The sequence below is a fragment of the Melozone crissalis genome, unplaced genomic scaffold (assembly GCF_028551555.1).
Source record: "Melozone crissalis strain CALT ecotype California unplaced genomic scaffold, PUWL_Pcris_2 ptg000092l_1, whole genome shotgun sequence".
Taxonomy (NCBI): domain Eukaryota; kingdom Metazoa; phylum Chordata; class Aves; order Passeriformes; family Passerellidae; genus Melozone; species Melozone crissalis.
The window spans coordinates 465,988-753,218 of NW_026535869.1; the positions used below are offsets into that span (position 1 = coordinate 465,988).

A 287,231-nucleotide genomic window follows, 5' to 3' on the forward strand; every position below is an offset into this window, starting at 1 on the left:
TCTTTTTTTAAATTCCTTTTTCTGTGAGGGATGGAAGCAGCGCAGTGACAGCTCCTCATAAACACGGGGTGGCACTGGTGCAGGGTGGCAGGTCGCGTGCTTGCTGCATGTTGTGTGCCTCGGGTCTGACTGACAGCGAGGCCTCGCCAAGGCGCGTCCTCCGTCAAACACAACTCGCTTCTGTTAGCGCAAAAACAGAACCGCTTTCCTTAGGAACACCACCTTTCCCAAACCTGCCTTTGCTAACAGGAGCCAGCTTGCCCTGGAGAAGCAGCGGGTTGAGCTCTGCTCTTGTGGAAGAGCCTTCAGCAGGCGAGGGGCGAGTGGAGCTGGAGCGGGCGCGGGGGAGCAGCTCCCGGGGAGCCTTTGGAGGCTCTGATGGGCATGAAAGGAGAGCTGCAGGGGGCAAAGGCCTCAATTGTTTGCGGGGAACATTTATTCCCCCTTTCAATCCAGTGCCTTTCATTCCCTGGTAGAAACAAATCTGCTGGAACCCACTGAGCTTGGCACAGGTTCATCTCAAAATTTAATTGCCCTCAAAACGCAGCTGGCCAAACTCGAGCCCAGCCTCACGCCCCCCATTTTCCTGTTTCCCTTTGGGTGGCAGGCACACCTGAGGATGACCAGGGACCCCTGGCATGGTGGGACGGGGCGCTGGCAGCGCTCAGGGCTCTCCGTGCCCTGCCCACGCAGCTCAGAGCCAGCCCTGCGGGGAGGCGTTGGAGGAACAAAGCGCTGCCAGCACACCCAGCACTGCTCTGCAGAGCATAATTGACCACTGAAAGCCTGAGCTACAGCTCTAATTTGATAGGACTGCAATAAATTGTGTTCCTTGCTCTCAGATGCAGAGAGAGAAAGAAAAGGAGTGGGAAAGTTAATCTGGGTTTTTTTTCCACACCATTGCAGCAGAAAAACCTCGTCCCTTGTTATTGTTTATGTTCAGAGTGGACTGCTGTGTTGGAAACACACACGGATGATCCCTGCCCCAAAGAAGGTCTGTCCTCAGCCCGGCAGACACACAGGCCATCTGTGGCATAGCTGTGGCACAACCTTTGGCTTTCTCTGAGGGATGTGGGGCTTGGAGGAGCTGAGCAGTCAGGATGGCTCTGGGCAGGAGGGGCCACGCTAAGTGCGCCACTGGCATTGGCCATTGTCCAGGCCATCAGGGAGGGAGTGGATATCTTAATCCTGCTCCCACCCTGGATCTCATCCAAGACAGACTGAAGGCAGTGGAAATCTTCCCGTTGATGCCCTGGGCTTCCAGCCAGACGGGCAGTGGCGTATGGAGTTCCTGGGACAGAGACAGAAAGACAGACGGAAAGCCCCAGCGGAGCTGCTGTGTGGCTCCAGTGTGAATGCACAAGCAGCTTTCGCTGCACAGAGGACGTGAAGCCCTTAACAGGATTGCCACTGCCCAGTGGGGAAACCTTTCCCTCGGGATCCTGGCACTGCTCAGCACAGCAGTGTTCCTCTGAGCATCCCTGGCAGCGTGCCCCCGAGCCACATCCCACCTGTCCAGAGGTGCCACCCGGCTCAGCCCTGTGGGCCAGGACATGGCACAGCCCCGCAGCACGGCCAGGACAGATCTGCTCTCCGTTATTTATTTGTTTTTGCGGGGTGGTACAGAAGATGACAGCTCATAAACTGCCTGCCAGCGCCCTCCCTCCCGTGTCCTTTGAAGCGCTGCTTTGAGCCCGCTCTGTTTATTGTGTGCCGCACAGCTCACGCCTTGCCACTGACATGAATTACAGAGCACGAGGAGAGAGAAAAGCAGGGAGATAATGCAAAATGCCCTCCCAAGTAACTTTGCTAATTAAACCAGCTCTGAAGCCTTCCCAAACACCCCCATGTTGTGACAAGATGAACAGCACATTCCAGGGAAACTATTAAATTTATATTGTGTAGGTAAAGTTCAAATGAGACCATTGTTGGTTGATAGCTGAAAATGAGCCAGCATGTGCCCAGGGGGGCAAGAAGCCATTGGCATTTTGGCTTGTGCCAGCAATATTGTGGCCATCAGGAGCAGGACAGTGACTGTAACCGCGTGCTCAGCCCTGCTGAGGCCATGCCGTGAGTGCTGGGGGCAGTTTGGGACCTCTCACAACAAGAAAGACACTGTGGTGCTGGAGTGTGTCCAGAGAAGGGCAGAGGAGCTGGGAACACGCTTAGTGGGGACATTGGGGTGCTGGGCTAATGGTTAGACTCGATCTTAATGGTAATTTACAACCCAAATGGTTCTCTGAGTCTATGATTTCCTTCCCATTGCCCTTATGCCACAGGGACAATCCTTTGGGACATCCTCGAGGAACAGGGATCCCTCTGAGCCTGGGTCGTGTCTCCTGCTCTCCCCAAGGCACCCACAGCCAGAGCAAACACAGCCCTGCTGGGATTCTGCCTGGGTTACAGCAACATCAAGGCTTCAGGCTGTGCCAGCACAGCCTGTGAAATGGGAACTCGCTATCCTAACAAGAATAATATTCCTTGCAGAGGTTCACGCGCTGCTGCAATTGAGTTATGAAACACCACGAGGATCAGGTGGACTTTGCAGGAGCTGCTCTTCTCCTGGAGCACTTTTTCATTGTCTTTAGCTAAAATAACCTTTCAGAAAGCAGGAGCAGCATCCTCCTCCCCCTCAGCCCTCCAGTCACTGCCCTTCGCTGAACATTGATTTTTGCACCGCTCCTCATTTTTCCTGCCCTGGAAACGAATATGACTATGTATTCCTGCAGAGATGGTAGAAAAGAGACAGCGAAGGCAGAGATGTCTGCACGACCACGAGGTCAAACCGGTCCAGCTTCTGGGAGTCCTTACGAGAGGCTCCAAGCTGCCCTGTCTCAGGCACTTTAAACTCCAGACATTGATAGCTGGAAAAGCAGGATTCTCAATGCTGGAGGAGAAGAGTGTGACCCTGTGCCAGGGAGCCCCGCGCTGGGGTGACAGCGACCTGCCCCCATTAACTCATCATTTTCGGGTGGTTATATCGCATTGATGGGTGGCCATCATTTGCCACGACTAATTAGCCACCAGGCCCCTGGAGCTTTCCGGCTGCTATTTTAAATCTCTGTTCCCTCTAAGCAAACAGCAGAGAGAAGCAACTTCCAGGCCCCACTCAGCCGGAGAAGCTGGAAAGAAGAGACTGCGATGATAAAAAGGCAACTCTGCCTCCAGGTCTGGGCCTCGCAGCCCCTGAGCACCCGGGAGGCTCTGCTGGGGCAGCATTTCCATCCAGCTGCTGCTCTGACAGGTGCAGGAGGGCTGGGAGGCGTTGGGTGGAGCTCTGCATGTTTACCACTGTTTATCCTCTGTATTTTCCTGAAAGGCTCTGGGTGCTGAACAGTCCTTGTGCTAGGGAGAGCGCACACATGAGAAAGCAAATTTCTCCCAAAAACATAAAAGTGGGGAAAAAAATAGAGATTACAGATACATTATCAGTGGATGAGGGATCACCGTAAACAGTTATCTGTAACTACACAGTGATTTAATTCCAGACCCAAATGACGAACTGACAAATTTCACAGCCCAGTTTCTATTCTGAAGCCACTGCTCTCTGGAGCTGATTTTCCGGGGGAGGTTTTGGAGGAAAACATGTTGTTCCCCCTCAGATCTCCCCGGGGAGCGCTCCCACCGCGCCGCTGCTCGCTCGCAGCATCCCCGGCACGGGAGCACAAACAGCGACATTTCCCAGTATCAAACGGGGAGCGGAGGGGAGCTGCGAAGATCAAGCTCTGCTCTGATCTAACTTGCATCTTGCCAGTTTAAAATCTTAATTGAAATGCTACTTGAAAGCCTCCTGAGCGCAAGGAGGGAAGATAAACCCAGGCAGTCGGCCTGAATGCCAAAGCACGGGGAAGGAAAGCCAAAGGGCTGTTTTTTTTCCTGAAAATATCATTTTGAGCTGCCTGTCGCTGGCAGAGGCATGACATGTTCCTTCTCCAGAGAGGGACAGGAGAGAGAGGGAAATCATCTTTCAATCTCAGTGTAAGCATCAGCTGGGCAGCAGCGCCTCGTCTGCCTCTGCCTGCCTGGGAAGTTTGGGAAGAGGAGGGGAAGGAGGGAAGGCAGAGACCGCCACGTTCGGCAGAGCCGGGCCTGCAGGTCCCTCTGTGCCCACTGCAGATCCCCGTTCGGCAGAGCCGGGCCTGCAGGTCCCTCTGTGCCCACTGCAGATCCCTGTCTGACAGAGCCGGGCCTGCAGGTCCCTCTGTGCCCACTGCAGATCCCCGTTCGGCAGAGCCGGGCCTGCAGGTCCCTCTCTGCCCACTGCAGATCCCCGTTTGGCAGAGCCGGGCCTGCAGGTCCCTCTGTGCCCACTGCAGCTCCCCGTTGGGCAGAGCCGGGCCTGCAGGTCCCTCTGTGCCCACTGCAGATCCCCGTTTGGCAGAGCCGGGCCTGCAGGTCCCTCTGTGCCCACTGCAGATCCCCGTTTGGCAGAGCCGGGCCTGCAGGTCCCTCTGTGCCCACTGCAGCTCCCCGTTTGGCAGAGCCGGGCCTGCAGGTCCCTCTGTGCCCACTGCAGATCCCTGTCTGACAGAGCCGGGCCTGCAGGTCCCTCTGTGCCCACTGCAGATCCCCGTTCGGCAGAGCCGGGCCTGCAGGTCCCTCTGTGCCCACTGCAGATCCCCGTTTGGCAGAGCCGGGCCTGCAGGTCCCTCTGTGCCCACTGCAGATCCCTGTCTGACAGAGCCGGGCCTGCAGGTCCCTCTCTGCCCACTGCAGATCCCCGTTTGGCAGAGCCGGGCCTGCAGGTCCCTCTGTGCCCACTGCAGATCCCTGTCTGACAGAGCCGGGCCTGCAGGTCCCTCTGTGCCCACTGCAGATCCCTGTCTGGCAGAGCCGGGCCTGCAGGTCCCTCTGTGCCCACTGCAGCTCCCTGCAATCCCTGCTGTTCAGCCCGGCAGCTCTGCCCCGTGGGATGGAGGGTGGGGAGAAACCCCCAAGCTGGCCAGAAACCCACTGGCTGTTAATTACACTTTGCAACATCTGCTGCTTGTGACTATTTGTTTTACTATTTCTGTTTTATACACTCTGATTTTTGGTTGTCTGGAGCTACAGAAGCGCCTTGGAAAAGAGCTGCTGCTCAAGAGCAGCAGTGGAGCAAGTGTGACCGGAGCACTGCAGCACAGCAAGGACCGCTCCAGGCTACGGCAGCCCGGCTGCTGCTTTTTTAGCGATTTTGGTTATTTTGGGCACCGCAGACAAACCGTTTGTTCATTTAGGAACAACAGAGCTTAAAAACAAACGAGGTGTTAAAAGCAGGGAGCTCAAAGCTGGGCTTTCATCTGCAGGCTGCGGTGCGGCTTTGATGGGGCTGGAGAGGAGCTCTGTTCCCAGGGGATCATAATTACGGTTTTGGCTTTGGAGTGCGGTGGGTTGTATCTTCACAGGCTCTCCGTGCTCCCCTCCCGCCTCCTCGCCTTCCCACTTCAAAGCACAAGGGAAGAAGCCCCGAATAGCATCATTTTGTTGATCAAAACCCGGCACTAAACACCGGCCCGATGAAGAAACCAGAGCGGAGCTTTTCATTAGCGGCACATGAAAACGACACCTCGGCCGGGCTCGGCCGCAGCCGCTGCATCCCGGGCAGGACGTTCCGGGGATGTTCCAGGGACGTTCCTGCGATGTTCCAGCGATGTTTCAGCGATATTTCAGGGATGTTTCAGCGGCCGAGGAGCCGCGCATTTCCCCGGCCCCGTGCGCGGGCAGAGAACCTTGCTCAGGGCACCGGCATTTAGAAGAAAATGGTTTTCTTTCATCTGTCGAAGTAAATCTCTTTCGAACACTTGTGAGCCTGATTGCTGCCAATTTCCGCTGCTGAATGCAGCCATTCGGAGGGAAGGCATTAGGACTAAGAGATACTCATAACATTTCAAATGAAGCAGTTTTTTCCTTTTCTTTCCCCCCTCATCCCACCTCGGGCTGTGTCTCTTTCACCGTTTGGGTATTCATTCTTTGAGAGCAAGAGATATTTCTCCGCTTGAGCCCTCTCCTATGCAGTCCATGCCCGGACACGAAGGCGCTTCTGCTGGGAGGGATGAGTCCCATTTGCAGCTGGGTGCCATATAAACATAAAATATATTTATATATATGTATATATATTTATATATATAATATATAAAATATATACTATACATATAATATATAATATATAATATATAATACATAATATATAATATATAATATATAATATATAATATATAATATATAATATATAATATATAATATATAATATATTATATATGATATATTATATATAGTATATATAATCATAGGGTGGTTTGAGTGAGAGGGACCTTAAAGCTCATCCCATTCCACCCTCTGCCCCAGCAGGGACACCTTCCACTATCCCAGGTTGCTCCAACCTGGCCTTGGGCTCTCCAGGGATGGGGCAGCCCCAGCTGCTCTGGGCCATCACCCGGTGCCCAGGCTGTGGGGTGAGCCCAGGACAGGGGGTTTCTGGTTTCTGGGCTGTGCACGCGCCCAGCTCCTGTCCAGCCTCTCATCCAGCAGCTCCCCCGAGTTTTTCTTGGCAGGACTGCTCTCCATCCCCTCATTCCCAGGCTGTGTGGAGACCAGCAGGTTGCCCTGGCCCTGGTGCAGCACCAGCCTTGTTAAACCTCACGAGATTCCCATGCCTGACTATTCCCTGCACTTTATACACTGTAATATACATGCTGAGAGAGAGAGGGAGCAGAGGACTCTGAGCATCTCCCAGCGGTGCTGTGCAGAGCCGCAGCCGCTTGGGGTGTGTACCGGCGCCAGGCTACAACCATTTCCCACTCATCATTCTGTGCCTGAATATTGCCACACATATGTTATGAAAAATTACCCGCTGCTCAGAGAGCTCCGAGATACAATAAGATTCACATCAACATTAATGAACCCCTGTCTCTCTTGCGAGGGAAAGCTAATGTAATAACAGCGTTATATTCGGCAAACAAACGCTTGAGACAATTTTTTTTAAGCACCAGACAGTAAACAGGACTGAAAATATCCTCATGAATTACAAGAGTCTAAAATCCTCTACTGAGAAATTAATTTAATAGCAGTAAATACTAGAACAATTTCCCCCATGTGAAAAGCCACCGCCACATTCAGTTAAAAAGCTTCATTTAAGCAGCACGTGGGCACCCACCAGGGCAGGGGAACGTATTTCATCACCTAATGGTCCTTTGGAAAAGGCTGTGTCCCTCCTGCGCTGGCACTTGGTGATGGATGTGTCTTTCCCCGTGAAAATATCAGGGAAAGGAAGAAGGAGAACAAGCTGGAGAGACTCGGAAGGAGAAGAACACCCAAACAACCTAACAATTGAGGAACAAGCTCTGGTTCAGGGAAATTCTTAAAGTTTAGCCTCCCTGACCAACCCCAGACATTTCCAGGCAGCTCCCAGGTTCATCTGCTGCAGCAGAAAGGGAACGTGGCACAGGGTCGGTAATTCCGGTGATGTTTGGACGAGGCTCCGTGCCCTGGAGAGGGCTCATGGCTGAGGAGCAGCGCCTGCCCCATCACCGATCAGCGCCGGCTCCTCTGGCCATAACGGGATCTGGGAGCGCTGCAGGAGCCGGCCCGGCCTTGGGGAGCACACGGGCTTCGGGAGGAATTATGGTAATCAGAGCAGCCCTCTCCCCCCATCTGTTCAGCTGTTATTCTGGGCAAAATTAATAGGTCCAAGGATAGATCCGATCATAATGACAATCTGGTCTGCGCAGCAGGAGGTTTTACAAAGGAACCGAACTGCGGCTCGTTGAAAACACTTAAAGTAATTAGTTACAGGGCTACTCGCTTTCTTTGCTTTTAATAGCAATAATGGTTATTAATGTTTACAAATTACAGCGCCTCGCTGCAAATGAAAGAATGGCTGGAGCTGTTGCCCGGGGAAAGCGAGCGCTCCGAAATTCAGCTCCCTTGGAGACAGAGCCTCTCTCCCAGCCCATGGTGCCACTGGAGATGGGCACCTCTGCCAGGCCGGGGGCATGCCATGGCCAAGCACTCACAACACGAGCTGGTTCCAAGCCCAGACAGAGGTTTGGCACGCTGGAGTGACCGTGTGGCCACCCCTTGCCAGCAGGCACCGTGCTCTCACGTGCCAGGCACCAGGAAAGGCAGGGAGAGAATTGCTCTGGTGATAAATATGTAGGAGAAGCTCAAATCAACCTGAACTTTAGGAAAGAAGAAAGATAATTAAAATATAAATAGACATGTTTGTTTCAAAGATTGATGGCAAGCACTCGATTCAGCCTGAAGATTAATCAGGGAAGTATAATTATGCCTTTGCACAAAAACCCCTGTTAAGCCCCCTCCCTGCCCCAAGCAGCAGGGGAAGGAGGCAGGTGGTGCTGCCAAACTACAATGAGGCTGAAGGACAGTCCCCAGCACGGGAACACGGACATGCAGGGGCTCACACCTTTGTTCCACTCCACAGGTTTGAGAGCAGCTTCCCCCATTTCCCCAGAAATGCTTCATTTTCACACTGGGAAGCTCCACTGTGGGATTTCCTTCCATCTCTGTCACTTCCTCACACACCAAAGCCATTTGTGGGGGTGCAAGGTGTCGCCCCAGCAAGAAGACATTTTCTCTGTTCTTCTCCTTTCCTTGCAGCCCCTGCAGACTCTCCAAGGACATTCCAGGCTGTAATTATGATGCTGGATGTGATTGCCCAGGCTCGTGTGACCAGCGGATCGTGCGGGGGGTGCTGCTCAGCAAAGCCTCTCGGTAACCCCATCACAGCCCGGGGCTCTGGGCACCAGGGGGAGGCGGGTGCAGCACCACGAGCCCACAGTGCTCCCACCACGAGCCCCACGCTGCTCCCCGCCATGAGCCCCACGCTGCTCCCCACCACGAGCCCACAGTGCTCCCCACCACGAGCCCCACGCTGCTCCCCACCACGAGCCCCACAGTGCTCCCACCACGAGCCCCACAGTGCTCCCCACCAGGAAGCCCACAGTGCTCCCCACCATGAGCCCCATGCTGCTCCCCACCACGAGCCCCACGCTGCTCCCCGCCATGAGCCCCACGCTGCTCCCCACCAGGCTCACACGGCCAGGCCAGGGCAGCAGATTGATCCGAGGGGAGCTGTGCTCGCGTGCCTCAAGCCAAGTGTGACGAGCACAAAGATTTGTTTGACATCGCTTCCACGCAAGGTCAAGTTGTGCTCTGCTGCTGACTCAGGCGCCGGGGATGCTGCGAGGCCGGGCTGCTGTCTCAGCATGCCCAGCCACCACCGACACCCTCTCCCTCTGTGCCACTCGCAGCTGTGCCACAGCAGCGCGCTGGTCTCGCCAGGCGGGCACAGCGCATGCCCTGCTGCTCCCATGCAGTGTCCCATGCGCGCCTGCTCCCACCAGCACCCTCTCCTCCAGACCTTTCCCTGCTTCCCCTGGTACCCGGTCACCCTCCCTGCCCACAACTGGGGGAGCTTTCCGTCCTTTGGAACGAGCCATCAGAGCGCTGTGCTCCGAGTGGAAACACAAGAAGAGGAAATTCTATGCAAGAGGCAAATGTCTGCACAGCCCTCAAGCCTCTGTGTACTAGTGGTTCTGGCTCTGAGGCTGTTGTGCTGCCCCAGGCTGCGCATCAGACACTCGCCCCACGGGTCTCTCATTCACTGGCAGGTCCAAGGTCCCAAGGGAGCTCCCCATCACAAGGCAAAGCACGTTCTCAGCTCCTTGCATGTGCCAGCTGGGAGATGGGTCTCTGCTCTTCACATTATTTACTTTTTATAGACAAAGCTGTGACCCTGGACTCCTTTTTAAAGCTTATCTATCATGTACTTTCTCCTCTCCCTCTCAGCATCATGCTGAGAGGAGGATGGTGTGTGGAGGGATGCAGGATTTATTCTGCAGCATCCTGAGGATGGAGCTGGCACCCAGGACTCCCCCCTGCCCTTCCCAGTGCAGGCAGCAGTGGGACCAGGGTCCCCACACCTACAGAATGCAGGAGATGAGCAAACAGAAAGCAAAGGACAGTGGGAATTTTTGCATGGGAATCAAAAAGAACAAGCTGTCATTGACTGTGAGTGAAGTCAGGGCCGCTGTGAGTGCAGCACATCGAGTGCTTTATTTAGAGTATCTGGAGAGAGAACAGGTAAAATAACTGAGTTCAGGGATGAGGCCACCATTCCCCTGGCTTCGGAGAGCCGAGACTCTCCATATGAGAGGTCAGAGTGATTTTCATGAATCAGACTAGTGGTGACAGATGCTCTCCTCTCAGCTGGAAAAAGAGGACTGAAAAAGCTCTATCCCCCTTTTTAAATGGCTCTCCATCTCCAGGAGAGCCCACATCATTCCCGGGCCTCCAGCACTCACAGCACACCCTGATGGGGCTGCAGTGCTCCCCTCCTCTCCTGCTGCCTCTGTGGCGCTGGGGTCTGGGTGTGATGGGGCATCACTATTCACACACACACACATATATATATAATATATAAATGTACACGCAGAGCATGACAGGCAGCTCCTACACCAAGCACAGGGGAGGCAGTTCCCCTCCACCCACACTGAGACACAGCTCTAATCTGTCTCTGTCTCCTCTCCTCTCATCTCTGACCACACCTCGGAGCCGCTCTGTCTCTGCAGAGGACGGAAATGCTGCGGGCTCCTGAGGCACAGGCTTTGTTTGGTTTCCTCCTCTCCACGCACAAGGATGTTAGGAAACAAAGTTAGACATAAAATCCCCTAAATTATTTGATGAAGAAGAAGGCCTGAGTGTGTGCCAGGCAGCTTTTAGGGGCGAGGGGAGAGAGGCAGCCCAAAAGCCACTGCTGAGCATATTAAAGAATGGCATTATCAAGTGGAACAGACAAGACATGTATATAATGCATAAGTAGTGTTTGCTGCTTCTCCAAACAACTCATAGATCACCAGGACACCAGCTCCTAGGAAGAGCAGGAAGGGAAAGAGAGAGCAATGCACGATAGCATCGGAAGAGACGTGTCTGCTGCTGAGGAATGGAAAAAGCCCCAACCAAAGCCCGGGATCTGGGCAGGACTGGCAGTGCCTGCAGGTCTGGGGAGAGCTGGAGGGAGCTGGCACTCAGAAGCCCTCGATCCCCACATCAGAGTGAGCTGTGCTCTGCCTGCCAGCTTGGGCGTCCCCGGTGCCACCCGGGGTGCCAGCCCTGAGTGATGGATGGGCCTGGCAGGGCAGCATCAATCTGCCAATGCAGTGACCTTCAGTCCTGCAGGGATGTTCTCCACAACTCATAAGCCTAAGGAAGGTTCATTTGTGTTCTCATTTAGCATATTAAAAGGGTATTATTGCTACAAACCAGAAACCTAAATGAGCCCCTGGTTGCAGCTTTGGATGAGGCTTTAGACTAAAGGTGCAGGGCAGTGATTAACAGTGGCACAAAACATTTATGCTTCACAAACAAGGCCAGACACGCTGTTCCTCACGGTGAGTGGTGCAAGGAAGCTGGGCAGAGCAGAGGCAGAAGGCATTTGGGAACACACGTGACTGTGGTGGCAATGGACTGGGTCCCCCCATTGCCACGATCCAGCTCTTTGGACAAGCTGCTGTTTACAAATGCAAAGGCTCAATGTGTGCCCCAGATCCTGAAGGGCCATCCTGCTCCTCCTGCCTTTACCAGGGTCTTCTTACTCCTGGCAGATTTGTAGGACCCCCTTGCCAATAAAAGGGTTGTGCAATTTCATCTCTTGCCTCCTGCTCCGAGCTGTGAACCTTTCCCTCCATGTCCCTTCCATGACAGAGAAGGGGAGGAAGGAGATGGGCAAGGTCCTGCTGGAGCAGGCTGGCAGGGAAATGAGATGGTGATTATCTGTGGGCTGGGATGCTGCTGGCAGGGCTGTCTGAGCCCCTCTGACAGAGGTGACAGGGCTGGCTGTCCCCAGCTCGTGCCATGCCAGACACGGAGCACCCCTGGCTCCCCTCCCTGCTCCAGCCCAAGGGCACCACAGCACCGCAGCCTTGGGGAGCTCCTGCCGTGCAGAAATCAGTCACTTTAATTACCCCTTGCACTGCATTTATCTCCATGAAAGGTCCCTGGCTCCTTCAGCTGGCGGGCAGGGGGAGCAGGGAGGAGCGGCAATGATCTATCCGTTTGTTTGTTTATTTATTTCAGAGCACCCAAACCCTGCTCCCCAGCGCGCACAGGGGAGGGAGGGCTGCTCCGGGAGCCCGGCCAGAGGTGGGGTGGGATGAGCACATCTGGCACGGGGCAAACCTGCCCTGCTCTGGGGCAGAGGGCAGCTGTGTGCACAGAAAGCAGGGAGCAGCAGGGGACGGGGTGCGAGGGCAGCGTGGCCGTGTCCCCGTCCCCAGGCACCGCTGCCCGTGCCAGCCCAGCAGCCGAGCAGCCCTTTCTGCTGTGGCAGGCTTTTCTCTGTGATTGACCCCAATTACAGGCGCCAGCCCGAGCGTGTCGCCGCTGTCAGCCCGGCGGCTGCTCGTGCCTGCCCAGCGCGCAGAGTGAAGGGCAGAGCTGGGGTAAGGGCAGCTGGCATGCAGGGCGATGCTGGCACTGGTGCGGCATCCCTGGGAGAGCCTGGCACGTACAGCGACCTGCGTGCACCCCGTGTCACCTCCGGGCACCCCCAGCTCTGCCCTGCCCACTCTCCCTGGCCAGGAGCTGCCCACGGCTGCTTTACAGCTTCTCCATCCTTCCCATGCAGATTTATCACTTGCACAGCAACGTCACAGAGCAGAAAGCCAGCACAGGAGCCTTGAGGCGCACTGCAGACCCCACGCCCCCAGCACGGGTGATGCCCACCTGCCCTGCCCTGCTCTGAGCATGGGGAGGGGTCCTGGGCATGGCCACGGCAGGGGGGGATCCTGGCCCCGCTGCCAGCTGCAGCACGGAGCACAGCCAGGCACAGCCCCTGCCCCTCACCTGCTGCAGGCACAGGGGCAGGAAGGGCTTTCCTATTCATTCCGAGTTTTCTTGGAGCATTTGGGAGCACAGGCTGCAGGAGATCAGCAAGGTGATCTCACACACAGGTGTTTGTGATTAGACTAGTTGTTCTTGTGCAAAACGTTTCAAGCCCCCCAGACCACCCTCTCCAGCAGGCCCTGCCTGGGCAGTGATTGTAACGAGAATCACCTGGTGAGTAACGAGAATCACCTGGTGAGTAATGAGAATCACCTGGTGGGGTAACGAGAATCACCTGGTGAGTAATGAGAATCACCTGTGGGGTAAGAGAATCACCTGGTGGGCAATGAGAATCACCTGTGGGGTAACGAGAATCACCTGGTGGGCAATGAGAATCACCTGTGGGGCAATGAGAATCACCTGGTGGGCAATGAGAATCACCTGTGGGGCAATGAGAATCACCTGGTGGGGTAACGAGAATCACCTGGTGGGCAACGAGAATCACCTGTGGGGTAACGAGCATCACCTGTTCTGACTCGAACCTCTCACTGACGGGCACCAAGCCCAGCACCTTTGTCTCTTTTCCCCAACAGCAAAGGACAATGACAAAGGGTTTATAAATGTTCAAGTGTGGATTCATTTCCCCAGCTTGTGTTTCAATGACCTTGCAGAGGCAAAGAATTTGTTATAGAGCACAGAGACACAAATCCTGGAACAACCACTGACCAAAGAACCAAACCATTGACCAGATAACCAAACAGCTGACCAAACAACCAAACCACTGACCAAGAAACCAAAACATTGACCAAACAACCAAACTACTGACCAAATAACCAAACTGCTGACCAAACAACCAAGCCAATGACATTTCTGCTGAAATAATTGAGAAATAAACACCCAGAGACTCACCCAGGGTCCCAGCTGAAGCTTTGGAGGAGCATCCATTGCATGCAGCTCTCGAGAGCCTCTCCAGGACACAAATGACTTCACCTGCCCCAGGAGGGCAGGCTCAGCTCTCCCCTCGTTACCCACCTGCCCACACCTGGGCCCAGCCTCTCCTGCAGCATGCTCACCTGCCCACACCTGTGGGCATTCCCGACAGCTCCACCTGTGTTTGCTGGAACACAGCAATTGTGCTCTGCTCAAAGACCCACTTCTGTTATTATTTCATTCCACTGTTATTAATATCCGATTTGATTCCATTTGTTCCATTTTACAGCTTGTCTCCTGCAATTGCCTGGCTTTAGAAACAGTTTTATCTGAGCAGGTGAGGCAGATTATAAATAAATGTTGTACCACACTTTGTATTTTAAGCAAATTTGAGACTTTCCTGATTAGGTGCTTTCACTGGAGAACCTCGTTCTGTTGGATAATTGCAACCTCGGTTCTTTATCCTCCCCTTTTGTTCTCTTCTCCCCTTGGCAAAGCTGCAATCTTGCATGAGAACATCAGCAGACAAAACCCTTGAAAATAACTCTCCAGAAGAAATCTCATTTACTTTTTAATCTGGCTCGGAAATTTGCCAGCAGAATTCCCCCCACAAGCAGAGCCATTTATTCCTGTTTATCATACTGGCCAGATCCTCACTCCAGTCCAGGTAAGGCCGTGGGGACAGCGGGGCCTGAGGAGAGATGGGAACAGAAATATTTTGATTTATTATTTATTTGATATAATCTTCCTGCCAGTAAGATCAGCGAGCAGAGGACAGTGTGGTGACCTTATCCATTCCAGCTGAAAGGCCATACGGACACAGAGGCTCATTCACTCCCTTTGGTGGGTTCTCTATTTATTTATCTATAGGCACGCATGTCCATACGTTTGCATTTAACATTCCTGGAGGAAAAGAGCTGATTCCTCTTGTTTCCTCCTGGACAAGGAGAGTTTCACTGCATTAGTGACTCGAGAGTCCTTTTGCCACTGGCAGCCACGGGACAGTGCTGCTCCCTGAAGCCAGTATGGTTCGGTTTGATGCTGTGGCTAATGAAGGGCCATGAATTTGTTCTCTGTGGCATCTTCAGGGGCAAAGCAGAGGGAAGGCCCACATGTTCCAGGGGGAATATGGAGTGCCCTGGTTCCCAGTGAAATCATTAGACTGGAGCTGGTGAGGTCTGCAGTGGTGTAGGCTCTGCTGTCACCCTGTACCCCAAAACAATCCTCGTTCCCCTCTTTTTCCTGACATCCTGGGGCAATCTAACTGCAGGGATCAGGGGGCTCCTGCTTGGTGTCTGTCCTCTCCTGGCCACCCCTCTGTGCCCTGACAGCCACTGCCCCTTGCTGTCACAGTGTCGTGGTGTCCCTGAAGGGCACAATAATTAGCACTGACTCCATGATTCCAGAAGGCTGATCAATCACTTTATTGCACTTATTAATAAACCCATTGCCCTTACAGACAGTCACCATACAGGTGGACCCAATTGGTCCTTGAATCCAAACCCCATCACCAGTGTCCAATGAAGAAACCACCCTTTGGTAAACAAATCTCCATAACACATTCTGCCAGTTCACAACAGCAGGTGCAGCAAGTGAGGATAGGAATTGCTTCTCATTCTTTGCTCTGATCTTCCCCCAGCCTTTCCCAGGACAGGCCTGCGCCGGTTGTGCCTCTCTCTCTCTGTGGCCAGAGCTGCTGGCACAGTCACAGCTCCCAGCCCACAGCTCCTCTCTCTCAGGCACATTCCCCAGCCCCGCTGAAGTTTCTGCAGCAAAGTTTCCGTCTCTCGCTTTTCCTTCTTGGAACGATGCCTCCTGTGGGAAGTGTAAATACAGAAAGATGACAACGTGTGCATTAGCGCTCGTTAGAATGTCATCATTATATCCTGCAAAGTGTCTGCTGAAGGGATCCCTGAAGGACACTTAGAGATGGAGCAGCTGCTCCGGATTTGTTCCAGCTCACATCTCAAAGAAAATGACATTGAGATGGATACGGCACCGCGAGTGGCTCCGGAGCAGAGCAGGGGAGGAGCGGGCACTCAGTGGCTCCAGAGGGCACTCAGCATCTCCCCAGGGCACTCAGCGTCTGCCCAGGGCACTCAGCATCTCCCCAGGGCACTCAGCATCTCCCCAGGGCACTCAGCATTTCCCCAGGGCCTGCCTTTAGCAGCAGGGCTGTGCTGAGATCCCCACAAGCCAGGGGTGAGATGGAGAGAGCCCCATCCAGCTCCAGCTGCAGCGGATTCACTGCAGCAGGGGAAGTTTGGATTCTTTGGGGGGAAGAGCCAAAACGCCATCCAGATGTCTGGAAGATAACACACACCTGACCGAGCTCTCCAGTGTATTTTATGGCGGATTGTCATCTGCTGGAATCAAAACAACATCGCTTCTCCCTTCCGCGGAGAGGGGAGGTTTGTACAACAAAAGCTTTGCTGGCACCAGAGCCAGGACGGCTCCAGGCTGCCTTTGATGGCCTGATGCCAGGGGAGAGGGGACACGGGGCTGTGACAGCCTCCCCCTCCTGGCTGCCTCGCAGAGCCAGTCCTGAAATGCAAACAGCCCCAGGGGGACTCGCAGCAGGAATGAGAAAGGTTAAGAACTGTGATTGACCACAGGAGTATCCAGACTTACACTGCTGGGAGCCCTCACACGCTTTCTCTCTCTCTCTGCCCAGCAAATAAAGAAAAAAAGCATTGTCTTCAATTCCCCTGTCTCCCAGGAGCTTCCATCATGTCAAGTAACAGAGCCACAGACGGAGTTTCTTCACTTGACAGCAGCAAACAGCTCCAAACAGCCCCAAACAGCTCCAAACAGCCCCAAACAGCCCCAAACAGCCCCAAACAGCCCCAAACAGCTCCAAACAGCCCCAAACAGCCCCAAACAGCCCCAAACAGCTCCAAACAGCCCCAAACAGCCCCAAACAGCTCCAAACAGCCCCAAACAGCTCCAAACAGCCCCAAACAGCCCCAAACAGCTCCAAACAGCCCCAAACAGCCCCAAACAGCTCCAAACAGCCCCAAACAGCCCCAAACAGCCCCAAACAGCCCCAAACAGCTCCAAACAGCCCCAAACAGCTCCAAACAGCTCCAAACAGCCCCAAACAGCCCCAAACAGCCCCAAACAGCCCCAAACAGCTCCAAACAGCCCCAAACAGCTCCAAACAGCCCCAAACAGCCCCAAACAGCCCCAAACAGCTCCAAACAGCCCCAAACAGCTCCAAACAGCTCCAAACAGCCCCAAACAGCCCCAAACAGCCCCAAACAGCTCCAAACAGCTCCAAACAGCCCCAAACAGCTCCAAACAGCCCCTTCCCTGGCAGCAGCGTTGGGCTGGGCTGGGGGGGCCCCTCCTGTGCAGGGGCTCAGAGGCCTCTCCACCCCTGACACCACTCAGGGAGCTGGCAGAGACCAGGTCACCTTCCCTCCTTGCATTCCAGCATGTGGGTCCCACCCCAATTAATGTTTTTTTTAATCTCATCTGCCCAAAAATCAGCCTTGAACATGTCCTTCTGCTTCCTCGTGTCCAGCTGCTCAGGAACTGCACATCAGCAAGCTGGGTGTGCTCTGGGACAGGGACACATCTCCTCTGTGGGATCCTCCTTTGGGACAGGGGCACATCTCCTGTGTGGGATCCCTTGGGACAGGGACACATTTCCTGTGAGGGATCCCTTGGGACAGGGACACATCTCCTGTGTGGGATCCCTTGGGACAGGGGCTGCCAGGAGCTGGAACAGACATGGTGCCAGAAGCTGCTGCAGTGATGAATTTACTGTGAAATTGTGTCACTCTGGGAGGGGGAAATTAGCCAGAGACAGCTGAAAATTTTTTGGCAAACCAGAAAATTTCTGTTTTATCGGTTCACTTCACTTTGGAGAGGTGGAGGAGTGTGGAGTGACTCGTGTGGGTGCTGGCACAGGTGCTCCAGGGTTGTTTGTGTGCTTGGGCCCTCAGGAGCCAGCATGATGCAGACACCTGTGCCAGCTGCAGGTGACCTGCTCTGGCACACCAGGGTGTTGTTGGCTCCCTGGGGAGGAGGGCTCAGCATTTCACCCCTCCCTGCTGGAACAGAGCTCCATTTCTCTGGGTGACAGACAGACTGCTCCCTTCAAACCCAGGCTGTGGGCAGCCCTTTCCCCTGGAAATCAGCCACACTCACAGGGCAAATATGTCACATACACAGAAGCAGATGCACTGTATATTACATATGGTGTTATACGTGGTATAACATATATGTGTGTGCTCTGAGCTGGGAGTCAGGCGCTTCCCCATCACTGTGAAAGAAGTTCCACTTCCAACAGGCAATTCCAGCCATCAAAACATTGGGTTTCCCAGCTGACATCCACCATTTAACAAATTTCCAGCAAAAAATCTGTTTCAGAATGAAATATTGCCACGCTGCAGCCCAGCAGGGCTGGAGCATTTCCATGCTGCTGCTGCTGCATCCCTCCCTGCTCTCCGTTTTCTGCCCGAAGGTGGGATGAGCAGGGCCATGGAGGGGTGCAGGTGGTGCCAGCCGGGCTCTGACCAAAGCCACCGTGCTGTCCCCAAGGCTGGGGTGTCCCAGAGCTGCAGAGAGCAATGGGGAGAGTGAGAGAGGAAGGGCTGGGGCATGGGCAAATGCCAGGGCAATGCCACTCCCAGCACAGCTCCGTGAGCATGCGAGAAAACTGCCCAGATGGCTGTTTTGCTGGAAACAAGCCCCGTTTGGGGTTTTTGTAATGATTAGGAACTAGTTTAAGCTAAAAGGACTGGAATAAGAACAGATGAAAGGCACAATCTGCCGAGCTTTATGGCATCCCCGAGCCGGGCGCCGAGCACGCCCACGGTGACTTACAGCACAGCTGACAAACAGCAACTTGTTAAGCTGCGGTGGCTGCACGATACATCTGAGACTTGAAAGCACAAACAGAGATTCATACCAGCCCGCCTGAACCCAGCACAATTCCCCATGCAGGCAAGGCCTCCTCTTCCATCCTCCCTGCCTGTATATAATGCTGACAGAGCGGCTCCCTCTCCACCCAAAAATCTCTCCAGCATCAAGCCCAGTGATTTTTATCCCGATTTTTTAAAGCACATGCCTGACTCGGCACCTGCAGCCTCCTCTCCGTGCAGCAGAGTTGCCACAAATAGCTGTAATTTCTTTTTAGTTCAATTATTTCTGCCCCATATTGTTTGCAACAGCTGAAGCCAACGGTGCTGTTCCCATACAAGGTACTCTGTTCCATGAAATACTAACACCACAATGGTCTGAACTCACAGAACCATAATCCATTAATAGCTTTCTTCATTTTGGCTGTGGAAGATGGCAGAATAATTCTTTTTTAAAACAAATGTGTGGATTCCAATGAAGCTGAGGCTCTGGCAACTTTTTCATGAAATCTGCATTTACCTGTGCCAATACACTTGGCTTTATTGCTTTGTTTCTGGTTTATTTGCAGAAAAACATTTTCTTCTGCATCTTTCCAAAGGACTGCAGTGGCCAGGTTGAGGACTAAGAACAATGAGACACATCTCTAACTCCAGGTCTAACTTCCCATTCCCAGAGTGTTTGAGAAGAGCTAGAATGGGGTAGTGCCTGGGGGAGTCCTGCTCCCCACGTCCCCATTGCACTACTTTTTGGGACATCTCTTCTGAGGCTCAATAGATTCACACTTGCACCTTCTTTTCTTAGTAAAGACCTTTTTTAATGCTTTCTGGCAAATTTGCATATTCCTCCTCCTCTCCTTCCATGCTTAAACTCCCGAAATACAATAAATATTTCACTTTCAAATCTAGATTCATTAAAGGATGCCCAGGAGGGAGAAATAATAAGATATCACTTTACAGCCCAAATAAAGCACAGAAAGACACAGCCTATAATGTATATTTCAGGCTCTAGGTTGAGATAACTCAGACATCGCTCCTGGTTACGAAACACGGATGGTGCTGTGTCAGCACCTTGGCTGAAAAAGCATCTTGTGGTAATATTTTATGCCTTTTGGGAACATCTCCCCACGATCCTCTGCTGGAGCGAGAGGGAAACGAGGCAGCCCAGAGCAGCAGATGGTCCCTCCTCATCCCTGCACCCTGCACCATGCCCAGGGAACCAGGCTTAGAATGGGACCCTCTGGGGGCAAGCAGCAGAGATTCCCCCTTCCCCAAGACTCGGCATGAGCTGGTCAAGCTCAGCTTTGGCCACCCAGCCCCGGTGGAGCAGGACAGGAGGCGCTGGGTGCTGCAGGTGCTGGGTGAGCAGCTCCAGCCTCGCCTCCTGTGCGTCCCCACCCACAGCCTGCATCCCCGCAGCTGTGCCATGCCCGCATCAGCCCCGCAGCTCCGCCATGCCCGCATCAGCCCCGCAGCTGTGCCATGCCCACATCAGCCCCGCAGCTCCGCCATGCCCGCATCAGCCCCGCAGCTGTGCCATGCTCGCATCAGCCCCGCAGCTCCGCCATGCTCGCATCAGCCCCGCAGCTCCGCCATGCCCGCATCAGCCCCGCAGCTGTGCCATGCTCGCATCAGCCCCGCAGCTGTGCCATGCCCGCATCAGCCCCGCAGCTCCGCCATGCCCGCATCAGCCCCGCAGCTGTGCCATGCCCGCATCAGCCCCGCAGCTGTGCCATGCTCGCATCAGCCCCGCAGCTGTGCCATGCCCGCATCAGCCCCGCAGCTCCGCCATGCTCGCATCAGCCCCGCAGCTGTGCCATGCCCGCATCAGCCCCGCAGCTCCGCCATGCCCGCATCAGCCCCGCAGCTGTGCCATGCTCACATCAGCCCCGCAGCTCCGCCATGCCCGCATCAGCCCCGCAGCTGTGCCATGCCCGCATCAGCCCCGCAGCTCCGCCAGAGAGCAGAAACGCAGCTGGGGCAGGGAGGGCCAGGGGAGACCCGCAGGGATGCGCGGCGAGGGAAACACGGCGAGCGCACCGCGCCCGCTGTGATTGTTACTCTCCCACGCATCCTCCTGGCTAATCCAGTAATCTCTTATTTATGTGCAGCCTAATTAAGGCTGTGAGTAGCTTGATCTTTGTTTACTTAAGTGCATAGCAGAAGATTGCCAAGGCGAATGGAATCAGCTGCAGGCAGGCAGGATGGCCCGGACGGCGCTCGGGGGCTGCTGCACCACACGTCCTGCTGCCAGTTCCAGCTTGGCTAATGAAGATCCAGACAAACCAGACCAAACCCACCCAGCCAAGGCTGAAAGCAGCTAATGGGACGTGATTAGTGCTTGTCAGCCTCTGCTGCTGCTGCTATGGGCAGGGCCCCGCACCCCAGCCTTGCTTGTGGGAGCACGGAGCACCCTGCTCAGGGGCTGTGGAGAGACCAACGTGGTTTTAAATCTCATCCCTATAAAATAAACCATAACTGGGCCGATCCCAGCTGGAATCACGGCACAGACACCCACGATCTGCTCTTTGGGACCAGCCTGTGCTCCCTCCCAGCGCTCCCCACCCGTGCTGGCCCTGCAGGAGCTGCTCTGGGTGCACCCCTGGTCCAGGGGGCTGGGTCCGGCCTCTCCTCCCTCTGCCCACAGGGCTGATGGGTTCTGGCCAGCCCCTGAAACCTGAGTTCCATCAATTACTGCGGGGAACCGGGTGGGATGATCAGTGAGTAGCTGTGCACCAGCAGGAACGAGGGGCTGCAGGTTGGCTCTTGTGATTTATCGACACCAGGGAAATAGATGGAGTGTCCACTCGTGTCGGCTCCTGTTTACTCAGCTGCTCTGTCTGAAAGGGGAACGTGGATAAAGCCGCCTCTTCGGAGCGTCACAGATGAAATATGCTCGCAGCATTGCATGCATTATGATTTTTACACTTACCACAGTGGGAGCTGCTTCTCCCACCAGCTCCCGGAGCAGATCCCACAAGCTGAGCCAGCTAACGAGACTATTACATTCGCAATGTGCACTGCCACCCTACATCTTCCAAACGCTCTCCAAATGGATCTGTTTGGACCCATTTTAAATATAAATATTGCTGGGTTCTGTGCTAAATGTGTACGCAATGCGTTTTATGAAACCTTTAACAAATTCTGTGCAGAAGAATATGTTTTCCCATATGGGCTGCTTAAAGAAAGGCAGATGTGAGGCAATCCAAATCCCTCATATGCTTCTCCTCCTTCTCCCTTTCCTTTTGGCAAACTAAGTCAGGCAAAGACAAATATTGTATCAAAGAGTTATGGAAATAAACATGAATGTAGCTCAAGGGCACAAGTAAGTTTCTGGAATATTTTCTCTGTGCAATTAATAGGTAACATTGCGGGGGGAGCACGAGTACCCAAAATATGCCCGAGGAATGTAATTTTATTGTGCAGACGGTGCTCTGGGATCCACAGAGTGAGCTGCGTTGAGCAACATTAGTCAGGATGCTCGTAACAGGCTGCAGAGGGAAGAGGAAACGTGTCGCAAGTTGAGGGAGAGCAGGTAGCACGGAGCTGCGGGGAGGAGGCTGAGCTGGGACAGGGACAGGGACAGGCCAGAGGGCGGGAGGTGGGCTCGGGTGTGGGGGCTGGCCAGCCCTCTGCAGCAGGCTCCAGAAGCCTCTGGAGGTGGCACTGCCTGTCCTGGAAGCCGCTCTGGGGAAGGATGCTCTGGGACGGCTGCCAGCCTTGCCCTGGATTCTGCAGACACAGGAGCTCCGTGGCTGGTGAAGCGTGTGCTGTGTTGGAGCTGCTCATCCTGTGCCCAGGGCCATGTGGAACAGATGGAGAGAATGCACCCCCAGATAAATCAGGGTGCTCTGCCCTCGGTCTGCGGTCATGCCCTGGCACCCTGCTCCCACGGGATGGGCGCACAGGGTCCTGCAGCTGATCCTGCTGCTGTAAAAAAACAGGAGGCCAGCTTCAAGCTCTATCTCACTACAAACCCCATTTCTTTCAAGAAGAAGAAGAAATAAATATCTAGTTCTTCTGCCAGGTTCCTCAGTTCATTAAATAACCTGCAAACATTAAACCAGATGTTGTGTTTTATCACTTGACTCAGATCATTATGACTTTATTTCTGACGGGCCTGGAATAAATGAAATGCAGTTATAAAGGTTATTTAACTATTAAAACAACTATTAATTAAAGTTTGCCAAGTCCTGGGGGCCCTGAGGACAAGAGGCAGCTAGGTAAATGTCAGTTATTATTTAATAAGTCCTTGTTGTTGGAATACGTGGCACGTGAGCTGCATCCCCAGCAGGAGCTGGGAGCTTGCAGATCCCTGCTATAAATATTTTGCCCGGTGTTTGCAAGGCAGAGGAAAGGTGGGAGGTGATGGAGTGCCAGGGTCGATGCTGCCAGGGCTCAGTGAGCAGAGGAAAGGCAGCTGCAGGGTGGGCACCAGCAGAACTCAGCTCTCCGAGGGGCTCAGGGAGACACAGAGAGGCTGCAGGGGCCTCACTCCTGTCCTGGGATGAGCAGGGGGGCACAGGTGGCTTGCACAGTGGTGACACGGGTGGCACAGGTGGCTTGTACCAGTGGTGACACAGGTGGCACAGGTGGCTTGCACACTGGTGACACGGGTGGCACAGATGACTTTCATATTGGTGACATGGGTGGCACAAGATGACTTGCACCAGTGGTGACATGGGTGGCACAGATGGCTTGCACTGGTGACACAGGTGGCACAGATGATTTGCAAGTTGGTGACATGAGTGGCACAGATCATTTGCACATTGGTAACACAGATGGCACAGATGATTTGCACATTGGTGGCATGGATGATTTGCACATTGGTGGCACAGACAATTTGCATGTTGGTGACACGGGGGGCACAGATGATTTACACGTTGGTAACACAGGTGGCACAGATGGTTTGCACACTGGTGACACAGATGGTTTGCACACTGGTGACACAGGTGGCACAGATGATTTACACGTTGGTTAACACAGGTGGCACAGATGGTTTGCACACTGGTGACACAGATGGTTTGCACACTGGTGACACAGGTGGCACAGATGATTTACACGTTGGTTAACACAGGTGGCACAGATGGTTTGCACACTGGTGACACAGATGGTTTGCACACTGGTGACACAGGTGGCACAGATGATTTACACGTTGGTTAACACAGGTGGCACAGATGATTTGCACAGTGGTGACACAGATGGTTTGCACACTGGTGACACAGATGGTTTGCACACTGGTGACACAGGTGGCACAGATGATTTACACGTTGGTAACACAGGTGGCACAGATGATTTGCACAGTGGTGACACAGATGGTTTGCACACTGGTGACACAGGTGGCACAGATGATTTACACGTTGGTAACACAGGTGGCACAGATGATTTGCACACTGGTGACACAGATGGTTTGCACACTGGTGACACGGGTGACACAGACAATTTGCACACCAGTGCCCGTGCTTTGGGCTGCCCTCCCCTCAGTGCTCCCCCTGCCCTCTCCAGCCTGGAACGCGGTGCCTCGGGGCTCTCTTGTGTTTCTGCCTGCAGAGCACGGGCCCTGGCCTGCAGCCCTGGGAGGAAGAAAGGTGGCAATAAATTGTTCAGCAGCAACAGCTCTGAGCTCATCCAGGATATCCTGAAACTGCTCTAATGCCACTAATTAACAGAAATAATGCTGAATAAGCTTCCAACGCATCAGAGCCCGAGGAGTAAAGGACTCCACTGAGCTGGAACCTAGGGGAGAGAGAGACGGTGCTGCTTTTGCGCATTATGCTGTAATTAGGGCTTGCTGCAGCTTTGTCCCTGTTCCCTCCGTGGCGGAGCACAGCCGGTGTCCCCCGGGTGACATGTACCGAGAGGAACAGCCACCTCACAAGTCCCTGCTTTGTACACGTGAACAAAAATAAAACAATAGCTTGATTCTTTTAAGCAGGAGGGAGGGGAAGAAGGGAGAGAGAAACGAATATGGAACAGAGAGCTTGAGCATTAAATTGGGATGAAATGCTGCCAATGTTCTTTTAAAGACAAACCAAGGAAATGAAGGGGCTACACTCAGCTGCCACCGCCACAGCGATCGCTCATCAAGTCAAAGTTTCCCTCTAATCACTTCAGCTGTTAAGGGGGAAAAGTAGAGCAGTGCTGGGCTGGGAGAATTACCGCTCCTTGCCATGCCCTGCCCCAGGATGCCATCGGCAGGGCTGAGGAGCCTGCCTGGGGGCCAGACCACCCCAGATCTCTCGTGTCATCTCTGCTAAGCACTTTGGAACCCCCAGTTCCAATCCCAGCGAGTTTCATCAATCCATTATTGCTATAATTTTTATTTCTCCTATGTCTTCTCTGAGGTGTGTCAGAACTAAACAGTGATGCTCAGGTGAGCATTAGAGCCTCCTGTGTCCAGGGCTGGATTTTCCCTGCTGTACACTTTGGAGGGAACTGTATTTCTTGGCTTTTTGGATATGGGTGCAGGGCTTCCTCTGTGTATCATCGTTCTGAGCTGACTGGGCTAATCAGGGCACAGACATTCTTGACAACACCTCAGGTAATTGCAGTCTCTGTTCATCATTTTGTGTTGGGCAAGGCAAACATCATCTCCGAGCCAGGCATTCGCTCACCAGCCACTGGTAGATGTCCTTAAAATTTCTCCAGCCTCTTTACACTTGCCTACTTGACACAGCTGTGTGTCATCGCCAATTCTGTTCCTTCACAGCTTATTGCTTCTCTAGATCATTAATGACTGCATGGCACAGTCCTGGAGCAGAGCGAATCCCAGAGGCTGCCTCCCCTTCATCGTCTCCAGCCACAATTTATCTGCTATTCTCTTTGATGCCACGGCCAGTGGAGCAGGGATGAGGGCTGTGTCCCCACAGAGCCCTCCTGCAGCAGCAGTGTGAAGAGCCCTGGTCCCACACAGCCCTGCAGCGAGGAGGATGAGCAGCAGCTCCTGGCACAGAGGCAGGGTTTGAACACAGAAATGGCACAAGCTGGAGCCCTGCCTGCAGGAGCAGGGCAGCAGGAGCAGGGCACCCTGGGCAGCCACAGGCTGGAGCCGGGTGGGGAAGGAGCCCTCTTGTCCCTCCAGCAAAGGCACTGTCAAGGTTTTCCTCATAAATCCTTTCTTAGAAATTCCCTGTGAATGCAACTTTGCCAAGTTAGTCAGCCCAAGGGAGATTCTTTTTGGTGAAAACAGATTTGGCAGGTGGGCAGGGGCATCTCTGCTGTTATCTTTGGTCAAAACAGCAGGCAGAAGTGGCACAATGACTTATTCTGTTCAAGCCTTATTTTCTGTCAGGAGCAGCCTCCTGAGCCTCCCGCTGCAGCTCAGAGGGCTGACCTGCCGTGAGTGTGGGGATGTGCAGCGCTGCAGGATTTGCTGTCTGGGGCTGGAGCCCTGGCTGTCCCTGCCCCACGTGCTCCTGTGCCAGGGCTGGTGTCAGGGCTGTGTGCGCTGCAGGTGCCCTGCCGCAGGTTCAGCCCGGAGCTGAAAGTCACCGGGGAAGAGGTAATTAATGCAAATCCCCAGGGCTGGATCAATGCAGGCATGGAGGCTTTACAGCCTCCCTGGAAGGTAAAAGCTCTCACTGGTTGCTTATTTCAAGAGTCCATGCCGCACAAAGATCTGGGGATGCTGTAAATAGCTCCTGAGGTGCTGCCGAGATGCGGGATGCCATCAGTGCCATCAGAACCATCCGCAGCAGGAGCTCAGCCCCACGGGCCCTGCACAGTCCTGGGATGGGGCTCACTGCCTTATTCTGGTCTGGATACGCAATATCAGCCAGCTGTGCTCATTCAGGGCCTCCTCTCCTCACTGTCTGTCAGAGCCTGGCTAGAGGGGCTGGGCAGCCCTGCTGAGATGGCAAAGGGAAGATTTCCAGCACAAGATGGTTGAGGGGCACAACGGCATTACCAATGTTTCCACAGGATTTAAACTTCCCGTGCAATAGCCAGAAATAAAGCGAGCCTCGTACGTGCGTTACCGCTACCTTTTTTGCATACAATTGAATAAATTACCCTTTGTTATGAAACATTAATCCTCTTTGCTAAATGGAGTAATTCCCACCTCGGATGCAGCGGAATGTTGGAGTGCCCTCAGAGCAGACCTGGGGCACCCTCTCAAGCAGCGGAATGAGAGATGGGGCAGGGGAGCTGCTGTGCCCATGGGGAGAGCCAGGACCTCACTGCAGGGCGGGAACTTCCCTGGGTGTCCCTAGATAGGGCAGCCTACATGTATTTTATTTATTTACATATATATATATATATATATATATACACATACACACACACATAGAAAGTGAATATACACTCCAGTGCAGAGGGAAGGCTGCCCACGTCTCCCTGCCTGGCTCTGGCAGGTTCCCTCTGCCCTCACCCACACACAAACACCGCGTCTGATGCTGGCACCAGGAGGGATCCATTAGGAGGAAACTCCACAAATCTCAGTGTGATGCTACAGCTCCTGACAAAATGAAGGCAAGTATCTGGTTCAGATCTGCACTTAAAACAATCCGGAGGGCCATTAGTATTCATCCCGTGTGATCCAGATGGAGTAATAGCAGCTGTATGAATAAAATTAAAATTGGAAAGCCGAGCCTGCCTCACGCTGAGGAAGAGGCTGAAGATTAGAGCTGGCAAAGGCAGCACTTCAGCAGGAGCTGGGGTTTGTGTCCAGCCCGTGTGACCAGCCCAAACTGAGAATGTCCCTGGGCTCTGAGCCTGCCCTGCCAGGGGCCAGAGGGGCTCCAGGACATGGGGGGCAAGGAGCCCCCTCAGAGGGAGACCCTTCCCTTGGGCTGCACCTCCTGGCAAAGCTGGGGAGCATTGCTGAGCCTCCCCTGGAGCATCAGTGTGCAGGGAGCCTGGCTCTGGGGCAGAGGGAGGGATGCAGAGGGAACCCCACAGCCCTGGGGAGCACCCAGGGGCACAGGAATCCTCTTTGAGCAGCAGCTGGGTGAAATCCATACAGCTTTTGCCCAGGCTGCCGGTTTCAGACTGGAGTTCATTAATTCAAAGGGATGGAATTGATGTCTCTCCCCTTCCCATCGATGCAGTCCAAGGGTCTCTGCACGTCTCCAGTGCTGCCATCGTATTCCAATAGCCCTGACTGCCCCTGCAGAGCTGGATCATTGCTTCCCCCAGGGACCCTTTGGAGATGCCCCTCACAACCCCCCGAGCTGCTGTGTGAGGAGCCTCTGCTTGGATTTCAGAGAGACGGTGGCTGCCTGAGTCAAAACAGCGATTTTTGCCAAGAGTCCCTAAGCACTATTATTCATGGTTGCTTATGAAACCCCTCATTAGCTGGAGAAGCTAATTGTTGTTGTTGAAAAAACGAGCAGTGAATCTCCAGGTCTGGCGTTCTGCCACCCCAGGAACCTGGGCTTGTTTACTGTGAGCCTCAGCGTTCTCTGCTGTTGCCGTCGGGAAATATTGCCCAACAAACCCCACCTTTCCCATACTACCGACTGTATTTCCTTTTTCCCTGCCCAGGTCTGATTCACAGAAACATTCAGCAGTGCTAGGGGATGCCAACCAGCGCTTTGTGGCTGATTTCAGATAAATCCTGGACAGCAGCAAAGTGGCCTCCCAAGTGCCCATAGTGGGGAAAGCGTCCTGCAGAGAGCACCAATGCAGGGGCTGGGCGTGGAGCTGCCCCATGTCCCTCTGCACCACCTGGGCTCAGGAGCAGCCCCAGTGACACCAGAGCACAAACCGCCCTCGCACCCAGCTGCGGGGAGCAGCCCGGCTGCAGCCTGCAGGAAATGGTTTTACAGGAATTGTTTTGCTAACAATAGCGGTTTCTGCTTCCGAGAATGCCGTTGTGCTTAATACCTGCTTTCTGCAGAGTGGCAACGTGATGGAGTAATAGCCCTGGCGCAGCTATGAGGGGTCTGGCTGGTGACAGGAGAACAGACAGCTGTATCCATCAGGAAAGAAAGAAAACAAGTGTAAAGGAAATAAGTGCTCCACGCAGGAATCCCCCGACAACATAAGGTTTTAATCTTCAGGATTAAATGGTGTTTTGATCCCGTACTGCACAATAAATGTATTTGCAGGGGGAAATGTGCCAATTTTCTTCTCTGCAAAGAGAAAAGAGAGCTGGACCTGAGCAGCGCTCTGTTTACAGGAAATAAAACGGAGGTTTGTTTTGAAAAGTTATCTGATAGAGGTGAGGTGAGACCCAAATCCCGTGGTGCGGCACAGAGCACAAATGGCCGCAGCACCTGTCCCAGTTACCTGTACCTGCTTTCTGGGGACACTGAGATCACTCAGCGGCTGCACAAACACCAAAACATTCACTGCTGATAAGAAAGTGGGAAACTGAGTCCCATGACAGAGGGGCTGATTGTGCCCATGGGGCAGAGGGGCAGAGCCAGCCCTGCAGCCCCAGCCACTGCTGCCAGCCCTGCCATGCCAGCAGCTCTCAGCCTTTGAACTGAGCCCTAAAACCACCCGTGACCCAAGATATGGGATTATTCCTAACATTTCCCTGGGACTGTTTCCACTACACAGAGAAGGCCGTCACAGGCCGGGCACTGAGTGTTTATGAATGCTGATGAATTATTCAGGCTGTGTGGAACCAGGCATCATTATCCCCATGTGAGATAAAGGAGCGGGTGCACATCTACGTGGATGCAGATATAACACCGGCTTTAAAAAGAATCACAATTCTTCGTATTCTCCTCCCAAACAAAACCCCCAAGATGCAATGCTCTGTTTTTCCTTCCTTTGAAAGAAAAGCAGTGAACACCAAGTCCTGCCGGGCTCCTAATGAGAGGCTGCTGTGCCCCACATCCCAGTCCAGCAGCCACCAGCCCTGCTCCAGCCTGGTGCCACCCTGGATGTGCCCGCTGTGCCCCACCGCACAGAGGGGCAGGCCTGCAGGAGTTGTGGAGGAGCTGCCCAGGCTTCCCAGCTGCTTCTGCCTCTTTCTCTGGGCTCTGCATTGATGTGTCCCCTCTGTCCACGTCCAGCAGCGGCTCCTGTGTGGGTGAGGAGCCCCCACAACCCAACCATGAGCTGGGGGCATCTGCGAGTTCCAGAGCTCTGAGCACCCTGCAGCCCTCTGCAAGCCCACACAAACCAGCCCAAACAGGCTGGTCTGGTGCCACAGGCAGTGTGGGTCCAGCAGAGCACAGCAGCCCCGTGCCCAGAGCCCCAGGGCAGAGCTGCATGGCAGGGGCACCCCAGCACCCAGGGGCACCCCCAGGACAGCCCTGCCCGGGCTGGGTGCCAGGGGAGCAAAGCTTCTCTGCAAAATAAAATAAAAAATAAAAAATAAATTGAAACCCCTTCTGAAGCGTGTGATAAACACGAGTGCAAGGGAAAGCGCTTGTTTTAAAACCTGGTAAGAAATCCTTCAGCGCTGTCCTTCCCCGCTCTCCGCAGGGGTGATGGAGGGGCCAGAGCTGCTATTGATCTGACCCACAGCACCCCGAGCGCTGCTCGTTACCAAAACAGAAAAACAATGTTCAGCAGCACAACATCTTGTTAGCCGGGGAGGCTGGGGGAGCCCTCCTGTGCCAGCAATCACTCCAGCACCGCCCGCCCGAGCAGGGCGAGCGCACGGCTCTTAATGGGGTTATTAATAACTGCCACGTTCCACCAGGGTGGAATAATGGGCTGCCTTTCACCCACAGATTACACCAAACCTGTGGGGAATTGCCCCAGTGCCACGCTGGCAGAGGAGCAGTGCTGCTGACACCGTGTGCAGGTCGGGATGGCCAAGGGCAGCTCCCCAACACCAAACCCTGTGCAAAAACAAATGCACTCAGTGCTTCCTTGCCGTTACGCTTTTAGACCTAAATATAACTAAAAGCCAGAGAGAGGAGAGTGTGTTAAGAGACTGTTCAACTGCAGGCAAGAAAAATCCCAGTCCCCACGTATTAATTTAAAGTTTGAGGTTTTTATGGGGATGCTGCTGAGACAGACACAGCTATGAGTAAATATGTCAAAATAATCTATCAAGTGGAAAGCTGGTCCCTGAGCTGTTCAATGCAAGAGGTAAATTACACAAAGACTATCACTAGATTTTCAAAATGCCTTCCAAAAAAGAAAAAAAAAAAAGAGAGAAAGGAAGGGAAAGGACAAGATTTGGGTATCTTTTTAAAGGTTTAGACTGTTCCCAGCCCTTTCTTGCTTTCAGAGACAGACATCACATTTTGAGGTTCTCCAGGACAGGGGAGCCCTGCTGTGCTGGAGCTCCTGCCCAGCCCAGGGGCTGCTCCCTTCCCCTCCCTGATGCCCCAAGCATCTCTGTTGGGAAGGATGGCTCCAGTGTCACACAGAGCTGGATAAAATCTGCCCGCCCTGCCACAGGGCTCCAAGCCACTGGCTGGTGGAAGGGCTAAATTAATCCATTTAATAAAGAAAAACCCTGCCCTCAGAATAAAACAAGACCCAAGATCTCTCTGAGCAGCATTTCCCCCGAGGCTTACCAGAGCTGCGTTTTCCATCGCAAAAATAATGTCCTGTAAAAGACTGATTAGTCAGCTGATAATTGAGTTCTTAAATGTCAAAAACAATATGGTATGAATATTCAGCAGATCATGCCATGAAACTTACCTGTTCCATCAACAATGACTAACAGTTTCTATCCCCATTGTTCTTTTCCAGATATTATGTTAATTCGACTTTTCTGAGGTGATGAACAAGGCTCCCTTAAAACACAGCTTTGCAGGTTAATGTGTAATGGGCTGCTTAAAAGAAAACAGTTTGGAAGTCGTGCCTGCCTTCCATCCCTGTGCATTAGCTCCAGCTTGCAGTTCAGGGAGAGGGCCAATTGAATCACAACAGCTCAAAGCAGACAGAGTTAATATTTTGTCTTCTGAGGAGAAGAAAGACTGATATGTAGATTGAAAAAAGAGCCAAATATTTGTGCTGTTTAAGGTTAAATGCAGCCCAAGGGTCAAGGTCACAACACATTTCAGACATCATTTAATTTAACAGGGGAAAACACAGGCTGTGTTTCCTTCAGGGCTGTATCTCTGGTTTTTAAAGGGAAGTGGGGTGATTTTGGGTATAGCCCCACTCCCCTTGGGGCCCAGCCACCCAGCCAGGTTTCTGCTCAGCCAGCAGAACCCATCCAAGCCACGAGCAGCCAATTTCCCCAGGACAGTCCTGTGGGAAACGGTGCCAAAGGCTTTGTACACCCTGGGCAGTGACTGATGGAGCCCAGCACCCTTGGCAGCGCGTTGGGGGCTGAGGGATTGCAGCTCTGCATCGTCCCAAGCGAGTGTTTAATTAACACCCCAGCCTGACGGGGAGCTGCAGCCTGGCTCAGTCACCCACACCCAGATTGACGGGCTCCATGAGGAGTGGTGAGCAGAGACATGTAAAACCATCACCGGCTCCGAGAGGCAGATCCAGGCAGCCCAGGCTGCGCTCCTTATGCAGGAGAACACAAAAATAAAGCCATCAGGCTCGCCAGACAAGCAGGTTATTTGTACTATTTTTTTCAGTGATTAGTTTCTTTAATAATGCCTTTTGCCCGCACTGGGAGAAACTCTCCATTGTGCTCTCACACCACGCTGCTGATGGATGGAGCTCCCATGGGACCAACCAAACTCAATTTTAATGTTTCCTGATGCCACCAAGGAGAATGAAAAGGCAATTCTCATTTTCCCCCAGTCTTAGAGGCTGCCAAGCACGAAGGGGCGCAGGATCCTTGAGTGAGGAACTTTGTGTTTGACCTCGCTGAAGATTTTCAAACACATGAACCAGCTTCAGAATTGTCAGCCTTTTAGGGGAAAAAGCAAAATGGAACTTTTGGGGTGTTTTCCCCCTCAGCCTTGCCACCCCTTATATCAGTCACTGGCTGAACCTCCCATGCATGATGGGCTCAGAGCCTTCAGGAGAGGACAATGTCCCCCACAGCTGAGGCATCTGGTTTGGGAGCTCTCCATCCCTCCCAGATCCCAGTTCAGCCTCGGTCTGCAGGCATCTGCCAGAGCTTAGGAGGACACATCTGTCCGCTGACTTCTCCTCATTGCAGGAGCCATCACTGCAAAATATATCAAGGACCTTTTTAGAAGCTTGCTCCGGTGGGACCCAGAACCGGGGAGGGCACAAGGGAGGAATCTGCCTTTTAAATACTTTTTACACTATTTTGTAAAAAACCCATCTGTAGAAACGGCATAAAAAGGATCCTGTTAAAACAGCATCGATATTCCACCTGACAGAAGCCAGAGATTTGGGGGAATTTCTTTCAGTCTTTGAAGGTTTCCATCTCATACAAAACTCTGAGTATTGTTATGGACAATACCCTGTCACTCAGATGGTTCCAGCAGGTCTGGGGGGGGGCCAGAAAAAGAGGGATTTTTCCTTTCCTGGCAGGGTGAGAGAAGGTGACCTCTCCGAGTTAATCACCATCGTGCCCCTCCTTTGCTGCCCGGCCGGTAGCCCTAATTACACCAGCCTATTTTCATGGGTACAATGGGAGAGAGTTCCGAAGGAGCAGAGCTCCTGTGGGCAGGAATTAACCTCCTTCCCCGTGCCTGGTGCTGTTAATTCCTGCAGGCGGCCCCACAGCCCTGGGCAGAGGAGCGGATGGGGCAGGCAGGGGCAGGGATCCAGCCCGACCCAGCAGGGACCAGGCAGTGCCTCTGCAGCCACCCCTGCTCGGAGGGAGCTCCAGCCCTGTGCCCTGAGACCTATTGCAATCACCAGAGCAACGGGAGTTTTAATCAGCAACGCCACGGAAGTGTTTCTGCCTCAGCCGCCTGTGTAAAAACCACGCAAATAACCCCAAAATCAAACCCTTGGGAGGATTGAGAATGGCCATCCCAGTTTATAATGGGACAGGAGGGCATTTCCTGGCAGCATCGCTGCTCCCAGGGCCACCAGCAATGCCAGAGCCAGCAGGTGGGTGCAGGGGGAGCACTGGGCTCAGCGCCCCAGCTCAGCATCCCAGTTCAGCTTCCCCATCCCAGCCCAGCATTGCCATCCCAGCCCATCATCCCAGCTCAGAATCCCAGCCCAGCTCAGCATCCCAGTTCAGCTTCCCCATCCCAGCCCAGCATTGCCATCCCAGCCCAGCATCCCCATCCCAGCCCAGCATCCCCATCCCAGCCCATCATCCCCATCCCAGCCCAGCATCCCCATCCCAGCCCAGCATCCCCATCCCAGCCCATCATCCCCATCCCAGCCCAGCATCCCCATCCCAGCCCAGCATCCCCATCCCAGCCCAGCATCCCCATCCCAGCCCAGCATCCCATCCCGGCCCAGCATCCCCATCCCAGCCCAGCATCTCCACCCCAGCTCAGCATCCCAGCCCAGCATCCCCATCCCAGCCCATCATCCCCATCCCAGCCCATCATCCCCATCCCAGCCCAGCATCCCATCCCAGCCCAGCATCCCAGCCCAGCCCAGCATCCCATCCCAGCCCAGCATCCCATCCCAGCCCAGCATCCCAGCCCAGCGATGCTCCTGCCCAGGATTTCACCTGATCCATTCCCCTGCCTGGCCATGCCCACTGATGCCCCTGCCCTGATCCCCTGACCAGCTGGGGTTGAGTGCTGGTTTTTGCCCTCCCCGGGTCTGCAAGCTGCCCTGCTCCTACCGCAGGAAGCAGAAAACTAGTTTAACATCTCATTTATTTCATAGAGGGGAAAGTAATTCCCTGCTGAATGATTGTCCTGAACCAACAATTCAGAAAGCAGGAATTTACAGTGCCTGCCGGAGCCGGGAGTGCATTACTGTAGTGCTGCTCCATGATGGAGCTGAAATATGTTTTTTTACTCCTGTTAGCCTGAAGAGAAAAGCCATTAAATATGATTAAGGTTAAGAGATTGCTAAAATTACAAACAGCCGCCATTCAATTATTTTGGTCTATAAAATGCAACACAGATTGGAGTTATTTCTCCGAAATGTGTTTTTAGAAAATAACATAACACAACTAATGTGGTTTGATGTAGCAAATCAGGTTTCAGATACTCCTCGTAATGCAAAACTAAAAGGTTCATAATTTAGCTCAAAGTTCGTAACTTGAAGTCGTCAGGTGGCTGCTCTGGTAAAAAAGTGGGGGGCCAAAAAAAAAATCAATCCTGCCCCAATGTGCCGTGGAGTTGTCTAAAGCCAGAGAGTCAATCAGTTTTAGCACCCATTAAAGCAAAGACAGAAAAATGCAACAACTTGGCATAACAGTCACACATTTTTTATGGAGAATAAATCTCCCCAACAGTTTCTGCAATTTCTAACGCGGCCTGAGCTGGGTGTGAGGGACGTGCAGGGACTGGGAGGCCCTGCTGGGGTGTGAGGGGATCGCGGGGAGGGCTGCTGGGGGTCACAGTGGGCATGGGGAGCACCCGCTGCCCTCCACGCCCCTGGGCCGGGCACTGCCAGGCTCGCTGTGCCCCAGAGAAAGTGCACTGCAATGCATTTTCTGTCAGCAAGGTGCAGGGAGCTGAAATAATTGCAAAGTTGGAAAAAAAATGTGGATGGGGATACAGCAACGGCTGGAGACCGGTGTTACTATGGTTAATAAAATATAAGGAATTGCATTATTCTGCTGAAAGCAACGCAAGCCTCATGGGCTCTCTGGAGGCTGGCTCCAGAGCTGTTTCCATCAGCAGACTCGGAGTGAGCTTGGCGTGGAGCCACGTGAGAGTGGTCGTGGAGGGCAGGGCAGGCAGGGCAGGCAGGGCAGGGCAATAGGGGCAGGAGGGACTGGGCAGGGCAGGCAGGGCAGGGCAATAGGGGCAGGAGGGACTGGGCAGGGCAGGCAGGGCAGGGCAATAGGGGCAGGAGGGACTGGGCAGGGCAGGGCAATAGGGGCAGGAGGGACTGGGCAGGGCAGGCAGGGCAGGGCAATAGGGGCTTCAGGGGCTGGGCACTCGCCCTGTTGGGGGCTGCCCCATCCCACAGCCAAAGGAACCACCCCACTGACCCAGCATCACTCAGGCCTGGCACATTCCTGTCTCATGAGGATTTCTCACCCCCTGGATGCTGATTGCTCACCTGCCAGCATCTGCGTGCCTGCAGGATTCACAAATTCCCACTGTGGCTAAACCCAGGAAAAACATTCACTTCCACTTGTCAGAGTTTATGCACAAGATCCTTTTGTGGTGGGTTGCAAAGGGTTAATGTGTGAGAAATAGATCATTTGATGAGTAACTGCATGATTAGGACCCAGCGGATCGATAATTTCTTATAAATGTATAAATAATTCATCCTGCTAATGTGCTTATAATAACATCTCACGTACCCACTTGTGCCTCACAACAGCCACTCACACTCACTCCTTTGTCAGCGCCACGTAAAGCAGCACACACAGAGCAGAGAAAACACAGCACAGCCTCCTGATGGAGCCAGGATTCAGCTGAGCAGGTGGCTTTTCCAGCAGAAACCTGGACCTCAGAAGGTTTGTGGAAAAAAAAAGAAAACAAAAAAGAAGCTCAGCTGGTCAGCAGCTTCTTACCACAAATCCAAACCTTTTCCACCTTCCTGGCAAGCACTGGGGCAGTCAGGACACTCTTTCCTCACCTTTCCCACCTGTGGTCCCTCAAAAGAAGCCCTGTGGAAACATAGATGGGGAATTTCCAGTATTCCAGCCCAGCCTGCCCCTTCCTGCCCCCATCACCTGGGTACACCCTGCACCTCCCCGTGGCTCCCTCACCAAGCAGCCCCTCGGCACAGGGACCAGCAGAGAACCCTCTCTGACAGGTAATTAGCTGCAGAAAAAAGCCAATGAAAAACAGAGCCTGAATTAATAACAAGGCGCACACACATATTTGTCTGGAGATGCACAATGAATTACTTTAATTTACCAAAAGCGCCTGGTTTATCTGCGGATGGGAACAGATACATCTTCATTTCTGCTCGTCTCTGGGAATTGCAGCAGCAGCTGGGGAGCAAGGCAAGGCTCCAGCCATTGCCATTCCCTGGCTGTGCCAGAAAGTGCAGACCCTGGCACTGTCTGGCTGTGCCCACAGTGACACTGACAGGGGCAGCTGGATCCTGGTAATTATTGCTATTTTGGGGAGAAAAAGGAAAAGAAAGTGCCACTATTTCAAACTAACCCTATGAACTTCCAGAGGAACAGTGTGTGATGAAAAAGGGCAAAAAGAGATTAAAATAAAAGCACCAACCAGCCCTGGCACAGGAGCGCTGCAGGCAAAGCCAGGGCTGTTCCTGGGACACGTGGCTGCTCCTGCTCGGGGAGGCAGGAGCAGGGTGGGAGCGAAGGTGAGCTTTGCATTTTCCTTCAAGGCTCATTGCTTTGGAGTTTCAACCTTAAAGCTGAATTTCAATTACATGGCCAGTAATATTCACTTAATGAAAAGCACCATCCTCGCCCGGTGGGCTGCAGCAGGAAGGAAGGAGAGGAACAAGAAGGATTAAGCATCACTCCAGTGAGAAAGGCACTCACCTGCCTGTGTCCCAGCGCTCCCATTACTGCCAGGATGGGGATGCAGTGCACGGGACACTTGTGCCTTCCTGAATCTCTCTGGGGTGATGCAATTTGAGGAGCAGGGCGTTCAGGGTGTGGGCAAAGTGCGCACCAGCATTGCTGTGCTGCTGGGAGGGATGGGTGCCTCCCATCCCCGCCTGGGGACCCCTCCACGGTAGGAGGATGGAAATGCAGCAGCACAGGCCCATCAGGGGCTGCACAGGGCTGCCAGACACCCATCCCAGCAGGGCAGGCAGCAGCACAGCACTGCTCCCAGCTCTCCTCCTCCCACACCCCCGGTTTACAGGGAAAAACATCGCTTTAGGATTAGGCTTCCACCTGATTCCCATCCAAGCCTCTGGTCACCATCTATTTGTTTAACACCAGACCTTTCAGGGACCATCAAATTCAACAGGGCTTGACAGATTTGGGATTAAACACAAAAGCCAGACAAATCCCTGCTTTCAGAGGAGGCCCCAGTGGATGCTCCAGGACAGGCAGGATTAGGGGAAGGAGAAAAGGGAAAAGGAAAGAGGAGAGAGACACTCACATGGAGCCTGGCTGCTCATGCCAGGAGCACTGCCCTGTGCCAGCAGCTCTCTGCCCTCTCTCCTCCCAGCCAGGATGATATCTGCTTGTTCTGCCCGCTTTTCCCAGCTTGTTCCCTCTCTGCCTGGTGCAACAAGCCCTGGAAGGCAAAGCCCTGAGCGGGGCTGGGGAGCTGCTGAGCCTTGCAGCAGAGCCCAGGCATTCCAGGGTACAGGGTCTCCTTTATAAACCACTCTCCTCCCTTAGCCAAACAGAAGCTCAAAAGCAGCTGGTCTGATTGAATTACGTGTTTAATATTTAACAAGGGGTCAGGTTAGATAATCAAATAGTCTTTTTTGTCTGAAAATTAGTCCTGAGGTCAGTACAGAACCTGCATAGCTTCTCCTCTGCAGCAAGGGGGGCTATTCCTCCCCATTGCAGTGATCATCATGGGCAGGGAGCTCAGGAGAATCCCAGGAAAGTCCAAGATGTTTTTAAAAAACCATTAGAAAGGAAACATAACATACACTTTACCACCAAATGAAACTTTCTTGGTGTCATGGAAACAGAATTTTGGAATTAACAGGTTTGCTTCTGTTGTAGCTTGTTGTCTCACCCTGCTCATGGAAACGAGAAAATGAAGGATGGAGCTTGGTTTGGAAACTGCTGTAAATGGTCACCCAGTGAAGCGGTGAACCGCTTTTAAATTTGAAATGAAGAGCCATAAGGGAACAGATGATTTGTTCTGACAGAACGAAGGGAACTCCCCCTGGCTGCTTTGGAACCTCCAACCCCACAGGCCCAGCCCTGCTGCCCACCCTGACCCCTGGCTGGCAGCTCAGAGCCGCCACGGGTTCCTGTGGGAAGGGGAGCCCCCCTGGCACTGCCCTGCAGCAGGGACAGCCCTGCAGAGGCGCAGGCTGCCCTCCCTGACACCATTTATCTGCAGCTGCACACAAACACGTCCGCTCTGTGAGCAAACGGGAGCCATGGCCAGTCACCGGTAGCAATTCCCAGTAATTAAATGAGAATTAATTGATTAACCAAGCAACGCACTTGCTTTATATATGGTGTTTTTATTAGCAAACCCTAGTTACTTAAGTAATTTCCAAGGCATATTTATTAGCGCTGCATAAATCTGAGTAAACAAGTCATTTTTAATTGTGGGAATAATTAAAAATGCCCACGTGTGTTTGTTGAAGAGCACACCCTGCCAGAGCTGTGCTTGGGGAGGCTTTGTCCCTCCAGCCTGGCACCCAGGGCTGTGCCACCTCCTGGTGCAGCCATCCCAGGCACCAGCAGCCCCCTGCCCTGGGGAATCATTCCCTTCTCCATAAGAAAATGCCCCTTGTCAGATGGATTTCCCACCAGGACATGCCCCAGCTGGTGCAAGGGCTGGGGTGTATGGGGCAGCAGCAGAGGAACATTCTCCTTCATCCCCCAGTGTCCCCACACTCCTCCTCACCTCCCCACGCAGCACAGAAACATTCCAAAGGCCTTTTTTTGGGGGGGGGGGGTCGCATGATTAAAAAATTGGCTCTGCAATGCTTTATGCATGCATCTGTTATGCTAAAATAACCCTCCTTCCTAACCATGCCCACCTGCTGTCTTTTTCAATTTTAAGTATTTCTAAGTAGCAATCAAATCAGTATAATTTGTTCTTTATCTCAGAAAAACCATTGTGAAAGAAAAATGTGACCATTATGTTACATCAGGGAAAAATACCAGCCCTTTCTTTGCAGCCTTCTCTCTGTTCTATCAGATCTCAGTCGTCATTATGCCCGTCAGATTTAATATTGCTCGAATGCTCCGAGCTTTCTTTAATCACTGCAACCTTTCTGCCATCCCCGAGCTCCCCCCTCCCCGAGGTTAAGGCTTTTTTTCCCGTTCTTTTTTAATTCAGACACATAAATACGCACATTAGGGATGCGTTAAGGGTTTCCAGGAGACGGCTGGCTCCCGTTTGGGGAGCTGGGGCTGCCCTCCGCCGCTGTGGTGGGCACCGAGGGCGCGATGGGATGCTCGGGCACGGCCACCGCCCGCTCCCGAGGCACCACAACAGCAGCCCCGGCAAATATTGATGCTGTAATCAATGCTGAGATTAGGATTGACTGCGGGAACACACCCAGGTCGCTGTAAAAACATCCAGTGCTGCAGATTTCAATAAAGCCTGCGGATCAGAGGGCAATGGTAAATGATTATTTATAGACTCGCTGCAGAGGCAGGGCAGAGAGGGAGCCCATTACAGCCCGGATCAATCCCTCCACGTGCCAAGGGCTGGCTGCCATGCACCGGGGCAGGCTTTGGGAAGATCTCTGATTTAAAGGACGGGGCAGCAGAACCTTTCATCCATTTTCAATCACCTGATTCCTTGCAGGCTTAGTCCCCGCTCAGTTCACTGACTATTCAACATCTTCCCAGATCCCCGCGTGGTCTGTGGCCACCCTGAGCCCCACACTCCTCTCTTGAGCCCAAGGCTGGAGCGCTGTGATGGCACTGAGCCCTGATCATCCTTTTTGTCCTTTGGAGGAGCCTCTCCATGCCCTGCAAACACAGCCACGGCCTCTGGTCACACCTCAGCCTGTGCTGTCCCCACGGACTCCCCAGGACACGGCCACAGGGGCTGTGTTTGCCACCAGCACTGGTGTGATGCTCACTGCACCCCAGCACAGGAGGGCACTGAGGAATTGGGCCCTGGAGAAACGCGTCCTTCAGCCTGCAGACCTCAGGTCAGCTTTGGCAAGAATACACGCTAAAAATACATCCTGTCCTTTCCTTCCCTTTTGACTTCCCAAAAGCCAGGCTAAAAATAAGAGCTATTTGCAGGAAAATCCCCCACCACCGAGACTCCTTTTCCCCGTCTCTCTTCCAGGACACAACACTATTGCTGTTAAGTGACCTGTGAGCACATCTCCAAGAGATGAGAAAAATGGCACACATGGTTCAGAGCATTAAGCAGGCAGCCGGGCTGGGGTCAAGCATTTCTGGCGACGAGTGAGCTCCCCCTGCCAGCTCCTGAGTCCAGTGAGAGATCAGCCCTGACCTGCGGCCCACGAGGGGCTGCAGGAGCACCCTCCTCCAGACCCCCAGCTCCCTGCTGCCTTCCCACCCAGCACGCCCTGCACACGTGCTCTCCAGCCAGCTCAGCTACACTTCACAGTCTAGTTTCCATAAATAAAAATTAAGCAAACACTTAACAAGCGTCATGCATATTAATACCCTCCAGGTGAAGGTTAGCATGAGCTGTGATTGTGGCAAATCCGCATTTGATTAGATTGACTTGAAAACAGGGGAGATAAACAACCCACAAAACCCTAAAAATTACTATAATTTATTCTTTTGACCTCTACGAGTTTCTCAGTTTTATACAGCTTCAGCCTCCTTCCCTACCCAGGGCCCTTCAAAGGAGCAGGTGGTGGCACAAGAAAAGTGACTCCACTGCGCTGGCCTCTGGAATGGTTCCCCACATGCAGACACGGTCTGCACAGCAGCTCAGAGTGTTTGACTCAGCCAGCCTGTACAAAGCTCCTTGTGAAATGAGAGACCTGTTCCAGGTGCCTGTGCTGAGCGTTGTGGCTGTGGGACAGGCAGGAGGTGAGAGGGATGGCAGGGTTGCTTTCTCTCACAAGCTGCTGTCAGTTCTGAGCTCTGGTGCTGCTGGGCAGCCAGAGGGATGAGGCTGGCTGGGGAAGCAGCATTTCCCCCCTGCCAGCCCCAGACGCAAACTGTCCCACAGATCTGTGCCTTGGCAATGACCCTCCTACAGCCCAGGCAGCTCCTCCCGGCCCCGCTCATATCTGGGGCCATGCAGATGTTTTATGGACCCCTGGCCCCACTCACATCTGGGGCAGTGCAGATGTTTTATGGATGAACAGAGCAGCTCAGAGGACGAACAGAGCAGCTCCCAGCTCCTGAGCTTTCCCCAGGGCAGCAGCCTCTGCTTTCCCCACCCTCCAAGCCAAGCCATGAAGGGCATTCCAGGTGCAGACAGAGCGACAGCAGCTGCTGAACAAACCCTGGTAAGGAAACCATGGCCGGATCCAAACCGCGGCTGGAGCTCTCCGGGGGTCCCTGCTCCACTGCTGAGCTCAGGACACAGCTGCTGAGCCACAGGGGCCCTGGTTATCCATTCCTGTCCCGTCGGTGGTGACAGTGTTAATCACAGCACTCTCTGGGAGAGGGATGCTAATGAAGATGTGATGCGGGCAGCCCGTCCGCAGCCATTTCTCAATTCATTAGCATCCTGTCACTCCAGGGGCGACCGCAGAGACCTGTGTTCCCACCTTTCACCAAAACATGACAGGATAATAAAGCAACACTATTTTTACTGGGGAAAAGCCAAGAACATTCCTTAAGCTCAGTGTCTGTGGCGGCGAGTCCCTAAACCAGGAACAAAACCCCAGCACTCAACTGAGCAACAGCAGCGTGCCTTGCAGCCCTGGCAGGGCACCCACAGGCAGGCCCAGCAGCCCCACTGCTCAGTTCAGGGCGCTGCTGTACCCACGGCAAGGAGCAGGGAATGGCATGGAGTGGGCCTGGAAACCTGTGCGTGTGTCCCACGGCAGGACAGGCCCTGGCTGCTGAAAGCTCCCACAGTGCCAATGCCCTCACCCCTGCAGGAACCCTTCATTGGGTGGCAAGGACATGGGGAAGGGAACAGGCAGCAATGCACAACAGGAAAAACTCAGATCTCTGGATCTGAGGTCCAGACTGTGCTCCATGTCAATGTCCCCTAATATTTGTGCTCCACATCACATCAGGTGCCTCTTTGGTAGGGCCAATTCATTCCAGCAGCTCCACATACACAACAAGCCCATTTCTCTACTGAAATCACACCGCATCCTCAGGAAAGTTGCAGCGTGCTCTGACCAGCTTTAGGTTAGAAAATACAGTCCTTTGGGCACTCTGATGGGTGCCTGAGGTAACGTGATGACAGATAGGGCAGGTTTCCGTCCTGGCTGTGAGCACCCTGCCCTGCTCTGGACAGGCTTCCATGCTGTTCCCACCACTGTGACACCCAGCAAGGACAGGGCTGCAGGAGCTTGCAAGAACCTTCTGGAGCAGCTGACAAGGAAAATGTGTCTGCCGCCCTCCCAGATGGAAGAAAACGTTCAGTGCACACTCTGACAATACAGACCTCTCCTGCTCACTCCTCTTGAAAACACTCAAAAAAGGAATAATCTTGCTCCCCATCCTCCTCTTGCAGGCTCGCATAAAGGCACCAGCTCTTCTGCATGTCTCTCTTTTTTTTTAAATAAAGACCATGCTCTTCCATTTAATTAAAAGTATCTACGTAGGAATGAGATTAATTAATTCTCCTTCTACCCAAGAGCCCTCTCATTGTGTTCACTTAAATGAGGTTTTAAATGTTGTCTCTGTGCCGTATCTGGGCCAGTTGTCTCCAGACAACACTTGGAGTGTTCTTCCAGCTCGTGCTATGCCACCCTGCATCTCCTACAAGGAAATGAGGAGCCCAGGGCCAAGAATTGTCTGTTCTGCCTGAGGAGCGGCACCCACACTCTGCGCACCCCAATCCCACCTGTTGCAGGGGACATACCTTTCCTCTCCTTGGAGCTGCCTGTGGCCATGGCAGGGGCGCTGCTCTCCCCAGGTAAAGCCCTGGCAAAGCACCACGTTTGCACCCCAATTCCCAGAGGCAATTCATGTTTCACCCAAATTCCCCATGGTAAACCTTTATCTGAGTGCCCATGGCAAGCCTCTGGTGACTTTGCTCACTCAGATTAGCTCCTTGTGGCACTCAGCCAGTTCACATGGATTTCTGATAAATGTTTTGACAGATTTTTTCTGACTTTGGGGGAAAAAAACCCCAAAAACCTGAGAGGAATGTAGGGGAAGAAGAAAGAGAATCTTTGCCTGCCCACACTGCAGATAGCACTGGAGATGTGAAATATTCATTGCCTTTCAGCCAGGCAGGGTCAACAAGCTGGAAACACTTCTGTGCCCCAGGTGACAGATCATCCTTTTCCCTGGCCCCTCCCTGGCAGCAGCCCTGGGTCCTGCTTCCCTCCTGCCCCATCCCACCTGCCTGCCCTGCAGGAGCCAGGGCTCCACAGGAGGATGCTGCTCCTTCCCCTGCACCTCTGCACCAGCCAGGGCTCCATGGGAGGATGGATGGGTGCTGCTCCTTTCTGTGCACCCCAGGAAGGGCTAGAGGCTGCAGGTGGATCTTTAAAGCCGATTTGGGATGCCCAGGCAGCACTTACCTCCCCCATTTATATCTCTGCAGCAAATACAGGAAATTCACTGGATCGCCTTAACCTTTGGTGTTGTCTCTCCCCTGTAACTCTAATCTTTTATTCATCTCAGCTATGAGCAGACTTTCCAGATAGTACAGTGGCAATGAGACTGGCAGGTGTGTCACCTCTCTGTCCCACACGGGGGCTGTGGGTGCCCTCGGTGCCACCTGCAGCCCCACCTGTGCAGGACCCTGGGCTGGCCTCAGTGAGGATGCAGGAGCTCCTGGGACAGCCAGGGGGGAGCACAGAGCCTGCCCAGACAGGGCTGTGATCTGCCGGGGATGGAAATTTCCAGCATCCCTTCCATGCTCCCGTTTGCTCCCTGCCTGCCATTAGCCTCCAGAGCTCTGATTTGTCGGCCTGTCATTTGGACAAATGTTGACGGGCACAAACAAGCAGGGCTTTCTTCCCCCCCCACCCCCTTCTCTCTCTTTTTCCACCTTCCACACTCTCCACTGCCAGTGAGAACATCAAGGGAAAAGGATGAACAACTGACCCATAAAATAAATACAGGGCTTACAGTTTCTGATAGAGATTAAATATTGTAGGAGTCATGACTAGATAAAAGCCAGTGGAAGGAAAAGCCTCAGACCTCAATAGAGCATTAAATAAAAAGAAAGCAGCACATATACACACACCCAGACACAAGAAGATGTGCTGCAAGATTTATGGGGAGTTTGATAATCTGAACTGGTTTTGCTCCAAGCAGGCTCACCTCAGGAGTGCAGCTCTCTCACAGCCCTGAGGAGAGGAGCAGAGGCAGAGCTGCCTCACCCTGTCCATGGGCTGGCAGCCCCCAGCAGCACCCGGTGCTGGACACGGTGACCAGCCCACATGGACCAGGCAGACTGTGGGAGCACATTAATGGGGGGTGGGTGATGGCAGCTCCTCCAGAGCTGATGGGGACATTTGGCATGATCTGCTTGTGGCCCTGCCAGTCTCAGCAGGAGAAGCTGATGCTCCAAGGATTGAACATACAAAGGGCCCAAGAACCTCAGCAAACCCTGCTCCCTGCTCCCCATTTCCCTCTGCCTCACTGAGAACTGCCTGCTAAACTCTCCCATGCCCCAGCTCCCAAACCTGGGCCTTGTCAGGCCTCCACAGGTTTAATTTCCCCTCCCTCAGCCTGCAGACCTGTGGACTTTGCTCTAAACCCAAACCTGGGCCTTGCCAGGCCTCCACAGGTTTGATTTCCCCTCCCTCAGCCTGCAGACCTGTGGGGTTTGGGCTTTGCTCTAAACCCAAACCTGGGCCTTGCCAGGCCACCACAGGTTTAATATCCCCTCCCTCAGCCTGCAGACCTGTGGGGTTTGGGCTTTGCTCTAAACCCAAACCTGGGCCTTGCCAGGCCTCCACAGGTTTAATATCCCCTCCCTCAGCCTGCAGACCTGTGGGGTTTGGGCTTTGCTCTAAACCCAAACCTGGGCCTTGCCAGGCCTCCACAGGTTTAATATCCCCTCCCTCAGCCTGCAGACCCGTGGGGTTTGGGCTTTGCTCTAAAGCTGCTGCCAACCTGGCACAGCCCAGGGCACAGCTCGGGCAGGGCTGCTGCCCCTGTGCCTGCCCTGGGTGCCCCTGGTGCTCCAGCCAAGCAATCAGGCAAACACCAGGCAGCGAAGGCGGCAGCACAGGGAGAACTGGAGCCGCTCCTGGCAGCAAATTAGGCATTTAAAAACTGAGGAGAGTGAGTGGCAAAGATTAAATGCGTTATAGATTTGCTGGAGGAGAGGCGGGCGAAGCAAAGGTGGATCATTGACACCCCTCAGGCAACTGGGTGAAGATTTGTTTATGTACTGGTGTGTAATCAAGTAGGAATGAATGCGAGACACGGGGCCTTAATTTTTCATTTGCAATCAAGGCCATGCACACACCTTTTCTTAGTCACAGAAAAACACTGCCACGCTCCCTGTCCCTGCTCAGCAGCATTACCCGGAGAAGGGACAATTACCAGGGATAATGGGGCTGACTGTGGACAGGAGCAGTGAGGAAGGAATGCTCAGGGCTGCAGGGAAGGGCTGCAGGCTGCTGGGTGTGGGAAGGAGCCACAGCAGGTCCCAGTCACCACTGCAGAATGCTCTGGGAAATGTGTGCCCCTGGCTTGCAGCAGGTTATGTGGAAGAAACGTGAATGCCCAGAGCATTAGGGGCATGTCTGAGGAAGGACAGGGTCTGAGCAAACTGTGCCCCACTGCAGGGCACGGGGCAGCACCTCCCATGCTGGAACAGACACAGGCACCAGGTAGAGAGAACAGAAAGCTGACTGTGGGCATGGAAACTGTGGAGAGGAGCTGGAACAGAGAAGGGAACAAAGGTGCAGGGTGCAGAAAAGCACATGGAAAAGAGTCACAGGCTGAAGATTCCCTCTCCATCTCATTGAGATTCCCGGGCAGGCCCCATTGTGAGGAGCTGCTGCCAACCTGTCGCAGTTGAGGTGCTGGGAGGCAGCGAGGTGCCGTCCCCGAGGGAGGCTGGGAGCCAGAACAGAGCACGCAGGAGGGCGTCTGATCAAATATTCCCTTTACTCCTGGCAGCCCTCACATCTCCCTGCTCTGCTCTGGGTGCGCTCCGACAGGTGAGGTGCTGCCAGCCCCGCTCACCTGTCTGCTGCAGGAACCCTGCAGGAACCTCGGGAGGAATGGGGCTGTTCCCGCAGGAATGGGGCTGCTCCCGCAGGTGCTTAACCTGGGGCACTGCAGGGCTCAGCAGCCCAGGTGTGACACGGCACCAAGCACCCCCCACTGCACAGGTGCCACTGCAGAGAGGGATTCCCACTTTGGGGCAGCTTGGTGAGGAAGAGGAGGGCATCCCACTCACCCCAAAGGATGCTGAGAGCTAGCACCTGAAGACTTGGGTCAGCACTGGTACTGCTGGGACACAGAGCAGGAAAATAGGATTTCCAGGGTTTTTCTGGGGACAGGACATAGAACAGCCTAGAGCAACTCTGCCAGCCACCACAGGGAGTGTGTCAGGAGGCAGATGTGGGTCTGGCTCACAGCTGCGTCTTAAGACAGAATCAAGACATCCCAGGGCTGCTGAATCCCTTCACTCTTCCAAAGGCTCCATTTTCTCACCTTCTGGGGTGCAGGGTGTCCCCCCAAACCCCACTCAGGCTGCCCAGTGCCCAAGCCCTGCTCACCTTGGATTGCAGAGCTGAGGGAGCGTTGAGTGGCATCCCTCCCTACCCTCTCCTATCTACATTCTGCATCCCTGTTCCATCTGCAGGCATTATTCCTATGCTGCCCACATCTCTCCAGGTCTGTGACTTACAGGGCTGCTGCTATCCTGCAGAACAGGATAAGAACTGCTGCAGGAGAGCAGGCTGTGGGCAGACAGGCGGAGGCACACACAGGGTTAGAGCTGATACTGGTGCAGCGCAGCCCGGGCTGACAGGGAAAAGAGATGGAGAGCTGTGCAGGCACCGAGGTGTGAGGCACCCATCGGTCTGTCAGGAACTGACCCGGCCCGGGACAGGGAGACACCCCGAGAGCACTGAGGGTGTCCCCGGGCACAGCAGCTCTCAGGGGAGCCTGTGCCGGGCAGCATCGCTGAGCTCTCATCCTGCTGGCACAGCTGGACCTCAACAGAGTTTGCTTATTTAACTCAAGCTCTTTACTGCGCTCAAGTTTGCTTATTCAACTAAAGTTTATTTATTCACATAGTGTTTGTTAGTTTGGCTAAAGCTTATTTTTCTTCCTGAAACCTGTTTGTTTACACAAAGCCTGTTTATTTAAGCGAAACAGACCAAGGAGCTGCTCAGCTTGCAGCCCAGCTGCAGGGTGTGCAGAGCTCTGCAGAATCCCCTGCCCTGCCTTTCCCTGCCCAGCCCCTGCCCTGCTCACCTGAGCACAGGTTTCCAGGAGAGACCTCGAAGTGCTGCAGGGATCACAGCTCACTCTGCAAACAGGACAAGCCCAGTTTAAACCCTTAGTGGTCAGTGGACTGAAATTATTTTCCTGGTTACACTAATTCAGATGTAAATTTTTAAGCCAGGTGTTGGGTTTAGATGGAATTCAGGTTCTCCCTTCACTGAAATGACACAACCAGATGAAGCTGGTGGTGTCACACGTGCCCCTGCCCGATCGATGCCACCTGGAGCAGGTGTTATCCCAGGTGGCACAGCACCAGCCGCTGCCTAGAAAATGGGATTGGATCTTCAGAAAAAGCTATTAGCCCCTTGTCAGGACCCTCTGATGAGAACTGACTGCCCAGCACGGATCGATGCTGCCAGCTCACGCCTCGTCCCTGCTCCCGTGTATTTCAATCACCCAGCCCAGGATCCAGGTATGCCTCACCTGATGGGAGTTTAAGTGTCATTTATGGCTAATTACTTTATGTGGCATAAGGTTTTCAGCAACTTCAGCCTAGCAGAACAGGCTGTAATTACACAGGTCAGACTCAGATACCCAGTTAAAACAATTCCTCCCTGTATTTGGTTAAAAAGGGAAGAAAATTAAGAACTGTATTACTGACCTAATAAAATAATTTTGCAATTAGGACCAAATGACTTCTGCAACTTGTGAAAATGTGAAATTCAGGGCAAAGATTACATTTTTATTTGAAGTAATGATGATTTTCTTCATTTTCATAAAACCCCGGCAGTGTTCTCAGCTCTGTGTAATGGACCAGGCTCAGCAGCTGTGGGGTCAGGGATGGGGAGCGTGTTTCCGCAGTTGGACACAAGATACAGGGGTCACTAAATCTTGCTGCTCAATTGTTACTCTCTCCAGCTTTCCCCATCCAAGTTCTTTGTATCTCAGTGTCTGAGAAGTTAATGCAAAGGGTTTCACCAGGTCCCTGATCCTGCATGCTACAGGTACAGTTTTCCGCCACCTATTTGTAATGTCTGTGCAGGGCCAGAAAAGCAAAGGAGCAGAGTGTTTAGGTTCAATGGGAAGAAAAGCACCACTAAATAACCTTAAAACCCTGAAAGACGTGGACCCCTGAGAGGATAAATTACACACACCACAAGTGTGAGACACAATTAGTGCTGGCTCGAGGAGAAAACCATCGTGAGCTGGCATCAGCCACAAACCTCTTCTGCACTGAAATAATTGCAATAGCCATGGAAACCATTAAAGCTGCTCTGCTCATTTCAGGTAAGAAAAGAATGAGCTGCATTTTTGGCTCTGTCCTATGGTTTTTCCCTGTGTCACAATTTCGCTCAGAAAAACCTTATTTGTGACATAACCACGAGATGCCTCTAGTGCTCAGGAGCTGGACAGTGGCCCTGGTCTGGCACACACCCCCGGGTCCCCGCAGCCCCTCTGGGGCCAAGCGCGCTCATTCTGCACGGCTGTTCTCGGTGTGACCTCCTCAAAAAGCAATTGTCTTCCTCCTCATCCTTTGTGCAAAACATAAAAGATTAATGATTCTAATTTCAGTGCCGCAGCTGCCTCGCAGCCTGATTTGGGGGGCTGTGGTGGAGGGGAGGCAGCAGGAGGAGAGGAGGAGAGTGGGTGCTGCTGCTGCTGCTGCCCGAGGCTGAGCGGAGCCGGACGGATCCTTCCGGCAGATCCCCGTGTCCGGGGGCAAACAGAACCCGGAGCCACAACCTGGAAATGCCAGGAGTTCACAGACAGACGCCAGGACATCTGGCAGTGCCAGGACTGAATGGGAGACAACAATGGGCTGAAGGAGGTCACGTATTTCAAGGGAGGATTACCTTATCTTATTTACCTTACCTTACCTTAACCTTAACCTCACCTTACCTTACAAGGGAGGATTTAAATATTTGTCTGCTGTAAAGAACTTGTGTACTGACCTACTGCAGCTTGGGAAAGTTGGAATATCAGTGTCAGATCAACTTCCTCCAAGGCACTGCTCCGCAAAGAAAATAGTTTAGCAATTATAAACAAGAAACTTATGAAATCTGCTCTGCATTATATGCAGGTTCAATACATCAGGTTTAACTCCTTTTGTCCTAGTGCTGAGCGTGACCTGCTCAGCCCCAGCTCCTCCTGCCCATGTTGCTGGTGGAGCTCAGATAGTGGACTCTGTAACAGCTGGGATAAAGAGCGCAAAACAAGGTCTAGTTTTGTAACATTAACTTTTTTTTATTAAGAAGACAGATATTTTATAGTACTTCTTTTCCTTTGTAAAAATGGGACACATGAACCAATACAAAATGTGAATGGGAACAGATGGATATGTATTTTCTTACACTGTAACATCTTCCATGGACACCTTAAAACAGAACTGGCCTAAGGGGAAAAAATAAAAAGGCCGGGTAAATAAAGAACAAGGTTGTCTATCATCAGTTCTGCGTTCTTCATTTGTGATCCTCCTTTAAACAAGGTTGTTCTTTCTTCACGCTTCAAAGTCCTAATGATCTAAAGCTGTACAAAGTAATACTCAACAATACATTTCAACAGTGCACTGTATACTGAAGAAAAAATACATAAACCGATATACAACTAAAATTAATAATTTCCTGTTTTTTCTCCTGTTTTTATGTGTGTTTTTTTTTTTTTTCTATTTTTCCAATGCGTGGGGCCGAAATTTTGCAATCTACCTGAGACGGAAAACACCAATCAAACACATGAACCTGAGACATGTCAACATTGTAAGTCAAAGTTACATCGGTAACACTGCACTACGGTACACTTCCAAACAAATATGGGCTGCTCAAGGCCAGGATGCCCGTCCCGTGCCGCGGAGCCCCCGGCTCCAGCCTGGCTGCTTCTCACCGCGATGGGGTTTGGCAATGGTGCTGAGGGCTCAGACAAGAGCTGCGCTCGGCAAAAGCTGCTCGGAAAAAAGGGGTGTTTGCTTCGCGAGGTTCCGCCCGTGACAGAGGGGAAAGACGGAATACTGCCGGGGAAAACGGGCCTGCTTGGTGCCCCAGGCCGCCCCGTTCCCAAAGGAATCCCACATTGTAATGGTTCTGCCAAAAAACAGCAATTAAAAAACAAACGCACGGAAATGGCCCCCCCCCCCGCCCCAAAACCCGTAAAAAAATCCCCAAACCTGACACTAAGATTAATGCTTTCCTTAAATAAATCAGATACATTTGCCACATAAACACAATAAAAAAGTATCGCTCGAAAACCATGATTACTCACCAAAAAAAAGTCGGCATATATAACTTTATACCGTCTTCCCGCTGCAGTTTGCTACCTGTCGCTTACAATCCCAATTGAGCCAGAGTCTCCTGTGCACCTATGGCTTTAGTGGTCATTAGCACGCTCGTTTCAACACGAATTCCCGCGTTTTACTCAGCAGGTAGAAAAAAAAGGCAGTTTTGTTCATCCAGCCGCTCTCCAGGTCTGGGCTCACACGTCAGAGGGGCTTTACCTGCTGCCTCCACGGCCGCCAAGCGGGAGAGGATGAGGAGAAGCCCCCGCACCCGGGAGGGCTCTGCCTGCCCAGCAGGGACCCTGCTCCCGCACCCCCACGGCCGAGCGGCGCCTCTGCCGAGCTCCAGCCCATCTCCCAGCTGCACCATCGAAAGCACCTGAAACAGCCACAAAAGGGGGCTTGGGGGTGTCATCCGAGCCCTGACGGCAACGGGGGAACGGGACATGGGCACACTGAACTGCAAACTACGCATCTAAAATGTGCTGGTTCTCCTTCGATGAGCTCGAGTTCTGAACGGAAACTGGTGAAGAGAAAAAAGGGGAAACACCTTCAGAGAAACGCACCTATCCACGGGGTCCCAGCTGGCAACTCCAGAAACAGGAAAGGGGAAACGAAGAGCCACAGAAACCCGAAGGGAACTAACGCACAGAAGCCCCTCTTCTTCCCAGCCTCCCCCCGACCCGAACGAACAGAAATTAAACAAGGCACAGAATCTTCTGCAAATGACTTCACTAAACTAAATCCAAGCTGGACTTGGCCAAAAAAAGAAAACCCAAACGAACTGAGGTGTCAAACAGCAGAGTGTACTTTACGAGGAATATTTTTACACAGCAAATCCCAGACCTTCCCGGCCTCACCGCTCTCCACCCATTTGCTTTTTTTTTCCTTAAAAAAAAAAAAGACACAAGCTGGTTGCAACTTCCAAGATCACTTTGTCTTTGTAGCGTTTAAATAGGGCCAGTAGTAACCGTCCACGGTTGGACACCTCATGGGAACCAAGGCTGCTCTAGATGAAGTACTCTTTCTTTTCCTCGGAGTTGTTTTGTCCCCCCTCTGCGTTGATGATGGCTGTGTCTGCGTCGGCCGCATCATCTGCTCCTTTGGCTTCGTGAGTGAAATATGTACCTGCAAGGGAAGTGGAGGCTGCGTGACTCCTTGGGGGCCTCGGTGTGGTGCTGAGGGAGCGACTGACAAAGGAAACAGAAAGTGCTGCTGGCAGAGAAAGTGGGGCGTGTGTCCCGCCAGACATGACAACACCACGACTGAGGGGCCACACGAGCCTGGCCTTTCATCCTCCAGCTTTGCTCTCCGTCTTACCTTTATGTCTGGCAAAATATCGCCCTAAAATGATGAGCAGGCAAAGCATTGCAAAGACGACGACGGCCACGACGCCACCAACCACGGCATGGTCCACGCTGCGTATGGCGCCGTCCTCACCTGCGCGGGAATCTGTTGAGATCAGAAGAGGAATAAGAACTGGGGACTCACTGCAATGCTCTCGGCAGGCTCTGGCTGCAGCTGCTCTCAAGATGGGGAGAGCTGCCCTCGGGCTCTCCAGAGGAGCAGGGGTGAAGCACGGAGCTAACTAGACAGATGAGTTCGGGCAGAGGAGCTTTGTCCCGAGCCGAACTGATCTGGCGGCTCGACTCGCGAGGTGTTTTCCGCTAAAAGCAGCAGCACTATGACTACGCACGTGGGAGACAGCTGGGAGAGGGGAGGAAGGGCACATGGAGTTGTTGGTGGGAATCTATTTTGGGAAATTTCCCTATAGTGCTCCCCAGCCTTCTTGGTGGATGGGGCATGGAGAAGAGCAGTACCATACGGGAACATTAATCGTCAGCTCTGAGAAATGTCATTAACGAGTGCCCTGTTGAAAACATTTCAACTGCCCAAAACACTCCTTGCCCAAAACCCCACCCACCCAGATGGAAAACGTGTTTACAAACATCCTCTGCCGCGACTGAACTGGGTTCCACCATGAACCTCCATCTGTACTGTCCAATGCAACCGATAAGGACACCGCACTCCTGACCCAAAAGCTAACACCCAGTCCGGGGCCGACAGTAAGCAGTAACTGTACAGAGCCTCCGACTGCTTTACTGCGTTTATTTAACTCCTCACCACACAATTAGTTTCCTTTCAGAAGCGCCTCTCCCTCGGGACGCCGTCACCTGGGAGAGGGATGACTGATGTGGCGGAGGAACAGCTCCGGAATGAACCCCGGATGAGCTATGGCCATGTAAAATGAATGTATAGCAGTGTAAACAATTTTAATTTAGAACGCAGCTACATCAACCCTCGCTGCAATCCTAATGGCAACTGAGATTTATAACGCAGTAAAAAACAATTATTCTCCCACTGATTAATACATTAACATTTTGGAATAGAAGCTAAACCATTGTCTCTTTTTTTTAGCGAGTCAAGCGCGACACCTCTATTAAAATGATTTACTGGCCATACCTTACAATTTAAGCACAGCAGCAACAGAAATGGTAAAAATCTTTTAACTTTACATGATTTGTGAAGTCATATGTGAAGGATTTACCATTTAAATCTTTCACTACAAGAAGCACATGGCCCATAAATCTGCCCTGCCTGCGCCTGCCTGGACACCTCGGAGAAATGCGTTTTGCCAGGACGACTGAGAGAGCAAATGCAAGTCAATTTTTAAGAAAGATTTATCTCCGTCTCCCTCCAAAGAACAGAGCAAATCTCTGAAGCCTCCACCTCTAATAATATTTGAAGTTTATCGATCAAGCGTACAGATCCGTGACAGCTAAAGGTAATGGGGCTCTTTTGAGCTGAGACCTGATACAAAGCTTTCGAGCAGCAGCTGGGATTTACGCTTTCTATCGATATTTCCAATTCTGCTCCAAGATTAAGGACTGAAGGACCCAAGTAAATAACTGGGGACCAAGAGCACCATGAAGCGCCTTTTAATTAAAACAATTTAAGAAAAAAAGCCCCTTTCGAGTAACCTCTGAGAGCAGAAGCCCCAGTGTGGGCAGAGAGATGCTGGGATGAGCTGGGGCGTGGTGAGAGACGCTGTGGAGACGCTTCCAGCAGCTTGGCTGATAAGGTAAAAACTGCAGCCAAAAAAGATTATTCTCCTGCAAACCAAAAGCACAGCAAAGGAGGACCTTCTGCCTCATCTCCAGTGGGAGCAGATCATGCTGTGATCACTTCCCAGCATCTGCAGTGAGGCAAGCAGCTGAACATCCCTCCATGCTCAGGGAAAGGTGCCCATGGACACCCATGGGGTGCTGAGCTGATCCCGTGCCCAGGGACAGGACCTGCTGCTTGCCCAGGGTGGCAGCCGGGGAAAACCAGTCGCACTGGGCATCCTGGGAGCCCCCACTCCGACACAGCCTTCCCTCTGCCACTCCAGCTTGGCTGATCCATGAACCGGCTCTCTGCAAAGCAACTCAACTGGCTCATCTGCTGGAGCAGCTGCTTCAGGCATGCTTCACTCCATTCTTTTCTTATTTTTTCAGAAACTTTCGCCCAGTTCCGCTCGGGTGCATTCGGAGCAGCCAGCAGCATCCCAGCCTGGGCGATGAGTGCCTTGTTGACATCTGGAACAGCTGAGGGGCATAAACATGCTGAGTTACGGCTCTGTAATGTGCTTCCAGCAGGATTTTGCATCAAGAGGCATTTTTTCTTCATCACCATAAATTAAGGTTCTGGAAAGACGAAGCCGCGTGTTCGTGCTGGCGGCGGCAGCCTCCGCGCTGTCCCACCGACCCGGTGCTGCAGGGATGGGGCTGTGCCAGAGCCCCGTGCCTGACACATCCCTCCTGTCTTCCTTTGCCTGACATCGTGCCAAGAGCAGGGAGCGAGCGCTCCCCTGAGAAGGGACTTTGGCCTACAGCCTTGCCAGGCTTGCTCAGCAGAGTTTGTTAAGTGTCAGTTCCTCTGCTGAGACATGCAGGGCCATTTTTCTCAATTGTTCCTCTCAAGAAAGGCCCCTGCGAGGTGCCAGCCCCAAGTTCACGCTGTTATACACGTGGCTAAATACATCTTCAAGCTCACACACAGCCTAAAACATTCCTGCTGCAGCATCTCCTCTCCTTGCCTCCAGCCCCTCATCAAACCCTGCATGCTCTGGAGCATGACCCAGCACCAGGAGCTCTGCCTGCAGGCACAGCAAAGCCCAAACCCACAGCCAGTGATTCCCACACTGCTCCCAGCAAACCTGTCTGTGTGCCACCAGCACAGCAACAGCCCCTCCACATCCTCCTGTCCCTCGCTATTTCTTCGGTAATTAACAAAGTGTCAGGTCTATGGAACAAGGAATAATTGCCCAAAGCCAACGAGAGACTTGACCTTAACAACCGGAATCTGCTTTAAATGCTGTCTCCAATTCACCCAAGCTATTCCTGCCTCCTATCTCTGATTAAACCAGAAATCACAACTTTATTGCTGAAGAGGGAACAGTTGAGATGGCAGGAACTGACAAAATGCCACATTATTTGCTAATCCTAATATGTTATTCTTCCTCAAGATTTGCTTTTCTCAGCACCAATTCAATTACAGATGCTACAAATCCTTCTGACATTTAATTCCCTCTTGTCAGGGCGCAGTAAATGTATACATGCAGAGCTTTCCCATTAGGATGTTAATATATATTGGAGCAAGCTGAATCCTGGCCTCTCCAGCGAATCATCAGGAATTTGCCCATGAGGCTTTTGTTTTGGGTTTGCTTGTGAATTTTTGTGGGTGGGGCAGAAAGAAGGAGGGAAGCGCAGGGAAGGAACAGACATCACAGCATGTTGTCAACAACATGCCCCCTCAGGGCTACTCTGCAGCTACGGTGCACCTTGGCTGAACCGTTTTTGGGTTGATGCTTTGCTTGGCACCAAAGCACCTTAAAGGAAAACTGCAGAGGTAATGGTACAATCCACTTGCCAGAGCTGAACTCATGCAGGAAAAAAAAATCAATTTGTCTTTCCAAGTGCTGTGCTGCTTCCCCAGGGGACTGGCACTGCTGCACCCCACAACAGGGGACACCAGGGTTTCAGGGGATGCAGTACTGGGCCCGTGTGCCCATGGTGCAGATCCCTGTACAGCAGCAGCAGTGCTCCAGAGCCTCTTCTAGGGTGGCCAGCAAGAGACTTGGGCAGCTTGAAATTTATTTTTGCTGATTATTTTTACCAACTGCTCATGTAATCAACAAAATAGTGATTACACCGCTGGAATGGCAACCTTGAAGTTTTCCTTTAAACAAAAAGTGCGGCTCAGCAAACAGCACACAGACAGGAGAGAAAGGGGTTTGGGACTGCTTCCTACTCATCACAGAACTAAGGAACTAATTCCAGAGGTTAGGAGCAGTACGGAGCAGATGCTGAGCTTGGGATTGTCCATCTAAGTATCGATAATCATCATCTGTGATTCACACCTGCAGGCTCTCAGCTATGGGGGCTTTGGGGGAACTCTTAGAAAGCGAATGTTCTAATGATCTCCAGGTTTCTAACATTTCTGCCAATGTAAGTGCTAAAATCAGCTTTCTGTGGGCTCTCAAGAAAAATGTTGGTGATGGTAAGAGCAGCACTCTGACAGTCTGGGTCAGTGCTTACACTGAGGTTTAGCACAGGGAAGACTTCTCTGCTCCCAACTTCTCAATGAATAGGTTCCACTCAATTCCACTTTAATGAGGCTTTAAATATAGATGTATCTATGAATATTCCACTCTTTCCGTCAGCAGCAGCATCCCGAGAGTAAAAGCAAGACTGGGTTGGCCCGGGCTGCCTGTATTTTAAATCTCCTTTCTACCCACACTAACAGCCTCAGACCGATTTGGGTCAAACCAGTGCAGGTTTACCTTCAGCGCTCCCCTCGCTCTCAGCAGCGCGTCCCGCGAGGCTCAGGCGGCGGCTCTGGGCTCACCTTGGTGCCAGGAGCACACACCAGCATCCTCGAGCACCTGGAGGCAGCGGCTCCTTCCTCCCAGGGGCCTCCTGCAGCCGGAGGAGCCGGCCCCACCTCTCCAGGGCACCGCTGCTGACACTGACACTGCTGCTGCCAGCAGCTCCTGCCCTGCTCTGCACGCTCCCCAGCCGGTTACGGCTCTCCTCTGCTCAGTGCCACAGTGTGGAGCAAAGGCAGCACTGGGACACGCAGCCTGTCCTGCTGGGATGTGGAACCCCAGCTGTGGGGGGCTCCTGACTCCTGTCCTTCCTCCTCACCTCCCTCCAGCTTCACCTTAGCCCAACCGCAACATCTGGGGTATCTCTGTACAGCCCGGACCTTCCTCTATGTGCATTTCTGCTGTAAAAGCAGAGAACAGAGGGAGATTTTTATGAAAATGCAGTTAAGACATTATTTTTGGCACATCAGGATTTACTGCTGCACTTGCACAAAAATTTACCTTCTATTTCTGGGTGAAAATTAAGGTCAAGCTCCTGACATTGAGCAGTGTGGGCTGAACTTGTGGGCAGGAGCAAGCTCATAGATACCAACCCCACTGAAGCTCCTGAGCTTCCCAGATGTGCAGGTAACATCTGCATCGCGGCAGGGGAAAGGAAACCTATGCCAACAGCTTTGAAGAATTCCTAAACAAGTGATCTCTTGTAAATCTGATTACAGTTTCGTTTGTTAAATGATTATCCCATCAGTATGCCTGAAGATCCTACAGGTCACCATTTGGGTGTTTAATAGCCTTAAGTCATTGAACACTCCTGAAAACCTGGTGAGCCAATTATTCCTTTTCCCTGGAGGTAGGAAACATCAGGACTGCACTGACACCTCCCAAATGAATCTGGGGTCAATTCTTTTGTGGAATGAAGTTTTTGAAATGATGGAGCAGCACTAGAGGTTGGACTTGGCAGGGGGTGCTGGTGGAAGAGCAGGCTGCCGTTACTCTGTGAGCACTATAAAGCACTTAGCCACGACATGGGAGGACAGAAATCACTGCCTGCCCATGACAGGATGAGCAATAATGTTATTCATTCCCACAGCATGGCACAGAGCAGGCTACCCCTCCTCGAATTTATTGAGGGGCCGTTAAAGAGCAGCGTTAACCTGCCTGTCGTATCGTAATTGAATTTGGTCTAATTTAAACCAGAGAAATTTGAGGAGTTCATCCTTCTTCAATCAATAAGCTTCCCTTCAGCGACCCATTTCAAGATCGCTTCATAAAAAATAACGCGCTTTGTTTGAATAAATGTGCTCACCATGGCAGAGCTCAGAGCTGCACGGCTGCTTCCAGACTCCTCTCTGGAGAAGGGAGCCCCGTGTGCAGCCGATGCCATCGCTCCACCAGCATCCCCTCTGCAAAGGCAGGCTGGTGGTTTTTGGTCAGGGAGCCATGCCCTGGCTCACAGGAGGTGCTGGTGCTCTGGAGCAGAGCCAGGAGAGCCTGGGGAGTGTGGGGAGGGGTCCCTGGAGCGCCGTGCCCGGAGCCCACGGCAGTGTCTGTGTGTGTGTGCACCTGCACGCACAGGTGTGCACAACACACACACACAGGCTCAGGTTTGCCCCCTCAGTGCCCAGTGCTGCAGGAACCCTGCCTGCCAGTCTGTGCCAGGCTGGAGTGAGGAACCGAGAGGTGCCAGGCCAGCCCTCTCTGCACCCTAAGGGCTCAGGACGTGAGGAACAAGAGGAGGACTGCGAGAGAGAGGCACGGACACACAGAGCTCAGCCCAGGAGCGAGGAGGGCTCTGGACTCAGGCTACCTGAAGGGCGGAAGGCAAGGGATGCATTATTTAATTGCTCAGTCGGCAGAGCCTCGGCTGAAGCTGTGGGTGGGACAGATGTACCTGGAAGGAACAGCACACTGAGCAAACACGGCAGCAGCCCCCGCCCGCCACACCAGGGTCCCCGTGGGGGTGGGACCACCTGCATCCCCCAGGGTGGTACCCAGGGCTCCCGGTGCCCTGCATCCCTCAGGGTGGTGCCCAGGGTCACCCATGGGGGTGGGACCACCTGCATCCCTCAGGGTGGTGCCCAGGGTCACCCATGGGGGTGGGACCACCTGCATCCCTCAGGGTGGTGCCCAGGGTACCCCAGGGGGGTGGGCCATGCCCTGCATCCCCAGGGTGGTGCCCAGGGTACCCCAGGGGGGTGGGCCATGCCCTGCATCCCCAGGATGGTGCCCAGGGCTCCCAGCACCTGCTCCAGCTGGAGCAAAGGGCAGCGTTCCCAACAGAGAGCTCAACTCCAGCACTCACCTGGACCACCCATCTGAGAGCCCCCATGTGCTGACCCTGGGCCAAAAACATGACCTGGTTTCAGTCTCTGAAGCCATGGGGCAGAGACCACTCTGTCTGCAGCAGAGAAGGGCCTGGGGCTCTCTCTAGTGCCTCCCCCACACCTGACCCAGTATGATGCTGACCAGGAATGATCATCACCCTTTGGGCAGCAGGAGTAACCCAAAGAGCAACAAGCAAAATTTTGAAATTCTCAGGGAAAAAACCAGCAGCCAAACCAGATGCTCCAGAAAGGCTGCTTGGCAGCACATGATAGGTGCTCATTGTGGGCAGTGGCTCTGCCCGAGCTGCGTTCTGTAGAGGGGGGGGGAATTTTTGGTTTCCATTCCAGACTCAGAAAAAGGACTACACTGAGCTGTGTGCTCCGGGAAAGGTGTGAGCCCCTCTGAGCAGCACAGGCTGGGGAGCAAACACCCATTCTGGGAAATTCCCTTGAGGAATTATTTCAGGTTCTTCTCTTCATTCACCAAAAAGTGTATTTTTCCTTAAAAAATAGAACTTTAAAAGTAAAAGAACTTTAACAAAACAATTTTCCCCATCCACTCAGGGATGTTCACCACAGCCCTGGTGCATCTTACCTATGGGATCTGTCCCAGGCCTGCAATAATAATTGTTAGCATTGCTCAGTGTTAGAAAACATCCAGAATGAATCCATCATTTCTGACCTCTTGGCCACAGCACACCTGTAGTGGCTTTTGGGATGAGACAATCCTGATTTGCTTGGGTGAAGGGAACCATTTGATGGAGTAAGATGAGGACTCAGGGTTTTTTGGAGTATTTTTTTGCTCCATGCTGAACCCCTGAGAGGAACAGCACTGGGCTCCAAGCCCCTGGGCTGGGCTCCTCCCAGGGGGACAAGTGGCTGCTCCTGCCCTTTGGCCAGGACTGTGCACCCTGTGCTGGAGCAGCCACAGAGCCCAGCAGGTACCAGGAGTCTGCAGGGACGCTCTGCAAGGGGGGGCAAAAAAAATAATATAGGTGCATTTCTATAAGAAAACATGAAAAACAAAGATTTAGGTTTGTACCACTGGTAGAGGCTCTGCTCTGAATGCACCCAACTGCATCCACTGAAGATGCTGTTACGCTTTAATCCCAATCAGCACTAATTGGCAAGGAGCAGCCATGAGGATGCATTGATGCCCCTTTCAGACCAGTGTGGATAAAAAGAGGCTTGAACCATTTACTTGGCTTGGCCTCACTGATGAAACAACCTCCTTTTTACTGCCAATCTGATGCTGGAATGATGAGGAATCCCCGAGCAGCCAAGGGTTAGTGCTGGCCACCTGTTTTAAGGAGGGTTTCACACAACACGGCAGAGTCAAGTGTTTTACAAACAAAGACTCAACTCAACCGGTCTCCAATTCAATGTTCAAAAAATCCCAGCCGGGAGGGAACCACAAGGGTTGGCCTTGGTGCCCTGCACCTCCTGCCCCGAGGATGCCACACAGAAATGGGTGCCAAAATAAAAAAATAAAATAAAAAAAGGAGGAGAACCCCAACAGAAAGGAGCGCGCTTCCAAGCTGCAAGAGCGTGGGGGGAATGGCTGCGCCATAGCGACTGCACAATGCAACATGGCCAAGATGCAGAAACCAGAGTGGAACCAGTGTCTAGCGAAGGAGAGCAGCGGGTTACCTACAGACTAGCCCTTACCTGAGAGATCCCCATAGTCCAGCTCCTCGGCCGAATTGGGCAACTGAGTAAAGCCTTACAAGTAAAAACAGACTCGTTTTTCTCTGCGTTTCTCAAGCGACAAAAAACAACACACTTAAGAACTGAGGATGAATTTCTTGAGGGGGAAAAAGAGAATGCGTCAGTCACTTGCCACTGTCTGCCGGTGCGGGCAGAGCCATCGTGTGACACCAGTGCAATCGTGGCCTTCATTACAGACAGAAATGCTCCTCGCTCTACACTGTTGGCACACGGAACGTGGTATTGAGACCACTCATAACAGCATGCAGAGCCCCACACTCTGCCTTCGGGGACAATTTCCCAATTTAGTCCAGGCCGATTTCAGTCCTGCGTACAGAGAGCAATGGAAAACTTGCCTCCAATTTTGCAACCAATCCAATTAGTTTTGGTCATGGTGGCAAGTCAGGACATTTACCAATGACAGAATATGAATATTGCGCACTGCATGTCATGGCCTGTTTGCAGGCTGTGGGCGGTGTCCTCTGCCAAAATATGGGACAAACTGGCTTTTTTTCATTTGCCCAAATGTGATGGATTTATGGGAAAAGCATCTGTCCTCAAAGCTACAAAGCAACCAGGGAGGCACGTGGCCATTGCCACCACAGGCAGGCAGCACTGTCTGTGAGGGCGTTAGTGCTGCTTGGTTTGGGGCTCTGCAGGCAGAGCATCTCCAGGGGTGGACATCTCAGCGCCAGTGCCAGGGCAAACCGGAGCCAGGAGCCACGCAGACTCACTGAAATGTGGGGTGGGGAAATGTTACCCTGTGGGCTGCCACTTGCAGGACTCACTCTCGCTGCTGGCCACTAAAAGCAAATGCATGAGCAAAGGAAAAAAATTCCCATGAAGAGATCCCTGGGGAACCTGGGATCATCAGCTCAGACTGCTACCAGAGCTGCCTCTGTTAAATAGCCAAGCTGTGAGTGCAGTATGGTCAATGTGCAGACTTGGCCCCACTGCAAAGCAGCAATATGTGTATTTTTATATATACACTGCCCTTTAAAAATGAAACTTATTTTCAGTGATTAGTTTTTAAATGCATCAAATCATCAGGAAGCTACGTTGGTATTACCTCCTGAAGTGGGAAGCCATTTAGATTAATAGCAGGAAATAGGCTTGTGTGCCACTCTTGGGTTTCAGGGAGTCCTTTTCAGATTTTCAGGAGGTTTTTTCCTATAAATGATCTATAAATACAACGGTTGACTCACAGAACCATTGACCATGCAAAGCTGCACTTGGCAGAGGAGCCCTTCAACTTTTCTCTCTCCAAAATTGATTCTGTAGAGAGTTCCTTTTCAAGGAACTACATTTTCTCACTGATGAAAAAGGGCAATGTTGCATTTTTTATGAAGGAAAAAAAAATCCTTTTCAGAATAAAATTTGCAACAATTCCACAATTTCGCTTCTCCCTGCACCTGGGACACTCACAAATGCCACCGGCCGGTGTTAAAACCTGTTGTGAGGCATTTAAATAGGTGGTAAATTACTTCTTGATTTTTCTCATTAAACTTTCATACTGGCTACTAAAGCCCCTTCTTTTCACTTCTGAGGGGATGAACTCAAAGCCTGCCACTACCGCTGTCAGAGAAATGAAAGGGAACTTTTCGCTCTGCTCCATTTCCCTGGGAATGATAAATCCCCGGCAGGCAGAGCCGGCTCGGTGAGTGCATCACACAAGGTGCTCACACAAGCACCAGGCACCCCGGGTACGTTTAGGTTCCTGTGGGCTCCCACGCTACACCCAGTTCTTTGGGAAAAGCCAATTTCTCTCCCATCTCAGGCCCTAAATAAGCAATTAGGGATTCCGTTTCATGCGGCGCTGCGCAGAGCCGCAGCGCGCAGGCAGCGCTGTGATGTTTTATTCACCGCCCCGAGGATGGGAGCTGTAAAACAGACTGAGGAGCGGATTCACTATTAGCTGCACTTTTAAGTAGGGCATTTCCAAGAGGGAAGGAGGCAGTGGGACTGGCAGAGCTGCTTGGTGATGGCAGTGCAGAAAGCCCTTTGCTGCGGCACCTGGCGGGATGTACGAGGGGCTGGTGCCCTGGTGCAGCCTGGCTTTGGCTTCAGCCAAGCATTTTCAGGGACTGAGGGCTATCAGAAAAAGGACAAGAGTGTAACACAATAGTGCTACCTATTCTTGTACCAAACCTGCTAGGGCCACAATTAAAAACCCACACAGGCCTTCAGGGAAGGATTTCCAGCCTGTAAAATAATTTACCTGCTGCATTATGGGCCAAGTATTTTCTTATCACTCTTCATTTGTGACCAGGGTGTTTTCCTTATTTTAACCTTCACTCCAGGCTTCCTGCTTTGCCAGCTTCAGAGGAGGCTTTTCCAAATGGCTCAAAACCCTATCTTTCCACAGGAATGAGCAGAAATTCTGCCTGTGCTGAACCACTGCCTGGTTCTTGCCTTGGCAGGGGAAGGGGGAGCAGCCCTGAGCCCCCCATTGCTGGGCAGACAGATGGATGGACAGGGCCTCAAGCACAAAGCCCTGTGTGGGCAGCACCCACATCCTGGGGAATCACTCTGAGCATTTAGAGCTCTCTGCTTACAACAGGGGAAGGGCAGAATTTGGAAAAAAATGGACACAAGGTCAGTGTGTTTAAGGTCATGGCTGCTTGGAGATGTCCTGCTTGTACAGGGGGCAAACATGAGCTGGGCATCTCGCCTGAGGGGCTCCCCAAAGGCCAGAACCTTGTGAGGGCTGAGCTCCCTGGCCACTGAGGGCTAACACGGGCCAGGGCATTAAAAACTGGCATGTTGATTTTGGTGGGGAGAGGGGCAGGGAGGAAAACTGAAAGGGCACGGCAGAAAAAGCGCTTTCTGCCCAGAGTGAGCGGTGCAGACACTCCGGGCTGTCACACTCCCGGCTCCACCGAGCTCTGCCTGTACTCCAGCTCAAACAGTGGGAGCTGTGATTCCAGCCCCACGGGCACCCTGACCCCACGGGGCACACGGGAGGGAGGAGGGCTGAGGCTGGGCAGCCCCAGCTCGTGGGGTGCAGCGGAAGCACAAGCCTTCCTGCCGGCCATGACCATGCTGTTATTGGAGCTCTGGCAATGAACAGTGCAGAGAAAGGAGAAAGTGCATCAGAAAATTCACAGTTAAGCTCTCATTTTTCAACAGAAGGGTTAACAACGTTCGTGCGTTAGGTCACTCATGCATCGCTGCAACTCCATTCCGTGAGGAAATGGGAATGGCAGGGCCTTGGCTACTGCTGGGACATGCACACACACAGAGGACTCCTTCCCCCCAGTCCTCTAGGATACACTCCAAAACTTTCAATGGCTCAAAACCCTCTTTCCCCGATTGAAGCATTATGCTGGCTCCTTACATTCCATTTTCTTTGCTAGCAAGCTCTTTTTTGGGTTGGTTTTTGGTTTTGTTTTTTTGTTGTTTTTCTTTTTTTTTTTGGTTGGTTGATTTTCTTTTTTCTTCCCCCAATTCATTTTAAATCGTTTTTGGAGAAAATCCATTTGGCTGTATTCATGCCCATGCATTTCTAGTCATTCACAGACATGCTCACTCCCATCGGACATCAGAAAGAACAAATGGCCAACATACAGAAACACCTGGTATACTCCATACACACTCCAGCAACACAAGCTTGGAAAGAAAACCAGAGTCTTCATGGGAAAAGCACCCCACAAGGGCAAGCACGGGGGAATTCGGAACAAACTGGCTGGTTTTAAGGCAGGAAAGTTTGTGGCAGCTCGTTTGACTGGGATAGGTTGTCATTTCAGCTGGCCACCTCCCTGGCACTGATCCTCCCCATGAAGGGGGGAAGCCCCCGAGTTAAGAACAGGCTTTTTATGGCTGCCTCAGACAAAAGAAAAATAAGGAAAGACATCAGGAATTGCTTTGAAAATGGGGCAAGGGTTTGCCAGTGAGCACCTGCCCAGCTTGTCCTCACTGCAGAGTCTAATACATCCCTGCACTGAGCCTTTCCTGATGCAGAAACAACACCCAGAAATGAGGCTGGGAGTTGTGCCATCAGTGGGGCTACCTGATCTTTTTCAAATTTAGGGATCAACATCTAGCCACAAACATGTAGCTACAAAATCAGCAACGATGGCTCTTGACATCTAACACACACAGGGGGATTGACACACAGACAAAACACAAGTGTGCCCCAAGATTTCTGATCTTTATGCCAAGTGGGAAAATGCACCCAGGTAGGTAAGTTATTTGGGATGAAAGTGTAAGCTCCTCCATTTGATATGGCACATTGCTACGGAATGATTGCTTCACTCAGTCCTGCCTCTGACCTCGCCCAAGCATCGCCTCGAGGGGAGCAGGCAGGAGAACGGGTTAGTAAAAAATCAGTCAATTTATCAGAGTTAAAAGAAACTAGAACAACAAAGTCCAACATGGATTAGCTGTAATTAAAAATTGTCAGAGGTTTTGGTTCTTCAGCTGAAAAGTAAGCTTGTGCCAAAAAAACGGGATGCTCAACTTCCAGCCTGCAGCGTACGTAGGCTCGCCGGGGAATGGAGGAAGCTCAGGAAGCTGTCAAGCTGTTAGCTAGACTGCCTCGAGCAGACGAGAAGGGTTACTTTGCTAGACTGCTATGCTGAGAGGAAAGTGTTGCTATTTGTTTTCCCCATCTCCTTCTGCAGTGTAATAACGCAAACTTCCCTGCCGACCTTGGAGGCGAGCGCTCCTCTGTGGAGCATCCCAGAATCCCAGTGCTGCCCTGTGCCAGCAGACCCGCTGGATAATCTGTCTTAAAAACTAACTGAAAATACAAGGAAAATGCTCAAAAATCTAAAAAAAAAAAAACAAACACCCAAAAAAATCCCCACCAAACAAAAACCCTAAAGAAAGAAAAAAATTAATTTCTTTTTCATGTATGAAGTGATTCTCTCAGTCAACGGCTGGAGAACCAATTGGCATTGCTTGGACCTGGATGCCACTTCCATGGGGCTTGTGCGTGCCTGGCACCAGGATGATCAGCTGGGGAGCTCACAGCAGAAATGACAAGAGCAGACAGACTTTCCAGCCTTAGAACCCATGTTGTATTTATGAGATGAGTCCACCTGGAACACAGTTTTCCCTTGAAGACTCCAGTTCCCTTTTTGGCCTCCCCTTCCCAGGCTTGTCTTGCCACTCAGCAGCGCTGAGAAATAAGATAAACAGGAATGTGATACCAACCGTGAACTGCTGGTTCTGTCGTCGCCGTTGTGTCTACACACGGGAACAGAGGATTGGAGGAAGGGAAGAAACAGGAGGAACAGCATGCAAAAAAAGGGAAAATGGAAAAAATGGAACAGATAATATATGAGCAAGCTTTCAAAGAACATTGCGTGACAAGCAATAATAAAATGAAAGGCAAAAAGCATTTGAAGTGAGTTGCACTGTTTAGAAGACATGCCTCCAGTTCAAAAGCTATGAGCCTGAGGAAAACAGTAAATTTTTCTCTTTTTCCAGGTCCTTGCCAGAACAATTACTGGTGGTTGCAAAGTCGGGGGAACAGGAGACAGGTGAGAACACCGACACCAACGGGTTGGTTGGTGGGGACAAAACAGAAGCTCCAGAGCAGGATGAGGAGCTGAGGCTCGGCACGTCGCTGTTACACACTCAAACACTGCCGCACTGAGCGCCCCTGGCCAGGGACAGTCTGCTCCTGCCTCTCCTCCAGCCTCCCAGCCACCACCTGCACGATGAGCCGTTTTTATCAGCATAAAAGGTGTTTTAGCTCTGGCAACAGTGGACAAACATTACCAGTCCCTCTGCTGCCGCAGGTAGCTGGTTGAACAGCTATGGGTAATTAAAATATCCTGGATTTTTTTTTGCGGGTTAGTCTGAAGCTGACTCTACTCCATATGGACAACATCTCACTGGAAATTTCCTGGGGAGCACTGCCTTGCCAATGGAGAGAGGCCTTGTCTCCTCCAGGAGTTTGCTACAGGCAGTTTTAAAAGACTGACCAAATCTGAAGGCTTTTACTGACAGGTATTCCACCAACAGTTCTAAACCAAATGTAACCACATTGCCCAATTTACTGGCTAATTCAGCTGCTGGAGGCCGTTTGCTTTGCAGCTGGAGGCACTGTGTGGCCGGGGCCAGTGGCTGGAGGGGGCTGGCTCCCCAGAACTGAAATAAACCCCAGACCAAGCCCTGCCTGGCTGGGGCGGGCAGTGTTTGGGTGGGTAACACCGTGGGTGAGCAGCGCTGCACCTGTGGCCTGCACAGCAGCCTGGAGCTTGGGTTTTGCAGCACAACAGACAATTCACAGCGGCCTTTCCCCGTGACATGCTGGCACAGGACCCAGGGACAGGGCCCTGTGCTGGCAGAGCAGCAGTGGAAACAACAGGACCTGTGTCTTGGCAATTTAGCTGAGGACAGCCCAGGGCTGAATTCCTGAAGCAGCAGCAAAGACAAGAATCATACAAGGAATACATAATACTTACAGATACAAGGTCTACATGCTTTAATTATGGAAGCAAAACAAATAAACCCTGCACAGTTTAACAAACTGCACCGAGATTTGCATAACAGATTATCAAGCCATCATTAGCCCGTTTCCACTGCCAATGTAGGCTGTTCTCATCTTGGCAACCAAATCTAAGGCACCCTCAAGGAGGCCAGCCCTTGTTCTCCTGTGGGAGCCCTGGGGGCTGCAGGGGAAACCTTCCAAAGCCACGAGGAGACCAAGAGCAGGGCTTTGCTTTGGTTTTGGGTAGCAACCCCCATTTGTTTTAACCAAGCAAATGGTGGAAGGGGAAATGGTGGTGGAAGTGGGGGGAAAGCCATTGTTTAGAAGGGGTTGTAAAACTGAGTATTAATTCCTGAGATAGCATCTTGGCATCTATAAATAGTCTCAATTTACTGTCTTCCTGAAATAAAAAAAGTTATGTCAGCTTTTACAATAAATAGAGAATCTGCTGGAAGCAAACTTGTATTGATGTGCTGGAAGAGATTATTAGTCAAGAAACAGTGCAAACTGGACAGTGCATCTCGCTTCCCCGTCCGGGGACAGAGACCGACAGGTTACACAAAATAAAGTTCTCAAGCGGTTGTAAGTGCGAACAAATATCCACGTCAAACAACATGTTGGCTGCAGCTGGAATGACAAAGTTATGATTAGCAAATGGTTTGGATGGTTGCAGTAGGAAACACAGACCGGTTAAAGTTTAGTGAGCTTTTGGGGAGTCCTGCCCAGCCCCAGTCCTCTGTGGGAAGGGGGACAGCACACACCGGGGCTCTGCAGGGAGCGACCCCTGCCAGAGACAGGAACGCGCTGACGCTGGTGTGTTTGTGCATCATCACGTGGCAGAGGAGAGAAAGCTGTCACTGCTGCTTTGGGACCAAATCAGGGCATTCCTGTAAATCCAGGTGTGTCCCAGCCCGCCACTGCCGCTCCTCACCTGGGAAGGGACACCCGGGAAGGGACACCCAGAAGGGACACCTGGGAATAGACACATGGGAAGGGACACCTGGAGAAGGGACACCTGGGAATGGACACATGGGAAGGGACACCCAGGAATGGACACCCAGGAAGGGACACCTGGGAAGGGACACCCGGGCAGGGACACCCAGAAGGGACACCTGGGAATAGACACCTGGGAATGGACACCCAGGAAGGGACACCTGGGAAGGGACACCTGGGAAGGGGCACCCCAGGAATGGACACCTGGGAATGGAGACCTGGGAAGGGACACCTGGAAATGGATACCCAGGAAGGGACACCCCAGGAATGGAGACCTGGGAATGGAGACCTGGGAAGGGACACCCAGGAAGGGACACCTGGAAATGGATACCCAGGAAGGGACACCCCAGGAATGGAGACCTGGGAATGGACATCCCAGGAAGGGACACCCAGAAGGGACACCTGGGAATAGACACCTGGGAATGGACACCCAGGAAGGGAGACCTGGGAAGGGACACCTGGGAAGGGACACCTAGAGAAGGGACACCTGGGAATGGACACATGGGAATGGACACCCAGGAAGGGACACCTGGGAAGGGACACCTGGGAAGGGACACCTGGAAATGGATACCCAGGAAGGGACACCCCAGGAATGGAGACCTGGGAATGGACATCCCAGGAAGGGACACCCGGGAAGGGACACCTGGGAAGGGACACCTGGAAATGGATACCCAGGAATGGACACCCGGGAAGGGACACCCCAGCCCTGCAATGCTGCTGCTCACACAATCCATAACTTCAGGCTGGACTAGCTAACTTCAAAGGGGCTTCTCTGAATCCTGGGGTTGTGCCAACAGCTTCTGCTTTACTTTCAACAACAGCCACACTTCCATGTCAGAGCAGGCACACAGCACCCCAGAAATCAGCCTTCTGCCCCATGTCCTGCAACAAAAACCATCTCTTCTCAAATGCTGACCAACAAAAAGTCTTTGATATGCTCCTGATTTAGCTAATGTTGATCAAAGCCAAGGAAAGGCTCTGCCATCAGCAAAAAGCACCGTTCTGGTCCCAAGCCATCAACATGCTACACCATCACCCAAGGCTGATAGCTATCATTTAAAATGGAAAGCTGGTGATGAAGAAGGGGCCAGTTTACTCAGTGCAGCAAAGCCAAGAGAACATGGAAATCACATAACCAAACAGACCTGGGATTTTCTACCTTAATATCAAGGCTTCTTTTCCCAATGCCAGTCAGGAAAAGAACTAAACACGCTGTTCAGGAAAAGCAGAGCAATGTCAAGGCCTTCCAAAATCTTCATGTGCAAAAGCTCCTCAGAGGCCAGGTTGATAGTTACAGAAGGTACCCAAAGGAGTAACCATTGGCTTCTACAAAGCTGCAAATTTCACTTTATTGGGATTTCTGTGTAGCACTGGCTGTAAGAAATAAATATCTGCCAGTTAGGACAACTGAGATGACACCCAGGCTCGAGGCACTTACCACCCCATTAGGCAGCTACGCAAGGGCACACACACATATACACACACATATTTATAAAATTACTGCATGGAGGCAGCTGGGCCACATTTCTCAGAGTTACGAGCTCCACTGCTGAGCCTCCTCGTTTTCTCAAATGGATTCTCTCCAACTTCAAACTGTTTGCAGAGTGTGACAGACCAGGCCCTTTAAACTTGGCCGTAATTAGTCCGCAGCCTCAAACAGAACAAGCACGATGGAGGAATATTAAAACCCCAGCAGCAAAATTAAATTCCCCTGGTTGAATGCTGCAGCCGCAGTGCTGCAGCCTCGCAGAGATACCGGGTGCTGGGCTGAGGAGCACACACAGAATCACAGCAGCACATCCACAAAATCGCGGCAAAACACGCTGCTGCCTTTTAAATTTAAAGAGGCTTTAGCAAGTATAGATATCCATTCAATATATCGCTTTTTAAATTGCTTTCTGAACTGAAACCAAAAGCCAATCTGATCCCTGACGCGTGGAGCTCTTATTCTTCCCGATTTTCCAGACTGCTTCACATGCACTGACCGGGGCGAGTGCGAGTTCCTGCCCGCTGCTGCCTCGAGCAGCCTGAGGGACAGCATGCAGCACTGCACACGGATCCTGCTTTGCTTCAGCTCCTTGGGGCTGATGAAAACGCCTAAAAAACCCTGCCAGTGTTCCTCTGGATGAAACTTCTGCGGGACACCAGCACAGGTGCCACATCCCACAGCAATGGAGTGATGGGGCTCAAACACCAGAGTGCAGTGACCCATCCGTCCTCTCCCTCAGCTCAGCCATCCTCTCCCTCACCACACGCTCCTCCCTCCAAGGACGGATGGAGATGTCCCTTGCATTCCTGAGCCCCTGATCTGCTCTGTACAGGGCTCCAGGTTGGCACCGGGTGCCCTGCAAAGGGCCCTGGGGACAGCTTGATTAGCAGACCAGATGTTTCCCAAAAATCATCACAATCTGTATGGATGTTGTGTGTGACCAGAACAAAAACAGTCTGAAATTAGCACAGCCATGCTTTTGCATGTTTCTCCACACAGATTTGGGAGGATTTGGGTTTGATTTCAAGCCCAAGCTTGCACACAACCCATGCTTCTGCTCAGCAAGATGATGGTTTGTGCACTGCCTATGCTGTGTCACCAAAAGTAAGGCCACGTATGACAGGTCCTGCCTGCTACTGGCTGGACATGGGACTGAAAGACTGAATTTTATTTCATTTTATTTTCTGTCCCAGGCCTGTCAGCTCTGCCTTTAGCCCCTTTAATGCAGAGACAACCTGGATGAAAATGTCAGAAAGGCGAAGAATCATCTTTAAATTAACTTGACATTTTACCAGGGACAGGCAGAACCTTCAAGAGAAAGCAGAAGTTAAATAATAAATAATTTGGGGGAACAAATCCCTGGGCTGCGTCCCTGCACAGCGGCACCAAGCAGCTGAGCGTGTCACAGCTCGACACCAGGCTGGGAATGCCGAGAGCCAACCGGGACCCTCCTGCTCCTGCTGATCTCCCGTGGGCAGCGTGGGCATCTCCACACCCCAGAAAAGCCAGAGACTGTGAGAGAGTCCAGAGAGCCACCCTGGAGCTGGCCACTCCGAGCTGGCTGGGGAATAAATGTGTTTTACAATTAAATTCCATAATCAGGTCAGCACCTGCAGCAGTCCCAGGCAGACGTGGCCGTACCTGAGCCCATGTCACCATCCTGCCAGGACACAGTCTGGGCTTTAAACATCCTCACTCTGCCTCTCTGCCTCCCACAGACCTAGAGCAAGGAAACCTGAGAACAGGATGGCTGGGACTGCATTCTGCCTGCCCGCCAGTCACTGGGATTGCTGCTGGAATGAACCCCTGCAACTGCAGCTTCTCACACCACCGGCTGTAATTAGGAAAGGACAAACTCCTACTAGGATAAATTTTCGACATGTGAAATGCTCTGAAAACCTGCAGCTTGTTTTTGCTCCAGAGTTCACATTTCCATGTGCTATTATTTTTAAATCCTGTGGGATTGACACAAAGGTGTGCTTCTCAGGAGACGTGCCTGCCCTGCGGGTGACAGGAGAGCTCCACCACCACGCGCCCCTGCTCAAGAGCTGATACTCCAACTCGGCATCAGTTCTCAGCTCCTGCTCTGGAGCTCACTGCACACCTCCAAGCCAAAGAGAGCCGGCTCCTGGCTCATCCAAATCCTGAGCCTCAGGAAGGAACTCCTGTTCCTGTTTCCACAGGATGGGCTTGGTCCTTTCCGCATGCATTCACCGAAGGGGCTGGGGTGCCTCTGGGAATTCTCAAGTGAAAATCACTGCCTGCAATGTCACAGCCCCCTGAAATACACAGACACCTCCGACCAGACCTGCCACGCCAAGGGACCAGTGGGATTTAAAATATGCTCTAAATGGGCATTCCAGGGGGGACATCAGGAGCCCCCAGCCTGCTGCTGAGGCTGGAGAGCAGTGCCTTTGCAGAGCAGCATCACCTGCAGGGCCGGCAACACTGGCAACCTGCACGTGTCACCCCCAGGTGTTCACCAAGACCGCTGCCAAGACACCTGTGCAATTCCACCTGTGGAGAAAGAGTGGGACATGCAATGTGCAGCTCCGAATGGCACCCTGGTCCTGGGAGGGGGCGTGCCAGTGCCTGGGGAGGCTGGCACAGGCACAAAAACACAATATGAGGGCTGGGCTGTGATTAAGGACCTTTATTACCCAGGAAACGACGGCTGCCCGAGCCCAGCATTTCCAGGAGCCACTCCAGGGCAATTCAAATGGTGCTGTTTGCTCTGCTGTATCATATTGTACATCTTAATGAAGAAAGCCACAAGGACAATTTAACTGATAAAAAAGGGCTCGGCAGCGATAAGGGCTGAAACACCAAAGGATGGCTGGAATATCAATGCTGCTGCAGGATACGTGGAAAAGATCAAGCTGTCACGCAGGAAATCTTTTCAAGCACCTACACTAAAGTGACAGAGGGAAAGCTCTAAAGGTCGTGGTGTCTGGAAACTTCACTGCTCAGCTTGTCCTTCGCTGGAGAAAGCATCAGGTCAGCTTTCCAAGAGCTCCCCCAGAAACTCCCTGAACCAATAAATCAAAAGGACAACTCCAAGGGCAGAATTTTCTAGGGTCACCTGCTAGAAACTGCTTCAGTGCAGCCTCTTTCCCCATGTTTTATTCAATTAAAGCAAGACAATTGTTTTTCAGAACTACTCCATGGTTCCAGGGGACACGAACTACGTCAGGGTTATACTAAAAGTAGGGGGACAAAAGCAAAAAGAAGCAGATTTCAAACCCACCTCACCCTAAGGACTGGATTCCACTGGGCTGGCTCCAGATGCCTGGATTGCCAGCAGCTCAGAGAACACCCTGCTCTCTCCCAGCTCTCCTCTGTCAGACAGGAAGAATGCTGGAGCATTTGGGAATTAAGGTATCAGGTGTCTCTCAAGGCTTTGAAAAGTGTTCCAACACTACTCTGCTATGTAATTCTAGAGATTATGTTAATTTGACCTAATTTTTTCCAGCCACAAAGTCTCTTAACTACTGAAGGGCAGAAGCTGGTGTGGCTCCTGAGCACTGACTGGAGAGGACACACACACAGATCTCTGCACGACAGAGGGAGGAGAAGCCTCGGCTGCTCTGGGTGGGAAAAGCACACTGAACTCATGGGCACAGCATGGTGAGACACATGTCAAGAAGACTCAGTGCCAGGGAAGAAAATAGTAATTTCCCTTATCAGCATTAGTAAATCTTCTTCCGACAAATCGCGAGCAGGAACTGCTGGAATCAGGGAGCAATATCACATCATTACTGTTCCAGCCTCCTCAGCAGGTCAAAGGCAACACAGAAAAGCACCAAGGAGGCAATGGAGACCCACTGGGTTGTGCCACCAGAGTCTGAGATCCTCCACCACTGCAAAGCAAGGTGAGAGAGCAATGCTGGACAGTGAATGCTCCTTACCCCGAGGGACCTCTGCCAGGCTGATGACACGGCCATTTCCAACTGCAAGAATCATCTCTCCCCTTCTTATTTTTAATATAAAAACCTGGAAAGCTGTGTGAAGGAAAGCCCAAAGGCTACTGAGCATCCACAGCCAAGCTGCAGCAGGACAGCAAACAACCAAGCTGCTGTTCACTGGGAAGAACCAAGCACTGCTGTGGGACCTGACACAGCACCAGCTTTGGAGGGCAGTGCTGGGGCAACCCCTAAAACGACAGGCTGATAACAACCCAGCTCCCAAACACAAAACAGTCCCGGTCATTAAGGTCTGCAGGCACCAAGATCGACTGAAGGTGTTATCCAAGCATCAAGACACGTGGCTCCATTTAGCCTTCCAAAATTCACTGAAAGCACGAGCAATTACCGTCAGAGAAAGAAACCTGTGAGCACGTCCGGGTACAGCCCGTGGGGCGGGCACGGCCGAGCTTCTCTGCCAACAGCTCTCAGGGAGGCTGCGGGAAAGCCTCAAAGCTGCTCTGAAACAAAAGCGGGTTAAGGGCAGAAAGCAGCGCCAGGGCAGGAGGGAGAGGCAGCCCGGCACCGGAACGGGTGCCCGGAGCGCGGCACCTGCGGGGAGGAAGCAGAGCGCGGCGAGGGCTGGAGGCTGCTGGTGCTGCAGAGAGGCTTCACCGGCGCGTCCTGCCTTGGCTGCAAAAACCTCGGGAGGAAAAGAAGCCACGGAACGCCCCGGGCAGGGTGGTGAGAGTCAGCTGAGCAGCATCATAAAAGCAAATAAAACGTGAAGGCGTTTACACAAGGGGTGCTTTACAGCGACAGTAAACGTTGTGCCATTAGCTATTCAATGGTCCATCCTCACCTGCCGTTTGTCACCTCTGCCTCAAATAAAAAAAAAAAAACAAACAAAACCAAAACCCACAAAAAGCAGCAAGCAAAAGCAAAAGCAGCGGTTGGAATAGGAAAGGTCAGAGAAATGACAATGCGAATGGTCACAAATAAATCAGAAGGGTTTTCCTGATGAGTCAGGTCTGTGAGGAGGTATGAGGATGTGTCACAGAGGTGTCATGATCTTGCTGGTTGTTTTTATTCATCTTTTCTCGCAAGACACGGAAAATCTCACAAGCTGAAAGGCAGCTCCTCAACAACGGGCCTAGGGATGGCATTCACACAATAAAAACAACTGGTGGAATTCCCTTTTCTGGGAGAGGGAGGGAGAAGCTTATCACAAAGAAATACCAACATCTTGGCATGAGAAAAAGCATCTTGAGGCACATCAGGCGAATTGAACTGCCAGAGATCAAACTTTCTATAAATTGCTCAGAAATTGGTACTGACGGGACGGAGGCTGAAACGACTGCCCGTGCTAAGGGAGCTCTGAGGCTTTTGGCATCTGCATGTGAAGTACCCAGTGCTGGCCACCAGTAACTGAATGAATCACTTTTCCTGCCATGACAATTCCCACATTTCAGGAACGCCCACACCCACAGCAAGGACTGTCTGACCAGGGCTCGTGCTGTGGGTGGGCGTATTTGAGGGGGAAAAAAAAATACTGCAAGTGATTGGTTTGTTGTTTTTCCCCAGGCTTCATGCTCTGCTTATATACATAAAAGACAATAAACATTCAGGACATTTCCAATGGTTATGAAGGTACCATACCTGTGATGGTGGTAGGGATGGTGGTGGTAGTGGTGGTGGTTGTTGTGGGAGGAGGGATAGTTGTGGGGGGATCTGGATAAAATATAAAAAGGAAAATAATAAAAAAGCAAATTAAGAAAAAAAACAAGCAGAACACAACAGCGGTCAATTGTGATCAGAGGAAAACAAGGATGCTAAGAAGCAGCATGGGGATGGGGACCCCTCCCTGGCTAAATCCCAGGGGGGAGCCCAGCAGGGACAGCGGGGCCAGATCCTCCGCCCACGCTTACCCAGGCTGGAGAACCTGGCCCCAGCCTCTCCCCCCTTTCTGCCTTCTACAGTGCTAAAAAAAAATAAAAAAAACCCAGCATAAATTAGTCAATGAGAGAGAGAAATGGAATGGGAGAGGCATAAGGAAAATAAACTGCACGCTTTCCACAACAAAAAGACCAGTTTGCACATACAAGGAGAGACACGGTGGTGCTTTGGTGGTTGCCTACGGATGCATTTGCAAACCCGGGTGGGAGGGTTGTGTGAGAGGCCCTGCTGTGCTTCACAGCCCGAGCATTAACAGCACACCAACAGATCTCACTGTCTTCCCAGGGCCCTGAACCTCTCTGCTCTTCCTCTACAAACACACAGCAGCAGGATGTTAAAAACTACTTCAAAGGTGGTGAGGGATACAGAGAAACGAACAACACCATTGCTGAATATCAATGTCCAGGTATGAGGAATTCCACCAAGATCTTTTAATTTAAAAAAAAAAATCAATATTTTTCTGACAATTTCAGTTGCACACTCTTGTTTTTGCTACTAGGGCATCGTTAATGAGATGTTTCTCTCTGTGACCATTTCTCAGATGGACTGGACCTGTTGAGACTCAAACCCTGCTGCTCGTCACGGGATTGATGTTACACACAGGGACACATCCTTATCAAAACTATTGGGCAGGAGAAGGTAGATATGAGAAGATGTAAAAGAAAAAATATGTATCAATGCCCAGATGATCAAACTGAATGCACTTAGTAGTCAGAAAGACTTTGAACTACGGATTCATTCGGCAATAATAGAGCATGAAACCTTTCATGGGCTTTTGATTTTAGGTTTCCTCCGTAGCACGTCAGCTGTTCCTCACTAACACATCTGCTACTCTTTTATCTCTGAGCGAGCTCCCTTGGATCCCCTAATTAAGATATCTGAACTTTAATTATATACTGCACCATTATTATATTCTATCCAACTTCCCAAGAGTTAAGGAACATCACCCCATAGTTTGCTGTGCTGTGAGCAGTCACTGTCTCTCCTCTGCATCCCAAGGATCTCAGCCCCTGGGCTTCTCTCTCACTGCTGACCCACACGTATCCTGGGAGAGTGGGGACCCTCCCAGTGCTTGGGGAGGCCCCCAGACTCACACTGACCAGCCTGGTCTGGCTGTGCCCTGAAAGCAAAAAAACCCCAAAAAATCTGGAGCGCTAATGGAGCTGGAGGTTTCTAGCAATGTATCTGCCCACGCCCACGGGGACAAAAAGCATAAAATGAACTTTAGAAATGAGCACGTGTCCAGTGTGTGTCCATGTGATGATAGACCCCCATCCCACGTGGGCAGCTGGGGAGGAGCTGGCACAGCTCAGCTGCTGGGGCCACATCAAACCCTGGGCCCGCAGGGATGTCCCTGCAATGGGGCTGCCCCAATGCTGCTGGGAATGGGTTGGTTTGGTGTGAAAGGAGCCACGGGCCACAGGTGCAGGTGCCCCACCACTGAGGGGCTGAGACCCCCATGCTGAGCCTGCCCTCAGCAGCAGCTCTGCGCCAGGAGGCTTCGCTGATGGCCACAGCCCAACCACTCCCTCCCCACTCTGCACTTCTCCCTTTTAAATCAAGGGTTAAAAGGATTCCTTGTGCTGTCCAGAGTGGCAGAGCCCAGCAGGATGGTCCCAAACGTGCAGCACTGGGGGTGATGGGGTGTGTAAAACCCTTCTGTGCCCATGAGCACTCTCCTCTGCATGGACACACATCTGCCAGATGCCTAAGCTGGAACCCACAGTCTCCATCCCCTGGGAACCTGCATCTCCTTCCAAGTAATGCTATCCTGGCTCTCCTCATGGGGATTTAATCCCAAGAGGAAGCAACCCCACTTCCAAGGAAGTCCTGTGTTGTCTATTCTCGCTCACATGCAAAATGCAGAGTAATTATGTGAGATTTCCCACTCTAAACCTCAGGGCAGTAATGCTGGGGAGGCGCCCCCAGCCCTGCCTTGGCCCAGGATGGGTGCACAGAACTGCACCCACCCCACAGCTGCTTCATGGCAGCAGCTTTCATGATTTCCATCTCGTGGGGAACTGCCCGTGTCCTGTTCCAACTGCTCTGCTCTCTGCAACATTGGCTGTTTCTTTCAACACTGATGTAAACAAGTGGGCTTTTTACATAGTGAGCATGCAAATTACCAATCATAAATGCCTATCTGACTTCATTTTGTAAATTGGAGTCTTGTGGAGCGAGAGGCACTAGAAGAATTACCTATATGATGGGGTACATGAGTTCTGTATAAGCTCAAAGCTGTCACTACCTTGAGTCTTTAGGTGAGTTTCTAAGACTGGGCTTAAAACCACTCCTGCAGAGCTGGCATTTGGAGAGGCATGGGAGGCTCTCCACTCTTGACTGGATCAACTACCAGAGAGCTCAGACTGCAGAGCTTCAGGCGGCTGTTGCATGGAACAAACTTCAGACCAAGTTTCTGTCCCACCTGAGTGGAACTGTAGCATCGTTCAGGTCAGAAATGACCAAGACCCACCAGGAACTCAGCCCAGCCACACACAACCGCCCTTGACAGAGAAAGTTTAAATATGCAGCCCAAGGAGCAGCTCATCATTAACTGGGGGACGGCTCTGCAAGTGCCTCCTGAATCTCCATTCCATGCAACACCTCACGGCAGGAGCACGAGGCTCACAGCAATGCCAAAGTAGCACAGAGGAAAGGAAGAATTAAAGCAGGTACTTAACAGCGCTCTAAAAGATGCTGAGGCATGTTTTAGTGTCTGCCCAGCCACACAGACAGGCTGAGGGCACCTCACTCCTCCAGGTTATTTACTGGTTTGTAATTATTTGGGGATGCTGGCTGATTAACTGGCTAGGGAAAGGCTCAGAACCCCTCGGACCATTGCTCAGGCCACTGGAGGAGGCGTTACCAGAAGGACAGAAATCAGTGACAAGTCCAAGGAGAACTGCACAGTTCTCCCCACGCCCCTGCTCTGGCTCTCCTTAGGCTTCACTCGGGAGCTCCCAGAGCTGGCACAGGCTCTGTGCCCGATGCCCACGCCGAGAGCCCCGGCAGCGCCCAGCGCCTCCCCAGCCCCTGCCAGCCCAGCGCAGCGCCGGGGCTCAGGAGCTGCCTGCAAACCTGGCATCGAGCAAATGTAAGGTTCTGTCACAGCTTCCCGAGCAGGGCATGGTGCAATCAGGTGTAAAGGAGTCTAGAAGAACGGTGGTTTTTCTCACGTACCGTATACAAACAGCATGTAATCCGCATGTGATTTCCCCACCGCGTTGGAAGCCTCACAGCGGTATGTACCATTATCTGTTTTGTTTAGGTTACTAATGAGAAGGTTTGAACCAGACACTACAACGTGTTGAGGCATCTCATCATCTACTCTTAACCACCTCATGTCCGTAGGCCTACAGAGGAGGGAGAAAAAGAAACAGTCACATTACTATTTTCCTATGGTCAAGATGGCATCTTCAAAAGTTCATCCACAGACAGAAAGCCCAAACCAAGAAAAACTGTAAAGAAACAACACATACTTTTTTGCACTACTCAAGCCCAGATGCTGTCGGGCTTCCTCAATTTAAATTTATTTAAACCCAACAGGAAACTGTATCCAGAGCTTAAATTTTCTGAAAACACTAATGCAAGCAGGAAGAAAGTTCATTAGTGGTTAATCATTCGCTTACTCAGCAAACCTGAAAGCTCTGAGGCTACAGACTCAGTGTTGATCCACGGGGTGCTCTGAGGGCAGAGCTGCACAGCAGAACAAGCAAGGTTTTGTCAAGTTTGAACCCTTCCTCAGGCTGCCAGGGCCTCGGCAGGGGCTGTGCTGTGCACTGAGGGAGTTCCAGCCCCGCTCCTGCCCCCCAGCCCGCCTGGCAGCCCCTCCTGCACCCCACGCTGATGGAACCCACTGGGAAAGGGGTCTGCAGCATTCAGGGGATGAAATGAGCCTGGGTTGTTAGAGCTGGTAAGGACTGGAGGTGCTCAAGGGCTTTGGGAGGGTCTTTTGACTTTGTGGGGGTGTTTAGCATCTCTTAAGCAGCGGTGAGGGGACAGATCAGCTCTTTCTCAGCAAGAGAATTCCAGCATTGTTCAGGCCACTCAAGTCCTGTTAAAGGGGAGTTTCCTGCAGCACAGCACTGCTCAGCCTGCCTGGCTCCAAGGCTGGCAAGTGGGACTTCATGCTGCTGGAGGCATCCCACGGCTCAGGCTCTTCCCTGGGTACAAACAGTACATGACAGCCCTGGTGCAGAAGCTCCTGATGCTTCAACACCCCAGCCACGGATCCAGCACCAAGCAAACCCAGCTGGGCATTGGCTGACTGGTTTTGGACACGGGTTTGGTGTTGTGTCCCTCGCTGCCATGGAATCAGCCAGGAGGCACAGTGTGGGCAGCAGGAGCTCCTGAGACAGCCCAAATTAACTTCAGTAGGGGTGGGAAGGGTTTGAATGCTCCTGGGTGCAGTTTTTGAAGGGCTCTTTGTGCTGTGGAGTCCCCAGGTGGTACACAACACAGTAGCTGCTGCTCTGAGAAGTGTGCCTGGATGCCTCACAAGTGACCATTTCAGCATCTTCCCACTTCTGTCATAGTTTTAGGGGGTTGTCTCTAATCTAACAAAATATCTGTATTAATACCAAATAGAAATTTCTCCTCTCTAGTATTTTTTCCCTCTGAGCTTCCTTCCCCCAATATTTATGCTGCCAAATTTTGCAGAGAAATTACTTTGCTTAACTGGAGAAACCTCCCCCTTCATCTAAAACCCCTGTAAAAGATTTCATGAAACCTCTTTCTCTTAAAAAGATGGAGCCAAACCCAGGTCATTATTTTACCGTGTGTTTTCTTAGCTTTGGGAGACCCAGGTGAAGTGACCTAGAGAAGCCAATTCCCAGCACATCACCAGCACCACCAAACGTGCAGCAGCAAGCTGCCAGGAAGATGTGTCTGTCCTATTTAACATGGGAATGTCTTACTCATAGCCTGCAAGGAGAAAATGCAGAGAAGCCTGTTCATTAGATTCCCAGGTGACAGCAAATGGGAGGCGCTGCAGGTACCCAGGGGAGCAGGAATGCAGAGGGGCTTGGCAGGCTCTGAGCAGGGAATCGCTACTAAAGGGAATTCAGAATTCAGAATTCAGCAGGGACGTGCCAGCCTCCGATGCACGGGAAGGGACTGGCCTCGTGCCCAGCAGAACAAACTGGGAATCAAGCAAGGACTTTGGGAATCAAGAAATCCTGTGGATGGGGATGCAGGCTAGCAGGAGGATGAGGGCAGCCCCTGGTGCCTGCCCTGCCCACAGCGCCGAGCTGGACGGGCTCCAGCTCCCCACGCCCAGCCCTGGGCACGCTGCCAGGGAGGCACTGAGATCTCAGGGATGTTTGCAGAAATCTCATGGACATGAGGAAAATAAGGAAGGATAGTAAATACTTGACAGCCATAAATCCAAGTGGAAGAGAAAGTATTTTGGAAAAAAAAATAAAGCCGACAAAACTTAAATTAGAACAGCAATGAAAGTGTGAGAAAATCTACCCTCCCTTGCCAGGATTTTCCTGATGCATAAATTCCTTCAACTGCCTAAGAAAGCCTCAAGGGCTTGGCAAGAAGAGGAGAGAGAATAAAACTGGTATTCTATAAAAACCACACGAGGCACCAAGGGGGAGCAAAACCATCACACAGTCAGTATGAGCAGGATGGACTGCCTTACCTGGGGATCCATCCCGCTTCCCCAAGGGCCCAGTGCTGTGGGGCTGGGTGGTGTCCACACACTGGCACCTCCAGGGGCCACAACTCCCCAGCCTTGCTCTTGCAGATTAACCAAACCCCCGATTAATTGCAGATTAATGCCACCCAAGCCATTCCCTGGGGGAAGAGGCGTCCAGCTGGGAGCCTTGCCCTGCTGCACCCAAAGGCCGCTGCATGGTGGCCAGGAGGAGCTCTCCTAGGAGCCTTCCAGTGGAAACTCCTTGGCCATGAGGTGCACAGCAATAAATGCGAGTCCAGCAGCTGTTTGGGTGCAGGAAGCATCTCTCTCCTTGCCTCTGGGACACTGTCTTCACAGCAGAGAATGGCAACAGGAGCAGCGTCCCGTCACCACCGGCCCACCCTGGGCAGGGCCCAACTTACTGTGGCTTTCCAAAGGCGGTGCATGTCAGCTCCAGCGGCTCCCCTTCTCTCGTCAGGCCTTGCAAGGGGTAATTCTGAGACACCCGCACTTGAGGCTTATCTGCAGGACACAAAACACGGCAGGTGAGCCCCGGCTCGTGCCCCCGTGCCCGCTCGGTGCCGGCACCGATTGCCGGTGGCACCCCAAGTGCCGCTGCAGCCCTGTGCTGCCCTGGAAGGGCTCCAGCTGCACTGCTCCATCCTGAGCTCAGGGCTCCAGCTAAAAGGAGCTGCTTTGTCCTCGTGCTGAGGGGAAGCTGGAGAGACCCGTGGTGCCCGGGATGGAAGGGTTCTGGGGGTGTCAGCGATTCCTGCACCACAGCCCCCAGGTCCATGAGTGCTAACTGGGCTGGACAAGAGATGCTGGTTAGAGACACAAACAGAGCCACAGCCACCGCTGCCTCTGTGTCAACAACAGGAGGCTGCACTTCGTCCACATGAAGCTCCTCTAAATCCTACAATAAATAGAGAATTAAAGCATGGGTAGTTAGGGAGCCAACTCAACAACACTTTAGTAAGACCCTGCAGGAAAAAAAGAGCCAAACCACAAACCTAGAGTCCACAATTAAAAAATTCATTACCTCCCATGACTGAAACAGAGATTAAAAACGCAATCTGAGCTGTAGCTAAAACATTATCAGTGCAGGAAATCAATTCAAGGCTACAAGTGCCATTAAGCCATAGATATTTTTCAGGAATTTACTCAACTGTAAGGAACAAAGGAAGGAAAAAAATCAGTATGCATAAAGGTTGAAACCATTTAAATGTTTCTATTTCCTTTGAGAGTAACTGCTACCCAAAATATTGGCTGGCTGCATTTTATTAACTGTGTTTAACTCATTAACATGCCTCCTATGGAATAATAGAGATTAGGAAAAAAAACCCGCGTGTCAGGATTTAACCAATTTAAACTCTCATAATTTTCAGTAATGGAATAAGCTACACAAGTAAATCCTCTCCCGAGATGACTCTACCACAACATGTCACCAGCTAATCCCTGTTACAGATGCCTCCTGCAGCTCTGGAGCTGGGGTGTCCTTGCGGGCTGGGGGTGCTGGCAGCACCTTGGGGTGTCACCGGCTGAGGGGACAAGCCCCAGTCCCCCAGGACGTGGGGCAGCTTTGGTGTGCCCTGGAGGGGCAATAGCTCTGCACAAGGAGCAGGGGAGGACGAGCTCACCCTGGTGTTTTGCGGCAAATAAATCACCTGCACATCCTCGGCACTGCGCTCACCGCTCCCGTCCACAGCTCCCACCCCACAGCATCTGCTCCCCAGCTCTGATGTGCTCTGCAGCAGCAGCACAGCCCGTGCCAGTGCCAGGAACGCGGATGGTGTTATATCCGTGCTGTGGAAGGAGCAGCAAACAGCCCAGCCCAGTTTACTCAGCACACAGGGACTGAAACACCTCCTTTAGCTGTTCGCCTCTCCCGCTGCATCCCCTTCCCATTAGGTGAGTTTAGTATTTCTAATGAGCTGTTTACTAATGACAATTACTGATGGAAATGAGGAGGAATACACCCAGGCTCACTGTACTGGGCACAAACTGCCAGCTCCATGAGTTCCTACCAAGATGAATGAGATCTTCCACTGCCACCTCCCAGCCCCAGGAGCTGCATCAAACCAACAGAGGCAGTGAGCTGGACCCGTCCCATTCGGACCCAGGCACTGTGGAGGGGTCACCTGCAACAGGAATCTGGGTTTCTCAGCACTGCTGAAGCCAAGAGCTTCCCAACAGAGTTACCACAGCAAAGGACTTGTCAGCACGCTGGGAGTTACAGAGGGCACTTAGGAAAATGCACCCGGGCCTGAAGGGTGCAGAGGGATGGCTGGCATCAGGCTCACAGCATGAAACAAAATTTCACTCAAGAATCTGGAGGGGCAGTGGGGCCTTTCTCCCTTTGTTTAAGGACGTGCCTTTAGACAATCTTAAATTCCACTTCCAGTGCTCACACCTGCCTCACAGCCAGTCAGTGTATTTCCTGCAGATTATGGACTCGGAGCGCAGGTTTGTGAAATGCCGAGCGCCCTGGGACCCCAGCCCGGCTCTGTGACATTTAGCAGCACACGGACAGAGCTCTGATGGCTCCAAGGATGCTCCAGCTGTCTGCTCCCGCCCTGCTACACAGGGTATGCTCCAGCAGTGATGTCTGCAGCTCTGTGACGTGGGGTGATGACCACCTCGGACGGTAACACAGCACACCAGGCAAGAAGTGGCAGCTTTCACCAGTGCCCGAAAATCCTCAACTTGGAACCTCACAGCATCGCACCACTGGATTGTTACACAAAAATAAACACTTGCATCTGTGCACCCGAGGCCCTGCATGCTCCATGGCAGCCAATTAGACCCAACAACCCACAGCTATTTCCTACTACGCCTCTTTCCAGCAGCTTAAAAAAAACAGCCTCGTAATTTAATAAGGCACCTTTATTAAGCTAAATTCATTCAAAAGCTCAGAGTGATATACAAGGTTAAATACCAGTCGTCTAAAGGTTACACTGTAGCAGCAGCCAATTTGAAAAACTTATTACAAAGCCATTCTGCGTTTGATGAGATTTCTCTCACAACAGGCACGGCGTGTACCCGTGCACTGGGGTCTGCTGGGGTCTGCAGCCCCCAGAGGGACCACGCACCCCAAAACCCTCATCTCCCTTCAGGATGCCACTGGCCACCAGAGCCAGCACCCATTGACTTTCACAGCTCTCAAGCTCCGTGCTTGGGAGCTTACCAAACCACTCCAGTTATTCTGCATTTGTCCCAGTTCTTCCTTTTTTAGCTGCTCGCCCCATTTTTGTGCCATCAGCAAAGATTATTAACAGTGACTTTTTAAGAACTTCAAATGCTTCAACTGAACAGCATCAGGCCAAGCACCCAGGCCCCTGCGTTCCCTCTAAAAATACCAGCGCTGCTGATTACTCCCTAATGACTATCCTTTGAGATCTGCCAGTTAGTGATTTCTTAATCCATTTAAACATGCACTTCATCGATAATGCTTAGATGTCATTAATCAGCCGAGATAAAACATTACACCGAGTTCGGGGCCTTACGAAAGCCTAAGCCCATTATTTCCACCCGTTTCCTTTCGTCAGGCCAGCCCAGGCAGGCAGCTCACTGCCCCAGCCCGCACCAGGCAGGTTTGGCAGGAGCGGCTCCCAGGGATGCTCAGGGCTCGGCCGTGGGACCTCGCTGACCATCCCCATAGACAACCCACGCACCCTGCCCGGAGGACACGCTCCCTGTGAGGCTGGGCACAGCCACAAGGCTCTTCCCAAGCGCGGGGAGAGCAGCACGAGGTGCTTCTGGCAGCGCCAGGCCAGCGGAGGAGCCGCCAGCCTGGGCTCTGCCAGCGCCTCAGCCGAGCGGGCTCCGGCCCCTGCCAGGCGGGGAGCGGCCGGGTCCAAGCTTGGAATCCGTTCTCTGATCCCCGCACGAGCTGCTGACGTGCCTCCTGGCAAACCTGGCGGCAGATGGCATCCCCGGGAGCAGGATCTGCGGCCAAGCCGCGTTCCTGCCCGCCGCAGGTAAACCCAGCCTCAGCACTTCCCAGAGAATGCTCAGCACATCTCCCTCCAGGTGGGCATCGCTTCATCCAGCTCCTCGTCCCTGCGCCAAAGAGAGCTGCTCAAAAAACTGACTTGTGCGAGTCTCTGATCTCACTCAGGGAAGAGCAGGAAAAATGTGTTTTTCTGTATTAAAGGGAGTCAGCAAAGTTAACGCTGATCCTCAGGTGTAAACAACAGCCACCTCTATTCCAAAATCCAGTGGGGCTGCTCATCAGGAATGCACCGTGCGTCAAAGCCAGCCCAGCCTGGCAATCCCCTGCCTGCTCCTCACCTCTGACAAGGACGAGAGGCTGCGCTGCTGATTTTCAGCCAAAATACAGAAATCTATTCAATAAATAGATCCCGTGTCTAAAATAAGGAATGAGCAGGACTGGCAGATCACAGCTTGTCTGGAAGAGCCTGTCAACCCCAAACACGACTCTGCAAAATTCACCCTTAACGAAAGCAATTTAATCATGTTGCTTGTTGCAGGAAAAGGAAGGCCAGAGCCCGACAGGCATTTTGGGGATAAACACTTCTCTTTTAATATTTAAGCACACTCTGCTGCTTAATGCCTGCAAATGGCAGAGCCCCGGTCGCCCCACACGCTCAGTGCTCCCAACAACATTCCTCCGAGAAAACCTTATTAATGAGCTCACAAACGAGCACCCAACTGGGAAATGTCACAAACAAGAGTGGCTAATGCCCCAGAAAATCAAATAACTGAACACTCGGCTGATTGTGGTGCTTTTCATATTCACTAAAAGAAAAAAAACAGCTTTAAATCAAAGTTTCTGAAGGGGTCAACACCTCGCTGAACAAAACAACTCATTTATTCGCTTTTAGCGATCTCCAGATGATAAATTACATTGATGTTAATAACTTCACTGCAAACTATGCAATTAATATTTGTACTGGACGGAAATGTAAGGATTACTGGAGATGCGGCAGCAAATGTATGCGGCTGATTTTAAACATAATTGGGCACAAAAAGTTCTCCTATTGCAACAGCAGAGGCTGCAACAAGACTCCACTGGGGCAGGCTTTAAAGGTACACATGTAGGTACTACAAAGATGAATGCACAGGTAATTATAACTTCAGAAAAGGACAAAAAGCCAGCCCAGAGAAAAGGCCAAAATCCAGGTATGACGCTCACTTCCAGTGTCACATAATGAGAGCAGCAAACGCACCACAAGGGCTCAACTCGCACGTCTCCCAGAATATCTGGTTCCATTCAGCTCCTTAACGACATTTTAATGCATTTTGTTGCTTCATTTCCTTTCTAAAATTACACCCAACGCACTGGTCTCCCATCAGATCCACGGAAACTCGGTGGCTGCAGCAGAGCTGGGGACATTTCCCCTCCAGTGCCACTGTCCCACTGAGGGTGCTCCCAGCATGGGAGTGCTGTGGCCACTGTGAGCGCACCACTCTCAGTCCAGCCCTGCCTTGCTTTTGAGGAGTGCTCGGGGAGGGTTTCACACATGCCACACTGCTTGTTCACAGAGATTTCTTGTCAGTAACACACCCTGCAGCCACGTGAAGGCATTCACCTCCAACTTCACCATGGGCCACGCTGCGCCAGGGCAGATATGCAACAAATGGCTCACTCCATAAACAGGACAAGTTAACACCCAGCATTGTTGTTTTCTGCTTTTTTTACTTGGAAAACAAACCCCACAACTTTTTAGCTGCATCTCAGAAAAAATATCTCCCTACTCTGAAATTTAGTCAGACAAAAAATACCTCATTATCTGAGCAGGCTCCATCCATCATCCTCCTGTCCTTCCCCAACACATTTCATGCTCCAGTTGGATACATTAAGTGCAGAGAAATACGACATCTGCTGAGAAAAACATTTTCTTGTGCCCTGCTGATGTTCTGAAGGGGCGGATCCGCTGTTCCCGTGAGGGGAGCGGGCAGGATTTGTGGGGAGAGGAAAATCAGAGCGGAGAGGGGAACAGGCAGCCCGGGTAATGACCTGCTGCAGGGAAGGCAGCCACATCCACACGGGATGAGCCAGGGATTCCCAGTGTCTCTGCAGCAGAGACCCGGGAGCTGGGTGCCGGCAAGGACACGCCATGGACAGTGGAGGCACGGAGAGCAGCTGGAGAAGCCTCCTCTGCTGCACATCGACGTCCAAAACCAGCCGAGAAGGTGTCGGTGCAGGAGCCCCAGGGCAGAGCTCTGTGGGAGCACTGATGGGGACGCCTGCGTGCAAGGACAAGAGGCTCTTCCTCCTGCCCACACTCTCCCACTGGCCAACAACTCATCACTGTCAGACAGCAGAAGCTCCAGGGTAAGAGCCTGCTCTGAAACTGCCTTTTCTACAGCCCTGCAGCAGGTATGAAATGCAGGTGTCTGGCCATGCTCCAGCCCAGCGAGCCACAAGGTCACAGTGCAGGACAAGTTCTTGGGCTGGGGCTCCTCTCTGGCCATCTGCTCTGCCCACTCAAGGAACAGACTGGGCTAACGGGGTCAAGTCCCCACATTGGGACACAATTACTTTTAACAAGCTCAGAGTTTAAATCAGAACACAAAACCCAATCAGTCTGAACTCTCTTCTCCTGCTCATCCCCGCTCCCTCCTGAGGAGGCCTCATTCCCACAAACAGCCCTGGAACAGCCCAAGGAAATGCAAATTTCAGCAGCAGGGCCTCCAGTGCAGGAGCTGAACAAAGAACTGTGCTTTAGGGGTGCTTTGCCCTCATTGCACAGGCAATCCCTAAGGCTGCAAACCGAAGTGGCCAAGGAGGGATTTATTTGAGGAAGAAGAGATGAAATGTTCGCTTAATTCCCCCGAAACAGCGGCACTCTCCTATTCCACCAAATCACCAGGATTGCAGAGATTTCTGAGAGGAAGCTTCAAGGTTGTCCAACGCCCTTCCAGCCCAGTGAGTTCCAATCCCCTCACACAACAGGGTAGATGGCATTTCTTGCTCTTCCCCGTTAAGTATTTGATCACGCCTCACAAAGGTGCTAATGTATTATTAAAGCTAATGGAGCTCTGCAAGAAATGTTAATGGACATTAAGTTTGCATAAATGAATTACACATTAGCACAGTCGCAAGAAATCTCGTATCTGTCAATTTAGGCAGTATCTGATCATTCCTGTTTTCCTCATTACAGGAACATTACTTCCCGCTACTTTCGGAGATACGAGAATTGTAACCAAGATGTTCATAATGAAACTACATAATGAAGCAGATGAAATAAATTAATACCAAACTTCCTCTCCTCCTTTCAGTGTGATGTAGTTGAAGGGACCCTACAAAAACAAGGGCTTTGAATTGTCTCAGGGCCTGGCTTTCCAAGCACACGGCCTCGCTGTAGGGACCACCCCACTTTGCTTTTGGGAGATGTTTCAGGACGCAGGGATGCATGTACACACTCCAAAATCTCCACCGGGTGCATTTGGGACCACAGCTATTTCCAGGTACCTGCTTGCTGCTGTCATGTACAGCGGAGCAGCTCCTAAGGGAAGCGGGATGCATTATTAACAATGAACATGTCAGGAGCAGTACAGGAAATAGGCTGGCTTCAATCAGTGCTGCTGCTACAGATTCCACAGAGCTCCATTCTCTGATGTACAAATCCAGCTGTATACAGATGCTGTATGCTCACAGTGCACAACACTGGGTTTCTCCTGCACAATACCCAAATTTTGCCAGTAAACTCGCCATGGTGGCCAGTTGTTTTGGAGGGGGAGAAGCACTTTTCAGAGGTAAGTAGGTTGCTAGAAGAAAAATACTCAGATTTAATCTGTTCTGACAATTAAAAAGCCCAGCCAGAAACCTTTGATGCGAATTCTATGTACAAGGAGTTATTTCATCAGAGAACAAAGTATTTATGGTATCAGAGAGGGCTGGGAAAGTTGTGGCTTCACCCATGAAGCGTTACCTTACATTGTGTTTATGATTTCTGTGTAACACGATATAATCCATATCGGTGTTGGAATTTGAGCATGTAGGGAATGGCTGCTGAACTCCCAAGCACACAGTGCTACACACGAAGAGAATGAAAGGTTCTGCTACTCACACATGACTTCCAGGTAACGCTGCGTCTGCAGGTCCTTGACGGCAGGGTGATCCACCAGGCAGATGACGGGCACGCCGTCGTCCTCGCGCCCCACCTTCAGCAGGAGCTGGCTGGTCACCGTGTACATGTCCGACCACCGCTCCACCTCCGACTTGCCTGGCCAGGGAGCGCAGGGACAGGGCAGTGAGGGCAGGGGGACGCCCTGCAGCCAGGCCACCTCCCTCTGTCCCCCTCCCTCTGGACACCCATCCCGCCCTCCCCGTCAGCCTCCGGCCAAGCGAGGCCCACGCGACGTTACCGCAATGATTAGCGCCATCCCCAAATCCCCAAACTCTCAAATCAATGAGCTACAAATCCCCTCCCACTCCTGAATCAACAGTCAGCCACAAAAGCGATTTAACAGATTAGATTAATTAAAAGCAGCATGGGTAGGTGGGAGCATTTTCAGCAGTGCTCTGTTTGAGGGAGGGGAGCCCGGCTCGGGACTGGCTGCCTGAGGGATGCCGAGATGGAAACAAGCAGGAAGACAAGACAAAACGAGACGAGACAAGACAGCAGAAAAAGGATTTCTCCAGGAACTCAGCAAGCGCCCGCTGACAGCGCAGCTCCGCTCTGATCTGTGCCTCTTTATTTAAGAATTCACAGGCAAAATTGCTAAGAGTAACTTCTGTAGCAGAGCTCCTCCAGACACCAAATATTGCTGTATAATATATGAGAGTGAAACAGGTGACACATGCAGACACCCCTTGATATTTGGAGGAAAAGCTTTCCCATGGGCAAAGCCACACTTCCTGTGATTCACAAACTCAGAGCCAAATGTTTCAGTCTCTACTTTGTTAAAAAAAAATCTGAAGACTGAGCAGGGCAAGGAGGTATTACATGAAGCTCAGCATTCTTCCCGGGGAACTCAAAGCTGGGATTTGACTGCTAACACAAGAAAACTCAATCAAGAAGCTGCACAGGTCAGGCAGAAGGGGACAGACACCTTGTCCTGCTGCCCACTGGCACGGTGAAGGGAACCAGAACGGGATCATTAACTCCTGCACACCACGGTGCTGGGACACAGCGGGGCACCGCTGGGCCAGGTTTGCATCCCACCTGTACCGGCATCCTGCCAGCATGTGGCCTGCTCACATGCTCTGAAGGGCTGGGCTTAAACAGAGGATTTTATCCTGTCCTTGCAGGGGAGTGGGTTTGAAGTAATGAGTCTGGACTTCTGCAGAGAGTCCGTCAGCGCCTCAGACTGGGTAAAGCACAAAGGTGTTGTCAACCAAGCTCACATCTACACGCAGACTTAAACCAACAGCGTGTCACATGCAATCAGAGTCAGTGACTTGAATGTGCAAGTACTGGGAGCCACCAGACTTCAGGGAGTCAGAGAAACCCATCGTGGATGAATATTCAACTGAACGCAGGGAAAGCGCTCTACAAACAAGGGAGAGCTAGACACGAAGGTGAATTGCAAATCCTTCCAGCCCACAGCACAGACGATGCCTCTCGTAGCTGAAACAGGGCAGAAAGCTACACAAGCCATGCAGAAATGAATTCAGAGCACAGCCCTGGGCTCCTCAAGGTCACCTGCAGTTACAGCAGGACTCCAGAACCCGCCACTCGAGGCTGGCAGGTGGGCAGAGGACCAAATGGAGTTCAGCCCCCCGCGTTAGGGAATAATCTGCCTGCCCACACAGTCCTTTGTTCCTCAGCTGGTGCTCAAAGAAGCTCGCTCCACTTTTCTTACTTTTTTTTCCCCTTAACTGGCAGCAGAGAACAAACACCCAGCGTTACATAAATCACTTCAGCTCCCTGAACAAAGCAAGGGACTGAGAGGACACATCTACCCGTTAGCTCCTTGTTGCCTTTGAACCATCTGATGGTGGTGGCTGGTCTGCTGGCCATGGCAGTGCAGTTCAGCTCGATCTCCTCTCCCTCCACGGCCGTTTCTTTCTCGATATCAATTACCAAATTGCGTGGTGGCACTGGAATGGGAAACACAACACAAACCAGATGAAAAAAAACGTCTTTTGATCACTAACACAGGACAAAACCTTGAGGAAAACCAGTAAAATCCACTGCAGGAAACAAGCAACCAGCATTTATTTGATCTTTCAATCAATCAAACCCTTTGATAGGTGGTTTTGCAGTAATTGGAGTGAGCACTTTCACTCTCCACCTAATAATCACCGCAGTCTCACAAATTATTACTTATCAGGGCTGTAACTTTCTGTTCCCTCTGCCAGGCAGGCACGGTTCCAGGGAGAGCCGCAGCCTCCTGTGCGGCTCGGGTGTGTGCTGCTATTTAAAAATCCAGCTTGACTCCGTGCACATTTCCTGACTCCTCTGACAAGGAGAGGAAACACAAAAGCTGACACTTGGCACTGCATTACTTACCAAGCCTCTAACCTCCACGGCAATTTTTCTCTCCTGCTGTTCAGCTCCAAGGCTCAGCCGTGAGCATGGAAGCAGGCCAGCAAACATCAACCTCATTTAAGATGCTCGAAAAGCCACTGAGCACAAGCCTGGAGTGGAACAGCATCCCTTGGGAACAGCTCTGCGCCCATCACACCCCCACAAACCACCCCAAAACCACCCCAAAGGAAGGGGGAGCGGGATCTGTGCCTGGCCACAAGCGCCACATCCTTTGGGGTGGAAGTGCCACATCCTTTGGGGTGGAAGGAAGGGCCACATCCTTTGCCCAAGCACACATCTTCCCTAGGTCAGGAGTCTCCCAAAACACAAAGCTGGAAGGGTTGTACCCAATGAAAAATCATCCAGTAACACTGAGAAACAGGCTGTAACTTCAGGGGTAACAATCACTGCAGCACAGCCCAGAAATTGGACAAATGAGCTTAAAAATTAAGACATGGGAACAGGGGAATCTCTTTCCCATGAAAGCACCAGCAGTGAGGCAAAACCCAAGAAAAAGTGAACAGCGAGAGCTCTCATGGCAGAGTCACGGCTTCAGAAAATCCCAGAACTTCCAAAGGAAACTCAACTTTGCTCTGATCAATGCGATTAAGCAACTGCACAGTTCAGATGTGACTCACAGGTCTTAAAGCTAATGAAGAACAAATATGTATAAATACCATCCAGATGATCAAATGGACTAATTAGTCACTTGTGGCTTCTCTCTAAAAAGAACAGAATGAGCTACATATTTGAGAGTTTCACATGTTCCAATTAAGCATGAATAAATCTACATATTGTGTCACAGAAGACATGAAAGTGCTGAAGCCAACGTGCAGCTCCCCCCGAGTGCCAGCTGCAAGGGGGACACCTCAGCACCTCCCCGTGCCCTCCCGAGCTGGCAGCACCACAGGCAGGCCAGCAGAATCAGGCTTTGACACAGCTTCAGCCCCGTCAAAGGCTGGTGATGGCCACGAGATTCTTGGTGGGGAACAAGTTCCTGGGAGGAGCAGCCAATGCCACGCAGAGCACCACTCCCCCACCCCGGCTCATTAGTTCCCCTAATTAGGGAGCCAATAATGGAAAGGACAGGCAAGGCAAGCCATGCCTGGCATCACAGTGCCCAACCTCTCCATGCAAGTACCAAGACCTCTCCCTCATCCCTGCCTGCTTCCTGAGCTGAGGTTTGACCCTAGAGCATGACAAAGGTGACAAGAAACCACCTCCCTTATGGATGTGGGGGAAAGGCAGCACACACTCTGGCCATGACACAAAGGCTGCTCAAAAACAACTCAAGTACAAGGCAAGAAAACTGACTTTTGTCTCAGTTCTATAGCATGATTCATGCTTAAAAAAAACCCTACAAAAACCTGCATTATGTCTCCCACTTGAAAGACACGCGGTGCTGGCTTACAGGTGAATGAAATGAGTATTCTCCTTTCAGACACCTTCTCAGCATTGCCAGCAGTGAAATCAAATCCAAGGAACTGTTTTTGCCTGTGCACGATTAGAGGCAGGAGCTGGAAGAGCTTCCTGTGCCTGTGAGTGCTGGAAGTGCACGGAAACTTTGAAGGTGTTGATAACTGTAACAGCAAGACTAAAACCGCTTATAAACACCACTTAACAACGTAGAGAAACCTAAGACCCAAATCTCATTAAGCAAAAGAAGGAAGATTTAAACTAATCAGCAAGTGAGATCTTACATTAAGTCACCCTCCCTGATTCAGGTTCTCCCACTAATGGAGCCTTAAAAGCTGCTGCTAATCGGCAGGAACCGCTCAGACAGAGCAGCAGCTGCCACTGCCACACTGCTGCTGTGGCCACCAGCACTCAGGGCTCCGTCCTGGCTCCAGTCCCCCTCCCCGGGGCTGCACAGAGCCCCCCGTGCCCCTGTGTGTGCACCGTGCTCACCCAGCACCGTGATGGTGGTGTAGATCTCCTGCGGCGGGTCGGTGTAGAGCTGGCAGAAGTACCTCCCCTCGTCCGAGACGGACACGTTGGTCAGGGACACCCGCAGCTCGCTGTTGGAGAAGTTCACCAGCTGGAACCTGCTGTCCTTCAGGGCTGCGGGGCAAGCACGGCCTGGTGACTGCACGGAGAGGGGCAACGTCCCCTTCCCACCACACCACAACCCCAAATCCCCACAGAGAGCAGCACATCAGGGTGAGCACCCCTGGGCTCCTGAGTAGCCGCTTCCTACCTTCAAGCTGGACCTACAAAATCCTTTGGTTCTCAATAATCAACATGAACCAAACACAGGGCACAGCATCAAATCTTCGGACATAGTTATATTACCAGGTTTTATTAGGGATGTGTAATTAAAATGCTTATGGTGTCTATGCAGCCCCAGCACCGACCGTAGGCACTCAGGGACAGCCAAAGTGAGGAAGGAATTGGGAGAAGCAGAATTTAAAGCTTTTTTCCTGTCCTGTTGCTTCCTGGGCAGAGAGGACAGGCGTGTCCCCACAGTGACACTAATACAGACCATTTAAAGTGTCTCACTGCAGCTGCTGTGGCACTGTCACCACAGGACAGACATAGCCACTGGACATGCAAGAGATGAGAGATTTCAGTTTGGGTATAAAGCAGCACAGATTGTCCTGAAATTTTCAGTCTTTGGTCTGAAGAGATTACTCCTGAGAACGCTGCGCTGTCTCGGTGTCGCCCTGCTCAATTTGTTAGTGTCAGCTAAATATTTGGCATTCAATTGCAATTCACCCTGAATCACAACAATCAATTCCCATTGCAAAGTAAGATGCTCTGACTTTTAGAGGGGACTGTGAAGTTTTCCATTAAGGGGAAGATGATGATTGTCTATCTCACCTACCTCCACAGAGCCAGTGAACCGTGAGTGCCCAGCACTGCACAAACAGGAGGGATCTCAGCAAATGCCGTGTCCTGAGTGCGAGTGAGGCACAGGAGGAGTCACGAGCAAAGGAGGAGCCACAAACTTACGCCTGAAATCTCTGAAGTAGATGGTCTGCCTGTTGGGGTTCAGGAGCTGGATCACGGAGTCGTCGCTGTTCTTGACGCGGCAGCTGATGGTGGCCACGTCTCCCTCCACCACGGTCACATCCTCCGTCACCAGGTTCTGACCGTGACCTGCAGGGCACGGCAAAGCAGGGCTCAAGGTCAGAAAGGACACCAGGGAATGAAAAGCTCCATGCCACCAAGGGAGGAACATCAGCCAGTGAGGCACTGACTCTGGGTGCCCAAGCAGCTGGTAAAGGAGCAATGAGAAAGGAGCTCAGAGATGGGAGCAGAGGAGGAAGGACTGCTGCCCCACACACAAACACCAAAAACTCCCTTCCTCTCCCAACAGAAAAATCCTGTTAAATTACTCGAAGGAACAACTCTCTGTAAGAAGCACTGATCCTTTGCAGCAGGCACACTTCAGGGAACCAGTCCTTACCCACTCTGTGTAATCGGCAGGTGCTATTAATGTCCAGAGGCAGGGGGAAAAAGGATCCTGTGCAATTATGCCGTGGGAGCCTTGTAATCATTTACAGGTCACCACCCCAAAACTCTCCTCCTAATGAGGCGAGGCACGCAGAGACATCTGCCCTGAACGCCAAAGGACACGGGGATGGCACTGGAGCTGTGCCTTGCATTTCAATCCTTCCATAACCCTGGGAATCAAAGGGGGACAAGCACTGAGACTGTGATGGCAATGCTCCAAATGGAGCCAGGATGGCACAGGCTGGGTGGTCAGAGAATCCTCTGCTGCTCCCCAGCTGCCTCAGCCACCAGAAACCCAAAAACACGGGATTGGGATCAAGTCTGCACACAGGAAATCTGGGGATCACATTTAAACCCCAGCTTTTCTCTCACCCTGCACTTCCTTCATTTATCTTTCTTTCCAACTTGCCTTTATAATTTGACACCCCTTGGAAACAAATGTTTGACAAAAAGGTGCATGAGAGAAAGAGGAAGATTGATAAACCATCAGACCCCTCTCCACACCCGATGGGCAGAAAGCTGAAGTCTGGGCACGTTTTTCTGCTCTCTCAGTATAAATTTTAGACAGATTCTCCAGACTGATGAACTTTGAGGAGCAACAAGAGGATTTACTATCAAACAGTAGCGCCCATATTGGAGCACAGACCCCAGCCCCAGTCAGGAGGGGCACAGAGCCCGTCCCAGAGCTCTGCCTGGCTCCTGCCCCACATTCTGCGCACCAGGGTGAAGCTGGCCCTGCCCAAAGCCCTCTGATCAGAACATGAGCATTGAACCACCCCACCACACTACCAGCACCCTTAATGTGCTGTTCCTGAACCCTGGGGACACACGTTAATGGCTGGACTCAGTCTCAGAGGGCTTTTTCAGCACAGATGATCCTGTTGTCAAACCCCAAACCCTGTGCAGAGCCCTGCCCTGCCTGTGCCCTGCTGCCCTGGAGGGGCTGGAGCAGCCCTGCACAGCCACATCAATGAAATCAAACATCTCCAAAGTGGTTCAAGCAAAAATATTAAACACTACTAACTGCTTCTGGGGAATAATTTTATCAAACCCATTCAAAACAAGGTTCTTGCACAAGGATCAGCTTGATATGTTCTCATAAACGCAATATTCCCTACAAATCATTAACAAAGCTATTAAGATTCGATTTCCATCTAAGCAATTATTGCCAGCATATTTTTTTACATTTACTTTAAAAGACTCAATCCTATTTTCAATTCATTAAACTGTTCCTTGCGTTTACTGAATTTTACATCAGCTTAGAAGACTATTTGAATTAATAAGAATTACAGTAGAAGTAATTTAGAAATAAATTATTTGAAGTTCAAGGCACTGAAGCCTTTCACACCGGGATGCTGCAGCACTGAGGCTGCCGATGGATGGCTGCAGAGTCCACCCAGCACCAGATCCCTCTGGAGAAGCTTTTCCCCGGGTTAACCGTGGGCAGGGAGCACTCGAGGACACGCTGAGCCCCTCCACGGCCCAGAGCAGCCCCAGCCTCTTTGTTCTCCATCCAAGGGTGTCTGAGCAGCCCTGTCTGCTCTGCTGCCCCCAGCCACGGCGGGCGCCCCTCCTCATTCTGCTCTGTTCTCCTCTCTGCTCCCAGGAAAGCCATTCCCACGAGCAGCAGCAGCAATTACAAACTGGAAATTAAATAAAAACGCAGCACAAAGCAAGAACTCCTCAGACCCATCCTCATTGTCAACAGCTCGGCAAGTTTCTCAGTAAATATTTACTGTCAGTGTATACGTATTTTGAGGAGCATTAAAGTACACACACACACACAGCATTGACAATATTTTGGAATGGAAAAGGACAGGCTGGGGAGGGCAGATGAAATTTATGGGCTCAACAGGGAATCTCAGGAGCTAAGAGAAGCAAAGGAAAATTACTGTTGAGAACCAACATTAAACCCCCGGCAATGCTTTGGAGGGGCACAGCACAAGCAGATTCAATGGAAAGCCCCAACAGAATGATATGGACAGATTTTCATCTATCACATGTGAAGGGACTATGACAGCACAGTGTCCATGTATCAGACCAAAGTTTTCTGTTGGGACTCCAACATAAGGGACAAATCCTCATCCCAGAGTGTGATGGACAGACACCAGGACAGACAGAGTCCAGGACTGGGCTCAGGGCCTTGAAAATCCTGACTTGGAGCCCAAGGGATTGCTCCAGAGGCAGTGGAACAGAACAGAAAGGAAGCCACTTCCTGGGGGAGTCCCTGGGGTGAGCTCCCGTCTAACACAGGCACGGTGTTAACAGCAAGGGAATCACCCAAATGGGTGTGTGCAGTGCCTGGAGGGAAAACACAGCAATTCTGCAGCCTCATCTGCTGAACCTCCCGGGGAAGGTGAGAAATGACACCTTGTTTTGTACTTACTGGAAGGGGGGCGAGGAGGGGGACGCAGTGCTGGAGGGACGCTTTGGCCGCAACCTGTACAATTAATTTCTGCACTTGTCTCCCTGCCTTAGACCACTGCAGCCTCTCCTCTTAGGGCTGCAGACACACACACAGACGAGTAAATTGTGTTTCAAACAAGTTCCCCCCAGCTGGACACAGCCCAGGGACCTTGGCTCATATTCAGCGGTCACATTTAAAATCAATTCTTTCTCCGCTTGTAGGACACTGGGCTAGAGGGAAGCGTCAGGGAGAGAAGAGGAAAGATTAAAAATACGTGCTGGGGAGCATGGTTTTTCAATTTCGGTGGAATTTCTAGCCACGGGTGCCCCAGCGTGAGCTGCAGCCCTGCTGGCTCAGCCTGCAGGATCCCGACACAAATGCTTTCCAAGGAAGAGGGGTTTTCATTACACCTGAACTGTGTAAGCCTGTAAACCTAAATAAAATTCCTCTTAATAGATAGAGTCAGGAGAAACAACTCGCACAGATACACAAACTGCCCACGTGCTCAAGGAAAAAAGCGACACCAAGCTCCACTCCCAGAATTAACACAATTTGAATGTCAACATTCATCTATCAGTTTCAAGTACCTGAAAGGAAATGTGGTGGTTAGAGCAGAGACAAGTGGGTTTATAAACACTGAGCATCCACCTCCCCAGAAGCTTTGTCTCCTTTGTGCTCCTTCTCCTCCCTGAGCTGAGCAGCTCCTCTGCTCTCTCATCCATCACTGAGGGCTTCATCTCTTCCCCTTAACACAAATATCACAGAATATCACAGTCTGCTTTCCAGGGAGAGAACAGAACCAGAGACTCCTGGTCACGGATCGGACACAGGAAAAAGGAGGGGACCCAAGGCCCCTAACCACCCTGCAGATCTGCCCCTAGGAGGGAGAGGAGAGCTGCCAGCAGCGCTGGGAGACGCCACTGGAGCTCCGTGCATCCAGGCTCCAAGTCTTGAGAGGCCGCCTGAAAAAGCTGCAGTCGTCACACTTGAACTTTGGAAAAGAACAGACAATCCACGCTGATTGTGCTGGCAGGGAGAGGCGATTGCTGCCGATGGAGTTGATTTCATGGCATCCTTTCATGGGCAGCAGCTGGAGGCCCGGGGAGCACACGGACACACGTGTGGCCCTAGTGCAGCAGGAGGGTCCTGCAGCGGGCAGAACAGGCTGGGGCAGAATGCAGAGCTCCCACAGCCCCACCACGGCCAGCCTGCATCCTCCGTGGGCATTGTCACCCACTCCCAAAAGGTCACTGAGGGAGCCTGGGCCGCAGGGAGGGCAGGACAAGAGGCAGCTGCTGCTCCTTCCACCCCTGCACAGTCTCCAAGAGAAACCCACCAAGGCCACGGAGCCTGGAGCCAGCTGTGGCGCCCCTGAGCAATTCTTCTGCCAGTGCCCTCGCCCCAAAAGAAAATGTTGTTTTCCACCAAGGTTCACAACGAACCTTTTGCAACGGCAACTTTCTCTTCTAATAAGATGTAATTACCAGTTTTGTGACCCCGAGTCAAGCCTCTCTGAGATTCTTCTGCATTCAAGTAGCTCTTATTCCCTCTTCAGCATCTTCTCCATGGCCAGAAACAGACTCAGCAACTCCAATTCCCAGGCAAAGAGCTCTTAAAAAAAAGTGATGGTGGCAAACAAATAGAATTCTAGAAAGATCTCCCTTTTGAGTTAGTTCTGTGCAGGTCTGTCAGCTGCAATTCAGCACTGGGGAGAGTCCTGCCCATGAAAATTCCCAGCTGAGCTCAAGGGGAACAGAGACTTTCCAGCAAGGTGCAGCTGAGCCAAACTGGGCAAGGCTTGCTCAGTGATGATGGGAATGGGGTATGGCAGCTCCCTGTCTCCCTCTGAGGCACAGACCACAGCAAATGGATTCGGTAACGCTCACCTGGTATTTGGGTTTTACTTTCACATGTAATGCATGTTACCCTTCCTTTGTGCCGCAGCCAGGCTGAAGAGAATTGCTCTGAGGAAGGGCTCTACCAGCAGAGACAACTTTGCTGTGCCAGGTTTGGGATCCCCTGGCGATGCTCAAAGCCCAGTTTCCATTTAGGAGCGAAAAGAGGAGGAGTGGGAGGAATTAGCATTCACGAAATGCTGATTTCCTTGAGTCTCCCTGGCACTGTCTGCAGGGACAGAGCCGCCGGATCCCATCCCTGTCACAGGCTGCGGCAGCCCCGGCAGGCCCAGGGACCTCTCTCCCCTCCTTCTCGGCACAGATTTTCTCAGCGCTTTCGCAGCGCCCGCTCCTCTCCCCGCTCCCATCACACTTCCCCTGAGCTGCTCCCCACACCGAGACAGCCTGCAAGATGGTGCTAAAAATTACTTATTGTGAGGAGCGAGTTTACGCTATGAAACAGCCACTTCACAGAAATATACGGCAAATTCAAGCGAGTTCTGCACAGATATTAAATTTGTGCAGGAAAAAAAATGCCATTGCCACCTTTATGGCTTTTCTGGCTTAAAGAGTAAGAATAAAAGATGACAATAGCTCCGAAATTACACTGGAGGCTGCACTGACTTTAAACATAGTGAATGTCTATGTGATGCAATGGCATCAGGGAATTCTTTCCACTGGCTGAAACCACAACGGTACAGGAACAAAAATCCTGTGTAATGCCCAAATTAAAGTATTCCTTTGGATGTTAAGAACAAAATTCCTTTTTTCTGCCATGACAGCCTCTGTGGCCGTGGCCAGAGCGTGTTTCAGACTCAGCAGCTCCTTTGCCCTCCCCTCACACTCCCGCTGCCGCCAATCGCCCCGTCGGCGCAGATTTATGATCTGTCACCTGGGCTGGGATTAGATGTCACCCTTGTCTTTCTATTACCCAGATATTGATAGATCAAACTCCCTGGCCATACGTCGCCTGTCCCTCCAAAGGTTACTGCTGGCGGGCACTGGGGATCGATACCCATCTGCTCTGTCACTGACCAGAGGGACGAACGCGGCGAGGGAGGATCCGGAGCGGCAGCACGGGTCTGCTGCTCTGCACATCTCCGCTTTCTGCTCCACATTCCTGTTACATTCTAAGGAACAGAAGCAGCTGCTCTCCTGCCGTGCTTCCAGCAGTTGACGGTCCATTGCCTAGACAGCAAAAGGTCACTTGCTAAAGACTTCTCCCATAAGGTCAGGGGTGTATCCAAGCGTCCCCCAAGGACCCCGGTGGGTGCGAGCGGCTCCTCGGCTGCACGGGGAGACAGAACAGAGGGAGACAGAACAGGTCTGTGGGAGGATCTGGGAAGGGGAGGCTGCCGAGGGCTCGGAGGGCTCCTGGGGACACTGAGGGACAGAAACAGGGGGATCAAGAGAGCAGCAAAGGGCCGAGCTGTGAGCGGCCCCTCCACAGAAAGAGCCAGGTGCCCTTCCCTCGTGTTCCCCCTGACTCTCAGCCACCACTGCAGCCAACACCCGCCAAGGACACCCCCCAAAATCCACCACTGCCATGCCCCAGCACTGCCTGGCAGCAGCATCAGCAAGGGACAAGCTCTGACTACACGAGGCGGTCCCAGCAGGCTGCTGCCTCCATTCAGTGTGTTTAAATAACACTCAGTTAGCATCAACACACGTTCATTATTAATGGAGCCCTAATACAGAATTCTTATCTGCGTTTATCTTCCAGCTACATCGCTACCAAGGACACCCACAGCCCAGATCCAAGGAAGGAGACCTTGATTAAACCCGAGTTTCAAACACAGGTGGAATTTCCTTTCCCTGCCTTGACTTGCTCCATGGGGAGCTAAACCCCGGTGAGGAGCGTAAGAGGAGGAAGCACAGATCAAACATTCAGTTTGCACAATCAAAGAGCATGTTCTGTGCATCTCCCTGACCACAACAACACCTGCTGCCTCACACTCCTTTCTGTCTCTGCCACGGGGGTGAAGCTGCAGCAGCCCCTGCCAAAACCTGAGCACAGGAGGAGAGAATTTACATGTTTGCAGGTTTGTCACCGCCGCTGTCACCTCTGTTTGTGCCCTGCGGTGACCAGCAGCTGCCACCTGCCTCGCACGGAGCAGGGCACTGCTCACACCCTGAGCTGGCACCTGGATGTGTGCAGGGAGCTCCATCTGCTCTGTGCCCACCTTCAGCACACATCCCTGGGCAGGGTGCCATCCCCCTGCAGCTGGACAGGGGCACAGGGGGGAACATCCATTCCGTGGCCCTACCAGGGACCCCAGAACTGATGGAACATCCATTCCATGGCATTGCCCGGCAGCAGGGAGCCCTTCCTGGGGCCCCAGCACTGGGGAACATCCATTCCATGGCATTGCCCGGCAGCAGGGAGCCCTTCCTGGGGCCCCAGCACTGGGGAACATCCATTCCGTGGCCCTACCAGGGACCCCAGCACTGCAGCCCAGGCACCCTCTGTCCCCTCCAGGCCCCCTGGGTGATGCCATTGCTGGCGAGCTCTGCCCCGGCACAGCTCAGTCCCTGGAGCAGACAGCACCTGCCCCAGGTGTGCCCACAACAGCGATTCCCATTAGTCACAGCGCCAGGGTTCCCAGGAACAAGGAATCCTGTTTCAACTCAGATGATGGGTTTCGTTTTACTCTAATGAGCAGATATGTCTTATATCCATACCTGTAACCCATTTCTTGCAGACTTTTTCACATCCTTTCTATTTTTTACTGTCAGTAGCATCTGTCACAACGTGCAGCTTAATAATCTCTTTTAAACCCAAGAAATCTGTATTTCCATAAAGCACCCACAATGAATTCTGATCAACATCAGCCTGGTCTCTTCCCTATAAAAAGGACCTCCTTTCAATGCCTGCATATTTAAGTCTGAAATCTTTAGCTCACCACTGAAATAAGCAAGAAATAAATGGCAAAATTAATAACAAATGCACAAACCTGTAGAAAATATCCTCAAAACAAAGGACCAACAAAGAATACCAGGAATACTGTGGTTTTTGGGGTATCCTGGCCTGTTCCCGCCCTTTGGCTCAGCGTGCACCCAGCCTTAAATCCCAGCACTGTCCCTGCCCTGTCACACACAAGAGCGACTCTGTGAGCCTCTGACAAAACACCTGCCCAGCTGTTATCCCAAAACTGGGGTGCAGAAGCAGAGGAGGAAACATTTACCAGCTGGAATGAGCAGGAGCTTGCACAGTGACCCGTCTGCTACCAGCCCATCTCGAGGGTGAGCTCTCCTCCACAGATCAGGCTGAGTTCCTTCTGCCCTTTGAAGTTAATTCCCAGTTTGCCATCAGGGCAGGAAAGCTGATGTCACTTTACAGGGATTGCCAGCCTTGGAGTGGCTTTGCTGACAGGTGTTACCTGCCCACTCCCCATCTCCCTGGGCAGATGGGAATGGCACAGCCCTGGATTCTGGAGCCCTGCTTGCCCGCAGTCGTTCATTTCCCTGCCCACCCAGCACCTGTAGGGACTCCATGCCATGAAGAAGGACAATGTCTTAGGGGTCTTTCCCTTTCTTTTTACTCAAGTATGTCCCCCCCTTCCAGTCCTTTCAGAGACAGCAGACAAGATCTTTTCTCAAAGAACAACAGACACTCCCCCACAACACAGGTGAAAGGATCTCAGCAGCAACGTCAGGATCAAAGCCAGGACTCCTTCCAATTTCCACTTCCCAGGAAGGATAAAAAGGTATAAGAGAAGCCTTTAGTCTAGATCCCAGATCAGACATTATGATGAATGCTCACCTAAAGGGCAACATATTTGTAAGTTTTAAGTCTCTTGCAACACCAACTGTCCTGATTCATCCCCACGATAAAGGCAGCTCTGAGAGCTATTTTACCATATTTATTATTTTACAGAGGAGGAAGAAAAAATGCGGAATCAGCCCTCAATCTGCCACCCGTCGGATTTATGAATGTTAGCATAGGACCAGTGCTAATATCTTTAAACATTAATCTCCTCATTGCAGATCCTGCACGTCCCCCTCCAGCCTCCGCCCGCTGGCTCATCCAGGCTCGGGGAAATAAAATGCATTTTGGTGTTTTTTTCCCTTCATCTTTGGGATTTGTTTTGACTAAACCCATGAAAAGAAGAGAAAGGGCAGATGCTCCTGAGCACATTCCTGCCTGCTGTCAGTGCTCTGCCAGCTGAGTGGAAGGCACAAAGCTCTGCTCCAGTGTTTATTTTTAAAGATGCAGCTTGCCTGATCCACGCTCATTCCTCAAGCCTTGTTTTCAATAGAGGCTCTGTTTTCTTTGCTGGCTGCCAGGACAAAGGCAGAGCTGGGAGGAAGGGAAGAGAAACCGTGTTGTGCACACGAAAATAAAACCCTTGGGTTTATAAACTGCGTTAGCCCAGTGCCTCTCACTGCCTCTGCAGGTGCAGCAACAGGACTGTGAAGGATATGACCAAACAAATACAGTAAGGATGAGAGAGAAAACGAGTCTGGAAATGGTCCTCATCCCACCTTCCTCAGACCTGCACCCAGACCATCCCACAGCAGGCACACCGAGCCCAGCACTCCTCTCTCAGAAAGCTCTTTGTAAATTTTATCACTTATTTCTTAAAGTTGCAATTGCCTTTTAAAATTAGATTGTATTTAGTTCTTAATTAAATCGTCATCGTTCTACAAAACCCCACAGGCTCTGAGGTTTAGATTGTCATTTTAAACAAAAGTAAAATGGTAAATGCCTTTTCCATCCAACACCATTAGGTATAATTAAGCAATGGGTAAAGCATACATCGTGCTATAAATGTCATTTAGTTTTACAGTGAAACTCATCAACATTTATCAAAACACTGCCTCGAGAAAGAACGAGACAGCTCCAGAGAGTGACTTCCATTCGCTGCTGCCTTTGAAGCGTCTGCTCCGAGGGAGAGCTGCAGCAAGAAAAGCCTTCCCATTACATATTTTTATCTTTTGGGCTGAAATGTTCATTTTCTGCCGCGTTCCCATGTGTGGCAGGAGGGGTGGTGTGCAGCCACGTTTGGGGTGTCCTGAGAGCCCCAAAGGCAGGGCTGGGACGAGCAATGCCAGGTAGAGCAGAGCCCAAGGTAACAGCAGAGCCAAGGGAATTTGTGGTGGGGCAGGACGGAGCCACTGCTGCTCCCTGGGGACAGCGTCCCTGTCCCTGTCCCAGCAGGGCCCCGGGCTGCCCAGCAGACCCACACCTGTCCCCACAGCCCTGTGGCAGTGTTCTGCACGTTGGAATGCTGAGATAAATGGCATTTCAGCGCTGCTTTCAGGTGAGGCGCCTCTGAGCCGCCACCAAAGGGACGTGAACTGTAAAGAAAGACAAACACCAGCAACGCACAGCACCAGGCACCGCCGCGCTGCTTCTATTTTAGAATCTCCGCATTTCTTGTGCTCTCCCGAGAAGCACTAAAACAGTCAAACTGGGCCCATTTAGAGGCAATTTCCAATTTAGTGCTCCTCCTTGATACCCACATGGCAAACATCAGCAGGCACCGGCTCCATCCGCAGGGATCTGGGCACCCTGTTCCCTGTGCCGAGCCTGACGCTGCAGCTTCAGGCACCAGTCAGAAAAACAGATCTGAAACTGATGTTTCATCATTACCCGTCATTAAAAAATTATGCTGTTGTACAATCTCAGAAGCAGCAAGGAGCGAACGCTGAATGCCTCTGCCAGCGTTATTAATTCTCCCTCCCCGCCGGGGTGCAGAGGGCTGGTTTTGGGGCGGCGAGGTTCTCTCCTCCTCCCTCTCTTCCTCCTCCTCCTCCTCCTCCTCTGAGCTCCGAGCATCGCTGCTGCAGCCGCGCTCGGCTCCATCTCCTGCACGGTGTTGGCAAGGCAACAGGAGCAGAGGGCTCCGGGGAGGGCGGGCAGGGCTGTGCATCCAACCCCAGGGCAGGGCTGGGGAGCCCGGGCAGGGCTGGGGAGCCTGGGCAGGGCTGTGCATCCATCCCCAGGGCAGGGCTGGGGAGCCCAGGCAGGGCTGGGGAGCCCGGGCAGGGCTGTGCATCCATCCCCAGGGCAGGGCTGTACCCCAGGGCAGGGCTGGGGAACCTGGGCAGGGCTGTGCATCCATCCCCAGGGCAGGGCTGTACCCCAGGGCAGGGCTGTGCATCCATCCCCAGGGCAGGGCTGGGGAGCCCGGGCAGGGCTGTGCATCCATCCCCAGGGCAGGGCTGTACCCCAGGGCAGGGCTGGGGAGCCCGGGCAGGGCTGGGGAGCCTGGGCAGGGCTGTGCATCCATCCCCAGGGCAGGGCTGGGGAGCCCGGGCAGGGCTGGGGAGCCCAGGCAGGGCTGGGGAGCCCGGGCAGGGCTGTGCATCCATCCCCAGGGCAGGGCTGTACCCCAGGGCAGGGCTGGGGAGCCCGGGCAGGGCTGTGCATCCATCCCCAGGGCAGGGCTGTGCATCCATCCCCAGGGCAGGGCTGTGCCCCTGGGCAGGGCTGTGCATCCATCCCCAGGGCAGGGCTGTGCATCCATCCCCAGGGCAGGGCTGTACCCCAGGGCAGGGCTGTGCATCCATCCCCAGGGCAGGGCTGTACCCCAGGGCAGGGCTGTGCATCCATCCCCAGGGCAGGGCTGGGGAGCCCAGGCAGGGCTGTGCATCCATCCCCAGGGCAGGGCTGTGCATCCAGGGCAGGGCTGTGCATCCATCCCCAGGGCAGGGCTGGGGAGCCCGGGCAGGGCTGTGCATCCATCCCCAGGGCAGGGCTGTGCATCCATCCCCAGGGCAGGGCTGGGGAGCCCGGGCAGGGCTGTGCATCCATCCCCAGGGCAGGGCTGTGCATCCATCCCCAGGGCAGGGCTGGGGAGCCCGGGCAGGGCTGTGCATCCATCCCCAGGGCAGGGCTGTGCATCCATCCCCAGGGCAGGGCTGTACCCCAGGGCAGGGCTGTGCATCCATCCCCAGGGCAGGGCTGCACACTACACAAGGGCTACCCTCTGGGTTTGGCCAGAACCCGGCCATTCCCAGCCCTGTCACTGCCCTCCCTGACTGTCCGAACACAACCATTTCCATGGCACATTTCAATGGCCACAAAGCAAAGGTGACGCCAGGCATGCACTTATGGAAAACCTCCCCAAAATCAGTGAAAATACACAACAAACTCATTCTTCCCCAATTCCTTTTTGCCCTTCTTGTTCTCAGAAGCAATATTTTCCATCTCTCACGCTCTCTCATACCCATGAGAAGCCCTTGCCCAGCCTGCACCGGGATATCCTAAGATCAGGGCAGGCAGAGGGGACAGCAGGAGGACACGCTTTGTGCTGCTCCTCTGCTCAGTCACAATTGAATTTTGGCCAGCACACACCTGTACTCCCCCCAACAACCCTCCTCCTGTCCACAGGCAGTGTCAGAACTACCAGCAGGGAAACAAACTCCTGATCTCCAGCCCACTGCAGCGGCCTGGAGGAGAGGGGAATATGGATTTACAGGTGGAGAGAGCAGTGCAGCCAGGGATTTTGGAAATGGACACTACAGCCAGCACCAGTCCTCCAGGTCACCTTGTTTGAAAACTGCAAATACAGAGAGGCCACCCCACCAAAAATCCATCTTCTTAACTGCTTGAAACTAAATTTAAAATGCATGTATGCAGTGTTCCTCTCTGCTCGCTATTCTGAGCTTCTCCTTTGGCCTTATGATAAAAGAATGCAGGAAATTATAGCCAACCTTCCCCCAGCCCGGAAAAGGGAATTAATTACTGCAAGCACAAAGTCAGCGCTCTTCCAATAAACCAATGCAATCCATCCAGGCACTGAAAAGCAAGGAAAACATCCTGGGGGCTCGATACCTTGCTAGCCATTCACAGCATGCGCCGCCGTGGATATTGCACAGCAGCTGTGCCTGGGACTATCACAAAGCCAACGTTATCTCTGCCATTATTAGAATTAAATAAAGCCTCTCCTGCTCCATGTGCCCGGGATTACAAAGCGCCTCAAACCCCGGCAGCTCTCGCCACGCCACGCCCGGCCCACGGCGGCTTCAGCTGCTGTAGCCAGCACGGGATGGGCTGCAGCGACCAGGGACAAAGTGCCACGCTCTGGCCACCCCCCAGCGCCACCCACAGCAGCTCTGGAACATTCCGAGGAGCCCACGGAGGGGTGTGGGGCTGGGGGGTCGCTGCCCACATCCAACTCCAGCTTCTTCCATCCTGCTCTCCCTCCCGTCAATGCTGCTCTTCCCCGTCCTGCTGGGCACAATGAGGAGCCCCCAGGAAAACCTGGTACGCTGCTTTTCTGCTGCAATTTTGGACAAACCTGCTCCCTCCTGGCCACGCTGGTGCTTGGGTACTGAGCACTGCTGCAGGTGGAGCAGCCCAGCACACACCAACTGCCTCCCTTCCCTCTATTGTACACACAGCGAGTGTATTTCAAATAAAAATACACTCCAACCATCAAAGCCGGGCAGGCTCCAACCCTCCTGCTGCCATGTCACAGGAGACATGAGACCTTTTACAGATGTTGCCAACAGCAGCTGAAAATCTACCAGACATTTGCTTAGCATTTCTTGAAAGAACAGTTTCAATTAGACTCATTCTTCACAGTTCTCTTCTCAAACCCCAACAGTTTGAAGAGATGTGCTTGTTTTTGCCAAGTTTTCACGAACTGTAAGCCTGGCCCCTTTGCACTCAGCATATCAAGGGTAGGATATTTAAAACAAGGCTCATTTTCAATGGAAATGCTCCACAATAAATAACTCAGCAGTGCTGTTGTGAAAATTTCAGATTTCAGCAGTTGACTTTTAATCAGGAGCTGCATTTGCACCTGAGAGCAAGAGAAATCCTCCCCTTAATCACTTGCATTTAAAAGCACTTTATAAAACCCGCTCTAAGTGAGCACAGTCTGTCCAGAACACCCCTCCTTAAGCCCCAGCAACCGCGACCTTCCAGTAAATGCTGCTCTCACCAAACTGGATGACACACCACATTCTGGAGCCACAAATGAAGGACAATTCCTCACGGCTATTTTTCTAGCAAGGCACTGAAATGACAGCCTGGTTCAGGCTGGCTTTTAGAAATGGTTTATAAACGTTAAAAGGGTTTTTGCTGAGGAGCCACTTGAGCACATCCTGTAGTGAAGGTGCTTTTGGGTTGGGGATTATTTTTTTTCCGCTGAACCTGCCAGGGCTGTGTGCTGCTGGAAGGTTCGCAGGCAGGCAGCTACTCTGGAGCATGGGTGCCATCAATCACTGGGTTCAGGCACTGACTGGGCTCTGCATCCAAAGCGGCACCAACGCCTCGCCCAGGCCTGAGCCCCAGCACCCCCCTGCACGCACACCCCTCCCAGCTCACCTTGGAGCCCTCACCCTGGGGTAACCGCCCTGTGAACGGAATGCACTAAGCTCAGCTGATGAGATAAAACACTCAAGTTTTGAGGAAAAATGCTTTGACACAGACACCATATGCTCAACACCCACAACGAGGCAGGTGACTTCAACCTGCAAAATTTCCTTTTCCTACTGCCTGTACTTAATTTGGGAGCAGCTCATCCTGCTCTCATCCCCTGAGCGCAGGGATCCAAGCAGTGTGCACGGGAATGGATCCTGGAGCACAACAGGTTCTTCTGCAGCTGGGGCTGGATCCTCGCCGTGGGTGCCCCGATGAACGGCTGTGGAGTTTGGGCTGCCTATGAGAGCTAAACAAGCCATCCTGAATCTGGAGGTTTTATGGGTATGCTGTTTCATGTAATTTCCAAAAAAAAAAAGAGAATTACATTCTGCTCATTAGCAAACGGCGCTGCACAAAGCGGAGGGCTCTGCAAGAGGATTACACGCGGCAGCGCGGGGACAGCGGATAACGACTCCAGTCAAATTCTATTTTAATGTGCCCAAAGAAACAATAGCGCAATCAAACGGGGGGAGGGAATCAGAAAAGAAGGAAATTCATCTGCCGTACTCTTCCCTTTCCATCCGAAATGCAATACAAGGAATTAAACTTGTCACTCTCAACTGCAAACCGCACAGCAGAGTGGAACCACGTGCGGTTTTCTCTGGCATCAGAGAGCCCAGGAATCTGTCCTTGCACTGCCAACCACAACGTTTGGGAGTGCTGGCCTGCAGGGTGGGAAGCAGCAATTCCCTGAACCTTGCACCAATTGTTTTCCCTAGGAAAATAGCGAGTTTGCAATCATCCACCCAGAACTGGCAGAGCCTTGTGCAGACACGAGGACACACAACGTTCGTTATTACTGGCACTGTACTGGTGCCATGCCTCAGACTGAGTCACAATCCACACTGCACCTGTTCTCTCACTCAAAATCCCAGGGACAAGTGTTTCGCTCCAGCTCAGAGGGTTTTTGTTTGTCTTCTAAACAAACACCAACAAAATGTTCTCTGATAGTTACCCACACAGACACCAACAGCCCGTCTCTGAGCAGCCTCGGCAATAACTCACTGCAGAAGCCAAAGTGGTTCTTATTCAAACTTCACTTCTTGTTTGGAACCCACCAAACTCTAGAGGAAACATTCAAAATGAGGAAGCTTTGAAACACTCCAATACAAATTCCAGATTTGTAAATAAATGGGAGCTTGGACACAAGGATGGCTATGTGACAGGGTGCCTGTCACCAGCACCAGCCTGCACCCACCACCCACTGCTGCTTCCCAAGGACCAGATCTTCAATCCTGAAGATTCCTGGGCATCTTCAGGAGCACCAAGCTCAGTCAGAGCAGCTCCTCCATCCCCTGCCACCCCACAGCTACTGGGGATGGTGCTGGTGCCAAAGAAGCAAACCCTTCTGAAGCAGCAGGCGAGCATTTTGCTATGCTGAGACTCGCTCAGCTGAGAACACCACTTGCAGCACTTTCCTGGTCCAAAAAAGGCTCAATTGCGCCTCGTCCCCATGGCCAGAAATCATTAATGGTGAAACCCCAAAGAGCTGCAGCTTCTCAGCCCTCTTCCCTTGCTGCCACCGCGCTCCCGGCCGGAGCCTGGCCACAGTGCCAGAGCCGGAGGGAACAGGGAATGCTCCCAATGGTGATCCCAATTAACAAGCCCACAGCTATTCACGTTCAAAGGCTTCGCAGCTTCCATTGAACGTTTCCCTTTTGTCTTCCTGTCCCTTCCCAAAGCGAGGGCTCATTACTGCTGCAGCCCCGGCTGTAATTGCTTGGGAATGCGGCTCTCGGCACAATACCCCAGAGAAGCTGCTTTATGAGGCTCCTCATGCTACTGAAGAATGCCATGAAAACCCCAATCCCAGATGTCTGGCTCCGAACCAGGGAACTTGGCCGGCCTGACGAGATTTCCATCGTGCTGCTGCAGCATCGTGCTTATGTAAGGGCGGCACTCACAAAGGGACACTGTGGGACAGAGACTGCCCTGGGCCCGCTCCCCTCGCAGGGAACCAACACCTTTTTTACCTTCCGTGTCCTACACAGCACCTAGAAAGGAATTCAGCAGCTGCACTGAAGCTTTGCCCAAGTGAAACCATGAAGGCACCTTCTGCCCATGGGGAATGAGCAGTCAGAGCATCATAAAAGAGAGCAGGTCAAGGAACACCCCGCTGCCTGCCAGGGTAGTGGCCAGGTGTGCCAAACTCGGGGCGATTTGGGCACTGTGGATGCTCAGAGTCATGGGGCAGCCTGTCAGCTGGTCCTCACAGAACACCAACACATTACAGCAAGGAAAAATACCTTATGGGTGAGCTCTTCAGCATCACAAAGTGACAACAATCTTTTTAGAACAGAGAAACGGGTCAGGAACAGCCTCGGCTGCAGCAGGAGAATCACTTGTGCACCAACATCCCCCAGTAATGGGCGACCAAATGACACGGTGGAATTATCCATGTTAACAGCTCTCACGTGGCTTGGAGCGCTCAGAGCAGGGTTTGGAGCAAAGCCACATGTTCCAGTTTCTGCCTGAACGGGAAGGGATGACCAAGGGCAGCGGGAGGCAGCATCACCAGAACAGCACTGGTTTCTCTGCAGCAAACTGTCACCCGGGAAGAATCCTGCTCCTGTCAGGATCTAGATCAACTGTGTCACGCACCCAGCAGACACAGGAGAGAGCTGCCACAGGAGCTGCACTGCCCGGGGCGTCTGCAGCCGCAGCACCTCGGTGCCAGCAGCACTCCAGAACAGAGAATAAACACAGTGAAGCCTCGTAGGGACGCTGCCAAGCTCACAAAGCCAGAGCTCCCTGCAGCACCAGGAGCTTCCTCAGCGTCCCCCAGGAGGCTGGCACACCTGGACACATCTGGACACGCAGAACTGCTGCCCATCTCCAAGAAAATGATTTTTCTGAGTTCAGCCCATCCTCTATTATTCATCAGCCCATCAGCCATTACAAACACAACCCAAGTAAGACGTGCTGAGGTGTCTCAGGTACCGTGTGCTACCTGCAGTGCACATGGGGCTCTCCAAACCATCACCTCCCAGCCCCAAAATGCACCTCCTCAGCAGGAGGGGAGGGAAAGCAGCTCTCCTGGCTCAGGGGGCAAAGTCAACTCTCCCAAACCACCAGGCAGGAGCACTGCAACCCTGCCAAGGACAGGGGGAAAGGAGAAAGCAGAACTGACTGGGAAAAGGACGCAGGGAAAGTCCTTAGCCAGAGGCTGCAGACCACAGGAAATGCAGGTCTTTACTCATTGAAGACAATGCTGAATTTTCCTGTTTGTCAGCTCGGGCCCTGCCACCACGTCCCTGCCTCCCCCAGGGGTTAGAGAGGAAGGTTTTCTGCGAGTGACACCCATGGCGTTTGACAGATTGTCCTTCTGCGAGAGGGAAATGGAGGATTGGGTTGCTAAAAGCATCAGCCTGCTTATCAATCTACGAGCAGCATCTTTAAAGGTCACAAGTGGGGAAAAAAAATAAAAAAATCAGCGACTCATTCTAATTCCTCGCAAACAGGAGCTCGTTTTTCACAAATCCACCCTGCCGTGCTCGGTAACGCGACCTTTCACTTACAAAGAGAACAGCCAATTTCTGACTCTCATGCGCTACCCTCCCTTCTTTTCCATAAATTAAACACTGCCTTTGTACCTCCTAACAGGCTTTTCCAGCAGTCCCCTAAAGCTGCCACAGCTGCTCTGGTTCTGGTCCTGCTGAGGGTCTGGAGCCCACTCAATGGGCAAACAGGGAGAAACAAAACTCCACTGGAAAATGGGTTCTGTCACCACGGGAGTGCTGGATGCCAGGCCAGTCCCCAGCTCTGCCAACACTATCAGTGTGGTACTGGCCTTTCCAATGGGAATTTTTAATGGTACCTGCTATACATGAAGACAATACAAACCAAGGAAATTTGATAATAAGAAACACGACCTGTCCTCTCCAAATCTTTCCATTTCTCTGCTGCAAAAAAAAAAAAACAGATCAAAACTGGAGTTGAGTTGGAAGACGTGGACGTGGAGCCAAGTACAACCTGCAGGACTTGTGGAGCCCTCAGGAGAGATCACAGTGTGCCTTTTCCAATCCTTGTCTGTTTTTAACTACTCCAGACTGCCAAACCCAAACCAGCAGCACCCCAAAAGCCACCTTAGAGCTGGGGATGCTAACCTGGACTCCCACCCAAGGAGGCAAAGGAACAGAGTCATCACCTCCTACAACACGGCGCACAACCACAAAGAGGTTTAACAGGATTTGCCTGAAAAGCCACATATTTAACACAATCGTTACATTTTGGCAGTAACAGATGATGGCAATTGGAGGAGAGGTTGGTCTTCAGCTCCTGTACTTACTCATAAGAACCTTCATTGTTTGTGCACTCTTTGCCCACTTGCCTGCACAGCTTCAGCTCTTACAGGAGCAGCACCCATGACATTTACCATGGCTGCTCTGCAATTATCTCTGATTTCAATTATCTCAGCATTCTGATGCTGAAGGTATCCGAAATGTCAGCACGGGATTCCACCCACACCCATTGCTGCCCAACTTCACTTGGGCCAGAAGAGCTCCCACATCTCCAGCCAGCCTGACAGCTCCTCCTGCCTGACAGAGCAGCTTCAGCAGGGCTCACGCTGTCCCATGAACCATCCTTCAGCCTGGGGATGAGCAAGGCCTGAGCTAACCACCACCACCTCCTGCAAAACTCGATCTGTCATTGCACGCCAGGCTGGGCAGTGGGAGAGCACCTGAAGTGAAGCTGCAGCTGTGCACACCTGTAAGGCAGAGCGAAGGGGAGACCATCCTGGTCCTGCCAGGTTGCGTTAACGAGCAGATTCCATAAAAACACCCCATATTCCTCAAATCACCAAAAACGGGGAGGTAGTAGCAGCCCTCCCTGGGCTCTGCTGAGCCATCAGGACCAACGCCATTGCAGCGCTGAGCAGCGGCGTGCCCGCAGCCCCAGGCAGCGCACGGAGCTGTGGGAGGGGAACAGCCACGCTGGCATCGGGCTGGGGGAGCTCCAGAGGGGCATCTGGCGGATGGCTGCGCTGCTCTCCGCCCCCGGGCCTGCAGGGTGAGTCACAGCTGAGTCAGGGGCCGCGGGCAGGGCGAGCCTGGAGCGGCTGGGGCTGACCAGCAGCACCGGCAGCTCCCCGAGCCACGGAGCAGCCTCGTCTCCAGAGCTAACACCGTTCCGTGCGCCCGTGAATTATCGATCCCAGTCGCTCCATCAATTGCAGGAGGCACAGGAGATCACAGGCAATGCACCCTGCGAGAAAGCAACGCTGGAAAACTCAGTACAAAAGAAAAAGCCTCATTTTACAGATTTCAGTTTAGTTGTGTGTTGCCAGCACCTGCCTTCATCCATATCGTTATCGCTGGTATTTCATATCGGCTCTGTGCTTTTAATCCTAAGTTTGTGTGGAAAATATTTCTGAGAGCAGCCTTTGTTTGCCACCCACCACTGCAAGGCTGCTGCCAGCTCCCGTAGCGGCACCGCCGACAGCATGTGCCAGATGAAGAGAATGGCACGTACCTGTCAGTCTTTGTCAGAGCAGCTATTTCTGGCTTAGGTTTACATGCACAGCCTCCTGCAAGCTGCTTGAAATCTCCATTTTATAGAGGGATCTGATGCTACCTGAATGCTGGCAGGGATCGGCACGCTGACAGCGAGCGGCCAGCGCCGTGGGGTCCAGGCTCAGGTTGGAAAGGGCTGACTACAATGCTCAGCTCACAGCTCATTTCTTCATAGATTTAATTAACTCAAAAGCCTTTTGCCTCCACACTTGCAAAAAAAAGCATTTACATCTTAAACTAGGGATAACAAGGGCAGTAGGGCTAAATCTCCAATCGATGTACAGACACTGCAACGCTAGCGAAGAACTGATGAGAAACCAAATAAAAATGCTCTTTTGTGTTCATCAGCCTTGTTACGCTCCAGCATTTCATCCTCTGTTGTGCTTCAGAGCTCCAGCACAGTGGTCTGTCCTGGGGAAGCCTTTTGGACCAGATCTTTTGATGTACCTTCCTGAAACGTGGCCCTGAATGACTAAACACTGTATGGAGAAACACAACCACACCCCAGTGCCTGCCCAGGGAAGGTGCAAGGATGAACGCCGTCCCCAGACAGTGCTCAGCTGCTGCTGAGGCTCAGCCTACTCTGGCTACCAAAAAATAAAACTTGGCGTTGCTGCAATTTCCACTTAGGCAAGTGCTTTCACAAAGTTCCCATCCCACGAAAAGCAACAGATTCTGGTTTGCCCAGTACAGTGATAATGCTCTGTTCCATTTGCACAGAGCTACTTCTCTTCAGTAATGGCTACAAACTCTGATCCTTACCACAATCTGCCAGCTCGCCTGCTCCAGCATCATTTCAGGATGAAAGCTGCAAAGGTGAAAGAGTTTCCCAACTGAAATTGTGAGAGCAGCCTCGAAAATAGCATCTCACTAAATCCCGCAGCCAGTGAAAAGCCTCAAAAGGCATCTGCTGCACGTGGATTCTTTGAATCCAGTGACTTCCCGTTTCATCCCCTCGAGTACACTGAGCAGCCAGAGAAAAGTCTTCCAAAGGCAGTAAAATAAAGTTCAGAGGGAGGTGCTGAATGATTTCTGTGCTCAAGTCACACATCCCGATACTGGAGCTGGAACATCCTTTAAGTTATTGTATGAATTTTTCTCCCACCTTCCCTCAAAGGCCAGAGGCCACTGCTGAGGGCACAGGTGCTCCCTTAGAGTACACACACAACTGCTCATCACATATGTATTTTTTAAATTATATGACACCAGGAATGGCTGAAACCATTCTGAGTGTGCAGAGAACCCACCGGCACAGAAGGTGCTGTTGAAAGCCAGGAACTGCCTGTTTCCATCTGGAGCAGAGCTTTGGAGAGGCTGCTGGAGACCAAACCCACCTTGGTGCAGCAGTTGGGTATGTGGGGCAGCAGGAGGGTGGCAGCTGCGGGCTCTGCCACTGCCACAGCCCAGATGTGGCCCCAGATGCTCCTGGAGCCGCTCATCCCAGGCACGTCAGCACTGAGACATTCATGCTTCACTCTGTCCCAGCAGCCCTCCAGAGCACAGAATGCTCATGGGCTGCAAAAGGATTCATCTGCTGGTCTGGAACTGGAGGACAGCAACAACCAAGAGCAGAAGATGAAGCCAAGTTGCCGTGGCTGAGGTGGGAGCACCAGAAATGCACAGGGAATGCAGAAGCTGTTGTGGATCCCCGTTCCCTCCTGCAGGCAGGGAAGAGCCCACCAAGCAGCAGGACAGGGCACACGCTCCACAAATCATCGGGTTTGAGCATTCCCTCCCCTGTGGAAGCCAAACACAGGATTCCAGGGTAAGAAAACAGCGATCAGGGCATCCCTGGGGTGGGGGAACCATCCTCATCCCGGCACCCCCGGCTGGGAACATCCCCCTGCACTGAGCCTTTTATCAGGGATACACGGGATAAAAGCTCTGCTTCTGTCGAGAGTGACCGAATCTACAGGGATATTCCCTGCAAATTGTCTGGTTAGAATAATAAATAGTGGCTTCGCCTTCTAATGTGGGCCGCGCACAACGCGTTCATTTGTGATCCCAGGCTCCGATTTAAGGGAGGAAGAAAGGATCCTCGCCTGCCTGGAGATAAACTTAAGTAAATAATGTTTGCCATCAACTCCAAATGAAGAATGACAGTTAAATTTTATAATCATCTTCACAGCTCCAGGACTTACTTTATATTTTCTCAGGCTCATGACCCAGGGGTTGTCATAGCAACTAGGAAATCCTACCTTATCAGCCTCTTACATTTACATTCCTTACGGCTGCTTCCCTTTATGAATTAAATCCATCACGGTCCTCTATTCTCCAAATAAGAAGTTCTTAGGATTATCTCGCAGAAACAAGGATCAAATGCTTTGATTGAAACACTATGCAAAAGCTAATTCACTGGTGGTTTTCTTTAAGGGAAGATTGACTGTGCTACAAATAAATGGCTCCCATCCAAGCGTGCAGTTGGCAGCCGCTTGCAAAAAAAGTTTAGAGAGCAAACACGATTTCTGCAGTGTGTTCATATCACTGGAGAACGCTCCTACATCTGGACACTAAGAAGGGCACCTGCTCGGCTGGGCTCTCTCTGGTTTACAGAATGTAACAAGAGAGATTCAGCGCTCCAGAGGAAGAAATCCAAACATACCAAACACACGTGGGCATCCAGCACGGGACAGACCCCAGGCATTGCTCAGAGCCCGGGTGCTCCATGCACACACCAAGAAACACAAGGGAGGCTGGCTTACAGACACTGAGCCCATCCGCCTGGCTGTCTGTTCAAAGACAGGATGTCACCAACAAAGAGCATAAAATCCCATTATATATAGTTATATATATATTTGGGTGGGGGATGAGACCATTTAACTGCTTAAATTAAATTTTTCCGCATCCAGTGGGCCCAGGTTCAGAGCCCAGCTCAGTATTCAGAGAGATCAGCAGCAACACCACTTGTCTCTGTCCTAAACAACACAGGAATAAAATAAACTTTAATTCCCAGAATGTTTTCTGCAGGAGTCTCTTGATTAACAGAACTCCTATAAACTGTAATGAATTTCAGAAAGGCAACTCTGCAGTTACAGACCTGCAGGCATCAAGAGTTTAATTTACTTAATGTACTTTTTATTCATTACTGGTCCTCCACGAGAAGCTGATCACCAACTTGCAGAGTGCATTGCTTAATTATCCATGCTGCACTTCTTCAGATGAGAACCATCGGGGCTGCCTGTCAATACGGCGGGCGGGGATCGATTGATGCAGGCAGGGCCGTGCTGCTGGAATGCCAAAGACCAGCAGCGGAGCCTGCGTGGAGCAAAACAATCAGCAGCTCATCTCGCAGACCGAAAACCCTTTCTGTTCCCAGCGACGCTATCTGCTGCATGCACAGATGGCGAGCAGAGCCCAGCGCTCCTCTCCGTGCGCCGTGCGTCTCGCCCAGTGCAAACAGCTCCCCAACACCTTGTCCGGGCAGCCCGCAGCAGCACTGCTGTGTTTGTGCTTTATCCCTGTCCTCCGCACCGGGAGGACAATGGAGATGTGTGCTCCAGTCTCTGCCAGCTGCCCCAGTGCCCCAGGGAACAGGTCCTGCGGTCAGAACTGGTCCCTCAAGGTCTGCTCACCTACAGAGGCCAGGTGAGATCCAGAGCAGCACACAGCGCCAGCACACTGCATCACCTCAACGCCAGCAACTCAATAAACACAAACTACAGCTCCTCTGGCATCAGCAAACACAGACAGAACCTGCATTTCCAAGGAGCAAAGGCCCCAGGAAGCTCCAGGCCTGACCTAGGGCGCCATTCTGCAGAGGTCTCCCCATCCAGACTGAAATGCTGCCCACTGAGACCGTCACCAGCTGCAGGGTTCGTGCCTCACCTCTCCCTTCCAGCAGTGACGCTCATTTGGGAGAGCAGTTGAGGATCTGTGCCCTTGGAGCCACGTTCCAAGGACGGTGCCCAAGGAGCTGCGCTTGGTCTGAGACGCGGCAGCGTGAGCCTGGGACAGGAGCGCTCTGCTCGGCCGAGGGCAGCCTCCATCAGCTGCCTTCCCCGGAATATTCACAATCACTGGATCAATAATTCATTATATAATGTGATAAAAGGTAATCCACTGTTTGAAGTCAAAGCTTAAACAAACTGCACTCAGTTGCAGCACGGCAAGGTCTCACTGAGCTCAAGACACCCTGCAAAAGGCAGGAAGAGGCAGTGGGAAGGGACAGATCCATCCCTGCTCCAAAACCTCCCTACCTCTGCTGAACAGGAACTATTCACGGCTCCAAGTTAAGCCCGAAGCCCTTTGCAAAGGGATGCTAATTCAATATGAAGTAACATAAGTCAATATTCTTGTTTCCCCTTTCATCCTTTCAGCCAATATAAACTAATACAAATGATAATGACATGGCACCCGTGACCCCTTCAATACGCTGCTCGTGTTGGCAGCTGGGTGTTGATTCTCCCCTTAAGCAGACAACTCAATTTGAGTGAAAATTAACGCTGGGTGAAGGAATACCTAAATTGTGTCAGTGCAGAGATGCTGGCACGCCCCAAACAGCAGCATGTAACACCCCTTTCTGAGACTATACACTGGATTTTCCATGCCAACCAGATGCTTTGCTTGAGCAGCCAAGGCTGGAACTCAAGCACATAAAGCAGGGACACAAAGCTGATTCTGAGGGGATTGGATCAGCCTTGCTGTCATTTCTGGACCATTTGCCAAAGGTGTCAGAACTGGGAATATGAAAGGTGCTGAAGCAACCAGACCCTGAAGTCCCAGATTGTCAGAGGCAAACACAGCCTGCGCTTCCCCCTGGGCTCCTCATCTGCCTCAGTTCATCAGGAAAACCTTAAAAAGGTAAATATCTATACCAAAAAGGGTCTCCTACACTGCCAACCATCTCATGGGCACAGTAAGTGCTGATGAGAGAGGCACGTGAAAGGGAAAATCAAGCCTCCCACCTCTGCTGGCATCCTCCGAGCATCACAAATGCTTCAGCAAAGCTGGTGGCCACAACAGGGGCTTGTTCTTTGCATAAAAGGCCACAACAGCACACAAGAAACCCCGCTGATAGTTAAAAGGCAGAGATCCAAGGTCAGCCAGGCTGGGAGCCAAGGCTCTGGCAATAAACCGCCAGATCTGCTCTGAAGTGGGGAAAGTAAAAGACCTTGTAATTGTAGAGCTCTAGAAGCCTTCCATATTAATTTAACGCTCACCTTGAAAGGTGATCCTGCTGCAGACCCTTTGCAGACCACAGAGGATGGGGAGACCGCTGGCAGAAGGAGGAATGCTTCTCCCCAGTGTTTAATCACGTGAAAACCAATAGTATAAGACAAAGGCCACCAAACTGATGTCCCAAAGCCAGCTACCATGAAGACAACACGCCCAAAGCTCCTGCAAGCCCGCTCACACCTTCACACCCCGCCCCATTCGTTCCCAACACGAACATCAATCCTGCACCTGAGGATCTGCACGTTCTACAAAAATAGTTACCGTGGGAGAGGCTTTGTTCGTAAACTGAGTGAGAAAGTTCATTACACGATAAAAATTCCAACCGTGCTACCGGGATGTAAATTGCCTTCGTACCCAGAGCTGACATCTTAAACAGTTTAATTTAGGTACCGCTCTCAGCAGCTTTGGGTGTCTGCAACAGAAACAGATGCCTTGAATCATTTCAAAGTATGCTCCTGTCAGAAATGTCCTTTCTGACACCAAAATCAATTTCCTTCTCCTTTACTAACTACTTTTCCAAAAATAGAAGGGGAAAAGTTGCCTCATTTTATCTATTGTGAGCGGCACGAGACGTGCCGTAGGCTCCAAGGAGGAAGATGGCAGCGCGCGGCACGTGCGGCTGCGGTAATTAGCGCTATTTTGATAGAGCAACTGGCAACGAGAACGAACCTGATCCATCTTCATTATGGAGATCTATAAAACCTTTGACAAGGCTGGTGTACAGGCAGACAGGCTGCTCCCTCGCACCCACACCGGCGCTCACAGCGGTGGCGGCTCTGCGAATGGCAGCGGGGACAGGGCCCTGTGTGCTCCCCCCTGCCCGTGGAGCTCAGCCTCAGCAAACGGAGCGCACGGGCCCGGAATGATTTTCCACTGATGGTCAGATGAACACCTCAGCAGTCCCCAAGACCTCGCCGTGCATATTTGAGCAGCTGTTGTAAATCACGGCTCTTCAGCGGGCTGCAAATCCAATTAAAACAAGAGGCACTGCTACCCAGCGATGGGCTGGGCACAAAAACATCCTTCCACCTCTAACAAGCTGCACCAATGGAGGCCTTTCCTTGCTCTGCACAAGGCTGGCTGCTGCCCTGGCAGCCCTGTCCTGCCCTGTGGCGATGGAGCAAAGGGGACAAGTGCCACCACTCCTCCTCCACAGCTGCAGCCCAACACAGAGCATCCCCCTGCATGCAGTGGTGGTGCTGCACAGCAACACCAGCACCCTCCCTAATCTTCAGCACACCTGAAACCTGCCCCATCCCCACCTTCCCGCAAGTTCCCTCACCTCTGCTCCCACCAGGTGTAAGTCAGTGCCCCTGACATCCCTGGGAAAGCCCTTCAGCAGCTGGAATTCAAATTCACCAGGAATTTGGCTTGCTCAGTGCCAGCCCAGCACCCAGACATCAGCAGGGTCAGCGGGTACCTTGGGAAAGCCTGGGCAATGAGAGGCTGAATCCCACCCTGCCTCCCATGCTGGAAAATCTGCCCCGGAGCCTCACAAAGAGCCAAGAGCCACAAACACCAAGTGCTTGGGTCACACAGAAAACAAGGGAGGCTCCTGAAAATGACTTCCCTGAGAATGCCAGCACTGCCATCACTGCACAGGTTACTGGTGGAGTTGGCAGTGCTAGGGAAATGGTTGGAGTCAATGATCCTACAGGTCTTTTCCAGTCTAAACAATTCCATATGATTCTGTGATACTGGCTTCAAGAAATCCTCAGAGATCCTCAGCCCATGGACAACGTGTCCATTGCCAGCTGCCTCCTCCAGCAATTTAAAATGCTCCATTAGTTTGACTCCTGCCCAACACACCAAAGTATTTCCAAGATTGCTTCCCTGCAAACACGCTGTGCCAGGGTCTCCAGCCAGCGCTCCCCCTGCACTCAGACGTGCAAGCAGGGCAGCATTTCCTAACAGTAATTTCTTTAAAGCGATACACAGGAAAGATCTGTGAGGATTTGTGTTCTAAGAAGAAGCACGACGTGGAAAAACAAGCCCAAAACAAGCAAAGCGACAAAACCTTCAGCAGCACAAAGTTGATATTGCTGACAAACGGCTGGCGGGGCTGGGAATTGCACGATGGATCAGCCGGGCGAGGGCATCTGCATATCCCATTAACGGCCGGGAGAAGGGGCCCCGGGCAGCCACCATCACATTTTCAGTTTATTTTTCCTTGTCTGGCCGGCTCCCGCAGGGCAGGGGTAATGATGGCACTCCATCACGGCGTGGAGTGTGTGTTTGCATGGTGTTTGCTCCGTCCTGCCCACCACAGCTGCGTCCCTCCCGCCCGGGATGCAGCGCCCCGCAGCCATCGCTCACCCTGCGCCTTCATTAACAAACTGCCCTTAATTACAGCGGTAATTGCGGAATTATTTCATAGCTGCAATCATTCTTCTCGGCCCGATCCAGGCTATTTAGGCAGGGCATTGTCTCCGAAAATGGCACCGGGCCAGCCCAGGGCTCTCATTGTGCTGTGCTGTATGAAATGCAGCACCCCGGGATGGCAGCTCCGGGCAGGGCAGCACTGCTGTGCCCACGGGGGTCCCGCCTCAGCGTGGGACCCTCTGTGTGTGCCAGGGACAGCGTGTCCCACCAGGGCAACCCCCCTGTGATGGGGAACAAGGAACTGGCTCGCCAAACCGGAGGGAAGGAAGGTCAGGAAGGGACAAGGCTCTTTGAAACCACAACTCGGAGCTTTCCTGCAGAACTGCTGGTTTCCAAAGTTCACCATCTGAAGGATGATCCCAGATCATCTTGTAACAGCACAAGATCAAGACAAATGGGAGGTTTTCTCCAAAAACGACTACAGCTTTGTTAAAAACTTCTCATAGATCATCCTTGTAACAACTTTACAGCCAGGAAGTGAATCTATTTCATTTTGATCATTTCAAATACTCCATTAATGAGAAAAATTGAGGCATATTAGTCAGTGATCTGAAATACTGAGGAAGCACAAGTTCAGGGTGAGGCTGTGAGCAATTCCCATGCCTGACGAGTCGGGGGAAAGAAAAGGGGATGATGACGATGCACCAGTGGAAGAAACTGCCAGAGGGCAGGGTTAGATGGATCCCTGGAAGTGTCCATGGCCAGGCTGGACAGGGCTTGGAGCAGCCTGGGACAGTGGTGGCATCCCTGCCCGTGGCAGAGGCTGGAATGAGATGATGTCTCAAGCCCCTTCCACCCCAAGCCATTCTGAGATTCACTGCCTGAACCCTGTTCCAACAGCCTCGGACTGGTCAGATTTGCTCAATTAATTCCACACTCCTCCTTGCTTCTGCTGCTTTCTAACATCTGAAGTAACTATGGCAGCTGCCAGCGTGCAGAGGAACACCCAGCATAGACAAATTCATGCAAAGTTTTCATGTAATAGAGGGGGAAAAAAAATCAAACAGCAAATCAACCTGCCATGACCTCAGCTCCTCTCGGCTTCCCGAGTCCTGCACAGCAGCCGTGCTACAATGCATCTTTAATGCCTGACCTGGTTATGTATATGCAAATATTGGAACAGCAGCATCTCCAGAGCCCTGGGTGTACCTGATGTGCAGACACGGGAGCTGCTCTGGGTTTCCAGCCCAGTGCCTTCCTCAGTCCCTCCTTGCTGTGCTCCGCCAACGCCATCTCACCAGGCTGGTGATCCCTACAGAGAGATGTTCCTGCAGATTGAACGCCGGGGCTCGGGGCTTCTTTGAATCCGTGTAATTTTGGAAATTCTAGGGTAATTTTGGAAATTCCAGGGTAATTTGTTTGTCAATTTTATTACAAGAACACAGCACAGACCTGCCTGTGCTCAGGGCAGTTGGTACAACAAGAACATTTCCCTGCAGAATCTCATACTTGGGAAGTGCTGACGGATGCAGGGGGGAGCAGGTGACTCTGCTCTCACAGCCGGGGCACAGGAGGTGCCAGCTTGGCCAGCGCCAGCCAAGCACCTTGGCCAAACAGGATGGAAAATATCAGCACCCACACGGTGAAACCCTGAGGGGCAGGTGCCCAGCAGGCAGTGAGGACACACGGCCACCAACACGTGTTCCTTAAACCTCGGATATTTCAAATCACAATGCATTTATCAGCACGGTGTTACTGCACTTCTCAGTCAAAGCAGAGACATTCAATAATCACCCAGAAAAGCACCATCTGTTATGCCTTATAGCTTAATTAAACTAAAATACAGAACTCCTTAATTCTCCCAGCTCATAAAGATAAAGGTCATCCCACAGCTTTACTGTCAGGTATCCTGTACAGAAAATGCAGAGGTTGGAATTCCTCTCACCCAGACATCGCTCAAACGTGGCACATCCTCCCAGCACACACAAACATGGTTCCAGCAGTGTGACAATGGACTGGAGTGTGGCTGTTGGACTGACAGCCAGGGTGGACAGACACAGGTCACTCCTGCAGTACAAGGGGGCTGCCTGGACCTGGCCAGGCTGAGCATCCCCTCCCCGCCATCCAGAGCCCTCCTGATCCTGCCCCAGCACCTGAGAGCACTGCTCCAAAGAGCTGGGACACCAAGGACTGTGCCTGCCCACAGGATGCTGTTCAAGGCTTTTGCCCTGTTGTCCCGTGGGAATGCCCACAACAGCAACACAGAGATCTGGACGTGCCCAGTGTGCCCCATCCTACAAGTGCTCCATACCAGGATGTCCCAGACAGTCTCTTATACTGGAAACCACCCAAAGATTCAAACAAGAGCCAAACACTGAGCACCCAAACAGGAGTGATGGCTCCAAGGCAGCGGTGGGACAGGAGAAATTACAGAGCCACTCATCATTTTGGGAGTGAAACAGGAACAGAAAGGTTCCCTCTGAAGAGGCTCTGGAGAAGCCACCCAAGCTCTGTTTACTTTCTCTTCTGCATTCACATGCAGGGAGAAGGCAAACAAAGCTGAATACAGAACAGGACTGGATGGGTATGGTGTGTCCCAGCCTCAGCCCCAGTGCAGGCACTGCCAGAGCCCCTGCACCTGCAGGTGCATGGAATGGGAAGGAATGGGAGGTTGCAGCCCTTTCCATCCCCTGAGCCCCTGCCCAGCCTGCCTGGAGTGCCAGCACGGGCATCAATCTGCTCCTGTGCTCCTGTGCCATTGACTCCACACTGACAGCTCCACTGTCCCCGAAGCTGAGATTCCCCAAACCTTCCTGCACCATCACTGCTCTGCTCAGAAAGATCTGCTCTGTCTTTCAGCACAAGCCCCAGCAGAAGCCTCGCTAACGCAACCAAAATTCTATTATCGGCTTGTCAGCGTTTCCTTGTCGAGGCCTGGGCAGGAGAACAGGAATTAAAACCTGTCTGAGAGGCATGGAGCCTTCAGGCTGCCACAGCACCTCCAGGAGCAGGGCCTGTGCCGCACGGAGAGGGATGAGCTGCTCCCCTGGAAGGGCTAACAGAGTGCTGTGTGACTCTGGGGGCTTTTCTTGCTTTCTGCTTCCTGTAGGTGGAGGCAGACTCCTTGCTGAAGAGAAGACAGAAGGAAAACAGGCAGAGGTACCTGCAGCAGCTGCCAGAGAGGAGCCCGCACATCTCTCCTGCGGGGTGATGGAGAGCTCCCACCACGCCATGGCACCCACCCCACAGCCAGCTCCAGCTCAGGGACTGTGCAGCCCCAAGCTGTAAAACCACCCCAAGCTGTCCCCGAGGGTGGCTGCCCCACAGCTCTCTCTGCAGAACACCTTGCTGCTGGTTCTGCCAGCCCAGGGACCACCATGGCACCCGGGCAGGCAGCATTAACCCGCCCATCTTTGGCTCCCTGGGGTTTGCAGGCTGCCCAGCCTGTGTAGGGCGTCGCGCCCTCGCTCCCTGGCACTGGCACAGACAGGTTTTCAGCAGCAGAGACATCCCACCCACCAGCCCAGCCTCCAGCTGCACCAACCCTCACCAGACCCTGATGCCCACCAGGCAGGCTCAGCCACAGGGACATTGCCAAATATTGCCAAATCCCTGGGATGGAAGGCTCCCTCCCGTCAGAGCCATTCAGCTGCCTGGGAGCACCACCACAGCTTTAACGAGCTGCCTAACCTTGCCCCTCTTCTCCACCCAGGCTTTAAAATTTAAAGCTCCAGCCAGCTCAACATGAATAGATGAGCAAGAACATCACACTGCTCTCAGTGTAGGTGCAGTGCTTTATATCTTCATTAATATTTCAGTCTCTCCCCATCTCCTCCTCCTCCTGCAACTGGCCTCATTTTATTTATATCTGCAGGATGCCACTGGTACTTCTTCCAAGTTCTTGTTTGCTTGGAGCACGGCTCCCTGCCGAGGGACTGAGCCTTCCCAGCACTGCCTCCGTGTCCTGGCACGGGGAGAGCTCCAGCCCCAGGGCCAGGGCACCAACGTGGTGCCTCTGCCACCATATGGACCCTTCCACCGCTGCCAAATAAGTGACATTTGGGGTGTGGGTCAGCCCAAAGCCGAGGGCAGCCCCAGGTACCCAAGGTCACACTCCACCCGTCACAGGGATGGCACAATGGAGGTCTCTGAGACTGCGGTCAGTTGATACTTTTCTGACTTAATTATGAAGAAATTAAATGATACAAATATTGCATTAAATATCTTTTTAAGCCTATTAATATTAATATCAATTCCGCCTCTTATGTGCCTGGCATTTAAAAACCCACTTTAAAATCTCAAACTAATTTAAGATTTACATCCAGAATACAAATCAGCGAGCAAGACTCCCCACTCTCTATTTTGCCTGGCACCCATATCTGCCCAGTTACTCTTAGATGTCACTCGGTGACACCCGCAGAAGATGAATATTCAAGGCGCGCTCTCTCCTGCAAATGTTTTACAGCTTTCCGGCCACTGAATTTGTTTAAAGCCGCAATTATGCCGAGCAGCCAGCCCCTGCAAGACCAAAGCGCTCTGTTTGTCTGCACGCCACCACATCACTGCACGCTGATCGGCTCCAAATTAATAATCAGGACGCTGTGCTGGGGGGAGCGAGTTTCTGTGCTGTCAGATGGAGCCTGGCAGGGACGGCAGCACCTGGTTCCCGTGCGATAGCCTCGCCTTTCCTGCTTCCCCACCGAGCTGCCTGCACTACAGCCCTCCCCTTTATTTATCCCAACAGCCGCTGCTTCTGCAGCCGCCTTGCACCACACACGGCTTCTTTTCAACGGCCAGAAGCCCAGGGAAAATGAAAAAATTATCTTTTCTGAGCAACCATCCAACAAATGAAAGGCGAACAGAAAATTAGCATCGTTTAAACACTGGTACATCAAGGAGGACAATTGGGAGAGGCCTCTCATGCTGGCCAGGCTCTCCAGCGCCTGAGCTCCTGCTCAGCTTCTCTCTGAGGCCAATATTCTCCAGCTAGCACCACAAAAAAGGCTATTAGTGGCCCAGGCACTTCCCCTGACACTTCCCTGTCTCACAGGCACTCCAGGCACCAGTGAGGAGCATTCCCAGACACTGAAGAGTGCAGAAACCCTCAGGGTTATCCCAGTTCGTGTCCTTTGGTGGCAGCCCACCCACGGCAATGACTGCTCAGTTCACATGGTGACAAATGATGATGGGAGGACCCCACAGGCTGTGTTTTCTGAGGGCCACACCTGTACAGACCAGGAGGGGACTGCAGGGCGGTCACTCATCCTCAGGGAGAGCACCTGGCTATTGCACAGGGAGGGAGCCTGCCCCAGGTATGACCAGGAGATGCTCAGCATCGATCCACAGGGCTCAGGGTTAGCCCAGAGCTCGTGCTGCAGCCCCACTCACTGCAAGGACAATGGGGACCCCCATAGGTACCACTGGAAGGACAACGGGGAACCCCACGGGTGCCACTGGAAACACAAAGGGGACCCCAGGGGTGCCACTGGAAGGACAATGGGGACCCCATGGGTGCCACTGGAAACACAAAGGGGACCCCAGGGGTGCCACTGGAAGGACAATGGGGAACCCCACAGGTGCCACTGGAAGGACAATGGGGACCCCAGGGGTGCCACTGGAAGGACAATGGGGACCCCACGGGTGCCACTGGAAACACAAAGGGGACCCCACGGGTGCCACTGGAAGGACAATGGGGACCCCATGGGTGCCACATGTCCCCTGCTCTGGGGCACCGCAGTGGGACCGAGCTGCTCTCAGAGCTCAGTCCTGCATTCCACACTCAGCTCCCTGGGAAGCCACAGGCAGCTCCAGTGCTCAGACTTCCTCCCTTTTACCTCCGATGACTCACGAGCTTGTATCAAAATATTTTCTTTATAGCTGGCAAAATCTGAAGCCAAATTTCCCTTCCCTCTTACAAAGCAAGTGTAAGCTTAGCTGCAGATGCAGCCAGGGAGCTGCTCCTCTCCCATCCAGCCCCACACCTGAGGGATCACACGACGTATTTTGAAGGGCAGCACCCAATTAACATCATGCTAAATAAAACCTCCTTTCATGCAGAAAAAGCGGCACATCAGCAAAGCCATGGAGCTCACGGCAGCACTGCCTGGCTCACAGTCAAGGCAGCACACAGGCAGGAGCACTGTGGGAGAAGCTGGATCCGTGCTGACCACATCTCCTGGCACCTTGGCAGGAAGGAGAGCAGCCAGGCAGGGGAGCACGGAGCCAGCCCAGCACTGGGGGAAGGAGCTCATTCCCATCAGCACTGCTGGCAACCCTTGAGACATCTCCCTGCAGCTTCGTGCCAAGTCACCCCGGCTCCTGGATGTCCTCTCTGCAGCTCCTGTCCACGGCAGTTAGCCAAGAGACAGCAAAGGAAGCCTTTCTCTGCATGGTCTGTACCTTAAACCAAACACTGCCATCCTTTTGGGCCACAGACACGCAGCTGAAGGAGATGCTGCTGGAGAGAAGACTCAGATGGCACTTTGGTATTTGCTTGATCCAAGGGCTGGCGATGTCCCAGTGTGTGCCCTGCCCAGAACCACCCTGAGCTCTACCAGCACCCTCACCTACAGCCCCAAAACACACAGGATGCGTGTGAATGTCACGGGATGCCCCTTCCCATGGCAGGAGAGGCAGAACAAACCCCAGCCATCTTTATTTCGTGCATTATTTCCCCTCCCACCTGAATTACACTGCAACAAGAAGCTGCCGACGAAGTTCACCGAATTTCACTTTATGGCACCAACAAGATCAGAAAACAATTCTCTGTCTACTTGTCACATTAAGTATTTCAATATCCAACTCAGTGTTTCCAGTCTAAAAATTTATGAATTCAGTGAGCAGCCTGTGCAATATCTTCCCTTTCTATCCATCTACTAAGGAAAGAAATTACACTGGCCATTTGTCATGATCGTCATTCCAAAGATAAGTAACAACTGAAATAACTTTAACTTACCTTAGGACCTGCAGCTACCATAAAAAACAGCTGCATGTGCAGGTTCTGCCATGCTGTAATAAGAGATTACTTTAATTTGATTACTGAGAACAAAGGTAGTAGAGGACCTAAAAACCAGGGCCAATTTATCACACTGCAGAGCCACTGTTATGTTTGGCTCGTGAACCTTATCAGTGTGTAGCTACAAAACACATCAACTGTGTAAGAGAATATACACAACTTGTAATTTTCATCTAAACAGCACTGAGGAAATGTGATTTGGGCTGGGGAAACTCGAGTTTCATTCCCAATTGGAAACAGCACACACACCCCTTCAGTTTCAGAACTAAAGGGCACAGATACTTGTTTTTCGTAAGTAAAAAGCAGAAGGGAATATGCAAAGTGCTGTTATTTACGAAGAGAATTGCTGGGAGCGTTTTTGCTCACCCACAAACCTGCTGGCACCTGGCAGATCCCAGCCCACAGCACAAGGGGCACATTCCCTCGGCGGGCAGCTCAGCTGGGCTGTGCCCATGCTCACAAATGGGGTTTGTGTCCCCCCTCTCACATCCCAGCCATTATCTGCACAGGCACAGGGGAAGCAGCTGGGATTTGCTCATTTGGAGCAGAGCCCACACCTATCAAGGGTCAATTAATCTGCTTGTCCAAATGCAGAGACAGGAGTTCAAATTAAATCTTGAGGCTCAACTGCCTTAAAAAATTCCTTCCCCCGAGGGCTCGGCTTCGAAAAGCCATCACAACACAGCAAAATAATTAATCTCTGCTCAAACAGGGACTAAATGAGACTATGGGACTAAATGAGTTGAGGAATGTCTGAGGAGGGTTCTCGGAGGAGCAGCGAGGACCAGCACGCACACACTCTGTCAACACTGGTGCTCACCAGCACCAGCCACAAATTTCTCCAGATCAGAGCTCCATCCTGCACCAAGAGACACAGAAAATCCACCTCTCTGAAGGCACAAGTGCCAAGACAGGGAGAGATCAGGGTGACAAGGGGAAACAGTCCCCAGGTTCACTTCTGCAAAGGACTGAAGACATGGCACGCCAAGGGCTCACTTCATAAAAAACCCAGGCTTCTCTTCAGCATCACTTTGCAAAACTTCACATCTGAAGCAGAAACCAAGGGCAAAACTAATCAAAAGGATACGGATGCTATGCGTGGAATGGGGAGGGTGGGGGAGAAGGAGGGATGGGGGCTCTGCTCCCTGCTAAATTTAGTCTGATTTTCATCTGCCTTGAAAGTGTCAGCACCAGGCAAGGAATAAAACAAGGTTAAAGAATGTGAAGTTGAAAGCGGATGTCTTCGTGTTTATCTACAAAAGCTGCACAACTTTTAAGAGCATCATCCCAAGCGGGCGCCGCGCAACGCTCCGCTGCCAATTTGCATAGCAAACCAGCTCAGAGAGAGGCGGTGCCAGCATGCCCACAGCCTCCCAAACAGCCCCAGAACCCTCCTCCTCCTCGCTGAAACCCTCCTGACACCCACAGCGCCGCACATTTAACCAAAGCCATTCCCCATCTGAGCAGGGCTTGGTTCGTGACCTCCCAGCACGGTGCAAAGGCAATAAAACAAACACTGAGAAAACAAACTGCTCCTCGAGTTGTCTTGGGACTTCTGGGAAATTCAAGGGACTTTTAAGTCCCTGTCACTGACTCAGCGCAGTGCTTCCAGCACATCAGCACTGCAGAGCCAAGGAAACTCCAACAGAACTTGGAAGAGTCGCTCCACAGCTTCTCCCAACTTCCACAAGACTAGACTACATATGGCTACTATTTTCTTCGCAGCGTGTCTCATACCACCGCTTGAGAGAAACCCAAAAATCCCACATAAAATCTGTGGACAGGCTCTAAGTCGTGGTTAACCACTGAGGATCATCTCGAAAAGAAATCTTGGGGGATTTGGCAAAGCAGGCGGAGAACCACCAGGAATCAAAACAGGCTTGTGACTCATCTGTGGCATATAACTGGCAAGAGGCACCACGTACAAGTGGAACAGTCCTGGAGCCTTAATGAGCTTGGCTCAAGATAGGAATGCCAGCACTTCTTTCCTGGGAAAAATGACACCAGCTACAATAAAGGTGCCCAAAATAAAGCGGCTTACAATGTTATTGATAAGTTCTACAAGTTTGTTAATAAAGGCTGCAAATTACCAGGCTGAAACCTGTCATTTACTAATCAAATTTAAGGCTCATTTTCCTCCTACAGACACAAGATGAATTATTAATTCCTTCATATCACTGGTTGAGGAGCAGCCTCCAACACTGCAGAAGATGAGATCTTGGAAGCTTCCCACCAGCAGCACTCGGGGGAGTCACTGCAGCTGACACTGGTGAGCCTGGGGTTGACAGGGTGGCACTGAGGGGTCCACGACACCAACTGTCACTGGAGGAAAATTTCCCTCTGATCTACAGCCAAAATCCAACGCAAACCAGAAGTGCCAAGAAGGAATTCCCCCACCTGTGTACTTCAACACGGCCAAGGGTTTGGGAGTCATCAGGCTTTGGAGGCTGCTTTATTCCAGCCTCTAACGAGCATCCTAACTCTGTAACACCAGGATTAACTACTCCAGGCAGATCTCCCTGAGCACTTCTGAGCTTTGTAGGATTCCCTACGAAACCGCACACAGAAGCACAGCTTTAACCCAGACTCTGCTGTAGCAAAGCCATCGGAAGCCCAAGCGACGGCCCCAGCCCCGGTGTTTGCTCTCAGCGCATTAGATGGAAAGTTCCATGCTAATGTGACATTTTGCTATCGTGAAGAAAGCCCAACGCTAAAATTAGAACATAAATCAGGCACAAATATTCTTCCAGACGTGCAATCAGCCCGGCTTTCCACTCATCCTCCTTTATCCACCGGGGGGTCACAGCGCGCTCCGCTCCGTGCGCGCGCCGCGGAGGCAGCTCCGGAGCGCTGCTAACCACACCAGTCGGCTGCAGATAAAGCCAGCGATTAGAGAGCTTGGAAATATCCCTTTAAAATCGAGATTGCAAGATAAACCCTGCAGAGTCTGGGATATTTATCCCGACGCGTTCCGACCGCAAGGCACGCCGGGGAAGGAGCGGCTTTAATCGCAGCATCAGCTCGTAAAAGCAACAGTGCTTGCCCCAGAAAGGCCATGGCGAGCCCGGGGGCTGTTTGGTGAGCAGGAGGCGGCCTTGAGGACAGGCTGCACACAGAGAAATTAATCTTTGAATTAATCCAGTCAACCTGCACCAAGCCCTATAAAGTATTATCCATTTGTGCCCAGATCCGCACGGCCGGTGCGGCCGTGCCCCGATCTGACAACGTGTTCCCACCGGGGGGAAAAGCCCATAAATCCAGCTGAAATTCCCTGGCTATCAGGGAAAACCACCAAACCACATACAAACACACGCTTTGAATCAATATGCAATGAAATATAAGCGGGCCACCACAGGCCCTGCAAATTAAACAGCATGTTCGCAGCGCATCACAACTCGGCGCATTAATAATTAGCATGTTCTTTGTTTCGAATTCAATGAATTTATATCATCCTTCAGCACTGTTTAGCCAAAGCAAATAAAAAACAAGAAAATCACATTACTTTTTCCCATCCACACAGAATGATCTGGATATTCACATTCAAATTTGCCGTCGTGGATTAGCTGAAGGCAATTACTCGACTTGCTGAATTCTTTTACAATAATTTAAAAAGAGAACTCCAGTCTGTTCTAATAAGAAAAATGAAATCCCATTAGCTGCGTCTCCCATGTATATTAACATTTCTTTTGTTTAGAAAGGTTAATATCCCCCAAATAAAGGAGCACAGACTGCCTGTTAAAATAATTACATCATGACATTTCCAAAGGGTTGGCAGATAGACATGGTTTCCAGCAAAGACACAAACAAAATAAGAGGGCTTTTATAAAATTATCCAGACTTAAAATATGGGAGGAATCGGTGTCTCTGGACATTCCAATAGCTTTTGCATGGTTGGACTTACCTAAAGGAAACACTTTCCGACCCTGCTTCCATGATACACAATCAGGGTCTCATCTAGTTAGGTGGTCTGGGGAGGTTGGACCTTCAGCAGAACACTGAAAAGCCCCAGATCCACTGGTTTTCTGTAAAACTGCTCAAGACAAGAGCAGAGAGGGCCAGGCTGAGCTTCCACTCTCTGGGGAAGGGAGCCTTGGATCCCACCAACACAGCAGAATGTCTGAGCAGCACGAGCCAAACACTCAGTCAGAAACCCAGCAATATTTAAAACACCGTGATCCCAGCAATCCTCAGATCTGAGGGGTCAGAGCCTGAAAGTGCTGCTGAAGGCAGGGCCAGCCCCTCTTGGCTCATGCACAGCAGCACCATGAGAAACACCCCCGCGAGAAACCCTCTGCACATCCCTTCATCTGGAGCTGGGAATGGCTCCTGGTCATCCTCCCACTCCTTGTTTAACAAATTCCAGCCCAAGCGAGCAAACAAACTCTCCACCTGCTCCGTTCTCACCTGTGATTAGGCACTGGCACCAGCCAAGGAACCCTCCCCATCCTCCTCCCCACTCCTTTCAGGGGACCCCATGGATTTGCTTTGGGCCACCTCTAAAATCACATTTGGCTGGAACACCATTTGTGGCTTCTTGCAAAAATCAGCTCTCTTCATTGCATGAAATATTTGCATATTTTAAAGCGCTTGAAAAGCAACAAATGTTACAGTTTCCAAATGATTTTGGAACAAGCACATGTAATTAGCCCTGTCTAACAAATCTGCTCCTGACTGCAGTAGTAAACAACTGAATTTAAGCCAAAACCTGTTTCAGAGACATCAAATGTCAAGGTCTGCCTGCTGCTGCGCCGCCCGTGCCGGAGCCTGGCAGGTGACACCTCCTTGGGGCTCATTGCTTTGGCTGTGTTTGGATGAGATGTCCTGACTGTGTGGGCTCCTCCAGCAGGGAAATGCACCCCTGGGCTCCTGCAGCCTCCCATGGCAATTCCAGTGTGGTTTACACGGTACAAACGTGAATCCTGGGCTACAGAAACCACCCCAAACCGTCCCAAAGTGCCACCCCTGGTGTTGGGGCCACCCTCCTCTTTGGGCACCAGCCCCAAGCCGTGAGTACAGCGCTGTGAGTTAACTCAGCCTGGCAAATCCTGGAAGTTACCGACACAAATCTGCTCATGATGACAGAATCAGCAGTGCATTGGAAGGCAGAGCTGTTTGTGTGTGAGCCCTGCAGTCAGGCTCCCACTGCCACGGGCTGCACCCGGGGTGGCAAAGCAGGGGGACAGAAGGTGACTTGTGGGGCAAGAAGCAGGACACCATCACTGACCTGCTCCCACATGGAGCTGGTGATGCTCTGGGAAAGGCCAGACCCATGTCCAGGTGAGAAAACCTTCTCAAGGTGTGGTGATGCTCTGGGAAAGGCCAGACCCATGTCCAGGTAACAAAAGCTTCTCAAGGCACTGCCAACCCCAAGCCTTGGGACAGGAGGGGACTTGCGGGGCAAGAATCAGGACACCATCCCTGGCTCCCTCCCCTTTCTGCTCCAAAACAAGGAGAGAAAATTGGGTTTTGGCAAAACCCTCCTCAACGTGATTTCTGTGAGAGCACTGGACCACAATACTGCACCGTAAAGAGGTTTAATACTGATGATGAAAATCCATCTTTTCTTATTGCCTCTTCCATGGGAGAATAAAGATTGCCTTCATCCCGAAAAGGTCATGTTTGCATTTCTGGTAAACACAACACATTGTTTTTTCCTCTCCACCCAATATGCTCAAGTGAGTCACATCTGGCTGACTTGTCAAAAGATAGTGAAAGTTTGAGGAAATGGTGTTCCACAGATGTTACAGCCTAAAAATAGCCTTGCCACAACTGATAACAATTTTCCAGCTCAGTGGCCAAATATTCTGCTCCAAGGCATGTATTGCCAATTGAGGTTATTGCAGATGCCAAGTTCAGCAACTTCTTTCTTGTCCTGTAAAAACTTTCCTGTCCTACCATCTCCTGTCAGCACAACCACATGAAATCATCCCAGGATTTCAACACTCCTACTGTTCTGCCACAGAGCTGAGACCTATCTATGACAAATATAAATTCAACGCTGCTTAATCTTCATCTTCCAAAGGAATAATTTTCAAATCAGGTGTCTGTAATAAACAGTTGTTCTCTCACAAATTCATACAAAGAAAAGTGCAGATTTGGCATCTCGGGTAGCATCTTTCCAAGCTGTGTCTTTAGCAGGGACACAGAGAAATAATCACATTAGAGTGTCAGCCAATAAATACTGGAGGAGCAAAGCACAGACAAAGCAATTTCTGCAAACTCTGCCCGGATTGCTTCTACAGTTATTGATAACGGAAGAACCGAATGCAAACAACGCCAGGCTGGCACAAGTAAGAAAAATATTTTCCGGAAAAAATTCTATAAAATGAATACTGATATCCCATTGCCATCTAAGTTAAAACTCTGCAGAGGATAAAGAAACTTCAAAAGCCGGTGCATTTAGTGTTGAAAATTCTTTACATTCCATGACTAAACCAGCACCGGCGCGGAGGCATTTCCATCTCTGATTCTGCTGATGCTCACAAACCGAGCTGTGCACGCTGCCCTGACTGAACGCCGTGTCATTCCCGAGATAAAGTGTCCCAGAGCCAATTCACCAGGCCCTCAACAGGAAAGAGAGATGACCTCAATCCCCTCAGGAAGAATCTCTCCCTAAAACGCCTTCAAAAAGTGAGAAAAAAGGATTCTGCAGGAATACATCATCCCTTCCTTAAGTAGCCAGCTTTAACGCCTGGCCCCAGCGCTCCTGGCCTTCAATTATTCAGCATTTGCAGGGATCCCTGTCCTCTCTAACAGTGGCACAGGCAGCCTGGGGCACACGGTGCCAGCAGTGCCCACTGAGTGCCCTGCTCTGGCAGCAGCCCTGGGCTCACTGCAGACACAGCCAGAACTGCAGCTCATAACTCACAGAGCCCCCAAAACCAACCGTGCTCCATTGATCTTCCTCTCCAGAGAGGAAACACGCCCTGGACGGCACCACGGCCACCAAGACGACTGAAACCTGTCCAGGAGGGACCTTGTACTCAACACCACCCTTTCTGTTTGGTTTTCTGATTGCTGCTCAAATTCACAAGTCCAATAAACAGATGGAAAGAAGGTATTTGCTAGGTCTGTCACAAGCATCAGTTTAACTGATGGAACCAAGAAGATCTTCTTCCTCAGCACTGCTGAAAGAAAACATAAAAGAACTCTAAAATCCCACAGCAGCTCCTTCCCTCCAGGGGAGAGGGATATTTGATATTCTCAGTCTCCCTGCAGCAGAACTGTAGGGAAAGAAGGCAGCAGTGCTCTCAGGGGTGCTGTGTGTGAGAGGGAAACACCCTGCAGCCCCATCTCTGGGGTCAGCCCATCCAGGCATCCCCACGGCAGGGAAATGATGGAAAATGAGGGATGGGATGGATGGGATGGGATGGATGGGATGGGATGGGATGGGATGGGATGGGATGGGATGGGGCAGAACCTGCAGCAGGGACACCGCTGGAATCCTGACGGGACACTCTGCTCCCCAGCCCATGGCCTCGGATGGACACTCAGCACCACTGCTAACACATGGCAAAATCTCAGAGGGTTTCTGGGAGGCTGTCTGCCAGTTAAAGAGAATTTAGGAGGCAAGGAAGCAGCACCCCTGGCTCTGGTGGCCCGGGGAGCTCAGGGTGACATCCCAGAGCAGGGCTCCTCGTGCAGTGCACAGGCACAGCACCCCACCAGCACAGCACCCCAGAAATAAACATCTCCCAGAGAAAGTTCTGTAACATCTCCCATGCCTGTCACATCCAAATGCTCTCTGCAGAGACAGATGGTCCGGGCTTCTATTAGCAATGAATAATGAGATGTGAAGTGGAAGGTGTGAGATGCTGCTTAACCCTGCTCCCCCCAGCACCCTCAGCCCTGAACCGCTCAGCATTTGATATTTCTGTATTGTTAACCACCGAGAAGCACCACAACCATCACAAGTTTGCCAGACACCGGTTGTTTTGCTGCCTTGAAACACAAACCTGCTCCTATTTTAGCCTCCTCCAAGACTGGCAAAGCTGAATCATCTGCCAGAGAGTCAATTCAGAGCCAGCCACAAATCAAAGGAGCACCCAGTGAGCATCCCAGATTGAGCATCCCAGTGAGCATCCCAGTGTGCATCCCAGACTGAGCACCCCAAATTGAGCATCCCAGTGGGCATCCCAGATTGACCATCCCAATGAGCATCCCAGACTGAGCATCCCAGTGGGCATCCCAGATTGACCATCCCAATGAGCATCCCAGACTGAGCATCCCAGTGGGCATCCCAGATTGACCATCCCAATGAGCATCCCAGACTGAGCATCCCAGTGGGCATCCCAGATTGACCATCCCAATGAGCATCCCAGACTGAGCATCCAGCATCCTGCCAGGGCACACAGCACCTCCTCACACAGCATTATCCTGGGTAAAGAAGGACAAGGAAAAAGGAAAAAGGGGTGCTGGCACATCTGTCAGCTGCCACTCCTCACGCTGGAGCAGCAGAGCTTTCAGAGAGAAGGATCCAAAACTATTTAAAACATTTTGCTCAAATTAATGGGCTATTTCACACAAAAGTGTGTTCCCTAGGGCCCTGTGCATTTGCAAACGTGCCTGCTTAACCGGTTTTAGCAATTTGTAGACAAAAGTTTGGCAACACGATACACCCATCTGGGGAATACAGATTATGTCTTCCTTGGGTAAACAGACATAATAGCTGTTCTCTTTTCAGCACCTCTGCTACCACCTGAACTGGGTAATGCCCAGGGAGGAGAGCCAGAGCAGCCACGAGGGACCTGTTTGGAGGCACAGAGAGGCTCCAGCAGCATCTCTGGGATCACCAGGCAGCAGACAGGGCTGTAAATAACCTGAGGTGCCTTGAAAATCCACTTACAGTGATGCTGCCCATGGCACCCCCGCTGCCCCTTCTCTGTGCATGACAGTAATCCCCAGGAGCTGCTGTGTTCTCTCCTGTCTTTATCACGGAGTGCTGGTGCCCAGGAGCAGGGGAATTTCTGTGGGAAACCAAAGGGTTTCCATCAGGACACTGACACTGCTGGGCAGCCACACAGTGAGGGCCCCTCAGCCCAGAACCTTCTCCTGTTGGGCAGGGACAGTGACATGGGAATGGAATGAAGAGTCTGCCCTGGTTATGAGCATTAACATCAGCGTCTCTTGTCTCCTTCCCAAATGAGATGAGAGATGAGCCTGATGCCAATGAGAGACCAACAGGAACTCCACTGAAATCAGGAGACACCGAGATTAGGGACTGCTCCTGCATGAGCAGCCCACATCCCAAACTCTGACAAAACTGGGACAAAACTGGGACACTGCAACAAGCAGATCCTGCATTTGCCTTCTCTGTCCACACACCCAAACACAGTATGTGTGTGTGAGTGTGTTTGTGTGCACACACAGCGATGGGAGGGAGGGCCCAGCTACTATAGCAAATCCTTTCTTCAGGGCACATGAAACCCTCTCGCAGGAGCAAGTGCTTTAAATCCAATTTGCCACAACAAACAAAGGCATGAAATGCTGTGTAACCCTCACACAGGCATTCACGTTCCTCATTGTTAATTTGGAAAGGAAACCACATTTCTCCCAGGCAGATGAAGCCTGGCTCTCATGATGTGAAGCTGCTGAGCCACAAGGACAGCTCCTAAATGCTGCGCTCAGTATTAATAGCTCTGGGAGCCTCACGGGATCAGAGGCAAAAATTAATCCAGTTTAACAAAGTCTGAGGGCACAGTGAGCTGCTACAAACTCCTGGAAGTTCATCTGAAGGTAATCAATAACTTAACAAGGCACTTCCTACCTGTTCCATATTAAAAAATGCAAAAATGCCAAACAAAATGATTTTTCCCCTGCAGTGTCTTCACACTGACACAACGATGCAAAAATTCTATTTCTGAGCATTCTGGCATTCACATTGAGGTGTTCTGAGCTGACTGACCCTTTTCAAAGCAATCTCCTTGCCAAGGCACCTCCCTGTGCCTCTCCCCTGCCCACAAAGTTGCTCACAATAAAAGCAGATAATTTCTTCTTTAATGAGGACCCCAGTGGAAACCAAATTAACTCCTCAGGGCATCCAATGGACCATTGGAGCTTGCACTCGAGAGTTGAGGCTGCCAGATTTACAGGTGTTTGGTGAGAAGGCATTTACAGGAGGATCTGTCCCAGCTCCTGATGGAGGCAGGGACAAACACAGGAGAGGTGAGGGCTGGAGCTGTGGCTTTTCCAGCTGGGGACAGGGAGGTGACAGCCTGGGCAGGACCAGCAGTGGCCCAGGGCCTCCTGCCACCCTGCTTTTCCAGGGCTCTTCCACAACACTTGGTTTGAAATCTGATAAACCAAATTCTCAGCCACAATTTCACGTCCGATGTTAAACCTGAACTCACTGCAGCTCCCAGCCTGGGACAGCAGGACATCCCTACACCCCCAATGCCACAGGATCTCCTCCTCTGGCACCAGGCTCCTGTTTTGACAATTGCTTTTTTTTTTTTTTTTAACGAGACATTTGTCATTAACAAACTTTAGACAAGGTTAATGAAAGTTCTGTCACTTTAATGTCTCGCCTGCTTTAAATTACAGATGTCATCTGCCATGACTAAAGAAAGGGCACTGAGCAATAATACCATAAACTATCATCTCCAGGGACACACAGGTAATTGCATAGCTCATTAAAAAACTGTTTTAATTATTAATTGACCGTGTCAGAGTTGTCCTTTGAAGTCAGTTTTAATTTTTTTCCTTGCAAGCATGATGATTCCAAGCTGACCTACACAACTTTCTGCAGCACCTCCAGGAGCTGGAGGGAAGGTTTGGGACCTGGCTCACAGCACAAGCGTGGCACACACTCAGACATTCCCAAACCACAGGGGCAACGGTGTGAAATGAAAAGACTCGAGCAACAAAGTGAAAAAAACCTCCTAAATGTTGGCTGGCCACCAAACCTGAAAGGAGGAAAAAAATCTGAATGGTTGGCAGGCCACAGACACAACAAAAAATGCAGCAAGAGTTCTGGTGGTTCCTGTGGCTACAGAATCATCCAGGCCACCTCCTCTGAATGGCTCCAGCTCTGCCCCAGACTGGGGGACACACAGAGGAATTAGAATTTTCACTCAGGAGAGGTTATGCTGCTGTTGGCACCTTGGGAAGGCCCCGAGAGCCCCGGGCCCAGGGAAGGAGGCTGGAACACACACACAGAGGCAGCTCTGCCGGGCACCCAGTCACAGTGATAGGGACATCAAACACAAACCAGCACCCCCATGACAAACGCACACCTGCACAAGCCCTGCCCAAAGCACAGAAAGGGAGCAAGGCACAGCCAAGCCATGCTGCAGAGCCGTGCATCCAGGCGAGCTCCAGCAGGGAGAAACCCCAGGGGAACACGAGTGTGGGCTGGGGCCTTCAGCTCCTGAGCTGCTGTGTGTTAAACAGCCAAGTGAAGGAGCCCCAGAGGAGGCAGAACGAGCTCACAGGCCCCAGCAATCCAGTGGGGCCCCGTGTCCTGCACTGATAGGAGATGTTTGTGCTGCAGGGAGGGCCCCAGCACAGAACCGTGTCCTGCTGGGCCCTGGGGTGAATCACAGCCACTGGCTGCTCACCCTTCCCCTGCATCCTAACTCAGATCTCACCCAGCATTCGCCCTGGATCCGCACAGCAGCCCCAGCAAGGGCAAAGCAGCTGAACAAAGAATTTGGGGAGAAAAATCCCCTATTTCCAACGAGGAGAACACAAACGCGTTAACTCTTCCCTGCACGGCTTCACCCCAGCGGGATTTGGGGGCCTGTTTCCCACAGCAGGAGCACGGTGAGCACACAGCAGCACTGAAACACTGCCGGCAAAATGCCACGAGAGCCCCTGGCCACAGCAGAGGCCAACATCCCCCCTCTGAACCAACCCCAGCAACAGCAGGGCTGCAGAGGCAGGCAGAGATCAGAGCACAGGCAGCACACAGCTCCTTCATTGCCAAGCTCCAGGCTGGGGGGAAAAGAACAAAGCTCCAGCTCAAGATAAGAAAACACCTTGCCCCAAGCACCAGGTAATTGCACACCCCGAGGAAGGCTGCAGGAAAAGGGGTTTGCAGTGGCAATGTCCCTCCTGCTCCTCTGAGCCCCACACTGGGGCAGGACACACAGTTCACTGCTCCTGCTTGTCCTGGGCACCAAGTAATTGTGCAAGGAAGCCCTGTGACACAGGCACCGTGATGCCTTGGCCTTTTCAAGCACAAGAATAAACTAATTTCTTTGTGGGCACGAGCAGCAGAGTCACAATTCCTGGGCTGATTGCACCAGAACAGTACAGGAATACACTCTGTGATCCTGAGCTCAGGAATGCACCCAGTGAGCTCAGAAATACACCCAGTGAGCTCAGGAATGCACCCAGTGAGCTCAGAAATACACCCTGTGAGCTCAGGAATACACCCTGTGAGCTCAGAAATACACCCAGTGAGCTCAGAAATACACCCTGTGAGCTCAGGAACGCACCCTGTGAGCTCAGAAATACACCCTGTGAGCTCAGGAATACACCCTGTGAGCTCAGGAATACACCCTGTGAGCTCAGGAATGCACCCTGTGAGCTCAGAAATACACCCTGTGAGCTCAGGAACGCACCCTGTGAGCTCAGGAATACACCCAGTGAGCTCAGAAATACACCCAGTGAGCTCAGGAACGCACCCTGTGAGCTCAGGAACGCACCCTGTGAGCTCAGGAACGCACCCTGTGAGCTCAGGAACGCACCCTGTGAGCTCAGAAATACACCCTGTGAGCTCAGGAACGCACCCTGTGAGCTCAGGAATACACCCTGTGAGCTCAGGAATGCACCCAGTGAGCTCAGGAATACACCCAGTGAGCTCAGGAATACACCCAGTGAGCTCAGAAATACACCCTGTGAGCTCAGGAATGCACCCTGTGAGCTCAGGAACGCACCCTGTGAGCTCAGGAATGCACCCAGTGAGCTCAGGAACGCACCCTGTGAGCTCAGGAACGCACCCTGTGAGCTCAGAAATACACCCTGTGAGCTCAGGAACGCACCCTGTGAGCTCAGAAATACACCCTGTGAGCTCAGGAATGCACCCTGTGAGCTCAGGAATACACCCCGTGAGCTCAGGAATACACCCCGTGAGCTCAGGAACGCACCCTGTGAGCTCAGAAATACACCCTGTGAGCTCAGGAATACACCCTGTGAGCTCAGGAATACACCCTGTGAGCTCAGGAATGCACCCTGTGAGCTCAGAAATACACCCTGTGAGCTCAGGAACGCACCCTGTGAGCTCAGGAATACACCCAGTGAGCTCAGAAATACACCCAGTGAGCTCAGGAACGCACCCTGTGAGCTCAGGAACGCACCCTGTGAGCTCAGGAACGCACCCTGTGAGCTCAGGAACGCACCCTGTGAGCTCAGGAACGCACCCTGTGAGCTCAGGAATACACCCTGTGAGCTCAGGAATGCACCCAGTGAGCTCAGGAATACACCCAGTGAGCTCAGGAATACACCCAGTGAGCTCAGAAATACACCCTGTGAGCTCAGGAATGCACCCTGTGAGCTCAGGAACGCACCCTGTGAGCTCAGGAATGCACCCAGTGAGCTCAGGAACGCACCCTGTGAGCTCAGGAACGCACCCTGTGAGCTCAGAAATACACCCAGTGAGCTCAGAAATACACCCTGTGAGCTCAGAAATACACCCTGTGAGCTCAGGAACGCACCCTGTGAGCTCAGAAATACACCCTGTGAGCTCAGGAATGCACCCTGTGAGCTCAGGAATACACCCCGTGAGCTCAGGAATACACCCCGTGAGCTCAGGAACGCACCCTGTGAGCTCAGAAATACACCCTGTGAGCTCAGGAATACACCCTGTGAGCTCAGAAATACACCCAGTGAGCTCAGGAACGCACCCTGTGAGCTCAGGAACGCACCCTGTGAGCTCAGAAATACACCCTGTGAGCTCAGGAACGCACCCTGTGAGCTCAGAAATACACCCTGTGAGCTCAGGAACGCACCCTGTGAGCTCAGGAACGCACCCTGTGAGCTCAGGAACGCACCCTGTGAGCTCAGGAATACACCCTGTGAGCTCAGGAACGCACCCTGTGAGCTCAGGAATGCACCCTGTGAGCTCAGGAATACACCCTGTGAGCTCAGGAACGCACCCTGTGAGCTCAGAAATACACCCTGTGAGCTCAGGAACGCACCCTGTGAGCTCAGAAATACACCCTGTGAGCTCAGAAATACACCCTGTGAGCTCAGGAACGCACCCTGTGAGCTCAGGAATACACCCTGTGAGCTCAGGAATGCACCCTGTGAGCTCAGGAATACACCCAGTGAGCTCAGGAATACACCCTGTGAGCTCAGGAATGCACCCAGTGAGCTCAGGAACGCACCCTGTGAGCTCAGGAATGCACCCAGTGAGCTCAGGAACGCACCCTGTGAGCTCAGGAATGCACCCTGTGAGCTCAGGAACGCACCCTGTGAGCTCAGGAATGCACCCTGTGAGCTCAGAAATACACCCTGTGAGCTCAGGAATGCACCCAGTGAGCTCAGGAACGCACCCTGTGAGCTCAGGAATGCACCCAGTGAGCTCAGGAACGCACCCTGTGAGCTCAGGAATGCACCCTGTGAGCTCAGAAATACACCCTGTGAGCTCAGGAACGCACCCTGTGAGCTCAGAAATACACCCAGTGAGCTCAGAAATACACCCTGTGAGCTCAGGAATACACCCTGTGAGCTCAGAAATACACCCTGTGAGCTCAGGAACGCACCCTGTGAGCTCAGGAACGCACCCTGTGAGCTCAGGAACACACCCTGTGAGCTCAGGAATACACCCAGTGAGCTCAGGAACGCACCCTGTGAGCTCAGGAATGCACCCTGTGAGCTCAGGAACGCACCCAGTGAGCTCAGGAACGCACCCTGTGAGCTCAGGAATGCACCCTGTGAGCTCAGGAACGCACCCAGTGAGCTCAGGAACGCACCCTGTGAGCTCAGGAATGCACCCTGTGAGCTCAGGAACGCACCCTGTGAGCTCAGAAATACACCCAGTGAGCTCAGGAACGCACCCAGTGAGCTCAGGAACGCACCCAGTGAGCTCAGGAACGCACCCAGTGAGCTCAGGAACGCACCCAGTGAGCTCAGGAACGCACCCTGTGAGCTCAGGAACGCACCCTGTGAGCCTGTGAGCAGCACTGGCACTGCCAAGGGCTGGGTCAGGCTTCTCCCTCTCCCAGTTCTGCGTACCCAAGGCAGGGAATGCCAATATCACCTATCAGCCACCAACCTCCCAAAGGCACAGAAGGTTTCCCAGCAGTAACACAGGCAGCCCAAAGGAAGCTGGAAGGATTGGGATGCACATAAACCATCACACACACACACCAGCAGTGCACAAACACCCCTGAAGCAGCTCCAGGTGGGTCTGCACGCCGCCCAGGTGTGATGGGAACGGGAGGGTTTAATAAAAGTGGTGTTTTTATCACAGAACTCCATAAATCCACATCCCACTGCCCCACGAGCTCCCTTCCTACCCAGCTATTTGCCAGTGTAATTGAATCCTTCTCCCAGACTCTTTATATTCCTCTCTGGTTTGGGGACAATGCTGCTGAAATACGTTTACCATCCATCTTTCTTAACGTGTTTAATCTAAATAGAAGACTCAAATCCAAGATTGTGCAGGTGATGGATAGCTCACCTTCTTCCACCAGCACGCCTTAAATGCCTCCTGCTATATTGCTCTCAGAACCTCACAGAAAACCTGCATTTGCTGGGATTTCAGCCTCCTCTGCCCAGCGAGTGATCATATATTATTATTACTGTAGAGTACCATTAAAAATTGATAAGGTTCAAGGAGCTGCCACATGTAAGACAGAGATATGTGAACACACTTAACAGACCCCAGTGCCACAGGAGACTTTGAGCAGCTCCGGGCTGCAGAGCTGAGCCCTCTGCTCCCTCGGGAGCCCCTCACGAGTGGCAGAGCTGCTCATTGGAGTGAGGGACTCCAGCAGCTCCCCAGGCGCGCTGGGCTGGCTGAACAGGGAGCAAAAGCAAACCACAAAAAGCATCCCCTTGTTCACTCCTCAGACTGGGCAAGCACTGTCCCTCCCACACACCTCATACCAAACACCACGTGCCCCGTCAAGTCTCCAGCAATTCCTAATGAAGGTTCAAGCATGCAATCAGCAGAGGCAATAACTCTGCTGCTCCTAAAGACACCCAGCTATAACAGTGAGGGTGGAGAGGCCCTGGCACAGGCTGCCCCGTCCCTCAGGTGTCCAGGGCCAGCTTGGGCAGGGCTTGGAGCAGCCTGGGACAGGGGAAGATGCACCCAACCATGGCACGGGTGTGGAATGAGACGAGCTCTCAAGTCCCGTCCAGCCTGAGCCATTGTGGAATTCTGTGCTTTACACATTTAGACGCACAGTTGGGATATTTAAAGGTATTACATTGGAACTAAGAGTCCATCACTGGTGCGAGAAATGCACTGCTATGTACCCAATAAAACCCTGTGTTAGAGGACTAACTTGGGTATTCTGGATGAAATGCCTGTGTTTTCCTGTCCTTGGCTATTCTGGATGAAATGCCTGTGTTTTCCTGTATTTGGGTATTCTGGATGAAATGCCTGTGTTTTCCTGTCCTTGGCTATTCTGGATGAAATTCCTGTGTTTTCCTGTTCTTGGGCATTCTGGATGAAATGCCTGTGTTTTCCTGCATTTGGGCATTCTGGATGAAATTCTGTGTTTTCCTGTCCTTGGGCATTCTGGATGAAATGCCCGTGTTTTCCTGTCCTTGGCTATTCTGGATGAAATTCCTGTGTTTTCCTGTATTTGGGTATTCCTGATGAAATTCTGTGTTTTCCTGTACTTGGGTATTCTGGATGAAATGCCTGTGTTTTCCTGTATTTGGGTATTCTGGATGAAATCCCTGTGTTTTCCTGTCCTTGGCTATTCTGGATGAAATTCCTGTGTTTTCCTGTATTTGGGTATTCCTGATGAAATTCTGTGTTTTCCTGTCTCCAGCACTGCATTATGGCAGCACTCACAGAGAGGGGAACGCAGCCTGCAGTTCCCATTGTGCAGAGCTTCACAGAGCCCCGTGCTCCCACATTTCAGAAGAGCACATTATCCTGCGCTGCACAGAACACCCCCTGCTCTCCAACCACCACAGCACGGTCCCCTGGCACACAGCTGGCAGCCCTCCCTCTCCACGGATTTCCTGTGTAATCTCTGCCTAATGCCAGCCCAGAATGCAGATATTCCAGCCCTGGGACGCGAGGGTCAGCCAGGGTCAGCGCACCCCTGGCCATCTGCTCAATGCAGCACAATAAAGGTGCAGCAATCTGGTTCCTGCCACAGCCTCTCCCCCTGCACCCCTTGGGGCAGGGCTGCTGCACCCCGAGCCAGGGCTGGGACCTGCCCAGCCATTCCCTGTCACTGCAGGACACCAAAGAACACAAACGCACGCCGCTGCTGACAGTGGAGCCCTGGAAAACGTTAAAGATAGACTCCGAAAATGTTGGGCTTTGTGTTTTCTCCGATCGCTGCACCTGCGTAAGCAGTGTGATAAATGATATAATTGTTAGATGCGATGATTGTTTAGTAATTAAATATAAATATTATATAATCATAAGAAGAATAATGAGAAACTATGTTGGAAATTTAAGGGGGGCTATGTTTGGCTGAGATCTGTGTATACAATAGAACAATATAAGTTTAATAATTAACATGAAAGTTATATAACGATTGAATATAAAAACACGATCATCTCAAATGTATGGTTGGAGTCAGATTGAGGTGGAAACTACCCCTGATCCCCAGAGCTCTTAATAAAAAGCACCTGCATATAATCGCTTATGCAATTATGTGTTTTTGAACACTAACACTGCTCTCAAGGTGAAGGAAAAAAGGGAAGTTCATTTTCTGACTCCAACATTGACAGTTCTCCAAAAGTGACAGCGGATTGGAGGGTGACAGTGCCACCTCTCCGATGACACTGGTCAAACCAACAGTCCATCAACTCTCTCCTCGTCCATAAAGGAATGCAAAACAATGAGCTATTTACAGAATGTGTGTGAGAAAGTTCACTACAAGAATGTCAACATCAGAAAGCTCAGAAAATGTTAAAAACCCAGGGTGGCAAGTGCCCAGCTGTGAGCCCCACGGCGCAGTGCCAGGGCTGCACCAGCAGCAGCAGCTGTGCCAGGGAAGCACCTCCCATCACCCTTGGCACACCTGGCACAGGTGGCTGCTGGATGGTGCCCAGCACAGCCAGAACCTGCCAGCAGCCCGGGACTGGCACCAAGTGACCTGTGCTGTGCCCCAGACCTGCTGGATTTTTCCTGGAAAGCTGGCTGTGCTAAACAAGTGGAACAGGTGTTTTGTAAGACAGACAGACACCCCAAGCACAGGCTGTGCCCCTTCCCTGCCAGCAAGGACCACCAGGAGCACAGGGATTACATCGGGCCCCAGAGTGATGGGATTCCTAAATCCTGGCAGGGAAAGGCAGAAGCAGATCCTTCCCAGGGGAAGCAGAGATAAAGCAGAAAAGGTGCAATAATGAACTGAAATAATTTGTATTTCTGGGAACAAAGCCGACTCACCACTCTCGTTCCTAAAAGCTCACCCTCACTTTCACAGCACAGGCGAGAAAAATCTATGAGGTCAATGTCTCGCATCAATTTTGCCACTCCTCCTCAGTCAATGAAATGGTTAATTATAGTTTTCCTCCTGGTTTAATGCAGGGAGAAGAGTCACCACTTCATTTAATAATTTAGCTGAAATGTGTCCACACCAGAACACGTTAATTTCTCATTCAGTTTTCAAATTGAATCAATGCAAAAGCTGCCAACAATACAGAGCAGAAATGCAAACCCCCCCACACTGACAGCAGAGCAAAGTTCCTCCTCCTTTATGAATGACTTTTGTCTCCAGGCCTGCAAAAGAAATCAATGTACATCCCTGCCTGGAAACCCTGAACCCACCTGCACCAGGCGCGAGTAATTGAGCGCAATTAGCCACACAGTGCAGAGAATTCATCAGAGAGAGCAAAACCAAGGCCATTTCCCATGGGATTCCTCAGCTCCTGTGCAGGAGCCACAGCCCCGTGTGCCCTGGTGCCCTCTGCCTCCTGCCACACATTCCATGGAACCCAAAACAGTGACCTTACACTGAATATTCAGCTGCAGACCATGGAACCCAAAACAGTGACCTTACACTGAATATTCAGCTGCAAACCATGGAACCCACTGCAATGACCTTACACTGAATGCTGTGCTGCAGACCATGGAACCTACAACAGTGACCTTACACTGAATATTCAGCTGCAAACCATAGACCCCACAACAGTGACCTTACACTGAATGATGTGCTGCAGACCATGGAACCCACTGCAATGACCTTACACTGAATATTCAGCTGCAAACCATGGAACCCACTGCAATGACCTTACACTGAGTACTCAACTGCAAACCTCAGTGCTTCCCTAAACATTTCTTTCTAGGAAGATCCTCACCTACAACTCACTGGCTGTAGAAGTCAAGGTAATTTTGCCCTCCCTCGCAGCTCTGGCTTTTCCTGGAGCCCAGGGATCAGCATCACGCTGGCAGAGGCTCTCAGCAGCAAGGGGCGGCAGGGGGATGGTGTGGGGATTGTCTGCGCTCAGCCCATGGCTGGGGCACAGCTCTGCTGGCTCTGCCCTCTGCTCATTGCACACCGTTCTGTACCTCGGCTCCAGCAACTGTTTATCACCACACCTCGCTCACACCCACGCTCTGCAGAGCTGCCCCGACTGCCAAAAACACCTTCTATCCATCCCCAGGTGGGAGCTGTGAGCTTCACCAGCCCTGGATTCCATCCTTCAGAGGCGGTTACTGCGTCTTTTTAAAGCAGCGTCACGCATTTGGGCACAAGCAGGAAAGGAGTGGAGTCAAAGCCAAGAATTGCTGCTCCCCAGGTCACACCTCCCTGGTTCCACCCCTCCACCCTCGACTGAAAAAGCTCAAGGCTAAAAATGGGCAGAGCACCAAAAGGAACAAGCCTCAAAGTTTTCTGTAAGTGAGAGTGAGTTTTACACTCTGAGAGTGTGAGTGAGTTTTCCGTAAGTGCTGCCCTGTGTCCCCAGGATCTCCCAGAGGTGGAAATCCAAATTACCTGATGGCCTCCCATCCTCACCTTCCCCAACAACACAGCTGGCTCAAACAGGTCCAGGTAGGATGGAACTGAGTGAAGAACTAAAGACAAAGGGCACTTGTGGTTCAGTGCTCCTCTTCCCATAAATCTTCCTCCATTTATATTAAAGGAACCCATTGACAGCAAATGCATTTTTCAATATTTCAGCCAAATATAGACTCGCAGTGAACTCGGCCATGAATTCCCCAGGAGGCAGAGGGCTGGCTGGGGAGGGAGGGGAGCTGCTGTTACACAACAGCAGGGATGGATGGATGGATGGATGGATGGATGGATGGATGGATGGACGGACGGATGGATGGATGGAGGGACGGATGGACGGATGGACGGATGGATGGATGGATGGATGGATGGATGGAGGGATGGATGGAGGGATGGATGGATGGATGGATGGATGGATGGAGGGACGGATGGACGGATGGAGGGACGGATGGATGGATGGATGGATGGATGGATGGATGGATGGAGGGAGGGATGGACGGATGGATGGATGCCCTACTTCCACAGGATGCTGTGCTGCCAGCTCAGCTCGCTCCTGCCCTGCCCAGGGCTGGTGAGCCCACACGCCCCTGAACCAAAACACCCTCACAGCACAGGAACCAGGATCCAGCAGGGTGCAGGAGCCGTCAGGGCACTCTCCCTGCACAGAGCTGTCCCTGAGGCACTGCAGGCTCCAGCCAAAAACAAACTCAGGCTGCGAATGAGCCCAGGAGGAGCACAGAGCCTGAGCCGAGCTGCTGCTGCTCCTTTTTGAAGTCACACACTTGCCAAGGCTGAGAAAAGATGCTCAGAGAACAATGCTGCTCCTTGCAGCCTCTTTTTAAGCGTGTCTCCAGAGGGAAAACTCGTGTTTGTTAAACCCCAGCACATGTGAGGAGCCATGGCAAGGCAAATAAAGCCGCGCAGGTTTCAGGGGCAGGCAGGACTTTACGCTTTATGGGTCGCAGAGATCCGCGCTCATCTCCTCTCCCATTACCAGCTGCAAGAGGAAAATGATCCTTAAGCTCTTAAGAAGCCAGAGGACAGGGAAATTGCTTAAGAGAGAAAGGAAGTGCTGAAGCACACGCTCTGCAAATCAGTCCAGCCCTCGTCTTATTCCCTGCAGGAAACCCAAGGGATAAACAGCAAGGAGATGCTGCTCCTCTGACTCTGCCCCAGCCCAGCACCAGAAATCCCCTCCAGAGGCTTTTCCAAGTGCACCCTGCCCTCGCTGGCCCCGCATCAGGCTCCTGCCCCCATTTCCCACCTGCGCTGTGAGCCCGGTGAGGGGGAGGCCAGAGCCGGGGCAGCGTTTGGCCGGGGTGGGCAGAGCTGTGCAGGGCACACACACACCCCACACACCCCCAGAGCACTGCCGGGCCCCTGGCTCTGTCTGGAGCTCCAGCTGCACCAAGATCTTATTAGTGCTCTACAGGATTTTATTAAAAATACATGAAATATGCAGAGAGTGGCACTCCTGCGTGCGGCTCCACCGCCTGGAGCACCTGCACAGGGAGATAATATTGGAGCAGCAGCAGCTCTCTGGAGCAGCCTCTCTGGTTTTATCACCTTGGTTTGATGTTCAGGAGGCTGGACCTGGCACCAGGAGCCCTGGGCAGCTCCCACACCACAGCACACACCCTCACCTGCTGGACCTGGCACCTGGAGCCCTGGGCAGCTCTCACCTCACAGCCCTCACCTGGGGCAGGAAGGAGCAGCAGCCCCTCCAGGGGAAATCCTGTGCTTTGGGGAGTGAATTACATCGGTCTGGGGTCAGCACAAATGAGCAAAAAGCACCATCAGCTGCAGCACCCACTGATCGATAGCCCAGGTGTGCAGAATCTTCTGTTCCACCTCACCGCCACGACACGCCACCCAGCCAGTGTCTCCGTGACAGATAATCAAATCTCTTGTCTGCCTTCCCTTTATTAATCCTTGCCTAATCCTCTTTCACATTTTAGCTGCAGCTCTCATTAGGCAAAGTCTGATTTCTGAAAGGCATCAAAAGGCATCACCTTGACACCTGTCACTCCAGACCCCCGCAAACACACCTTCCCTCCACAGAGCAGCAGTGCTGCAGCAAGCCAGGGCTCTGCTCTTCCCCTGTCCCCATGTGACACAGAAATCCCAAAAAGACAAATATCTGACACTTATAGAGAGGTCGAGTGGCCCCAGCCCTGCTGAACCACAGGCTGGAGGGAAGGGTCTGCTCCTCCTTTGGGTGCCTGACAGTGCTGGGAACCGACAGGGAAACAGCAAAGCTGGGGCTTTAAATGGCTCAGGAGCAGAGCTGCTGCACACCAGGGTTGGGGTGGGATGGGATGGGGTGGGATGGGATGGGATGGATGGGATGGATGGGATGGATGGGATGGGAGGGGATGGGGTGGGATGGGATGGGCTGGGATGGATGGGATGGGATGGGGTGGGATAGGATGGGATGGAGTGGGTGCCTGCACTGTGACCGGGCAAATGCACCCCAGCCCCGGCTCCTTCCCTGTGTTTTGTTCTGCTGCATCTCCCGAGGCCCGGGGCTGTTTTTTCCCTGCTGCTGATCATTCCTAATGTCATCTCCCAGCCCACATTCTCCTCCTTTGCCATCCCGTTGTGAGGTCACGATACATTTGTGACAAGGTTGCCATGGCGACAGACTGATGACACAAACATAAGCTGAGGATTTCTCCGCAAAGCGGGAGGAGCAGGAGATGGGCTGCTCCTCAAACCGCTCTCTCCGCTGAGAGCTGGGGGAATAGAGAACATTACTGGCAAAGTAAATTGCTTTTTGTGAAAGTGTTCTCTTTTTTGAAGTTTGCCCCCATGCGAAAGTCTCTAAGCCAGAACCTGCCCATTATTTTAATGTGCTGCTCGGTATTTAATCATCTTCTGCCTCAGACACCAGTCTGTTGCCATGGGAATGACAGCAGCACAAATACGGGATTAGGGCTATCAGGCAGGAGAACAGAAATTATGAATAAGCAGTTATGTTCAATAATTAGCAACTCCATGAAAAAGCCCCGAAATGCTGAATTCAGATGGAAGCGTTTGTCTCCGTGTTTGAACACAAGCACGGGTGCTGCTGCTCCACAAGGGATTCCCACGGCACTCGGGGCTCGTGGGCTGAGTGGGTCCTGCCTGGGAATGCAATTTGTCCTGCTCCTGTTTGTCCCCTCTCCCCCTGCACAGACCCCTCCCCAGGTCTGCATTTCGCTCCATCCCCATTTCTCTGCAATGCTGACATGCAGCCTGGGGCTGCCCAGCTCAGGAGGGCATCGCTGGAGCAAGGAACATCTCCTGCATGGCCAGGCCACGAGCTGCAGCTCACTGCAGCAAATTAAACCTTTTAAGCCTTTCTTTTTTTAAAAAATGGGAACAGCTTTCTGCTTTAATTGGAATTAGTTACAGCACTGCCGAATAAGCGACCCTGAATGGCACCTGCAGCAGAATCCCGTGTCATTTAACCAGACTCACAGGCAAAGAGACGCTGGGAGCATCTGTGCCCACCATGAGATGGATGGCTGTGTTTTCCTGCAGCGTGCCCACGCTCAGCAAAAGGAGGATCTTCCATCCTCCCCTCTGCACTCAGCTGCCTGGGGGCGGGGGCACCTTGGTAAATGCAGCACAAAAACAGGCAGGGAAGGGTCCCACGGGACAACCCCAAGGTGAAATGCCTTCCCTCAGCCAAAGGAGCGGGGGGCTTGAAGGGGAAAAACAGAGTCACTGCCACAGAGTCACAGACCCTGCAGGGACAGGCTGGGGACACCACAGACCCTGCAGGGGCAGGCTATGGGTGCCACAGACCCTGCAGGGACAGGCTGGAAATGCCACAGACCCTGCAGGGACAGGCTGGGGACACCACAGACCCTGCAGGGACAGGCTGGAAATGCCACAGACCCTGCAGGGACAGGCTGGAGACGCCACAGACCCTGCAGGGACAGGCTGGGGACACCACAGACCCTGCAGGGACAGGCTGGAAATGCCACAGACCCTGCAGGGACAGGCTGGAAATGCCACAGACCCTGCAGGGACAGGCTGGGGGTGCCACAGACCCTGCAGGGACAGGCTGGGGGTGCCACAGACCCTGCAGGGACAGGCTGGGGACACCACAGACCCTGCAGGGACAGGCTGGGGACACCACAGACCCTGCAGGGACAGGCTGGAAATGCCACAGACCCTGCAGGGACAGGCTGGGGGTGCCACAGACCCTGCAGGGACAGGCTGGGGACACCACAGACCCTGCAGGGGCAGGCTGGGGACACCACAGACCCTGCAGGGACAGGCTGGAAATGCCACAGACCCTGCAGGGACAGGCTGGGGACACCACAGACCCTGCAGGGACAGGCTGGGGGTGCCACAGACCCTGCAGGGACAGGCTGGGGGCGCCACAGACCCTGCAGGGACAGGCTGGGGACACCACAGACCCTGCAGGGACAGGCTGGAAATGCCACAGACCCTGCAGGGACAGGCTGGGGGTGCCACAGACCCTGCAGGGACAGGCTGGGGACACCACAGACCCTGCAGGGACAGGCTGGAAATGCCACAGACCCTGCAGGGACAGGCTGGGGACACCACAGACCCTGCAGGGACAGGCTGGAAATGCCACAGACCCTGCAGGGGCAGGCTGGGGACACCACAGACCCTGCAGGGACAGGCTGGAAATGCCACAGACCCTGCAGGGACAGGCTGGGGACACCACAGACCCTGCAGGGACAGGCTGGGGGTGCCACAGACCCTGCAGGGACAGGCTGGGGGCGCCACAGACCCTGCAGGGACAGGCTGGGGACACCACAGACCCTGCAGGGACAGGCTGGAAATGCCACAGACCCTGCAGGGACAGGCTGGGGGTGCCACAGACCCTGCAGGGACAGGCTGGGGACACCACAGACCCTGCAGGGACAGGCTGGAAATGCCACAGACCCTGCAGGGACAGGCTGGGGACACCACAGACCCTGCAGGGACAGGCTGGAAATGCCACAGACCCTGCAGGGACAGGCTGGGGACACCACAGACCCTGCAGGGACAGGCTGGGGGTGCCACAGACCCTGCAGGGACAGGCTGGGGACACCACAGACCCTGCAGGGACAGGCTGGGGGTGCCACAGACCCACAGACCCTGCACATCCCCAGGCTATGGGTGCCACAGACCCTGCACATCCCCAGGCTGGGGGTGCCTTGGGGATGCTGCTTCCTCCTGCTCATTTTTGGAGAGAGTCTCCCCACACCACTGCAAACCAAAAGGAGCCGTTCCTCTCCTCTGGCTTTGCTGGGCAAGTCCTGCTCTGTGTCTGTGCCACAAAAACTCGTGTTCTTGGAGCTGGGAAAGGATCTCCTGCTCACCACCTCCTATTCACCTGAGATACCTCCCTTTTTGCATATCTGTTGCTATTAAAATTCCTCTTCCAGCGTGTAATTCCCTCTACTAGCTTTTCTTGCTTATTAGAGAAGACAAAAAGTACTCTGAGCATCTGATCAGAGAGATCTCATTTTCTCCAGGCACTCCTCTGAATTTAATTCTAGATTAAGCATTATTTAAAAAAACAACAAACCACCCCTGCTGCCTCCCACCTCCTCACGCTCCCTTTCAACACGAGGCTGGAGAAACGCTCCCAAGCCCAGGAATCCAGCTGCACTTAAAAATTACTCCTTGAAGAGTTACACTCCTAAACATACTACAGAAAATCAGAAACAGAAACCACAAGGCAGGAAGGGCTGTTTGGGTTCTCCCTACTGTGTCGTGAGAGGAAGAGTTCTGAGTTCTCCTTTCTTCATCCAAGAATCCCAGAAATTATCCAAAAGCTGTTGAAGCATTTTTTTGCATGTTTTTACATTTCTAGACTTACTAATGAAGCTTCTGCTGGCTGACACCTGCCTGAGCCGCTGTCCGAGCCCAACACCTCCAAATCCCACCTCCGAACGGGTTCACTTACCTAGAAAAAGCCAGGAAAACAAAATTAGCACAAATGCAGTGGATATAAAACCCTGGACAAAGACAAGTTTCAGCCCAGGGAGGTGTTGGTTAGCTGCTCCTCCAGTTCCACAAATTCAGATAAAAAACACACAACCAAATAAAGCCTTGGCCAAGTAAAGCCCCTGAAGAGGAGGAGAGGTTAATAAATGCTGAAACAACCTTTGAGGCCTTTTTATTTATACCTACATACATATGAGCACAGGGATTTGAGGAATAATGCTCCTCAAATCACTCCTACCATGTTAACACTCCGGAGTATTAACTTGCCCGTGCCTGAAGGAAATGGGTCAATTTTAATTCTTCAAACAATTCTTGGCGGCACAATAACTCATTCTTCAGGCTGCAGATAGCGAGCAGTGCTCTGCTGTGCTGGGTCCCAGCTCAGCACGGGGAAGGGGGGCTGCACCCACAAAAAGGGGCATCAGAGGAGCCTCGCTGCCTTATCGGACAGAAACAACAGAAAAATCCACTCAAAACCAAAAATAAAGGGATTGGAGTTGTGGGAACTCTTGATTGCAAAAAGAAAAAAAAAAACAAACAGCAAAGACATTTTAATAGCTGCCTTTGCCAAGACATCATTTCAGTGCTCACGGTCACCTCCAGGAGCAGAGCCCTGTGGCTGCTGACACTGAAACCTCTCCCAGCACGGGGACCCCAAATCACCAACGGAGCCTGTGGGGTGCCCCAAAACAGGCACAGAGCCTGTGGGATGCTCCAAATCACCAACAGAGCCTGTGGGATGCTCCAAATCACCAACGGAGCCTGTGGGATGCCCCAAATCACCAACAGAGCTTTGGGATGCCCCAAATCACCAACAGACACTGTGGGATGCTCCAAATCACCAACAGAGCTGTGGGATGCCCCAAATCACCAACAGAGCCTGTGGGATGCTCCAAATCACCAACAGAGCCTGTGGGATGCTCCAAATCACCAACACTGTCTGTGGGATGCCCCAAATCACCAACAGAGCTTTGGGATGCCCCAAATCACCAACAGAGCCTGTGGGATGCCCCAAATCACCAACAGAGCCTGTGGGATGCTCCAAATCACCAACAGAGCTTTGGGATGCCCCAAATCACCAACAGAGCTGTGGGATGCCCCAAATCACCAACAGACACTGTGGGATGCTCACAGGGGGCACGTGGGTGTCCCCAGCATCAGGAGACTCTCTCCATTAGAGGCACATTTCACTGCTTGCCAAAAGGACAATTTTGGCAGGTACCCATAGGTCAGTATTTCTCCCTTTGAGTTTTCCTTTTTGGCTTTTGGGTTTTGTTTTTGTGTATTTCCTCTGCAGCACCAACTGCAAACACGGCAGAGTGCCACAGAGAGGGGAACCACCCGCTGCTCCAGCGAGCCCTGTGCACACAGAGATTAACAGGAATTACAGCAGATACAAGCAGCTGCTGGGAAAAAAGTTCCCTTAAATATCACACTTCAAAGGCTGCACGTGTTTAGGTGGCCAAAAGGAGGAAGGCAAGCGAGACAAGTGAGAGCTCTCCAGCCCTTTATCCTGGGCAGCAGCAGGATGCTGCAAGCGCATTCCCATGGTCTCAAGCTCCCTTTCTCCATGTATTTTGGGTACTGGGCACGTGGGCAGGACCCCAGCCCAGACCCCAGACCCTGTGCCAGCAGGGAGCCCGGGCTGCCACCCATCCCTCACACCACAATTACACACAGTAATTACATATTTAATTGTTGAGCATTAATATCACCTCAGCCTACAATTACAGCTTATTCATGTAAACCTAATCAAGGAAAACCAGCATATTTGCATAAAAGTTGTAATGAAAAGTATAATGATTTCACTAACAAGACGTGGATAAGAACGCGTATCTGTGACAAACACTTTGTGTCAAGGAGAATAGAAAACGATTTTCTTTCCTGAAGATTATTTCAGGCCCATTTAACACAATCTGTAGCACTCCGGTGATGTGCAGTATCTCACACACATCAAGTCATATCTCGATAATGTTCCTGACTTCAAATAAAATTTCATTACTATATTTAGTTCTGGGACGGTTGGAAATGGTTGCATTGTTAAACTTAATAAAAAGTGGAATTTGTGGAGTATTGGGCAATCCTCAGCGCCGCTTTCCCTCCTCGTGGTTTGAGTGTGGCAGCAGCTCCATCCCAGCCCCCCCGCGCCGTCGTTTACATCCCAGCTTCATTCTCACCCATAAAACAAGCAATTAGGAATAAGTACAACTGCTTTGGAGTTCCCGAGGCCAGAGATAAAAATAAATTGGCTTTTATAAATTCACTTTTTGCAATGGTGAAACAAAAACCAGCCCTAATTATCAGTAATTTGTTACCTCTAATTTCAGCAGCCAGGCTGACGGATGCGTGCATCTGGATCCTTGCTAGCCCTGAGTGGAGCACAGGCACAGGAGAACATCTCCTGGGTAATCAAACTGCAGCAGAGGGGCCAGGGCATTGATCACCCTTTGCTCAGAGATGCGGCAACACTCACTCCATGCCAGCTTCACCTTGCTCTAACAGCTCGGTGTGAAGTTTAGAGCCCTGGACTCAACACCCTAATTTCAATTTTCTATGGTAACTTCACGGAGATCAGTTAGACCTGCTCAGCGTCAGGAAAGCGTCTTCAATTTCCCACTTCTTAAATGTTATTTCCTCTCCAATTACAACTGCTTGCATCTCATCTCATCTCCTCTGGTCATTACCAAGGTGGCTCCTTAGAAAACCACATTATCAAGGTAAGCAGAGAATTTCCAGAGCACAGATAAGAGACGAGGCAACGAGTTTGCCTTTTTGTACGTAATTTTAGTGCAAAGGCAGCAGCTGCACACAACATCTGGAAGGCTGCGCTGCCTCGGAGTGCTTCTGGAACGGGGAGGAACCGTGCCAGGCTCTCCAGCACAGCCCCTGCCAGCCCTACGGGCTCGGTTTTTCTCCCTGACAAGGCGCAGCACGACTCAGTCACCGGCTCCCCGGTAATTACGGATTTCATTTTGGGCAGAGGTCAGGACAAGGCAGGCCGGGCGTGCAGAGGGGGGAGCCCGCAGCTCCCCGTCCCAGGCAGCCTGTGGGAGCGCATCTCCTGCGAGCTGCAGTTTGACTGCACTTCAACGCTGTCTGCTGCTCCACCTGCCACTCTGCTTGAACACTGTGCCTCAGCCAGCGATGGAACAATCGGCACGAGCAGGGCTCCGTTCGGGATGGGAGAGCCGTGAGCAGCGTGAGAGGGAGAGCCCAGCCTCCCCAGTCTGCACCTGAGGCCAGGCCCTGCCCCAGATTCCATACAAAACTGGCCGTGGGCGCTGTCAGAAACCAGCATGGCACAGCACGGTGCCAGCAGCAGCAAGAGCCCAACGCTGGTGATGATGGAACACAGAGGCACCTGAAGGAATGCTGGCCATGGCATGGCCAGCAGTGCCTGCCCCTTCTGTCACCTCAACATGCCATTTTTATTGTACCATTTACTAGGAACTAATATTTAAATTCCATTTTAAGCATCTATTTTTTTTCATCAAATAATTAAACCATATATCCCTACATCATCCAAATCACTTGTCACCAATACACTTACAATTAACCTTCCTCTATATTTCCCACTATCAAAAGCAACAATCAAACATCACCATCACTCTACAACCCCCCCAAACAAACACAGAACAAACCCCAGAACTGCCCCCGCCTCCCAAAAACCAAACAAAAATACAAACCATGATGATAAATCATCGACCAACCACCCCCCAAATTTTGCATTCCCATGCCCTGCTCCAGGCCAGATCCCTGCCCTGACCCAGCTGGCTGTGTGACCCAGGGCTGTCCCCGTGTCCCCTCAGAGCCACCACCCCTGGCCCTGCTGCAGACCGAGCACTTTGCACCATCTGCGCTCCCCTCCTGTGTTTGTGTTTTGCCCGTTACCTATTATGAAACCGTGCGTATAATCTCACCATCAGTTCATCAAGGGAGAATTTAAACATGACACACCAGTAATTGAACTGCAGGAGGACCTGGCTAATTCGTGGTGGTGATTAAGAGCCACTGCAGACTAGCGAATTTTACAAGCGAGTGAACACGCAATAAAAATCTCGCTCATTTGTTTTGACAAGTGTCACTTCACATTAAAGGTACACTCCACCACGAACTCCAGTCTGGGAGCACAACTCTATTCCCAACATGGCCCCTCATTAAGGCCCAGACTCGGCAAAACGCTGTGCCATGCGCTCAGCGGTGACTGGGAGGGCTGGCAGGGCTGCGGGGACAGGGGGAGAGCCTGTCACCAAGGGGAGCCTGCCAAGGACCACGTGCAAACGAGACACCTCCTTTTCCATTTGCCATCTCATTTTCCTGCTCTCTTCTCCTTGTCCTTTTGCCCTATTAGGTCAAAACCAGAGTCGAGACCAGCAAAAACTCCTTTGGTGCATGCTACCATTTCCCAGAGAATGAGACCGAGACTGAAACACAACTTCCATGGATTTATGAAACAGGCCAGGAGCGTTCTGCTGTGTTTCCCAGCTCCAAGCTCCTTACCCTGAAGTGGCTGGTGAAGGACACAGGCAGGCACACTGATGCTCTGTGCCTCAAGACTGTCGCAGACATCTTTTCATGAAAAATCCTTTCCTTTGCAGTTTTCCTCCTGAGAAGCTGAGAGGCCCCAGGAACAAAATGCAAACAATGGTTATCTGCTGCTGTGGAATGCAACAGGTGCATCTGGGATTGGCCCATGTTGGTTTGTTTGTAATTAATGGCCAATCACAGGGAGTTCATGGCTCATACTCTCTGTCCGAGACAGATGCTTTGTTATCATTCTTTTTCTACTCTTAGCCAGCCTTCTGATGAAACCTTTTCTTCTATTCTTTTAGTAGAGTTTTAATGTAATATATATAATAAAATAATAAATCAAGCCTTCTGAAACACGGAGTCAGATCCTCGTCTCTTCCCTCATCCAAGAACCCCTGTGAGCACGGTCACACAAGACACAGCAGAGCAGACTCAGGGGAGCAGAGTCCCCAGAGTCACCTTCAGCACCCAGCACACACAAGCTCTGCAGCCCACAGGAGGTCTGCAAAGGGCAGGGCACAGGGGCAGCTGCAGCTCTGCCATCAAGGTCAGTGATCTGGGTTTTCACTGAATTCCACGCCTGTCTGAGAGCCCCTGAGCTCCCTCCCCACCCCTGCAGTCCCCGTTATTGGGATCCTGGGACCATTCCCAGTGTGGGACGCACCGGGGGCAGCAGCCGAGGCATCTGTGACCCAGCTGCAGCCCGGGACAGAGCTGTGCTTTGGGATGCTCCTGCTCAGCCCAACAGGACAGACCCGGGGGCAGGGAGCTCGCCCGTCACGGTGCCACCAGATGGGCACGGACAGAGCCCTGCCATGGGAACGCCTCCAGCCAGCCCCACACCCTGCTTCTCTTCTTTCCTTATTATTCCAGTTTGGAGAAAGCAGGCTGCCCCACATTGTACCTGTCAGTGCACACCCCGAGGGCGCCTCCATCCACACAGGGCTGCTCACAGCCTCGCTGGGAAGAGCCAGAAAGCAGGAGCTGAGCCCTCACATAGAAAACCTCTTCTCCAGCAGCGAGAGGAGCTTCAAAAAGCCAACTCAGTTTCCACTGAAAAGAAACTCATTCTATGCTCCTGCCTGAACAAATTGTACAGCTTTCCATCAGGCACTTTCATACCCGTGTACTCAACAACTTCAGAGATCATTTAAAAAGAAATATGTTACAGGAGCCCTGCCAACCACAAAAAGGTCTTGTGACTCAAAAAGATCAAATCTGAGAGGAAAAAAAATACTTAAACATTTTTACACAAACCATTTGAAGTCAAAAGTTCAAAAATTAGTATTTTTACATGCCTGCTCACAGGCAGATGCCCTGAGGTTATTTTCTCAGCCTCTCTATCTCCAGCTATCTCCTTGTAACACTCTGCCTTCCGTGCTGTCTGCATCCAGGCAATTAACTTCAAAATTCTGCTACAGGCACAGGGTGCTTTGAAAATAAACAGGAAGATCTCTCAGAAGGAGCCATGACTGAGCCAGGTGGGAAGAAGATGAGGTGAACATCCTCACTCACAGCCCAGGGCACCTGGAGGAGGCTGGCACGGCACAGCCCAGCCCAGCACAGCGCAGCACAGCCTGCCTGGGGCTCTGCATTCCTGGGACGCCTCGCCCAGCTGGTCCTGAACAACGTGGGGTGTCAGAATCAGGGAAAGGGGCCTTGGGAGAGGTTTATGGGAGCCCCCAGGATGAGGTGCATAAAGGCAAGGACAGCTCTGTGTCCCCATCAGTGCGGACAGAGAGAGGGGCAGGCTGGGATGGGGCAGCATCACCCAGCCCAGCTGCCCAGGACAGAGCCCAAAGCACAGCCAGAGCACTCCAAGGAGCTCCAGAGGAGGCTGGGGAGCTCCTCAGGGAGTTCCTCCCAAAGGCAGCAGGATGATGGGCACTCCACTCGCTCACAGGGCTGGCAGCAGGATGATGGGCACTCCACTCGCTCACAGGGCTGGCAGCAGCAATGGTGGGCACTCCACTCGCTCACAGGGCTGGCAGCAGCAATGGTGGGCACTCCACTCGCTCACAGGGCTGGCAGCAGCAATGATGGGCACTCCACTCGCTCACAGGGCTGGCAGCAGCATGATGGGCACTCCACACGCTCACAGGGCTGGCAGCAGCAGCAATGGTGGGCACTCCACACGCTCACAGGGCTGGCAGCAGCAGCAATGGTGGGCACTCCACTCGCTCACAGGGCTGGCAGCAGCAGCAATGGTGGGCACTCCACTCGCTCACAGGGCTGGCAGCAGCAGCAATGGTGGGCACTCCACTCGCTCACAGGGCTGGCAGCAGCAGCAATGGTGGGCACTCCACTCGCTCACAGGGCTGGCAGCAGCAATGGTGGGCACTCCACTCGCTCACAGGGCTGGCAGCAGCAATGATGGGCACTCCACTCGCTCACAGGGCTGGCAGCAGCAATGGTGGGCACTCCACTCGCTCACAGGGCTGGCAGCAGCAGCAATGGTGGGCACTCCACTCGCTCACAGGGCTGGCAGCAGGATGATGGGCACTCCACTCGCTCACAGGGCTGGCAGCAGCTGCAATGGTGGGCACTCCACTCGCTCACAGGGCTGGCAGCAGCAATGGTGGGCACTCCACTCGCTCACAGGGCTGGCAGCAGCAATGGTGGGCACTCCACTCACTCACAGGGCTGGCAGCAGCAGCAATGGTGGGCACTCCACTCGCTCACAGGGCTGGCAGCAGCAATGGTGGGCACTCCACTCGCTCACAGGGCTGGCAGCAGCAGCAATGGTGGGCACTCCACTCGCTCACAGGGCTGGCAGCAGCAGCAATGGTGGGCACTCCACTCGCTCACAGGGCTGGCAGCAGCAATGGTGGGCACTCCACTCGCTCACAGGGCTGGCAGCAGCAATGGTGGGCACTCCACTCGCTCACAGGGCTGGCAGCAGCAATGATGGGCACTCCACACGCTCACAGGGCTGGCAGCAGGATGATGGGCACTCCACTCGCTCACAGGGCTGGCAGCAGCTGCTCTGGGCACACAAAAGGCCCTGACCAGCTCCCACAGTGAATTCCTGCAGGGCCACTCGTGCACCGTAAAGCTCACGGCGCGAGGTTTAACGCAGCTGTAATTTTTGTGATGCAGGTTCACCAGCGGCTGCACGGCCCAGTCTGAAAGGGGATTAAAGCCCATGGTCACAAAGCTGGTGGGGTTCCAGTGCCTGTGCTCCTTTGAGGTGCTGGCTCGGCAAAGCCGGGCTGCCAGGAATTCCCTGTACCACACTTTGCTTTCTGCCTTCCACACACCTGAGCTTGTCCTAACTCAGCACAGCACAGTCAACAAACCCCTCCACAGCCATTTTCTGATGCACTGAGCTCTGGGACACCACAAGTCCCTTTGGCTTTCTCCTTCCAAGGACACCCAGCCCTGGAGAACCCTTCTCCGTGAGGAAAGGCCTGAGAAGCACAAAGCCATGGAGAGCTCAGCCCAGCAGGAAAAAGTGAGTGGTAAAAGGCTGCTACAAGGAGGGATGAGGCTGAAAATCCTGCATGTTCCTCACAGGACGAGGCAGCCCAACAACAAGTTTAAATTCCTTGGTCACACTTCAGAGCTAAAGCTGATACCCCCTCTATCCCAAATCCCAGCCTGCCCTATTTTGCATCTTATGTTTATACGGAACATGGCAACACTAAGTCTTGCAAAATATCCCAAATTGCTTTCGAAGGGGTGAAATGAAAACAGAGGCAAGCCACCAGCAGGATTAAGCCTGAGATCTGCCAGAAAAAAAAAATAATAATATAAAAAAAAAGGATTAACCTTCTTTGCTGGTAATTTAAGAATATCGGTAATTGGAAAAAACAAAATCTCATTTTCAGCCTTTAAAGCAGGAAGAATAAAAATGTGCTGCTTTTACAGAATTTCTGCTGCTCGGTCCAGCAAACCCAGCCCGAAGTGAGGCAGAGTCTGGCGGGGATCAGCAGCTGACTCCTAATGAACCTTTCAGAGACCTTGGGCCGGAGCTGCAGGGAGCGTGGCAGGCGTCCACGCGTCCGTCTGTCTGTCCGTCTCCGGCCTGGGGGCCCTGCCAGCAGTGCCACAGCTCCAGGCAATGCCGTGTCTGGCTCCAGGCTCCCCGTGAATTGCAAATCCTCAGGTTGCCACAGAAACTCTCGGGGTGCCGCGCAGCCATCAGGAAGCATCACGGTCATCTTTTCCATCTTGTTTGCCTTGCATCAGAGCACTTTGAGCTCCCTGTGGCATTGGTGCTCGCAGAACGCTCCCTGCGCGCCGTGCAGTGTCCAAGCCGCAGTGATTAATCACTCCCGCTTCCTCCGCTGACATATCGAGGTGGGGAAACGACATCCTAAATGAGCAGAGCTGATTACCTGGGAAAGCAATTCTTCAAGATAGCACAGCTAACTAATAGCTCCATCTGCTACAAAAACACATTCCTGAGCCCCAGAGTGGCGGCAGGGTACAGCCAACAATTTTGTTGCAGCTGCCAGGTTTGAAATTGTTTGTCACGAGTTGCCACAAAAACGTGGGCAGCTCTCCGTCCTTCCTCTCCTGTCTCCTGGAAGAGCAGGGCATCTCAATCACAGGGCCCACGGGGACTGGTGACAGGGACGCTGAAGGTGAGAGCTGGACTGAAAGAACATCCTGATGTTGTGCATTAAATGCTTTGGCAGAACCATCCTTTTTAAATCTCTCTGACTCCAAGCAGGCTCAGTGAACGCCCATCCCCGTGGGTGCACAAAGGGGCACAGGTGAAGGGTGGGATTTTACCCAGGTTCACCAGTCCCTGCCATCCACAGTTAACCCACATTTAACAGGAAAACATCCCAAAGCCCGGGGGACGCCTGTGCCCACTGCAGCCAGTGCCACCAACAGCAGAGCTCTGTCCCACCGGAGCCCTTTGAAATGCAAATTTGCTCCAGGAACGCTCCTCGGTCAATTTTATTTATGTTTCCTAAGCATGTGGATACTTCACTCTGAAACACCATTGCAAACAAGGCAATTCACACCGATGGCCACTCTCAGTGTCACTCTCAGTGTCACTCTCATACACACAATTCGCTGCTCAGGATTTCCCCAAACCTTCTTGCAGATTTTTCCCTAGGATCCCAGTATTGGGGTTCCTCCTCTTGCTGTCCTCAGCCCCTCCTGAAATCCCAGCTTTAGGTACATTCAAACGACTTCTGGATTTCTGAAGCTTTAGGAAGGGGAGTTATTGGGACACTCCACTGCCTGTAATCTCCACCCATCCATCTTCCCTCGCTGCTCACAGCCCCTGAGAAAAGCTTTGCCACGAATGAAGCTGCATTGGAGCTTGGCTGAGCTGAGGCACACCAAAGCTCCCCAGGAGAGGCAGCTGCCCCTGCTGGGACACCTGGCTGGGTTTTGATGGTTTCTGGTATTTCAATTCCATGCCACCTCGCTCTCCTTGGCTCCTCAGCACATCCATTTCCCTGATAGCCCTGCCACGCTCCCATCATGTGTCAGCAAAAGCCAGCAGCTCCAAATTAGGACCATTTGAGTGATTTGCTGGCTGTGGCTTATTTATCACATTTGTGAAATAAGTAAATTACCATGGTATCCAGTGGAATGATAGAAGTTCAATCACTTAAGAAATTAGCCCATCAAACAGAGAACCACATGACCCTGGTCTCGAATTCACAACCTGATTTAATAACCTGGTTGTGCTGGTTGCTCACATTCAAACCAGAACTGAAGGGTTATACACTTCTGTAATTAATACAAGAAAACAGTGAAGGAAAAAGCATTCTCCTAAAAATTACTTAGCTTTTACCTAAACATATCTGTTGTGTTTCCCTCTGCCTTGGAAGGAGGGAGAAAAATGCCTCAGGAGCAGAGATTTCATAATTTCATTCAAAAGTCACCACTCATGTGTTGTGCTGTTGACAGCTAATTAAGTTCTCCCAAGGTAAAATAAATGTAATGTTTTAAAGCTGCTTCCCTGCTTTAAAAAAAATCTTGACTGATATTTCACTCACTTATTATTAATCAAGGAAACACAATGAAATGGGGAATTTGAATTCGCTTCAGCCCGAATCCCAGCACCTTCTCCATCCTGTAAGTAGGTCACTAATCAGAGCTGGGTTTAATTGTGCTCAGTTCTGTTCCTTGGCACCGACAACGATCGCCCTGGACACAAGTCCTGACTCGGCAGCTTTGGTGATCAGACAATAAACTCCATCTTGCTTTGTAAGGGCAAGGGATGTGGGGAGCTGGGAAAAGAGAGGAAAATGCTGCACCTCCAGCCCAGCCCAGGACCCACCTGCAGCCCCCAAACCATCACCAGGCACGGCACGGGCAGGCACAGCGAGCCACGGCATCACTCCTGCTCCTGCCTCGCCCAGAGCAGCAACCGGGGAACCCTGGGGTGGTGTTAACAAGGGTCCCAGGATGAGGGGAGAGATGAGAGTGTTGGCTCCATGTTTCAGGAGGCTTGATTCATTATTTTATGATATTATATTATATATATTTTTTATATTATATTTTATATTATATTATATTATATTATATTATATTATGTTATGTTATATATATATCATATATCGTATTTATCATATATATGATATATATCATATATATCTCATATATGTCTCATGTATATGATATATATTATATATATCATATATGATAGATATTATATTATATTAGATTATATTAGATTATATTAGATTATATTATATATACTAAAAGATTACTAAAACAATAGAAGAAAGGATTTTATCAGAAGGCTAGCTAAGAACAGAAAAAGAATGAAAAACAAAGGTTTGTGACCGATCGAGACAGTCTGGACAGCTGGACTGTGACTGGCCATTAATCAGAAACAACCACACGAGACCAATCCCAGATGCACCTGTTGCATTCCACAGCAGCAGATAACCATTGTTTGCATTTTGTTCCTGAGGCCTCTCAGCTTCTCAGAAGGAAAAATCCCAAGGAAAGGATTTTTCAGAAAATATCATGGCTACAGAACCAGGGTAAACCATGCCCAGGGGTGACATGGAGCACATCCCAGAGCCCCGGGGCTGCTGCTGCTCTGCAGAACACAAACCAGTGTCTGTGGCACATGTGGCACCTTGGGATCACGAGGGTTTGGGTGACAGGAGCCACCAACGCAGCCCCCAAACCTTCTCTTCCCAACAGCCTCACCCTCCAAAGTGGGTAAATCCAGGCAAGGCAAGGACCCAGGGCAGCTCTGCCAGGGCGCTGCACTGCAAAACCCCGTGCAAACAAAAATAGACCTGTTTACTTTGCCAAGCCGAGGAACTTCATGTCCTCCTTGTGGCGAGTTATTCCAAGCTGGGTTTCACAGGAGGTGCCAGGGAGAATGCGCGTTTGTGGGCTGTGGGAGGGGGTTTGGTGCTGGGGATGCAATTGGGCTGGAGGTTGTTTTTGAAGTTCTCTGATTTGCTCAGATTTCCCCTCAAGTGACCTACAAAAGCAAAGGGGAAGGGAAGAACTTGTGCTTATTTTCTTCAGTTTACTGCTGTCAAAGACACCTTAAAAGCCGTCGGGAGATATTTTCCCTCTCGTTTTCTCCCTCCGCGCTGTAAATTCAGGTCAGGCCTCCATCTGAAGATTATCAAAAGGCAAACTGGAGGAACTGTCTCCTCTGAAAGAGCAGCAGGGGCTGCGTTTGATGTGCTGGGGGCTGCTCCAGGAGGGCGCACTGCCCCAGCCCGGCTGAAAGAGCAGAATCAGGGATGGGACCCAGGGATGGGACCCAGAGATGGGACCCAGAGATGGGACCCCGAGATGGGACCCAGGGATGGGACCCAGGGATGGGACCCAGAGATGGGACCCAGGGATGGGACCCAGGGATGGGACCCAGAGATGGGACCCAGGGATGTCACTCAGGGATGGGACCCAGGGATGTCACTCAGGGATGTGACCCAGCTGTGCTCTGGGGACACGGGGCAGGCACTGTCAGCACCTGTCCCATCCTGAGCCTGCAGGGAGGGTCAGACCCAGCCCAGCAGCCTCCCCTGTGCCTGCACACCCTGGGGATGCTGCAGGACACCCGGGCAGCTCTGGCATTCCCTGCATCCCAAGAACAAACCCAGCAGATAACAACATAACAACAGCCTCCCGCTGATAATCAGCGTGCACCGGGCCAGACCAGACAGGGAGCGAGGACAAACCCCACTCACAGCCACAGAAATGCACAGAACTGCAGGGCAGATGGCTTTGGCACAGTGCCGTGCTCCATGGTGGGCATAGGACACTCCAGGCTGCCTCTCGTGCGTTCTCCTGTGTGTTGGGGACAGAGGATGAGGGAATTCTTTACCCTGAAAATACTCAATTATTTTAATAGGATTACGTTGGAGATTGACAATATTTAGAACAGTTCCCTGGAATTTATTAGCCTGCCAGCACTCCAGATAAGTAATTTGAATGCAAAGATCTCTCAAACTTAAGTAACTAACTGGCAAGGAGCCAGTTCCCACCCTCGGTGGTTTTTGGAAATGAGCTCCTGAACAGAGCAGTGGAACCCCTCTGTGAGCCTCACACCCAGCCCTGCACAGGGATCTCTGCTCATGATGATTTGCCTGACCACAAACACAAGGGCACAGGAGCTCGGCCCCAGAGACTAATCCTCCTCTTCAAACACCGCGCATCAAGAGCAAACCGAGTGACAAATTCATGGAACACGGAGTCCAAAACACCACGGGTGGATGTAGATCTCCTGCACAAGAACCCTGCAGCACAAAATGGAAGGACATTCACACCTGGAGGTGTTTCGGAGGGACACAATCATTTCTGTGAAGCCCCAGAAGAATTCTTGGCTGTAAAGAGGGGATGGAGGGGGTGATGGAAATGTCCCTTGGTGCATTCCCAGGGACAGGACTGAGCCACACAGCTGGGCAGGGCTGCCAGCAGCACCTCTGGGCTCCAGCACAGCCTCCCTGGGTCCTGTTTGGGCAGTAAAGAATCCATAGAGCCTCCTTGGGTCCTGTTTGGGCACTAAAGGATCCTCACAGCCTCCTTGGGTCCTGTTTGGGCACTAAAGGATGCACAGAGGGGCCCTGGCAGGGAGCTGGTGCTGCCCCAGCCCCGCTGCCTCCCCTGGCCTCACACAGCACGGGTTATTTACCTGGGGGAGGGAATTAATAAAAGAGCCATAACTGCTATTTACATAAAGCCTGACATACTCAAAGCCCTGTGCAAACATTAATCCTTAGCAGCCCTCAGAGGAAGGTCAGAGTTATCCTCTGCCTGCATCAAGGAAACCTGAGTGTGCTGGCAGCCCCAGCCCTGCCACAGCTCTGCTCCAGCCCCCAGCCCAGGTGTGCTGCACACCTGCCACACCTGCCCTCAGAGCCCCCCAAAGTCAGGGACACCCCCATAACCAGGAACCCATCCCATAGCCAGGAACCCATCCCTCCAGCTCAGCTGAAACAACAGGATCCAGAAGCAGCAAACCATCCCTTAGGAAGACTGGAACCCCTGCCAGAGCACCCCAGGGCGTTTTGGGCAGAGGAAGGAGCCGGGGCAGGGGAGGGGGGTCCTGCATGAGGAGGGGACCCAGCAAACCCTGGGATGTCCCCAGGGTCCCTGGACATCACAGCCCTGTCCCTAAATGGGGCCAGCACAGGCAGCCACACCTGGAACTGCTCTGCTGCCAATCTGGGGGCAAAGGACGGGTTACAAAACACAGCGGACACCCAAATGTCAACTGAGGAGGAGACAAAAGGGCACCTGGGGTGAGGGCACGGGAACACGCAGCAGCAGAGACAGCTCTGCAGCCTGGCTGGGGGCACAGAGCCAAGGGCTGGGACTGGGGTCTGCAGAGAGCCGGGCAGGAACGGCTCAGCCAGCGGGCAGGGCACTGCTGCTGGCACACAGGGAATAAACACAACACGGGACTGCACAGAACCCAAATACACACACCCCAGAGCCCCACAGAACCCAAACACACACACCCCAGAGCCCAGAGCCCCACAGAACCCAAATACACACACCCCAGGGCCCCACAGAACCCAAATACACACACCCCAGAGCCCAGAGCCCCACAGAACCCAAATACACACACCCCAGAGCCCCACAGAACCCAAACACACACACCCCAGAGCCCCACAGAACCCAAATACACACACCCCAGAGCCCAGAGCCCCACAGAACCCAAACACACACACCCCAGAGCCCCACAGAACCCAAATACACACACCCCAGAGCCCCACAGAACCCAAACACACACACCCCAGAGCCCAGAGCCCCACAGAACCCAAATACACACACCCCAGAGCCCAGAGCCCCACAGAACCCAAACACACACACCCCAGAGCCCAGAGCCCCACAGAACCCAAATACACACACCCCAGAGCCCCACAGAACCCAAACACACACACCCCAGAGCCCAGAGCCCCACAGAACCCAAATACACACACCCCAGAGCCCCACAGAACCCAAACACACACACCCCAGAGCCCAGAGCCCCACAGAACCCAAATACACACACCCCAGAGCCCCACAGCTCCCAAATACACACACCCCAGAGCCCAGAGCCCCACAGAACCCAAATACACACACCCCAGAGCCCAGAGCCCCACAGAACCCAAATACACACACCCCAGAGCCCAGAGCCCCACAGAACCCAAACACACACACCCCAGGGCCCCACAGAACCCAAATACACACACCCCAGGGCCCCACAGAACCCAAACACACACACCCCAGAGCCCAGAGCCCCACAGAACCCAAATACACACACCCCAGAGCCCCACAGAACCCAAACACACACACCCCAGAGCCCAGAGCCCCACAGAACCCAAATACACACACCCCAGGGCCCCACAGAACCCAAATACACACACCCCAGAGCCCCACAGAACCCAAACACACACACCCCAGAGCCCCACAGAACCCAAACACACACACCCCAGAGCCCCACAGCTCCCAAATACACACACCCCAGAGCCCCACAGAACCCAAACACACACACCCCAGAGCCCCACAGCTCCCAAATACACACACCCCAGAGCCCAGAGCCCCACAGAACCCAAACACACACACCCCAGAGCCCCACAGAACCCAAATACACACACCCCAGAGCCCCACAGAACCCAAACACACACACCCCAGAGCCCAGAGCCCCACAGAACCCAAATACACACACCCCAGAGCCCCACAGAACCCAAATACACACACCCCAGGGCCCCACAGAACCCAAATACACACACCCCAGAGCCCAGAGCCCCACAGAACCCAAATACACACACCCCAGAGCCCCACAGCTCCCAAATACACACACCCCAGGGCCCCACAGAACCCAAATACACACACCCCAGAGCCCCACAGAACCCAAACACACACACCCCAGAGCCCAGAGCCCCACAGAACCCAAATACACACACCCCAGGGCCCCACAGAACCCAAACACACACACCCCAGAGCCCCACAGAACCCAAACACACACACCCCAGAGCCCCACAGCTCCCAAATACACACACCCCAGAGCCCCACAGAACCCAAATACACACACCCCAGAGCCCAGAGCCCCACAGAACCCAAATACACACACCCCAGAGCCCCACAGAACCCAAATACACACACCCCAGAGCCCAGAGCCCCACAGAACCCAAATACACACACCCCAGGGCCCCACAGAACCCAAATACACACACCCCAGAGCCCCACAGCTCCCAAATACACACACCCCAGAGCCCAGAGCCCCACAGAACCCAAATACACACACCCCAGGGCCCCACAGAACCCAAATACACACACCCCAGAGCCCCACAGAACCCAAACACACACACCCCAGAGCCCCACAGAACCCAAACACACACACCCCAGAGCCCCACAGCTCCCAAATACACACACCCCAGAGCCCAGAGCCCCACAGAACCCAAACACACACACCCCAGAGCCCCACAGAACCCAAATACACACACCCCAGAGCCCCACAGAACCCAAACACACACACCCCAGAGCCCAGAGCCCCACAGAACCCAAACACACACACCCCAGAGCCCCACAGAACCCAAACACACACACCCCAGAGCCCAGAGCCCCACAGAACCCAAATACACACACCCCAGAGCCCCACAGAACCCAAATACACACACCCCAGGGCCCCACAGAACCCAAATACACACACCCCAGAGCCCAGAGCCCCACAGAACCCAAATACACACACCCCAGAGCCCCACAGAACCCAAATACACACACCCCAGAGCCCAGAGCCCCACAGAACCCAAACACACACACCCCAGAGCCCCACAGAACCCAAACACACACACCCCAGAGCCCAGAGCCCCACAGAACCCAAATACACACACCCCAGGGCCCCACAGAACCCAAATACACACACCCCAGAGCCCAGAGCCCCACAGAACCCAAACACACACACCCCAGAGCCCCACAGAACCCAAACACACACACCCCAGGGCCCCACAGAACCCAAATACACACACCCCAGAGCCCCACAGAACCCAAACACACACACCCCAGAGCCCAGAGCCCCACAGAACCCAAATACACACACCCCAGGGCCCCACAGAACCCAAACACACACACCCCAGAGCCCCACAGAACCCAAACACACACACCCCAGAGCCCCACAGCTCCCAAATACACACACCCCAGAGCCCCACAGAACCCAAACACACACACCCCAGAGCCCCACAGAACCCAAACACACACACCCCAGAGCCCCACAGCTCCCAAATACACACACCCCAGAGCCCCACAGAACCCAAATACACACACCCCAGAGCCCAGAGCCCCACAGAACCCAAATACACACACCCCAGAGCCCCACAGAACCCAAATACACACACCCCAGAGCCCAGAGCCCCACAGAACCCAAATACACACACCCCAGGGCCCCACAGAACCCAAATACACACACCCCAGAGCCCCACAGCTCCCAAATACACACACCCCAGAGCCCAGAGCCCCACAGCTCCCAAATACACACACCCCAGAGCCCCACAGAACCCAAATACACACACCCCAGAGCCCCACAGAACCCAAATACACACACCCCAGAGCCCCACAGCTCCCAAATACACACACCCCAGAGCCCAGAGCCCCACAGAACCCAAATACACACACCCCAGAGCCCAGAGCCCCACAGAACCCAAATACACACACCCCAGGACCCCACAGCTCCCAAATAAACACACCCCAGCACTCCACAGCTCCCACTCAGGAAACTGTGTCCAAAGATACCAGCAGGTACCAGAGATCCCTTTTTCCTTTTTCCTTTCCTTTCCTTCCCTTTCCTTGAAATTTCCTTTCCCTTCCCTTCCCTTCCATCCCAGCTGCTCCTGATGCCCTTGCCGAGCTTTTCCTCCTGGCAGCCCAGGGTGTGGGACACAGCCGGGACAGGGGAGCGCAGGCGCCCCGTGCAGAGGCTGCCACACTGCTGAAAAGGCAATTTAATGCTCGCTTTGTGCTCAGGCCGGGGGAACCAAACAGAGGGGCAGGAACATGCACAGGCATTATCCCGCTGGCCAGCCACCAAAAAGGTAATTAAAAACCTCCCCCAAACAGGTGGGTCAACAAAACCCAGCACTGATGCCCAGGGCTGCCAAGCCAATGTGTCTGAGCTGTCCCTGCAAGTCCCTGGGATGTGAGAGCTCTTTGCTTTTTCACATTTCTGTGCTTTTTCACATTTCTGTGCTCTGACAGCTGCCCAAGGCAGCAGCTGAGCATCCCCTGGGAGCCTCCGGCGGGACACAGGGACTGGATGGGGCTGGGGGAACAGCCCAGGTGTGCTGGGGATGCTGCCCTGCACGGCCCAGGTGTGCTGGGGGTGTGCCCCAGGTGTGCTGGGGATGCTGCCCTGCCCTGCACGGCCCAGGTGTGCTGGGGATGCTGCCCTGCCCTGCACGGCCCAGGTGTGCTGGGGGTGTGCCCCAGGTGTGCTGGGGATGCTGCCCTGCCCTGCACAGCCCAGGTGTGCTGGGGGTGTGCCCCAGGTGTGCTGGGGATGCTGCCCTGCCCTGCACGGCCCAGGTGTGCTGGGGGTGTGCCCCAGGTGTGCTGGGGATGCTGCCCTGCCCTGCATGGCCCAGGTGTGCTGGGGGTGTGCCCCAGGTGTGCTGGGGGTGTGCCCCAGGTGTGCTGGAGATGCTGCCCCAGGTGTGCTGGAGATGCTGCCCCAGGTGTGCTGGGGATGCTGCCCTGCCCTGCATGGCCCAGGTGTGCTGGGGGTGTGCCCCAGGTGTGCTGGGGGTGTGCCCCAGGTGTGCTGGGGATGCTGCCCTGCACAGCCCAGGTGTGCTGGGGATGCTGCCCTGCCCTGCACGGCCCAGGTGTGCTGGGGGTGTGCCCCAGGTGTGCTGGGGATGCTGCCCTGCCCTGCACAGCCCAGGTGTGCTGGGGATGCTGCCCTGCATGGCCCAGGTGTGCTGGGGGTGTGCCCCAGGTGTGCTGGGGATGCTGCCCCAGGTGTGCTGGGGATGCTGCCCTGCCCTGCATGGCCCAGGTGTGCTGGGGGTGTGCCCCAGGTGTGCTGGGGATGCTGCCCTGCCCTGCACAGGTTGGACACTCACTCCAGGCTGGGACCCTGCAGGAGCCCCAGCCCGGCCCTGGAGGGCTCCTCTCCCTCCCCACAGCCCATGAGGAGCCCAGGCATCTTTCAGAGCCAGAACCCTCCCCGGGCAGCAGAACCACCCCCTGGGCCCAGCTCCTGTCTCCGGAGCTCGCTGATTTACAGCAGGCACTGCCATTACGGCTCCGCAGGAAAAGGTCCATTAAAAGATTGCTTTCAGTATGAAATTTCACCAGAGATACATTTTCTCTTGTCAAGGGCAACAAATTGCCCACGTAATTTCAGACCTCTGCAGTAAACATCCTAAAAATACAGACTTTTGCAGCAAATCACATTATCTTGAACGGGTTGGCTGAATTGTGTTCCTCTCTGGCTCGGGCTGGAGCTGGGGAGCTCTGGGCTGGCCCAGCAATCTGCACACACCTGACAAATCCCACTGAGCGATTTCACTGCACACACCTCTCCAGCAAGGGAGGTTTAGACACAATAACTGCAGAACTCAGGCACACCAAAGTGCCAGGACAGATAAACACGTGCAAAGCTGCCAGGAATGTTACAGGATCCCCTGCAAATGGAGGAATTGTGTCCCACAACAGAAATCCTGCCTGGTCACACAGGAATTGTGTCCCACAATAGAAATCCTGCCTGGTCACACAGGAACTGTGTCCCACAGCAGAGGGGAAGGACACCCAGGCTCCGCACCAGTTTTACAGTATTACAGCAGCCCCAGGCTGTGGATTCACTCAGCACCCATCCCTGCCCTGGGTGAAGCCAGCAAACAAAGCCTCAGACAGTGCCAGGCACCAGGCTTATGAAAAATACCTGCATAGAAATGCACATACATTACAGCTACAGACCACTGGGTACCTGCCAAGAATGATGGAATGCAGCAGAGTTTACTTATTTCTTCTTAATGGCTCCAACATTCCACCTGAAAAATGGGTCCTGGAGCTCCATAATTGGGGATAAAAATTAAGCAAGAGTTGCCATTTGTCAGCAGGAGGCTGGTGGCACACAGGGCTCACAGTGGCACACCTGGTGCCAAGGTCCCTGGTGGCTGAGAGCCAGGGGTGCTGCAGAGCCAGAGCCCCAACTGAGCCCAAGGGAACATCAAAGTACTACAGAGCAGTAAAAATGTGTTATTGAACAGTGATTGAGCTGTTTGCTTCCCCTCCTAACATCACCTGAGCATCCTTCAGTCACAGGCTCCTGCCTGACCACGAGTCTTCTCAGAAATCATCACAACTGGGTCCCAAATTTAATGCAATTCCATGGTTTTACTGAGACACAGAATCAGGAACGGCTTGGGTTCAAAGGGACCCTAAAGTCCACCCTGTTCCAAACTCCCTGCCCTTCCAGGCTGCTCCAAGCCCTGTCCAGCCTGGGTCTGGAACACCTCTAGGGATGTCCTTCCTTCCTCTGAGCCCTCCTTTCTTGTGGCCAAAGGGGCAAAATTCTCAAACCAGAGCGAGCTCCTGCAGACCCCACAGTCACACCAACACCAGCCACAGCCCCAATCCTCACCGTGGGCAGGCAGAGGGCAGCAGGAAGGTGCCCTGTTCATTGTCCCACCACCCCACACGTGTGTAGGAAGCTTCTCCTGCACCCTCCTTCCCTCCCTGACCTCACGGCAATGCCAGAGCACAAAAACCACCTTTTATTTGTCCTGCCCAATCCATTCCCACACACTGCCACAGGGCCGGTCCCTTATCCAGAGCAGTGATGGGAGCCTTTCATTCCCATTCCTTCAGCCCAGCTCTGAGTGAGACCTGCCACAAAGGAAGACAGTTTAACACCCTTTAATATGTAAACAAGTTTTCGGGAAAGTGGAGCAAACAGAGAGGAAGCAAACAGGTTTTATTTACAGGTTTCCTGACGCTAGGAAGGCGCATTTCCATTTCATTCCCATACAAACAGCTCTCCGCTGGGAAGTTCCGCCTTCATCTCCTCATTCACTGCCGTCTGTCCTCTCCAAGGAGGCAGGGAAGTATCTCAATCCTCACGCTTTTTCCCAATCACAAAGCAGCCCAAAATAAACACGAGAAGGCTCTGAACCAGTAAATATTCCTAAGTACTTGACACCCAGTTCCCTGGGAGAGCTGCACAGATTGCACATTCACAGAATGCCGGGATTCTTCGCACATTTTCCAGGCCACGTTTCCCAGAATTTACAGTTTCTTCCAAAATATTGTGCAACATATTACACCACCAGAATACGCAACCGCTTGGCTGGACACACAGAATTGGTTCATTTTCTCTGTTTAATCTCTTTCGGGTGATGTTTCCATTATGATTTTTTCGGCCAAACCAACAATACAATAAAACCATTCCCTAAATCCCCCGAAGAGTTCAAACCATCATCCATTCTGCACCGAGCACCAACTCTGCAAAATTTGTTCTAGCAGAGTACTGGAAGCGAGTCCAATAAGTTGAAAGTCAATTTAATTCTTTCAAATTCAACTACCAGAGATCTGCAGCCTCACTGGGGAGACAGAAAATCATATCTATGTATATCTACACATATATCTATACACACACAGAGCTGATCTCCCTGCCCTGGCTGCCCCACCTGCAAGCCCAGGACCCCAGGTAAGGTGGCCAGCACCGCCAGCTGCGCTGCATCAGTGCAGTTATGACCACAGAGCTATTCTGGTTTTATGCACAGACTTTACTACCACCTTATAAAAGAAGGATTTCCAGAAGGCAAATGGACCGACGTCTCAAAATAGAGTGTTTACATTAACGCTTGGCAAGCAGAGCCTGCAAACAGAGATGAATAGAGATAAGCTATAAAAAACACCGTGGACGTTTACTTGCTGGAATAGGAGCTTGTAATCCAATTTCAGGTCCTTCTGCCAAGTGTTACACACAGCATCTCTGTGTGTGACGGTTCCAGCCCCGTCCCTCGCCAGGCTCAGCCAGGAGCAGCGGCAATTCCGGCGGAACGCTCCACTGAAGAGCGGCTTGGACGGGCTGCGTACCCAAACTCGCTGCCCTTCCATTTGTGAGAGCACTAAAGGATCGGCAAAGGACGATAAACGCTGCCGGGGAGGCACGAGGGACGCGGGATGAGGGCGGGAAAACAAACCTCTCCTCACCTTTCCGCTGTTAGCGGAGAGCAAACAGGCTCTGCCCGCGCCTGGATGGAATTACTGCCTGGTAATTACACGCGGCTGTTTGTTCCACACGCAGAGCCACACAAACCCAGCCAACCTGAGCCAGCTCCTCCTGGCTGAGGCACGGCAGGATCGCCCTGGAGCAGCGGGCACAGCCCCACTGCCCTGAGACCAGCCCCACCTGCAGAATTCTGTACTCCCGACACCTCCCGACAGCCCTCACCCCACTGGGGTTTGGTGCTTTCCCTGCACCGAGTTCTGATTCCAGAGCTTCCACCACCACCTGACATCCGGGAAGCACTCTCCTTCCGCTGGATTCTGGTTTGACACAGCGCAGCAGAGATCCCTAATTCAGTTAATCGCTCATCACATAAACAAAGAAACCTCTTGAGAGCCAGAGAGCAACACGCACACGTATTTGCAATGCATAAGAGGATATTTTTTTTTAAATGGTAACAATGCAATCTATTCAGTGTGAAGAGTCTGGGAGGCCAATTAAATACTTTGGGTTCCATAATTATAATTGCAGTAATGAATAAGAAGGAGCATTACAGCTTGCACAATGCAGTTCCTCCTCAAGTCAATGATTCAGTTCTTGTCTGCTTTCAACTAACCTTTTGTGTCTCTTCGTATCAGATCTTGCAGATTACTCTGAGTAGAATAAAAATATCCCCAAATATCCCAGGTAATGTAATACATTTGGCATCCCTTGATTATGCCTACACACAGCCTACAGAAGGGATTATGCACTAAATGGATAACGCTCATTTTGATTAATTTTAGACATTAGTGAAAATTCAGCAAGGCACCAGCCACCATCTGAATGCCCCTGGCAAGCCTGTGGTGACAGGGGAAAGCTGAAACTTCATTGCCTGGGGTTTTTTGAGGTTTTCCCCCCCTTTGGAAGAGCTTTTCCTGATCATCCTCTGCCTGGAAAGCGGCTTTGGTAAAGGACTTTGCTCCCTCATTTTCCTCCCACAGCAGCTTTCATCCTCCATGTGTCTGCAGAGATCAGCCTGGGGAAATTGAGGACTCACTCCCAGAAAAGTTAACCCCAAACTGCTCCATTTCTCCTCAGCCAAGTAAGAAATGTGTTTTGGTTGGTTGGGTTGGATGGTTTGGGTATTCTGCCCAAACATTCTCAGGACTCCCCCAGTGTTGCTGCCCACTGTACTTGGCTGCATTTTGAGAATCAATCACCTTACAGAAATCCCTTAACTTCTGAGCATTCCCAAACACAGGAAATAAGGGACTTTTCCCATAGAATTACCACATTTGGTAAAACCTTCCCATGATTTCTCACACGAAACAAAGCCTGAAGGACAAAGGGTTAACACTGGCTGCAGCTGCACAGGCACCAACTGCCCCTCCTTTGTTTGCAGGGAATGAAAACAAGAGATTTGAGCAAATCCAGCTTTGTGAACTCAGAACTTCAGACACTGCCTGCAAGAGAGCAAAGCAACATCCTTCATAGATGCACAGAGAAAGGGAAAAGTTAATTTTGTTGATGGAAGACCCAAAAAAAGGCAGATCCTAATCTGTGGGAGTGAAAAATCTCCTGCTCTGTACAATAAATGGGACGTGGAGCAGCAGACACTGCAGGGATTTATTGCCTGAGGAGACAACAACACCCACCTTCTCTCTGGGGTTAAAGCAAGGTGCTTTTGGACTGTCACTGCTCGCCAGGAGCACTCTGAGGATCTGATCACCAAGGAACTCCCTGCACATTGCAGTGTATTCTGTGAGTATCACCACGAGAATCAGGCCTTTGGGAATCCCTCTGAACACAGTGCCTGCCCCAGAAACTCACCTGGGCACGCTGCCCACCTGGGCACACCTTCAGTGACGCCCAGCCACCCTTGGTTTGCTTCTCTTTAGAGAAATCTGATTCCAAACCCAGCCCTCGCCCGGCTGAGGACGGCACAAAAGGAGCCCCTCAGGATCACCAATTACTGCCTTGCTGCCTTCTGCCAGGGCAGCTCCAGCCCCTGTCACCGGGCTGTGAGCAGAGCCCCACGTCCCCGCAATCAGAGCAGCCCTGAGCGGCGGGGTCCGAGCGCACGGCCACGAGCTGACATCTCCTGGTGACTGAATCAGAGCATCTTCTAATGAGCCTCGCCTCAAAATCACTTCACGTCCATTTGCTCGTGTCAGCATCAATGTATTCAGCATTATCTACCAATTAGTAAACCGGAAAACATTCTTTAGATAATCTGAAATCTCGCTAAAATATTCAACGTGTCATTCATTTACTACAAACTGCCCTATAAAAACAAATTACTGGAACCAGCTGTCACAAAGCAACAAGTGTCTCAGGACAAAGTGGTTTTCAAACCAAGGGCTTTCCAGGACAGATGTGAAGCATCTCCAGCAGAACTGGTCACCCCAACACTGTCCCTGTCCCCAACGAGCAGGTGAAGCCACCACAGGCTCTGAACCAGCAGGAGGATGCAGATCACTCTGTCTTGGATTCAGAAGGACATCCCAGGGATCAGGGGTGAGCGCTGGGAAGGAGTTCACCCTTTGGAAGGATCCAGGGTTTGCTTTCTGGCTCCTCGGACCCCTCCAGTGCCAGGGATGCATCACCACGAAGGAGGCACGACCTGAACCACGCACCTCCTCAGCTGTGCAGTAGGGATGAGCCCATTCTGTTTGGGGTTATTTTGGGGTTTTTCACTCAAAAGAAGCAAAACCCCCTGGTTTTCCCTAAGTTTTGCAGGCACGGGAAGGGTGGTTTGGAGGATGGCTGTTTTTATTTTTAATCTCTTGAGCGTGGCAGAGCAGTAAATCTTGCATTATGCTCCGAAGACTGTCAGGTTTGGGCTTCATTTTGGTCTCAGATTAGACTCCTGAAGCAATGAATCTTCCATCACGGAGGCCATTACCAGCCCAGTTTTCCTTCATTTTGGACTGCTTTATCCCTGATTGTGTTATCCAGCTCACCCCAAAGCGCCTCAGCCGTGGGAGCTCAGCAGATCCTGCACCGGGGAGGTTCAGGCTGGATATTGGTAAAATTCCTTCCCTTAAAGCCCTGCCTAGAGGGGGTCAGCACCCCTGGAGGGATTTAAAAGCCGCGTGGATGTGGCACTTGGGGACAGGATTTAGCGGTGGCCTCGGCAGTGCAGGGTTAATGGCTGGACTCGATGATCTTACAGGGCTTTTCTAACCTAAACGATTCCCTGATTCTAAATTACCATATGCAAATTGTGATCATTAAAAGGCATTTATAAAAATCAAGTAAAACAGCCCATGAATATTGAAAAACGTTTAAATGTTAAGTTAAACGACAATTTTCAAAACACACGAAGGAAATCTGACCGTAACCAAGCAGTCCCATGAAATACCATATCTATCATCAACTTTTTAATTACCAATTGATCAACATGTAGACAGTGTAATAGCTTACAGCTTTTAATTACTGAACTATCAAAATTCCAACCAAAAAAGGAACCTCCAGAGATGAAACTGTAATGCTTGATTATTCACTGCTACATAATGAATGATTTGTTTTTAAACAAGATGTCAAGTTCCTCATGTAATCCATCTGGATGTGTGACTCCGCAAAGCTCGCACTGCCCATACTAAGTACTTGGGGCTCCTCTTTTCCCTTCCCTCCTGATCCCACAAGGGTTTTTGGGGGATTTTCCCCCCTTTAGGCAGAACAGCCCTGGATGGAGGGGATGGCAGGCAGACTGGGCGCCAGAGCGGATCCAGGCACGCTGTTCCAGCTCCCTCCAAGGGGACAGCTCTTGCCTGGCAGGGAGCACACGCAGGTCCTCGCAGCTCGGCTGTGCCGCCCAAAAGCAGCTCTGGAGCGAGGAGCGCACCGGGGAGGGCGGGCAGGACGCGCTGCCTCTCCCACCCCGCACGCAGCATTTGGGATGCAGCTCCCGGGCTCTCTCCCGCAGCCCGAGCACAGCGAGGATTTGAGTGTTGGCATTACGCACGGAAGCACTCCGGGGTGGGGAGAGGCTTTTATCTCTGCCCTAAATTCAGCGCTGAGCTCAACATCGCATCCACAAATCCCCTCCACGCACAGCACAGCACAGCTGGCCTCTCTGCCCGTGCTTTATCCTAATAACCGCTCCGACCTCAGAACGCCAAACCACCCCATAAATCTCCCTTTCTGCGGGCAAACACAAAGGATGCACAGGTTCTCAGGACCGTGATCAGGATCACAGAGCCCTCCGCAATCCTCACCCCCCTGGAGAGGATTCTGCCAAATCCAGGCTTTCTGCCTTCAGAGAGACACTTCCAGAAACACTCGTCTGCTAATTCAGGGCTCTGAGCAGGGATGTAAAGCGTTCTGGAAATAAGACTGTTAAACAAGGGCGGCTCAAGCACAGCCTATCAGTCAATTAAAAATAAAACTACCAGCAAATAACACATTTGTTCCATCAGCCCAGTGGCGGGGATGAACATCCCTCAGCCGGAGCCCTGGCGTATAACCCTACAGATGTTCCCTATGCATATCAGCCCCGAATAGTTGTTCCACAGAACAGCATCTGTTCCCAAAAACAGGCAACAAGAGCCTTTTATTCTCCCTCCATCACAGCCTCGGAGCCCCGGCTGCTGCCAGCCAAACCCGACAGCACTTCCCCCATAAATTCACCCACTGCAGCCACATCTGGGCTTTGATTTCCACACAGAAACCACAGGCTCCTTCCTCACACCTCCCCTGGGAAGCTGCTCGCACGCCGAGCTTGTACACATTTCCACATAAGAAATTCAGTAATCAGTCCAGGAGCTGTAAGCACTTATGACAACAATATCTATCAACACTTAACCATATTTACAACTAAATCATGTAAATACCAGGCAGCTCTCCTCTGCATGCTGATAATCTGGACAAATGAAGGCTGAAAAACGCCACTCCAGGAGCAGACCAGACAAACAGAACCACGTTGGGTGGGAAACAAGCAGTGACGGCACTCCAGGATCACTGATAGCACTGAGGACAGGATAGCTGAGCCCCCAGGGCCACCCTGCCTGCCACAGCCACGAGCACCCAGCCATCCACACCTTCCTGTGCTTGGCTTTGTGCATTTTCTGTATATACGTGTGTATTTCGTGTCCATTTCCTAAACACTCCATCCACGGGATCTGTACGTTTCTCAGAAAAACAGGGACGAGCTGCTTCCACAGCTACCCAGAGCTCTTCCCTCTCCATCTGCCTTTGAAACCCTTGTAAATCCGAGGAACCAATTTAAAATTAAAAGATCCCAATTTCAGAGAGGCTTTTCTGTCGCCCTCCCTCACTCCCCCAGGATGGACCATTTTATTACACCCATTAAAGTGACAAAAGTGACTTTTCAGCTGGTTCACTGAAATGCCGCTTCCACAGCAGTTCAGGCAAACACTTTCCCAGACCTTTACAAAGGAAAAGTGATTCCGTATGTAATTGGATTTTTTGGCACAACAAAAATACCAAGTTATTAAAGCTCTCGCATGGCTTTGGATTGTGTCTTTAATGGACGCCAGCATCCTCAACTGCTACAAAGACATTTTACATGAAGCAACGAGGAGCTGCATTTCCAAAGGTTCCCCAGAGGATTCAGGGACAGCTTTCAGCAAGATTTGCTCCTTGGGCAGTGAAATCCAGGAGGAGGAGAATCCCAAAACCACTTTGCTCCAATATCCTCCTTGTGCATGCACACCCACCAACATCCACATTAATTATTCCGGCACAAAATCCCCTCTCCCTCAGGACACCCACTGGACTGGTCACTCCACCGGGCTCTCCCTGGGAAGAAGCAAATAGCCAGGCTGAAAATAGCTTATTAATCCTCATTTGTTTCCTGCAGGATCATTTCAGTCCCTCCCTGCCTTCAGACAGGATTTTCACACCCCACAGGCCCCATCAGCCATGGAGAGCCATTTTCATTTTCTTATCCTGCCTTGCCCAAAAAACTCAGATTCAGAGGGATGCAGTACATGAGGGGACGAGAGGAAGAAGCAGCGGCTTGTGAATAAGATATTTACTCTTGCAGGAACTTAGAATGAGTTATTCTGAAGGAAACACTGAAATCCCATTTAATGGGACTCCGCTAAACCTCCCCCTTCCAAAACAGCAATGAGATCAATAGACCCACCCAACCTCAACAGAAAACAGAGTATCCCAGACCCAACAGCTGGACCGACCTTCCTGAGCTGCATTCCACACACATCATGTTGTGTTAACATGAAAATTTTGGATCCAATTTGCTAATGAGAGCCTGGAGGGGCATCCTTTAACTGTACATCCAAAATTCTCCCAGAGTGATTTAAGAGCCAGAGCACTGGGTTTGCTGTAAAGCCTCTGTTTACAAGGCTCCACGGATCCCTACAGAGCAGTAAGTGATTTGCCTCCAAGAATTTCCTTTATTCCTCCTCTCGGAGCGTCTCCCCGTTCCCCGGCGCTGTCTGAAGGGAACACTGTTAATCTCCCGTCTATCCCACTTTAATCTTCACCCTTCCCAGCGAGAGGCACGGCTCTGCTCCTGTGCTGAGGAAGCAATACCTGGCAGTTATGGATTCGGGGAGTTGATTAAACCTGCGCCTTCTGGTAAAGATTCCAGGGAACGATTAGGGCTGTAAGACCTTTAAATCGAAGGAAAAGCTGTTTGTGTGGCCAGAGCTCAGCAACCTCAGCGTGGGACTCGCTCTCGGTGCTTCTGCCTACTCAGGGATGAGTAACGTCTCCTCTGGAGCCACCCACAGACCAGGAGCTGAGGAAAACGGGGCTGTGACTGCGGCAGGGCAGGAAAAGCCACTGTGCCCTCACCCTGCAGACAGACTCTGAATGATGCTGTCTTCATCCCGAGCAGTCTGTAAAATCACAGCAAACGAAGGGCAGCGAAGTGCCAAAGGAGAAGTCACACTCACATTCTGTGCACCAAGAGAACCCCCCTGCATCCACCTGGACAGTGACTGTGGACAAGAGGCAGGAGTGGGTTATTACACAACTCCTGCTCCATCCCAGTGAGTCCCCACAAGCACAGGGCTGTCACAAAGCCCTGATCCAGACAGAGATCTGTTCTGCCTCTCACCCTCCAGGACAGGAATCCTCCTGCAAACTGGGGAGCCACACGCTGCTCCTCCCGACTGCACAAACGAGGGTGGCAAAGGAACGGATCCGCCTGCAGAACCAGAGCTGCTGTCAAGCCAACACCACGACAACTCTTCCCAAGGCAAGCAGGGGTTTGGCTGTGTTTGCTCCTGCTGAGCCCACCCTGGGAAGGCTGGCTGGCTCCGAGGAGTCCTGACAAACCAAGCGTCCCCAGCAGCTCTGCCTGACAAAGCTGAGGGCTGATGATGACAGGCATTCGGGGCTTTGATGGTTGTCAGCAGCTTCCCCAGTGCAGGGAGCCCAGCCAGGCTGTCACAGGGAACCAAACAGGGACAGCATCACCAGGATTTCATGGTACCCCAGTGCAGGGAGCCCAGCCAGGCTGTCACAGGGAACCACAGCAGGGACAGCATCGCTGGGATTTCATGGTACCCACAGCCACAGTCCTCCCCAGCAAGGCAGAGATCTGGCACAAGGGCTTTGTAAGACCTGCTGACACCAAACCAGCACAGCTTTCTGCTGAAGAGCCTGTGAGTGCATGGCAAGGCCTGTCCTCAAACAGCTGAAAACAGCACCTAATTCCATACAGAGTAGGAAAAGCAGCAGCAGAGACTCTTGGGAGCGCCCCTGCTTCCACCAGGCTTCCAACACCATGTCTGCATTAGTCAACGGGAACGAAGACGTCAAAGAGGCAATGGGAGCACAGGCAAAGGGGTCCAAACCATGTTTCCAAGCCAAATAACTCAGAATGAGAATGCAAAACAAACCCAGCTACACCAACAGCTCTCTACATGTGGATATTTCAGGTTCTCATTACTGGGAAACCAGTCAGGATTAGCAGAACAACCTCACAAGCAAATCCATGGAGCAACGCAGGGTTTCTGTGAGCACAGGCACTGCAGCAGTGCAGGTGAGCATCCAGGTGCTTGGAGCAGCGCCAGCATCAAAGACTGGGATGGATGGATGGATGGATGGATGGATGGATGGATGGATGGGTGGATGGATGGATGGGTGGGTGGATGGATGGGTGGGTGGGTGGGTGGATGGATGGATGGATGGGTGTCCACCTGCACCCAGCCAGCACACAGACACTGCATGAAGAGAAGCCTTTGCAGCTGAGCCAGCAGCTCTCCGCCCTGGTTTGACCCAGCTGCACCATTGCAACACCTCTCCACAGACAGAGTTATCCTGTGCCACACCAGGGCAGCGAGGCAGAAATGGCTCTGGAGACAGTCACTGTGCTTCCCCAAGGTCAGGGATGTACTGGCATCCCGGAGCACACCCCAGAGCAGCATCACTGTGGTAAATGCACAAAGTGAGAGTGCTCTCTCTGCAGAATTGGGGACAGATGTGCCTCTGCTCGGCTACAGAACCAGGGCCGTGGGGGCACAGGGAGCCTTTATTTCTGTGTGTTAGCCCAGAGGCTACGCACAAAGTTCCCTTTCCAGCCCAATTCTCACGGAGCCCGACTCTGCTGCAACCCCAGCTCCAAAGCTGAACACGAGTCATGTTGAAAGTGCTCTGCCAGGGAAGCTGCCAGGCAGCCTCATTTAAAAACAGGGAAGCAGCAACAAGCAGTTCCTCATGCTTGATCCGATTACTCTGATCTCTCTTTTGACGCTGCAGACTCAGCCTCGTATTTCTATTGCTGCACGGGGGGAGAAGGGGAGGGAGGGAATGTCACTTTGCTGCTTCATATTTCTCTCTTCCTGTCACACTCTGGAGAGGGGATCTACACTGCAGGAGCAGGCTGGGAGCGGGGTCTGGGGTGCAGATGAGGTGTCACACAGCCCAGGGTGACAGGACCCCACTGGGCCCCCATCCCAGCACAGCACTCCCAGACCAGCCCTGATGGAGCTTACCCAGTCTGGCCCCTGCTCTCCACGAGAAATTCATCTCCATAAAAGCATTGCTGCTCTGTTCCTGTACCAAATGTCGAGGGCTCTCAGTCCAAGAGTCACCACGTTCAGGAGCAGCACCCAAGGGCATCCCTGTGAAGGGAAGGCCCCACTGCAGAGCTCCAGCCAGAGCCCTGCTGACAGCGCAGGGCATGCAGTGACATTTCCATTCTGCAAGCAGACCTTGGAGGAGATCATAAATCAGGTGCAGGCTCACTAACTGCTAAAAGAGGACACCAGGAGATCAGAGCAGTTTATTCCAGACGTAACCTGAACCCAGGGGTTTATACACCCAACCGCTCCAGGCTGAGCACAACTTTAAGAGGCAGCGTGACGCTGTTGGCTCTGATGGCTCACTGGCATCTCCCTGATCTGCAGGTAGACATCTCCATCCCCCATGGCTCAGCCAAGGGCTCCAGAAAATGGGACATTTCCTAGGGAAGAAAGGCTCAGCCAGGAGTGTAACTGCTGAGGGCAAACTTCACAGCTGGGCTTGGCAGAGGAGCAGAGTTTCCAACACAACTTTTTCCCCCTGCCAAATGCACACCTGGGCTTTAAAACCCATTGGCAGTCGTTCACTGTAAAGAGACTATTCCCCATCCAATGCTGGCACCTGACTGGAACTGCCCGAGGAGGGGAGGGGGACCTGGGCTGTGTCACTGGGGCAGGACCACAGCAAAGCCAGCACAGAGCTGCCAGCAGGCAGCACCAGTCTATGAGACTGTCAGCAAACAACACCACCAAGGAGCTCCAGCACTTCCAGGGACAAAAAAATACCTAAAAAAGCAAAACTAAAGACATTTTCCAGTTAAGCTACAGCCCACAAAAGTTTTATATCTCTGAGCAAAGAGATGTGCCTAAGTATCTCTTTGATCCTTCAGACTGGAACTTAATGGGGTATCAAATATTCTACTGATTCACCTTGAGAATTTGGTAAGGGCAGAGCCTTTGTAATGCTCAAGTTTTTAAACCACAGAAGAACACAGTAAATTAAAGCCACACCACAGGGTAAAAATAGCCAGCCCAGCCCTACAGAGGGACATTGTTGGTCTAAAATAACCAGGAGTGGAGGGCAGCAAATGTCCCTGGTACGTCCCAGGCAAATGTTTTAAATGCAAGCAGCCACCAGCCACACACCGCGGGTGAGCGTGTGGTGAGGGCCCAGCAATGGCTCTGAGAAACCCCGAGAGGCAAATCTCCTTGGGGATCTGCATTCCTCGCTGGAATCTGGGAAGGGTGAAACACCCTGACACGAAACTCGGGTTTCCAGAGCCCCATCCAGCAGCGTACAGCGGTTTGCAGGGCTCCCCAACACCCAACCCAACGCCTTGCAAAGATGTGAGAGCCTGATGCGCAACACAGCAGGAAAACCGAGAGGTTCAACAGGTACCGAGGACACTGGGAAGAAGAAAAACTGTTTCCACAGCAAAAGAGGCTGACAGCAGACGGGTGGCGGTCACACATGGGCAGGGCCATCAGAGGAGTCGCCTGCAGCCACAGTATGGCAAATTAAAAACTGCAATAACTAAATGCAGCTCGTGGCTGAACCACGGCTCATCTCATGGGGCAGGGCAGGCCCACAGCTCGCTGCGTTCCCAATTACCAGGGCTGGGAGCGAACGGAGCCCCGTGGCGCTTCCCTGGCACTCGCCTGCGCACAGCCCGGCCCGCCCCGCTCCCCAGCGCGCGCCCCGAGCGCCGAGCCCACGCTGGGCGACCTTCAAAGCCTTTGTGGCGGAGCTCCCCAGGAACCGCAGCGGCAGCTGCTCCTGCAGCCGGCAATTACAGCCCGGGAAAGAGACTGATTTATGAACTTAAACAAGTACATACCGCTCCTAATTACAACATTCCACCTAGGGTCTCTCCTCCGTGGCAGGTTTCCACAGCGTTCCCTTTATTTAGCGCCGGTGGGTTTGCACCTCACAATGTCCCCCGGAGGAACAAGCACAACTTAACTTTTTTAACATGTAGCATCCAGTTTCTCGGCAGACACTGGCTGTGTGTCCAGCTTTGCTTGCGCTCTCAATGCACTGTGTTAAGCATTCACTTCCTGGCTCAGCTCCAGGGAAGGCTGCAGCCTCACGCTCCTCTCCTGGAGCCTGCTCACATCTGGAGCCCCAGACAGGAACCGAAATGTTTGGATACAGGACGGAGCCCCTGCTTTCCTGACAGAAGTGCCACCAACACCCAGAAGAGGAACAGGTTGTCAAAACCCCTATACAAAGTCTGACAATAATCCCTAAAAAACAGCCATTCAAGAGAAACATCCAGAAAACTCTGCCTACACGCAGGAAGGTGGCTTTGCTTTTTCTGAGGAGCGCTCGGATGGTCCGTTCAGGCAGAGGGTGTATCCAGGCTGGAACACAGGTTTGACTCCGGGCAGACGCAGGGTTCAGGAGCTGACCCATTTTCCAGGCAGCAATGGGGCACAGAGCTCACCGCTGATGGCACAGGCACGGCCCCACCGGCGCTGGCAGGGCCGGGGCAAGGCTCGCCAAGCGCCCGGCCGACGGAGCCAGCGCTGTTTGATTACAGAGCCTCCTTTATTTACACACCAGGAAAGACAGCGCAAGGCAAACAAAGGCGACGGCAGCGCAGCATCGGCAGCACGGCCGGGGGGTCCCCGGGGAGCGCGGCTCTTCTCCGGCCTCCTGTCACCGCAGCCACCTCTGCCACCAGCAGCGGCCACCCGTGCCAAGGGACACCGGCAGCGCCCATCCCCATGGCGGTGTCCATCCAACAGCGTCCACCCGGGGATGTCCATCCTGCAGAAGGTGCTGACAGCCGCCCCCTCCTCAGAGCCGAGCACGCACGGAGCGCAGCGATCTCCTCGCCTCGCCATCCTCAGGAGCCTCCTTGGCAGTGGTTTCAAACCAGATTGTCGTGCTTATAAACCTGGGCTCAAGTGCCTACACGCAAGACAAATGAGCCCAAGCTGCAACCCAGATGGATCGCTTTATTCCCCAGCCCCTTCCCCGCCGGTGTTTGCGTCGCATGCAGAACGCGGCGCGTGTTGCTGAAGGCCAGGGACGAGCAGCCTCGCCTCGCTTGCATACAAAGGCTCCTTGGAAACTCACGCTGTGTTTACAAAGGAGCCTGGCTCAGCGCAGCCGCGCTGGGAGCGCTCCCTGCCTTCATGGGGGCTTCTCCGGGGCCGGTTTGGTGTCGGCAGACACGGAGGCTGCAGCCACAAGCAGCCCTGGCCAGCTCCGTGCCACGGCCGGGTCACGGCTCCACGCCAACGCCGTCTCCAAACGCCTCCTGAGGCTCCTGCTGGAAAGTTGCTGTCCCTGAAGTGCCGAGTGCCAGCGCAGACCGACTCCGAGCTCCAGCCCAGCGCTGCCCAAGCGCCTCAGAGTGAGCCGAGAGCGCTCCTCAGCCCTCGCCCTGCTGCACAGGGGCATCAGGAGCTCCACGAACCGCAGAGCATCGGGAGCGGCTGGTGAGGAACCACGGACACACACGGATCCACCCGACTGCACGGTTCATCCCAAACCCAGCCTCGCTGCTGCCTACTGCTGCTCCAGCCGCCTCGGTGAGAGCAGGCAGCAGAACCCTGAGCCACACTCCGCATCACGGGGTGCCACCACGGCGGTGACACAGCGCTGGCACCGCTGTGCCTCGGGTGGCAGCCGCGCGGGAGCCACAGCCACAGCGCTCTACGCTGCCGCTGCCGCCTCACACTAATTCGCTCTTCGCAGAACACTGGAGCTAACACTGTTAGCTTGGAAAAGGGGGAGAATGGGGGGGAAAAGAGAAAAAACGGTCCTCAGCTGTAAGGAAATTTTGCCTAAACGCAGACAGTCTGGGATTTTATCCTGCGATTCACAACACAGCACCGCAACCACAAAATATCCGTCTTACCACAACCTCAGCGCACGCCGCGCGGTGCTTCTCACCCCGGTGCTCGGGTCAGGCACAGCCACTGCGAGCCAGCATCCAGCCCTGCTTTTGTTTCCCTTCAGCAGCTCTGCGACCCCAAATCACAGTTCCACCCGTTGGCTGGGCAGCGGCGAACAGGCTGAGCCTGCCGGGGATCACTGGCCTCCAGCTAAAAACTGCTCTTAGAGAATTGAGGTGAGCAAGACAGCAAAACAAAGGATGAACGCGGCGGCCAGGAGCCGGGCTCGTATTCCTAACCTGGTGCCCAGGTCACAGCGGCAGGAGGCTCGCCAGGCAGCGAGAAGCACCGAGCACACAAACAGCACCTTGTGACGAGACACCTGGGAATCTACAGCACAGCGCCCGCAGGAGCCCGGGCGCGGGGAGCCGGAGCGCAGCGTTTCCTAAGAGCCGCCGCGCTGGCTCCTCTCCTTCGCCCCGGCTCCCCGGAACGGGCTCGGGGCTGCGGAGCGCCCGCACCGGGGCAGAGCCGCCCTTGGGGCCGCCAGCGCAGCCGGAGGCGCAGCCCCGGTCGGAGCCGGCGGGCGGGCACGGCCCCGGCCCCGGTCGCGGGGAGAACAAGCTGAAAACGACCCCGGCGCTCTCCCCCCACCACCACCCCACCAAAAAGGGCGCCCGGGAAGAGCGGGGAAGCATGGACATGTACACGGACTGTGAATAAAGCTCTTTGTTCGCCGGGCTGGCGGCCCCTTCGTCCCCCCTTTCCTACGAGCGGGATTCAACAGATCGTTCAATGGCCTCTTGTTCTTCCCAAACATCCCGGACACAGCACCGCTCCTACGGCCGTGTGGCACCGTGCCGCCCCACGGACGTACTGGAAACGTGAGCGGCGTTAACGGGGGATGCTCGAACCGAAGCCACCGGACACGAGCCGGGTCGCTGCTGCGGCTCCGGGCTCGGCGGGGAGCGAAGCCAGGCGGGGTGGGGGGATCGCCCAACGCCCGGGGGGCACCGCACCCCGAGGGCGCCGCGGACAGAACCCAACCGGCCCCGCTCGGGGAGCCTCGTTAGCCACACTGAACCAGCGCCCGTTCCAGCCGCAGCGCCCGAGCCCCGAGCGATCGCCCCGAGCGCGCCCGGCTGGGCGGGGGGCGCGGCTGCGGCAGCGGGCACCGGGGGAGAGGGGAGAGCAAGGAGAGAGAGGGTGGGAAGCGAGGAAGACGGAGAGAGAGAGGAAGAGGGAGAGCGACGCGCCGCGCAAGTTCCACTCAGATTCCAACAGGTTCCCCGCTCCCGCAGGGGTGCAGCATCCCCGCGCCGCCGCAAACACCGGGGGGGCGGAGAGGGGGGAGATAGAGGGGGCGCGCAAAGCAATTAGTTTTTAATTGCGGGGCCGCCGATGACCCCCCGGGGCAGCGCAGAAGCCGCTTCCATGGAAACCGGCAGCGGCTGCCCGCGCCGCCACGCGCGGCTGAGCCCGCCCGCCGCTCCCGCCGCCGGGGGCGCTTCCCCGGGACCACCGAGCGCTCCGGGCACGGCCCGGGCCGGAGGAGGGCGGGCGGGCTCGCCCCGCACCCGCCGCAACCGGGGCCGCCCGAGCGCCGCCGCGGTCCCCGAGCGCGAACCCCGCTCCGCGCGCCGCCCGCCCGGTACCGCCCGTCCGCGCGGAGCCCCGTGCGCGGGGCCGCGTCCTTCCTACCTCGGGGGATGATGGCGGCGGCGGACAGGAGCAGCAGCAGCAGCGGGAGGAGCCCCGGAGCGCCGCCGCCGCTGCCCGCGGGGCCGCTGGGCTGGGCGCGACCCGCCATCGCCGGCACCTGCCTCGCTCTGCCGCCGCCGCGCGCCGCCCGCGGGAGATGGCGCGTCACGGGGCGGGGACACGGCGGCACGCTCCGCCCCGCGCCGGGCGGGGCCACGGGCGGCGCCGAGCGCGGCCGGCCCGACCCCCGAGCGGGGAGCGCCGAACGGGGCACGGGCGGCACCGAGCGCCGCCGGCCCGGCCCCCGAGCGGGGAGCGCCGAGCGGGGCACGGGCGGCTCCGAGCGCCGCCGGCCCGGCCCCCGAGCGGGGAGCGCCGAGCGGGGCACGGGCGGCTCCGAGCGCCGCCGGCCCGGCCCCCGAGCGGGGAGCGCCGAACGGGGCACGGGCGGCACCGAGCGCCGCCGGCCCGGCCCCCGAGCGGGCGGGCGGGGAGCGCCGTGGCGGAGCCGTGCCCCCGCACCCCGCACTGCCCCGGGTCCGTACCGCCCCCGCACCGCCCCCGGGCCCCGCACCGCCGCGACCCACCCGCAGCTTTCACCCCTTTTGTACCCCACAAAGCTGGTTCCACCCCAGCATCCTTCCTCCCGCGGGGCCCCCCCGCCAGCGCTCTCCGTCCCGCAGTGTCCCCCCCAGCATCCCCGCGTTCAGCAGCGTGCGGTCCCCCAGTGTCTGTGCCCCCTCTCTGCCCCCGTGCACCCTCCCGGTGGGACCGTGGCCCCCTCCCCGTGCCGCTCCCCGCCGGAGCGGGCCCCGCGCCGCTGGAGGCGGTGTTGAGCCTCGGCGGCTCCGGGGGAGCGGAGCGGCCGGAGCCCACGAGCCCCCCGGCGGCGGCGGTCGGGGCTCGGTAACCGCAGCCCGGCAACCGAGCCACCTTTTCTGCGGATTTTTCACCCACGCACCGGATTTAAACGGAGCAAATGGGCGAGTAAAGCCCCGGAGCTGCGCCCTGCCGTCCCCCCTAGTGCTCAGCTGAACCGTAACGCGCGGCAAACGGAGCGGCCGGGGTCACCGGGGGATTCATCCCACCCTGGGAGGGTCCAAGCTTTCCCCCCACCCACGGCACCAGCAATGGAACCATGGAATCGCTGACAATGGGTCCATGGAAGCGTTAATGGAGCAAACGCAGAGGATGTCGAATATTCCCAACCTTATTAATTAGGTTATTCCAAGTTAACCTGAGGCAGGTGAATTGTCAGTTCAACTTCATCATCCCAGATTCTGCCAAGCTTGAGGTTAAAACCGCCCAGGGCAAGCACTGAGTCACACTGTGGGGCTGGAGAGAGCTTTCACCCTTTGGAATGTGAAACCAAGCTGATTTCACAACCAAGAAAACCCAAAATGCTTCTGCTGGGGACTTGGTTTGAGGCATCACCACCTCCCCATGCCACTCTCTATCTCCCATGATGACAAGCTTTTCTGCTCCATAGCCGTGCCAAACATCTGTTTCCTGCTCAACAAGTAGAGTTTTGGGCCACCATAACCATCACAGTCCCGTAACTAAGCCAGCTTCACCCCAGTTAGTGAGAAAGCATTTGTTTTATGCTGGGACCCCAGATTCCCTCCTCTCCAGGAGGACTCCAGCCCCAGCAAACCCAGCAGAGCAGCTGCACTGGCCGCTGTGCCATCCCATACCCAGGCATCCCTAAATGTGTGTGCCTGTCCCCAAATACCCAGCGCAGCCCCCCTGCACGATATCCCCACTCTGCGACCCGCTGCGCTCAGACATCAATGCAGAGACAACCCCTATTAACTAAACAGGTTTATAATAATTCAAGGATTCCGAGGGTGAGGACAATAAGTAGTAGGAAATACAATTTGCATAATAAATATCAATATCACAACAGCTAAAGCAAACCATGACAAATTATCCGCTGGTAAATGGCCGGGAGATTATGGAATGCAAATTGCAAATGCTGAACTCTAGGAAATGACTGCCCTCACCTCCCTCGTCTCCTCGGCAGACGGACGGGGACTCAGGACGGGCTCAAACTGCCGATGCTCCTGCTGGAGACGTCTTAGTGCCTTCCATTATGCATCAGCTCTCATTTCGAGAGGAAAGCGATTTCCTCTGTCCTGCAAGCTTAGCCTCACATTATTTGTCACAGAGTGTTTAGCAGGGATGCCGCTGCAGCACGAGGCCCGCTGGCAGTGATTGAAAGCTGCATTAAATCAAATCACCAGCAGCCAGGGACAGCACGGAGCCGGGAGTGGCACGGGCAGGGTGGGCACAGGGCTGGGCATGAGGGACCAGAGACTGACCTGAGCCATGGGCATGGGGGTGTAATCGAGGGTTTTACGGGATGAGGTCATCCCTGAGTCCTGCTGGCCAAGTGGGCACTCACTCCTGAGAATGACTTGTGCCAGGGATGCTGGAATGCCATGTGCCAGCTCTGGAGCAAGGCTTAATTAAGGCTGTGGCCCAGGGAAAACCCAAGGGCCAGCAATGCCTGTGGAAGCTCCTCCAGAACTTTGCATCAGGACGAGGAGAGGAGCCAGGGACAGAGGAGAGCCCCCAGGACGCTGCTCTGAGCTGCCAGCAGTGAGGCTGAAGCGCAGCATCCCCTGAAATGGAGCTGTCCCCAGGCCACCAGCTGCAGCTGCACCAATGCCCGCTCCAAAGATCAGCTCTCCTTGCCTTGACATGGGTCAGGAGCGGCAGGAATTCCTCCTGGGAGCCTCACCCGTGCCACTTGGAGACCCTTCCCATGTGTCATTCTGGCTCCCCCCGCTGCGGCTTAGCACATCTCAAAGACCAGATGGTGTTTTTGCATTTTAAACCAAATAAGCCATTGTTTGTTAATTCAGCCTTTAAATCAGAGCAGAAATGAACTTAAAAATGAGAATTCCAATCTGTGGTATATTTCCAGAGACAGAGCCAAGCCCCACAGTTTCAGACGCAGAGAGAAAGGCAGGAGAAGGATCAAGGCGATTTGTGCTCTATCCCCCTGTGGCACAGCACAGGACAGTGGCTTGGACATGCTTGGAGTGGCATTTGGAAGCAGGATGAAGCCTTAGATCCATGGATGAGCAGCAGCTGCTGCCAGCACACTGGGCCAGGGATTGGAGCAATCCTGGTGCAAGCTGGTGCCAGTCCTGCCACTGCCACCACTGGGAACGTTCTTAGGGGACACAGCATCACCCAAGGATTACAAATAACTGGCACTAATCACATCCACTGCAGAAGAATTTATGGTAGAAGCTGGTTTTGGATGGGGTTACAAAACCAATGATCAATCAGTTCCCTTTCCTTGGTTTCATGTATAGACAAAGGGACCCAAAGTGCTGTTCCATACATCCCTACGTGTAAGAAGGGAAAAAGAGCCCGAAGCCACCCAGGTTTTCCCTCCTGGGAAAGGACAATCCCCCAGAACCCGTGCAGGTACAGCAGAGCTGCCATTCCTGCGTGGCTCTTTGAGGCTCACATTAAAGGTGCTGCAGAGCCCACGACCAAACTGCCTCCCCCACCCTGGCAGTGTTTGTTCTCTCACCATTTTCTGTCAAGAGAAATAAAACAGTTGTCGATCTTGGGGAAAGCGCCGGCTCTGAAATTTTCAAAGAGCTGCATGGAACTTTAGCCACACAATTCACATGAAAGCGGCGCGGGGCTAAATCCTGTGTACCTCTTTGAAAATGGAGGGGTTTTGTCAAAAGGAGTCCGCAGAAGAAATAATCAAGTTATAGCATTTCGGGTTTAATGCCTTGCCTGAAATCCATCTGGGCTGGGTGTGCCGTGTCCCCTCCTCCAGCAGGACCCCCAATGTGCCCACAGAGCTGCTCCCCAAACCCGTGCCCAGCCTGGGGAGTCTGGAGATGCCTCTTAGAGATCAGGTAAAAGTGCAAAGCCCGATTTCCAGGCTTTCATGTGCTGTGACAAAATTGTCGTTGGCCACGCTCTGCCTCTATAAATTCAGGGTTTAGTTACAGCGCAAATCGCTCCCAATATATTTTATTTATCTGCCTTCCACTGCAATGAGCAACGAATTTGTTCAAAGTTTCCAGAGGCAGAAGGGAAGCCGAAGCTCAGAGCCGTGCCAAGGGCAAGGGAACGTGGGGTTCTCCAGCTCCATCAGGCTAGGAGCTCTGGGGTTGGTGTCAGTCCTGTCACCCAGAGCAGTGGTGCCACCTCTGTTCCACCACACATGTGCTGGGCACCGGCTGCCATCGCCACATTTTCACACAGAATCTGCACAATCTGCAATTCCAGCCCAATACCCGCTGGATATCCCCATTAGCCCCTTTCCTGCAGGTGTGGGGGGCTGGTTTAAAATTTTCATTTTTGTTTCTAGAGCCAAAAGATTCCATTTAATTATTTTTGAGCCACGAGTGTGACAATAAAACGCAAAAGTCTTTTGATTTTGGAGCAATCCTATTGAAGATCTGAGGGGCTGTCATCAGTGCAGCATCAGTCTTCATTATCTGATTCTTTTTTCAATTGGCTGAGCTTTACAGAGCACAGGGCTCTTTCAACAGGATGATAAAGGGGTATTTGAAATAAACAGAGAGAGTCCCCAGCCAGCCAGTACCTCGGATTGCTGCGGACTGTGACTTAATGCTAACTCCTGTGAACTCCAGCTTTTTATCTTTTAATAAAAAAGCCATACAGATGGGATTCTTTGCTCAACTAAAACCTTTGTTAAAAAAATAAAAAAAAAAACCCAAACCCTAAGGAACAACAGATACTAAAAGTATAAAAGTTCTCCCTGAGCAAAGTCTCTTGCATGGATTTATTCAAGACCTCCCAAAAAAAGGAATATTTCCCTGGCACTGATGGCTGATGCATTGCTGTCCCTGCCCTAAAGAGGAGAGGCTGGCTCCTGCTCTGCTCACACCAAGCTGGGGTGAGAAACACTGCTCTGACTCCCCCGATATGGGGCAGGGGCGTTTCCACCCCTGGGACACCCGAGTTTACCCAAAAGTCTCATTTTTGCCCCAGATCCAGCCTTGTGTTTTGGCACAAGGAGCTGCTGCTGTGGCATTTTGTGCCTGATAAGGTGCAGGCTCCAAGCGCTTTCCTCTCATCTCCAACAAGCACAGCCAGAAAGGTTAAAGCTCCCCAGTCTGCTGAAACAGGATGAAATATTTTCAGATGGTGTTAAAGAAACCAGATTATTCCCCAGTGTAAGGGGAAAGCAGGGCCAATCCAGCCAGCCTGGCTCCCCTGCCAGCCCGTTTTTACTGCTGCAGAATGAGGACTGAGCTATAATTCAGATTTTTAATTTTTTTTTTTGTTAAACACGTATCTAATTGAGAAAGGAAAGGGACAAATCATTTTGTGCTCTTGCATCATCCTTCCTGCAGATGAGGATCTAATGCACCCGCGCCATAAACTGCAGGAACTGTGCCCTCTGCGTGTTGTCGTGACAAATTTCAAATCAAGAGGGTGCTTGAATGGGATTTATTACAATTGGAAGACAAGAAATGGTAATCTTTATGAGCCAATGACACAGAGCCTTATAATAGGAGAATGAAGTATCATTTTAAATGTAAAGCAAATTAGATTACTGGGGTCAAACCCTTCTACAGAGACATCATGTCTTCAGAGTGCCTCGCACATTTGACATCCTCTTTTCAGGTTTCACATTAGCATTTAAGTGTTTTTTAAGCGTGTTTAATATTCTTATAGGAGAAAAGTGCCTGGAAAAGTCAAGACACCGAGATCACAGGGAGGGGAGGAAGGAAGACATCAAAACAAGTGCCAGGGAAGGCACAGCCCCGTGCGAGGAGGGCTCCAGCACCCCCAACACTGGTTCGGCACAGCCCACGCGTGAGCTCGGCCCGTGTCCTGCAGCAGGGCTGGGCCAGCTCCTCTCACCACCCCAGCACTCAGGCTTCAGTGTCAGCATCTGTGGGAGCAGCCAGGGACACGCTGGCACTGCCAGCCCAGCCCCACGCTCCAGACAGGCACCACAGCAAATCGTTTGGGGTTTTTGGTTTGTTTGTTTTGTATAAGCTGCCGGGAGAAAAAAAAAATCCCCCCTTTTGATCCCATCAAAGGCCTTATCTTCCCCACCACATGATGTCTCATGGGTGTTGTCTGCCTCGCCTAAATTCCCAAAAACCCAGCCCCATCCCAGTGGTGCTGTCTGACCCTGGGGTTTGGAAACATCCAAGAGGTGCAGAAGCAGCAGTCGCTGGTTCCCCAAATCACAGTGCAGGGTTTGAGTCTGCTAAAACACTCTGCTCCTCATCTGCCCGAAGTGAGCCTCATCAAGTGACCTCTAAGGACACCGGCAAACCCAGTCAGGCCATCCACTATAAACACATCAGTAAAGGACCGGCTTTCCTTGTGTACCTCAGTGCTGCAGCAGGTCCTGAGCCAGAGAGCGAGGCTGAGGTGATTACACCAGTGTGAATAAACACCTGGGCACACAATGCAAAACTGGGGCTGTTCCTCTGATTTCAGAGATTTCACATCTTAATCATCTGTCAACACCGCACGTACGGAGCCTGGTGCAGAGGAAAGGTCTCCCAGAAGGGATCCAAACTCCGCACATGAAAGGAAGAGCCTTACTTAGCCTAGAGGGAATTTCAAATGAGGTTCAGCATTACTGCGGCTCTCCCTGTCAGGAGCAGTTAGGTTTTCACTGACTCCTTTTGTACCAGCCGGGCTCGCTTTGAAGAATTCGCAAACATCTTCACCTTCAGCTCCCATCTGCGCTCCGGCTCGCTCCTGGCGTGGGCTCCAAAGGCACAGCCAGGGCTGGGGCCCAGCTGCAGCAGGTGCTGGGCAGCAAACAGGAGTTTAGCCCCTGCCCCAGGAAAGCTGGGGGCTGAGACAAGCACTGTAAGTAAGGGCCAAGGCAAACACTGCCAGAGGGTCAGAGGCAGAAGCGGCCGGCCCTGGCACGCTGCTGGCCAGAGCTGAGAGCCCAGGAGCGTTCTTGGTGCTGCCCCAGGACACACACCAGGGTCTCCAACCCCTCAGACCAGAACAAGGAGGCTCTGCTGACACTCAGTGCTTACCTGTCCTCTCCTTTCCACCTGCCCTCCTGCTCACCACGGAGCATCCTTCTTGTTCATCACCAGAGACAGGCTGTGGGCATCAGCACAGGCTGGGACAGACACAGAGGCTGCCACGGACACACAACAAGCAGGGGAACCCTCAGTGAGCACCTTCCCTGAGGTGAAGGGCAAAGATCTCACAGTGGTGCTCCCAAAAGGACCCCAAACTTATCTTCTTAAGCAAAATGCTTTGCCTGACTGGGGATTTGGGGGGCAGACAGGGGCAGGCTGATCACCAAATAGATTGGGGAGATAAAAGGAGAGCTTTGCTTTCCAATGGGATTGCTGGGCTTGCCGGCCACCAGCCAGGATGCTCCAAACAGCAGCATTTGCAGGCTGCCATTGCAAGGCTCCTGCCATTCCCTGAGCTGGATGGATGAGACCCAGAAGTCCGTGAGCACTGCCACCCTCTGCTCAGCATCCTGCGTGTCCTCCCTGCCCTGCTCAGCCCCCAGCAGCACACCAGGCTCCGTGCATGGAGCCATTATACACAAACACAGCGCACACACACACACACACACACACACACGGGGTTTTAAACATGCATCTTAGCCTGGTAATTGCGGGGCTTTTGTAAGCTTGTCTCAACTTGCCGACAGCTACAGAGGAAAACATAATTCGTTAACTCTATGCGAGTATTAAAGAACAAAGCTGGAACTCCCATACAATTATATTTTATCTGAGAGCAAGGTGAAATCATTAGATATTAGTGAAGTGCAGTGGCACAAAAATGATCTGTTAGCGGGGGTTCATTACATTGTATTTCCAGAGCCAGGAAGATCAATGTGTTCATGCATCATGAATTAGTCTCATGCCTTCGTCTTCGCTGCTCTCCGGAAACCCAACATGATCTATCGCCAGCCATACATCATTGTTTCAGCATCGCACAGCAATGACAAAGCTCCAGCTTCCACTTGTCACACTGACCAGCTGCATTTTTCTGCACAAGAGACAAAAAATGTCGAGGAGGAGGAAGAGGGTCATTTCTGGGCCAGCCTCTGCAGTAAATTTCAGCCCTTCAAACCTCTCCTGTTTCTGTAGATCCATCACTTTTATAATCTGTGCCTAAACTTGCTTTCCTTGCTTATATCCAAAGCCTGGAAGAGCTGAGGGGAATTGAAGGAATAAATCCATTAAGGGATTGTGCTGTGCGCCTTCCTGCTGGTGCAAAGCTCTGCCTCCTTGGGTGCATCCTCTGAGCTTGTGTCTGGAGCAGAGGGGTTCCCATCCCTCAATCCATTTGCCCTCGCCCCCTCTGAGTCAATAGGAAAATATCACTTTCCCAAGCCCCTGTCAGTGTGAGCGCTCTGGAACAGCCTCCTCCGCTCTTTCATTGTTCTTCCCTCAGACACCCAGAGCAGGAGGTGCTGCCTCCACCTTTGCTCACCACCGGCCAGGGCAAAATCCTCTTTTTCCCTGCTGTCTAATCCAGTCAGAAGCTTGAGCGTTCCCTTTTCCCTCCTGGCCACAGGAACATCCATGGCTGCACACTGCAATTAATGATGGAGAGAAGGCAGAGCATGGCACTGGCATGGCTTCTCCCACTGCCAGCTCCACCCCTGCCCAGGCCAGAGCAGCTGCAGAGGCATGGTGAGGTGCCCTGATGTCCCCTCAGCACCCAGAGCACCTCTGAGATGTCACTGTCCCTATTTCACGGGGCACTGAGCTGGGCACCGATGTGTTCAGCCCCACAGAGACTAAGACAGCACCTGGGTCTCCACCACCACCCCTTCCTTGCTCATGGGCATGCAGGCAGAGCAGAGGGGCTGTGCCCTGCCCAGCTGGAGGGTCGGTGGGTGGGCAGGAGCTGCCTTGGCACTGCCAGCCCCCCACCCAGCCAGCGCTGCTTCTGGGCACGCAGGGGCCAGGCTGCAGCGTTTGTTTTTTTAAACCCATTGATCAGCACGGTTTGAAACATGACAGTGTGCCAATACTTCCCTTGTTACGTGACAGATGAGTGCGCGGACCCAGGGCTAATGCTGCTCTCGCTCCTTATTATTCACTAATGCTCACAAAGCAGCTGACAGTGGGCTGAGCTCTTTAGGGCAAATCGTTCCTTTCCTGGCCTCGGATGCTTTCAAGGCAACGATTCAGCCGTGGCTGGTCCCTCAGACTCCCTTTGGGTTTGTCTGAACACCTGCCCTGCCCACCAGGAGGGAGCTGCCAATCCTTCTGTTCCCTGTCCAGGGAATCCTGGAATCACTGAGGGTGGAAAAAACCCCCAGGACCATGGAGTCCCAGCTGTGCCCCATCCCCAGCCCAGAGCACTGAGTGCCATGTCCAGCCCTTCCTTGGGCACCCCCAGGGATGGGAGCTCCAAACCTCCCAGGGCAGCCCCTGCCAAGGCCTGAGCCCCCTTTCCATGGGGCAATTCCTGCTGCTGTTCACCCTAAGCCTCCCCTGAGGCCGTTCCCTCTGCTCCTGTCCCTGTTCCCTGTGAGCAGATCCCCAAGGGCCCCCCTGATCCCCCTTTCTTCCAGGCTGAGCCCGTTTCCAGCTCCCTCAGGCAGAATTACCCTCCCAGTCCTGCCCATCACCCCCGATCCTGCCCCTGTGCATCCCTCGGCAGGGCCGGGCAGGGGCTCCTGGCCTGGGCAGCCTCTGCAGCCCTCGCCCTGGCCTGGCTATTGACGGCAGTGAGCGGGGAGCCTTTCAGTGCCTCTTTGTTGGTTTTAAACAATGACTGTTGCCAGAGCTATTTTCGCTTCCTCTCCCCCGCTTGCCCCCTCCATACAGCGCCGGGGCTCTTTTTTTTTTTTAATTTTATTTTTTTTTTAAATCAATGGGCTCAGATAGCGCCGTACTCAAAGTGACCTTTCGAATCCCAGCCGGAGCCAGGTCAGCTTAAATTGTGCTCTCCGCCCCCGCAGAACATGAAAGGCTTTTCATTCCTGGCTGAAGGGCCGGGGAAGAGCGCGGCTGTTTTGAGGACATCCACTGTGAGCCCGGGCCTGGCACGAACAATAATCGGTGGCTCGGTGCCCTCGGCAGCGCCGCTCCGCCGTCACCGCCACCATTATCTGCCGCAGCCCGGTTTTTGGCCACCCTGTTTCTGCGCTCGGAACGGCAGCCGAGATACCCAGCAGAAATCCTGACACCTGAGAGCACGTGGAAATCCAGACAAACCTGAATGATGTCTCCGCAGGGCGGTTGGCAAGCTTCCCACGAACATGCCTGGCAGCTCTGAAAGGCTCCGAGCCTTTGCAGGGCCTGCAATCAGGCAGGTATTTTGTCTGCTGGGGAAACCAGAAACCTCACTTTCGTGCCCTCCAGGCCATCATTCTCACACACACCACTAAATTCTGGCGTCTGCCTCAGCTGCAGCGCGCAGAGCAGCGCCTCGAGAGCTGCACAGGCCCGATGGATTCCCTGTACCCCCGTTCCCAGGTGAGAGATTTTCCTCCAGCAAAGAGAGGGAACAGAGCGAGGCATGCCGCGCTCAGCGCAGGCAGGAGCTGCTCCTCTCGTAGGGAAGCAGGAACAAATTGCTTCTATTTCTTGAAACCTCTTCCCAGGTGTACTTTGCCCTTTCCAGATGGAAGGGGGAGTCAGCTGGGCTCTAACAGCACTCAAATTCCCCTCTGTTGTGGCACCACAGACAGCCCTTATCAAACACATTCAACTGCACAGACGTTCCTGAATGGAAATGGCCAAATGTGCCCTGCCCAGGACGCTCTCCTTGGGGAGGGATATCTCAGGGCTCTGCTTACCCAGCCCTGTGCTGCCTCTGGCACCCCAGTCACGCCCTGTCTGTGGCTGCTGCCAGCATCACCTGGTCCTTCCCTGGCATGCCTGCCAGGCCAGCTCGGTAGTGCTCCACCATTAACCCAGGGCCAGAAATGCAGGGAGCACAATGGAAAATGAGCAGTGCTGCGCTGATGCAGTTTGGGAAAAGCTGTTTGTTCTCTACAGTAAGCATCCTGCTCTCCCAGCAGAAATCCATCTTCTGCTGCCTGAAGGGATTTTTTTCTCCATTTTATTTCAAGAAGATGCTCAGCATCTTTCAGCATTTTATGTGAAAATAAGGACCTCAATGGTCTTTCATACTCAGAGCTTAAATGAGTGGCTTGCTAATTATTTACTTGACCACTTAGGCTTCTAATATCTGCAAACAGGTTTCAATTTTCTCATTATTGGGAATTAGTCAAAAAGACACCGTGTCACTACAAAAAATCAATGGCTTTGATCATATTTCCTTTGCCACTATTGGATGTTTGCAATTTAAGCTGTATTAAATTACAATTGGCTTCAGAGGTCCAGATCTTATCTGGGCTGATTTGCTTGGCGAGTGGAGGGGTCGCACAGTTGAACCCAAGACTTGTTGGACTTGCTCCCAGCCAGCTCCTGATAAAGAAAACAAATGTTTTAGAGATAGGGAAAGGGTGGGGAAAAAGCTTATCCTCAGCAGGACTGGTGAGCTGTGGGCATTTCCCCAGAGCTTGCCAGGGCTCCAGTGAAGGGGAGATGAGGTGGCTGCTCCTGCAGGGTGTCTGTCTCTGGGAGCAGGGGGACACAGCTGGCACCCCTGGAGATGGGGGTGTCCCACTCCTTGCAGACCCTGACCCCAGTGAGGACCCTCCAGGTGGAGCAGAGGCCCCAGCAGCCACCCCCACCTGCCCAGGTCCCCAGGGGCTCTGGGGGACCTTCAGTGTGAGAGCCAAAGCAGGGGGTGACCAATGGTCACTGGCTCTGAAGGGGCATCTCACAGAGATGCAAACCCTGCTCTGGACATTTTATCTGATTCCAAAGCCTCAGGGAACGCAGGCCACAGCACAAGGTGCTACAGGGCCCCATAAATATTTAAAAGACCAAAAACCAGGCTGGGTTTGACAGGGACCTGGCTCGCTGTGACTCGGCCCTCATCCTCTCCCTTGCCTGGGCTGGGATCCCGGCCACCCTGCATGTTTTAAATTAATATCCATGACTCTCCTGCCTCCCTGGCAGCACCTCAGCCTCTCAGTGAGTCACAGCAGGCCACCGGGCTGGGACAAAGCCCTGCCTGTGTATCTCACTCACCTCTCCAGCCTTTGTGTGCGGCTTTGTCTCCACGATGCTTTTGTGGAGAGACATACACGGGCTTCTCTTTCCTCTAGAGCCTCTTCACAGGCTGATTTGGACTGAAGGGTGGAGGAAACAAGCTCGTTTTTCTCGGGCATTGTGTTAAAAATACCTTCACCTCTGCAAGAAGCAGCTGCTGCTCCTCACCGGCATCTTTCTCTTTCAGACCCCGGTGCCCGTGGTTAAAGGGACAAAAGCACAAGGATAAATTGAAGGGACAGTGCTGCAAGAGAGCTAAATATAAGTGCCCCAAGAGCAGTGTTTCCCAATTTGAGAGTTGTTTGCTGCTGGATTTCTACTCCCCTGACAAAAGGTCCCTTTCACAAGGCTCAGAGAAAGCCAGCGAGCCCTGGGAGCACATGGCCAGAGGGGACGAGGGCTGTGGCACACAATGGCTCTTCTCCCAAGTGCCAAAAACCAGACACATCTCACTGCCCACGCCTGGGAATGTGTCTGCACAGCCCTAATGAGGCTCGGTGTGGGCTGGGTGGCCCCGAGAGCGCCCGAGCCAGGAGGAGATGTGATCAGCAAACCCGAAACTTGAGGGATTTTAAGCGCTTTTGACTGGGCACTTTATTCCCGCGTAGGATGCATCCGAGAGATCTATTATGGCTGTCAGGCGAGGCCGGGGCTGCAGAGGAAGAGCTAAGTGATGCCCAGTGACACTTGCTGTAATCAGATTTTCACATTGTTTGAGGAGATACAGTTCCTGAGCTCCCCAGCTGTCCGGCCTCATCACCAAGCACATCTCCCAGCAGGGCGGGACGCAGCTGGCGCTGAATTCCTGAGGAGCCCACGGAGCCCAGCACCAGCCTGAGCAAACCAGGACCCTCCCAGGGCAAGGGAATGCTGAGATGGAGAACCAGGTCACCAGAGCTGCTCCCTTTCCCTGTGCATCACCTGCCGTGGAGCTGCCCATGGAAGTGGGGAATGTTCTCCTCATGTTCTCCTCAGCACAGGCACCAGCTCTCAGCCCAGGCAGGGCACGAGCCCGGCTGCAGCCCTGGCACAGCACATCTCAGGGGCTCAGCCACTTTCTGAGGCCAGAAATTTGGGAAAAAACCTCAAACCCCCAAGTCACACACAGGTTACTGGGGTTTTGCCTTTCTGCCTGCTGGACAAAGAGCTCACTGGAAAGCAGGAGCTATAAAAGACAGGTTTGTGACTCAGCTTTGCACGCCTCAGAGCTGGAGCCCTCAGTGCAGGGTGAAGCCACCGCTGAAACTGGAGCCTGGGAGCACTGGGCAGCCCGGGGGGATGGCCAGTGGTGACCAAGCCCTGGACACAAGGCACTGCACAAACACAGCAGTGCAGCCCAGACAAGGATGGGGGCACACGAAAGGGGGCACGAGTCGCTGGCAATACATCCCTGCTGGTGGTGCAATAAAGTACATAAAACCCTTATTTTTCTTAATTATTCCTGATATTTCACCTGTCATGTTGTCAGCTTCCTCTGAGAGCAACGATAAATAGTGCTTCTCATCTCACACCCTCAGGGAAAGCTTGCTATTTATTCCTGTGATGGGCAAGACATCATGACTAATTAGGAAAAATGGGAGCCCGCTTGCACCCCAGCAGGAGAGGTGTCCTCAGCGGCTGCTCTGGGGGAGACAGGAAGGTTTGGGCTGGGGACCTGCAGCTGCTGCCCCTGAGGCATTTGGTTGCTGCAGTCTGGGAGAGGAGAAGGGTGGAGAAGGGGTTCCTCCAACCCCAAGGACTGAAATCGCAGAATTTATGGATTTTCCATCAGGTAAGTGGCCCTAAGTGGGGAGATGCATTGTCAGACGAACTGCCCAAGAGTTAAAATAGTAAATGGTGGAACTGGGGAGTCCCTCCATCCCCACTCAGCCCTCACAGACCCAGGGAGGGTCTCTGCACTCCCTTTGTGCAGTTCCAGGGGAGGGAGGATTTACTCCTTCTCTTCCCCTGCCACCACCCACACTCCCATCATAACAAGGCAGTGGAGATCACGCTGCAGAAGACAACTCGTGGTAACTGCAAACACTTCAGATTAAAAGCAAGGAAAGTCAGTGCAGAAGTTGCTGTGCCCACAGACAACAACATCTCAGATGTGCACTAAGCACCAGAGGCAGGGCAGCCTCATCCCCTCCCTTCTCCCTTCCTCCACCAGAGGTGGATTCATCCTAACGGATGTCCTAAATGCACACCCAGGGGTAAAACCCTCGTGCAGCTGCAGAGGCCAGGCTGGTGCTCAGCAGCACCAGCTCAGCTCCCTGGGGAGGGGAAGGAGGCCCCAGAGCCCCAGGCAGCCCCAGCGTCTGCACAGCAGCTGGGAGGCAGCTGCAGGAGCCTGTTCCCGGTGACACGCGGCGAGGGCCGGGCAGAGCTGGAGTCTTTATGTTGGGAAAACTAATGAGCACAAAACTCCTCTTGTCACCGTCACGTCAGCGAGCGCCAGCGGATTGTCGCAGCCTGTTCCGCACTGTCGTGTCGGGTGAGAGTTATTTGTTTGCAAATTCTACCTCTGGGCACCAGCCCCCTCTAAATAAGCTGTCAGAGGCGGCGGCGGGTGGGAGAGGTGCGTGGGGGAACCTCCTCACAAATCGATGCAAAATAAGAGATCGCAGTTGGCAAATCTCTTCTCTGGGAGCTCAAAGCAGGCGCAGGCAGCCGCGGGGAGCAGCAAACCCGGAGCAGCACTGCAGCCCTGCCATGGGCCCAGCAGCACGAGCGGCACTGGATGGACTGGGAGAGAGCCAGCCCCAGCTCTGGGGGCGACACAGGGCACAGCAAACTCTGCGTCAGTGCCTCCTTCATGGGTTTATCTTGCCCCATGTGCCAAGGCTGCCAGCCCTGCTGCGCTCCCACCCATCCTGCTCCAGGCTCCCGGCCACGCTCTGAGCATCCAGAGCTCCTTGGGAATGAGCAGCTTCCCCCAGAGGGCCGGGAGGGAGGGGAGGTGGATGGGGCAGAGCTGGAGATGGGCAGAGGAGAAGATGTGGTTCCATCATCAGCCCTGTTTTCCCAAGAGCTTGGGTGCCAGGAAGGAGGGGAGGTGGATGGGGCAGAGCTGGAGATGGGCAGAGCTGGAGATGGGAGAGGAGAAGGTTCCACACTGGTTCCATCACCAGCCCTGTTTTCCCGGGTGCCAGAGAGCCGCCCCTTCCTGCCGGGCTCCGCAGGGCCCCGGGCACCCGTCCAGGCTCCTCCAGCCGCCGCCGAGCTGAAGGCAGCTCACACCCTCTCCCTCTTTTCTCACGTTCATTTTGGGCTCAGCGCTGCCTCCATATGCCACCAGCATTCCCCATTCATAAAACCCCGCGCCTCGCTCACGGCTCCGCAGAGACACCGTTTATAGAAGGAGCCAGGCTCCAAAGCCTGCCAAGCACATTCCAGAAACCAGGAACACTCCAAGAGTTGTGAGAAAATATGGAAATGACGTCTTCTGGAGCGCAGGTGGGTGGGAGGTGGGAGATGCCCTCTGGGGCTCTGGCACCTCAAACTGGGCCAGCCCTGGCCCCATTCAGGATCAGCTCACTGCCTTCCCTCCTCGGGGGTCAGGAGGGAATTTGTCACCTTTGGCACAAAGTATCTGCCCTGTGCTCAGAGCATCCCACAGGCAAAGATTCTGGAGCTTCTAGAAGGTGGAGGAAAAATCTTCTTCCCTAGGAAGGGGAACAAACAGGAAAAGAACCCCAGAAAATATTGGAGCACCCAGACATTTCTTCACTTAGCAGGGACTGGTGGAATTCCTGTTTACAGATACAGTTCCTTACAGCAGGCTGGTAAATTAAATTAAAGCTATTTACTCTGTATTTACAGGCTTACGAATAAATCTCTGAAAACATTTTAGCAAGAGAGGCAGGGGGAGGAAAAGCATTTTCTAGGCCGGATATAAACAAACAAGGCCATGAACCTACTCAGAATTCCTTATTAGTTCAGGGAGAGGGGAGCTGGGGGTTGGAATGGCTGGAATAATGCACAGCTAGGGAGAGCAGCATTCCTCATTTGCAGGTAACAGGAATGAAAAACCAAAGTGGTGCTGTGTAAGGGAAGAGCTCTCCTGATCCCACTTCTCCTGCCTTCACTGACTGTGGCACCAACGCACAGCATCACCACACCAAGGCAAACAGACCCATCCCAGGGCCAGTGCCAGGGGTTTAATGGGTTGGGAGCACATTTTCCACCTTCAAGGAACAACTGGCAGTCACCATCCATTTTAGGTTATTCTAGGTAGCTTTTAAGGCTTCTCCTGGGTCATCCCCAAAAGCTCCAAGGCAAAGGCTGAGGTTGCTACTCATTTAGAGCCTTTCCACCTCTGCAGAAGCCAAAGGAGAGATGCTGTTAGCAGCTCGAGCACTGTGGGATCCCCACACTCCCAGAATGAGTTTTCTTTCCAGACAGAGTCTGGCACTGATGGTTACCAGGCAGGAAGGAGTGAGCTTGGCTTTGGCACTCACTGTCTGACCAATCTCTGCTGTCAAGGGGCACAAAGACCCAACCAGAAACCCCACCCTGGAGCCAGGAAGCTGAGCCACATACTTGGGGCATGAGGTAATGAGCTTAAAGCCACACATCTAAAAATACAGCTTGTAAATGATTAGCCCCATGTAATGAAGCTCTCTTTGCTGGTGAGGCATTAACCAGTGAATGTATGGCCTTCCTGACTGCAAGCAGCTCTTCTCTCCTGCATTCTTGGGTCTCCCAGGAAATTTGAGATGAAAAGCCCCATTTCAAAGCCATTTCCCAGACTTCCCCTGGAGTGAAAGCAGGTGACCTCATGGTCACAGCAGGTCCCCTCTTCCAGAGACTGATTTCAGCACTGGAGCTGGATGAGGTGATCAGAGCCAGCCCTTTTTGAGGCCACACGCCAGCCTTGCCAGTGTTCACCCTGGCCCCCAGCTCTGAACTCTCCTTTCTGCTGTGATTCAAAGCAGGACAGCCAATTCCTGCTGTCCTCCCACACCCAAACATACCTAATGCCATATCCAACACCTGCCCGGGGTTCCCCTGCAGGACACAGGAGAGGGTCCATCCCATCTCCAGCTTTTCCAGAAAGAAACCCCACCACACCCCTGCTGCGAGCTGTGCCCCAAAATCCTCAGCCCCACCTCCCCCCTTGGTTTTTTTGTTGGAGTACAAACAGAGCTAAATCAATCCTTTCCCAGCGCTGTGCGCCGGGCCGCTCGCCATGCCCTGCTTTCCTTTGAACCTCACCTGCTCGGAAATAAAGAGCTTGCACTAATCTATAAAAATATTTTGGATGCTGTGTTCAGCAGCTCCGGGTTCCTGCTTTCTTCTTGTCCTCCCCGATTGACACAGGTGTCTAAGAATAGTTTACATTTGATGGGGGTATCATTAGTGATGATCTGGCAGGCGCTGCTGGTGCTGCGCCGCGTGCCCGGGGAGCCGGCGCCGCTTTCAACCCGCGGCTCTTTGTAGCGGGGCTGGGCTCCGTGCGGGTGCTGGGGCTGCTGGGGATGCTTGCTAATCAGCCTGCTGGCTGCAGCCATCCCGTGTGAGCGCTGGGAATCAGGCTCTGGCAGCCCTGGCTCCAGGCAGCTGGGGTGCAGCTGGATCTGCGTCGCTGCCACCGGCCGGCTCCGAGCTGCGGGCCTGGCAAGGTGGGGAACAATGCAAGGATGGAGCTGGAAATGCTGCGAGGATGGGACTGGAAATGCTGCAAGCAGGGGAAGGAGATGGGAGCACAGCGATGCCTCTTGCCCTGAATGAGCCTCTCCCCAGAGGAGGATGGGGAGCAGAGGGATGCCTGATGGCTCCTGACCTATGGAACTGAGCCCGTGGCACAGCAGACTTGGCGCCCGTGGCCTCCCCAGATGAGCTCAGCACGTTCAGTGGCACTAAAGGGCTTGTTAAGCAATCCCTTGGTTTTCTGCTGACTTCTCCAGCTCTTCTAGATGGAGGCAGAGCTGGCGCCCATCCTGAAATCCCAGCGTCAGTCCTGGCTCCCCATTCCCTGGATAGGGCACTGGTAGCCCCATGCCTGCCACAGCTCCTTGCAGGAGACAAACACCTGGACAAGCCCAGAGCCCTCTCATCTCCCACAGCCTGGGAGGGCAGCAAGGGACCAAGGGGACACCACACACGGGTCAGGGCTGATTCTCATCCCTCATCCTATGGGAGGGAGAGCAATGACCTCAAACCCTTCAACCCCAGGGTGAGAGGCACTGTCTTGGGCCCCATCACAGGCACTTCCAGCAGGGGCATCTCAAGCAGGAGCACACAGAGGGAAGAAATTAATGTTTCAGCAGCAGACCAAGCAACAGGCTAACAACTCCCTGGATTTTCCTCCTCCCCGGAGCAGTGTGCGTGGAATGCTGTGTGCGAGGAGCAAGGGCCCCGCACCGAGCAGGCTGCTGGAGAGGTTGTAATCCAAGCTTAAGGACAAACAGCTGGTGATTAAACAACAGATGGGAGGGAGGGAGAAGGGGACAGATTTCTTCCCCCTCCCCTGGTTTTGTATTTTTTTTAATTTTTAATCCATTCCCCTCTCAGACAGAATGCAGAGGAGGTGGAACCCCCCCAAACGCACTCTCCAAAGCAGAGGAAGGGTTTAATTTGCACAGATGTTCGGGAACAGAGAATTTCCTACAAAGTGTTACAGCCTTTGGGGAAAGCACACACTTGAAATAAACCCATTCCTACCTCTTCCCAGACCAGAGATCCCCAAAGCTGTAAATTCTTCCGGGGGGAAGACCAGGCAAGAGTCTGGGCTGGCAAACAGTTTTGCCCCAAAAAGCCCGGCTATTTCAGCCCTGAGGCCTCATCCTTCCAGGGATTTTCAACTTCCAAGGGAGCGCAGAAACCCCTTCCTCAGCATCCCAGAAAAAAAGATCAGACTCTGAAAGAGGCAGGGTGCCATAAAATAAGAGCTGGATATCGCGCTGCTCCTCTCCCCACAGCCCTTTGGGATGTCTCCCTGAACAAGAACAGCAGGGAATAAAGCCAGCGAGGGTTTTAGCTTGGGTTTTCTCCCTTTTCTGCAGAAGGAGCCCTCCTGTGCAAATGAACACCATGATAAAGTATGCAAGACAGGCTTCCCTTTGGAAATGGGAGATTACAGCCGAGGGATCACAGGAACACATGCAGAAAGCAAGGCTGCCGCTTCTTCCCCAATTATTGTGCACTCTCGGCTCTATTTTGTTGACCTCGCACATTTCAATCAGGCTCCAGCACATTCTGCCTTCACCTGCTCTGAATCAAAACCTGGAGGGCTCAGATCTCCCTGCAAAGGAACCCTTTGATAAGCTTGTTACGGATGCCAGGCAGCTCTGGTTCGGAGGGAGCTTTTGTACAACACCATTGCAAATTTATGTCGTCACCCGAGAAAGTTGCGGGATTTACTTGGCAGCGTGTGGGAAGGCGAGGGAGCTGAGACACTCCTGATTTGCCTCAGCAACAAAGGGCTGGAGAGGAGAGAGCAGTCCCCAGCAACCACCGAGGGGAGAGCTGCTGGAGTCGGATCTCACAAAAACACCCTAAAATCGAACCATGGGGGAACTGGAGCACTCCGTGGAGGGTTAAAGCCCAAACACATGGCATTGCCACCATGTTGGGGCTGTCAGACAGCCAAGGATCACTGCGGCTGCTTTAAAGAAACACTCACCCACAGCCAGGGCGTTCAGCACTGGGGCTCCAGCAGCACTGAGGGGGCACCTCTCGGGGTATGTGACACCCCCTTGGGCTCCCAGCCCCCTGCACCCACCGGGCACTTCAGTGAGCTCTGCCTCTCCAGAAGCATCTGTGCTCCCCACTGCTGGCTCTGCACTCAGGCACCTGGAAGGGAAGGGCTGAAGCTGTCTGGGTGCAGCCTGGTTGCGGCTGTGGGCTGCAGAGGGTCGAGACAAGCTCCATCCCGAGGGCTGGTTCTGCTCCAGCACGCAGGGACTCTCCCACCTCCGCTGTGTCCCAGGCAAAGCCAGCTCATTTTTCACACACAAAATTGTTCTTGTCCATCTGCACAGCTCCGTGGGCACCGGCCACTTTCTCCTGCTGCTTTTCATCTCTGTGCTAAAGCTTCCCTGATATTTCAAGCTGTTCCCCATGCCTTTCCTCAAGGTCTCTCCGAACACGTCCCTCGCCCGGTGGCAGTGGATTTAAGTGATATGATGGAAACCTACCACACACCATTCACTGCTTCATCCTCTCAAGGAAGACAGCGTGGCACAGAGCTGGGTTTAAGAAACCATTCCATCCTGTTTGACTTTCAGAGGCAGAAAATCCCACAAGGTGTTTAATACTCCTGGAACATCCCCCTGCACCCATCCCTGCGTGCACAGTGAAGTGTCCAGTACCCTCCCTCTCACCCAGGAGGGGCTGCAGTGTCCCCATCCCTGCCCTCCACATCTCTCACTTTCCCTCTGCATGGTAGAGTTTATTTTTGTGATGCGAGGCCAAGCTGGATTTTGTGTTTTTCCACGGTTGTGGCTGTTGGCTCACAGGCTTTCCGCAGCAGAGAGGGAATCCAGCCCCTCCGGCACTGAGCAGAATAACCCAGCACATGCAAACTCCACAGGGTAATTGGAAACATTTGCTGCTGCTGCTCTGTGGAGGCACAGGGGCACCAGGAATGTTTTCCTTCTCCCCCAGCTTTGTCTCACGGAGCTCCAGCACCCGAGGCTGAAAGAATTTAGCAGAGTTCATGACCTCTACAGCCCCCAAACCCAGCGGTTCAGGCATTTTTGTGTTCTGAGTTGTCTCTTACCTGAAGGGACTCTTGTCTTTCAACCCCAAGTTCAAAGAACTGCTGAATCCATTACTGAGCTGCAACCAGGCTCCCTGCTCTGAGCAGGGAGTTATCCCTGGACTTGTTTGGAGCAGATAATGATGATAAACCTGAGTGTTGGATTCACACTTGGATGTTCTGGGTACAATACCCAATACGCTGCAGGTAATTTTGGCATCCTTGCCCTTGTCCCTTATTCCACTCCCACCCAGCTTGGTGACCAGGGCAGCCATCACCACTGTTCCTTTCTCTGCTCCAAATCTTGGGACAATCCCTAATTTGCCATGGCCATGAATGAGATGACAGGGTAAAAACAGCATCAGAGATTACAGCTACCGGGCAGCACGGGGTTGTTTTGTGCATCAGGAGCACGTTCCAGTTCTGGCAGGATGCTCCCTGCAGCACAGAGCCTGCAGCCCAACACCAGCACTGAGCTGAGCAGGGTGGTGTCCAAGCACAGCATTTCCTCTCCAGCCACACCAGGGCCTCAGAGGAACAGGGAGGGAGCCTCAGAGCATCTGTCCATCCTTCCATCCATCCATCCATCCATCCATCCATCCATCCTTCATCCATCCATCCATCCATCCATCCTTCCTTCCTTCATCCATCCTTCATCCATCCATCCATCCATCCATCCATCCATCCATCCTTCATCCATCCTTCCATCCATCCATCCATCCATCCTTCCTTCCTTCATCCATCCATCCATCCATCCATCCATCCATCCATTCATCCATCCATCCTTCATCCATCCTTCATCCATCCATCCATCCATCCATCCATCCATCCATCCTTCATCCATCCTCCATCCATCCATCCATCCATCCATCCATCCATCCATCCATCCATCCATCCATCCCTCCCTCCATCCATCCATCCCCCAGTGCTGGCAGTGAGAGCACCAGCAGAGTTAAGGTTGTTCTGCACCTCAGCCCCCTGGAGCAGATGGAGCCAAGGCAGGATTGTGTTATTGCTACTGTACTGCAGCAGAGCTGAACTGAAAGCTGTAATAAACCTCTCGCAGAACGTCCCTCAGCACAGGGCTGGGAGAAGGCAGCTCAGCACGAGGGAGCTTAGGGAAGCCACGCTCCGGAAGGCGAGCCAAGCTCTGCCAAGCCAGGGCCCTGGGCTCCAGATCACACACACTTCCCCCAGACTCCCTTCAATTTCCTGCTCTCTACTGCTGCGAGCTGTAGGGCTGCATGGAGGAGGATAATTCAGCTATCGCTTCGCTTGGCCCTGATGAATGGGCAATATCAGGCTGCAGACACAATTAAAATCCTCAAACATGTGCAAAGCCAGAGACAATTAGTTCGTACTCCAAAATAACTTTCCCTCAGCCACAAATGAACATGCCAAAGTGCCGGAATAAGACTTGAACTTGCAGATGCCCCTGCATGAAATTTAAGGCCGGCTTTCCCTGTTCTCCCCGCCCAGAAAAGCCCGCTCTGAGCACGAGAGAAGGCACTGCCAAAGCCAGGGATGCTTCAGTAAACGAGATGCAGGAGCCAGCGGATCGTTCCAAGTCCTCCCCCGAGAAAGCAAGCTGCTTGCAAACAGATTTGCAAGTAGTGAAGGGGATAAAAAAAATAAAAATCTGCCAAGTTACTCATTCAGGAGACATTCAAAGCAGCCAAAGGACAAATCTCTCTACACTGTGCAACATGGTGCAAAAATCCCTGAGTATTTCATCAGAGGCGAATGCGTCAGAGCCATCAGGAGGGCAGAGCCTGAGCTCTCTGCCCAGGATGGTGCAAGGGGTACAGGACAAAGTAGGGCTGGAAATGTGAGAAAGACCTCTCCTCTATGCCCTGCTGCCAATTAGCCACCACCAGCTTCACCCTCAGCAAATCTGCTCTAATCTCTCAGTGAGCAGCCTCAGTTTTGTGGCAGTGCCTCCAAAGTCCTTGCTCAACCTCGGGAACACCTGAGCAAAGCAATCACTCCAGATGCAATCTGGATGGCCCTCCCGGCCCAAGGATGGGAGTTTATTAGGCTGCGGCCCACATCAGAGTTATTGTGCTGTGTTAAATTTATTGGTACTATCTCACCTCATTAAATGCTTAAATAGACCTGACAAGACAGAAAAATGGGACTTAAAAAAAAAAAAAAAAAGCAAAAAAGGGAAGGAAGCTGGTGTTCACATGCTTGGAGTCACCTCTAACACAACAGGCCCCGGAGCAGACAGGGAAGAGCAGCGAGGGAAGGGATGTTCTCCATCACCAGCACAGCTGACTTCCCAGGAAACCCTGAGAAAGCTCTGGCATCACTCCAAACTGCACTGCCCTCTCCAGCCAGAGCAGAAGGTTGGATGAGGAAGGAGAGAAGGGAGGAGACAGGATCCACCCCATCTGTGCTGTTAGACTTGGCTCAGCCTGGGCAGGACAGGGCTCTGCTCTGCCCTCCTCACACCACACTTGGTTCTGGTTTCGGGGGACAGCTCAGCGTAAGGGCTGTGGGAGCCCTTTGCCCTGTGCCAGGGCTCTGTTCTGCTGCTATTGCTTCATTAATTAACCACCAACTGACTGTTAATTGTAGGAGGCATTGATTACAGAGGAGAATCGGCTCCCAGGCAGTTGAAGGCCAGTGACAGGTTCAGCTCCTCAGCTGGATTGGCACACGTCCCACACCTGCAGTCCTGTCCAGGGAAGCCCCATCCCAAAGCCCCGTGCACACGCACAGGTGAAGCCCCTCGCTGTGGCCAGGCCCGTGTCTGCATGGGCTGCTCTGGCTTTCAGAGCCAATCGAGGGCAAAGGGGCCAGGGAACAAATAACAGGGAGCTGTTATTTCCCCATTCCAGGGTTATTACAGCTACACAGGGAGCAATGCCCACGGACTGAAGCAATGAAACTCTGCTCCCCAGCTGGGATCAGATCCAAAACAAGGAGTCAGGACAGGAATTCCTGTGCCCTGAGGACTGCAAATGGCTCCAGGCATTGCCAAGCCCAGGGCGCAGAGCAGGACAGGCAGATGAAGTGCCCTGTCCTCATGGCAGGCAGTTTGTGGCTGCAGGGAGCCATGAATTCCAAGCTGTGCATCCCCAGACAGTGCTCAGCCCGCTGGAGTCTCTTCAGGAAAAGATGCGCCTGAAATCTTAGGAGCAAGTTGTCACAGCAGAGTTTTATCTGCCCTGGGAGAGCCATCGCTCACTCCAGCAGCCTCCGCAGTGCCCGTCCCCGTGCCAGGCGCTGGGAAATTGGGAAATGCCATCCTGGGCTCCAGCACGGCTCCTTCACCGGGCAGGTGTGCTCCTCACAGAGCAAACACCCCCGAATTCCCGGAAGGAGCCGTGCAAACCCCAGCTAACTGCCATCGGGTGGCCTTTGGCACTCCTCAGGTCACTCCCTGCCTTTCCATCTCACTTCAAAGTGACTCCAGGCCAGCGCAGCCTGCTCCCGAGAGGAGCTGCAGTTGGGAATGGGCTGCATTTCCCACAGAACTGCCTCACTCTCACAATGACTGCGAGATTATCTGAAGAGACCTTCGCTCTCATTTAACAAATTAAATGACTGGATTTTTCATGAGTTCAGCATCTGAAGTACTACGCTGTTTTTGAAAATCCTGGCTGTAAATGTCATCACGCTGGGCCCTTTAGAAAAACCTGACTGCAGGAGTGGCTGGGAACCTTTGAAACCCAAATCCTGCGCCGCTGAAGCGCTGACCCTAAATCGATCCTATTCAGGAGCAGACACCCATCTTTGGATGTGAAATTTACTCTCTACCTTCATTTTTATTTAAAGTGGAAGCATTATAAAAGGAGGCAAATAATGAAAGAGCTGAGCATCTCTTTTCCCCTCGTTTCTGATCCAACAGCACCGAAGGAATTTCACACAACCAGGTCCCTAATCCCACATCCTCCTTTTCCTTCTTGGAGCACCATGGGCGGGTTCTCACCTCTCCCAGGATGGCCCCAAGGGTAGAGAGCCAAGGCAGTCACACCCTTCATCAACACCATCAGTGTGTAAAGTCAGAGCACGGACACAGAGGATTCCCTTTCCTCTGGTGGCGCAGAGTGCTCCCTTCTCCCCTTAGAACAGGCTGAGAAACCTCACACTCAGCTTGTTCCTCCCCACCCACATCACACAGGGGTCACACAGGAATGGCAACAGGCCAGGGCTCGGGCAATGCTCAGGAACTGCTGTTGTGGGCAGCCAGGAGGCCAGAAGGAAAATCCAAATGAAATGTAGAAATAAATCCAGGGAAACCAGCCTGCCCCACATTTCAGCCTGTATTTCAGCCTATAAACCCTAGAGGGTTTAGGAGCCTTTGCTGGGAGAAGGGTTCTGAGCGGGCTGCCCAGCAGGTCCCGGCAGGAACCCCAGGCCCAGTTTCCTGTGGTTTGGCTCCAGCTGCTGAACTTCCCCTTGCAGCAGGCTCAGAGTGCAGCCCCGGGCTGCTTCTGCTCACTTCTGCCTTCCCAAGGGAGCTGTTCTTGTCTCTGCTGTCACCATGGCCTCAGCCAGGCCTGGGAGCAGCTGTGAGGGTGCGAAGGGAGCAGGGCCTGCAGGAGAACAGAGCCCTCACATCCCCTGCCTCGGCCCCTCAGCTGCTGCAGCCCCTCAGAGCATCCCCAATCCTCCTTGCAAAGCTGGCAGAGCACCAAAGATCAGCACCATTCCTGCTGTGGCAGCTCCAACACCACCCTGAGCGTGGGGAGGAGGATGCTGAGGGCCTCCCTGGCACCAGAGATCAGCACCATTCCTGCTGTGGCAGCTCCAACACCACCCTGAGCGTGGGGAGGAGGATGCTGAGGGCCTCCCTGGCACCAGAGATCAGCACCATTCCTGCTGTGGCAGCTCCAACACCACCCTGAGCAAGGGGAGGAGGATGCTGAAGGCCTGCCTTGCAGTGCTTCCCCTGCCAGGGTCCCACAGCACAGCCCGGCCCTTCCCCTGCCCCCAGAGCCCTCAGCATCACACCAAAATACACCCGAGAGCACAAACCCTCCTGTAAACCCACACATTTAATATGCAGAGAGTGAATTCTTTAAATAGAGCCCTAAAAAGCAGCCTCATGCTGAAGGAAAAGGGGGAGCTCGGCGTATCGAACAATAATAGCAAGATATTATCAATGTAGAGCTGTGATTGTGCCATATAAAAAATAAAATACACACTGGTTAATCAAAGAACTACAGACACTTTTAAGTAATCCCAACTCTGGCTTTGCATAACTCCATATACTGCCAGCAGCACTCGGGTCGACCACAAGAGACCATCATATACATCAAAAATTCTCCTTTAAATTTATTTTCTGTAAAGATTGGTCTTTTGAACTGCAGTGGTGGAAGCTTAAGGGTACAAAAATCTGCCTTTTTTGTCTCTCCGTCGCGTGGAGGATGCTGATCTGTGGGGAAAGTGCTGCCACAAGCCTCTGTGCCTTGTCAAGATACCCGTCCTTTTCATGGATCACTTCTTTTATCAGCCTCTTGATTAAGACATTAAAAGAAGGAAGGTGAAGGAAGGTTGTGCAGCAGGAAAAAGGCAGCAAGGAGCTTCCTCCCCCTTGAAGGCTGCATAACAACTGCCTGCTGTCCTCCCAGGAGCTGGGCTTGCTGGGGAGCTGAGCAGCATCCACCCCTGGAGCCAGTGCTGCTGCCCTGGCTGGGCACAGAGCCCCAGCGCAGCGGCTGGGCTGCTGGGGCAGGTTCCAGCTCCAGGCATGGTTGTACCCTCGGGATGGCGGTTCCCTTGGGAAGGGAGCTGGCTGCAGGCTCCTGTCCAGCCCTGGCTGGCTCCTGGAAGCGTTATGGCTCAGGCAGCAAAGCTGTTGGTCCTGCTGCATTAGAATGGGAACGGAGGGTTGAGATTTTATTGGCTAAAAGTGTCAAAAATAGTTATGGCCTGAAGGCACAAGCACGGCTGGCTGGGAGCCCTGGGGGCTGGAGGGTTTGAGCTCAGATGTGGGATCTCTCTCAGAGATGAAAGTGGGACATCACTGCCTCGACTTCCCTGAAACCCAGCTTTATGTGCAGTGCTCTTGCATTGTCAAAGAAGTTCATAAAAGTTAAATTAAATACCTTCACTTCCCCTGTGAGGCATCAAAGCCCTCCTTATTGTAGCAGTGGGGACACCAGAGGTGGAGGCAGAGCCAAGCCCGGCATTCAGGGGTGTGTTTGAGAACATGCACCAGCACGTGCCCCGTGTAAACATCGTGTGTAGCTGAGGCTTTCATGTGCTGCACAAAGCCTGCAGCACACAAATCCTCGCTCAGTCCCGGGCGTGGTACCAAAGGCTTGCTAAAAAAGATCTGTTTCAACTTTTTGTGTGCAGAACATGTTTAGTCTGGACAAAGAGATGAAGTGATTTTCTCTCACAATGACTGGGAGGCAGAGGAAGGATTGCAGGAACATCAGGCCTCCCACCGGCTGTGAGCTGCCTGAGCACCCTCCAGGAGCAGCAGCCAGGCTGGAGAGCAGCAGCAGGATTCCCTGGGAAGCCCTGCCTGGAAAACAAGCACCGAGCCAAGGCAGGGCTGTGCTGGGCAGTGCCCCCAGCACAACCAGCCCCATCAGCCCAGGGCAGAGTGAGGGATGCTCGGTGCTCAGGGGCTGGGGCTGCCAGAAGCTGCTCCATCCCTGGAAATGTTCAAGGCCAGGCTGGACAGGGTTTGGAGCAGCCTGGCATAGGGGAAGGTGCCCCTGTCCATATCAGGGGGCAGAACCAAGCATCTCCAAAGTCCCTTCCAAGCCAAGGCCTTCTATGACAGCAGCAGCTGCACTCCCCAGCTCCCGTGGGGAGAGCTGGGGAAGATGAGGGCTGGGCTCATTTATGGAAATCGGGGCTCCAGGTCCCAGTAGAGGCTGCAGACTCCCCAGTGTAACCAGTGCGTTACGGGGGGAGGCGCATCCCTCCAAATGAATTTAGTGCCTTTAATAATTCATCCTGGCAGACGCTGCCCAGATCGAGCGCGGCCCCTCAGAAAGCAAAAGCCTTCCCGACTGCATGGATCCAGCTAATGTCTTCATAAAAGGTTCTCAGCCAGACCTCCTCTCCACATCAGCAGCACCAAAGGAAAACTAATAGCTCCAGCTGGCACTCGTTGAAAAGTCACTTAATATTTCACAATGCAGGGAGCTTTGTTTAATGGGACACGTTGTTTTTCCCTAAGCAGTTGGAAAACCCCTTGACATCATATTAATAATGTCAAGTTTTATTGGCACTCTGATTTGAAATGATATTAAACTTTTCAGACTGTCTCGACTGAAGTAGGAAGCTGTTACGATGCAGACAGTTTGGATAACTGGAAAAATAATAGGTCTTGTCAGCCACAGCTTCCAGACTGCGAGAGGATGATGTGAACATCGAGGAACGGGCATCTATTCTCTGCCCTGTGTAGGAGATGTGATTTCTGACTGTGGACACTGGCTGGGCACGGGTGATGCCAGGCCAAGGGGGCAGGAGTCAGTGCTGCAGCAGCTGGAATGCAGCACAGCTGGGTGCCCAGAACCTCCTTCCAGAACCTCCTTCCCAAGCTGTGCTCCTGAAACAGAACTGACTGAGGGGCTGGTTGTGCCCAGGAGCAGCTGAACAAGCCTGGCAGAGCTCAGTCTGTGAGGCACGTTCCTTCCACACACACCTGCAGCTTGCTCAGGCACCTCCTTCCCCAGGGCACAGCCCTGCTGAACTGCCTGTGGTGGTGAGGAGCTGCACAGGGAAAAAATAAGTCACCTAAATGCACGATAAACCAGAAACTCTTGTATTATTTTCATAGACATGTTTCCAGCTTGCCTGCTGTCAAATGACTCTTCATTACCAGTTTATTCTGGGCCACTGCCTTAAAGAAATGCAGTTTTGACAACCAAAGGCTGCTCGCTGCACCTGAAGGATGGGATTTTAAATTGCACCTTTTCTCTTGCATGACATGAAGTGGTGATATTGTAACTGGGTTTCTCAGGAGGCTGGAGCAGCCCCTCCCCAGGTCCAGTCTGCAGCCTCTGGAGCTGATGGGATTTACTTGGCTCCATTAAGACGGTGCAGAATGTGCTCTGGCTGCGGCATGTCAAACAGCTGCTCCGAGCAGGGGCTGAGCCCGTGCCCGCTGAGCTCACTCAGGGCATAAATCGTCCTTGCACCGCCCAGCAGGCCACTCTGCTCCTCTGAACCCGCACACATCCTCACCAGAGCCCAGCCTGGCTTCCAGGCCAGCTCCCCCACCAAGAGCAAGCAGACCCGTGGCCCTGCCCAGAGGGAACCTCCCTTTGCTCAAGTGCTCATGGATGAGCTCATTTATGTAAGGCCACAATGAACAACATTGCAGTTGCAGGTACGTTACAGATGCAGCTTGGTGGATGTCCATCCACCCTGAACTGCCCCAGGGAGCCCCCGCCACCCAATTCCTGCCTTCCCCCGGGCTCCCAGCCCTCTCCCAGCCCCAGGGCAGCGGCACTGGCGTCCCCAGATGCTCCTCACAGCAGCCACCGCCCCAGCCACGGCAGCCCCTTGGCTGCCTCTCTGCTGGCAGTGGGTGGCTTGAAAAGGCAGCCTCTCATTTTGATTATTTCCCACAACTGCGCTGTAAATCTCATTTCAATCATGGTTTTCCACTTTGCCAGGTGAATGGCCCTATTCTTGCTGACAGAATAGCCAAGGCAGAAACTTGAGCAGTGCATGGGTAATTTACAGGACAAGCTCAGCTTCACTCACGCAGATTCTGGCCTTTAGTCTGTGTCAGATTTTATCAATTAACAATTAACAGTGTCACGGGCATCTCGAAGAGCCCCTCTTTCCAGTGACGTCTATTCCAGAGCCCGGAGCTGTTTGCTGGCTGACGTGCTGCCCTTCCCTCTGCAATGTCATCTGCTGCTCCCTGCATCCCTCCTCTCCTCTGCCACCTCCTCTGGGGATCACCAGCCCCACCGAGGGTCTGCCATCCCACAGTCACTGCAATTAGCCACGAGGAGTACGAGAAAATGGGGCACAAAGCCCCAGGGGCCCGCGTGTGTGGGGCTGAACACCTCAGGAGCCCAAACCCCAGGAGCAGGGGACAAACAGGCACCACCAAACGCTCCGTACAGCTCTATAAAGCAGGCAGGCAGGCGCTGCTCCCTGGGAGTTTGGGACTGATAAGAGCAGCATCAAGGTAAGGTCCCAGCTCACCTCTGGCATGCCATAGATCATGCATCTTCCTGTTAATTGGAATGCACGGCGGACTGCAGAGTCTCCAGGTTTATATATAGGCTCAGACACTATTGTTAGCAAATTTATACAGCACACTCGCCGGCGCTGTGCTGCTCCAGAAATTAAACAAACTCTCTCTCAGAGGGAGAGTTATAAATAAGTGACTCGCCCACTCACAAGGCTGATCCTGCTCCTCTCCCAGGCAGCAGACACACAGCTCCTCCAGCTCCTCCACGCAGGATTCAGCAGGAGGGGGACGTGGGGATCTCCCCTCGCTCCCAGCTGGGTACAATGGGCTCGGGGGCTCCTTTGGGGCATCCCCACCCTCCTCAGTTCTCCAGCTGGAGCAGAGTGGAGTGCCAGGGGGTTATGTGATGCTGCCAGCCCAGTGCCACTCCCAAATCCATCCTCCAGCTCCTCTAGGGGGGAAAGGTGGGCAGACCCACCAGCAGGGCCCTGTGGAAACCACAGGGATGAGCTGAGAGGAGTCAGCTCATCAGCACCAAAGCCAAACCCATTACCAGCAAAGTTCAGCGTATCAGAGTGACACAAGAGAGAAGTGTTATTAAGAGTCTGAGGTTAAGAGAAATTACTGTTATTTGGTTTATTTAAAGCCTGTTAGATGTTGTTTATCAGGGCAAAAGTTCAAAGTTCGTATCAGGTTGCCAGAGGTGAAGAAGGGATTTTCCCAAGCAGCTCATGAGGCTCAGAGCCCAAACCGCAGCACTTCAAGAGTATTTCTGGAATGTCATTAACATGCAGCCCCCAAGGTCAGGCTGTCTCAAATAGCTCAATTTCTGACATTAAACTCGATGTCACTGCTCTGTTTGGAAATCTTGACATATAATTTCAAATTAATCGCTCCCCCAAACCTCCACATCTGCCATCAGCAGCTCACTCCAACCTGCCCATTTGTACATCAAACCAGAGAAATAAACATTTCTGGTTATGCAGATGAGGTTCTATTCTCCTGGATAACCACAGGTAGGAGGCTGTGCGTGCAAAGTGGGGGCACAGTGATGAAAACATCATCTGAAATTAAACTAAGTGCAAATGAAAAGAATTTTGCAAGTGCTCTTTAAGTGCATGAAAATGTAACAGGGCCGAGGGCTGTTTGGCTTTAGAATGTAATAAAAATGCTTGACTTGCTGAATTCATTCTACTTGTATGTAAGGGGGATGAAAACACGCCTTAAGGAAGTTCTCACTGGGGGTGGATTTCTATTTTTACCCCCCACAGCAATATTAGAAAGTGTTCCTAATTATCATTATCCTAAACAGAAGCATCTTTAATGGGGATCCGTGTGCCACAAGCCAGGAGGGTTTTGAGAGAGAAAACAGCCCCGTGCAGGTTTCTGGAGCCATTCAGCCTGGGGTGAGCGTGGGGCCGGCCAGCCCCAGCAGGACTGAGCACCCCTCAGTCACACAGGGCATTTGGGCACCCCAAGGTGTCCCCTCCCTGCCCGGGACACCCCACTGCCTCTGCACAGCCACAGCGCCTGTTTCAAGAGTCCCCAACCTTTAATAATGGTTTCTGCTGCTATCTGAACACTTCCTAATTCATCCCCTTCTGTCCCTGAAAATCTAAATCCTATTTAAGTTAATGCCCTTCATTTTCATTTATAAAGACAGATACAAAATAATTATTTCCTATCTCTGCTGTTTCCTTATCTTCTGTCCTAATAATTCCTCACTGTCTCCCTTTCATCATCTGTCTGCCGTACAAGAAACTTTTCTGTTGGTTAAAATATTCTGTGTGTTCGTTTTCCTCCTCTTTCATATCTCGCTGCCTCTCTCCCCACCTGCCCTGGCTCCCCCCTCCCCAGCCTGCCCCTGCTTTTCATGCTCACCCTTCCCACTGATTTTCACATCTCTGCTGTTTGCATTTCAGCTGGCAATCGCGCATGCAAATGCCGGCATGCCACCTCTCCAGGCAGCGCTTTGATACCCCCTGCCCTGCCTGGCTGAGGTGTTTTGCATCCGCATCCCCGCTCCAAAGGACGGCCCCGTCCTCACCCTGATGAAAGCAGCGAGGCGAGCGGGAACAGACGTGTCTCCTGGTGACAATTTGATTAAAAGGAAATAAAGGTGTGTTGTGTGGGAGACCAGCCCTGCCAACACCAGGAGGAAGAGCCCCCGTCCTCCAGCAGCCAAGGGCACGGGGCTGGTGCGGAGCTCACTGGCACCAGGTCCCGGAGATGAGAGGCAGCAGAGCATCAGAGGGATGCTGAGACCAGCAGGGCAGGCTCAGCCCCCTAAACCTGCTGAGCTGTCCTCGGCATCCCCAGAGCACTGGGCTCCTCCCCGGGCTCAGCCCAGCACCGTCAGCAGTGATTTCCATCCTGTTTGTGCTCCCTTCCCACTTCCAGGGCAGCCCTGGTGCCCTGTGCCCTTCCCTGGGCAGAGCCTGTGAGGCCAACACCCTCCAGACTCACAGGAATTACAAATATCAGCCCTGGGGAAGCCAAATCACAAATCCAGCAGCCTCTAAATCAGCACAGCAATGCCTCAGAGCTGGCTTTGGGGGTACCTGGCAAACCACCTTCCTTAAAATGCTTGTACTTGCTACATGCCATCCCATGACACACTACTAAAAGCTTGTTGTGTGTGTCCATACACATTCATTAAATCCCTTTTCTCACCCTCAGCCCTCGGTGTAGCCTGTCTGCTCTTTTCTCTGCATGGTGAGTTTTCTCTCGCTCTGGCTGGAGAGTGTTTGTGTGTTTGCAATCAAAAGAAATGGGAACGTAAGTGTTCAAAAATTGACAGTGGAGCTCAGAGCGCCGAGATGCCCAAATGCATTTCTAACAGCATCCCTGGCTCAGCCTCGCCTCCACCCTCCCACTGTGGAAAACACTGCATCCTCAGCACCCTAGCTGCCCCTTCCCAAAACTGCTCCAGCTTCCCAAAGATGTTTAACTTGACTCAGATTCATTTAATCACGGGCAGAGCTGTAGGGCCCCGCTAACAGCTCTCGGTAACCACGTAGCTCTGGCCAGAGAACAAAGAGCTCTGTCTAACGCTGTCTAGCACAGAGCCATCGCTGCTGATAAATAATTTTGACTAGTGACTCATCAGCAGCCTATGCAGGAAGTATATATTTAAACCTGTGCAGCTTAAACAATTGTTAAAGATGTCAGTTTATCATGCAGACAGTTTTTATTGAAAGAAGAAGGAAAAATATCATTTTTTAAATTAATGAGAGCAGACCTTATCTCAGCTGCTTTTACTACACTGTATTTTGGAAAATATTCTTTCATTGTTCACAATTGCTTCCCTTTGTTGGACCCACATGCCAGCAGCCACATTTCAAAAGGCTTTATAAACATTAACCAACAAAACCTCGGTGCTGGGAGCTGCAGAAGTAACAAGTGCAGAAAGAATAATTCACCTGCCTGAAGTTTTATTAAATCAAACCGAACTCACGAGCTGCACCGCTGTTTTCGCTGCCCTGTGGTTGCCAAAGCTGTTCCTGTGCTGGCACTCTGCTTTTCCTACCCCAGACACTCCAGGGCACGGCCAGAACACCCTGCCCCGCTTAGGAGGGACCATTCCCCTGCATGTTTTACCCAGCAACTGGATTATTTGTTTTTTCAGCTGCTGTGTCAGATCTAGGGTCAAAGGTGGGCACTTCCCCCTTCCCCCAAACCCCCTAAATCACTCCCAGTGCTCCACAGAGGACCTTGAAGTTCCATATGGCTCCGAGCATCCAGTTACAGGCTTTGATGGGCTTTATTGCCCTGAGAGTGGCACCAGCACCTGGGCAGGACAGCAGCTGCCCAGGGCTGCCCCGGGGTCAGCAGGACGGGGCTGAGGAGGCAGCAGGACACCAAAGGCAGCTCCCTATCCTCCCAGGGAGCAGTCTGGGAGGGAGAAGCCAAGCCTTGCACCATATGGGATTTTAAATTAATCCTGTCAGCTCAGCTAACGGGGCTGCCAACATTACAGACAGCTCGCTGAAAGCTCCTGCTCCGCCGTGAAGGGCAGGGAGGCTCCTGCAGCTGCTGGCACTGCTGCTGGGATGGATCCTGCACCCCAGAGCCTGCAGGGCCTCACCATCACCCAGCACCCATCACCCATCACCCATCACCCATCACCTACCACCCATCGGCTCTGCGGGCTCCTGCAGCTGCTGGCACTGCTGCTGGGACGGATCCTGCACCCCACAGCCCGCAGGGCCTCACCATCACCCAGCACCCATCGGCTCTGCAGCCTCACAGCACTGCCCAGACAGGCAGGCTGATCCGAGGGAAGTGCCCTTATCTCAGAGGTGTCCAGGAGCCTGACAGATCCTAAAAAATGAGACTCTGCCTTTGGAATGGCAGCTGCTAAGGGGAGGCAATAAAAAGGCAATGGATGGTCCATAAGGGGTAGAGTGGGACTTCTGTGCTGTCTCATAACGCACAAGAACTGGGGCTTTCAATAAAATCAGACAGCAAGAACGTCCAAGCAGATAAAAGGAAAAACTTCTCCAGCACGGTAATGAAGTTGCTGAAGTTATTGCCAGAGAAAATAAGGACAGGAGCTGAGCAGGACTCCAGAGGGGCTCCATGATCACACAGCTACCAGAGCGCCCAGGCTCCTTGAAACACATGGTGAAATGATTCTGAGGAGCGTTTTAAATCTCAGCTCTAATGCTGAAGAGCACCTTGGACTATAGAGAGGCCGGGATGAAGCCTCATGCACGGGGCAGATAATTACACATTTATTAATTCGACCTCAAGTTCTGTGGCAGAAGCAGCACAAACCCTGCTGGATCCGCTCGGGATGGACCCCGATGGTGTCTGGGGAGGGGGCCAGCAGGTCCCAGCCCCCAGGCCGGGGAAGGGGCAGCTCCTGCCCTTCCCTCCCTCCTCCCCAGCCCCAGAGCCGCTCAATCAAGCCCTAATGGAGCAGCGTGACGCTGGCGCTGATGAAATCCGAGCAGCCGTGCGTGCTTGAAGGGCTGAGAGAACCCTTCAGCCAGGTCCCCGCTGTGCTCTTTTCAGGAGAGGTCCTTTTAAGCCGCTGCTATTCCTAGGCCGTGGCGCTGATTTAAATGTTAACGCGCTCTCCGGGATGCGGGCACCTCCTGCCCATCAGGGCTCGGGATGACGGAGCGGAGCCGGCTCCGAGGGGCCCGAGGCTCCCCGGCCGGCCCGGACAGGCTCAGCATCCCCGGGAATGAGAAACGGAGCTGCCAATTTCCAGTAAATAACGGCGATATTTACCAAACACCTCTCGCAAATTGCCGCAGCCATCGGAAACAAAGGCGACGGGGAGAAAAAGGCTCTCAGGAAACAGCCAGGAAATCGTCAGGGGAATATAGCGGGAGATTTGCGAAGGCTTAAGGCTGGGACACAAATCCCTGCGCTTTGTCCGTGACAATAGGGGATAAAGGCTGGTGTAGTTCCCCGGCTGCGGTGCAGGGATCAGGGCCAGCGGCAGAGATAGGATCTGGCTGCCGGGCCGGGGTTCACATCCCTGACAGCGGCTGCGGCATCAGCGGCCGCGGATTTTCTGTGACAGCCGAGGGAAAAGCCCTGGAACAGTGTAAGACAGGCATTACCCGAAGGGACGAGGCTGTAAACCCTGCTTCTGCTCGGAGAACAGCGTTTGGAATAGATAGAGAGGGGCAAATCCCAAACGCGGACAGGCAGAAGGTGAGGAGCTGCCTGCGCTCCATGGAGCGGGGATGAGCTCCCACGAGGTGCCTGGAGATGGACACAGGGCACGGAGCCCTGCAGGACAGGCAGGATTCCCCTGCACGGGCCTTGCCATGGAACGGCCCCACCGCGAGGTGTTAGACTCAGAAATGGCCTTTTATTCCCTGCCCCGGGCACTTTTGTGCACTGAGGCACCCACTGACAGCCTGCTTGGTGCTGCTGCCTGCAGTGTGCTCGCAGGAGGGGCAGGACAGAGCACGGCAGGTCGCTCTGGGCTCTGCAGCCTCCTCTCCATGCAACATTTCCCCGTCTCCTCCCTGCTGGTCTGTGCAGCAGCACAGAGCGCCGCCGAACAGGGCTCCCTGTAATCCATCAGAGGGGCTGCTGCCCATTCATGCTCCACGGGAGCTCTGCCTCTCCACTAAATCCCTCAAGCCATCTCCAAATCACCTAATCTCCATCTCCTCCACCCCCCTCTCTCCAGTGACCTTCCTCCTCACAACAGTATCTGCAGGCTTCCAGATAACTCCCTCACATCCTTATCTGCCAGAGGAGCTCAGTGCTGCCCTGGCACTGCGCTCACACGGCAGAAGGGACGCGCAAGGCGAGCACCAGCAGGGTCCAGAAAGGGATGGAGGAGCAGCAGCATTGGAGCTGCTCACCTGAACCCCACCTGCACCTCTGGGTGCACACTCAGGACAGCCTGCAGCATCCAAACACCAACGCCTCCCAGCAGAGGAGGGATGGGGTTAGGGGCAGGGTTAGGGTTGGGGTCAGGGTTAGGGTTAGGCAGCAGCTGCACCAGCCACTCAAACCAGTCAGCAAGAGCAGGGTTCTCACAATCAGGTTCTCCCCTTGTCACCCCCAGAGCTGTGCCACCCTCCTGGGTCTGTGAGGGTCTGAGGAGCAGGCAGGCTGTCCCAGAACATCCATGGCTCCCCACACAGCTCATCCACCCTCACCCATGGCCATCCCAGTGGCCCTGACACCTCGAAGGCTGCGGGCAGCTGATCTATTAAACTGGGAAGATGTGTGGTTTCCCCACAAGACAGAATTCCCAGGTCTCTCATAACCCTGCTCTCGTTTCCAGCAGCACGGAGGAGCCTCCCTCAGAAGTTTCCCCGCTGTAACCAGGGACAGTGAAGGACACAGATGTTGGCTGTGCCACACTAAGGAGGCACACTGGTGTTCTGGGCTGGGAGGTGAGGCTGGTTCCTCCCAGGAGCCGGCGGGTGCAGAGCAGGGGCTGCAGCACAGGGGTTACTCAGAGGTTGCACACAGCCTCTGTTCAGCGCTTCAGCCTGGCCTCTCTGCAGCTAATGAATGTTGCAGCAGGAGAGGCTGGAGGGAAATGGAGCAGAAATGCAGGGCTGCCATCTCAGATATCGTCTGCCTCCCTCCAGACAGGCTCCCACACAGCCACAGCACGGCACCCACGGGAGCTGAGGCCGAAAGGGGACCTGGCCAGGGTGGGCACAGCTGAGGGGCTGTGCCAGCCTCAGAGCTGTGCCCACATCCACTGCCACGCACAGAGGAACCCATTTCCAGTCACATCTGGGGCTGAAAACCAGAATGACTCTGAACTTTGTGTTCACCCTGCGCTGAGGCAGAGCCCAGCTCTCACCCGCCCAGCCACTGGGCCCTGCTGGGGCAGATGTCCCACCACCCTGGGGCTGCACCAGGGGCTCTCCCTGCCCTCAGCCCTTCCCAGCATGCAGCAATCTGCCAGAGCCAAGGCAGATTAAAGGATGGGCTGGGGATCACAGAGGGAATCTGAGTGCTGTCCCCAAGCTGCTGCCCCAGCAGCTCTGCACCCTCCTGCTCTCCCTGGTGTCCCTGCAGCTCTGCACCCTGGGCATGGCGTTCCCACAGGCAATCACAGCGCAGGGGCTCTGGCATTTGCTTAGAACACCTCAAATTGCTTTTTTTACACCTCACTGCTCGGTGCCAACCCCAATTCGTGTTATTTGTGCATTTGCTTAGAGAACATTATCTGATCGGTCACCCTGTGAGAGAGAGGCTGGGGAGGAGGCTGAGGCTTCTCCCTGTCACCAAAGCAGGTCGGGAGCAAGGGAATCTCTGAAAATCTTGTGTTGAGCAGCCTCTCCATGCACACAGGGATGCCCTTGCCAGGGTCTCGGGCACAGGATGGCACAGCCCGGGACAAGGGACAGCACCAGGGCTCTGTGTCTGCTGCTCCCAGCTGAGCAGGAGAAAATTAAATTGGCACATCTCTGTGCATTCCCTCTGCTGGCAGAAGCTGGAAAAGGCAACACCCAAAAGCCTCAGGAAGATGTCGGGACTGGCAAGATGCACCTACAAGTATCTGTATTGCATCCCCGTCCATGGCACATGGGCTGCTCACTGGGAGCTGCCCACAGGGCAGCACGGGCTGGTCCCTCCCTCCAAGCACAGAGCCCATCAGGCTCCATCCCTGCAGTCCCATGGAACAGCCAGTGTGGTTCCCCAGCACAGACTGAGGCTCCTGGGCCACCCACCCCTTCCCACTGCCCACATCCAACCACCCTCCATCAGGCAGGCACCTTCTTGGGGAAAGGATGCCAGAGCCACTGCAATTAATAATTCTGTATTAGCCCATCCCTCCAAGCTGTTCCTGCCTCACCATCTGCATGTCCTGAAATGCGAGGTTTTAGTCATAAATGCCAGGCCTCGTTTTGGAAATTTATAAGCTGTTTTGCTTCCATTACCTGAACAGCTTCCAGCTACGGTATCCAGGCATTTTAGTTCCCTCAACTCCACCAGAAATGGCACAGACTTCACAATGCACAGCTCTGGTGTGACAGACACCAAAGATTTCATCATTCCAAGGAATTTCCTCCTTCCTGTGACTAGAGCCAGGTAGCCAGCAGCTCAAACCTGGGCTGCAGTACACCAAGGCTCAGGGAGCTTCACAGGAACATTTTGGGATCTGTGCTTAAGAAAATCGACTCGTTCCAACTCCCATATTGCAGCCACAACCCCTGATGCACCATCAATTAAGAGCAGCAATAATTACCAATGGAAAACTGCAGACCTCAGAGCAGATAATGTGTTGCCATTAGATTAAGTAGTCATAGAAATCAAAAATAAAACCTATACTTGGGCTAATTAAGCCCACTCACCATCTGATGAAGATGTGTTGTGATACCATGAAAAGCACCAAAGAGCCATTGTAAGCAAACCAACACCACTGGGTGTCTGTGTCACACTCTCTGGCACGGGGATAATTGATGTGCCAGTGGCACGGCCAGCAGAGCTCAGGCCCCTGCAGCAGTGTTTGGGGAAACAAAAACAGCCTGAGCCCTGAGCCCTGCCCCTGGTCAGTGCCACCCCTGAGCTGAACCCACCCTCACATTCATCTGAACAAATAATGAATTATCCACTCAGTGACTGTGCTCCACAGCATCTCCATGCTCCTCAGGCTTTGCTCTCAGGACCAAAAGGAGGCAACAGAAAGGAGGATGAGATTTGCAGATGTGGCAGCACATCAGGTCAGGGCAGGATGGACAATGACCCTGACACTGGAAATGTCGTCCAGGGGAGCCCAGGAGCTTTTAGGGTGCTGCCAGAAAAACCCAGAGGAACCTGGGGCTCCTGATGGTCCCAAACTGGCCAGGAGTGAGGAGCAGCACCTGCACAGGACAGGGGAGCTGATCTGTCCCCACGCTGCTGTCACAGCTCCAAGGCCACCAAGGCTCTGCTCCTGGCCCAGGGCAGCTCCCCTGAAGGCTGTCCTCTGCTGTCTCCTTTGGGCTCCACGTTCCCATGAAATCTGTTATGGGAGATGCACAGAACAAAGATAAAAGGGGCATGACAGTGAATTTAATTAAATATTCGAGGATTTGGTTTGGCATTATTTACTCAGAAAGGACTCCAAGCTCCGGGTTCCAGGTTTGGTTGTTACTGTGGAAACCAGCTGAATGTGATGTATAAAAAGAAAGGGCTCATCAATTAAATCATTTAAAAAGTGAAATGAAGCCTCGGGAAACACAACATGGCAGGTTGTTCTGTGCTGAGGAGTCTCTGTCCCAGTGCTTTGGTCTTGGAGGCAGGAGGACTCCGTGACCTCGAGCAGCAGCTCCTGATAACAGCTTAAAGGGAACCAGTGGGCAAATGCCTCCCAAAAATTCCGTGCCAGTGGAGCAGGAGCTTGTAACTGGGCAAAGGTGCAGGCTGCAGAGCCCTCACCCTGACTTCCAGCCCTGGATGCGCTCCAGCATAGGTGTGGGTTTGTGTCTGCCTTCAAACACTCCCTGATCCCACCTGCCACCTTGCTGAACCTCCTCAAAGGGCTCCAAAATCTCCAGGTGCAGAGTGTAAGACAGTGCAGAGCGTTATCCAGCCCCCCTCCCAGCCTGCCGGGGGGATTGGGAGCTAAACCACTGCTTGAAATGGCAAATCTGAGGAAATGCAGATGGAATCTGAGGTCAGCCCAGGATTTGCAACTCATCAGCATTCAGCAATGAGGGCAAAGCAGCAAGTGAGGGTTATTAGGAGCTGGGAAGGCCCCGTGTCACCTGTCACCCTCCTGACAGCCTGACAGCCCCCATGGCCATGGGAGGAAGGGCCACCATCCCTCTCACATCTGTCTGTCCCTCGGGGTGGCTCGGCCAAGTCCCCCGGGAGGGATTGAGGAGCCTGTGGTGGGTCTGGGGGCACGGGGACAGCTGGCATGGCCACCCCCATCCCTGCAACACGAGCCCCAGCAGCTGCTCAGGGCCCTTCTGGCCCGGGGCATTCCCTCCCCAGCAGGAATTCTGCAATTCCCACCTGGCCCAGGGAGGGAGGGACGGGCTGCTGCCCCTGCACCGGGGGTGATTTGTCTCCCCTCACAGAGAACGGTGTGCTCAGAGGAGCTGAGGCCACGTCTGACAGCACCCGTAAGGTTTTCTGTCATGCTATCCAAAGGATATTTCTCTGCTGTCCGGGCAGCAGCACCATTATTTAACGGTGCCAGAAGATGGATTTCCATTTTGTTTCCTCCCGTTCTGCTCCCCATCCTCACTCATCACAGCAAGCCTGGCCTGCCCGAGTGAGCTCTCCTGTCTGCCACAGCAGGGTCAGGGAAGATCCACGTCCCCAGACCCCAAAGGGCAGCAGGGGGACACAGCGGAGGGTGGCTACCCTGCACCTCAGCTCCAAAGGGAAGCTCAGCTGACAGCCAACCCCTCAAATCTCCTTATCAGAGGAAGCTGGGCATGAGCTGCCCCCAGGAAGGGGCAGAGCTGCCCAGAGCCCCCAGGCACACATGGCACAGACGTGTCTCCCCCAGGAGCCGTCAGAGCAGGAGGAACTGGCAGCCAGTGCTCTTCATCGAACAGTTTAAACATTGATTTTTCCTACTGGCTGGCACCGAGGCCCAAACCCCAGGCAGTGCAGACATGATTAAAAAGCAGTCTCTCCTCAGACAACTAAGACACCATTCTCCTCCAGCGTGGAAGCAGCAGATGGAAACTCAAATGAGCTGCTGGGTCAGCTTTGTTCCCAGCCAGAGGAGACAAGGGGGAGTGCTGCATCAGAGAATCCTCACCTGCCCCCTCCACACAGAGCAGAAAGATGGAGAGGGTTTACAGCTACTCATAAGCTCTCAGTCCTGTGCTGAAAAAGTGCCCAGCACCACACAGCAAAGCCAGGAATGCCCCAAGCAGCCTCTGGCACACACTGTGCGTCACCAAGTGACAAACCCTGAGCAGGGAGCAGGGGCAGAGCGCTGCTAAAGGGATCAGAGGCTGCCCAGCCCCGCCAGCCCCCTCCCTGTAAGCGTGAGGGCTCAGGGAGGGATGAAGGGCTCCAGAGGGCTTCTCAGGCTCCCCTGCAGGAGGGTCACGCTTCAGAATGTGCTTGTGAATGCCTCAGTGCCCCGGAGCTGCAGGAGCCTAAGGCAGCTCTGCCTGCTCTGCACTGCTCCTGCCCTGAGCATCCATGTGAGCTGGGGGCTGGCAGCTCCCCCGCACCTGGGAAATTGCTCCAAAGCCTCTGTAACCCTCTTTTCCCTGCTGGAGGATCAAGCAGCTCGCTGCTGGCCAGCCTGCAGGAGAGGCCAGGCCCCTGGAGCATTTCCCTCTGCTCCAAGATGTGAACGGGCTCCGAAGCCAGCGCAGCGCTGAGCGCGGCAGGGCACCTGCAGAAATTGAAGATGTGCTGTAATGGCTGTGATATCGATCCGAAGATGGGGGCTTTGCCCTTGACATTGGAGCACCAACGGGAAAAGGAAAAAGGCAGTTTGTGTCCAAGGGGGAGGCTCCTGAGCAGCCTGAGTGCTGCTCACAGGTACCCACAGCACAGCCAGGCTCTGGAACATGAGAGGGCTGGGAGCAATCCCTGCCCCCTTGAGGGTCTGCACCCCTGAATTGGCATCTCCTGCTCTTCAGCCACAGCCTCAGCCTCTCTGGAAGGCACCTGACAGCCATCCCAGCAGTGACTGGGCAGTGCAGCTGAGGCCTCGTTCTCCAAGCAGCAGAAGAACAAATCCTGAATTTACAAAGCTGAACCCCAGCTCAATATCAAAACAGCCCCTGAGCTTCATGACACCCAAACACCAATGGAGAGGGTCTAACAATCTCGTATCTCTCCCCAATAACTTGGAACTTCAAAACAATATTCTCTTTTCCATTCCCCCAGCTTCCCTAAAGAGAACAAACGAGCCAAATGGACCAGCCTATCAGGAAATCTTGATGCACTTAAATGAGAAAGCAATTAAACACTTTAATAAGGTGAGGGGGGTGCAGGAAGGAAACAATTAAAGCGAGCTTGGGATGATCTTAAAGCCTTCCACTATTGTGGCTGGGAAAGTTCCTATTTAGCCAGTCTGGGTGATGACCAGCACCAGCACCCATCACCTCACAGAGCTCAGGGCAGCACAGGCGGGCCCAGAACCTTCCCCAGGCCAGCCAACCCTCCTGTTCCCCACTGGCTGCCCCCAGGCACTGTTTGCCCATCGTTTGGCAGGGAGAAAAGCCAGGGCAGTGCCCAGGTAATGCCCTCCCTGGCAGCAAAGCCAATGCCCAGAGCTCAGGTGAGGCAGAGGGTGCCAGCCCGCGCTGCTGCCCGATAGCCACCCACCTCACGTAGGGATGACAATAAATGCACTGCCACGGCACTTTACCAAGAGGACATCAAAGCCCTGGCAGACTCAGAAGGCCCTGTGACACCCTTAACAAGTACATTTTTAGTCTCAGTTTTATGGATGAGGAAATTGGGGCCGGGAAGTGGAATGATTTGCCCGCACAACAGAGGAAAGGAAGAAAGGCTGGAAGGAAAAACACAGGAGCTGTCTCTGAACCCCACTGAGAGGAGCCCCAGGGAGCTGCCTCCCTGCCAGGGCTGAGCCCAGACCACCCAGCCCCTCGTGGGTGCAGCCCCGGGAGCTCGGAGCACTCCTGAGCACTCAGAACACTCAGGGATGCTCACGGAGCCCCCGTGCTGAGAGCCTGAGACACGAGCAGTGGCCTCTGTGCAGCGATTACACGGGCAAAGGGCTTTAACAAACACCCGCTGCACAAGGGTTATTTGTTCCTGCATCAGCCAAACACCGGCCTGGGGACCTGAGGCAGCTGCTGCTGCTGTGTGGAATTTGCACAGGCCCCAAAGAGCAGGGCAGGGCAGGAGCAGCTCCTGCCCAGAGCCTGCTGCGTGTCCTGGCAGCCCGAGCACCCCTGGGTGCAGAGGGGCAGAGGGCAGGTCCCACCCAAGGCTGGCCCAGGGCAGGTTTCACCCAAGGCTGGCCCAGGGCAGGTTTCACCCAAGGATGGCCCAGGGCAGGGCTGAGCTGGGCAGGGGTGGCCAGAACCAGCCCTGTCCCCACGCCTGGCTGTGCAGGGCACAGCGTCCCGGCCCCCCTGGAGCAGCCTCATTGACGAGCCTTGTCATCGTTCCTCAAGACTAATTTTTTTAAATTGCAAAATCTTACAGAGCTATTAACCTCAAAAGAGTTTAACATATGGCAGCGCGAGTCTCCCTCTTACCCTAATTATAAGGCTTGCAGTAATGGGGCTGTCTTTTAAGTTACAGCTGCTATGCTTTTGGCTTTTCACTAACATTACATCCTATTAAGGAGCTACATTTAATGCATGCAAATTGCCAGAACACCGAGTGCCTCGGACCAGCGAGGGGATGCATTTAAGCAACAGCAGCAATATCCCAGGGTCAGGCTCACCCTGCTGAGAGCTCCCTATGATCCATCAATCAAACTCCACTCATTAATTAACTAATTCATTAAGTATCTTCCTAGATGAAGGTTCTCCAAGGCGGAACATTGTGTTGACAGCGACGTCCTGTCAGCACTTAGCAGTACAAGCCCCCTCCAAGCCCAGACACCCCAGACTCAGGGTGGCTTCAGCAGCAATCCATGGCCCAGCTCCAGGGGAAGAGCTGCCCAGTCTGCCCCACGTGGCCCAGCATCCCCCAGAAGTGCTGTAAAAGGAGAGTAAACCCTGGGGTTTTTTCAGAAATATTGATAAAGTTTGCAAATAAAAATAAATCGTAATTAATTAATTAATGACAAAGGGATTGGAGAAGCGGGAGGAGCCCCCACGGGAGCTGCAGGTCCTGCAGCCCAGCAGTGAAAATGCTGCCAGGGTGCTGATCCCTGCCAGACACAGCCCAGAGCTGCGGTGGGCTTTGCTGGGAATGGCACAGCCTGGAGCAGCCTGGCTGCAGCCTGGAGAGGCTCTCCCGGGGGAGTGTTGGGAAAGCCTGCCCTAGCAATGAACGGCATTTTCCTCCTGTATAAACAAGCCCACAGCAGGCTGGGAGGGAGCTGTGCGTGTGTGGGCGCTCCCAAACCCGCTGTGAGCGGTGGGTGCCCCGAGACCCCCCCAGTGTCATCCTGGGACCCACCCCAGTGTCATCCTGGGACCGATACCACTGACACCCTGAGACCCACCCCACTGACACCCTGAGACCCAGCTCACTGTCACCCTGAGACCCACTCCTCTGTCACCCCAGCACCCACCCCATTGTCACCCCAGCACCCACCCCATTGTCACCCTGAGACCCACCCCACTGTCACCCTGAGACCCACCTCACTGTCACCCTGAGACCCAGCTCACTGTCACCCTGAGACCCACTCCTCTGTCACCCCAGCACCCACCCCACTGACACCCTGAGACCCAGCTCACTGTCACCCTGAGACCCACTCCTCTGTCACCCCAGCACCCACACCACTGACACCCCTGCCCAGGACACCCTGCCACCGTTCCCTCAGCCCACTGCGTTCCTGGAGCTCGGGCACAGCACAGCCCTGGTCCCTGGTTCCTGGAGCTCGGGCACAGCACAGCCCTGGCTCCATCCCAAGCCCTCATTTACTCTCCCGAGCTGGAGCTCGCCCAGGCTCCCATTAAAACCAGCGGGAGCCGCTGCCAGCCCTGGTCTAGACGGGGCTCGGACCCGGCGCGTCTGTGGCGCTCCCGGAGCCCGCAGGGGCTGCCAGGGCCGATGGATCCCGGCCCCGCCGCCTCCCCGGGCCTTCCCCAGCGGGATCCCACCCTCCCGAGCAGGGTGTGCTAATGGTCACCTCTGCAGCAGCCGCTGCTCCCTGGAGAAAAGCCTCCCGGCTTCGGTGCCACAGGCTGTAATACTGAAAATGGCCGTAAATGTGAAAAATTGGCACATTGTAGTCCAACAAGACAATTTTTGAATTGCTGCATGCAGCTGTGCAGTTCTAGATGCGATGCTGCCTGCATCCTAAGCTGGGAACTGGAGCCTCTGAGGTAAAAACCAGTCTGGGGCTGGGGTTTCCTTTCTGCTGCTCCCGAAGGAGGAAGCAGAGTGACCCAGAGCACAGATTACCGCAGGCTGAGGACGGGTGCCCAATCCACTCAACATCCCTGTTATTTGAAGAGGAGCAGCTTTCCTGGGAGGCCTTTCTGCCTGTGTGCTCCGAAGAGCCAAAATTCCAGAATAAATAGATTGTGGCAAGATGAGATGGTGAAAGAAAAGAAATTGGTGTCTGGAGGAAGGGGAAAAACAAACCCTCATTTAAGCAGCCATAAGGAACCACTTCACGCCTGGTTTCTCGGGTGAGCAGGGAGTGGGGAGGGTTTGTGGATAATACCTGGAAGTCAGGAGCCACACTTTTACTGTAATGTGCTTCTTCGGGGAAGCCAACAAGCCCGGCTCATTAAATTTTACTGCGATCTTTGCGGCCCTCTGCAATGTTTGATTAAAATTTAATAACTGATTGGGTGGCTTTCCTGGAGTTTTGTCCATGCCAATGACAGACAGCTCTGGTGGCTTTGGGGGGCTGTGGGGTGGGAGGTGGCAGGGTTGGTTTGGGGCTCAGGGAAAGGTTCTTTCTCCAGAGGGTGCTGGCACTGCCCAGGCTCCCCAGGGAATGGGCACGGCCCTGAGGATGCCAGAGCTCCAGGAGAGCTTGGATAGGGCTGCCAGGGATGGACGGGGTGGGATTGGGGTGTCTGTGCAGGGACAGGGGATGCACTGGATGGTCCTGGTGGGTCCCTTCCAACACAGGAGATTCCAGGTTTCCAGCACAGGCCATTCCAGGTTTCCAGCACGGGATATTCCAGGTTTTCTGCACGGGAGATTCCATTTTTCCAACACGGGCAATTCCAGTTTTCCAGCACGGGACATTCCCAGTTCCAAGCAGGGCCGTTCCCGGTTTCCAGCACAGGAATTCCCGGTTTCCAGCCCAGGCAATTCCCGGTTTCTGTGGCCTGGAATCCCGGCAGCCAAGCCCAGTCCGTGCCCGTGCTGGGCCGGAGCTCCTCGGCATTCGGCTGGGATCGCATCCCCAGCTCCAGCGCATGGAACCGCTCTCCGGGAAGCTCCAGCTGAACGAGCAGCGCTCTGCCGAGGTGTGTGTGCACTGAGATGAGGAATGCCCGGAGCTGTTTGTCTCGGAATGTAATGAAAGGCTTTGTTTATCGCAGCGTGAGCTCCGTGCCCGCAGGTGCGGGTGCCGCCGAACAAACGCGGCTCCCTCGGGCATCCCCGCCGGGGCTGCGCTGCACAGCGGCACGGGGGGCTCGGTGAGGCTCAGCCTGAGCTGCCTCGGGCCACAGAGCTGCTCCTGGGGACCGCGGGCCTCCCTCCTGTGCCTCTGGGCTCGGGCTCTGCAGTCGCCCTCCTGCCCGGAGTGCCTGAATCCCGGGGACGGGAGGGTGGTCTGTGCACCCCGAGATGGCCCTGGATGCCCTTTGCAGGCTGGCACTGCCCCTGTCCCTGCCCCTGTCCCCATCCCTGTCCCTGTCTGTGTCCCTGTCCCTGTCCCCATCCCTGTCCCCATCCCTGTCCCTGCCCCTGCCCCTGTCCCAGTTTGGGATAACACCGCCCTCCAAGCTTGCCACCTCCTCTCCATGGCATGAGGGAGCCTGCCACGTTTTGGGGTGTTCCAGAGAAATGGGAATTGGGAACTGGGAGCATGGGTGCTACCACAGAGCCCCCGGAGCCCTGGGGACAGCCTGGCACAGCCCCACGCCTCCCCGGGAGCAGGCACCAGGCTGGCAACCTTTCTCTTGACCTCCTTTCTGTGCAGCTACACTGAACCTTTCTTCTCCTCCCCTCCCTCTTTTTTTTTTCACGAAAAAATCTGAAGCCATTTCCAGTATTACAGCTTTTGCTGCATAAACCAGGGGGATTTTCTTCAGGGAGCAAAAAATTGATTCCGAGGTTTCCATTAAGTGGCATTAGCACAGCACGGCCTCTTCCAAGGGCTGAGCTTGGCAGTGAATGCGTTGGAAAAGAAATGGGGTCTTTGCAAGGCCTGGCTTGGGTGGAATTGGGCTGCAACAGCCCCATTAAGCTGCTTTTACAGCAGGGCATGGGAGCTGCCCTCTGGGGACGGCCAGCCTGGCACTGGGATGGGCTCTGCTGGCACTGCAGGGTTGTCCCCATGTCTGGGGAACCCCAGGGCTGAGGAGAGGAGGGCTGGAGTGTGCCCTGCAGTGGGGTCAGCTCCTGGAGGACAGCCCTCAGCCTCTTCTGCAGTGTGCCCATGGCTCCATCAGCATCCCCGCTCATGGCAGGCCTTTCCTTTCCTTTCCTTTCCTTTCCTTTCCTTTCCTTTCCTTTCCCTCCATCTCTCCCTCTCTCCATCTCTCCCTCTCCCTCTCTCCATCTCTCCCTCTCCCCGCTGCAGGGTGGGCTGTGCCAGGCAGGGCACTGATTGACACCGCTGTGACAGTGACGTGGCTTCACCTTGGCACGGCAGTGATTGTGCCAGACAGAGCTGTTTAAATACCACCAGACAGAGTGTTACTCACAGGAAAACGAGGCCTTAAATGTCATTATTTGTGTCATTATTAATAGCCCCTAATTGTGTTCTCTAATCATCATGAAATTATGTTAATATTAATATTCACATCAAAACTGCCTAGGGAAGGAGGAGAACTTTTTTTTTTCTTAAAAAAAAACCAGCCCTACTCCGTGTCAATCCCCATTAATGGGAAACACTTGCCTGGCGTGCCGGAGACACGGATCACTGCAGGGAATCTCTGCTCCTGCCAGCCTGGGAAAGGCTCTGCCTGCTGCCATCCTGGGCCCTCTGACACCCCCAGACCCATCCCTGCTCTGGGTGACACCCCCAGACCCACCCCTGCTCTGGGTGACACCCCCAGACCCATCCCAGGCCCTCTGACACCCCCAGACCCATCCCTGCTCAGTTTCATGCAGGAGCTTCCAACAAATCTGCTGGAGGGAAGGAGGGAGGCAAGCCAGACTCTGTACTTGCACTGGGAAATCTCAGAGGTGCAGCAATATCACATTTTGTACCATTACTGGCTTCTGGTACATGTTTTTGCTCTGCTGAGTTTATTCTTTTCATTGTGTTTTTGCCAGCATGAAAATCCACCCGAGAGAACAGCAGCAGTGTGAGCCCACCAAAGAAACCTCTGGAAAAAGCCTTGCAAAGGCTTTCATTCATTAACTTCAATGACTGTTTCTCGAGGGCTGAACTCTGGGATGCCGAGGACATTTGGCACCCTGGACCATCATTACAGTTATTTTACCAGCTCCCCAAGGGCCACATTGAAGCCTTTACCACTGCACAGCCCCATTCCCCAGGTGATGCCCACGAGCTGCAGCCTCTGCCCCACCGCTCCTGTCCTGGCCATCAGATGTCCTGGGTGAAGGACAAGGAACCTTTTTGTTTTTCCTGGAAATAAATGGTAATCAGAAGAAATGGCTTTCTCTGCAATTTTCTCCATTTTCCAGGCAGCTCTACTCTCTGTGTGAGTACCCAAACGCCTGGCTTAATAAAACAGAGGTTTGAGAGTGGCACCGTTATACCTCGAGTTAAATATAACTGAGGGCTTGAAAATAACAGCGGAGCACACGCGGAGGGAGCTGACAGGGGGATGCTTTGGGGAACAGCTCCAACAGGTCCCTCCTGGGCGTGGAGGCAGCTCAGGAGCTTCCCCTGCATCCCTCAGCAGCAGCACTGCCAGCCCGGCCCGGCAGCACAAATCCCTTTTCCCCGGGGCTGGGGGAAGGAAGTTTGCGAAGGTGTTTAACACTTCCATGTGAATGATTTTTCCATAAAATATTAATGACGTGGATATAACCTAATTGAGTCCTTAGGGCAATAACCTCTGACAAAACGGCCCTGATTAGGAGATAATTGACTGTGCGGATGGCTTGGAGAGCTTAATGTTGGCAAGGTCCATTATCTGGGGATAACGACCCCCTTTTGCCAGGTGCCAGGCGTTAGGGGGGCTTCTGGGGGAATAAATCCTCCCTTTCCTCTTCTGTCCAGTACTTTGGAAATGATTCTGTTCAGCTCTGACTGGACGGGGCAGGGTGACAGTCCTGGTTCCTGTCCCGGCCCTAAGTGCCCAGGACAAGCACAAAGCACAAGAGATGGTGTTTTCTCCCAAAACCAAATGTTTTCTGTGCTCTCCCCCAGACCTGCACATAGAGGGACATTCAAGAAAGCATTAATATAAACCACCATTGACTTCAATTTATATTAATACACTGTGCAGTGAACTGAGGTGGCTGATTCACAATCCTCATCAGATTTCAGTGCGCCGGGTAAATCAGCTCCCTTGGTTCACTGTAGTTTAATTATAAGCAAATTGCAAGTGAATTAAGATAAATCGAATTAGAACCACTCTAATACTGAGCCAAAACGCCCACCGAGGAGTCTGTGGAAGTTTAACTGCTCCCCTTCGAGAGGTGACTTGGGACACATTGGCCAGGCACTCAGCGAGGCTGGGCTGCGAGGAGCTGGCTCCGAGGGGCTGCTGTGGGCAGGGGGAGCAGCGGAGAGTGGCCACCGACCCCTGGCTGCCCCTGGGCCTGGCCCTGTGGCCACTGGACCTCAGGATGGCTGCTGGACCTTGGAATGGCCACTGGACCTGGGGATGGCCACTGGACCTCGGGATGGCCACGGGACCTTGAGATGGTCACTGACCCCTGGCTGCCCCCTGGGCCTGGCTCTAGGATGGCCACTGGACCTTGGAATGGCCACTGGACCTCGGGATGTCCACTGGGCCCAGCTCTGCGGCCACTGGACCTCGGGATGACCACGGGACCTTGGGATGGCCACTGACCCCTGGCTGCTCCCTGGGCCCAGCCGTGTGGCCACCGGACCTGGGGATGACCCCTGGACCTGGGGATGACCCCTGGACCTGGGGATGGCCACCAGACCGGGGGATGGCCACTCTCAGGGCTGGGGAGCAGAGCCGGAGCAGCGAACGGGAGGGAGGTTGAAAGCCGGGGAGAGGAGGAGCTGGAGCAGACTGCTGCGGCACAAATTGGAAGCTGGGGTGGCTCTTTCTTCTTCTCCTTCTTTCTTCCCTCCCAGGGAAGTGTCATTTGTACAAATTGCCCGTCCGTGCCAGCTTGGGAGAGACCTCACAAGGGAAACCTGGAGCCTTCCCCGCTTTTCATGTGAGCGGATGCCCCTTTTATTTCTGAGCAAGGAGTAAGTGCAGAAGAAAGGAGCTCCTGTCAGCCTCCGGGAGACAAATTGCTTCCTGCAGCCCGAGGTGCCTCCGCTGTAACAGCCGGAGGTGAGCCGAGCTGCCCCAGCCTCTCCCCTCTCCCCAGCTCCCGCTTTTGAACCGAGCCCCGGATCAGTAGCCAGGGCTGCCTTTCCCTTTCATCTGGCCAGGATGATTCGGGGGGCGCAGCTCGGGCGCAGGAGCGGCGCTGCCGGGATGCAGCGACCCCGTGCCCGGGTTAAGGACAGCGGCCCTGGGTGGCACCCACCACTGCCCTGGGTGGCACCCACCACTGCCCTGGGTGGCATCCACAGCTGCCCTGGGCGGCATCCACAACTGCCCTGGGCGGCATCCAAAACTGCCCTGGGTGGCATCCACAGCTGCCCTGGGCGGCATCCACAACTGCCCTGGGCGGCATCCACCACTGCCCTGGCTGGCATCCACCACTGCCCTGGGTGGCATCCACCACTGCCCTGGGTGGCATCCACAGCTGCCCTGGGTGGCATCCACCATTGCCCTGGGTGGCACCCACCACTGCCCTGGGTGGCATCCACCACTGCCCTGGGTGGCATCCACCATTGCCCTGGGCGGCATTCACAATTGCCCTGGGCGCTGCTCCTGTGGGCTCATCCCCCCGGCCTCTCCTCAGAGGCAGGTGGGCAGCAGGGCACTGCGAGCCATCAAGTTATTAAAACAGCGGAGGCAACAAAGCGGCGCGGCTTCCCCGCTGCTCTGACATTTCCGAGGGTGAAAGGTAAAATCGCGCTCTATAAAGCCCAGCCCGGGTTTGCGGCTGCTGCCCGAGCTCTCGGAGCAGCTAATTAAACGGGAGGGGCAAAGCCGCAGAGAAACTCCAGCCAGCAAATCAAAGCCCGGCCTGGCAGGGAGCTGGGCTGTGGGAAGGACACCCCTCTTCTCCTTTGAACCTCCTTTTTGGGGGAAAGCAGGAGCGGGGCTTGGCGTCACCGAGCTGCTCCATCCGCAGCCCCTAATTATCCCCAAACTCACAGCGCCGGGGCCGGGAGCCAAACCACAGGGAAAAGGGGCTGTGGTGGCAGAGCTGCAGGGGCAAGCGGAGCATTCCTGCAGGCCAACACAGCTCTGCTGGGTCCTGCTTCCCTTGACCCTGCTGGGTCTGCTCCCCTTGGCTGTGTTGGGTTCTGCCCCTCTCAGCTCTGCTGGGTCCTGCCCCTCTCAGCTGTGTGCTCTGTGACCCCGGGGGATGGAGGGGATGCCCCCCATGCCTGTGGGGTCGGCACAGTCACATCCCCGTGTCCCATTGATCTGTGAGCCGTCCGCCTGCCCCCACCACTAATGGCCTCGTTGGGTTGGGAAACGGGTGGCCAAAGTCAATTTATGATATGGAAAAGTGAAAAACCAGCAAAATCAATAATTCTGCGGGGCCAGGGGAGGCTGGCAGGGACCCAGGGGTGAGTTCAGGTAACCAACGAGTTTAACTCATGCAGGAGTTAAAAGCCCCGTTCCCAGCATCGGGCCTTGTGCTCCATCCCTGTTCCATCCCTGCTCCATCCCTGCTCCATCCCAGCTCCATCCCTCCTGTTCCATCCCTGCTCCATCCCTGCTTTATCCCAGCTCCATCCCTGCTCCATCCCAGCTCCATCCCTGTTCCATCCCAGCTCCATCCCAGCTCCATCCCTACTCTGGGAAGAGAGGAACCCGCTGCAAGTGGCTCAGCAGTGTCTCTGTCAAAGACATCCTGCAGCCGTGGCAGGGCTCCAGAGCTGAGCCAGACGGGTTTGGATGAGTCAGGAGGTGCGAGTGATCCGTGGCAGGAGTGATGGAGGGTTTCATGTTCTGGAGATTCGGGGAGGGATTTGTTCTTTTGAAGCCTGCTGGAGCTCACGCAGGAGTTAATCTGGAGCAGCCAAATGTACCGGGCTGAGCACAGAGGGATCCCAAAGGTTCCCTCTGATCCGTGATCCAAAACCACGAGCCCCCTGTGACAAGGGCTGCTGTAAAGCCTCTTGCCAAATATCTCTGTTCAGTGGTAATTCCTATTACAGCTGATTTCTGCCATGTGGCTGCACACCCCGTGGTCTACAGGAGCTCTGGAGCACTGGCAGAGAGCGAAAAATGAGAGTTTGGAAAAATAACTAGCACGGTGAATGTGGTTTTTAGCGCTTTCCTCATCAAATTATGGCAACAAGAGGAATTAGAGGATGCCCTCCATGCCCACCCTGGCTCACAGCCACCCATCCATCCTCCCTCCCACCCAGCCTGGGCTGCAAGGCACACACACCCCTCAGTTCCATCTCCTCTGTCTCTCGCTGTTGTTTTCCCCCAGTATAAATTTTGCATTTCTAGCCTGCTTGTCATATTTCCTACCGGATTGGGTGTTTAATTAAAATCATAATTAAAATTGATCTCCTCATTAGCATGCACCTGCTCTGCTGCTCGCGTCCTGGCATTTAATTATGCGCTGAAGATGTCAAGTCTGACAGGCGAGAACGAGACCCCGGCCAGTAACCCCTGACAGGACTTCCCAGCGACAGCATCTGGTGCTGGAGCCCATCTGCTGGAATGGCCTCGGTGCTGGACAGGGGACGTGGGCACTGCTGGGGCTGGGGGCTGGCAGCCCCCGGGGTCAGGGGGGTGTGCACCCAGCGGCCTGCACACCCATCCTAGAGATTCCTGCACACCCATCCTGGGGATTCCTGCACACCCACTCTGGAGATTCCTGCACCCAGCGGCCTGCACACCCATCCTAGAGATTCCTGCACACCCACTCTGGAGATTCCTGCACCCAGCGGCCTGCACACCCATCCTAGAGATTCCTGCACACCCACTCTGGGGATTCCTGCACACCCACTCATGGGATTCCTGCACCCAGCAGCCTGCACACCCACTCTGGAGGTTCCTGCACACCCACTCTGCAGATTCCTGCAGCCAGCAGCCTGCATACCCTCTCTGGGGATTCCTGCACACCCACCCTGGGGATTCCTGCACCCAGCAGCCTGCACACCCACTCTGGAGGTTTCTGGCATGGAATGTGTGGGGACAGTTTCCCCAGCTGGTGCAGAGGTCTCTGGACTCGCTGGGCTCCCACCAGCACCAATGTGGGGACCCCAGCCAGCCTGAGACCCAAGCCTGCTCTCTTCTGGAGCCTGGGCTGCTGTCCCTTTCGTGGGGACATAGCTCCCCCCACCTTGCCTTGGGGTGGCCATTAAGGGAATTATCCGAGTTCTTTCTGGTTCTGAAAGTGCATCTGCTCTTTTCCCTGTGTGCCAGGCAATAAAGCTGCCAAAAGGCATTTTTGGGGCTGTTATCCGTGAGGAGTTTTATTCCCCTGCACTTTGAAGTCTCTCACTGATGTATGTGGGTTCAGTGGGATCTGTGGAGCAATGAAAGCTGACATGGAATGTACCCTCTGAATTTAGGGCTCTCCCTGTGGCTCCCTGGGGACCCAACGTGTTTGGAACCCAGGAGCTGCCTCTCCTCCTGCTCTGAGTGTGGGATGGGGCCTGGGCAGTGCTGAGCAGCGTCCCCAAAGCCTTCCCACTGTGGAAACCCCAGCTCAGCCCCCCGAGTGCTGCAGGGGATGCTGCTTTTCAGCAGCATCTGTGTTTCCAGTGAAGAGCACAGAGGAGAAGCCCTTTAAATCCCCTCCTGTACATCTGGCTCTGGTTCCTGCCCCACCAGGGGTGGCTGGTGGCACACAGCAATGCTGCACCCATGCCAGGGACAGGCTGGGGGACATCCCCTCCAGGTGGAGCTGCCCTTACCCTTTTATGGCTCCTTTTACAGCCAAGGCCATCAAACACCACCTACAGAGACCTTTATGGCTGTAGAAGCTGGAGCTGAGGCTGGGGGTTTGTTGCAGCTGGGCTTTGGGAATGCTCTGGGTGCCAAGGGGGGAATGCTGTGGGTGCTGTGGACACGTGGGGACAGAGTGACCTCCTCAGGAACAACCTTCACATGTGGCTGAGAGCAAAGCAGAAATGTTCCCAGCTGGGAAAAGGGATTCTTGGCAGTAACAACCACTGCAATGGAAACCCAGAGCTACCAAACCCCTCCAAACCTGGCCCAGAGCTACCAAACCTGGCCCAGAGCTACCAAACCCCTCCAAAGCTGGCCCAGAGCTACCAAACCCCTCCAAACTCGGCAGCAGCTGCCGTCTGACCGCTCCTCACAAAGACAGCCCGGCCCTTTTGGCATAAATAAGGCACTTGAACGTTATGAAGAGGAATACACCAGCGTTAATAGCCTGACAGCAGCACAGCGTCCCATCGGGAGCGTTATTTATGAGCTGTAGCAGTGCCAGCCCTGCTGCAGGAAGGAGATGCGGGAAGAGCATTCTGTGGGACAGAGCAGGGTCAGCGGGACCAGCACAGGGCTGAGGACACAGCTCCAGCCCAGCAGGGCAGCCCTGTCCTGCCAGGCCCTGGGGTGCTGCATCTGGGCACGTTCTCCACGGCTCTAATGAGATTTTGCATGAGCAATAACTCATCAGCCTGGAGTACAGGCCAGGCAGAGCCGGAGTGTGGGCACTTGCCAGGCCGTGCTGGGAGCAGGGCACGGCGCAGGGAGCAGCTGGACACCCTCGAGCTGCCCTTGGAATGGGCCCTGGGGAGAAATGGAGCCCAGAGAAACATTTGTCATTTGAGCTGTAATTACACAATTACGTAAATGCATGATATTAGTAGTCAAGAGCCTGGAGTTTTCGCTAAAGAGTCCCTTAAGTAAATAAACGATTTCAAGCGATTACATTATTGGGATGAGATTTTTTTAAAAATAAAATGACGAGGATTGTTCAGGATGACACTAGAAAGCAAGAGGGAAAAGGAAACCCAGCCCCAATGAGTGGCTGCCAGGGCAGCAGGTGAGGGACACATCAGGCTCTGCAGTGGTGGCTCATGCTTGGACTGCTGCTCCCTTCTCTAATCCACAAAGGCAGTGTGGATTAGAGGAGTGGAAAGACAATTCAATTTAATTTTAAGAGATACCGCTGCGGAGAAGGCACATGAGGATGGCAGTTGCAATGGAAGTACAGAATATAAATAAATATATGTGTAAAAACAAACAAAAGCCCATCAAAACAAGCAAGAACCAAACCAAATCCCTGCATTACACTCAGTAATTAAATATTTATCAGAGCAGAGGAAGTAAAATCCATTTACTGCTTTGGGCCAGTTACAATCTTCCTTTTAAAAATCCTTTGCAATTAGCTCATTCCTCCCTGAGAGACGAGAACACTGGAGCAGTCTCCAGGTCCATCCTGAACAAACTGTGGAACATTTTCTCTCCTGGTTTGTGGGTGAGCAGCTCAGGCCTTGCTGCTGCCTGTCCTGAGTGCGGGGTTACCATGCGCCCTGCAGGTGGGAGGGTGTTTGCCATTAATCCTGCTGGGGTCACCTTCAGCATGGCTCCCCGCATTTCCTTTATCCTCTGGTGAGATAAGCTGGGTCTAAACACGACGGATTGATCCAAGCTCCTTCCAGTCGGGTTTTGGGGCCAGGGCTGCCTCAGCTGCCCGTGTGATGCCATCTGGTTCAGGGTTCCTGAGCTAGGACACGCTCTGCCCTGTCCCTGGCATTGCCCATCCCTGAGGACCCGAGCTCTGTCCCTGGCATTGCCCATCCCTGAGGACCCGAGCTCTGTCCCTGGCATTGCCCATCCCTTGAGGACCCGAGCTGCAGGATGTGCCAGTGCCCAGGCCCTGTGTCTGCCAGGGCTTCAAGCAGCACAGGTGATGGTTACAAGGGGCACAAGGTGCTGCTGCAGCAGAATTGGGGGCCCAGGGGGATCCTCCCGTCCCCTCCGTCCTGCACGAGCCAGGACGCGAAGTGCGGCTGTGGAATCTCACATTTGAGATAATTGCATTAAGGTAATTGCCACTGCAGCATTATTTCCCATTGCTGGGAGAGGCTGAGAGCAGGCTGAGTGCATTGTGTCTGCGTTAGCAGATTAATAATTACAGCCCTTCGGAGCAGCGCTGCCGCGTGTGGATTCACAGCTGCTGCATCATTACCCACCACACTTGAGGACACCCTACAGGAGCACGACGCCGTGCTGCACAGTGGGCCTGCTCTGCTGCTGGGTCCTGCCTCTGCCACGCTTTCATCAGACTCACAGCTTGGAGGAAATAGAAAACATTTACAACCTGGAGCCAGCCAGCTCTGGAGCCGCGTGGAGCCGTCGGGGATTCTCTGGTGAATGCCTTGGGAAGGAAATGCTCGGTTCCTCGGAGGAAAACTTCATCCTTCCCCACACAGCCCGGTCCTGGGGAGGCTCTGGGTGCATGTGGGACTTGTGTGAGCCCACAGCACTCCCCGTGGTGAAGGGGATCTGTGGAGATCTCGCCTCACTGCAGAGCCACTCTGCAGCAGCTCTGTTTGCTGCAAAACAGTTTAGGAGAGGGAGCAGAAGGCTCCTGTGGCCTGTTGGAAAAGATGAATAATTTAGGGAAGCTGGATGAAATTAGGGAGCAGGATAACTCAGCCTCACTAGGAGGACAACACACAATCTCTAACAATGCCATAGCACGAGGGAACAGCAGGTCTGTGTCCCACCTGGCAGAGCTCATCCCCACCTGAGCAGTGGGCCATGGAACCAGGCAAACTGGGAAGAGGACACGGATAGTTCACAGGGGGAACTGCTCTGTTCATGTTTAGAGCAAACTGAAAAATAAAAGCATTAATTGTGAACAGAAAATTAGATTGATAAACTGATTTCAATTTTCACAGTCTGGGGTGTCAGAGGGCAAAGAGTTCACCTGAAAGCAAAGAATTCTGTCCTCCCTAATGGTGTCTCCTTCACGTATTGATCAATGTCTGTATGAAGTGAGCATCTCATTTAGGACAAAAACAATATTGTATTTCTTCTGCACCTTGAGGGATGTCACAGGGAACTTTGGCACAGAGCAAGCGCCAGTGACTCAGAGGTGACACAGTGAGGACAGCACACCAGGGAGAGGACATGGGTTATTTTGGGAGGTCAGTGGGTGTGAGGATGGATCTGCACATCTATCCTCCATCCATCCATCCATCCATCCATCCATCCATCCATCCATCCACCCACCCATCCATCCATCATCCATCCATCCATCCATCCACCCATCCATCCATCCATCCATCCATCCATCCATCCATCCATCCACCCACCCATCCATCTCGTAGGGGAAGAGCAGGGGTCAGGAGAGAGCCTGGCCCCAGCGTCCCCAGGGACCTGTCCCCAGTAGGGATCTGTCCCCAGCAGCTCAGGGCAGGCAGTGCAGCACCACGAGCACGGCGATCCCACACTCTGGCAAGCTGGGGAAGCAGCTGCTGGGCAGGTGGGGGTGCTGAGCTCTCCCAGGGGTGCTGAGCTCTCCCAGGGGTGCTGAGCCCCCCGTGGCCACCCCACCCCAGCCAGCAGCAGCTCCACTCCCACCCCTCTGCCCCCAGAGGGACTGGATCAAGCTGTGAGCTGGGTAAGTCCTTGTGAGAGCACGAGGTGCCCGAACAGCCTCCTGGCTTGACCTCTGCACCTTGGCAATGATATTCCAATCTCTGTACAACACCCAGCGGAGTACCAGGGCTGAACACCTCCAAGCACTGCGGCAGGGAAGGAGGCTGACAGCTACATCTGTAATACCCAGCAGAGCAGAGGAACCGCTTCCTCTCGCTCTCCTCTTGCCCATTTTTACATATGCAATTACAGCGCCGAGCGTTATTTGGATTTGCCTCCGCAGCTGCCGCTGTCCTGCCGCGTGCTCCAGCCAAATCGCATTTCAGAGATGGCATTTCCACTCCCAGCAGCACAGCCCGGCTCCCCTAGCAAGGGCGAGGAGAGGGACGCGATGGCTCCAGCATTCGCTCCCCCACACAAGCAGGGTTTGTTCCTGTGCCCCGCGGCTTTGTGGGGAGCTGGCCGGGACAGATCGCTCCCAGCTGGAGAGCCAGGTCAGCGGGAGCTGCGAAATAATGGGAGCTAATCTGCCTGTTGAATTTATTAATTCCCATTTACACTTCTCTATCTCCCTCCCCATCCATCAAGGCTGATTACACCAAGCTCACCACCCCAGCAGCGATGCCCTCTAACCGCTGCTGCACCATCACCAGATCCGTATCAGCTTTTCCACAGCATTAGGCTAATGGTTGGATTCAATGGTCTTAAAGGTCTTTTCAGACCTAAACGATTCAAAGATTTTAGAAATTATCATCTTTAGCAGAGCAGCCTGCCATCAAGGCACCTGTAGCGAGGGCTTTGCCGAGCTCATCACGGCGTTACCTTTCCCTGCAGCCACACTAATTGCTAACCCTGGGCAGGAAAAATGTATTTTCCTTACTGTCAAAATGACAACCTCTAAACAAATCCTAAATCCTGTTCTGTGCTTCCAGCAGTGTTTTATCTTTCCGCTGCTGTTCTCTTGAGATTTATGCCTCATGATCTGGAGGAACCTGCAGCATCCATCCCTACCTGTTTCTTGTCTATTTAAGTGGCAAGGGCTTGTCAAGGCACGGAAGTTTCATTGATTTACTGTAAGATGTGGGATCAGGCTGCTGCAGTGAATCGCTGGCTGTGCTCCCACTCACAGGAGCTCCTCTTGGGCTGGCAGAGCCCAGGCAGGCACCGGAGAGGGGAGAGGGGTTTGAGATGGAGGGGTCTGTGATTGTGCTTCATCTGAATCTGCAGAGCTGACCCTCGGAGGGGAACGGGGCCTGTCCTTGTCCTGTGACACATCCCTCTGGAGCACAGGGACTGGGGGATAAGCTGTGTTTGTTTGTTTTTACAGCCCGCTGCCACGTTCAGGTGCACGGGCCCCGTTAAAGGAGGAGCAGCCTGTAAATCGCTGCTGCACTGAAGGGTTATGTCTCCCTGGCTGCTGCATTTCATCCTGCACAATCAGGGAAGGGATTTGTCCTGGCACTGTGGAAAGTGAGAGTGGAACCAGCTCCCTCCTGCTCCTTCCAGCCTGGAAAAGTTGAGAATGGAACCAGCTCCCTCCTGCTCCTTCCAGCCTGGAAAAGTTGAGAATGGAACCAGCTCCCTCCTGCTCCTTCCAGACTGGAAAAGCGAGAATGGAACCCGGTCCCTGCTGCTCCTTCCAGGCTGGAAAAGGGACAATGGAACCAGATCCCTCCTGCTCCTTCCAGGCTGGAAAACTGAGAATGCAACCCGGTCCCTCCTGCTCCTTCCAGCCTGGAAAGGGGCTCCTTTGGCCCCGGGAGCTCAGCCCTCCCAAGAGCTGCCATGAAGCTCCAGCTCCCCGTGGGGAGGGATGGGGCAGCAGCAGGATGTGCTGGAGATGGAGCCCATCCTGCACAGGCAGTGCTGGAGATGCATGTGCTGGAGATGGAGCCCATCCTGCACAGGCAGTGCCAAGGCTCCCTGTCTCATCTCCGAGCACGGAAGGGGTCAGGAATCCTGAGAACTTGTGCCAGTAACAAATGATTGATGCTGTTATTCTCCAGGGTGTGTTAGAGAGAAGATTTATCACGGTCCTGAAAAGGCAAAAGATGTGACAGGAGAGCTCCTGCCTGCTGGAAAAAGGAGACATTTAAACCCCGAAGTGTTCGTGCAAGATGGATTTGATATTGCTGTGCCTTGGACTGTCAGAACTGTGCCCCCCTCATCCCTTCCCTTTCCCCATGGCATCTTCCTTTGGGTGAGGGATGCTCGAGGATCTATGGCTGCTCCCAACCCTTCTCAGTATCTGAAGTGCTGGAAGAAAATTACCCTGAGGTCCTCCAAGGAGAAATTTAAGCAGCAACTTGATCCTCTTTCTGTCAAACTTCCTGGGAAAACTCTGCTGTAGTTCAACGGGAGATAGATAAAGCGCATTATTGTCACCATTACACATAAACGCGGCCAATTTCGTAAAATTCATCTGCGCCGAGTCCCGTGCCCGTGCAGGGAATGAATCAGGTTAGCAGCTACAGCCCTGGGCTCCCAGCAATCCTCCCGCCTCAAAGACATAAACAGAAAATTGGAAGGGAAATGTCATCTCAGTGAGTTCATTCTGAATCACACGTTTGATGAAAGACTCTTTACAAACCCTTAAACTGCCTAAAGCCATTCACCTGAAAAAAATATAACATTCCTCACAGGAAAAGAACAATTAGCAATACAATTAGTTTTCTAAGAGGCAGCGATAAATAATTGAATTTTTTCTTTGACGGGGAGGGACGGCCCTGACAGTTCTCAGCTCCTGTATTGACAGCAGAGGAAACGGCCCATGAAACCGCTCGTTTGCGGGGAATTTTGATCTATCAATTGCGAGCGGGGAGAACAAGAGAAGCATGAAAGAGCAGCTCGGCTGTCAGCCGGCAGCTGCAGCCTGGCTGGGCTGCGGCGGGGGCAGCGGGATCCAGGAGCGCGTCCAGAGGCTGCGCACATCTGGCCGGACACGGCTCTGCACAGCTGGATGGAGCGGGCGGGATGAACGGGCTCCAGTGGTGGCCAAGCTACCGAGCTGGAAGCAGCCCCGGGCCGGAGCAGGCTGATGCCAGCCCCGGGAGCGGTCACACGGCGCTCGGGATGGGGATTGCAGCGGCACGGAGGGACAGATCCATCTCTGCCACGGGAGAAATGGGCCGGGAGCGGCAGCGCCGTGCTCAGTTATGAATTTGTGATCGATCCCCCGCTGCCATTGATTCCCTGCTCGCCGCAATGAGCTCATTAAGGCAAGCACAGCTGGTGCCTCTCGGCCCTGGCTCTGGCCTGGCACTGCCAGGGTGCCCAGGTGGGCACGAGTCACCATGGGGCTCCCTGGGCATGCGTGGGTGCCAGCCTCAGGTTTGGGTACAGCCTCAGGTTTGGGTTACAGTCTCAGGTTTGGGTGCCAGCCTCAGGTTTGGGTTACAGTCTCAGGTTTAGGTACAGCCTCAGGTTTGGGTACAGCCTCAGGCTGAGGTACAGCCTCAGGTTTAGGTACAGCCTACACGAATATCAGAGGCCTTCTGCCCCTCTCTCCCACCAAACTCGTGTCTCTTCCTGGCAGCACACTCCAAGCAGGACCCAGCCCTCTCAGACCTCAGGAGGGCACACGCAAGGCAAATCTTTTCAGCATCTCTTAAGCTTGGGACCTTCTCCTCCCCTTTGTTAGTGCCTTTGTACCTGCTCTCTCCTCTGTTTTCCCTCAGCTCCCATCCTTCCCCACTCCTTCCAAAGAGAGTGAAAAATTCGCCTTTTGCCCCCTTAACTGCTTCCCTGTGAAATTAGAACTCCCGTTGGCTGACCCTGCTGTGGCTGAATCTCAGCCTTTTCTCCATCAAATCCTTCTTGCAGAATTTATTGGGTGGTGCAGCATTACCCTCATAAAAAGGCAATAAATGGCCCTGTTTGCATTACACTCCATAATGGCTGTAACCTCGTGGCATTCTCCTGGAGCCGCCTCAGGAACAAAGGGGCAGAAAAGAAGGCTCCCAGAAATCTTTGGGATAATTACACTGCGGGAGTGCTGGGATCTTTAAAATCACTTTAAATCAAAGGAAACCCGGATTTTAAATCTGAGGTTAACAGCACTCGGGACACTTGCAGAACTCCTCAGGCTCAGCAGCTTGCAGCATCCCTGGGAATGCTGTGAGCAGCACCCCTTGGAATCCTGTCAGCAGCACCCCTGGGAATGCTGTGAACACCATCCCTTGGAATGCTGTCAGCAGCACCCCTTGGAATGCTGTCGGCCCCCTCGGAGGGGCTGTGGGGACAGGCAGCACTTTGGGGACCTGGGGATGCTGCAGGTGGTCCTGGGGGCTCCCGGCTGGTGCCAAATGTGCCGCAGTTTTTGTTCCCTGCTCTAAGAGGGAAAAGAGAGTTATTCAGGATCACGGTGGGATTGATTGCTCACAGGATGGCCAGGAGAAGCTCCCTGTCTGTTTGTCCAGAGCGGGTCTGCAGCTCCTGATCCCATCCGTGTCCCCAGGGCTGGCGTGGGGACCGCCACCACCTCCCCTGTCCCCAGGGACACCCCAGCAGCGCTGCAATCACAGCTCAGGCTGTCCAGCTCTGCTAACACTGCTGTTTGCCCGACCCGCAGCCTTTTATTGCTCGTTCAACGGCCCCTTCTAAACATTATGGCTCACTTAGAGTTGAGGAAGGCGGCACTTCGGAAATGCCGAGTTTGCTGTTTCAGCCAGGATGTGCATTACCTGTCCCTCACTTCTTTACTGGCTAAAGAGGTTTTATCCTCTCCGTGGAGTTCAGTTATAAAGCGGAGGTGTCAAGTCACAGCAGAGTAAAATGGGGATAAGGATAAGGGAGAGGAGGCAGAAGAGTAAAACTGGGATAAGGGAGAGGAGGCAGAAGAGTAAAACTGGGATAAGGGAGAGCAGGCAGATTTTGGGCCCTGCCAGGTTGGGCTCTCAAGGGCTCTGAGCTGCTCTGAGCTCTCAGCCCCTTCCTGCAGGTGCCACAAGGAGCAGGGCACACCCAGAGGGTGACAGAGGGGACAGGGCTGTGCCAACCCCCTGCTCACCTCAGTGCCATGGGGCACTGCTCAGCACCTCAGCGTTCCCAGGTGAAGCCAGCCCTGCCAACCAAAGGCTGGGTGAGAGCAGCAGCACCAAACCCAGAACAAGGACTGGATTTCACCCCAGCAGCTCCGGGGCAGGGCTCCCATCCTGTAATTCACTGACTGGGATGTGGAAATGAAAACAAAGAGAGCATGAACGCAACAGCTCGAGCGAGGCCGGTAATTGAAAACTCCTGACGCTAAACAGAAATGAAAATGTTAATGGCAAACACCCAGAGCAAATGTGTTCCATATGCAGAGCATTGCCATAGGCTGACAAATACAAATGCTGCCGTGGCCAGGGGGGGAGCAGAGGCACAGAGGAGGAAGGGCTGAGCTCCCTGCCCGGCCTGGAGCAGCACCTGCACTCCCAGAGCTCCCCTCCCACCCTCACCTGGACTCCCAGAGCTCCCTTCCCATCCTCACCTGCACTCCCAGAGCTCCCATCCTCACCTGCACTCCCAGAGCTCCCTCCCACCCTCACCTGCACTCCCAGAGCTCCCCTCCCACCCTCACCTGGACTCCCAGAGCTCCCTTCCCATCCTCACCTGCACTCCCAGAGCTCCCTCCCACCCTCACCTGCACTCCCAGAGCTCCCTTCCCACCCTCACCTGCACTCCCAGAGCTCCCTTCCCATCCTCACCTGCACTCCCAGAGCTCCCCTCCCACCCTCACCTGCACTCCCAGAGCTCCCTTCCCATCCTCACCTGCACTCCCAGAGCTCCCCTCCCACCCTCACCTGCACTCCCAGAGCTCCCATCCTCACCTGCACTCCCAGAGCTCCCTCCCACCCTCACCTGCACTCCCAGAGCTCCCCTCCCACCCTCACCTGCACTCCCAGATCTGCCTTCCCACCCTCACCTGCACTCCCAGAGCTCCCTCCCACCCTCACCTGCACTCCCAGATCTGCCTTCCCATCCTCACCTGCACTCCCAGAGCTCCCCTCCCATCCTCACCTGCACTCCCAGAGCTCCCTCCCACCCTCACCTGCACTCCCCGTGCTTGGGAAGAGGCTGGAGCACAGGCAGGAGCCCTGACCCCGAGCCCTGTCCGGGGGGAAATGCCATCGGGAGCCTCATCCATCAGCACGGGCAGGGGAATGAGTGCCATAAATCCATCCTGTAAGAGCTCCGGCAGGAACACGAGGTGCAGGGTAACGACTTAAGAATAATACACAGAAAGGCAGCAAGAACTCGGAATGCCTGGTGGAAGCCCAGGGGAAATTAGCCTAATGCTCGGCAAATGCTGGAGAGCGAGGGGATTACTCTTCCCCCGGGCCCTCTGCTGCCGCAGAGAGAGTTTACAGCACTTTGTCATCTATGGCCGGGGCTCCTGATGGCTCCGGGGCTTTCCATAGCCAGTGGTTCCTCCCTGCATCCATCTCGGCTGTCACAGACACGAGATTGGTGCTTAGGGCACCGACCCGGGGCCTGACAAACCTGGACTGGCTTCAAACCCGGCTCCTGGGCAGCCCTGCCATAAACCCACAGTGCAACCTGGCCCGTGCAGCGGCTCACAGCCCCCAGACCCAGCCCTGGGGCTCAGCTCTTTCTGGAGATGCAGGTAAAGCTTTGTGCAACTCCTGGCAGCTTTCCTTTCTCCCCCATTTCTTGCCGGGCGTGCAGCCTGCCTCCCAAGCAGGCAACGTTCACACTCCTTGGGTTTCACCACAAGCATTCCTCCCAGCTCCATCTGTGAGCCTTAATTAGTGAATTTACTGACAGAAACTTTATTAATGCAGCATTTAGCTCTGCTGGCAGCGCCGTGCGCCCTTCAGAGCCTCCTGTGCAGAGAAGCACCAGCTCCCAGGGCCCTGGGGGGGTTTCCTGCCCTTATTTCCCTTTCTGGGGCCCAGCAGCCCCCAGCCCGTGCTGCTGTCCTCCCCTTGGTGCCCGTTTGCAGGGACAGTGGGACACAGGGGATGCACACACGCTGGGAGCAGCAAAGGGGAGCCTGACACACCTTGGCACCCTCTCCACGCCCACTGGCAGAAAAGCAGAACCCAGATGCCCAGCTCTGTGCTGTGCCCACCCCCAGCCCCCTGCCCATGTGCCAGGCACACCCAGAGACCCCATCCTGCAGGCCAGACCCCACCAGCAGCTCCCACAGAGGCACCAGCCAGGATTCCTGACACATCTTCCCTCTCCTTTCCATTTCCTTCCTCCTTCTGGTTGCTTTTTTTTTTTGTTTTTTTTCTTTTCTCAAAGACATTAACCAGATATAAAAAGTTAAATGTGAAGTCGAAACAATAAGGCATGGAAATAGCAGAAATAACTTAATTAAGTTTTTAAAGATTTCCATGCTTGAATAAATTAGCCTTCCTGCAAATGTCACAACAGGCAGAAAAAAATGTGTAATCAATGGAGCACAATGTTACTTTGCTCTTTAGTTAAATGCAAGCTCCAGCAGGGTGTTCTCCAAGCTTCCCTCTCTTTCTCCATGCTCCCCACTGCATCCTCCCCACATACTGAGGGAAAAGCTCCACAAACCCCAATGCCAGCTCTCCCCGTGCAGGAAACAAGCCGAGAGTTCTGCTTTGCTCTGTTCCCCTGAAGCACCTCGGGAAAGCACCAACAACCACTTCCATCTGCTGGCGACACAACTGGGAGGGAGGGGACACTCCCAATTTGTCAATTAGGCAAAAATAAAAGGCAGAATCAGCAGGAATAATGCGTGTTTTTCACTGGGGAATATGCCAAAGCTCCCCAGAGCCACCCAGGTCCCTGCCCTTCCTGCAGCACAGAGAGAACACCACTCCTGAGGACAGGAATTTATTGGGGAGGGCTTGGGGAGAGCAGCCAGGACAGGCAGGGAGATAAAACACTGATGCAGGATGGAAGCAGAGGGAATTTTGGCTTACTTATCCTGGAAAAGAAAGACAAGGCGAGACATGCAAACAGCCTTCAAACATTTAAAGGAAAGCTCTGAAAAGGGAGAGCATAAACAGGTTTTCATGTTTGCTATGAGGATGACAAGATAAACATAAACTGCAGCAAGGAGCCTTCATGTTCGACATCAGAAAGGCGCCTGTGATGCCGAGGTGGGGCTGGGAGTGCTGCCAGCTGTCTGTCTGTCTGTCCTGGGACAAAACCCGGGGTCAGCAGGGCCAGGCTGGGCTGGCGGGAGCAGCTCTGGTGCCTGATGGAGCCCTGGAGCCAGGGACAGACCCTGAGACCCCTGCTCTGGTTGCCCAAGCCCCTGTTTCACAAACCCACTGGAGTGAAGCAGGCAGGGCAGGGAGAGCCGGGAACCTGCTGGGAATGGGTTAAACCTTGCTGCTGACTCCTGACTCCCTCTTTTCTTGGATTGGGACAAAGGTGGGTTCTTGAAAGGTGTGGAATGGGGGTGGGCACCCGTGGATTCATTCCACCTTAGTGCTTGTTAGTTCTGGCTGTAAGACTTTGCCTTTTGATGCGAAGGCTTCTCAGATGATGAAGACTAGTATGATTATGGCTGTTAAGGATTACAGCTGAGCCTGCCCTGCCTTGTCTGCACTGCTGGAGCTGCCACAGGGGCACTGCCAGCTCCAATCCCCCCAGTAATGACAAGGGTGAGCGATGGAGCCGCACTCTGCCCTGCCAGGAGCTGAGCATCCCGGGCTGGGAGTGCTGCTGTCCGGCTGTGACACACTCTTTATTAGAAAGTGAGCCACTGGAAAGTGTTGGAAACTCTTCTAAGACCGTTTTGATTGTCCTCGAGGAATGGTGGCGGAGGCTGGGATGCCGGGAGGACAAAGGCGGCTGCCAGATGAAAGTAAAGAGAAAGGATTTCTCCTCTGAATCATCAGCCAATTAAATTTTCAGCACAATAAAAGCGGAGGGCAAGCGGCTCCGCTAATGGCTCTGCAGCTGATCCCATTACCAGGCAGGGCTGGCAGGGCCCGAGGGGGACACGGGCACACCGAGGGGGCTGAGGAGCTGCAGGGAAGGGCAGCGGGGCTGGGAGCCAGGACACAGCACGGGTTATTGATGCCCATCCCTGCAGAGCTGGCACCTCCTGTACCTGAGCCCCCCATTTGTGTCCTCACCGTGACGGAGGAGCTGCGGGGCCAAGCCTGCATAGAATGGCTGCTTTTTCTTTTTTTGCCCAAATAATGTTTCATTTTATTGTAAATGAGCTTGCACAGGGCCTTAGCAGTCTTTGTTTAACTTGAAAGGAACAACCCTTGCTGCACTGGCTCCCATCTCAGATCCTGAGACCGTTTTGGGTTTAAAGACTCGTCCCGTGCCTGACTGGTGCATGGGCACACAGCGAGGCAAATGTCCGAGCACTAAAGAGGATTTTATTTATGGTTCCTGATTCTGTGCTGAGCTAAAACATTTGCAGTGACAGAACATTTCTTCCTGACTCTGCCCTTCGCCCCCTTCAAGGCTGCTGAAACATATATATGATCTGAGGAGGGAAGATGGATCTTCCCAGTCCTCACAGGTCGTTTGCCAGCGAGACAAAAGCCTGGAAATCTCCCTGTGTTGGTTGAAGAGAAATCCTCCCTCCCCTTGCAAAATTTGGGACGGAGCATTGTTGCTAATGACCTCCTTGGATCCGTGCCCAGGATGTGGAGATATCATCTCCTGCTCCCAGTAATAAGGTCACAACTGATCCTGAACAAATGGCAAAGTTATTTAATAATTATTTTGGAAGGTCTGCTCCTGACCTTTCAGCTCGTCAGGGTAAGTAGCACGAATTTATCACCGGTGCCACATGAAGGGCCTTGATTATTTGAGCTGTTTTTCCTGGCAGGAATTTGGTTTTCCCCCATTTTCTGAGCCATTCAAGGTGTGCTCCAGCTGGGAATACAAACACTGCTCCTGCCCACGGTGTGGTGGGGTTCTGCCTGGGGTTGGGGCGTCCCTGGAAGGGATCCAGCACAGGATTTATCCCCATACATGTCAGTCAGGGCTGGCACCTCATCCAGCACAGGATTTGTCCCCACACACATCAGTCGGGGCTGGCACCTCACTGGAGCTGCAGCAGCTCCCTGACCGCAGCATCCCAGCACCTGCCCTGCAGGAATCCCCTCCAGGGGCTGAGGGAGGGTTGGGGTGGCAGGAGGGCCCCGTTCCCACTGCCCCAGGAGCTGCTGCAGAGTCTCTGGCTGCTCCCCTTGGGGAAAGCTGCCCAAAGCCTCTTACAGCAGTGCCTGGAAGCGCCCCTTGGCTGTCCTGTTTGGATAACTGTTCGCAGGCAGCCTTGCCTTTCATTTCCTTAATCTTAAATTGCATCAAAAGGCAGAGATTAGAGGTAAAACCTCAATAAAAGACGGAACAAAAGCCTCTGCCCACATTGGATTCTCATACCCAGCTTTGCTGTGGTTTTGTTCTCCTCTTGTCTGACAGGCTGAGTAGCCAAACCTTAAAAAACTGAAAAACCCCCTAAGATTAAAACACTATTTAGAAAAGGCCATGCCAGTCTGAAATCACCTGTGGTTCATACATTAAACATCAAATGTGCGCTAACTCTGAATTATGGTCATGAAAAGCAAATCCTTTAATACCATTTTCTGTGTTACACGGGCTGGAGCTTAGTGCTAAGAGTCCTGGTTTTCTGGAGCCAGTCAGTGGAGCAGGACATTCCCACCTGGAGTCACCCCTCTGCCCTCGGAGGTGTTGGAATCCCTGGGAAGGAGAGGAGAAATCCCGGCCCTCTCCATCCCAGCGATGCAGGAGCATCAGTGCCCAGGGCGAGGGATGCTCCTCACCCATCCCCGGGACAGCAGAGAGTCAGAGGGGCTGATTTGGTAGGACCAGTTTGATTTTGGGAGGGTGCCAGCTTTGTGTTCCATCCCCTCGCTGAAGGGCTGGGTTTGCAGCCGGCAGCTGATGGGCAGCAGAGCAGCCAATGACACGTCCCCAGCCGCACTTGTGCCCTAAAATAACCACAATTAAAGGCGAGCAGAGCGGCAGCGACACTTCACAGGGGCACACCAGTGTCAGTGGGAGCTGCGCAGCCAGGCATCCTCCTGGTGACAGCCCTTCCCAGAAAGGGGGGCTCAAAATGCAAAGGGAGAGACCAATCCCCGCACCGAGCAATGCGAATTGCCCCCTTAGGGCAGAGGGGCCAGTTCCTGCTTTTAGCGCCAACTTCACTGAAAGTTGCCGGAACCAGTTCTGCTTTTCTCTTTCGTTATTTCTCCAGTTCTTAGCATGCCAATAAAGCACCAGGAGCGTTCCCGGCAGGGCAGCCCCATGCTGGCAGGGTCATTTACCAGTTGGGGACACAAACCTTCTCACCAGGGCTGCCCCATGTTCCCATTACTGCTTTGGGACACAAACCCTTCTCACCAGGGCTGCCCCATATTCCCATTATTGCTTTGGGACACAAACCTTCTCACCAGGGCTGCCCCATATTCCCATTATTGCTTTGGGACACAAACCTTCTCACCAGGGCTGCCCCATGTTCCTGTTACTGCTTTCTCCCGTTCTTTCAGTCCTGGGATATCCTGGAGAAGCAGAGGGCAGGCGTGCAGGTGACATTTCAGCTGTCCTGTGGCTGCGGGGACCCTGCACAGGGACCCCGAGGGCAGGAGGCAGGAGCTCCATCCATGTGCCATCTCCAACCCTGTGCATCCCCATTCATGTGCCAGCTCCATCCCTGTGCCAGCTCCGTCCCTGTGCCAACTCCGTCCCTGTGCCACCCCCATCCCTGTGCCAGCTCCATCCCAGCCCTTTCCCTGCTCCACAATTCAATTATCTCCCTCCCATCCGTTTCACCTTGGAGGCAGCACGAGCCGTGCGGGGCTGCCCTGGGCACAACAGGACCATTTGAACCTTGGTTCAGCGCATCGCTCCTCGTGTGTTACATTCCATAAGGTCCAAATGACCCGTGCATCCTCCCGGCTCTCCCAGACCCCGCTCCGGCTTTGCCAAGCCCGGCTTTGGAAAACCCTCGTGTTCCCTCCCCCGGCACGGGCTGGCTCCTCTCTAGCTCAGCGTTCCTGACTTTTTGTTTTGTCACCCCCGCTCTCCTCCTAATGAGCTGTTAATGATATGACCATTACCTATGCAAATGAGGAGAGCGGATTCCGAGGATGTTTTTTACCTGGAGAGAGAGGCTGCTCCCCAGCCTGGGAGATGATAAATCATGCTGGTGTTTTTATTAAACTGCCGCTCTTGGGGGACCTGGCTCTGCCCAAACCCCCATCGAGCAATCAACACCTTCCTCCGAGCGGCCCCGGGCGGGCGGGGAGCGCCGCATCCGCCTCTGCTTTAATTAGGCAAACAAATAAAGCGCGATGTTAAATCCCCTCGGCGGGCACAGCCTGCCCGGGCTCGGCTGGAACCCCCCTTGGCAAGGGCCGGGATGCCCGGGTAGGATTTGAGCATGCAGGGATGGAGAGCCCAGGTGTGAACATTGCCGGGGACATCGGTGGTGCGGCCATGTCCCCGAAGGGCCAGATCCATCCCTGCTCCACAAACCTCACTGCTGGGGTACCCCAAACCTCACTGCTGGGGTGTCAGATCCACCCCAAACCTCACTGCTGGGGTGCCCCAAACCTCACTGCTGGGGTGCCAGATCCACCCCTGATCCCCAAACCTCACTACTGGGGTGCCCCAAACCTCACTGTTGGGGTGCCAGATCCACCCTCACTGCCTAAACCTCACTGCTGGGGTGCCAGATCCACCCCTGATCCCCAAACCTCACTGCTGGGGTGCCAGATCCACCCCTGATCCCCAAGCCTCACTGCTGGGGTGCCTCCAGGCCACCCTGGGCACAGAACTAGTGCCCAGGCACCTGCAGGAGGATTAAATCTCAGCTTCCATGGACCTTCAAGCCTGGCTGATAGGAATTTATCTCTGAAGCACTCATCCTTCCTTTTCTTTTTGCGGGCTTTAATTAAATATCTCTTTGTTTGAAGCAGCCACTGGTGGCCATGAGCTCTCCTGAGCTTTATCAGTGGCAGCAGGGAGATAACTGCCCACAATCTCGCCTGACCTTTCCTCAGCTCACAAGAAATGGCATTGGGGGCTTCGTTCCTCTATTCTTTCCCATTATCTCCTGCTGCTTCTCCTCTCTGCCGCTGCCGAGGGCTCCGATAGCGCCTCAGTCCCTCCCAGCAATGCTGAGGAGAGACCCTAAAATATCCCTGGCAGTTTAACAGCTGGGAGGCAGCAGGGCTTGTGTCTGCCTGGCCGTGCTGAGAGCAGCAGGGTCAGACTTTAACGAACTGCTGAGGATTAAACAGAAGGAATGAAACTGAAAGTGCCCCCGTGGCTTGAACCCAGTTTAAAGCACCTGACCTTTGGAGAGAATGAAACAATTCCTTCCTTAAGCGTTCAAGGTTTGTTTTTTATTTCCCCCTGTGCTGCCTGACGCTCCTGGGATGAGTGGAAGTGGCCAGAGCAGCAGAGCTGGGGCTGGGTGATGCCTTCAGGGCTTCCAGGAGGATTTCTGGAGCTTTCCTGGAGCTGTGCCTGGGCAGAGGGTCTGGCACAGGGACAGAGAGAAACGCTCTGCCCATCCTCAGCTCTTCCTTTCTCCTGTGCCAGGCCCAGCAGCAGACGAGAGCTCAAACTGAGGCTGTTCCAAGGAAGGAGGAGCAGGAGCTGCACACACCCAGCGAATGGTCCTGGAGAGCTGAGCTCCATCTCTTCAGGGCAGAGATCAGCCCTGCAGTGTCCCCTCGTTCAGAGATCAGCCCTGCAGTGTCCCCTAGCTGCTGGGGACCCAGGCAGAGCAGCCTGGTTGGTGCCAGCTCCTGCCTTTGCTCCGGCTGCACGGGCACAGACAGGCTGGACAGAGCCCAGGATGGCAGCTCCAGCCCTGCCACGTGTCCTGATGGCTCCTCACTTCCCACAGTCTGGAGAGGACAAGGACACTGAGCAAAGCTGGGGAAATACAAACTCCCACTGAAGCTCTCCCTCAGCACGACAGGTATGGCAGCAGCACAGTGAATAAATCCATTTTAATGGAATTATCCATTTCAGTTCCCAACTTAATTGAGCTTTGCCCTGTAACTTAGCACCAGGGTGCCTCTCTTTATTAACCCCACGGAGGCTGCAGAGTGTTCCACAGCCACTCACGCTCAGCCAGGGGTTTGCTTGGGAGCCACATGGCAGGATTTATCCAGGATGGAGACCAGGGCTGCTCCTGGGGCTCCACAGCTGGAGACATCCCCCATGTGCTGCTGCTGGAGCTCCCAGCCTGGAAACACCATCCCTGTGCTGCTCCTGGAGCTCCACAGCTGGGCACACACCCCATGTGCTGCTCCTCAGAAGGAGAAGTTGCTCTAGCTGACAAATTCCTTATTCCAGGATGGAATCCTGCACTCTCAGGAGCCCGAGGAAGCCTGTCCAGCTCCTCCACAGGCAATGGAGGATGTGTGGTTTAATTAACTCACCCCAAATTCCGCCTCCCTCTCCCCCATTTCCCTATTAATGTTTTCCTCCGTCTGATAACGCTCCATTGCTAATTCCTTCTGGTTTCATAATGAAGGATGCCGCGCTGTGAGGCAGGTTGGTGTGCTTTGGGCAGGTTTCATTGTCCATCCAAACAGGTGGCAGAGTCATTCCCTGCTTCCTCCCCATGCCCACCCCACCTTTCCTGCGCCTGAGGAACCCTCCTGCCCCTCTCTGCTGCCCAGAGCAGGCACAGACAGGCTGCCCTTGCCCTCCATGCCCACCCGAGATCAGGGGGCACAGGACAGGGACAGGCTGCCTTTCCCCTCCCATGCACTGAGGAGATCAGGGGGTTCAGGACAGGGACAGGCTGCCCTTGCCCTCCCATGCCCACCCGAGATCAGGGGGCACAGGACAGGGACAGGCTGCCCTTGCCCTCCCATGCCCACCCGAGATCAGGGGGCACAGGACAGGGACAGGCTGCCCTTGCCCTCCCATGCCCACCCGAGATCAGGGGGCACAGGAAGGTCCCCCAGCTGCAGGGATGTGACAGCACAGCCCAGGAGCTCTGGGAAGGGATGGCACTGCCAAGGCCAGCACACAGGGTCCGTCCCAGCCAATAAATCCAATATTCCCAAGGCTGCACACACGCACGGCAGCGTGGCCGTAAATCAGAACCAGCTCGGAGCGAAACTTTGCTGGGGTGTAAATAAATGGCTGCTTTTAGAGAATGCAGCAGGAATGCTGATGCAGCAGGAGGGCTCGGCTGGGAGCCCAGGCCATGCCCTGCAGCCAGGGCAGCTCCGGGGGGATTTTGGCGGGCAGAACCAGGGGCTGCCATCAGGATCGTGGCCCTGCACTGAACCCAGCACTGAGCCAGGAGAGCTGAGGGCTCCAGCCCCGTCCCCATGGCCGGGGGCTCCAGCCCCTCCTGCCCTGTCCCAGCCCAGCAATGTATTTGTTTTCCTGCTGTAAAACCTGAATGGAAATGTCACGAGGACAATCACCATGGTGACATTTCAGCAAGCTCCATATAGAGCCACGCAGGAAATGAATTTCAAAAATCCCTATTAAAAATGGAAGGGCAAAAACAATTTTCTGGGGGAAATTTGTTCTCAGAGAGCTTATGGACTTTTTTTTTTTAAAGGAAAAGGTCTCCAGCAAAGAAAGTTTGAGGCGTGCTGGTTTTTAGGGCTTCATTTTTCCTGAAAGAACAGACCTTTACCAAAAGTGATTTTCTGTGTGATTTTTGGTTCGGAAACTAAACTTTGTTGCGCCAGTTTCTTTTCCCCAGCCCGGCCGCTGCTCCAGAGGATGATCCCAGCCCAGGGCTTATTCTCCAGCCACGCAGAGCTTGGCAAGGCCAGGAGAGAGGCGGGTGATTATTTCAGTCCCTTGTTCCTCTGACTGGCTGGTACTGCACAAAAGAATGCTAATGCTCGTGTCTTTATGAAAGCACTCGAGTTCATCAGCTTTGCAAAGAAGAGAAATTAAATCAAGATTTAATTGGGATATGCATGTTTTATTCATGGTACTATCCACAGGAGAAGCCAGACAGCTGAAGGTAAAGAGGAGGAGGGGGGGGGAAATCTTTTGAAAAGTTGTTTCTCTCTGATTAAATAGAGATAGTTTCCCACTTCAAAGGGAGGGCTCCTTTAATGTATTTTAAATGCTCCAATGTGCCATTCCATGCAGCAGCAGCCTGGCAAGGGCAGCGCTGGCCCCTTGCTCTGCTGCTCTCCCCAGCCCCTGACAGGAGCCCAGAGCCCTGGAGAGCCTCCTGGAGCAGATCCCGAGCAGATCCCGATCCCAGAGCCCTGCAGGGCTCCTGCAGCAGATCCCGAGCAGATCCCGATCCCAGAGCCCTGCAGGGCTCCTGCAGCACCCCACCTTTGAGAGTTTGGGGTCTGGGAGGTGAATTGTTCCTGCCTCTCCTGTGGCCGCACCAGGAGGGGAGCATGGATCAGCCTTCCTGTGCTTCCCACATTTTCATTTCTTTTCCTTCCTAGGACAGCAACAGGTCCCAGCCCTGAGGCAGCTGATGCAAAAAGCTGTGTGGCTCCTGTAGGAACATCTCCAGGCACCTTTAGGGCCCAGCATGCTCAGCCAGGGTCCGAAGGGCAGTTTGTGGCCCTGATCCTCGGGGGAAGCTGCAGACACAGCGAGTGCAGCCCTGCTTTCCTCGTCACACCCTGGCAGTCAGAGGAGAGGCAGAGCCAACAGGACAGGAAGGGTGAGGGGGACACCAGGGAGGTTCCCGTGTGTGCTGGAAGCCTTTCCCTCTCCTGCCTTCCCCAGTATCACCCACCCAGCATGGAGGGCCGTGTCTGTCCCCAGGGATGCTGCAGGGATGCCGCTGGAGCAGGGAGTGGGGAATGCAGAGGAGAGAGGCCAGGGGAGGGTGGGTGCCACAAAAGCAAGGATTTAAGGACACCGGGAACTTGTGGTCGGCTTTTCAGATTGAAATGTGTATGCGAGGCACTGCGAGATAGCGACTGTAAGGGAGGAGGGGATCTGGCAGCAGCACTCCTATCGCTCCTGGTGGGAATTTCTCTATAAAGCACCGATTGTTCGGCGACGGCGCATGACAAAAATACAATCGGAAAAGTGGCGGAGAAAAAAAAACAAGGAAGAAAAGAAAATCTTCTCTGTAACTTGTGCCCTTCAGAAGCAGCCCCTGTCGCGTTCGGAGCCTGGCGGAGCAGCCGCTGCCTTGGGAGCCTCAGGTCTTTGTTAAGAAAAGGACACAAAGAGAAACACGAGTTCTCCCGAAGGCTCATTATTCAAACTGCTCCAGACCCGGCTCTGCGAGTGCCGGTGACTTTGGAAGATGAACAATCTTATCTCCCGGGTGAAAAGCGCCATTTGTTGTTTGCTGTCCGCCGGAGGAAGCTCACAAGAGGCACGCGAGGAAACTCGGAGAACGTGGGAGCCAAACTTGGGAGTCGGGCAGAGCAGGGAGCGGTGCCAGGATTCCCTGGAGAGAAAAGCCCTGGGGCAGGATGGAGCACAGGGTCCCTCTCCATGGATGGCCAAAGGCGGGGAGAGAAGCTGAGGAAAGCTCAGGTGAGCATCCTCCCACACTCCCGGAGCTGTGTGCTGCCACAGCCCTGCCGGCGCTCCCGGGCTGATCTGCAGGCAATGTCTGCCTTTGTCACTGATTTATTTTGGACACTGCTCACCGTCCCTGCTCAGCAGGGCGTGGGGAGCCTGCTCTGTGCAGCTGGAGCCCTGCAGCCCGGGCTGGGCACGGGCAGCGCTCGCCTGGCACCGAGCTCATCCCGAGAGGCTTCGCACCCCTCTCCCCTCCCGAGCAATCTCGTAATGATAAAAGTCCCCGTGGTTTATAATTACCAGTTTGACAAGTTCATGAGTTGTCTGTTAATTATTATAATTAGCTCTGGCTGAGTGAGAATGCAGCAGTTCAACAACAATATTAGCGATGGGAAAACTATTATCGAGAATTAACGGGAGCGAGCCTGCAGGAAGGGCTGGCCCTGCTCTCCCGGCCTCCCTGTGCTCTGCCCAGCCCCAAAGTGCCCTGCAGAGTGCAGAATGCTGCTGCTACTCAGTGAAAGGGGAAGGGAGCCCAGACTCACCCCGGGCTGCCCAAAACAGGGTGAAGATTTGGGCCAGTACAGGAAATCCTGCGGTGAGGCTGCTGCAAAAGCACAGAGGCTGCAAAGGGACAGGCAGGAGAGACATCCCAACAGAGCAACACGAGACTCGGGCCCTGGGAACCTCTGTAACTCCTCTTTATTTCACTCAGGATCCTGTGATTGAATTCCTGCACAAGCCTTTCCTCCTGGGAGCGCGTGGTAGGAGAGGCTGGCCTGAGCAAATATCAGAAAACTCTCAATTTTGGGCACCCATAATTCCCTGAGAAGAACAGATTTGACTTCTCAAACACAGCATGATCCCACCCGACAGAGCTCAGCTCCTGTCCTCTTTTCCAGTTCAAATGTACAGAAAATATTTATCTGGAGGCAGGAGCAAACCTAAGTGGGAGCTGGGACCCTTCTGCGGAGGTGGTAGGGACAGCCCCAGCCTGGGGTGCACCAGAAGCCCTGCAGCCATGACAGAGCTTGGCCACCCCACAAACCCTGCCATGGCCTCTGCCACCCAGGGAAAGGACCACAGCCTGACCTGGTGACATCCAGGGCTCAAAAATCAAAAACCAGGCCCTGATATCCCACGGGAGCCGTTGCCTCCTTGGAGCCAGGGAAGCTCCAGGTTTCTCTCCTTTGCGGGGAAACTTCATTTGCTTTTCAGACAAGAGCTTCTGCACACCAAAAACTCCATTTCAAATGCTCACAATCTCAAATACAGACACAGTTATTTATTTTTTTTTAACTGTAAACAGGTTTTGAAGAAAAGATCAAAATCAGAGGGAAGCATTTTGAAGCTGTTGGGATGAAGCGCTCTGCTGTACATGATAGGAATTTCCTGGGAGTAATTTCTATTCGAGGGATTTACATTTGCTTTTACATCCCGAAAAAGGGTTGAAGCCTCAAGGGTTTGGAGGGGAGCAGAGGCATTTCCCAGCTCCAGGGGCTGGGGGATGTGGCCTGGGGAGGATCAGCTCCCACAGCCTGGCCTGGCACCACTCAGCATTCCAGCCCTGTGCCCGCTCTCCCTGCAGCATCTGTAATGCACCCAGGGCATTCCCCGGGGAGCAGCTGCCTGCAAACACCTGGACCCTGCTGCCAGAGCGGGGAGAGGGCCCTGAGCGCATTTCACACCTCTCACAGGTGGAAATGCAGAGGTGCCGAGGGCAGGGCGGGCTCTGCTCCTGCCCTGCCAGCTTCCGTTCCCTTCCCAGGGACTTATTAAAGGTTTTGCACCGGGGAACAAATCATTCCAAGCAGAGAAATCCCTCTGGCTTCGTCCTTGCAGACAGACAGTGGAGCAGGAGCCGGGTTCCTCCCCTCCCTCAGCCTTCTGGGAAGCTCCTTTGAACACTTACAACATCAGAGCACAGGGCCTGATTTGTTAGACAAGCCAGACTTTATTATTTTTTTAAAAGGGGGATATTATCTCCTGCCTCCAAAGGAAAGGGGAAGAGGAGAAAGCCACTGATACGGAGGGGGGGTAGAGACAGACACAGAACCTCATTATTAAACAAAATAAATAAAATATACTAGCAGAAAATGTGTCTTGGCTTTATTACTATATTCTGTCCTCTAAATATTTCATTTCCAACTGATGCCCAAGCCAAATGGAAAATTTCAAGCAAAACTGTACTACTTAGAATATGCTTAATTATTGATTCAGCCAGGAGGGAAAAAGAAGAGAAAAAACCAGAGGGGAAGAGAAGGCAGTGAGCCAGTGCCGACTCCTTTTTAACCCCTGCAGCATCCCACCCTTCCTCCTGTGGGAAGGGAGCTCTGCTGCTGTGCAGGAGTGAAAGAAGAAAACACCTTGCTCATTGTTTTCCCCTGGCTTTTCCCTCCCTGCATTTACCTGAAAGTCCTTTTTGATCAGCGCAGGTAATTTTGGGGGTAAATCTTGTGGTCATGAATGAAAGCTAAAAACGTGGACTTGGAAAAGCAGCCAGAAGCTGTTTGTAATTCACACCAAAACGTAATTCACAAAAATCCCATCAGTGCAGACTCTGCTTGCTTGCGTGCCTGCCGATGCCTCTGACTGTATCTGTTTTCCATCTCCTGCCTGCAAAGCCATCCACCTTCCCACACCCAAACCTAATAAGCTGATTTCTGCGGGAGACACAGGTATTCCACAGGCACAGGAGCTGCTTTAACCCTGGAGCCACCTGAGCTGGAGTTTTCCTGCCACCTCCTCCCTGTCCCCCTGCTCTGGGGGATCCTCCAGCCCCGTGATCCCCATCCCCTCTGGAGGCTCAGGGCTGCAGAAGGGTCCCCAGCACCCCAGGGACCCCAGAATGAGGGGAGCATTGCTGGGGGGTCACACATAGGGCCCTTGAGGAGCATCCTGATGCCCAGGGGATGCCAGAGCACTGAAGGAGCACAGCCCCCTACAAAGGGAGCCACACACTCAATTAGGAGTTTCACTGAAATTTCAAATTACAGCCCTTTATTTTTTTTTTTTTAATTCTTTTTAAGCGACAGAGTTATGCCACGTTCCAGAGAAAGTGACAGGTAATTTGGGACACCGAGCACTTCTCAGGCTCTGTAGTTAATGGGGAGTTTAGCACCAATTCCTCTGTAATTTGCACTTCTGAGAAACCACATTATTATAAAGTCAGAAATCTCGGGCACTTTTAACTCCAAGATCTGCCAGGCTGCCGATGACCAGGAGCTGAAGGGGCCCGAGAGCACAGGTCACCATTTCAATATCTGAGCCCCTGTGCCTTCCAAAAACGGCCGCTCCGACGGCCCAGCCGAAAATTGGAGGTGACATTCAGAAGTCTCTGAAAATTATAACCCTGACTTCCTCCTTGAAAAGCTTATCTGAATCCTGGCTTATCCTTTGATGAGGTTACTGAAAAAGCATTCTGCTCAGAGTACTTGAAAGATAACAGGCAATATATGTGAGCGGGTGCGCTCCTCCCGGGGGGAAACACTATCGAACTCGGAGCATGGGACACTAATTAAATGGCCTGAACCGTGCTGGACACTCAGCTCCTGGCTGCTTGGCTTAACCCCTTCCCAGCCTTGACACCTGCAGCAGGTGGGCACGTCACTCGTGGTCAGGTGTGCTCGCAGGCATCCTGCTCCGTTCTGCTCCATCCTGCTCCATTCTGCTCCATCCTGCTCCATCCTGCCCCATCCTGCTCCATCCTGCTCCATCCTGCTCCATCCTGCTCCAGAGCCCTCTGTGGGAACATTCCCTGATCCCAGCTGAGGGGAGAGCATCCCCAAGGAGCTCCCAAAACCTCCTAAACAAATGACTGAACAAATCCCACCTGCAGAACCAGCTTGCTTTGCTCCCCAGGAGATGCTGAGCTGGGGCTCTGCCTATCACTGCCCATTGGTAAGGATGCAGAAACACTTGAATTCTCACAGAAGTTGAAGCAAGTGCTGGAATTTCTGGAATGCTAAAGCCACAGCTGTGAGCAAGGGTCTTCCCAGGCTTTGGGAAGGAAGGGAACGTGAGTGGAGACAAGAGGGGAAATGATGAATTCAGTAATTCTTAATGGTCTGACAAAGGGGCAGGGGAAAACGATCCTGCTCTGCTTTGGAGGGAAAATAACTAGGCTTCCTTTAAACAGCAGGCACGGCCACATTCCTGGGAAAATGGGAAGGACATCCTTGGTGGGCAGGACCCAGTGCCAGGGCTTGTTCCCAGGCACAGCCACCCTCCTCTTCCTCCTCCTCTTCTTCCTCCTGCCGTGGCTCCCCGGGACGCTCCTGCTCTGCCTCTTCCCTGCTGAGCCTGTAGCCCAAAAAGCAGGGAAAAGAACAGAAGTGTTTTAATGGCATAATTTATTGTAAAATGAGCTGTCTCTCCGTGCTGCCCCAGCCCCCGAACGCCAGTAATTGTTGGTTGGTTCCCTGCCATCCCCGCCAGCGCCTTCAGCGGCTCCGGCGCTGCTGCACGAGATTAGCGGGAGGCGTTTGGAGTCCCGCACATCAAAGGGATGGAAAACTGGAAATTTAACAGAACCCATTATGCAGGTGAGGGGAAAACAGGCAAGTCCTGTTAAAAAGGATGGCTCTTTTCTCCTCTCTCTGGGGCAGGGCGTAAGGCAGCTGGGGAAAAAGCTCCACTTCGAAGAGATGCGAGGCCCAAAAGCCAAGATATGGAATGAGAAGGGAGAAGTGCCTGGGGTCCCTGCAGGAAGGGAGCAGAGCTCACCTGGGATGGGTGGGAAGCCTTGGGTGGCCTGTGGCAAATCTCTGGTGCCCCTCTGGGAGCAGCCCCACATCCCACATCGGGTCCTGCTGGGTCAATAAAGAGGGCGGGAGAAGGGGAGATGAGACAGGAGCAGGGGAAGATGCAGTGGTGGATCTGAAGCCCAGGGTGATGTTTTTCTATCACCTGTGGCACGCTCCTGTGGTTAACATGGCCCCGGGCACTTGCCCTGGGCTCAGGGTGCCCTGGGGCTCTGCCTGGGGGCTGTGCCCCGGCCAGGGCAGCAAAGCCCAGCAGCCCAGGGGAAGCATCCAAAGGGCCTTCCCTGAAAACGCTGAGCACTACTTGCACAGCCCCTTAAACAGAATAATTCATTAGTCAGCTCAGAACAATCAATAGCGCTGCCGACAATTTATACACCAGCTCTGTTTACCCAGCAGACCCTCTTTGATAATATTATTTATGATTCCAAATAACTCCATCGGTGTTCAATAGAGCCGGGAGGTACCTGGGGGACCGGGGCACAATCAAATTATGAAGACATATGGTTTACTCAGCGCTGGAAATGTTCAACTGCATTTCATTACCGCTCGTCCTGCCGCAGCCCCTTCCCAGCCCTTCCACGGCCTCCTCCAGCTCGGCTGCTGAACGGGAATGCTCCTTCAGGGAGAGGCTCTGGCTCTGCTGATGGAGAGACGTGGCTGTAAAGGGGATTTTATTGTGCCTGTCCCTGCTGAAGGACACGGCCAGCAGCTCAGTGTGTCCCAGGCCACTGCGCAATTAAAGCACAGCACTGGGGGCTGGAGGGGGCACGGGCAGCTGAGCCCAGCGATGTGTGAGCGGCTGGGCAGCTCCTCAGCCCCTGCCTGCATTCATGCTCCATGCCTGGGCTGTGTACATTTAATAAAGCGCTCTGAATGCCCACGGAGCAGCCAAACGCTGAGTCATTATTATCGACAGAGCAGTGGCCGAGCCCCGGCAGAGCCCGGGGGGGAACCAGCGCTGCTGCTGGACTGCTCTGCGAGCTCCATCCTCCCTGCAGAGAGGCAATAATTAATCACACAATGCATGATTTGCAACAAATTAAAAAGATTGAACTTCCCAGCAAAAGCAGTAGGGCTGGAGAGACGTCGGCTGTGCTCGGAGCGAGCTGTCCTGGCAGCCCATTTCCACTGTACAGGACTTGCACAGAGCACAGGTGGGTGCTGCCAGCTCCAGGACAGGGCACTGCATTCCATTTCCATTGCACAAACTTCCACAGAGCACAGGTGCGTGCTGCCAGCTCCAGGACAGGGCACTGCATCCCATTTCCATGGCACATGACTTCCACAGAGCACAGGTGGGTGCTGCCAGCCCCCGTGGGTGCTCCATGACAGGGCACTGCCCACCCGGCTGCCTCGGGCAGAGGGAAGCCAACACTTGTGCTCGTGAGCTGTCCTGGGAGCTCCTCCCCGCACGGATCCTGCTCCTTCCTGGCTGGTGAATAGCCAAGGCTCTAAAATGAAGTGATAACAGTTATCGCTGTGGAAATACAGTTTCTGAGAAAATCCCACCAGGCTAATAATTAAAACAGAAGCTGAAGATTCTGACAACCCTGGATTTCTTCTCTGGTTTCATCTGTTTCTGCTACACAATTCCCTCTAGGAAAATCTGAATCTTCCTTTCACGGCAAACCCAGACACTTCAGGACCCATTTCTGTTCCCCTTGCAGCAGAATGGAGAAGTGAACAGTGAAATTTCCTGTGGAACAGAAAGAAAAAACATTCTAAACTCAGAAAACACTTCCACCTCCCCAGTGGTTGAACTGTGACGTGGGTGGACTCCTGGCTCCTGGTGGGAGCATGTGAGACTGGGGAAGCTGCTGAACTTGGGCAGGACAAACAAGACACTGCAGACCTCTCCCTACAGCCCCTGAGACAGAAACATCTGGGATCAGGAGTGTCACAGTGTGTGCAGAGAGGGTGACGATGTGTTGTTGAGATGCTGAGCCCTCTGGCCTTCTTTGTGGCTCTTCTCTGCTCTGGATGGTGAAGGTCCATGGCTGCCTTCTCCTGGGGACTCAGTACTGGATGCAGTGCTCAGGTGGGGTCTCACCTGAGCAGGGAAGATGGGGAGAAGGTGTGCACATGTTCCTGGAGTCAGTCTTGGCTACCTTGACTCTGGGAAGATGAGCACACCTCCCTTCCACGGTCACTGCCCTGCCCTTCAGTGCTGAGCCAGGCCAAGTCCAGGGAGGCTCTGGGCTGTGCACACCACGCTGCTTCTGTAGCCTGAAAGGAAGTGTTAGGATTTCTATATTTAGTCGTCCTCGCTTCCTTCCCTCCTTGACATTTATGAATTTTAGATGCCTTTCACGCTGGGCCTCTGAAGGGCACCCTGGAGCGGTGGCCCTGGTGCTGCGTGCCCTGGTCCTGCAGGGATGTGGCTCTGGCCAGCTGCTGGCCTGGCCAGGGCTCTCTCTCAGGGGCCACAGGATGCTCTCCAGCCTTTACCAGGCCTGTGGGGCTGCTGCTCGCTGTGCAGCTGCCGGAGGGAGGGAAGGGGAGGGAGAGATGTCTGGGAGCAGTGGGAAAAAATGAGATTACAAGGGATCAGGGAGATGCTGTTAAAGTACATGGCAACTTACAGATGAAACAGGCAGCGGCTGCCTGGAGCTGAAGGCAAATTTGGACTTGTGCAGGAGACTGTGATGGAATTAGCCTGGCTGGAGTGTGGGTGGGATGGGGACCGTGGAGACCCTGCAAGTACTCCTTGTGCTGGCTGGTTGGGATGGGTACCACTACCCTGCCAATGAACCTCACCATTGCCCTAACCACTGCCTGAAACACTGCCTGAGCCTGAGCCTGAGCCTGAGCCTGAGCCTGATCCTGATCCTGAGCCTGAGCCTGATCCTGAGGCTGATCCTGAGCCTGAGCCTGAGCCTGATCCTGAGCCTGAGCCTGATCCTGAGCCTGAGCCTGAGCCTGAGCCTGAGCCCTGAGCCTGAGCCTGAGCTGAGCCTGAGCCTGAGCCTGAGCCTGAGCCTGAGCCTGAGCCCTGAGCTGAGTCTGAGCTGAGCCTGAGCCTGAGCCTGAGCCCTGAGCCTGAGCCTGAGCCCTGATCCTGAGCCTGAGCCTGATCCTGAGCCTGAGCCTGAGCCTGAGCCTGAGCCTGAGCCCTGAGCTTGAGCCTGAGCCTGAGCCTGAGCCTGAGCCTGAGCCTGAGCCTGAGCCCTGATCCTGAGCCTGAGCCTGACTGCATCACCAGGTGAGGTTCAGAGCAGAAGGATGGAGGAGCAGCAATGCTGGAGCCCTGCTGGGATCACCCTGGCACGCCTGTTCCAGCCCCAGGCTGGGCATAGGACATGGAGAGAGGGGAGACACCCCGGCCAGACCCTTCCCAAAAGCCCGGGGCGGGGCCTCGAAGGGGAGGGAGGGGACTGATGGCCAGAGGGGCTCCATCCTTGCTCTCCATCCTCCCCCTCAGCAGAGCCACAGAGGTGCAGGAGGCCTCTCGTGCACAGGGACAGGCAGGGAGCCAGCAGGGACTTTTCCATCCCCAACCTCCACGGAGACAGACACCTGTGTCCCTCCTCTCTGCCGGGCCGTTTTTAGCAGCCGTAATTACACCCTTTCAATCTATGTATAAATAACTGGAATTCCGGGCAAAATGTCGGCTTGCTTGATTTACATCCCCAGTGAGCCGATAAGGTTGCAGCAAGGATAAATCACGGCAGAAGTGCACACTCAGAAGATCTCAGAGGAAGAGAGAGAAACTTCTGCCCCCCCTCCCGCTCTGCCATTACTCATGCTTGTTTGTAAAGTGGCCAGGATAGTTTTGGCATTAAACAAACATTGTGCGATTGCCCAAGCGTTCCATCATTGTCCTAAGTGCCCATGGAGAGTTGCAGGAGGAAGGCACTTGTTTTCCCCGCCTGCTTCTGCGTTCAGCCCACCAAAGGCAGAGCTGGAGAGGAGGTTGCTGGATGGGGGCTGCTGGATGGGATCCTCATCCCATTGCCCCACCGACCCCGTGGCCTCTCCATGTCAGGCTGAAATTTTCAGAGGCACCCACTGAGGGTGGGGAAGGTGCTTTGGTCCCCATGAGAGGTGGGGAAGGTGCTTTGGTCCCCATGCAGGACCCGCTGAGGGTGGGGAAGGTGCTTTGGCTCCCCAGGCCCCCAGCCCTGCAGCGTTCCCTGCAGCTGCTGCATCTCTGCCCAGCTGGCAGCGTGGCGGGGCTGCAGCGGGAGACGGACGAGTCGGTCCTGGAGGTTTTTCAAGTGGAGATTAACCACTGAGTAGGTTGTTTTTATTTAAGATGCCATATGTCTCTTCCCTCTAAATATCTCTTCCATCAGATACCGCTGTGATTCCCACTCTGCCTCCCAACCCTGCCTTTGAGACACTATTGCAAACACTTCATAAAACCGTGTTAGATGGGAGATGGGAAATGCTTTGAAGCTCCTTCTGCCCCCTCCCTGCAGACACCAGACCTGATGCGTGCACAGCGGCCCTGTCCAGCCCTGCCCAGCCCTGTCCAGCCCTGCCCAGCCCTACCCAGCCCTGTCCAACCCTCCTCAGCCCTGCCCAGCCCTGCCCAGCCCTGCCCAGCCCTGCCCAGCCCTGCCCAGCCCCAGAGTGGCCAGGGAGTGGACACTGCTCCCAGTCCAGGTCGTGGCACCCATTTGGCTCCTGTGACTCATTGGATTACGCTGCACAATCCCTTCTCCTCCTGCTAAAGGGGATAGCAGCGTTATCCTCTTCCCCTGCTGTGAGCTTCAATATATCAAGGATTGTGAGGCACTTAGTGCTATGTAAATGGGAGACGTATCAGCTGTGCCTCAGATAAATGAATTTCACTTAGATTGATGGGTGTGAAGCACTTCCAAAATTAGGCCTATTCTTCTTAAATCAAACAGTTTCCCCAAGCCAGTTCAGCTCCATTGATGTAGAGGAAGTCATCAAGCTGCGATTCATCATCGAGCTCAATCACAGACCTTCAACACGCTGACCCACTGCGACCTTCCTCCTCTTGGCAGGGGGAGAGCAGTTTGGCCAGGCACAGGTGGAGCAGGACCCTTCTCCTCCTCCATGCATGGGTCATCCACAGCTTGGGCTGCAAACCTCTCTGCTTGTTCTGACCCTTGCACTGAACCGTCTTTATGCCCTTAAATGTTCTGCAACACCACAAACGTCATTTCATTCAGCCAGCAAAGAGTAAATCCCTCATGCGTAGGAGCACCACCAAACTGCAGCTCGCTGAGTAACTCTGTAGTAAACCCACCGGGGGGTTGTAGCAGTTTCTCTGCCTGTTTGGTGGGGCTGCCACCCACCCCAACCCCATGGGGAGCTGGAGGGGAGCGGGTCTGCAGGCAGCCCTTCCTCTCCAGGCTGGCATCTCTCCTCTTCCCTGTGCCAAAGCCGAGCACCTCCTGCCTGCAAGGATCTGTCTGGTGTTTATGCGCAGAGCAGCTCAGCTCCCTCCAACTTTTTAACTGCAGATAATCAACAAAGCTGGGCAAATAATTTAGCGCGTGTAATTTATTCTATGAATTTTGATTCTTTGCCCACAAGCAGCTTGTGCTGCTCACCGAGGTATTGGTGCTATGGAATTATGCAGGGGAGCTGCTGCCTTGGCCCGGGGCTGGCTCAGCCAGCTGGCAGCAAGCAGGACGCCCTGAGCATGGCAGTGCTGGTCTGGGACGTGTCCTCCTCCACCAGGGAGCTCGCCTGTGTGGTATTTATCCTCCTGGAATCCCACCTCAGAGGGCAGGTGGGTGTTGTTAGCAGGGACTGCCCCCACACACCCAGGACAGCGGTTCCCATTCCCCAGTCCAGGATGAGGCATCCAGAGGGGACCTACAACAAGCCAGCAGCTGAGTGATTGCTGAAACGTGGCCGCATCATCCGTGTGTTTGTACCAAACTGCCCCACACTGTGGTTAAATGAGGCTAAATATCCCTGGGAGCAGCAGCAAGCACAGCTGGGATGCTTTTCCCTGCTGGCGCTGGAAGGAGATGCCGCTGCTGCCGCTGCCTCACGCGTGGCCACCGTGCCAGTTGTGAGCTGGCCCGAAATCCTGCCGTGGAAACTGTGAAGTGTTTCGTGGTGCTTTGGGCCATGTTTGCAGCGTGCCTCGTGTCCCTTGGGCCGGTCCCTGGGCCAGGCTGGTGCTCCCATGCCTGCTGTCAGCCTTGGGGACACCACCATGGCCACACACAGGCCCTGACGCTGTCCCCAGCCTCCGCTCCGCTCCGTCCAGCAGCGCCTTTGTGTCTGACAGGAGCTGGAAGAGCTGACGCAAGTTTTCATTAACAGTTCCTCGGAGGTGGGAGTTAACGTGTTTGCAGAGAGGATGTGTGGCTGTAAATCATCCTGGGCCTGTCCCTGGCTGTTTGCCACCGCCGGCGGCAGGGCGTGCCCGCCGCTGTCACTCCGTGGATGCCCTCCAGCCCCTTTCTTTATCTCCTAAACATTGCAATCTTGTCGTCTGCAGCAAGAGCTACAGCCCTTCAACTTAAATGTGCCTGCCAAGAAAAATGTTGATTTTTTGCCTACACCTACCTTCAGATATCTGATTAATTCAATGCAAGGAGCAAGGAATAAAGTTGGGGTTTTTTTAAACTGAATACAGAAACATTGATGTAGAAAACCACTGTGGCTGTTAGAGCTGCCTGGTGACTGAGACAGCCTTAGAATGCATTTTAGCTTGACTTGGCATGCTGGCTTTGAGGAGCTAAATGGAGAACTGAACTAATCCCAGGTCTTAATGAATAATGTTCAAATCCAACTTTCATTTTCCAATGCGTCCATACATTCAAGAATGACTCACAAGGTGTTTGTTGTGCGGTGGAAGAATAGCCAAGCTGGGAAGGGTATTTTTATGTGTTTGTGAATCATTGTATATGATATTTTCCTCCACTGTGCCTCTCTGTCCTGGCAGTTTTCTGCAGAGAAATCCATTCAGCTGCACTGGAAATGTAGGCACTTTATAGAAAATCTTTAATAGCACCAGCACAAATGGATGGCTCTTATTTCCTCCCCGCAAAGTGGCGATTTGCAAAACCACCGCTAACAAATAGTCACCCTCCTCCCCAAACCATCGAGCAGAGGCCGATGGAGCCTCCTCCTGCCCTGCTGGGTCGGGCAGAGCCTGGCACAGGGACAGAACCTCGTGTCCCTGGGACCTCTGAGGGCAGAGCCATCCAGGGATGGGGACATGGGAGTGGCGTGGGATGGCCCAGCCCGCTGTCCTGCTGCCCAAGGGATGGCCCAGCCCGCTGTCCTGCTGCCCAGGGATGCCAAGCCTGCTCTCCTGCTGCCCAGGGCCAGGTGAGCACATGGCCGCACAGGTGCCAGCCTCTGTGCACACACACATATGGGAGAGAGACACAGGAGCTGCCCGGATCGGATCCCTTCCAGCCCGCTCCGTCCTGGCTCCCGTGCCTGTTTGTTTTCTGGTACACTCGCCTTGCCGGAATTTTTAACATTTAATTAGTCGAGCCAGCTGCTTCTGCTTTGCAAAGGGCTGGGCAGTTCTGCCTGGTTTCAGAGGAGGATTTCTTTGTTCCCAGGATCCATCCAGGCTCTGCTGGAGGCACGGAGCCCGGTCCCCTGATCCCAGCACGGCTCCTCGGAGCACGGCGCTCCCGTGGCTGGATCAGGGACAGGCTGGGAGCTGTGGGCTCTGCACAGCCCTGCCAGCCAGGGCTCCAGCCTGCCTGGGATCACAGCACAGCTCAGAGCTGCCATACATTTCCTCTCCATCCCTCTCCACTGAACTGCAGCTGAGAGCAACCTTCTGCTGCACAGATTATTGGGATGGAAATCAGAGGGCTCATGGAGGAGGAGAAGGGTGCCCTGAGGGCTGAGGATGAGCAGCTCTGGGCATGGCCACACTCCCGTCCTGAACCACCCTTCCTCACCCGGGCCTGGCAGAGCCCTCCCTCCTTCCCCAGTGCCCACCCAGCCCTGGACGGGCATCCAGCCACCGCCCAGCCCTGGAGGGGCACAGAGCCACCACTGAGCCCTGGAGGGGCACAGAGCCACCACTGAGCCCTGGAGGGGCACAGAGCCACTGCCCAGCCCTGGCACAGAGCCACTGCCCAGCCCTGGAGGGGCACAGAGCCTCCACTGAGCCCTGGAGGGGCACAGAGCCACTGCCAAGCCCTGGCACAGAGCCACTGCCCAGCCCTGGAGGGGCACAGAGCCACTGCCCAGCCCTGGAGGGGCACAGAGCCATCACCCAGCCCTGGAGGGGCACAGAGCCACTGCCCAGCCCTGGAGGGGCACAGAGCCATCACCCAGCCCTGGAGGGGCACAGAGCCACCGGCCCCATCGGCGGCTGCAGGACAGCCCGTGCGTTCTGGGGGAGCCGGGGCTGCAGCCTGGTTATCGCCACCGCTCATGGAAACACTTGTGAGGCGTTTGCCTGCAGAAAAAGTCCGAGTGCCTCAAATGTCAGGTGTCAGCAAAGCCTTTCTGCAGCCCTGCCCGCTCCCCTCTCCCGCCTCCAGTGACACAAAGGCCCCTGCACGGTTCTATTCAGCCCAGATACCATCTCCAGCCTTTAAAGCCAGAGAAGTTTGCCTGCAAATAGAGACGTGATCTTTATTCCGATCGTTCTAATCATTCCTTTTCCCCCCGGGAAATAAATTTTTAATTGTTCTTATTCTTCCATAGCACCTTTGAAGTGCTTTTACATTCAAAGTCCAGGATAGAAGAATACTTTAAACTTTCCAATTTTCAGACCCCGGCAAACCCATCGCTTCTGACATAAACAAACAAAGCCCAAACATGTTTAATGAAACAGTTTCAGTTTTTAAAATGAACGATTTTGTTTTGATCAAAAAGCCATTTGTAGCTCCAATCCCGAAGACGTTCTCCCAAAATCCATTTAAGCCAGCTCTAAAAACCTCTTTGCAGAGAGAGGTGTGACGTGGGCTTGTTTGCCAGGCTGGATTTGCTTCCCCTCATTAGAGCTGCCAGAAGTGAGACCTGGGGTTTGGGGGGATGGAGGCCTCCTGTGCCGGTCACAGGTGATTCCCCTGATGGGGGACAAAAGCAGAGCGTGGCCAGCAGCATCCAGGAAGCAGAAATGTGCATTTTCCCTCCCGTGGGAAACACCAGGGAACAAATCTATCATTTTCTCCCCTATCCCAGTCCTTGCATCTCCGACCCCGTGTGGGGATTTCGGTCCTGGCCGCACCTCCCGCTGCTGCCACATCCAGCTCTGGGCTGGGGCCAATAGTCCTGCTCTGGATGGACTAAAATTTCATTTCCAGCAGGCGCTGCATCCCAAAGTGCTGCGCATGCAGTTGTTGCTGCCAGCGAGCTCATTAGCACAGGGACTCACCCGGAGCCAGCGAGCCGGGATGGAGCCCGGCCACGGCTGCTGGGGGGCACAAAGCGCTCCCACCTGCGTGGGCAGGGGACAGCAGCCACTCCTGAGGCTGATGGGGGGCACAAAGAGCTCCCACCTGCCTGGGCAGGGGACAGCAGCCACTCCCAAGGCCGGGACAGTGACACGAGGCAGGGCCGAGGGCTCTGCAGGGTGGTACAGCAAAACCCGCGGCTGTTTCTGTAGGAACAAAGCTGGGACTGCTCGAAGGAGCCAGAGCTGCCCCACAGTGAGCAGGAGCATCCCCTCGCTGCGGCTCCCCTGCATCCCTTGGAGCACCAGCAGGTTATCCCTGCACAGAGCACTGAGGGAGTCCCTGCAGCTGCTCGGGAGCAGCTCTGGCAGGGCCATGAGCATCATTCCCAGCTCCGGGAGCTTCATCCCCAGCTTGATCAGGGCCATGAGCATCATCTCCAGCCCCGGCAGGGCCATGAGCATCATCCCCAGCTCCAGGAGCATCATCCCCAGCTTGATCAGGGCCATGAGCATCATCCCCAGCTCCAGGAGCATCATCCCCAGCCCCAGCAGAGCCACAAACGGTGTTCCCCCTCCCCGGCTGCCCAAACACAGCACAAGCTCAGTCCAAGGAGCTGCCTGAGGCTGGTCACCGTGTCGCTGCAGGGCTACACCCGTTATCGCTCCTCCGGCACCGCTGCCCTTCCAAGTGCCTCAATAAAAGCAGAAAAAAGAGCAGTAAAGTCGAGTGGAAACAAATCCAAGAGGGTTTGGCAGATCTGAGTTATGGGAAGAGATGAAGGAGCTGAACACACAGGCCTGTGAGGGAGGACACATGTTCCTCCTGCGCTCTCCAGCCCGGAGCGGTGCCGCGCTCCAGCTGAGGGGACAGCAGGAGGAAACTGCAGGCACGGATGTGTGCAGCTGAATCCATCTCTCCCCAGGCACACAAACGGGTTGCTTTGAGGGGCTTTCATTTCCTCCATCACACAGCAGCCAGGTGCCTCTCATAGTGGGAGCCTTTAAACACTCTGGGAAGCAGCTCCACGGCGTTCTGTGGGCACGGGCAGATAACAGAGAGCTCTCGGGGGACCTTGTGTGGCAGGGAAAGTTCAATGTTGTGGTGCACCCTGCACTCACCGGGGCCTGCGCCTCAGCATCCCGCCCACTCCTCATCCCAATTACCCTCAGTGCTTTCCTGTGGCTTCCCTCTGCTGGAGCACTCGGGGCTGAGGAGCAAAGCCAGCCCAGGAGCGAGGCACAGCCCCAGACAGGCAGGGGCTGCTCCGGCTGCTGCAGAGGGGAGCAGAGGGAGCGGCGCCTCCTGCTCAGCGCCCACGGGCACGGAGGCTCTGCCGAGCTATTTTTATCCCCAACATTGCAGAACAAGAAGCAGCTCCAGGCAATTGTCTGTTTTCTTTCTATTTTTTCCCTCCTTGTCTCTCTGCTCAGATCTCTCCCCGGGGAGCCGGGGCAGCGGGGCTGTTTCAGGAGGAGCGCTGAGCGCTGGGGACACTCCAGCCAAAGCCGGGGCTGTGCCCGTGCCCTGCGGGGTCACAGAGCTGTTTCTCTGTGCAGAGCTCAGCAAGGAGGCTGGTGTCGCACACAGCGAGGAAAAGCCGCCCCCGTTGTCGCTGCCGTGCCTCGGTGCAGCCGCAGGTGGGGGCGCTCAGGTGAAGGTCACCTGTGGGCTGGAACGTGAAACGGCCGGGACAGGGCCGGCGCTTCCCTCCCGGAGCATCCCCGCGGTGCTGAGCGGCCCTGGGGCGTTTGCAGGGAATCTGGCTGCTCCGTGCAATGCCGGCAGCAGATCCGTGCCTGCTAATTGCATCCACGTTATCTGCGGTCCAAAGCAAAGCCTGGTTTGAGCCCCGTTTCTATGGGAGGTGGCACTGCTGATGCACGGCCGTGCACAGGCTTTGTACAGCCTCAGACAGCACGGCTTGACATGAAACAAGCCTACACAAAAATAAATTGTATTGTATTTAAATATTCCTTAAGTCATTTTAATGTATTTAAGTCTTAATTCATCTTCTCAAAGTCCCTTTTCCCTACACTAATGTGATGTATTTGACAGAAAGATGAATGACGTTATTAAAGAGCCTCTCTGGCAAATTTCAGTAATAAAATCTCCCCTTCCCCCCCGCCTGTCTCCCTTTCCACACACGCAGACCTCTGCTTCCTTCATCCTCACAGATTACTGCTGCTTACTGAAAGGGGCTCCAGAACACTCCTGAGCCCTTCCCACAGGGATTATTTAACCTGCATGTCCATGGCAAGGGATGGCACCTGGCTGTGCCGTGTGCCCCTGGTGAGAGGAAGTCCCATGTTCAGGGACCCAGGTACCCTCCTCATCCTCATCAGGGCCCTCAGCAGGCAGGGTGAGGGTGCCAGGGACACCCAGCCTGAGCCTGGCCTTCCTCCACACCACCCCCACACAGACAGGCTTTTCTCTTTGCAAGTTCTGCCCTTTGCCCTGAACAGGAGGAATTTTGCTAACTTTATCTTCCAAAGCCCTGCCAGAGCAGGGAGCAGAATGAAAGGATGTCGTGACCTCATCCATCTGACCTGAGCAGCAGAGGCTGCAGCCTGGAGCGCTCCCATCTCTGCCTGGGATGAGTGGGGTGGCAGGCACACGGCTGTCAGCCCTGCCCTGGAGCAGCAGCACAGCCTGGGGTCCTGCCCCGATCCCAGCTCAGAGGGGATAGCAGATCAACAGGGGCATTCACAAACAGCCCAGTGCCACTGGGACAGTCGGGGTGCCAGGCTGGAGGGCAGAGCTGCCCCACAGGATTGCCAGCACTGAGGCAATTCGCATGGAGAGCGGGCACTGCTCGGGCACCGGCTCACGCTGGGTGAGACCAGGGCTGACCCCTCTTCAGGAGCACCCTGCCTGCAATACAGACCAGATCTGCTGCTCTCTGGCTGTTTAGACTCTCCAAAGCTCCAGTGATCTACCTAGATTAGGCCTCAACAAGCTGAATTTCTGCTCCAGGTAGTGCAGCTGCTCCTCGCTGAATAAAACATGCGCTCACGCTGCTGCGCCCCGAAGACGAGCTCCGAGAAACCTTTTATTTCTCTCTCTATTCATGAACACGCTGATTTTTTTGGCAAACACCTGCAAAGAGGGGCCCTGCTTGTTGTTCCTCTCAGGTGGTTCCATGCAGGGAGCGACGCTGCTGTTTTCCAAAGCTTCCCAGGGCTCGGCAGCGCTGAGGCACCCGTGGGTCCTGCTCCGAGCTGCCTTCCCGAGGGAGGCACTGCCAGCGTGAGGAATCCCACACAGGCTGGGGCTGCTGCTGTTCCCAGGGCTCCTGAGCGCCAGGGGAATGCCAGGGGTGGTGGCAGCACGGCTGAAATGGGACAGACAGAGCAGGCAGCTCTGGGGTGGGATAATGGGATGGGGTGGGGTGGGATGGGATGGATGGCGTGGGATGGATGGGATGGGATGGGGTGGGATGGGATGGGATGGGATGGGATGGGATGGGATGGGATGGGATGGGATGGGATGGATATTCCAGCCTGTCTCTGTGTGCCAGGAGAGCTGCTCCATGTTCTGTTTGCACACCCACACCCCCAGGACAAGCATAATCTCTGTCCTCGGAACCTGCCAGGAGCCTGAAACCCCTGTGCAGCTCTACAGCAAGAGAGCCTTTCCATAAACACGCCGAGATCTGTTTGGCATCTGCTCCCATAATGACACAGCAGCTCATTACAGCCTGTGACATCCCACTGTAAACAGAACACTCTGCAACCCTGTAATTTCGGGAGCTAGATCAGGTACTCATGTGCTTGCATAATCCAAAACACAGTGGCTTTCAAGCTGAGTTTTCCTTCTCTTTTTCTTTTTTTTTTTTTTTCCCTTTTTGCTGGCTTTCCATGTCTTCTCTTCTGGTTGACATGGTTACAGGATCCTGACGATGGGGTAATAGGAGATACATGGTTTGGGTAGACTCAGAAACCCACCGATGCCTGCAGGAAAAGCAGGAAAGGCAGGAAAAGCAGGAAAAGCAGGCTGCTTTGAGACAATTCAGCTGCTTTGTCTTCTTCCGTGTTTCTCCCCCATTTCTTATTTCCAAATACAGATTCACACAAAGACATCACTTTCTTCCACCCACCGCTGCCTTTTCCCTGCCCAGTCTCGAAATTCTCTGCTTGTGCCATCCTCATCATCACCTTGCTGTGACTCAGTGCCCTGGCAGAGGAGACCCAGGTGGGGACAGAAGTGCTGGTGGGAGTGAGGGCTCACAAAGAACAGAGATGCAGGCAGAGCTGCTCCTAAATTGAATGTTTTTCACGGTTCTTCCTAGCGGTGTCTGCAGTGCTTTGAGATTATTCTCTCCCGGGGGGCTTCATAAAAGCTGTAAATACTCCAAATAGCTTTCAAGGTTGGCCTTGTGACAGTTCAGCTCCTGAGAAAATTTATGCTAATGTGCTGCTCCGTCACCATCCCGGAGCCCTCGCCGCAGACGTTTGTGCCTTCCCAGGAAAGATTTCAGGCCGTGGTGTTTTGCTGAAAGTTAAACACACCCAGCTTTGAAGCTGAAATCTCCTGGTAGCGGCTCCCTTCCACCATATCCCATCTCCAGGGTTTGTTCAAAGACCACAAAGCCAATTTTCCAGGAGCCCTGAGTGCTGCTGGGGTGGAGGGAGCCACCTAAAAGGGAAATAAATCAGGGAGAAAACACATGGAAAGCTGCAGTGGGTTTGGGGCTCCTGGAGGTGATGGAGGAGCATCCACGGCTTCTCTCCGAGCAGGGTTTGTGGGTAAGGAGTGAGCAGTGCTGGCAGGGCCAGCCCGAGCACAGCCCGGCTGCGGGATGGCCCCGGGGAGCGGCGCGGCCCCCGCACCAGGAGCTCCAGCCCAGCCCCAAGCTCGAGCCCTCCTGAGATGGGTTTGCAGCTCCCCTTGGTGGAGGGAAGCAGGGGGACAAGGGACAGCCCGGCCAAGCCGGGTGAAGGACTTTGGGTTCCACGCAAAGAGAAGTCCTCCAGCCCTCCCCAGAAGCCATTTTACCAATCCAGGAGCTCACAGGGTTTGGGGATCCATGGATCAGTCTCCAGTGTGGGATGTTGTGTATGGCTGGCTTGGTACTGTGGTTTCTGCAGGATTCCAATTCCTTCATCCTGGTGAAAGCCAGAAGTGCTGAGGCTGCAGAGAATCCCAGTTCCCCCAGGAACCTCTGCGGGGCTCAGCTCTGCAGCAGGGCCCTGTTCAGAGGGCTCCAGCTTCCTCTTGGGGTCAGGGTTACTGCTGGAATTCCTCTGTCCCTGTGATTCTGTGGTGCCCTTGGCCATCAGCCCCTGTTGCTGTACATGGTGAAAGTTGGCATTCAGGTGTGCCAGGAACAGGCTGCCATCAGCCCCTGTTGGTGTCCATGGTGATATTTGGCATTCAGGTGTGCCAGGAACACAGTGCCATCAGCCCCTGTTGGTGTCCATGGTGATATTTGGCATTCAGGTGTGCCAGGAACACAGTGCCATCAGCCCCTGTTGGTGTCCATGGTGATATTTGGCATTCAGGTGTGCCAGGAACACAGTGCCATCAGCCCCTGTTGCTGTACATGGTGAAATTTGGCTTTAGGGCGTGCCAGGAGCACAGTGTCATCAGCCCCTGTTGGCGTCCATGGTGACATTTGGCTTTAGGGTGTGCCAGGAACACGCTCCCATGGGCTGAGGCACCTCCCACACCCATCAGAGCTGCTGAACCCCCGGCAGGGCAGGGCTGGGGTCCCCCAGGACCCTGCTGAGCCCGTGGCTCTGGGGACAAGGAGCAGTTTGAGGCTTCCTGCAGAGGAAAAGCCTCTGGTGAAGGTGCAGCTCTGTGGGAATAGCACCCCATGCCCGTGCCCAAGGGGAGATCCAGCTGCAGCATCCCCCCAGGGCCAGTCTCTACTCTGGAGCTCGCCCAGGAGTGTCCAGAATTAACAGATCTGCATTGATTTTTTGTTTAACTTCCCATTTATTACAGCGCTGGGGATAGAGATTGACTTCTGCTGTTGGTGTTTGTTATTGCTGCACCTGCTTTCCAGGCAGCCCAAGGAAAATGAATCATGGCCTGGGAGCTCTGCTGGCTGTGCTGGGGCTCCAGGGACATCCCTGGGGTCTGGGATGCACCGTGGATCCCTGAGGCCCTCCCTGGGTCCAGCCCCACGGCCGGCAGGGGTCAGAGCAGGCCGGCACCTCCCTCCCCAGCAGCTCATTAATAATAATGAATAATCGTTAATAATCATGAATAATAATGAGTATGCATCCCTGCTGTGCCCCCGGCCCTGGTGGAAGTGCTGATCCTGATTGATCAGGGTGCTGGGCTGATCCCCAGCTCTGCTGGGCCCTCCCCTAATGAGTGCACACACAGGAAAGAGGGGA

At 53.5% G+C, this 287,231-nt stretch overlaps 1 protein-coding gene across 8 annotated transcripts; it reads right to left on the reverse strand.

Moving 5' to 3' along the window:
- Nucleotides 1-49,809: 49,809 nt before the first annotated feature.
- On the reverse strand, nt 49,810-191,580 carry CADM1 (cell adhesion molecule 1). Of its 8 annotated transcripts, XM_054291361.1 has the most exons (13): nt 191,472-191,580; nt 94,578-94,724; nt 93,534-93,686; nt 91,058-91,195; nt 89,220-89,375; nt 81,603-81,702; nt 78,717-78,889; nt 75,240-75,311; nt 65,912-65,944; nt 60,716-60,769; nt 58,531-58,614; nt 52,175-52,306; nt 49,810-51,982 (listed from the first exon to the last, which is right to left on the reverse strand). In XM_054291361.1, exons 1-13 carry the CDS (start codon nt 191,578-191,580, stop codon nt 51,864-51,866), a joined length of 1,470 nt encoding a protein of 489 aa, XP_054147336.1. In that variant the 3' UTR covers nt 49,810-51,863. The 8 variants fall into 8 exon arrangements, with proteins under 8 accessions (XP_054147336.1, XP_054147337.1, XP_054147339.1 ...); XM_054291362.1 differs by lacking the exon at nt 75,240-75,311; XM_054291364.1 differs by lacking the exon at nt 58,531-58,614.
- Nucleotides 191,581-287,231: the final 95,651 nt, after the last annotated feature.

Bases quoted from the DNA above. Each gene is read 5' to 3' on its own strand.
- CADM1 (XM_054291361.1), bottom strand. From the start codon at position 191,580: ATGGCGGGTCGCGCCCAGCCCAGCGGCCCCGCGGGCAGCGGCGGCGGC. The intron at 81,703-89,219 runs GTGAGTAGCAGA...TGTGTCCTGCAG, and splicing joins GCGTTACCTGGAAGTCATGT to ATAAGCCTCAAGTGCGGGTG. The intron at 51,983-52,174 runs GTAAGACGGAGA...CTTCCCTTGCAG, and splicing joins ATATTTTGCCAGACATAAAG to GTACATATTTCACTCACGAA.